Source organism: Pseudopodoces humilis, chromosome 4, assembly GCF_049639895.1.
Source record: "Pseudopodoces humilis isolate 2021_Gansu_Grassland_sample_001 chromosome 4, ASM4963989v1, whole genome shotgun sequence".
NCBI classification, from domain to species: domain Eukaryota; kingdom Metazoa; phylum Chordata; class Aves; order Passeriformes; family Paridae; genus Pseudopodoces; species Pseudopodoces humilis.
This window is the reverse complement of record NC_142203.1, coordinates 19,623,173-19,911,530: the sequence shown is the minus strand read 5'-3', so window position 1 is coordinate 19,911,530 and position 288,358 is coordinate 19,623,173. Positions and strand designations below refer to the sequence as shown.

The window sequence follows — 288,358 nt, the reverse complement described above, 5'->3', positions numbered from 1 at the left end:
TCAGGATATATTTGCAAAAAAACAGCTGAGTACAAGCTTAAGGCCAGCAACTGACTCACACAGAGGAAATTGTTAGAGAACGAATCTCCACTTAACCTCTTCTTTTTTTCCCCTTTGTCATTCTTAATGCAGAGAGGAAAGAAAAAGTTGACATTCAGAAATGATCCGTAAGGGCCATTTGTGAGGGAAAGATCTTTTGGAGAAGAAAAGCTGTAGTCACATTCCAACCCACAAAATATTTGAATAAACAATATGAATTGCAATATTTTAGCATTATTGAAAGCCCTTTGCAAGCAAAAATAAATAAAACAGTGCAATATGCCGTTTTGATATTTTTAAAACAATTCTGTTTCTAAAATAAATACTCGTGTATGAAATGTTATTTGAAAGATGTCAGCTTTACTGGAATGCCTGTTTCTGGGGCAACCCCATTTGATTTACACTCTCTGAACAGATTTTCTCTGCAGAACTTTCATGCTATTACCTTCTATTGGACTCTGCCGACAAAACCTCTTCAGTACCTATTAGTCTCTAACCCTTTCTAAAGTGCTCTGTAGTAAGTCAAAGTAAATGGGTAGGGAGAAATGGCCTTTAATATTTTACTGAGCAAACCTGGTTATAACCAGCCTCCTGTCACGCAGCCTTGGCTCTTGAAGTGTGTTTCATTAATTCTTCAGTGTGTCCTGTGATATCCTTTCTGATCATCATAGGATAAAGTTCATTTCCTTCACACTTTTTTGGAGCTCTTTGAGGTGGTTTTCATTTTTGTTTCCAGATGTGCCAATAGTTTTGTACTTCTAAGCCAAATATGGTTTAAATTTCCCTTCTGTTCAGGAAATGAACAAAATAATCCATGGCTATACTCATGTAAAGCACATCATTTGTCTCCCAAGTGATTGCAGAAGAGTCAGAAAAAACAACTGAGCACTGGCTGTCCTTAACAATGAAACCTTCTCATTTCCAGCCTAAGACCTATTACAGGGCTGGAGTGAATTCTGCAAAGCAACTTTAAAATGTTTTGTCATTGTGTCAGGCACGTCAGTTTATTAAGTTAAAAGACATCAGGGATATTTGAGGGAGGTGCTTTAGTGCTTCCTGCTTCTCACACACATTTGTTCCTGAAGCAGATACGATTTTGTCCCAAAGTTTAAAGATTTGTCTAGTCCCAAATCATACCAGTGTTCCTCTCCAGACCACTGGTTGGACACCAGCTCCTGCAGCCCATGGCAAGGAAGTGTCAGGAGAAGCATCCCTCTGCTGCAGTGGGAGGTTTAGGATGTGAGAGCCCAGCTGCCCTCAGCCCCCAGCATGAATCATCCTGCAGATGCTGCGGTCTCTCCAGCAGCAGACATTTGATGCGTTGCTTTCTAACTCAGTAACCTGGGAAACACTGTGTAACCTTTGTGAAACACAGACAGTCGTCTGGATCAGACCTGAACAAAACTTTTTATTTTTTTTTTCTTTCACACATGTATATAAACAGTTCATTCATAACTGGTTATTGTTTAGCTGAGCAGGGGGAACCCTAATGTTTCTAAAATATGAGCAAGCTGATATCTTAGAGAAATATGTTCAAAGCTAGACATGGAATTACTCACCCTGTGAGTCAATAAGCATGGTAGAAATGCAGACACTGTCATATGCTGTCAAGTAAAAGCAATCCTTTTTCCTGTCATTCCTTGAATGCACACATATACTTGCTGTTCAGCAACAAACTTGCTGTTTGGAGTTTTTATGCTAGAAAAAGAGGTAAGAGAGTTTTGTTTAAACAAACAGACTAACAATAAATCCTTGGGTTTTGGTCCAGTGGTCTGAAGCCAAAATCAGTACAATGACATTGCTGCACATGTTTCAGATTGACATGAGAACCTGTGTATAGGGGAAAAAAAGTCCCTTCAAAGTCACCTACTTTTTGAAACAATAAAATCTAAACTACCTCTGCTGCACCAGAGATGGAAATTTTTAATCTCCTGGGTTTTGCCATGACTCAGCCTAACACATTATCTGTGGACGTCTGGTTGTCTGGGACAAGTGGACACATTACTTGGAACTGACTCCAGACCTGGCAGGTATCTTTTCCAGCACATATGAGTTGCACCCAAGACATTTTGGTATATTATTAATATGAGAGTCTGACTTGGGAAACAGGAGAGCATTCAATTCCTTGTTGACAAACAGCATCAACACCTTCAAAGGTAGTAAATTAAGCAGGCAGTATCAACTATAAAAAAAAAATCAGAATCCAGTATCTGGGGTAGAAGTTGCTTCTTGCTGCGGTTTGAAAGCCCTTCTTTTCATGGCTGCCTGGAATGAGGTGATTTGGGAAGTGCTTGGAAGCAGCAGGAGTTTCCACAATTCAAAACAGTTCAACATAATTCTGTTCCTAATTTAATAATGGAAAAAAAATTAAGAAGTAAAGAATGGGTAGGAGTTCAGGATGTAATCTCCAACAGCCAAAACTATTCTAAAAAGCATTTAAACAGATGGGATGTTCTTGTCTTGACTTTAATCAGACAGACAGCCAAAACTAAACTTCTTGTAGGAGCAAAATTTTAGGATCCAAGAAATAGAGATAATGAGCTAATAAAAATGTCTATCTTCATACGAAATACAAATTACTATGTTTTGTGTGGTTACAAGAGAAGAGCTTTCATGTGGGTCACTGTATGGCATGTTGGCAATACCCTGCACCCTCCGCCTGTACCTGGTTCTCACTTTGCTGGAATACAGTGGGCTCATATGTCAATCAGATCGTCAGGATGTACCCAGTGCCCCCTCCACACACAAGGACATTTTCTAGTTCTTTTCCCTACACATGTTCATGAGAACAGCTCTCATTCCCCTCTCAGCTTACGGACCAAGACATGTAATCAGCTTGTCTTAAAATGAACAGGCACACTTTATTTAAATCATTGTAGTTCCCAGACCTAAGTAGTGGATGGGCCTTCATGATAGCTGTAACCTGCTGGAGAGTATTTTTGGTGCCTGTGGCTCTGGACTATAAATGGTAGATTCTGGTTCTTTCTTATTACTAAAATACCTGCTATCCTAATGATTGACTTAGTCAGCTAGGTTAGAAAAAACAGACCAGAACTTTCCTCTGAAAACTTTCATTAGACTTCAAATATAGAAGAAACAATTTAAATTGTTTCTTTCTAAATTATCACAAAATGTTTTTTGATTACAGTATTTTAGCTTTGGACCCAATTTTATCTAATCTTATGAAAGAGGAAGTGGCATTAGGCATCTAACATGAAAAAAAATTCTTCCATGTAGTAAGATTTATATATCACTAAAGCAAAAATACAATATTCAAACCAATAAGGTAAATATAAATTGCAATACTTGGCTGTTTCTTAAATGAGATATATTTTAAAACACCACTACTTTCAAAGCTTTAAAAAAAGTCAATTTAAAAATATTCAGGCTTATGTAATATATAGATCACAATAAAGGCAATCATAATCCAACATACTCAAAGGTACTGGTTTAATTAATTTTTAGCCTCAGAAAATTCCCTTTCAAAAATACATGAAATGTATTTGACCTTTAGAAACATGAGGAATTGGCCATGCAAACCTTATTCAGGGCTCCTCAAAACTGCAGTTGCATTCTGTGGGCCTTAGATCAATCAGTAGCTTAAGTTTCTTATTTTAACTTAGCATATTTGATTTCTCCATTTAACCAGTCGCCCTTTTAGAGACAGGTCATTAGAAGAACAGCTTAATTGATCATTTCAATCTTCTTTGCGCATAAATTTTGTGTCAGATTGTTTTCTTTCAATCAGAGAAGTGGTAGGTATATTAGAGAGACTCTGTCTGAATGTTAACTTAGGTTAATTGTACTTTGTATCAGACCTCATTTTCTCTGTCAGGTGAGTAATATTCATTTGCCTCATCTCTAGTCTGCATAGAAACACATAAATTTCCTGTGCAGTTGCAAATACATTGTGTCTTTATCACTTTTGACAGGCTGCTTTCTCCACAGAGAGCATGTCTCAAACAACAGAAAACATCTGTCTATTGAGGAATACTCTGCAACGAGATGTGTAAGTGCCTTGTAATTTCTGGTCCTTGCTGATAGAGAGAATTTTCTTCTCTAAAACCTTACCTGTAACATGATGTCTATTCTCTCAGACTACAGAAATGAAGCTATGAGCACCAATAGTTTTTGTTTTCACAAGTAATTTCTTCCCTTGCTCGTACACATTCCCCAAATAATGTACAGGAAGTGTTCAGCTGCACGACTTTTTTTCCTACATACCCTTCCTTCAGGGATCAGCAAGCATGAAAGTTAACATGAGTTTGGAGTATCCCTGACAAGATACATATCAGAAGGTCAAACTATTTTTGGCACCCCTCTTACCCACTACTATTATCATTATTATCATAATCCCTACTGGACAAGTTAAACACAGGATCAAAAAGCAGTTTGTCTACTACAATCTGCCACAGACTTAGCCATTTCCCAAAGACTCTAAAGATGCACAGATTTTCAGTATTCACCTGTGAACAAAAGTAAGATTTTTTCCAATGTCTCACAAAGCACAAGTCATTTGAAACTGCTCTCAAGGATGTGCAACACCAGAAATTCCCAATTAGTCTGCCTGCCAGTGATGGTGTTCTTAGCAATTCCAATGTTTAGCAATACAGGACTTGAAGATAGATATGAATTAGTTATTCTTTTCTGCATTCCTGGCCCAAAGATGCTTTGTAACAGGACAGGGAGGCAGAAATGCAGAACACACTCTGAGATTCTTCAAGAAATATAGAGATTAGGAACCAGAAACTTAGCCAAATTTTGCTTAAACATTATGTGGTTTTGCACTTGGATAAAGACACATTTGTGCTAACTGCTCCTGATCCATTCTGTGTTATGCAGAGAGGAATAGACTCCCCATAACTATAAGTGCAAATAGACATTTTTTTTTAACCATGATTGACTTTTATATGGCATCACTTGTGGAAAAGCAAATAGAAATTTTAATTAAAACTGAGCTCAGTCATGTTGAACCTACAACCTTTGAAATAAGCAGTGGGGCTGCTATCCACTTGGCTACCTGGTCTCCATGGGTCTGTATACATATATATACATGTGTGGATTTATATATGTGTATATATATATATATATATATACATGTATATATGTATGTATATATGTATATATGTGTGTATATAGGAGTTTACTCACTACACTCATGCTCCCAGAGAATAATAGCAACCTGGAGAGGGTACAACACTAAAAATAATTTTCAAAATCAAATATAAGTAGTATTCAGTTCAAACAAAACCTATTCCCCAATTCATACAAATATTTAAGTGCATAGAAAATTTAATGAAGGTTAGATTTGCACTAATAGTCTGTTATTTTGCTTGAACCAAAAATGTTTGAGTACTTTTAAGAGCCAAACATTAGCACTATTCAGTACATGAGCTACTGATTTCAGTGGGATCAAGGCTTGGCCCCTCATGGCCTATTTTGGAATTCTAATGAATTTATTGTTTGACTGCTTTGAAAAGTCTCTTGGCAGTGAGCTGTTGCAAATAAAATGGTTTGATAATGAAGGACCATTTTTTTCCCTCTATGCTGTACTGGCTGTACTTTCAGCTATTGTGGAGTAGAAATCGTTCAGCAAAAGAACTGTATTAATGTTATGGAGGGGAACTAAAAATCAGCTGTAAATGCTGTATGCAAACAGCACTGAGTCCTTATTTCATAACTACAAATGTAAACAAAATATAACAAAACATGAAGGTAATCTACTGCTATTTTTTCAGAAAAAACATATCTGAATATGAGTTATATACTTCTTTAATTATTAATCCATAAATATACAGAATATACAGAATATACAGAAAGATGGCACCAGTAAAGTGATTTAAGGATATGGAGTAGTTGTGTCTGTCTGTGCAAGCCCTTTGAGGGACTAATATTTAAGGGTCTGGTATTAAAGCTCATATCTGAATATGAATTATTCCTGAGTTGTCAGACAATATTTAAGGCCTAGAAAAGAGTATACATCCATGTATATCCTAGCTTACTTATGTGAGCTCTGTAGATTAATACATTTTTTTCTCTGTGGGTGATTTATTTATTTAATTTTTTTGCAGGGTTTTGGCTTTCTTTTTGTTTTGTTTGTTTTGATTGTTTTGGTTTGGTTTCTTTTCATTCCTGTGTGGATAATATGCTATTTCACTCTTCTAAGTTTTATCTTGAAGATATAGGTATTTCTGTTATTGCCAAACCATGTCTTACTATGTTTCTATTCTCAGTCATTTCTCCACATCCCTCTGGTGTGTACATTATCAGCATGGGAATTTGGGAATCTGAATTACTTACCTCAAATATTCTGCCCTCTGTGAGGGCCCAAGTGAGATTCCTGGCACAAGCAACTGAAGACATGCAGGGGTTCAAGGAAAACTAACAGTACTAAAAAATTGTCATGAGCTTTCTTAATATTCAGCTTTTAATGACTATCTGTGGTGTCCCTCCCCATCACACACACAAAAATCCTCATTCCTTAAGGAATGAAGTCTGCCTGGGAAATATTCAAGTGCTATGGATGACTGCAGCAATGCTGGTTTTGACTACAAAACCCTGCTTTTTATGCAAAAAACACAGGGTACTCTATCAAGTGTCTTCTTGCCTACATAATATTAATGGAACTCCCTCTTCAGCTGAGATCAATCAACATGATGAGACAGATATATGTTAAAGTTTAGCATATGCTGATGGCTTCTGATTTCAAGCAGCCTCTCTGAAATTTGACTTTCAGAGGTCCTCTACAGCAGTAATGTGAGAAAGGTAAAAGAGTTCATTCTGTCCAACTGAGTGAAGCACACCTTATGTCTCACCCTGGTAACTCCTCCAAGGAGAGTTGGAGGAGTTGGAGTTTCACTGCTATGAAAAATTGTTACAGCACACTTCTGGAGAACATCTACGTAATCCATGTTTGCTGGTGGGCTGAGCCAACTTAATGAAATGCTTTGTGTGTATGGTGGACCTCTCTGGTGATGTATAGAAAAAGGAAAGGGAATTTGGTGGAATTGCAAAAAAAAAGCCAAAATACCTATTGTTCTTTACAGCTCATCAGGGATAGATGCAGGTGTTTCTCATTTACATGTACCATGAAGAAATTAGGACAGGTCTTGAAATATAAGGGAAGGAGCTACTGGCATTAATGTTGTTTTAGGGCCTCAGTAGCCTGTGCCTTTGCAACAGCTCCATTGTGTCGGCTGGGCTATTCTCACTATCCTTTCCTAAGGCAGGGGGTTTATGTACCTCAGCCTTCTCCCCTCTATCATTTGAAACCTGGCTAACTTGTTGGGACACTGGTGATTCAGGCAGGTTGAAAATGTCACCAGTTGCAGATAGAATAGGTCTTATTTTAACTTATGTTTTGGCAATACTGTTCTTGCTGACAGTACTAGGACAGTCAACAGAATTCCCACCCTCTCTGCAACTCAGCAGCAGTGGTTGACAGAGCACAGACATAGATTCTTCACATATTTTAACTGCATAGACAAGTAAATATGTTCTTGACACACAACACTGTCATCATTATGGTTCAAATAGGGGACTTGAATCACAGAAGAAGAGCTCTTTTTAATAACTCCTGAATGACAACACTCAGAGCATGAGGACATGAAGTTATATATTTAAACTTCCTGTCTATAAGTACACTGCAAAAAAAAAAAAAAAAAAAAAAATATTGGGTTGCTTTTGGAAGCAAATATTCCCCAGTCCTTGGACAGCAAAAGCAGGCCTGTACATAGTTAGACCATTTATAGTTACTTTCTCCATTTTCTCCTATTAGTCTTTTTGTGTACTTCTGTCTCTCACTGAAATGTTCTTAATGAAATTGTGGGATCTTACAGCTTTGAGATAAAGAAAAATTATCTAGGGAGAAAAATTATGTGACTTTATACTCCTGAAAGAGTAAATCTTAGTGTATGAGCCACTTACAAACATGTAAGTTTTAAGAGAGAAAAGGAAAGGGAGAAATGGAAAGGGAAGTTGAAAGAGGAAAGAGGAAAGGCATAAGATCTCAGGCAACAGTTAGAATTACCTTGGTGTGACCTGTGTGACTTGGTTTAAGATGCTGTGAGAGCTTTTCAAGTAATGTTTGTCCAATGAATCAACAATGTATTGTAAAATCCTGGTAGCACCATGTGGAAATCAGAGAGAAAACACCTTAGTAAATTCACTTTTTAATGATGCTCACAAAGACTCCCTAAACATTTGTCTTATGTTTCCTCATAATTTTTAATACAAAATATCCAATAAAAACGTTTGGGGAAGAATGAAAATAAAAAAGAAGCAGAGTGCAGAAGCCTCCTGATTAGCTGTAATCCCAAGATAAATTACACATGTTTATGCAGGAGGTCAGTCACTACTGTAGCAGAGAAGAGATAAATATCAGGTTAGTCAAGCATAACAATTGTACTCTGAACACTTGGCAATAGATGGAATTCACCATTTGATTAAACTGTTTACTTAAATTCACTCAGTAGGAATAGCCAAAATTTAAGTGAAGCTATATCTCACAAGGGCATAATCTATGGAAATGTATGTCACATCCCATGAATACTAAGCAAATTCATTATGAACGGCAGTATTTCCCAAGAATCTGTAGTGATGGAACCTTTAAATTAAATTGTATCTCTTGATTTTACATTGTAATCGTGTTCATCAGCTCATTCCTTCTCTTTCCTTTTTTAAATCATCAAACCTGTGAGCTCGTCAACATACGAAAGCACATTTGAGCAGCTCAGCCCAAGAACAAAACAAGGGAAAGAGACAAAGCAGCCATTCTTCACATCATGGAGCATCAAATTCTTTTTTGTAAAAAAGCACAGCGAAAAAAAACACCTGGGATTAAGAAATGCAGAACTAAATACCCACTATAGAGCAATAGAAAGGACTTGATTTCCTAATCTCTGTGCTACAAAGGTACTGTAATGCGTAAGAGAGATAAGATACCCTCTGACACTTGGATCAGTCAGCAGGATTTCCGAAAGGAAATTGTTGTGAAGCTTAAACCAGTTTCCTCTTAATGAGACAAGTTCCCAAATCATATGGTAACAGGTAAAAAACCAGCCTCTCAAACTTTCCCAGGAGCACCTCAGTGGTGTCATCAATAGCCTGCTTGCACCTCCACTGGTCAGTGAAGTATTTCCCTCATCCGACAACAAAGTGTTTTTCCTTTGGGTAAATTACCTGTCAGAACACTTATCCAAGTGGCACACAACTTTTATTTCTTCAACATTACCGCAGAGTCATCAGAGAAACAACAAATGATTGCTTTAACTACTGTCCCAGTACTATATAAAACCTTACCCACCTTCATTATTATTATTAGTGACTATTAGTGACAGTCTCTTTGTAACATTGTCTTCCAAACAGTGCATTTCAATACCTGCATGTCTTGCTTTTACAGTGCTCAAAATCTATAAACCATCACCAAAAGACAAAGGGTACTGATTCTGCATGGTTAACAGTTCCAAGTTTGCAGCTTCATATTTCCAGTAGATTAATACCATTAGTCTACTAGACTAAGACAAGTCCATATCAACACTCTTCCATTTGTCTAAATAGGGAACAAGTGTATGAACACCTCGAGTGTTGTAACCCTTTTGAACATTACAGCCATATGGAATGTATTTTTTCAAGCAAAAAGTTCTTCTGCATCCAGCAGAATTATTGAAAAGAACTTTTACTGACAGTAAATGGCAGCCTTTATCACTTTAATTGTACTTAATTGTATCAGTAAATCTCTATATAGATTTCAATATTTACCTCAGTGAATAATACCTTATCTTCATTTCTCTGTCAGAAATTAGTTTGATTGTTATATAAAAAGTGTGATTTTATTGTCTCAATCCAGTGCATAAGTGCATTTTAAAACAGAGCATCTCAATTCAGTATATGTAAATTAGAATTAGTAAGAGAATCAGGAAACTTTGTTGCCATTATTGATGACAAGAAGTACTGATGATTTTTAGCTGGTCGAAAATGAATTGCAGCTCTTTTATTAACCAGCAGGTCAAAGTGCATGCACTTTGCTCTGCCAGCATTTGAAACAGTTCTGTAGATAGTCTTCCCGTATCTAATTTTTCATGTATGAAAAGCCAGAGATGAGACTTTACTTTTTTTTTTTTTTTAGTAAATGTACTTAGCTCTGTTACAAATGTTTCAGTATGTGCATAAGATACACAAAATTATAAACATGGTTGAGTTAAATTCCTTTGGAAATGAAAAGGAGTCATTAAAGAATGATTTTTTTACATTTTGGTTTTCATTTAGGTCTTTTACAGACATGGTATCTTCCTTTTTTCTTAACTTCCTATTCAGTACAGATATGCAAAAGGACACCATTTGTCACATCAAATCAACCCCAAGGTCCACCTAACAGTGTATGTCTCCTGTTGGTGATGATGAATGTTAGATGCACCAGAGAAAGTTTGGGATAAAGCTGAATAAACTGTCCCTTGATCTCTCTTAATAGAGACTGACTAAAATCTTGAGGATCAAGATCTCTTTCAAAGTTTTGGCACCAGTTTAAAGTCATTCCACTGTTCAAATAATTCATTGTATCTTCTGAGTAAAGCAATACAAAACCCTGAAAAATGTATTTCATGATATGGGCAGATGTCAACTGCACAAACACGAGGTTCCTAATGTGCCTGGTGCAACCTGCTCTCACCTGAGTCCACCTTGCACCCTTCGAACACTTCATGCTGATGTACTTTTGATCTGTTTTACTCTGTTACATCTCCACATGAGAACAAACAGGATAAAAGGTGTTCAGCACCTTGTGTGACCTCTCTCCTTCACTGAGAAGGACTGCAGTAAACACGTATTTACAGGAAGGAGGCAATACAGCAGCAGAGCTGGGATATGTCACTGCAAGTAGAAGTGGCTTCATGAAATTAATTCTTGCTTTCCACTGTCCTGTGAAATAGTGTTTCAACACAGATTCCTTCTCATCATCATCTCTCTGCTGTAGATGTGTTCTGTTTAACATGCTTTCTCAGTTTGGGCAGATGTAGGTTTTTGGCAGCACTATGTTCATCTGTTGAAGCCCCTACATGTGGCAGCATAGCACTGTCTGGGCTGCCTGTGCCTAACTCTACACATAAGCCTGGATTTCTGTTTCTGGCAGAGGCCAATCTCCTTTTGATCATATAAAGAAAACAAAGCAAATCTTAAGAGACTTCTCTGCTATTCATTTTCCATTGGCAATTATTAAAGGTCTCATCCAATACCTATATAAATCAATAGCAATTTTTCTTCTTTGGTTATCAATAAGAATAAGTAAGTGCCCAACACACCTGTTCATCTTTCTTCAAAACTGTTAATTACTGTATCACAGTGAATTGAAAGTATTTAGAAACACTTTCATGGTGCTATGCCATTCGTATCTACAGGAGTGCCGTGGTGTACTTGACATGGCTTGAACAGAATAGATGGCATAGAAGATGTTCAGCAATCCTGAGATTACTCACACCATTTAAGACAGCAAGTATTCATATTCATTTAAAGAAAAAAATAAATAAATAAAGGCACATCAACCTGATATAAGGTTCTTTAGCATTTACCGTCTGGAGACATTCCAACAGTTACATTGGCATGATTGTTGCAGATTCAAAGAAACTGAATCTTTGAAATAGATTTATGTCTATGATTCAGTCACAACAAGAAAACTGTTTGGAAAATTTTGATTGACAGAAGATAGAAAAGATTACTAAGTTTAGCTAGTGGCGACTAAATCAACACTTTTAAAAAGTAAGCATTAAGTAAGTATCTATTAAGACTGATGGCAGAAAAATGTAGTATGAACAGAAATATTAAAATTTAATTGAAAAACAGTTATATCATCTCTTTAAAACTTTTTGTGTATGCAACCCCTTGAAAAGATGTGCTGCTATATGGAAGAGCCTTCCACAGGCACTTCTTTCAGAACAGAAGCAGCCATATTTTTTGTTTTTTTAATTATAAATCCAGTGAACACCTGAGGAAGAAGTAGGTGAAAAATGAGATTATTTGAAAAAGTTCTCAAAGTAGTTCCCTATTTTCATTATATGATTAATGAACACAGGATAGTCTGAGTACTTTGAAGGGATGCAGGAGAGCTAGACAGTAAGGCAAGTATCCCAAGTAAGATGTCCCATAATGAGAGAAAAAGTCCCCTGAATCTTACTTTTTTCCTTCTTTCTGAAATAAGAACTCCCCCCATTTTCAAATAAACACAACAAATATCAAGTATTTATGGAGCCACAAATATCTCCCAAAAGTTCTTGTTGCTTTCTCAGTATTTCTGTAGGCAAAATAATTGACTGTTGTTGTAGATCTTATGACTGTTATCTTCCACCTCTTCCTAGACTGTCATGTCATCTTGAAATTTTACCAGAAACTGACCTTAAGTTTGTCAGCTCACTAGCCTCTGATATTTCCTTCTCATTTAGTAACTTCAGTTTCAGAAGGTAAGGAAAGAACACACCAATTTCAAAACTCAGGCGTTTATCAGGACTTCTTTCTTAGGTAAGAGAAAATACCTCTGACACATGTAGGACTCTTGACAGTTTTTGAACCAAAAACAAGCTGACACTTGATTATATAAAAAAGCAAAATAAAACAACATTGTTACAACCCAATGTCACTAGCTGTAGTGCTTCTCTGAAATGAGTAAGAACAATGACTGGATGCAAAATCTATTACACGGAGTGACAGCTATCTCACCAGTGCACCAACTAAGTTAGCACCACAGCAGATTAGCCATGGAGAGTGGATTGATGTTTGATATGAACTCAGAGATTCTTGTCCAGTTCACCTAAAAGACAGAAAGGAAAGAAGTAGCATGAAGCAGTGTTTACTGACAGAATCATCCTGAAGCTTCTTCTCATTATCATATCCCTAAAATAATGCTTGTATTGGGCCTTAGCGATAACAGAGATGAAATTTCAATATAAACCACATGGAGCACAAGTATTGCTACTGAAACAGTGAAATGGCCATCATTTGTTCACTTTGTATCACAAACCTGTTTCTGCTGAGTGAAACTCCATGAACAAAATTGCAATTACCCTTAAAGTTGTCTTGAAGTTTTTGGCACATAGTGCTTTTTAACTGTTTTTATTGTCAGTGTGCTAAAAAGTCCTACACAGCAACTCATGTACACAAAATTTCAAGAGGGTCTTAAATGCCTCTTACATTGGAAATATTTGCTATTGCTCATAGACCACAACTTTTCCTCTTAGGTTAATAGTTTCCCAGTCAACAATATCCAATTGGTTTACACAGGAAGCCACAAAAACTAACATTCACTGAAGAGGTTTTCCTTTAAGCAAACACAAGTATCAGAGAAGCAGACGACAGGCAAGAATTGGATTCAGTTATACTGAATTCTAAAGAATTTTCAATCAAATAAACACTCAACAAAACACTTGAACAAACATTTGAACAAAGTCAATGCCCTACCTGACAGGGGGTTCCAAACATTTCATGGAAACAGCAGAACTACAAGCACATTCTAATGTATCTCTGAAGTTGGTTCTACTTGGAGGAGGGACTGGACTTCCACATTCCCCCCCAGCCCTACCTGATATTACATATCTGTTGCTTTGAGCAGTGAATGTCAGCTGAGAAACCAGACATCTGGTTTCTAAACCCTTGAAGGGTCCTTGTTTGCAAAGGGGGCTACTGCCAGTGGGGAAATTTACAGTGCAGGGAATTTACTTTTTCCTTCCAGGGCACTAGTGGCAGTAGATAGTCCAGGCTGAAACACGTAAGAGGGGAGCAAAGTGATATCTGGACCAGGAGATCTATTTTGTATTTCTTCCAGGACGTCCAAGTATAACTTCTGCCAGCAGTACTGAGAAGGTCTTAACTAGTACTTCTTCTCTGTGCTAACACAGGTATTCTCTACACAGGCTTACCAGAGAGGAGTAGCTCCAGAAAAAGTTTTGAGGAGATATTTGCTCTCACAGTTCTTACTATTTGCACAAAACACTGATCATTATCTCTGAGTTCTATCGCACCCTTAAGGGGAAGGGAGTGCCCAAGATTCCGAGGCGCTTGTTGTTAAAATGAGTGACAAAAGTCAGTGGACCTGCAAAAGCTTACAAAGTTTTATTAGTAAGTAACATACTTACCATAGAAATTGGTATAACTTAGACCTGGCCTCCTATATAAGCACATGGCAACGGGTTTTGGATAAAAGAGTAGGGCAAAATGGAAGAGGGAGAGAGAGAGAGATGAATTAAAGAGGGGGGAGAGAAAGAAAGGAAGAAATACCAATCCAGCTGAGGGGATGTCCAGAGTCCTGAGCTGTACACATGCCTGGGCTTCATGTGGGTACCTTTTTATAGACAAGTCTTCACCATCCTGGAGATAATTTCTTGCTTTGTATGCAAATCACTGACTATAAGCAGTCCATTATTCTAGACCTGTATGGAAATGGTTCAGAGGGCTTTGGGAGTCTTTAGTAGTCTTGATCCCCACTAAGTATGTTGGCCTGTGGTACACAGCCCAATCTCACTTCCTGACCTTACTCCAGCACTTGCACTGTACTGTGTTCTGCTTTAATGCAGGATCCAGAAGAAGGACATTGGTCCCAGAAAAATGCTGCCCTAGCTCCATAAAGCCCCTTCTTCAGCCATATCCTGTTCTTTCTCACAAAGTGTTGTTACCAACAATCCTTGTGTGTCTCCACACTCTCTGGCTATTGGTGTTTGAGACAGATACACTACCCCCACTTAAATTCAATCTTCTACACAAGTAGGAGTGTTACTCCGCCCATGCACAAAAAAATAAGTTTTCTAACAAATGGAAAAAATTTACTTAACTGCTTCTTGTGAGGATGGGTCTGGGTAGTTAGGATCAACATTTGGTTGAATTGTGTCCTTCTGCACTGGGAATACATGAAGAGCAACTACCTAAATGTTGAATGACTGCAGTCATGATTACTATTCATTCTCTGAGGATGGCAACTTGTCAAACATCAGGAACTTGTAGCTAGAAACTGTAGCAAGAGGTTTATTAGAAAGTTCTGCATGGGAGAGATGCTGTATGAACTCTTTTGTGTTCAAAGATGTGATTTAAATTAATGCTTAAGCTGTTCAGACCCTGCTAAAATACATCAAGCTACGTTAAAAAAAACACAGCTTAAATATTTCTTCTTTTTCAGCTGTCATGCTTCTGAGACGTTGAGAGGATTGGTGGTGGTCTGGGAAAAAAAATAGAAAGGAGTGAAACAAAAGAGTATTGGAGAGACCAGAATATTGTGGAGGACCAAAGAATTGTAACAGGTAGAGCTTGACTTTGTGAGGTAATGTCCTTTTGGAAGGCTTGTATTCCTTCAGCTTTCCCTGTTTTCATGACTAAGTGTAAAATTTTCTTTCCCTTCCTTGAGTAAAGCAGCATATTATAACTCTTAACACTTTATATATTTTTCCGATTATTTCATTCGATGAGATTTCTTTCACCCAGAAAAAAATGCATACAAAATCCTACATATGGCAAATGCTGAAAGATTTTAAATTCCAACTCTGTAGGGACAATTTAAAGTCTATTTTCCTTCTTCCAACTGTTGGGTGGGTTGGGGATTTTTTCATTATTACTCTGTCTATATGTTTATTGCACACTCCCCCTCTTTTTCTGAGAAAGCTGATTGCCTTCAGCAGCTTTTTGCTATTTGCTTTTCTGTATCACTTTAGTATCTCTTTATGGTTTCTCCCCCTTCTTCCCTCTTTTTTCTGAGACAGACTTAATTCTCCTCTCTGCATTTTCCTTTTTTAAATCCTCTCTTTTTCCCTCTGTTTTCTTTTGTTATATATTCTTCCCTCATCATATGTTTAATTTACCAGAATAGAAGAAAGGGATAAGGCTCATTTACGGCTGCTGTGTCTTATAGAGTTGGGGTGAGAGGGTCTGTGGCAGACTCAGGATCTGCTACTCTCTTACAAGCTACTCCCCCAAGTACAAGACCCTTTCTTTCTCTGTACCCTGTGATTACCACAGGAGTCTCTTCAGAAAGACCTTGCACAGAGGACAAATACCAGAGATGTTTTGTCCATATATCTTTAACAACTCCCCCTTTTGAATCAAGGGTATTTGGAGTAATAATCAACAAAAATTTTGCATCCTCTATCATAAAAAATGCCTGTGCTATCTGAAAGTATAAAGAGATAGTGCAGAAAACAGCAGAGCTCAAATGCCAAAAGCCCTGGCTTCAAACAGACCCTTACTGCTGCTTCTCTAAAGTGTGTTCCAGAGTTGACTTGAGGGAAAGATTTTGTGACTGTTGCTCCAGCCAGCAGGAGCTTTGTTGTTAACAACTATGGGCTTTAACGAAATAAGCACTTCTGCTACTGATTTTCTTTTTCCTATCAGCAAATAACACATATGACAAAAATTTGGACCCAGTGTTCTATTTGTCCCATCATCTTTATGCATTTCATTCTATCATTTTTGCAGATCATTGCTGGAATGAAAATACGGCAGAAGTCAGTGCTTCCAGAGATCAAACTTTCCATTGTTCTTTGAATAAGAGATTGCATTTGAGTACTGAGTCCCTCTCTTTGTACCAAGTCAACTATTTTCAGCTCAGAGTAGCAATCTTTGATTTCTTGGTTGTAACTATGGCAATAAGATTAGATGGTATTCAGTAAAATTCATTTTGCAAATTAGCATGGGAAGGTGCCCATGACTGTGATAGGAGAAATGTAAAAACATTGTGGAATGAGATTGAAATTAAATCAGAACTCAGAATACTTCTCAAAATAATGATTCTCAAACTCATCCAGCACCATCTGGTAGTTTGTGAATGATTTACAGTTACCCACAATAAACATGATGGGATCAATGAGCCTGATGGGGGTTATATTTCTTACTCAAAGCCATTTTAAAAAGGCATTTTAACCCCATTTTGGGTTGATGCTGAATTCTTTGATCTGGGACTTTTGTAACAGAAGCAGTCAAATCAATTTTGAACACTTTCATTACAGCACAAATCTACAAAGCTCGTTATGGTCTGAGAAGAAAAAAAATAGAAGAAATATAGAAGTTGTCCTCTAGGCTTCAGGCCATGTTATAATGAGAGTAAGAATGAGCAGTGGTAGATACTATTTTGAGTTCTGCCTCTGTATTTCTGCTGCATGGTACAGTCCTGTCAATTCACCAGAGCAGCAGACCTTAATTTGCACACACTAAAGATAGGTTCCTGAAGTTTTGAATCATTTTCAATAAATCTCGGGTTTAATCACATTTCTTTTCTAATGAGTCTCCTGTCAATACCTAGGCTTTGCTGTTCTTAATTATATATGCCATCAAAGTCGGAAGGAAGGCAGGTTTAGTTAAGTTTTTTTCCAGAAGTTTAACAAACACCTTTATTATTATTATTATGGACCTTTTTTTCCGAGCAAACTGTTGCCTTAATAAGACAAACATTGAAGAAAAGACGTATTTTCAGGAAATAATTTACTAACTGCTTTTTTCATTGGTTTGCTATGATATGATCCTTCATTTTACATGATCTGATACTGAATTGATATTGATTGGTTTCTTTCAATGTATAATAAGAAAATACCAAATTTCAAAAAGCAAGTGGCATTTTGTTTTGCTGCTGCTTCTTCTTCTGAATACAGTTGTTTACAGCTTTTCTTGAATGCAAGCTGACATATTAGAAGGCTGGCAGCGATCAACCCCGCAGCCCTCACAGCAAGAGAGTAACATTGCATGAAATTTCATCTCCCGACACAAGTTAAGCTCAAACGATGTCCTTTCATATTTCATAGGGCCTGTACTAGCCTCCATGAAGCGAGTTGTCCTCACAGAAAAAAACACGTGTTCAAACTGCATAACTAGAACGCGTAAAATAGCATTTTTATTCATGCTATTTCATAATTTTATTAATATAATTTTATTATTTTATGTAATATCATTTATGAAATATTTTGTGAATTATTTTTATGAATTCATATTGTTTTTATGAACTTTTATTCATATTATTTCATAAAGGCAATTCATAATTGCAATTCACAGTTTGTCCTGGCCATACTACCCAGTTGCATGGCCAGCTTCCATGATTGTGAGCAGCAAAAGCTGACTCTTCCAGGGGAAGGAAAATTACAGACTATCTAGACATATGCAGGACTATTGCCTCTGTCAGGAAAGGTCATCTTCAAGTGTTTATTTGGTGGTCAGTCCTGAAGTAGCAAAGTTCTTAGAAAGACCAGTCAGAGCCTTTTCAGGATAATGCCATTACTTCTTATTTGACCATTCTGGGCATTTCCAGAGTAAATGAGTATTCAACTCTGTTTGCTTGTTTTTTTTTTTTCTCCTAATACCTTCCTCTGAAGTTATTTAATTGCAAGTCCTCATTTAAAGCCAGAAACAGGGACACTGCTTCAGTATCCAAATTCCTTTCTTTTTCAAGCAAAAATAAAAGCTATTTGGGTGGAAATTTACTTGCTCTCACTATTGTTTACTAATTGTTTGCTATTCCAAATGAAAATAAATGGATGTTTGCATACAAATAATCATAACCCAGTTTCTTGCTAGCAATATGATTTCAATTGGTGGTATATAAAGCATCACTTGCTCAGTGGCTCAGAAATTGTGTTTTTTAAAAATGGTCTTTTTTTGCAGGATAAAAGAGTTTCTAGCAGCACAGGCAAGAACTTTCAGTCACAGTGTTAAACCATCCATGCTTTTACATCACAGGACTCAGCAGCATGCTTAGTTTGCTGTGAATTTCTGAAATGAGTCACACCATGGCACAAATCATCTTATGCAGGGTACACATTCAAACCAATGAGTAAACTGCAACAGGACAAAAGAGTGGCAGTGCACATACCAGATTCCTAAAATCCATGTGATATGTAGTTCCCAGTACAGAGCTTAAATGGAGCAAAACTTTGGGAAAACTGAAATCAAATACTGTAATTGAGGAGGCAACATGACATCCATGCTAATTTCAAGAACAAATGGTGAAAGGATCAGTCAGGTGGGCCTGTGGGGGTTCCTCCCATGTAGGAAGAATATCAGTTGAGGACACAGTTTGGAAGGCCTGGAGCTAGGTGAGAAGGAGTGGAACCAGACCGTTAAACACATGTCAAGGTATAGTTAAATTCTTAGCATTTATTGCCAAAAAACAGATTGTCCTCCTAGGTTTAGCTTGTGCCAGTTTTAGAAGGAGCACTTGTAAGATGGGTGGGAATCAGTTAAGGACAGCTTTTTAAGAGTAACCAAAAGGAATATCTACTGCTACATTCATATGCAATGGAGAGGTTTTCCTTGGATTTTAGCCCTAAACCTGAATTCATATTCAGGTGCTGAACTATTGCATAAAAGCATTTTATGGGCAGCACAGCTCCCTGAGTAACTATCCTTATAGCAGCTGCCCAATAAATCTCTTTTCTTTACTTTTCCAAGCACCAAAATGAATGCAGGCTCTCCAGTTCTGCCTGTTCCTTTGTTGACAAAGAAGACACCCTGATTTGTTTCTTTATCTGAGTTGAATCAGGATGAGCTGGGTTGCATGTGTGCCACAAGCACTGAGAAATTGCTGACAGTCCAGTCAGAGCAGGTGAGACAAAAAAAGTTTGCTGAAAAACCTACCCTGCCTGTTGTGGGAAAAGTTGCAAATCATGTGTATAAATAAAAGGAAAAGAAGACCATTTTAAAAGAAGAACTAGTTTTCAGGCACTAAACCAACCTGCAAACCTGCTTGAAACATCTCTTTCCTGTCATAGCCAGTCAAGGCAATCCAGCCTTGAAATGCTATGGGACAATCAAGTATATCAACAGCCTTTGTAACTGCTGACTGTGTTTCTGCTTTTAATTTGTGAATGCACTAACTGTGTTTCATAATGCCTGCCTCTGATAGCAGGAAATGCCTAAGTGTAACCAGAATCTGTGGATAAAGTTTGCTCTCCTGTTGTCCTTCAGATCCTCAGGACAATGCAGAAAATGAGTCATTACTTAGCTGATAATGTAGGAGATCAGAACTGGCTGATATTTATCTCTGATTAGGAAAGCATCACTATAATTCTTTTTACCTGAGCAATTTAAAACCTTTTCTTTAATCTGAGAGAAAGGAAGCTCTGCTGTTGTACTGAGTGGAGGATATTTTTAGTTACTGAATACTGTAGGATCAGAATTTCCACCTGTCTTTGAAACATGCTGCATCTTTCCTGCTCTTGTGGACTAGATTCCTTTGTCTCTCTATAGACTGTCCATCCTGGTCTTTACACAGTTCTCATACAACAGAAGAAATACATGGAGGCTCACTGCTATATAGGCCACAAACACTGCCCCATTCTCTGTGCAGGTAGCTAACCTGCCAACTTTGAGCTCCTGCAGGTGAATATTTCCAGGGTTATAAGGCCCTATATGTTTATGCCTTTAGTGCAGTTATGAACATCACCTGCTGAAAAAGATTTATATAACATTACGTTTTGAATTTGTGGGGAACTGAGTGGAAGGGTGCAAAGGACAGTAAAAATGTCTAGATGGAAAGGAAAAAAATATAGTAATTCTGATAGATTTTTGGTGTGGGTGAGGTATTGAATTATTTTTAGCCCTTTTAATCCAGCCACCAGGAAAATTATGCAATATATCCGTTTTTGTAGGGTTTATATAGTTGCTATTCATCATCAGTATTTTATATATCATCAGATTTGTTCGTCAGCAATAGAATATTCAAGTAAAACAGTGAGATCCATCATCTTTTTTGATAAAGCTGATACGGAGAAAATGGTTACCTTTATCACAAAAACACGTTAATCATACACAGGGTTTTTTTCTGCATAGTCATATGATAGTTCACCAGACTCATGATGAAGAGAGCTTAACTTAGCTTAATTATGCTCGACGTGTGCTTTGGAATTCCAAGGGAACAGTGTTTGATTCACAGGCATGAAGAGTACACCTTCATGGACAAATCCATACCTGGAGCAGGTGGCTCTGCTTGGAGTCTACTTGGCTTCTTCTTGAAGAACGACCCCTCCATTGAGGATGGAAAAAAATGTGTTGAAAGGGGGATGATCTTATGAACAAGGACATTGAGGAGCGAAAACCCATAAGTAAACTTTGTGGAGAATTCATTGCTTATTCTTTAGCTGAGAATGTAGAGCAAAAGCTGCACTTTCACCACAATGCCCTTCAACTCTTTACTAAAGGCAATGCTTCTGCTGCTGTGACTCATTCTCAGCTCCTCACAGTCTCATGATTATTAAATATATGGGTACAATGGCTGGCACTGGAAATCTTTGCCTCATCTGCAATTTGGGAGCCTCCCATGGGTCATCATGCTCAGAGAGCAACAAAATGTAGGACCCATCCTGAGGCCAATACCGTAACTCTGCTGTCACAGATCACGTCTGTTATTACAGCAGATCCTGTACAAGTGCTCCAAATCCCCACACAATAACAAGACCCTCTTTTCTGAATATATATTATGGTGCAATCAATTCCTGTAGGAGATGCAACACTTTAATGTGAAAATTTCCTCATTCAATCTTTGCTTGTTCTTTCTGAACCAGTGGAGCTGCTCTTCACTGCAGAGTGTCCCTACTGTGCCCTTTCCTGATGTAAATTACATTACACCCAGCTACAGCTCTCCTGCCTGCTTGCTTGCCAAATCGACAGGAAGGCTCACACTTAATTTACAGGTATCTGCATTTGCTGACTTGTGCTATTAAGCCTGTTGTCTGGCTGTTTTACTAATTGAGAGTGCAAGAAAATGAGAAAGAGGAAGAAAAAAAATGAGCTACCAAGCACAAACTGAGAAAACTCTGTCACTGACTTTCTGGAAACTTGTGGTAATTTACATGTTTTAACTCAAATGCCTGACTGCTGCATAGAAATTGGCTAATGGGTTCAGAGCTGCCAGTAAGTAGTGAGAGAATGCCAGGAGAGTAAAAAAGGCAATGTGGTTACATAGGTCCTGTTTCCCTGGTGAAAGCAGTAGAGAACAAAATAGCATTAAAATAAAAACTACAACAACAACTACTACAACAAAAAAGTTGTCATGGAGACTTTTCCTCAGAACACATTGGCCTTTTCGCTCCTTTAGCATTGCAGTCCATCACTGGTCACAAGGCCCATGTGCCACCTAAATCCCACATAATTTTAGTTGAGGATTAAGTACAGCTCAAGAGGGATGGATTTTTACTGCTCGTGCTCTCTGCTCAGGACAGCATTTCATTCTGGTTGAGCAACACTTGGTAACAGATTGAACACACAGGACATCGTTCACTTGTCCCTAGAAGTAAGAGCAAATTGCAGATACAGAAATTAGTTTTTATAGAGCTTGATGATGCTGGGATTCCTGCTGCTAGTTTGTTCTATTTCTAATTGTCACAGACAGGGTATGAGCAGTGTGCCTTACCAGGATGTACTAGATATGCAGTTAGACAGCTGCCCAGAAAAGGAGATCATTTTCTCCAAGCAGAATCTGCTCAAAAATGAAAACAAGGTAGAAAATTATTTCTTTAAGCTACATTATATTACCATACATGTAATGCTGAAGAAGATCAATAATGTATTTTATTATAGGAGTTCTCATAAAAAGCATTGTGCTGCTTTTTTCTATATTACAGCTTAGACATTGTCCAAATATAATGAATATTGGTTTTGACGAATAAAATATAGTGTCAACTGAAGTGAAAGACTAGAATTTAAGCTTCTTAATCTCATCTAAAGCAATGCTGTATCTGAACCAAAAATTTCCATTTGAAACATGTTTTAAGTCTGATTTATTGAACTTCTCTTCAAAAACCTTAAAAGTTCACTGATTTATCCATATCCATACCCATTTAAACATCTGAATTTTGCAGGAAAAAAAAAAAAAATCACCTTTCCTTTGTTTGGGACCCATTCTGTCTGTATTTCCCAAGGCAGCTTTCTAGGGAGACAAGACTGAAACTCTTCACAATGAACCCCATTTTTCTAGTGGAAATCTTGACCAGAGCTTGTGTCCCTCTCTCTCTTGTAAAAATGACCTACTTGAAGGAGGTACTCCCAACAGGAATTCCATTTTTTTCCCCTCTTCTTGAAACTCTTAGTTGAAGAACAGCCTCAAACACAGCAAAAATGAAAAAACTGGTTGGTTATTGAAGATGTAGGCATACAGAGGTAAATAGCATCTCAGCTTAGATAATTAGTGCCTACACAGTAGCAGGCTGCATATGAAAATTTTTTCATTTACAGCCAAAAAACATTATCTATGGAAATGGTCAAAGTGCATACTAACACAGCTGCACTATCTGACTGTGAACCAAGAAAACTATTTATTTTCTAATTATCTTTTCTTTTTTTACCTGCAAATATTGCTTGATTATTTTCTTTGTTTCATCCAATGCACCATATCAAGAGATTCAGAATGCTAGACAAGGCTTTGAACAGATTTATTTAAGTTGACCCTGATATTAGAGGACAGACCTCTAAAAGTCCTTTCTCATTTATATTACCATACAATAAAAATAATCTTAATTTATTAAAAAATAATAAGCATGAGAAACACTCCCTCCCAAACAATGGCAGCAGCTGGTAGAAGGCACCACAAGTGGGCTAGCAGGATAAATAATATTTCTGCAACATTTCATTCTGCACAGCTAAAATTAAATATGTCTACATGACTTCCACTGCTTGAAGTTTTCCTGACAAGAACCTGGTTATGCCTTTCCTTGCTTTGTTTGGGACTTTACAAAGCACATATAAAAGTTTCCCATTAGCAAGAGTGGAGAGCTTGAATTTTTTTTGTCTTGTGCACGAACCTGGGCATACTTTATCAATGTAAAAATGATTATGCAATGTAGAGGAGAAGCTATCTCCCTGTGTAGTTGTTCACAGAAGGGACTGTATTTCCTAACTATGTCTCTTGGGAAAATGAATGATGCATGAAATCATAAGAAATAGTCTCTGAGATATGCCCTTTTCTACCTCTTCATCTCTCTAAGGGATTTCTGATCCAGTTCAGCATAAATTCAGAATGTTAAGGTTTTATTATAGGAACTGGGCTTTTAATTTTTTACAACTTGCAGCATCATCATCTCCATCAGACTGTTCCCTCTTTCCATCTGAAATTACAGGTTATTTTTAATCTAGATTTTGATGATTTTTTTTAATGTAAAATATCTGTTTTTTCCAAAAGTAATGTAGCAGAAAACATATTTTCAATGACATTACATGAAATAATAGTGCAGTGTTTAGCCACTACATTAATTTTTTAATTTTCACACAGTCCTTGCAGGTAGCCTACTTTGACATCACCTGTAGTAAAAAATACTTCCTCTTTGTTGTTTGGTTTTGTTTTTTTTTTATTTTAGCAATTTTGAGCCAAATTCTCATGCATCTATTTCCTATAAGAGCCAGCTGATTTAACTTACTGCATACAGATGGAAAACAATCAGTGAATTTCCTTTACCATTGGTTAAAAAAAGTAGCTAATAACAATCCTTAATGTCCACTCTCAGATTTGCTTTTTCTTCCATGACATGAAAAATTTCTTTGGAGGTGCCTTTGCCTTGTCTCAGACTTGTAGCAATTTATCATCAAGAACTATGGCTTCTTTAATCAGACAACCCTAATAGCCATTGGCTCTGTTACAATCATTAAGTATATACCTTCCATCTTAAAGTTCTTGTCCTAATATTTGCTAATTAAGACGAAAGAAAATACAATTTCCAAAATTATAGGAAGACTGTATGAGAGATTTTGAACTCACATTGAAAAAAAATGTAATTTATCCAGCAAAAGGACAGTGTACTCATGGCCTTGAATGCCTTTAGAAGTTGCTTTCATAGTGTTTATCTGAATAAATGTGAGGGATCAGCTTTACAAATCTAATATTTTTACTTATGTTAAGACAGCTCTGGCCCAGATCAGGACTCTTTGCACTGGTTTCTCTAAAGATACAGGTAACAGACTGCTTGGCAGAGATTACTACCAGGGTAGGTAGTGAAAGTGTAGGAAGGACACTTTATGATTATCGCTCACGTTTTGCAAACAAGGGACTGGAACCCAAGGACATTCTGTGCTTGGGTTCCTGTGCTTGGGAACCTGTGCTGACATTCTGCAGGGTAATAAACACACACTGGGAACAGAGTAAGATATCAGGCAAGTGGTCTGGTTCTCTGCTCCTTTGACCAGTGCCTATTCCTCTGAAGGAAAAGGCCAGGAATCTAAACATTCAGCATGGAAACAAGGATGCTGGTTCTTTAGAAAATGCACGCTGTGGGAAGGGATAAAACCCATTGTTTGTGCTGCTCCTTGCTTTCCTGGTTGCTAATGGCAAAGTAAAATTTTTAAATAAAGAGTAGTGACCTCTTTCCTGAGAGAAAATACCCTCAGGCCTGGCCATGCATACACTTGGTGTCATTGTCCCATGTGGGCGAGGTTGTGCCTGATTATGCCAGACTCTGCCAGTCTGTCTGAACTGGAACTACAATGTCTGCTCTGGGCTCTGGTAGCTCAGACATGACCTTAGCTGAAAAGAGAGCTTGATAAAAAAAAAAAAAAGACAGAGCTGGTGAGGAGGTGAGGAAATAATCCCACCCTTTGACTGATGTGTGCCCATTCAAATCAGCCTGATCCCCTTCAGCCCTCCTCTGAAGAATTATCCACGATGGGAATGGAGCACAAGTTCATGGAAGTCCTGCTGCACAGGTTGTATGTGAGGTACATTTCATGCCTTTAGTTTATTTTTAGTTCAACCAAATAAATAATCATCTTTGAATCGAGAGGGGGTTGGTGAAGGGGAAGAACAACCTCATTATTGTTCTTACAAAGATAAGACTCAATGGATTAAAATATAAATAAGTTTTGTGTCCTCTTTCACTCTGCAATGTTCCTATTTTTGTTGAGCAGCAATTTCCTTATGCAATGAATTTTCTTCTATACTACCCATTGCCTCTGTGTTCTTTTATAAACTTTTTCATGTTCATCTTCCCAAGATTTTCCAACTTATTAAGGAAAGTTAGGGTACCTGATTCTTACCCACCAGCATCACCCATTACCACAAGAATTACAAGTCAACAAATATTCCTATGAATCTGGGTCTGGTGTACAGTTTGTTATCTTGTATGTATGTGTGTGTTTATCCAATGAAGATACAGGAAAATAAAATCAGTCGCAGGCTCTGTCAACAGAACACTTTCATATTTAATCACGCATTGTCATTACACTGTATTATTATTTCTGAGGCATAAGCAGATATGACCTTTATTATTCAAATTTCTGCTTAATCTATTTTAACAATGTTGTGCTTTTGATTCATGTAAAACAGGCAGTATTTTTCTAAAATTAGACTACTTAATAACAATAATGAATGTGAGCTTTAATCTGCATGCAGCCCTGTCCTCTTACTCCCATAATGTGCTAAATTGGGATTTTTTCAAGCATTGTAATTTGGGAAGTTGTTCCTGAGCAATTGCCCACAGAGCTAAGCTAATCTTTCTTCCTCAGGATGGGAGATTCCTTCCTGAGCTAAAGTAGGGACTATGATTTCCTTTTCCAGGATACTTGACTTTGACAGATAGCAGCTAACCTATTCCTTAGAATGTTCCCTGAAGCTGATGCTGACAAGGCCAGGGCTGTGTGACCTGCCGTGCTCAGGCAGAGCATCCTGTGCGTAAAACTATTGTGTCCCAGGGTGTGTGTGGAGTGGCAATCTCTGTGAGTGCATATAAGGGTGCACACAGAGAGCAACCCTCTTCCATCAAGATTGCTGCAGACTTCCAGCTGAAATAGCAAGAGGAATACAAACACTGAATTAAAGTCAGGGCAAGAAAGCAGAAAAAAAAAAAACAGTGTTTGGGCAGAATATCCATATATTAAAAATGCACTTTTTTTAACTGACATCAGTGAGAAAAACACATTGACATAATTCACTGAAACAGGAAATGAGACATTCTTCTAATCTATTTATGACGTCCCTAAGTTCCTTGCTGTTGTTACATGGTCATTTATACCTGCCTGTGTCAAGTCTAACAAAAAGCTTTCTTCATTTTGCCCCCTGTGTTGATGCTTTCCCTTTAGTTTCTGTTTGCTCTGCAACAGCAGCCATGGACAATCCTCTTTCCCAGAGCTGCATACTAGTTTATTTCAGTATCACACCTTCCGTTCTCACTTTGATAGAGGGTAACAAATTTGTATTAATGTCATCTGAGCTGCTTTAAGAGGTGATAAGACCATCTCCCACCTCAGGCCATTGCCCATCATCCTCCCACGCTCCCAGCCCCTAACCAGCCCGTCCCTCCCTCTGTTCAGACAGTTGTAATTTTTCTCCTTCCTGCCAGACCCCTTCTTCTGACACGTCTGACTGTTGTTGCTTGTCGAGCATTAGGCTCTCTGTAATTTCAGTGCTCTGTTATCTTAATTAAGCCCCTTGATTTCTGACTCCCAATCCACTCTCCAGCTAATGCCAATCTTTGTGCTCCAGTGTCCTGCCAGTTGGTGTGGCATTTACATCCTTGATGCAGCACTGCACGTCAGGGCATTTGCAGGGGTAGCATGGGAGACACGTTTCTGCTATTCCAAAACACAGACCCTGCCACCACCCCGGTTCCTCAGGGACAGGCACAGGAGGGGTGCGGAAAATTCAGCTGTGTCAGGCTGCAGCCATGGGCTGTGGCGTGCACAGCACAGAGCTGCTGCTCTCAGAAATGGCTCTCCTGCCCTAACAAGCCTCTCTGGAGCATGCATTTTCTCCCAAGGGCTTCTAGCATACATCCACCATGTGATTTAAGTGACCAGCTACTCCAGTCTGCTTATGAATAGTAAATGTTTATCATGCAGCAAGGCTGGGCCAGCCCAGGAGTTACTCACAGGATGAATATTTCTGAGTACAGAATAAATCAGAGCACATAACAAGCTGTCTTCTGAGTCGTAACAAACATGGAAGGAAGGGAGGAGGGAGAAGGAATTAAAAAAAAACCTTGTGGTGAATTAGTCCTAACAAAGGCAGAGGGACAAATCCTCAGGTAATCTAAGTCACTCTAATTTTACTGAGCTCAACTCACATATTTTAAGGCCAAGTGGGACTTCTACATCATAATAATTTGACCTCTACTGGGACATAGGAGAGGAAATTTCACTAATTCTTCTCTCTTCTGAATTTAGTAGTAAATTTTTGTCAGGACATTAATGGGTTGTTTGGTTTGATATGTTTTCTCCCCATTTCAAAAATGCTTTGTAACATTGTAATGAAGTAGCATATATATATATATATATATATATTTCACATTTTAATAATATATATACATATTATATATATTTTATATATATAATATGTATGTATATATATGTATATATACACATATACTTGTGTGTGTTTACATAGGCACGTGGTGAGTTCTTTATTGTCATGTGCATTTAATTAGACTCAGGAAGGAACTTTTCATCTTATTTTCAGCTGAGTGTGACTGAGTGAAATTCACATCTCCAATCCTTTTTTAACAGGGCCTTATTGTTTCCCAGTAATTCTGGCTAAACTCTCTCAAACCTCAGTGACACACAGAGTTTTCTGCAGACTCCTCTCCTTGGCAGTACCACGGAAACACACTCTAAGTGGCTGGTGTGAACAGAATTTTAAAAATTCAGTGATGTATCTATGAGTGCAATTGGAGAATCTGATAAGGTACCACAGAGCAATGCTGTGTAAAAAGAAGTAACACAGAGAAGGAGCTCCACATCTCCAAAACAGCATGTGGTCAAAAATGTAGGTGTCATTAGGTGATGTTAAATATTTGTTCTCTGGGTCAGTACCACAGTAGCTGCAAGGAGTGTGGATACAGGCATTGGCCTGTTGTGTTGCTTCTGTCTGCCTTGAGAAACAGCATCTGGGGCACACGGAAGAGCTGAGGCAAAAAGGATACAAAACTGCCCATCTTGCAGAAGGCAGGTTTGATATCCAAGAGAAAGAATTTGGAGTGGGATGGAGATAACTTCCCCCACAGGCAGCCCTCACAGAGTTTTGCTGTGCTCTGGTGCCTAGGAAGCTGTTGATCAGACATCAGTGTGTTGATCAGTGCTCCCACATCACCAGCCTGTCCCCTCAGCATTCTGCCCTGCCATGTGTAGGCTGGGAACAGGCAAAGCCTCGGGAGAGGGCACAACCAGGACAGCTGACCCAAAGTCTTCAAAGAATTATTTCATACCCATACCATTCCACATGATATCTGCTCAGATATAAAAGCCAAGCAAAAGGAGGGGGTAGGGGGCATTTGTTATTTATATCATGTGGTGAGGGTATATTTCACTGTTTTCAGAAGAAGTCACAGTGGCTCTAGAACCAAAGACATGAACCTAGTATTTTCATATGTATGAATGACATACTGTGAAACATCTTGTATTTTTTATGCAAAGTGCTTGTGTACCTGTATGTGGTTGCTAATTGGTACACATGACAGAACAAAATATAATTAAAGGATCTTATACTAACTCTTGCCATTAAAAATTGCTACATCTGATAACCTGTTTTCAGAGTTTAGATTAATGGTGACATCTAATTGAGCTGTAACTGAGCTACAGCTGGTTATCTATGCATCATTACAGGAGTGCCCATAGTCACAGAGAAGACTGATAGAGATCAGCCTGCCATGCCCGTCCTTAGAGCCTTCTGTAACTTGGGAGGATAAAATCAATCATACGCAATTAGGCATTAATTTCATTATTGAAAATATACTGTAAAGAAAAATATGTCCCTTGTGCACATTAAGTACAAATAGGACAGATCATTTTCACTAGGCAAATGTTTTCATCATGTGAAAATCCTGCTAAATGTTTTAAAATTTTTTAAAGACTAATTGCTTTTAAAAAATTTCCTGGTAAGTAGATTCTGATTCTTCATTCATGGTCCAGTGCAAGTGAAAAATGTTACTTATCAATTTGACTTAATATTCTCTCATTGATTCTTTTTCTGTGTTCGAAACATCTTCTAAATTGCTGCTTATTTGTTGTAATGCTTATAAGATGCCTTTTTTGCCAACACTCTTTCTGTTGCGTGACACTAGTCTCTCCTTAGTGACCAAGTAATCTGGTTTTTTGTTTTCTTTCATGCTCTGCTGCTCCTAGACTTCTTCCTGCAATGTCTGTAGGGAGGAGACAAGGGAGGAGGAAAGGATTTTTGTTCTTTTATTTCACCCTCTGTTGCATCTGGCAGGGTTCAAATTAGTCCCAATTCTGCAACTTCAGCCCAAATACCTGACACCTGCCCTCCACCCTCAGCGCTCATATTATCTGATACTTTTTTTGATTTTAGATTGCATTCCATTGAGAGAGAATTCATGTCTTTGTTCTGTACCTGGTATATACATGAAAAGGATCAGTAAGCATAATAATAAAGGTCCACCAAGAATGATTTGCAGAACTAAAAAGCTTTTGAACTGCTCAGAGTATTTTTTCACATTAATTTTATATATAATTTTACCTATAATTCAAGCAAGCTTATTGGTTTTTCTTCTGACCTATCCTCCAAGCCTGTAAATAGCATAAAAGTAAGAACTTTGGACAAGGTCTATCAGAATAGTCATCCGTTTTTAATGCATAAATCAGGTTTTTTAACCCACAGCATTTGAGCGATTTCACGAGACTGTCAGTTGTTTAGTTCTTGACTTCCTCAGAAGACCATGCACAACACCATTATAGGAATTTGGATTTTGATCAAGGGATTTTAGTGACAGTATAAGCCACAAGAAGAAAGCTGGTACAGTTTTATATCAAATTTACAGCTAAATAAAGAAAGACACACAGGCATTCTAATGATACACTCTAGGTGTAGTCTATTTATATGGCTCAGAGAAGATACGAAGAAAAAACAAAATCAGCTGATACAAACTAATTTACATTTGGAAAAACACTGTGCAAGTTGTATCACATGCCTCTTTCATTTTTGGTATCATGTTGCTGAAACTCCCCCAGCAATGCTTTGAACATGTAAGGATAATTGCAAATTTGAGTAGCTTTTCTGAACATTTTGGTTAAAACCTGATAGTCCCTATCAGAATCACACTGAGTGGATATTTATAGCATTTTCACTCCTGCTGCATACTTCCTTTCATACTTGAAAGCTTCACATCATCTTATTCAGCAGCCACAGAATAAATAGCTTAAAAGATCATAGCATTTAATTTTGCCAAAAGAGCTTTTTGTATTTCAAAAATTGTATTACTTTTTGCTATCTTTTATGTGTGATATTAATAGAATTGCTACACTTCAATTAACAATCGTCAGTTAGCAGCAGCAAGATCACTTTTGTAATCCCTTTGTTTTCAGTCATTTTGATTGTTTATTTGATTATCTGTCAAAAAATCAGAGATTTCAAGGCAGTTAATATTCCCAGCAACACAGATGTAGTTTCCTTCAAACAAGAGAACAAAGTGTGTTTGCATTGACTCATGACATATGGGTTAGCTAAGAGCTAAACATAGAAAGACTGCTTTGAAGTTATGTTTACCTTCTCCGTAATATTCTCCACAGCTTCCATGATTTCTATTCTAGACCCAGCTTCAGACTCTCGTTTTGGGTCAAAAGTAAAGATTAGAGAAGGGCATATATGTTGCTTAGCTTCATAATTTTTTTCTGAGCTTCAGTTCCCGGTGGTAAATGGGAATATTGCACTTCTCTGAGAAGTTTAGTATTTACTAGAATGTCAATGCACAGCTACCTCACAAAGTCACAAGAGCAAATGAAAGAGAGATAACAAGGCAGTGCCTCAAATTGGTGCTTTGTCCTGAATTTGGGACAGATTCACCACCCTTCTCCCCTGAACCGTGCCACAGCTGCCCATTGTACCTCTGTGTCTTCCTTCAGGACATGCTGCCAAGCTGAGGTCCAGCTTTACAGTGCACTGCTCACATGAATCTCAGTACATATTACCAGTGATAACTGCTGGATTAATGGTTCAGATTTTGGACGGAGCTATCACCCAGCTACAGGGGAGGAACTGACTCTGAAACTATGATTCCCTGGCCACAGAAAACCAAACAAGAAGCCATCAGTTCTTCATGCTGAGATGACACAGTAGGACAATAGGTCTCTGGTTACCCCAGAAGCCAAAGTCACAGCCTGCAATGGTCAGGGGAAGGTGTGAGATGGTACAGAGGGGCTGAGCTATAGGGGCCTGTAATGGTCAGTCTAAAATGGAAGAGAGAATGGTTCAGCAGAGGATGGGAAAAATTTGGGGGTTGTTTGGATGGCCTTGAGGGTGAGACACGATGAAGGTTTTTGAGAATTCTGCCATCTCTTTCTGCAAAACACAATAAAACCATATGTAGTCTTACTTCCAAATTTCCTTGTGATTATTTTGATACTAAGGAATGGTTCTCCAAGCAGAAGCAACCTGAAAGATTTTTCTATTTCCATGTGTTCAATACTCTTTTTTCCTTCTGTTCCTCACACAAGAGCAGTCAATGCAAGCATTCCCAAGGACATTTTGCTACAGTTCAGCAGTGGAAATTGCTGTCTATCTGTTTGTGATCTGGGCATCAGATCACAAAATGGATAGACACTGTATGTTCTTTGTTTTACGACAAGCTCTCTTTACACCATGTGGAGATTTTCCCCTTTAAATGGCATGAGGAACTCCACATTTCTCTTCCAACATTTCACATTCAGTAACAATATTTTTACAGGATTTTACAAGGTAGAAAGCAAAGATAAATGCTTGAGAGCTTTGTCAGCTGACTGTGAAATGAACTTCCCTTCCCCCTCTCCAGCTGATGTACAGCATCCCGAGTGGTGGTCTGACAGTATAAACAGGGACAGAAATTTCTCATTCACTGTCTCATAGTTAGAGAGTAATTTCTCCTCTGCCTGTACTGCAGTGTGCTATGGAAATGCAGAGCTGCTACAAGGGATGATGGACAGTCCTGCTGTGCGTAACTAACAGGTGCCACACAGATAGATTTCACTGGCCAGGCTGGATGCATCTCTGCAGAGGGTCTCTCCCCACAAGCTGTCATACAGTTTCTGCTCCTCCCATCAGGGCTTTATAAATCCACAGGCACACATGTAAGTTGCAGGAGGAAAAGAAAGGTGAAATCAAAAGATCTTCTATATAAATCACCTCTCTCAAGTAGGTTCACACAATACGGTTTCTGGTGTTGTTTACTGAGGTGAAAAGCTGGAGTTCCTCTACTGATCTCTCTAAAATTGTAACTGGATTTACACAGGTGACCAAAAGTCATGTTTGCTTTCTACAGAAATCTGTGTATTTATCTTTCTTGATAAAGTGCTGAAAACTGTGGACACAAAACAGGCAGTGTATCTTGTTTCAAACAAGAAAAGGAAAACAGGAAAAAATGATGACAAGTTTAGAAATCATATTTTCCCCCATATTTGAGAGTCAAATGGGTTCTTACATCTTGAACTGTAGAGCCATAAAAAAAACAAAACCATCAGAGGATTTCCGTAGGTTTATAGCACACAGAGATGAGGGAGGGGAAAAGGAAACAGTTTTATTTCTTTTCTGCTTTACAGTCAGTCTGAATCCTCACTGTGTAAAATGCTAAACTTTTTCTGACCTTTCCCACCATGAATTTAAAAAATGTCTCCTCTCTTCTCAGTCTCAGATTTATAGCAGAACGTCTAATGTCTGGTTTGTGCATACACAATTAAAAAAATAAGAATTGCTGTTAGTAATCCATGTAATACCATGTGGGTGAGTTTGGGTGAGCATGAAAGCTCCAGTGAACTGTTCACCTCCACAGTAAATGTAGCAAACAATTCCCTCTAAGTTCACAAACTGAATGCTGCTTTCCCATGAAGAAAAACTCTTTATCATTCAGCCTGAATGTGCCCATTAGGATGGCAAAGGACTGTGGGTCGAAAAAAAAACTTTTTCTGGCATCTGTGGGAGAGGGATTCTGCACTTCCATGGCAGCACAGGGTCCTCTCAGCCTCTGGATGCTCCGTGCTCCCAAGGACTGTATCCTTTCAGCCAGAGTCAGGTCTCAGCTTCAAAGCCAAACATCGTTACTTTTCCCTCTAAGCTTTGAGGCAGCATCTGGGTTATTGATAGCAATGTATTGATAGCAAATATTGATAGCAATTCTTGGAGCCAGAAGCTGTGGAACGCATCGTGAAAACCAAGCTGAGAGGGCCTGAGTGAAACAATCATTGAGGACTGTTTTTCAAACATCCTACCTGTTTGCTTGCATGAACACATGCCATGAGATGGATTGAGGCTAGAAGACCTTGAAGCATGAAGAGTTATCCCTAATTACAATCTTGACCTATCTAATGTAGCTGTGGATTGCCTAATTATCTGCAAAGATGTTTAATTACTCTCTGAATCCTACTAAGCCACTGGCTTCAGTGAGTCTGGTGGCAATGATTCTCAAAGGTTACAACTTGCAATTAGATAGCAGTAGGGCACACTCCAGAGGAAAGAGACAGACAGCCAGCACCACATCTGTTAGCAAGCCAGCAAGAAATTTCAGTTTTTACTACCAGATAAAGGTCTGGCTTCATAATCCTTCTGGGTATTTTAACCATAAGTCTTTTTCTAACACAGTTTCTGTATTAGCAGTCACTGTCAAGTTGCTTTGTTTTTGAAAGGTCTGCCATTGTCAGGGTTTCCTGGTCAAGAAAGGACATGCTCGTGGTTTTCCTTCCGAAATCAGTAAGGAGTAAAGGGCAGAAATATCCCTGGATTCCTTGGTCAGAGGCACCATGACCACCTTCTATTAGGAAAGGTGCAATGATAAAGCAGAAAGGTGCAGAGATAAAGCACAGAGAAGTGCTTGTAAAATTACAAAGAAACTTAATCTAACAAAACAAAGAATGGCTGCAATCTTTGCTTGACTGATGCCACATTGTACAGGCGTTGCTACAAAAAGGACATAGAATCTACTCAGACAGGCACTAGGATTCCTGCAGGGGCAGCACTGGGGAATTGACAGGCAGCTGAAACCTGGCATTGCTGTGCTTAGGAAGGCTCTGTTGCCAAATCCATTCGAGGTGGATCAGTTTTGCCTGGAGCGGGAGGTGCAGAGCTGGATCAGAGTGCTTTGCACACTCTGACGTGGTGGAGAGATGTAGAGGAGGCTGCTACGACTGCTGACCCTTTCACCAGCCCAGCTGGCTCAGAGGGAGAGGGAATAAAGCAGGAGCACTTTTAGAAACACTGTCATCATCTAGCTGATGACTGTCCACCAAAGCCCGGATTCAAAGAATGATGGAACACACTCAGGTCATCTGGGACTCGGGCTTGTCACAGCTGTCTGCCTTTTAGCTTGGAGATGCTGGAACTTGCCAGGTGGATACAAGCTCACCGAGTAGGCAGCAACACAGCTTCCCTCCTTGGACCAATTCTCGTTACACTTCACTCTACCAGCAGCCTGACGATTGAAACCACATTCACAGAACAGCGAGGCACATCACAGTTTCATATGGAAAGGAAGCAAATCATGCTTGAATGCCTGTGTCTGAGCTGCTTTGTATCTTCCTTGCTGTGGTCTCCTGTAAGCCAGAATTGTGATAAACTGTTACATAAAATCAAGCAACTCTTTTTCCCTCATTTTATGACCAAAACAATTAAAAACACTAGTCAAGGAAAATCTTGTGAGAGGTAAGCATTAGCATTATGACCAGATATTTCTGTGGAATAACTAAGCACTTTACTATCTCCTGACTATCCTTTCTGAGCACTTGGATAGACATTCCTCTGAATGCTGTTGCAGAAGAGCTTGGCTCTTGCAGCAGCTTGGTTTAGCTGCTGCTTGCCATTGTCTCTCTAAGCCTCCTGCTGTTTTTCTCTCTGCTGTTGCAGGCCAACAGCACATTTGTTTCATTTATAATTCTTGCACAGCAAATATACAAACCAGAAATCCAGTTCTTGTACTCAAGGGAATGAAGGGCTGGGTATAAAAGGTCACCCTTTGAGGGTATTCCTTTGTAGATTAATGTTCAGGTGCACTTTGCATTTTCCTGTGCATCATTACTTCTAAAGAAATAACGACCCACTTTTGGGGTTTGCTGCTTGAACCACTAACTAGTTCTCTTTGCAAATTCACGGGCTGAGCCCCAGGCCTGCCTGGGCACTCTGTGTGCAGGCTGCAGTGAGCTGCAGCACACACAGCACTGCAGGAGAGAGATGGCACTACACTCAGCCACCCTCCCTACTCGGGAACAGTCAGGCAGGAGGTATTGTAACTCAGCAAGGACTGTAGGAGTGGAGCAGAGAGTAAACAGGCAGTTAGTTTATAGGTGCTGAGAACCCCTGCAGGAACTGGGAACAGGAGAGCAAGGTGCTACTCTGTGTGCACTGGCTGCTGAAGGCTTTCAGGCCACTGAGCTTTCAGCTTTCAGTTTTCTCCTGGCCTTTAGTGAGGACACTGGACACCAGATCTAGGCCATATGACAAGTCTGACCACAGGGTGGGAAGCTCCCTTCTCCTGCTTTCCTCCCTGACCCATGGCAGTTGTACTTGTTCCCGTTTCATGCAGGCCTTCCAAATGTGGAAAATATTGGAGAAATGGAGAGGCCAGAGTCCTTAAGAGTGAGGGGAACACTGAATGTGAAGATAGAAGCAGCAAGAGACCACAGCCTCCAGAATACTACATTACTACATCTTCCATTGTTTCAGTTTAAAAACTGGCACAGTAGGCACCATGACTTTGTTCCCACAACATTTCATCATTAGAATATGGGCATCTTTGGAGAATATGACTGGAAAATTACTTAAAGAGTCAGTGATGAACTAACATATTCAAAATCTTCTCTTGTTCAAGACTCAGAAACATTCTCCCTGCAAATCTGTTTGAAGATCTAGCTCAGGAGCAAAGACTCCGATTATAATGAGACATCTGACCCTTATGGTGGGTCAAAGAACAGACCTGTTGTATCAATCTTGAACTCAGTTTTACTAGCCCATTATTTTGCTCTGGTGTTTTATCATGTTGCCTGAAGGCTTGTGTCGGTGGTACCTTGTCACTTATCTTTCTGTTTCTTGACCTGCTAAAATAAAATGCAGAACACATGTAAAAAAATTAACAAATGTAAAAAATGAAATTGTGAATCATTAGGTATTGCTGGAAATTTAACAGGAAAAACTTTCAGAAAATGTCACTCAACACATTCAAAAGTATATCAAACGCTTTCTGTACCAGAGAGTCAGTATTCCTCATGAAAAATCAGCCTCTTCTTCCTTCTTCCAAAATAGACAGAACAGTATAGATTATCATTGAGAAACACTTTAGAGACTTGGGGTTTTTTCCCAGATGGAAAAAATGAAAATTTTATTCAAGTGTAACAAGGAAAGAGGAACCAGGAAGACTATATTACATGAAGGTTATTTTAAGTTCACCTTTGTGCTACTCCTAACTGGTTCGTTAATTTTTAGAACTCCAAAGATTTCAAACAATGTTTGTCGTCTCAGCATCTGGGTGTCTCACAACTGTTAGTCTGGGGCTTACAAACTTAGAGATGAGATTTTCAAAGCATCAAGAAGAATTTGAATGCCTAGTTTGGTTACTTCAAGATCTACTGGTATTAAAAGACTTACCCTAAGTGTTTAAAGCCAGACACTCATATTATGTTAAATTCCACTATAATGTATGTAACAGCAGTGCTAAGCTCATTGATTTGTATTTTTCTTTTCATAATCGAGTCATTTGTTTAGAAAGTTAATGATGGGTTTGCAACTGATAATCTCAACAGGAAAATGCTTTGCCCTTACAGCCAGTACATCATATTTACACACAAACACACACACACACACACGCGCTCTTTGGTTTCATGGCAGCTGCTACGTAAAAGGCAGGTCACACAGAGCAGCTCTCACTCCTCTAGCATGCCAAATGTAGGAGCTGCAAACATCCCAGGGAGTGGAGCCATCACTAGGAGCTTACAGGCTTGCTGGCAGCACTCAAAAAAATGAGACCATTATGATGGACAGTAAAAAGACACTCGTGTCACAGATTTTTTGGACATCATAGGTTTAAGGTAGTAAATACTGCACGGTATATAGGTGCTGGATTGCTGAAAACTTGATTACCTGAAGCTTCAAGTAACAAGTGATATGTTTATGTCTATAATTGGTATCAAATATCAAATCGCAATTTACTAATGAGGGATGATCTTTCCTAAAACTTAAGCCTTAACCTGGTTCCTCAGCTTTGCTTCTTTATCATCTAGAATTAGATTCCTCTTACTGCTTTTATCCACACTCCAGCCTTCTTTCTGCATGTAGGAAATCAAAATCACTGTATCACTTAAACATCTGAGAGATCACCTGATCCAAGCTCAAAGAAACTTAACATTATGAAATTCATTGTCTGCTTGGTGTCTTCAATCACGTGTAAGGCTTCGTACAAGTTGTTATGTAAGAATGAAATGTTCATGTTCTCTGACTTTAAGAAATTGGAAGGACACATCATTTAACCAGCATGCTCAGTTTTTTTCATGGAAACCCTTAAGGAATGGGGATAGTGAATTTGTCTTGGTCTGACATTATCATTCCATATGGCTCAACCAGCAAGAAGTATTACAGGTTCCTTTAATTCTGACATTGGTATTATCTTTGAAGAAGAACATCCTGTGGTGAAGTGTTGCACTTTGTTCTGCCTGATATAAATAACTATATTAGGTTAATATGATTAAGGCTAATGAGACTCTGAACCTCATCCAAAAATTCTGTCATTAAAGCACATTTACTACTGACGAATTAATTAGTGAAATACAAATCACCTTTTAAGCAGGATGCCTGCCAGGGTTATTCCAAAAATGCCAACATCCAAGCATTTTCCCTGCGGTTGCTTCAGCTTATAGATCCAAGAAGGATACAGAGGAACAAATATGCTGCTGATGTATTCTCTGGCACTGAACTCAGAACCCAGAAAACATAATTCAGCACAGGGAAGGAGAAGGGTAGGGTGGGTATTTACCAGCGTCTTTAGCTCAGGGGACTGCTGCTTGCCATTCTTCCTGCCTGTTTATACCCTCTTCTTGGTTATATTTAGGAACAAAAAGGGGAGGAATATTTGGCACAATTTTGAAAATAGCAGAATATAGTTCTGGATGTATTTGCAGAACTATAGATCGTGATGGATTTTCTCATGAGACATTTGTGGACAGTTCACAAACAACTCACAAGAAAACTGTAAGAATCAAAACTGGAACCCTGGAAACAGGGTTAGCCTCACTTCTCTGGTATTTAAAGAGATTCCAATTCCTTTCTAATTTACTGAATTTCAATTGAAATTGAGAGACCAATCAAACTCAAGCTGACACAAACCAAAATTATTACACAGTCAGGCTTCTCTTGACATCACTGTGTCCATGACATAAACTGTCCTGTCACTTTTCAACACTCCTGTAGCTCCTTTTTTGGCTCAGGCATCCTGTCTTGACTCCACTATACCTCCAGTCAAATTATTCTTAAAACTGGTACTGCTGTTTTACTGTTATTTGTAATAACCCTGAGATTTTCTGACTGGGTCAGAGCACTGGAAAACCCAGGTTGTGAGTTCAATGTCTGTATGGGCCATTCACCTAAGAGCTGTACTTCTTGATTCTTGTGCATCCCTTCCAACTCAGAACATTCTGTGATCTGTGATCCCAATTATTTGTTTTCTGTTGATTCAGCCCAAACCTTGCACAGTTTGTGTCTCTGCAAGAATACTGAGCTCAGTTCAGCAGGGAGAGAGACTAAGCCTGACCTGTACAAGCTCCCATAAGGGTTGCAAAACTCAAGTCATTAATCTACAACCACTTTCATAACTCAGTTGCATGACCACTCTTAATTATTTTGTGGCCTCTTTCAAAACTCCCCTGCACATGGCTGGCCTGAGAAGCGAGTCTATCATGGAATGTGCATTTGCTAAGGATTACTATCCTGATTTTGTGTAGGTATGATGAGAAGTTATATGGAGTTTACTCAGAGACTGGTTTGATAATCTTTTGGTGCTCCCCAGGAGAACTTGATTTCTCAAGAAAAATGGAAGTTGGACAAGTTTCAGCCTCATCAACATGTTAACATTCTCATAAAATATTGTTGAGCTGACTATGGACTAGCTTAAGAAAATCTCCACAAGTCAATTTTAAAGCTTTCCTGGTAAATATGTGTCAGTTTCTGTTTAATTATTCAGTCAGGCTGTTATATGGGCATGCAAAACCTTTAATCCATTAGTATTAACCAAGTCCCATCTGCATTTTTTTGTCTGCTAAATGTTTGCTTTTGCTTAAACTATCAAGTTCACGTAGTGGTGTGGTGGAAGGGGTAAAAGAGCTACGAGAGGTTTGATGTTATACACTGCAGTGCTTTTCACTTCATTGCATTAGACAGCAGAGACCTGAGTCTGTTGTTGCTTTGTTTGGCATAAAAGAGCAGACACATGACGCAGACACACCTCCAGCACAGGTGGCACTGTGTGGCTGTGTGGCATGGACAGGAGGCCAGCCTGGCTGCGCAAATGTACGTGCTGTGCAACAGGGCCAGGGACATGTGTGCTCACTGTGCACAGTGTCATTGCATCTCTGCCACTGGCAGGCTGCAAAAACTGCCTTTATTGCGAACTGGCCAATATTGTGGTGCTGTCACCAGTCCACCCAGAGGGAGAGACAGGTTTGTTCGACAGTACCCGGGCAGCTGTGACAGCGAAGCGGGATCGTGGAGCATGCACCCAAGTTACCGTCCAGCTGGTCCACAGGGATGCAAAGGTACGTCATCATCATCAGCCAGAAAGCACTTATGGTGACAGTATGTCTTTGCAATGCCATGTATGTAATTAACTTACACTACAGGGCAGAGTGTGGACCAGCCACTGTCACTGTCAGATGAATGCAGTTCCTAAAATGAACCTGTTTTGGTGGGGACTTTGGTCAGGGGTTCACAATCTCCTTTGTGAGACAATGTCCCTATTCCTTTTTTGTTATTATCCTATGGATTGCAAAGGCCAAAACTGTATATTTGAAATCCAGCATTATGTTTCCATAATTCTAAGACTTACACAATCAAGAGCTGCTTTAAAATACACATTCAAGTACAAAACACAGTTTTGCATATAATTACATATGTACCTAGTAATATATAAATGTAAATTCAGTAATTGCATATGCAAATACACAGAGCTGTGATCAGCACTGAAAGATGTCTGGAATGTGTCTGACACTAAATTGCTGGGCCAGGGAATTTTGAATTGGACTGATATTATTCTTCCAATTATGTGTATAATCATTACCTGACAAATCACATGTACAGGCTGTGTTTAACTGTGATCTCTAGCTCCTATTCACTTCCTGCTGGAAGGCTATAGCTCTCTGAAGCATTAGAAGTGCATTTATTTCTAATTCAACTATCTTTTTTGTCCTTTCTTCTTTATTTCTGCCAGATTTATTGTGTGTTTCTGTTTTACTTTTATAGAGCAATTCTTTAGAAGAAAACAAAGTCCAGAGTTTCTGGACCTGAAGACCTATATTTAGACTTCTGTAATCAGATTTATGGTACCTAAACAAATACCTTATCATCAAAGTTGTTGAAAACCCATAATTATCATCAACTTCACCATGTATCTTGTTTCCACAAATCAAGAGCTACACAGGCTGGTTTTGAAAATATGCAGACCAGTGATGGTCTGTTTTTAAAAATATGATCTTTCCTGGCTTGTCTGTGAAATTGGTGTCAAGTTTAGAACAGAGGACTTCCTAGTTTCCAGGCCTATTGCTGATCCTTTCACTGCTCTAGATGGTTACAAAAACACAGGCAATTCAGTCCTGTTTTAACAGGAAATTCATTAGACTGCCAGGGTTTAAGGTAGCTGTACAGCCAGCCCACAGACCAAATTTTTTGTAACAGCACAAGAATCTACAAACCCACAATCAGTCCCACAATCATAATCAGTTGCTACATGACACTGCAAATTTTAAATACATAATTGATCATCACTGAATTTTTCTAGCAATCTGTGCCATTTGCTACTTTTCAGGAAAGACTCTTGGTACGTCAGTACTAAACAAAAGTGGAGAAAGAAAATTACTGATGAGGACAATCACAAAACACCTACCCATTGTGTAAATTTTCAAGAAAATGCAACTGGTTTTTCAATATTTTCTCACAATTATTAAAATGTTTTTGGTTGTGGAAAGATGCTGAATGGTCACAGCAGACCACCCTAAAGGCATTATCTTCAGGTATGTATGCAGCTCATTACTGAGTTTTCCTTGCTCATTGTGCTAGCCTGTTCCACCACATCCTCTGCATGCTGCTGTTCATTAAAGCTGTGGTCAATCAATTCTCTGTAAGGAGAGAGTTCAAGCATTCTTTTATCCAAAGCTGTGCAAGAAGGAGGCATGGGAGCAGAGTCAGAAAAGTTAAGACTTTCTAGCTTCCATAGCTGCTAGACATGGCAAGATGAAAGCCTCAGAAAATACTGCCTGAGACAATTATGTGAAGCTTAAGAGAGAAAAATTATTAATTTGACACCAGGAAATGCTTTAAAAAGAGTCTTTTCCTGATGGTGCAAATTGAGGGGATAGAATCCATTAATAGATCTCTTGCTAATGAAAAAGACTTTGTATCTAGATCCCAAGCTTTATTTTGTCACTGCTTTGACAGTCTGTGATGTCTATAAGTGCTTTTCTGATATTCTCATGAATTGAATGAAGCTGGCGTTCGTTAACTAGCTTTTGGCTTTTGAGTTTGCTTCCAGCTTAATTAATGTATTTAGGCAGTTAGGAGCTACATTTACATGAAAATAAGAGCATAACCAGCAGAACAACTATTGATCTTTTCTTATGTATATATAGAGATATACTTGGGAATGAACGTGGTCAGTGAAAAAAAATCCAAGCAAAAGTTTCTATATTTATGATAAAATAAAGAGAACAAATACATATATAAAATACAAATCATTGAAGACACTTCAAGAAATGTGGCAACGATAGATGTTATGAGAAAGAGCTTTATTTTGTCTTGTTTTAATGTCATTTGGATTAGACATTTCAATACTCTAGTGCTTTTCCAGCTTGTAGTTAATTAGTTATGGCTGGTCAGAAGATACCAGAAAAAAGCTTTGTACAGTGTCACCATGTCATTAGAGGTAGCATAGGGCCAAAACTTGCCAAAAGTCCTGGAATCAGCCTGCAAAGGCTGATAAACTTTCTCAGAAAGGGATTATGTGTCAGATGCAGCACAGAATTACAAAATGGAATTACTGAGGAGGGTGCACAGTGCAGCAATTTGGGAAAGGACTTGGAGCCTGTGCATGATGGTGACACACTGGTTTATGCGGGTGTTTATCACTAAAAGGGTTTTCAGAGCCTCTCACCAACAGGAGAAAAGAAATAGATCAGAGACCACACACAGACCAAGCTGGCATAAAGAATAGGGTCATTTTTCAAGCCTTTCTCCACATCTACTTTAGATTATTCATACATCCATTTAATCTAGTTTTTTGCTGCCTTATATCAGCGAATAATTTGCCTTAATGAAGAGCTATTTAATGTCTAAAAATAAGCCAAACTTGACAACCCTAAACTAAGGGACAATGCTAGGGAACTTTTTTTTTCAGAAGAAAGGGTGTTGTGTAAAATAAGGGATATTTTAATGAATAAGCCTTAAAATTAGGATCTTCAGGCTCAAGTAATTTCACATCACAGGCTTAACCTGCTATGTAAACAATTGTTATATCAAAATATGTACCTTGAATGGCATAAGGCATTTCTGGTTGTGTATGGATGAAATGCTTCTTTTGACATAAATAATTTGGAGAAGACATTATATAAATAAAAATGAGCAAGGAAACATTTCTGTTTTGCTGAGATGTAATAGAATGATAATGAAAAATTTATTCTGATTCATAAAAAAGATTTGGCCCAAACCGATCCTGTTAAGTCAGGTGAAGGGTAAAGGCTTAATCATCCTCAGAATAGCAGGGATTATTCACTCGCTGATTTATTTCCTTGCTCTTTGTCTTTCCCCTTTACCTGTGTTTTCTGGGGCTGACTAGTGAAAGCATAAGGTGTGACAGTGATGGTTTTCCTGCCTTGGCTGATTCCATGGACCTTGCAGTACTGCACAGGTGCCCGTGAGGTGTCCCCTACAACCACCCAGCCCTTAAGGTGCTTGATGCAGCAGAGGTAGCATGAGGGTGCGGTGTCCTGGCTGCTTCTGCTCTCAAAGTCGGCTGTTTTGTGAGGACTGTCATGTCCTCACCTACTGAGGTAGCTGCAGAAGTTCAAAAAGAACTAAACAGTCCAAGGGCAGCAGGGATTTTGGTGACTATCTCCCCTGACTCTGCAGCGTAACACCCCTATAGCAAAGAGGTCTCATTTCCAGGGTATGTCTCAAAACAGCCAAGATTTTGGGGCCTGTCTCTTCTCCAGCAAAAGTAATCACTCATAATAGCAGATTCATATCATCATGACCCCTCCCAGTCATGTAACTTCAGCTGTGGTGTAAAGCTGTGAAAGTCATCTGTGCCAATTGCGTTAGGAACCGCTTTGTGTGATCTTCTGCCGACGTGACGCACGTCTGCGCTGGGAGGGGACCCTCAGTGCAAGAGAAAACACCTTTGGGGTTTTGCTTCTGTGTTGAGACTCTTGGGTGCTAAAAATACAACACCTTTGCATCATAGATCAATGGTTCTTCTGCTCTGCCATCACACAGCCAGAAGGTTCCAGTAAAAGCTGTAAAAAGAAAGATTTAGAGACTTGTAACAAATACTTGAGCAAAGACATGAGACTGGAGAAAATGTTCTGGGCTTTTTAATACAGGGGCACAGAAAATAAGATTGGGCTCATATCTCCTAATTTTCTTTCAATAGCATTTGACACTTAAATCTAGGTGTTGATCAGAGTTTCCATAATTGATGGTAACAGGCAAGGTAGTTTAATAATCCTAGGTGACGAGAAAGTGCTATGGCATAATGAGGATTTTTTAGTATGTAAATAACTGTCAGATTTATTTTCCTGCCATCTATTAAGTGTTGCCTGCTATTTGCAGGCAAATATTTTAATAAACATTTTAAAAAAATAAAATTAAACTACTGATCCCACATAAAATCTTCTAAAACTCAGACCAAACAAGTACAATTTCACGATCACATGCATATAGATGTGATTGATGAGGTATGATGGTGAGTCACAGGAAGTGAAGATGAGTCATTCAGGTTCTTCATTTGGCAAGGCTAATGCCCTGGTCTAAACTACAGAGAAGTTTAATGTCAGCTTTTCCCCTAGGAAGAGGTCACAAGGTCTGGCACTGGGACAGAAGTTCAGCTTGGACAGGGATTTGGATCACCTTTAAAATAGGGCTGTGAAACTGTGTGTGGGTGCACAGAAAACACAGATATGTACACATTTAGTGGGTTTAATGAAAATAACCACACCAAAAATCCTGTCTGCTAGTCAGACAATAAAGTTTAGTTTTCTTGCTTTCCCCTGAGTAAAAAAGTAATGCAATTTTTCTAAAAACTGTTTCATTAAAATCTAACGGTTTTACAGTTGAGAAAACAGAAAAAATGTTACAGTTCCCTTAATCCTTCACTGGTTAATCTGTCCTTTGGGCCCCTGAAGACATCCTACCCCCTAAATTCCTGATGAGCTCATGACATCTTTATCCCGTTAGTAAAGTTTAGACCACCACATTAGGGAACACAGCATGAGCTTACTTAGGCTAATCAGGTCCTGAAGCGCCCCTGAACTTCCCAAAGGAACAATGAGCAGAGACTACTGTTAGTCCTCAGGATATTGCATACAGCCTGCCAGCCACATTTCCATAAAGGTTAGGAAACAGCACTACTTGGTTGCTGTTGACTGCTCTGTGCTGATGCTACCCTGTGGGGTCTCCTGGCAGCCACAGTGCTCCTGCCCATCTGCTCCCCTTCCCAGACAGGTCTCCCCACCTGCCACGGATGGGCAGGAGGCTGGGTGAAATGCCAGTCACAGCTGGTGTGCAAAAAATACAGAGAACTACTTTAATCACCGAGCAACAACTTGCGTCGTGAGCTGCAACCCGGAGAGAAAGAGTGTTATCTCTGGCCCTTTCTTCTTGAGGTGGATGGCAAGAACAGCAAGCTCGGGGTAACTTGTCTTAACTGACTCTATTCCTGTTAGCTGTCTCTAACTTTCTAGACAAACTCAGTGGAAGATGTAGGTGTGGTAACATAGGCAAAGGTGAGACTGTACTTGCACAGCTCCTGTACAGAGTGGCCTGTGCTGTTTCCTGCTCTTTGAGGCCAAGGGAAAGGCAGAGATCTGAGGGTGGCCAGCAGAACTGAATTGTTCTGGTCGTACTTGGGAGGAACTACAAAGTACCCCTCCAGGCCACAAATGCAGTCATAGGTGCAGATATTTACTGGCACATCTCTAGCAGATTACACCATTTTCAGAAATACTTAGGTGCCGGCATCTGCAATGTGCATCCTTAGTGGGCAAAAGGGTGTAACCACACTGCAAAGAGAACTTCAGTGTAGTACATGAGCTCTACAGAAATTGTCAGCTTTTTCCTTGGGTTTAGGAAAACTTCTGACTTAATCTGAATTTTTGGTTCACCTGACTAGCTTGAACAGTTTTTCTTAATGATGATGAGGATGATGACAATGATGTTTTCCGAAACTAAACACAGACTCGGCCTTTTATTCCTCATCTTTTCCTCATTATATTGGGCCCATTAAAAAGAACATTGCAGTAATTAACGTTGGAACAAGAGGTGAGATTTAGACACCTGAGCACTCCTATCAGCAAATAACTTCAAGCATGTTTTTAGTGCCCCACAATTACCAGTTTACCTAGGAGCAGTTATGTCACTGTGTGATAACAAGACACCCTTGTGGGGGAAAAAAAAAAAAAAGAAAAAAAAAAAGAAAAAAAGAAGAGTATTTGAGCATTTTCTGAAAATTTTCTGCAGTTTCACGCTCAGAATTAAGATGTCTGTCTGACAAGCAGAAGGATGGATCTCCTATCCCATCGTTGAGCTGACCTTGTTTTCACCTCTCCTCTGTAGTCTAGCAGCATAAATTCATCATTATTAGCATGTAGAAGTTCAGTGTTTCCAGCAGACAAGCAACAAGAGAGTTGTCTCTATTTCATTCCAGGATTTTTGCTTTCCAATTTAATGTTGGACGTTCATTCATTTCTTGAGCTCAAAGCACTCCTATAGCTGTTTCCTAAGAAACCACTTGATGGAAATGGGGCAACATTTTCTGACGTCTTTCTGCTAAGTCTCTGGCTTCAAAAATTAGCTCTTAGGATTTTCCATTAGAAAGCTGAAGAAGAGAAAAAATACAGGTCGCCACAACCTTTACAGCAGAAAGCAATCCTCCTGCACAGCTATGGAAATCTCTGATTTTATTTTGCAACTTTGCCTCTACTAGATGGAGCTATGAATTTACCCCTATGTTTCTTGACTGCCTTTACCATCTACTATTCATGCTGCTGTTCTGCCTGGAGACCCCAGTCACTGACTAAAGTTATTTTGCTAAACCCTGAATAAGTCTGGAGTGTCAACACAGCCCCTAATCTGACCTCAAAAGTCTAACAATTCAGAGTTTGATCAAATACAACTTCTTCCACTTCTCTTGAGATTTTCTCTTTATGTTGTCTCATCTGTGCTCCATCTAATAGCTAAACAGTAAATAATAATTAAATAAGGGGAAACTACAGAAGCTCTGGTGTGTCCGCTTTAACTCTGCATCAACCCAGTTAAATAGTTAAATCCCATTCATAGTTTAATCTCTTCTACAGAATTGCAGCCATGGTACCCTGTCATGCACTTTCATACAAGCCTGCAAAAAGAGAGGGTATCGTGAGCCCCTTGCATTTGAAGGTCTTTGTGCTCTCTTATATTTCTGGGTTTATTTCTGTGTTTACTTCAAATTCTGCTCTGTGCACTGAAAAGCAGGAACTCCTCATTGTAAAAGCAGTGAAGTCTGGTCTCTATTTTTATTTTACTTGCAGGAAGAGCAAAGGTTTGAAAAAAAAAAAAAGTCTTTGAAACTGTGTATGACAGCTTATCATGAGCACCATTGTTATCCTGCCAGAGAAAATAGAGTAACTTTAATTCCAGCAGAAGAGTACAAGAACTGGACAGATTCTCATCTAAATTATATGGCATAGATACTGAGCAGTTATTTGGTTTACCTGATTTATTGTAGCACAACTGAGCTCAAAGTAGGTCTTAGTATTTAATCTGCAGATTAATATTTTATTCATATTTAGAAATATTGCCAAAATGATCCAAGATATTAATAGAGACCAATGCAATACAGAAGCAAGTTGTTTTCCAAATCTCCCTCACAGAAATCTACTACAGACTGACTGCAGATTAATGCAACATATGCAATAGTAATAGCTTCAGATGCCTTAGATGAAATCCACAGAAAAAATCTATATTAAAATATTTGGGTCAAAAATGTAGCAAGTCCATACAGAGGTTTCTGAAGAAAAATGGCAGTGCTTGTGTGAATTTGTATGAAACTTTAATATTTGTAGTTATCCCAATGAAGGTATCACAGGAATTGTTCTTGCTGTTCCTGGGCTGTCCTGGGACAGCCAAAAGAAGCACATGAAGAATTGTGGCCCATGTTGTACACTGTAACTTGGTTTTCTTTGTTTCACTAAATGCTACTTTTTCCCATCCCACTTTCAAAGGCAGAGGAGTGGTCACATCTGCAACTGCTGAGTGTACAATGTCACATCAAGACTAGGTTAAAGACAAACTCTATGTTGGACAGTCAAGGACACCCAAAATCCAGAAGAACCAGTCTCTTACCTGTGTGGTCACTATAATAAATCTGTTAGGTGAAACCCTTACAGTATTTTCATTTGGTCCCTGTATTGCTTGTGGCTAGACTAGTATTCAGCTTACCAGCTTTTCCACATTTTCTTCCCTTTACTGCATGGCTTGCCCCAGGCCCTTTTGGGTGCTTCCAGTGTAAAAGCCTTGTCCCATTCTTAGGGCTGTTTACTTCTTCCTGGGCTTTTCTGAGGCACAAATCAAAATTTCCCACCAGAACCAAAGAAAAATGGGTTTTGTGTTCTGACCTCAAACGACTGTGCTCCTGCCCTGCCAAATGCTGAGGTGGTTGGCCAGGTCCCCTGAATAACATGTGTTGAAGTAGGCATTGCAAGAGGCAGTCCACAAGGACAAGTGTGGAAAGATCCACCCCATGAACAAGAGGTACCTAAGCTGAACCAATGGCACAAAAAGGAAGTCCTGCTTCTCTGTGGGGCACAGAATGCCCTAGTAAATAGGAGGACATGATACTTCCCTACATACAGACTCCACACCTTCCAGGGCTGTGGTCCACTCTTCTTGCTTTGGGTAAAAGAGCAGGATTCACTCCTTTCTTTCAGAATGTAATCACTGATAGAAGAGAAGGAGGTGATTCTCTTAACTTTTTTTTTGGAAGCAATAGGAGTAAAAGGGGAACACACATAGTCCATTTCTTGTCCACCTAGGAGAAAAAACGTATGGTCTCAGAAGGCTTACTAGTTTTCTCTGAGCTGGGAGAGACATTCTCTTCCCAGTTCATGGAAAATTAATTAAAAATATGTGACACAAGGGGTCTGAAGGCAAATGTTCATAATGGGAGACAATGAAAATATCCTTAATTAACCTTGGCTACCTTTCTGCTGATACCTTCTACAACTTTTCTCTTTCCCAGACCTTCCACTCCCAGCAGCTTAATTTTTCTAGTCTTGGTGAAAAAGAGGTACTTCACTTCCTCATGTATTCACAGAGATGTGGTGTAGTCCCTCCTGTGCCTGGAGTGTTGGAATGGAAAGACACAGGCTCTCTGGAAAAACAAGGAGGGGAGATGAAGAGAGGGTGACACCCTTCATGTTAGTGACTGTCTGGAATGCGTGGCGTTCTGCCTGGGCATGGATGATGGGCCAGGCTTAAAGGAATGTCAGGGACAGGGGACATGAGTCATCTACAGGCGGGTCGGAGCTACCACATGTTCACAAGCCCTGGTCCTCATGGGGGACTTCAACCACCCCATTATCTGCTGGAAGGACAATACAGCAGGGCATTAAGCAACCCAGGAGTTTCCTGGAATGCCTCAATGGCAATTTCCTTCTCCAAGTGATAGAGAAAACAACAAGGAGAGGTGCTGTGCTGGACCTTGCACAGCAAGGAGGGGCTGGGGTGGGATGTGCTCAAGACTGTTTAGATGCTAAGGGCTCTTAATGGGTTATGTTCCTTTGTTGTTTCAGGCTTGACTATTAGATTAATTGTTTTAGCCAAGTAGTATTTTACAAAAAGAAAGGAAAGTAGATGTGTTTTCTCAAGACCACACAGGAAATAAAGGGAAAAACAGCTCGGGCTGGGCTGCAGTGACCATGAAATGGTGGTGTTTGAGATTCTTAGGGCAGCGAGGAAGGGCAGAGCAAGCCCTGGACCTGAGAGAAGCTGTCTTGACCTAGAAAGATCTGCTTGGTAGAGTGCTGTGGGGTAAAGCTCTGGAGGGAAGAAGACCCCAGGAAAGCTGGTTAATGCTCAAGGATCACCTCCTTCAGGCTCAGGAGTAGCCAAACAAAGAGGAAGGCAGGTAAAAACATTAGGAGGTGTGCATGGATGAACTGGACAGATTCAAACACAAAAAGGAAGCCCACATGGGCTTGGAGCAAGGACAAGTAGCCTGGGAGAAATATGGGGAGATTGAATATCCAGGGACCAGATTAAGAAAGCTAAATCAGTGATAGAATTAAATTTGACCAAGGACATCAAGGGCAGCAAGAAAAGCTTCTATAGGTACACTGGTGATAAGGGAAGACTGGGAAAAATGTGGGTCTTCTCCAGAAGGAAAGAGGAGACCTGGTTAGCCAGAGCATGGCTCAGGTACCCAGTGACTTTTTTGCCTCAAGGTTCACCAATAAGTTCTCCAGTCACACCACCCAAATTGCAGAAGGTGAAGGCAGGGATTGGAAGAAGGAAGACCCTGAGCCCACTGTAGGAGATCAGATACAGGAACATCAAAGGCCCCTGAAGGTGCACAAGTCCATGGGATCTGATGAGAAAGCCCCAGGTTAAGCCACTATCAATTACATTTGAGATGGTTTGGCAGCCCTGTGACTGGAAAAGGGGAAATACAAGTCTGATTTTTAAGAAGATATGAGGAACTACAGGCCAGTCAGCCTGACCTCAGCACCTGACAAGATAACTGAGCAGAAATTGTGCTAAGGCAGATGAAAGGATAAGCAGACTATTGGCAACAGCCAACATGGCTTCACTAATGACAAACCATGCCTAGCAAATTTGGTGTATTTCACTACAGGGTTAAAGCGCTGGTAAGATAGGGGAAGAGCAACCAGCATCATTTACCTGGTCTTGTGCAAAGCATTTCACACTGTCCTGTATGAGAGCCTGGGTGATTAGAATCATTTAAGACATGCTTAACATGTCTTGGCAGTTTTGTACTCCCAGCTCAGAAAACCAGCTACATCCTGGGCTGCATCAAAAGAGTGACCAGCCAGGAAAAGAAGGTGGTTCTTCCCCTCTCTTCCGTTCTTGTGGGATCCCATCTGGAATACTGTATCCAGCTCTGGGGCACAGAGCATGAGAGGACATGGACATGCCAGAGGAAGTCCACAGGACTTATGGAACTCTTCTCTGAGGAGTGGCTAAGAGAGCTGGTTGTTCAGCTTGGAGAAGAGAAGGCTACAGGGAGAAATTACAGCAGTCTTCCAGCACCCAACGGGGCTACAGGGAAGCTGAAGAGGGACTGCAGTGTAGTGACAGAAAAAAGGGGTAATGGCTTTAAACTGAAAGAGGGTAGGTTTAGATAGATATAAGGAAGAAATTCTTTACTGGGATGGTGGTGAAGTACTGGAAAAGGTTTTCCTGATAAATTGTGGCTGCCCCATCCCTGAAAGTGTTAAGGGCAGGTTGGATGGACTTTGAGTAACCTGGCTTTGCATCTCCATCCAAGGCTGGGGGCTGAATCAGATGATCTCTGGAATGCCTTCCAAAACAAGTTATTCTATTATTCTGTGCTTAATGGTGTCCAAATGATGGCAGTAGGAAAGACAAAGTAAAGGTCCTGTATACAAAAATTTACTGAAAACAACTGATTATTTTTGGGGAGTGAATTACTATTTTTACTGGAGTGAATTATTATTTTTACTGTCTTGTCAATCTTTTGCCTTTGAATGGAATTATAAACATGAGGCCAAAGCACTGATGAGTCATTTGCAAACAAAGATGCTTTGCAGTGATATTCTGAACATGCAATTATGTGCAAATATACATGCTTCCCCACAGAAAATTAATCTGAGGATCAAGGGCTGTGATCACAAATTTCCTTCAAGGTTGCATTCAACTAGTTTCAACTATGTTTTTCAGCACATAACTATATTGCAGGTTACTAAGTCACAAAGTAGTGCAACCAGCAGCAAGTCACACCATGAACACAATATAAGAAAAGGCAAAGCTGCTCCTAGAGTCACACTGCTTAACATTAATAGACCTTGAAAATGAGTTTATAAACCCTGGGAAGAAGATGAATGAAAAGACAAATGTCATCAGTAGTAGAGCTGATGCTTTCCCCAAGGCAGCAACTTCAAGAATGAATTCCCTCTTTAGTCCTCACTCCTTTCCACCATTCTTCTTGTTACTGATTAATTTGTTGCCATGACATATCTCCAAGTAGGACATCATGAAGTGTCCACTCATCCAAGAGTGCATCATGAAAGGGGAAAATACTCTTTTAGATTAAAATAAAAAAGGAGTCACAACAAAAGATGAAATGGTAAGGCCTCCTACTGCAACATTAAAAATCCACTTAAAAATCTTATCATCAATTGTCCTTTACTGTGCTGCCCCTCTTCATTATGTGAGTTGTTTGCAGCATTGCAAGCTTCAAAAGCTATTTTCCAGGAGCTTTTCAGTAGATGTGATAATTAAAAGGTGTGCCAATGAAATTTTGACATTTACCTTTTCCCTTAATTTCATTTTTACTACCTTTCTGCTAAAGACAGCATGGATTGAGGCCATAAACTTTGTATCTCATGTAGCAACCAACATTAGAAAAGGCAAAATTGTTTAAATTTTCAGCCAAATCGACAGAAATAAAAAATTTACCGCACCTTTAATAGAAGCATTTAAAGGCTCCCTGGTGGGATTTCTTTTCACCTCCTTCTAATCTGTAATTTTGGTAGTAACACTAAATTAGACTTTGTAGGAAATTTTCATGTCCAAAATTAGATCAGGTTAATAATAGGATTCTAAAGCAATCCAAGGTTGTTTCTTTCCATCTTTTCCTTGGAGCTTTTAAAGACTTCCTTCCCCCAAAGAATCAGGCTCTGTGGCATGATTAATTCTTGCTGGCAAGAAACGAGAATGCTACGACACTTGCTAATCAGGAGGGAAAAAGGTGGGAAATAGTCACTCATCTGCTCAGAAAGAAGGATTTCTGTAGCTAAGGATGTGAATATTAATAAATCAAAACCGGAATTGACAATTAGAGTAGACAGTCTGTGGACAAAGCACCAGATGTGGCTATTCTTTTTAGCTAAAAAAGAGGATCTCGAGCAAAGGCACTGCTTCTCCTCTGCCCTACCCCCCCGCCCCCTCGGAATATGGCATTGTGAGCGCACACACAAACACACACGCACACTCATCACCAGGGAAGCAAATTTGTCGAGTGGCAGAGAAAGAGAATACAACCTGCAAAACACAGGGAGAAGTGGAGAGAAGGACATATGGTGATGTTTTGCTGTGCTTGATATTGTCTTGACATGAAAGACAACTCTGCAGGAGGATTTGCAATGCCCATCAACATGCAAAAGGCAGCTTTCAGCTAAGCAGTTCTGATAGCATTCAGTGGCTAACAGGCATGGAGAAGTGTAGGCCACCTGGGGTCACTGAATAATTAAATTCAATCCTGGTTTTCTCTCCTTCACTGTGGAAAAAAAAAAAACAAAACAAACAACAAAACACAACAGAAACAAAATAAAACCAATGAGCCCTGACCTCTGAAAACCAAACAAATCTGCAGGTTTTTCTCACGTAATTAGTTACTTAACTTCTGTTACTACTTCGGGTTAAGCTTTTGTGCTCAGACATAGAAGGTTTCACATCAGTTTCATATCTTTGTGAGAGATGTCATAGGATAATAAAAGACCCAGTGGCAAAAATTCGGGAGATGAGGCAGGGGGAGGGGAAATTCTATTCCCACCTGAACTGTTGAAAGTATTTGCTCCAGTTGCTCTTGTCGAATTATTTTGCATCAGAGCTCTCTCAGGGTTGCAAAACACTCAGCACACAGCAAACCAGGCCTCCTTGCAATCAGGAGAACTCTAAAGTCTCTGGGCACCATAGGTTTCAGAGCTGGGTAAGAGTTTTTAATGAGCTGCACCCAAGCAAAACCAACATATGTTTTTTGTTTTAACTGTGGTGTGGCTCAGGTGGAAAGCAGATTTCAACATACGAAGGTGAAAGCATTTGGCTTTCCAGCTAACCACTGCTTGTCATAATAGGAGTATCTGAAGACTTATTCTTGCACAAGGATTTAATATAACCAGGGATTTTTATGCAGGCAGAATTTTGCATATCTAAATACTATGCATTGAAACTGATTCCATTAACTTTGCTTTATTAATGTAAAGATTTCAACTTCTGAAAGTCACAACTCATGGAAAGACTCCCTTTTTAATGTTTTTTAAGTTAGAAAATAATACCTTCTGAAATTCTGAAATTACTAGTAGTAGTAGTAGTACAAAATCATCCTCACTACTAACATTATATTACCATAATATTACTATAATATTAATATTAACATAATATTTTTCATCTTGATTACAACTCCCAAGCACTGCCCATGAGGTGTGAGCAAGTCCCATTATTTCCATTTTATAAACTAAGAAGTTGAGGCAAGAAACTAAGACTTTACTATTTTATATCTAGTATAAAACCTTAGTTGCTGAAAATATTTCACCTTGTTTTCCTCTACTGTTTCTATTCATTCAGCTCCAAAATATCAGAATCTCTGCTAGTGAAATTTTCAAGCTAGTTAGCCAGCATTGCTAATCCTACTCAAGTTTTTGATGCATCTTTTCCTGATTTAAAACTTATTTATTATTGCCTTTTCCTTTTGTTAACCTATAATGTGTTCAGCAGTTTCCAGCAGCAGAAGAGAAATTTCACTTGTGTATCTCCTTTGGCCTAGAAAGAAGGAGTTCCTGACTGTTCCTGATGCTACCCTGCAAATTATTGAGCCTGAAGGCCCACTCATAAATTACGTGCTGTCCTCTGCACAAATACTTCCCAAAAAGACAGTTCTTGTTAGGAGGAACTGCACTGTACAGTTTAGGTAGTGCTTATGAGGAACACCTCTTTTGCTGGAGTTTAGAAGCAATTTAATACAGCTTGAGGTTCATGATGTTTCTCACTGGATCCTGCAGCAGGCATGCATGAGACAACATGCCCTTTACATGCTTGCATTCTTAAGAGGCCTAAATTCAAAACTCAGGCAAAAAAATGTTTTCATCTTGCTCTGTTTGTATTTCTGCATTTCTCTGTTCCTTTAGTATTTCATCCTAAAATTGTAGTACTGGATTTTGAAAGTATTCAGAGGATCGTGTTAGCATGGCATCTGTTTGACAATGTAAAAATGTGTTATGCCATAAATTTTTGCCTCAAGTCAAAATGTAGAGTACTTAGTTGTCGGTGGCTTTCTTCAGACATACCCTAGCAAACACCAGAGTATTCTGCTGTGGAGAGGGTTGTCTGGCTTCATTGTCACCAGCTTGTTCTAATTCTGTGTTATTTAAGCTATAGTTTATTTTATGTAACACCAATATTAATGATACTTATTTCCATTCGAATAAAAACAAATTAAAGGCAGATTATGTACTAAGACGTATAATGTAATGGGGAAAAAAAAAGGGGGTGTTGTTTAGAGTAAAAACAACACAGGCATTTCATCATTTCATGAGCTTTAGACATGCCTTTTTTTCTCCTCTTTCCCCTTCTGTAGCACTGTAGTCCTGTACCTCATGAAATGGCACGAGTGCGAGCCAACACCCCATACGTTGCTGGTATGCAAAAGAAAAATAGCCTGTGAAATGTTACAACATATTCCAATATAACAGATAATACATTTTATAGTCATTTGTTTATTTCATTGTTCAAGTGAATATTTGCCTCTGGCTCAGAGAGAGTGACTCTTCAGCCAGTAGTATCCTTTGGCAGCCTCAGACAAAAACAGCCTTCCTGGCAAGGGAGACATATTCCACCGCTGATGAATTGCAAACTGCTGCGCTTGTCGCGCAGCCTTCGTGGCCCCAAGTCCCTGCTGCAGCCAGAGCACGGGGCAGGAGCTGCACAGACACATGCAGCTGCAGGGAGTGTCAGGGATATCGTCTGAGGCAGTGTGAGCAGGGTGAAGATTGAGACATTGATTAGGCACCCTGGTTTCTCATCCATGAATCATTGGCTTTTTGGTGTCTGGAATGCCCCACAACCATAAACCCCCCCAGGGCTGAAAAGAGTAGCGCAAAATACACCCAGCAGACATAATCTATTTAAGTCCTGATTAGATGTGACTTTTTGCACTTTAATTTCCTTTTGTAACCACATAAATTAGAACTTTAATTTATTGGGAAATTATTTTTATTTCATTTTAAACTGGCTGAAAATTCAGATCGGTGTTTAGTTATGTGCATGGGAATCTCTCACCATGTCTGAGCCTTTCTTTTTTCCCTCACTCATGTGCTGGAAGTCTGCTGACTGGAAAAATTTATTGCATAACTTCCTGAGAAGATTCAAAAAGGAAAAGGTAGTGTGGAAAAAAAGTTCAACAGCAGATCAGTGAACCTGAATGAATCTAATTGAGATGCAGTGTAGTGTCATATGCAGTTGCCCTTACTCTTTAACCAAACAGGAGCTGTCATATCTGCAAGTTCTATGAAACTAATTGTGAATTTTCTTGGGATTAGTTTAATTCTATGTAAATTCCATGCAATCTGTAGTTTGCAAAAGGTGTGTTTATATCTGATGCAGGCCACAAAGAACGCGATAATCCCTCTAGGTACAATTCTCCTTATGTCTTATGCTACGACAGTTATGAGTTACTTACTAGGTGAGTCATCCTATTGAGATCCATGCAAAAACTGCTCACTAACTCCACTACAATAGGCCTTCAGATTACACAGAAGATCCTCTTTGGTTCAATTACACAAATAATTTAACAATAAGAAAGTGATAAGACCAACATCCACCACTCTTAGACTAGCATAGCCACACACATACATTTCATCCTGTCATGAACATTATGACCTCATGACATTAGAAAGATTACATTTTTATTAGCCAGAAGGAAGATTGCCATGATGTCTCATTAATTATTATTATTAATGATAATAATTATCTCATTAATTTTAAGTCACAAGCCTTTACATGATTCAAGTAGGAGGAACTCAGCTTCCCAGCAAGGTAAATGTTCTCGGAAAAGTCAGACATCAAAATGAAAGCTGAATTTTTTGGGTATTCAGTGCTCAATACTGTACCTTCATAGTGCCTCTGTCTGTGTTTTCACACGAGCTCAGTATTTAATGTGATGAGGAAATGATTTTGTGAATGTTGAGCTATTTTGAAAATCTAGCCCATGAGGTAATGTTTTCAGAAATGGCAAAGACGTTGTTTCAGAAATTAAAATATGATCTCAAATACACAAACAGGATCCCGTGAATAAACAAATCAAGATTTACCAGCATAATAAAATGCCTACGAGAGCCTTTGGGAGAACACAAGTTCAGTAACACATTCACTGACTGGTAAAAAGAGCATATAAAAATCACAGGACATCTTCAACACTCAGAAGCCTCCAGCTTCTATAGGAAGCAGGAAAGTTAGGTATTTTTGAAAACAGGAAGAAGCCTCTTATCTGCAGGTTCTTTAGAAGTTTAAACCAATTTTAAAATGTGGCTCTTCTAAAACACTTTTGACCTATAGTGGGTACATTATTTTAAGTCTTCAGCAAGCATGTATTTGGCAGACAAGGATAAATGATTAAAAAACTTTAAGTTATTTTGATAATATTCCTTCTTTTCTGCTCAGATGTTGTCTACCAGGAGTTATGTTCTCAAAAGCAGGCAAATACATTTGCTGATGTGTTCCATGAATCATTTTTTAATCTACATCCCATTCAGAAACAGTTCACTGCAAATATTCAGAAATGAAGATTTGTCATTTAGTTAGATAAATTACATGACACTGTTCATCTTTGCCTGAATGTGTGATTCAGATAACTAAACTGCAACCGGAAGATTCTCAAAATGCGGTCTGAGTCTAAAATCAGACATTTGGAACTACAAATTAAATTAGAAACTTGCTGAGACTTATGTGTGCAGTGAGGGGCTCATGTATCCACATGAACATTTTATGTTCAGCTCCTTGGTTGTTATAAATCCAAGAACCACTGTGAGAGTTGAGATTCTGGTCCACACCTTTCACTTCACTTTTCAGAGCTATGTAGATCAAGTCAGCTTGTATTTGCATCTTCCTCAAAGTGCTATTAGGAGTGCATTGCATGTTTTAATGGTTGTTGGGCTGCACAGAGAGCAGATCCACATGTATCTCTGTGACAGTGTTCCCACTAAAGTAAAAAATTAATAATTAAAGCTACTCCCAGGTATCTTAGTTCTAGGTCTTAGCCCAGCTGTAGCCAGCTTGGAGGCCTGAGAACAGCACTGCTTCAGGGTAGACACAATTGATATAAAATTTTTAAGGGCACTTTGTGGGGCATTCACACCAGGATGCACCTCACTGCCTCTTGATCAACCTCCTAATTGCCTTAAGGAGATTGGTGCAGATGCACTCTCCACACCTGATTCTGATTTTGCTTACCCCCAAGCAGGAGCTGCTGAGAATACCTCAGAATCTCAGAAGCCTAAACTGGGTATAAATAAAGATCGTAATCACTCCTGTGAGAACTCAATAGAGATCCAGATTGGCCTGTGCTCTGCCAGGGCATTAGTCACTTTGAAAACTATGATAGTGCAACTTTAGCGAGCTGCACTCCTGCGGTCTGCTTTTCTTTCCCTTAATGGAGTCAGCACACTGAGGCAGATCACACAAGATAGCGCAGACTGAGTCACTGGTTCTCTTACCGTATTTGTCCATCAACAGGTGTGCCATTACAGGGATGACACTTCACCTTTTACAGCTTACTCATACATTAAGGGTATGTATTAATCATTATCTCCCTTGAGAAGCCCTGCATCACTTACAACCCTCTGAGACACCTAAGAGCCAGCAAAGAATCCAGTATCACCACTGTTGCTTCAGCATTTTAGAGTATATAGTAAAAAGCTGCCAGAGTATGCTTGCTGATAAATATTGTGGCACAGAGTGGTTCAATTTGGCTGCTTAAAATGTTGAGAGAAGTATGCATTCTTATGTTACCTGCAAAACAATCTACAACATAAATTACAGGTCTGTATTTGGTATCTGGTAACATACATGTCTCAGCAGAAGAACTTTTGAAATAATGATGTGTTGATGAATACATCAGAAAAAAGCTCTCATCCACTCCCATACTTAGCTGTGTTATACTTGCACTATGTGTTTAGTTATATCACTGGTAAATTTACTCAGTGGAAAAAAAAAACACATCAAAACACTTTCTCAACAAAAAAGCAGGCACCACAGCTTGTTAAATGAGTAAAATTTCTGAAGGCAGAAGCTTCTTGTGAGAGTAATACAAGCATATCAAGCAATATGGGCAGATCTAATTTCAGCCACAGATCATTTTCAAAATTCAGCCATGGGAGGAATTTGCAACCACGATTAAAATAAAGGAGCAAATCAGAAAACTGCTCCTCTGTGTGTGTAATTGAAGGGACAATTAAAATAATTAGAAGAAAAGGTGTACAGAGAGCTGTTCATAACTCAATTTTTCATCCCTCAAAGCCCTTTGAAAAATGTAACCCTAGCAGAAGTTTCTGAAAATGATGACATATTGTTCCTTAAAATATACTAAACTATATTGCCTAGCATTCTACACATAAGGTAAAGGCAAGCCTGAGTGTCAATATTCTAAGACGGAAACATTGTACCTGTGAAGTAAGTGATAATGTGTGTGACATGACAGCAAGAATCCAAGTGCCTGGGAGAAGTCCTCTCTGTGAAGAATCTTTTAGATGTAACAGAGAGATGAACTCTATGAGCGGGAGAGATATAGCTTAAGGATAGTCCAAACTTAGTTGATGGCAAAGTAGTAGTGAGCACCTCCAAGTCCTGAGAAATTTTTTTCCAGCAGAATTTCATTTTAGAATTCTGAAGTTAGTTACAGGATTGCATATCTCATAAAGAAGATGCAAAAATTAGGTGTGTAAGCCTTGATGTAGATGCCTCAAGGGATAATAGATTTCAATGACAGCACAGAGGATAAAGTCCTTTCAGGAGGTCTCTTGCCAGGTGCATTCATTCTGTTGGCTTTATTTTAAAAATCTATATAAAACTAGATATAAACTAGAGCTTGCTGTTGCTCTAGTTTATGCTTCACTGAAGTTATTCCAACATAAAACTTGAGTAAGGTGTGAATCAGCTCTTAAGATTCTGCAGTGTTTTCAACTCAGTTGTGGCTGCTAAATCTTACTGTGGCTGACGCACTATTGATTTTGCCCAAACATTTCTTTTTAATTTATTTGAACTATATATATGTTTTACAGCAATTGAGGAAATAGGAATTGAGTATCTAGCAGAACAATAGAGTCCATAGACCTCTGGTAATCAGGATGACAGCTTATGTGGCACATTTCTTTCTCTGTTTTTACTAGTGTATGTAAATTAATACCCTCTGCAGATTTGCTTTTACTGTGATGGATATAAGAAGTTGTAATGACCTAATAATTCTCATGCTGCAAGTCAGTTAGGCTTAGCTATTGCAAATTTAACTAAAATTATATGGACAGCACCTGAGAGTTATTGATGTTGAGCACCCACAACTCCCTCTGAAATCCATATGAGGTAGGGGTGCTCATCCTTTCTGAAAGTAGGCTAGTAATGTATTCATGACAGGCTTTGTATGTGCAAGCCGTACTGTGAGCAGCAGCACTAATTGGGCCTGATTTCAGGAAGACTGCGCCCACACTTGCCTGCCCTGTGATAACTCCCAGTCCTTCCACCATGGCCTTCTCTCACCTCTGTAACCTCAGTTCCCCCTGCTCTGTTCCTGCCTCAGCTCACGCCTCCACCTCTTCCTCCAGGCATCCCCTGCCCCATTCCCTCCTTAATATTTCTTACTTCTTTCTTCTACTCCTCCCCTCAGGCACCATACACTTACCTCTTACCTCCTTTCCATTATTTTCTACAGAAACTGGAAAAAAAAAAAGCCTGATTTGCTGATGAGCTTGAAGTTATTTGACCATGTAGGCTGGCCAGCTGGCAGACAAAACACAGCTGGTAATTATTTAATTCATGCTGAAACCCTCCCCTCATTTGGAGTACTTATTTAGCTCTTTTCCCTGTCTAGCTGCCAGTTTTCATGAAACCTGGAGGAACAGAACATATCTGAGGCTGATACCTTTCTGATAAATTGAGTTGAAATAAGCCAACAGAATCAGAAGTTATTTGAGGGCAGGACAGAAAAAACAAATGGGCAAGTAATACTGTTATGCAAGTCCTATTTCCTTAGGAAGTCAGGCTAATAAAACATACAGGCAGATGTTCATTTTATTTTTCTTCTCATGACCTTTTCTGTCCACTTGGATCCCATTTCCACAACTTCACCAGTATTGGAAGACCTGTTTGCCCTTTCAGTATCTCAGTTACACCTCATGCAGCTACATGCAGACATCGCCTATGGGCCCATGGTCTCTACCCAGGCAGAGATCATACAAGCCTACATTTCCTTTGGACAAGCACTTTTTTGTTACAGCGCTGTGCATGGTCCTCAATACTGGTAACATCCTAGAGAACAGGTAAATCATGCATTAAAATCATCTTCTTCCTTGATATTGCACAAATTCCTGGAAATCTAAGCCATTCGCAATAACCTTGAAGCCTTGTCAGTCTCTTTTTGTGTTATTATTTTATGGTGTGCTTAGAATTGCAAGGGATGCATAGGTTGTTTTTTTTTTTCCTTCCTAGATAGCAAACTAAATATTTTTGTCACTTTCTTCTATTAAAAATGCTTGATTTTATTTTTATTTTTTTTCCCATCTCCCAGCAGCTTTTGGAGGTATCCATAGAGATGTAGCATACAGACAAAAACTGAACAGTGACTTTTCCTCCAAGTATGGGAGTTGTGGATGTGAGATAGATGTTGATTCTCAGAATTGCTAGAGCAGTGTAGAAGCCTGTGGGAGAAGGTTGTCCAGTTGTAAACATGAATATGCTTGTGTGCCTAGGGCAGATGTAGTACTATGGTTGGCACAGCAGTGCTAAATTTTTTCATGAGTAGTAAAATAGAGTTCATTGGTGGTCCTGTAGTTTTTTCCACAAAAGGAAGGACTTTTGTCCTACTGTAGACAAATTCCATATTGAGCAATTTGTGTAAAATTAACGCAATATGGTTTTCTTTTCCTCTTGCCTACAGAGGTTGAAAATTTCTTTTAGCCTCATCTAAAACCACTGGAGGGAACTGGGTTTAGAGCAGACCCTCCATGGAATAGTGCATGCTGCCCATGAGACCAGTCCTAGCTGAATACAAAACTCACAATGATTCCATACAAGCACACATGTATTGCAAGAGGATTTTAATTAATTAATAACCACAAATGGTTCTGATTATAGCTCCCCATCACACTTGAAGTGATCTCAGTACTGCTGCTTCTGAGGAGACATTGTTCTGCACAGACTTGCTGGTCCAGCAGCCCTTTCCCCACACTGAAAGGCAGTGGGATGTCACACCAGCAGCCACCACAACCAGATAGCTCATACTAAACCCCAGTGAAGCAAAGTCCATGGTAGAGAAGAGGTGTTGGGGTGTGGCTTCCCACCAATGCCTACCTGAATTTCCAGCTTTGAGCCTGTTGGCCTGAAGGCAGATAGGTAAAGGGAAGAAGCACTTCCACCTACAAGCTCAAGGAGATGTCACCTGTGATGCTTCATCTCTCCAGGTGCGTACAGAACCCAACAGGAATGGCTGGGGGCTTGGTCCACGGCCTGAATTTCTCACAGCTCATCACTGAGGCATGGAATTGTTAGTTTATCAAGTCTCCTCAGCAGTACAGGCTAAGAAAATTTTGCTGACATGAAGTTGGAAAGCAAATAACTTTCTTGGACAGATCCTACATTCATCCAATTTAATGGAGCCATTATCCCTCTAAAGGAACTGAGAGAAGTCCTCTGCCAGACTGGATAAACTTTACCTATCCCTGACCTGTGAACTTGAGAAGGATTCAGCGGGAATGGCGGGTGAGAAAGTTACCACTACCTCTTTCCTCCTCCACGGGCCCTGTTTTTGAAAGCTTGGCAGCCTGGTTCTTCACTCCCTCCAGTCCTGCCACTGTCTAAATGTTCCCCCAAAAGAGGAAAACAATGGCTAGTGGAGGGGGAAGCATGTTCAGCTGTAGGGAGCAGCCTTTGTGCTAAGGCCACTGCCTCTGCTCAGTGTGGCAGTCTCTGTGCCCAGAGCTGTCTCCCAGGGGATGTCACATCTCCACTGTGCACACAGTCTGCCCGTGGCCAAAACTAGGCTGAGTATCAGACTGTTTCACTGGAGCCAGGCTCAGTTGCTCTTGACCAGAGAGCTGGAGCAGCAACTAAATAAAGCTAGTGTGGAATGATGTCTCCCTCTGATGAAGATAAGCCTTTCCCTAATTGCTGAGGTAATAAAACAGCTTCCAGCCTGGTCCAGCATACACCCATACTGTTTCTGACCATCCTGTTCAGCCGCATTCCTCCCAGGAACATACCAAAACTTTTGGCAGGTGTGAATGGTTGTCTGCTGAGTGTGGCAGAGGACCTGAGCTACCCTGCTTCTTGCAACTTCACTTAGTTGATTCTACAAGTCTACATATTTGTCAGCTCCGAAGGTGGAAATCCACACATGATTTTAAACATTCAGCAAAGCCTTTAGTATGTCTGTAATGAGACAGCTCTTCAGAAGGGCAATTCAGAGCACTGTTAGACCACTCCTTGGAAAGAACTGCCTCTTACTTGAGAGAAGGCAAATCTGGATCTAAATGTGGGCTCCAGTAGAACTTAAAAACTACAACATCCATAATGTTATCTCAGGAACCTAGTTGTAAACCTCAGACAGGAGTTGCAGAAAGCTCAATTAATCAATAAACTCAGAGATGAGAAGTACCTCACAGTCAGCTCAAAAATTTGCTTTATAAAACAAGGATATCTTCCCTGGGCTGCCTAAACTAATGAGGATCCCACAGTTTGCATCAAATCCTGCAAAAGATTTATTACATGATTGATAAAGGCCTAATTCTGTGTGGTCTATTTTTTTTGCTGCTTTATTTCCATGTAATCTGAATGAAGAGGGTCTTTTTATGTGCTGCAGTTACCACTTCTGTGGAAAATCTGATTGTAAAAAACAGGTTTGCACAACCATCCTGAGAAATAGGATGGTAGAAAAAGCTATACAGGGATACTTCTCTGTACTCAGGTATTCTGTCTCATGAATATTACTGACACCAGTTAAAGGAACCATGAAAAGTCCTGTAGTTAATGCTGATTTCAGTTATTAATCTAAAATTGATTCTGTTTCATCCCAACTATGACTTGATAAATTTTACGCATTAAAATGAAATAGTTTCATTTGACTTACATGTTTGCACGATGCATTATAATGGAATAATAGAAAAGCTTTTTGAAATAATATGAAAGCTGCTGGAGCTCTCTTCCTTTCTCAGAAGTGGGTGCAATAATGTGGAAGGAAGGTGCAGGGATTTGCTTCCCAGAACTTCTTGTCTTGCCCAGCATCAGGTGACATTTGTGACTGCACAAGGAGAAACTTTCAAGAAGGATGTTGACTTCTCAGCTGTGACAGCTCCGCAAGCCAGAGGGACTCTACGCAACAAATAGCAAACAGCTGTGTCCTCTGCATATTTATAAATTACTTTTATGAATGACTATGCAGATGGCACTTTACCATATCTTCGTCTTTGCCCTCTCACTCCCCAGGTCTCTCTGTAATTAGCTGGAGGGCTCTGCAATGAGGGAGTACCTTTGGGACCTTCAGACTTGAGGCATGGTGTCCCTCTCTTCCAGCCATGAGGGCGAAGGCTCGTGGAATTTTCATGTGTTCGGATAGAGGCCCTCCATTCATGGGTGTTGCCTCTCAAGTGTGCTGGACTACATTCCAACCTCTTTATTTTCCTAGCTTTCCCCCACTGCAGTTCCTTTTGACACAGATGACTGTCTGCAGAGCTAGCTCCCATAATAGCTGTGTCTTGACTAAAACAGTACACCTACTAATTCCCCATACTAGAGACCCTATACCTGTTCTTTAATGTACATAATAATAATACAAAAGCAACCCTCCCATTAGCCTAGCAGCAGCCAAATTATACCAAAGATATAAAGAAAAATGGCTTAGACATCTAGGCTTTGCAAAAACAAATCCTTAGGGGAGATTTAATCCCTAAATGCTCTGAAGCTGTAGTTGAACAAAAATAACAGTTCAGCGGATGCAGACCAGAAGAAGAAAAAAAAATAGAAGTCCATTTAACCAGTAGTAACACAAACAATAAATACTCTGTGGGACTGAAGAGCTTTCATTGTGTGATATGAAAATACATCTTACTCTTTCTACTTAGTTCTTGGTGAGACCGTTTGTCTGTGTCTTCCCCTCTCCTTCTAAGGTTTCCACAAAATGGACCATTTTTACTTCACATTTACTAATTCATTTCAGTTCTGGAAGAAAAGACAGTTCTGTCAGTTGTAATATCTCCTCAACACTCAACAAAAAGCAGAGGGCCTGGAAAATGTATGTTATGCAACAAGTCAACCATTTATAATATTTCAAATGTTACTTCCCTTCTGAGGTCTCTAAACAAATATGAAAGGCTGCTAAACCAGAAAGAAATCACATTCTAGCACTGAAAACAGCAATGAAAAAATGCCAGTAGTAAACTTTTAACTCTCAGCTGCTATAACCATCAGTGGGTCAAGAGCAAATCACATTGCAATGAACTTGTTTAAGATTTTTTTTTTTAACCTTTTCAGCACCAGGATCTAAAGAATGCTGCTCTTCATAGTAACCCTTCAATTCAGGTCAGTGAGACTTTTAAATACATCTATGTGAAATGTTAGGCTTCTACCTTGCAGGGGGTGGTAGGCTTTTTTTTACCTTTTTTTTTTTTTTTTTTTTTAATATTTCCTGGAATTTCATAGAAACATCTAAATCTCTTGGCCAAGCACTGCTAAAGTGCTGGTATCTGGCTGGCTTTGACATCAGATTTATGAAACAAAAACTGGGGTCAGACCCACTGAAAACCTGCAGTTTCTCTGAGTTTCCTCTCTGCCAAGCCCTCTTTGCTAAATGCAGAGCTCAAAACAGACTGAAGGCTTCTTGCAGCCCTAGGGAGTTCTTGGCTGGTAGATGGAGAATGGAGCCCAGCCTCCTTCCTCTCTCCCAGCCAAAGTGTCAGGATTGGATGCAGATGCACTGCACCGCCTTCCAAGTTCCTGCACTAACTTGGGAGTCAGCGAGATAAAATTAAAAGTCAGCACAATGAACTGAGGTCGCTCTGTGCTCCTGGGGCTGGTCTGACAGCCACCAGGCAGGAGAAAAACCAGGGTGAAGTCCAGCTGTGCTTGCTGAACAAATAGCTACTCCCTAGAGGACAGCAGTCTCAAAGGTGGTCAGTCACAAGCTTTTCAGCAAATTCGACTTCTGTCATACCAGGAAACTTAGGTATGATCAAAGTACTCTTCAAACACTGGTCCAAATTCTGAGCTCAGTTTTATAGAACATGTCCAGAATTACTTCTTAAGCCAGCAGAGTTGCTGCTGCTTAATATCAGTATCAATTTGGCCTGATGCAATTTGGCTAAACTTGCTGAAATTATGGCAAAGTATGTAAATGAGGAATGGTTTTACTCTCTTAGCTCTTCTTTTCAACGGTTTGCTTTTTCCCTTTTGGCTCCTGCTTTCCATTTAATTATGCCAGGCTCTAAAATGCATTCTCAATGTCAAGCCAATATTTTGAGTAATTGCAAGGAAGGGAGGATTTCTTGTTCGACATACACATTAGCTAATTTTCCCTGGGTTCTGATACTAACTATCAGATTCCACCACCCCACCCCCCTGTCTCTGGGCCGGCTTGGTTTTTTTTTTTCCCTCCTTGTTTTCCAATTGTAAAGCAGACATCTGGCAGCTCTCTGGTGGCAATAGCTGATACACTCACTCTGCTTACTGCACTTGGCCACTTCTCTGTGGGAGGTAGGAGAAGAGGCAAAAAGAGCCGTGGTTTCAGATTCAAGCCCTTATTTTCATCCTATGTAATTCCACAGCGGGATGTTTTCCTCTTCCTACCACCCTCGGGCTTGTGCTTTCTATTATCACTGAAAGACCAAACTAGCAAAAAACAAAATCAGTAAAAAAGCTGCCTTTAACATCAGGGAAAATCTTTCCAGTTTTCCTTTTGCAAACACCGTTCTTTTTCTTCTCCTCCTAAACCTCAGCTGAACTCTTCCATCTCCAGCAGCCCCAGAAGCGAGGGGCACCTGAACTGGGGCAGGGGATGCTCGATTCGGCGCTGCCACCTGGCCTGCCTGATGCTTGCCGCCTTGGAGGTCACAGCACCCGGGGAAGTGATGTGGAGAGCACCTGCCACGCTGTTTTTCTGCAGGAAGAGTCCCCAGGGGACTCAGAGACATGTGGGAAGGGGAGGGGAGAGGGGAAGCAGCACATGACTCTATCTGCCATAATTTGCCCTGTTTGTTCCCCTGAGTTCTTGAAAGGGAATGTAACGGAGCCCTCTCCATGACCTCAAGCTTTCACCGAAATATTTAATAATGATTTATACTACTGTTATGTTGATTAAGACTGAGTAAATATATATACTACACATAAATTATTTCATTCTAAATCAACGCTCACTTTTTTTTTTTTTTTCCCTCGGTAATGATCATCATTAGCCTGGAATGTTTCCCATGCTTATAATTTTTTAATAAATTGAAATTATTTTTATTTCAAAATAATCCCCCACATGCCCCTGTGTAATTTTGAATATTAATTCATTCCTATTCCCATATCTGTGACAATCCTGCCTGAAGTCATTTAGGCTCATATGAGAAGGATCAGATTTTATTCTTGAACAAACTGTAGAGTCTTTTATGCTTTTGATACCAATGTATTTCAGCTTCAACACAAAATAATTGTCAAGATATCAATTGGTCTGCGTAAAGGCCAAATTTCATGTGAGACTCCTTTCTCCATCACAAAATATGCTTCTGATAGGCTAGAAATTATTTTGATATTTGGTTCCAACAGTGCAGACTTGTACACATAGACATCTCTTTCATGTTCACATTTTTATCATATTCCCCTACTGTCTTTATTCCCACACAGTTACATTGCAAGAAACTGCTCCCTGATATTTAAGAAAAAAAGGAAGTACTGAATGTCTTAAGCAAACTTACGTCTCTGCAAAAATAGCAACTATGATGTGTCAGCCTCAAATAACATCATCAAGTAATTTTCTGAGTAATACTGATAATTCAGCCTCAAAATGGCATTTTCAACTTCTACACAAGAAATCATAATGTTTGGAGTTGTCATATGAATATGTATTATAAAGCTTTAGTACCTCAGAATGTCTGAATGTATAAATATGAAGAGCACAGAAGAAAAATAAAAATGCTTTAAAAATAAGCTCAACTGATTGAAAACTCTGGCTAGGAATTTCTGCAGTGTATACTGGGATTGCACAGTAGCAGTGAGCCCAGGATGTTGAAGATGTACCATTAGTCTTTAGCCATGTAATCTCAGTTTGAGACTGTCAGCAGCTCTTAATATACCCTATCAAAGGATCCTCCTAGAACGTGTAGAACAGGCTTGATGAGTAGAGACACAAAAAAAACCAAAAAACAAAAAAAAAAAACCTGCAGCTCACAGTTCTGGCTTCACTGCAAGTGATAGTAATTATCTTCATTGTTTGCTTTAAGCTCAGTCACAGGGTAGGACAGTGAGGGCTGGGGAAGAAGGCTTTAAGCACAAACCTGAACATGAGACAGAGTGAGACAGCATAAAAACAACACTTTTGTGGAAGCGTCTTTTGTTCTAAGCACATTTCTGGTTAATTTTAAGAAAGGCTGATATAGCACTTAGCCAGCTAGAGGAGACATGCTCAGGTTGTGCAGCAGTGGAATTGGCCAGACACCAACCTAAGGGCAGGTTTCTACAGCACAGGAGATTATTTATCCAAATCACTGGTCCATTAGGAGCATTCTAAGCTTCAGAGGCCAATGGTGCTACAACTGCTGCTCACTTATCCTGCTCCCTGCTACAAAACTCAGCAAGGAGGTCTTTCCCCAATGCGCTGCGTGAGGGTAGATTACCTCTTCTGTCTGCAAAGGGCAGGCAAGGTCACATTTGACCTTGACATTTGACCTACCTGTCTGGTGTGTCACCCCCAGCACTCAGAGGGGGTCTAGCCAAATTTATCATGGCAGATGGGTGATCTGTAAGACAATTGTACTGCTCCAGCATTAAGATGACTGAACTCCAGAGCGTGCAAAGTGTTGTGCTGTCAGTCTTAACTCAGAGTGAGCAGCCTCTGCTCACATCACAGTAACCGTGATGGACTGGGTGTTAGCTCATTTTCAGAGTTTCTATTTTAAAATTGCTTTCATAAACTACATTTTGGGGTGGGTGGGGGAGGGGGAGGATGACAAATTGGGGGAAAAGTATTTGTCTCTCCATGTAAGCCTAAGCACCGAATGAGACATCCTCACCCTCACCAAAAACCAAAAGTATAGGTCAGAATCAGACCATCCTCATGCTTCAACAGTTGTGATCCTACACCCAGGGCTTCCAGTCATTCACAGACGAAAAACTCAGTAAAATAATTTTAAAGGAAACTTGTAGTTATTTTTCTCCAGTATTGGCTTTCAAATGGATCAGTTCTGTCCTGTGGAACTTCTGTCCTCCTCAGCTTTTTTAAAAGCAATCTCCTATATATTTTAGATTCAGTCTGACTTGGTTTTTCACTTGTACAGAAGCTTATCACATATGAAGTATTGGCTAAAGTAAGAAAAATCAGAGATTTGGCAAGAGAGTTGTAAGCATTTATATTTTACCTCACATTTGGGACAGACAAAGTGCATGTATATGATTGGTTACTGTGGCTCTGCTGATGTGCACTAATTCGTTGAGCTGCAGTAAACTTAGCATCTGTCTGAGCCCTGAGGGTTTGTCTACACACAAAAGTTGTTGTGTTTAACCATACCATTAAAGTGCAACACAGCCCTCAAGGACAGATGCAGTCAGTTTGATATAAAAGTATGTAAACCCACAGAACTTGGCCCTGCAAGAGAACAGCAGTAAGCTAAAGGTATATAAAGTATCTTTATACCTTAGTATAGCATTACCTATAGGAGAAAACACCAGTGTATCACCACTTCATGCAATTAAGTCAGGGGAAATACTCTGCAGAAACCAGGCTTGAAGTAATACAGTACCATTACTGCTGTTAAAATTATAGCTGAACACATGTTTCAAATCATTCCACGTCTGTGGTGTGTGACATTCAGCAGGGAAAAAAATCACCCAGACTGCACACAGGAAAAGTGTGTGGGGTGGGAGGGAAACACATACAAATGGTAAAATGCCACCAAGAGTCTTGTGTAAGAGATATTAAACCTTTCTGTTCAAGTAAGAAATGGTGCATTAAAAATTCAGGAACTGGAGAACAGGAAGGAATCTGAATCAAAAATTCAGATTAATTGAGCAAACAGTCAATTGCTAAGCTTTCTGCTTTATGTGTTCATTTGGTAATTCATGACAATTAGGTGACTTTAGGAAGGTGGAAAGTATGACAGTAACTTGATAGTTGGCAAACAAGTTTATCTGTAGTTCTTGTAGGAGCTTGATTTGAGACTTGGAGCCCATATAATAATGTATTCACTGTTTTAAAGAGGAGCAAGTGAAAACATGAGCCTTGCACATGCATTGGTAGAAAAAGTTTAATATGAAATATACATTATATACTGAATATACGCATAGAGTGTGGTCTATGAGGAAATTCTTTGCGGTAAAGGGACGGCATTGCTTCTGGAATGGATAATAAATTACAGACCATTTCTTTTGGCATGATTTAGAATATTTATTGCAAATATCTGCCATAACATAATCTGCTGTGTGACACAAACTGGTAAAATGTGTGGGGCATATTCTTTTGTCCTCTGAAATCTGAATTTCAGTGTTTAAAAAGGTTTCTGTAAATGACAAAACGACAGCCACTGTTAAAGAAAAAAATTACCATCCTTCAGTGGTAACGTGTGACTTTGTCCTGATGTATTTCCTTTTCACTTCCATGACATAATAGAGCCTCTGTGGGTTACCTGGTGAGGTTTTGGTAGCAGGGCTGTGTGAGAGACTGGAATGTTAAGGGTCAGGGACTCAGACAGTGGGTGCTCTGCTGAGGCTAGGTTTGCCAGGAGGTTCCCAGCCAGAAGGGAGGAGGAGAGGTTTTGGGGGTGCAGTGAAACCTCTGGCAGTGAAACCACCGCCGCAGGGTGACCGTGACAAACCAATCTTTGCTCAGTAACTAGAGAGGTTGTGAGCCAGATGGGGGAAAAGAAATAGACCCTGTGGAAATAGAATAGTGCTTTTTATCATGCAAGTGTCCTCCCTCACACAAACAGGCTCAGGTGTAAAACTGCCTCCTGGGAGATTTATCAGGACCTTGGCATTCTCACACAGGCCTGGGGGTTTCGGTCCCTTCTGACCAGGCACAACCTGCTCAGCCACACTGACCAGAGAGGCAGCTTAGGAGGTATCATAAACCATCAGAGACCCCCACAAGCACCCCCAGACTCATTTCTGAGGCCTTCCACCAGAGGACTGTGATGCACAATGTTGCAACAGCTTTGAACTCCCCTAAGGGAGGTACCTGGGCATTCCCACCTGGGCATATTAATTAACACATGAATTCTGTGTTTCAGGCACTTCCCCTACCCCAGATAGATTAGGACTGAGATCATCACCTCACCCAATTGACATCAGAATTGAAACAATCAAGTCTTGTCACTGGATTCATGAGTGGTGACTGTGTATCTTTCAATTCTAATCCCTTCTTTCTGCTTCTTTTCCTTCTTTATTTTTTAAGTGTTATTTTTATACTTTCCTATTGCTATACTTCTATAGATAAGAACCAAAATAGCTACATACCCCTTTCCATTGCAAACAAAACAGTTCTAAAATCAATGTAAATATATTGGATGGATGGATGGATGGATGGATGGATGGATGGATGGATGGATGGATGATAGATAGATAGATAGATAGATAGATAGATAGATAGATAGATAGATAGATAGATAGATAGATAGATGGATGAAAACATCGTCCATTCAGTGTCATTTCACTCTAGCTACCCCAGGGGATCTATTAACAAGAACCCCAGGTACCCTTGCCTTCAGGAATGGGTTGTAACAGGTCAGCTTCTGTGACAAGACACCAGAAGACACCAGAAGGTGTTCCCATGTTGGACAGAAGGAGGTCCAGATGACTCCAGGGTGGGCCAGCTGCTGACCAAAGCTAAGCCTGATAAGCCTATCCATGATGTTGGCCTCACCTGTGTAATAACATATTTAAGGAGTGGTAAAAAATGTTGCACGACGGCATCTGAGAGAGAAGAGGGAGAAAATGTGAGAGTGAAGTCCTGCAGACAGCAAGGGCAGTGAAGAAGGAGCAGGAGGAGGTGCTACTGGTGCCAGAGCAGAGCTCTGCCCCTGCAACCCATGGAGGTCCATGGTGGAGCAGAGATCCACCTACAGCCCCTGAAGAATGTTGCAGCAGGTGGATGTGCCCTGAAGGAGGCTGCAGCTCACAAAAGATCAGTTTTTTTGGCAGATGTGACTCTGGAGGGGACCCACGTTGGACCAGGCATTCCTGAATGGCTGCACCCCATGATAAGAATCCACACTGGAGAAACTCTTGAAGAGTCACACCCTGTGGGAAAGACCCACTCTGGAGCACTTTGTGAAGGTCTGTGTCCCACAGCAGGTACCACTTGGGGAGGAGTGTGAGGAGGAAATGGCAGAGATGAAGCAGTGTGAGCTGAGCACAAACCCTGCTCCTCACCCTCCCACACTGCCGGAAGGGAGGAGGTAGAAAAAGCAGGAAAGAAGCTGAGCCTAGGAAGAAAGATAGGAGAAGGTTTTTGAGTTTTATTCTTATTTCTCACTATATTAGTCTGTTATAATTAATTGGTGATGTATTACATTAATTCCTGTAAGTGGAGTCTGTTTTGCTAATGACAGTAATTAATAAGTGTCCTTAGCTCGACTCATGAGCTCTTCACCACGTTTTCTCTCCCTGTCCTGTTGATGGAGAGAGAGTGATAGAGCAGACTAGAACATTAGTGGACAGCTGACAAGCCAGCCAAGGTGAATTCACCAGAGAGGGAGTAGTGTTAAAGTGTTAATATTCTCATACAATTTTACTTCTTTTGTATTAACAACTTCCTCAAATAGTAAAATACCACTCAAGTGTGACACAAGCAATAGACCCTACATAACAACCTCTGTAAAGAAGAACCAATTTTAGAACCAATTTTTCAGAGCACAAGCAAGCATGTGCTGATTTCATTTTGTTATAAGATACCTAGTTTTGTCATTATATTTCCAAATCACAAAATTCCCTCTAGTTCTTCTGTACCAATATATTCAGCATTATTAGAATAGTGCAGATTCATACCCAAAAAAAAAAGTACAGCACAGCAGTATCAGGACATGCTGTGGGAGACTGTTCCCAGAAGAGTGATGCACCAGTGCTTTGTGCTGATTGTGCAGATACACACATGCACTGAATCAATGGAGTGGACATTTTCCAGACATATTACATCCAGAAATAGTTATTTGCTGGGCATTTCATAAGGATGAAAGCAGCTACAGCCAAAACCAATATCTGATTGTTACACCAGTGTGGAACAGGCAGTTCCTCTTCAGGCCTTTTATTATTGAAAGAGAGAAATATTGGGAAGAGTGTTAAATTACTGGGCATTATCTCTTCTGGTGGAACTTCTCATATCCCTGAAATTAAGAGGGACATATTGACAATGGCATATCTGTAGAGTTTGAAGCTTCTCTAATTCCAGGTTACTTTAGGTGTTTCAAAGGCTGTCTACTTACCAGTACAGGCCCTCAACCCCAGCCTAGAACAAAGAGGTAGCTTGGTGTTTCCTTTTGTCTGTAACCTGTGACACTTTCTGATACTCAGGATATGAAGAGAAAATGGCTTTCCAGTCATCCCTTGTGCTTACCTCTCCCAGCCTTAAATATGCCTTCAGTACAGTCCTCTGTAAGAAGAGCTGCACAGAAGGAGGTGTAGGTGATAACTGTATGGGGCATCATTCTCACATGATCCAAGTGGCACTGAGAAGAAGGTGCTCTGAAGTTTGTGCAAAGTGAGCCCAGCTTCCCTGCAAACCATCCTAGTATCTGGTGTGAATTCCTTCCTAGGTGGCCACAGCCCACGTTACCCTCACTGAACCAAGTATAATTTATATGAGGAAAACAGCTGATCATGTACAAACTCATACACTGGCTCAGCCATGCAGTAAAATGCAGTAACACAATAAGTTTCAGATTTCATGTGGTAGAACATTATTTTACCTCACCTTTTAAATAACCACACATAAAATCACCCATCAGCGATGCATAATACATCACTGTGATTATGTATCACATAATACATCACATGGTAACTCAGTCTTGTATCTTATCCAGGTGTTAGGTCTGATGTATTCTTTGGTGTGTGCAGATATATGTGAACTTTTTTTTTTTCTTCTTTTACTGTTTTTACATCTATTTATGCTAAGTGAGTTCAACTCTTTTAAACAATAGCAAAAGAAGAGCCAACTCCACAGATCTGAATGACCTGTACACTTGAAAAATGCAATTTCACCAAACACTTGTGGTGTAAATGAAGTGTTTGGTTGATTATAGACACCGTTGCTGCACTATGGCACAGAAGATAACTACAGCCCAGTAGCTGTATCTTTCTATTTTTAGCTCATTTTCATTAAAATTTCTATGTAAAGTGGTTTTGATAATAATACAAAAATTGTGCATTTTTGATGCATATCACACAATGACAACACACTGACCACACAGCAGAGCAGGGCACTTCAGCTATAAAATTGCATTTCATATGAGAGATCTCAGAAAACATAAGTTTATACAATATGTAGATAACATATGGCCCAGTAATAAGGCCATCAGATGTAATAAATGGTATAAAACATACAGGCATCTGGGGTGGGGTGCACAGTTTTGAATTAGGTGTTTTCTGCCCCATACCTAGGGAGTCAAAATCCCTCAGGAGGACAATCTGGACACCCTGTAAACTGGGCAAGTGTCCTGGGGTGATAAGTGTCCTTGATTAGGGAGTCACTGTGACACCCGTGTTAGGGCGGCAGGCAGGCCTCTCCCCACGCTCCAGCTCTGGGCCTGGCGTTACTGAGCAGGTGAAACTGTGCTTATGTTTTGTTGGAAAGCAGTGAGGAATGAAGAAGTCCTGCCCCTCCCTGTAAATTATTGTTTCCTACTCCTTGTAAGAGCTTGGAAACTTTCTCAGCGCAGTACAAGAGTGTCATTCCAGTGCTGAATGCCTCAGCTATCAAAGAGGTGACGTGGTGCAATGCAGAGACAGGGACCCTGCGCTTTCACCAAGCACAGAGCTCTGCTGTTGCAACTCACAGCCTCCTTTCTCTTGACTAAAAGTCTGGAAGACAATGAGGAAAATCATCATTCTTTCTTGCTTTGGATACACGGGAGTGGGAAATTGCAGGCGAGCTTTCTCAGGCTGTGAGAAGGACTGAACCCAAGTCTCCCACAAGTTGACTGAATGCTTTTGTTATCCAGTGAGTGGTGGCTGCTCCTTTCTTTCTTGAGACAAACGAATTGACCACGTCAGCATTTAGATGAGAATCTGATCCTGACAACAAGGAGCCATGTATATTTGGAGGGTAGCACATAGGTGGGCTCATGCGTGGTACCAGGCAGAGATTCAGAGCTCAGCACTGAGAGCTGCCAAAGCATCTCTGAATCAAAGCTCTTTTAAGACTTTTAAGTCCAAGAAGGATATGCCCAGGGCTAAAATTGAAAGACAGTATCTACAGACCTCAGTCTTACACTTTTGTGGCGTAGCTCCACTCTAGCTCTACTTTAGCCATGAAATCCCTTTATTTGGCATAGTTCATGCTTTCATCTTGACACACATAATTAGATCTTTCAGTTAGGATGAACTAGTAGACACAAACACTGATTTTTTTCAGATATTTGACCTTTTAAAAGTAAGATTTTAAAAAACAAAGTAGAGAATATGACATGTTTTTATTATGTTTTATGTTTTATATGCATACTGAAACGTATCAGGAACTCTAGGACAAAAGTAACCTCTGATGTCTTGGTGATGTTGTAGCCATTTCCCTTCCAAAATGGGGGATGTCCACTAACAGATACTCACTGCAGAAAGAGTCTATGTCAAAATAGGCACATATAGGGAAATATTCATTTTTCCTTAAAAAAAAATAAATGGAAGGGAACAAAAAATTGTTCCTCATTGACAATATTCTTAAACTGTCTCCTCAGTTTTATTCAAATTATTATTATTTTCAGCACTTCAGTACTAAAAAATTTTGCAGGCTTGAAGCAAAACATTATATACAGTGGGAAATAGAAGCTACATAAATAATTATTAGTAGACTAAAAATAACTTACCCATGAATAAATACATGGTTAAAAAAAAAATAAAAGAACATGCAATTACTAGAGCTCTATTTATTAATACTTTCTGGCCAAAAAGCACTTGGAAATAAATTGGCAGAAAACCAAAGCTCCCTGCAAGTACAAGTACAAGAAAACAAAATTAACACAACCTTGAGTTAATTTTAGCTGTGAATAGTTAAAAAAAAAAAAAATCCAACCCAACTCTTCATTTCAAAATGTTTATTATTTCTTCACTGTGTACTTCTCACCCCACTTGAAGACAAGTATTTGAAAAATCTTTATCAGCAAAATTCTTTGGGGCTACTTAATATTTTCAAAGAGAAACACTTAGATTACACACAAGATTCATAATTGCAAACTAGAATTGCAATGTTCAATCAACTTTTGTCACTTAGAGCAATTCTTGTCTAAAGAACCTCAGACACTATCAGTGGTTTTTGTTCTGTTTGAATCTCAGTCTTATGTGTGCTCCTATGCACTTTCAAAACCCTACTACAACCAGAGAGGCAGAAAGCTAATCTTTTCTGTCAACTTTGTGCCCTCCTTCTCTGGAGGCACTTTAGAAAGTTCATTTATATATTTTATATCATATGATTATAAAAATTGCCTGAGTTGGTCAGAATTTCTCACCTGTTTTCGCTAAGATGAGCCAAAAGTTATCTCCTAGAGACATGCCTTCAGACACCAGAAGAGACATCAGACATCAGAGCAAAGCAAGGATACACTTAGTCTTCCCCTAAATCTTTTCTAGGTTCTCAGAATTTGCAGCTTGTAGGTTTACTGAGTCAGGAATGATTTTCCACAATTTAGAAGGCTTCAGGTATTCACCTTCCATTAGCTAGTTTAATTTTCATTAAAAAATGAAATTAAATGTTTGGTAGGAAATGTTAGGTTTCACAGGACCCTGTGGTGAAGAATTTCCACCGTGTAATTACCCGTAGTGTGTGCAAGATCCACCTCCTCTGATTGTCCTGACTTGTCCTTTTCTGGATATTTTCTAAACCTAAAACAAACTTTCTGAAAGCAAAAGAAAATAGACCCACTACAGAGTTACATGATAGTAAAATTCTTTTCTCTGTATCCTTTCCTAATACTTGCCAAAAGTTAGTGTGCTTTTTTGATCACTAAGTATATTTTGTCATGAAACTTTCTGTTATAAACTGAAGTCCAAGTCCTGACTCATTATTGTCAGCTCAGACCATTTATTTTTATATCTTTATGAACTCATGGGGGAAAGGAGAGAAAGGCCATGTCCTGTGTGCATCAGTCTGTATTTACCTTGCTAAATTTAATCTGTAATTTTCATCCTCAAGTGCACAGTCCCACAAAGTTCTTCCACTGTTCTGCACGCATAACTCCATCATTACTTTCCCATGCCCAATGGTTTTGCCATCAAAATTTGTCACCTCTCTATACACCCTTGCCAAATCAGAGAAGTTTCCTAAGTCTGTGGCAGTCAGCTGTCAAGCACATCTGCACAGTCACGCAGAAAAGGAAGAAAAGCCACCGAGATAGCAGAGCTACAGAGGAGAACAATGAAACAGTCACAAATTTCAATTATTTGTTCATGCATTAATTGGAGTCTAGATTCCAGGAGACTGACAAAGGAAATACAAGATAAAATCACTCTTTTGGAAAAAGTCATCTCTAAGCCATGGTTTTGTTCATGAAATAAAATTCCTGCAAGGCACATCAGCTGATAATATTTTAATGGGTTTAGATTTTAATACAGTTTAACCAAGTCACACTTAAATCAATTTAGAATCCCTCTAGCAGACTTAAGTGATTGAATACATCACAAAGTAGCTGCTTTGTTATTACTTTCATAGCAGAACTTCTAAAGCAGATTACAGGTCTTGCTACTATGCACACTTGTCTAGAGCACATAAGAAATGAGACAACTCAACACACAGCACTGTCCCCAGAAATAGTGCATAGACCCACAGCTGTCTTTCAGAATGCTACATTGTGACAGGAGGCAGAAATGTTCTCCCAATTATTCATTACTTTTTGTTTATTTACATGCTAATATGCTAACACACAGGCACTGTTCAGAAATGCTGCTGTACTTACCACAGTCAGACCCTCCCTCTAGCAAAGCAGAGCCAGCCTATGAGCTGTGTGTCTTGGGTCAATAAATTCTGACGCTGCTGGACACATGGACATGGGGAGGACGTGTCCCTCTTACTAATGCCTGGCTCCTTGAGCTTCCCAAAGTCAGCACACAGAAGGATGGCATAGAAGGTACACGAGATAAGAAATTCCCAAGCTGTATAAAAGTACTATCACAAAAACGGTGCTGCAAAAAGTGCTCCTTGGAGCAGTGCCTGGCACACAAACTGCAGATAACAGAGCATGAAAATTGATGGGGAGGGACATAAGCAGGAGCAGCTGTGGTCCAGAGCAATTGGTTTGCACCACAGTCATTTTTTCATCACTCCAAAGCTGTGGCACTCCAACGAGGAAGGGATAGTAAAAGTCTCCAGGGCTATTTAAAATGTTGAGGAACTGTTCCGGGGTACTCTTGTTTTTTCTGCATGTTAATACCTTTTCCTGGCAGCCTGTGGGCCATATAATACATTCTGCACTCCCTCTGCAAGCATGCCATACCAGCTGGTTCTGTTTTCATATTTCAGGTGGCACCTGATGTGTGGCCTGCCAAAGGCTCCTGAAAGGTTAAGCTGGGCTTTGACAAGGGAAGCAACCTCATATTAATCATTCTCCCAGTTTTTCTCTCCATACCCTGCTGTCAGGTTTTAGCACTGAAATAACAACATAATTGAAATGCATATAGATTAGAAATGCATATAGAAATTTGTAAAAATACCTATCTTCTTTTAGTTCTTTGAGTTTACAAATAAATGCAAGAACACTACAAGACTTAGAAAACAGCCAGCAACTTTGGACCAACTTATGTCATGGGAATGCATGCCCACTGAAAATTAAACAAACGTTTCCTAAGGCCACCTTACTTTGCTGCTGTGTACCCTGAAGCCAACAGCACAGTTGTGCACGCTGCCACCAAATGCAGATTATCATTTGAATTATAGCAATAGACAAAACATCTTCACTAAAAGCTGTTCATGAGTTCATTAATCAGAACCTATTCCTAAATTGCCAGAACATTGGTTAACCCATTGTGAATTTTGTGATAGAAAGTTGTGGGTTGTCAGTGAAGTAAAATTTTAGGGAGATTCTTTAAACACAGTGAGGAACCACAGGTGACTATACTGGGAGGAATGCTGCCCTCTCTGTCCCCTCCTATAGTATGCCCATTGTTGATAAAGGCTGTCTTCTTTCTGTTGGTGTTCATTGTGGAGAGAAATGCACTAGTTATTTACTGGTGAAAATGAGATGGCAGTAACAAGCAATGGAAGACAGTGTTGTTTTTCATTTTGCATTGATGCCCCTCTACAGAGGCATGCATTTCTCATATTATTCTTCTCAAAGACTTTATTGTTCTGGCTTCCTGTTACAAGTCAAGCTGGTGATGGCAGACTCATGAAATCCCATTAGCATACTGAGAGCAGTGTATTACAGTACCAGGCAATAGAGTAAATGCAGAACAATAAGTATAATAGGGAATGCATTACCCCAAAATGGAACAGCAGCTCTGTACTCAGTACCAGTTCCATGAAGGTGCCTTCTCACTGCTTGAAAACAAACAAACAGCATTTTTAGGGTTCAGTTGCAATGTCAAGTAAAATCTGGCTAGTTTAAACCGAGGAAAACAGATGCCAAAGGTGTTATGCTACATGTCCAGGTGCAACCATCTATCTCTCCCTGTTCATGGACTCTAATTTAAATGTTTTTTGACTTTCAGATATAAAGAGCTTATTATTTTTTTGATATAGAGCTATAACTGGACCCTGTAAACACCTGAACTTACTTTTGAGTCTTATTCTTTGCTTGGCTGGCATCAATGACAAGCATGGGATGGCAGCCTTCAGAAGACAGGTTGTCTTTAAAAGAACCAGTGCTTGTGGAGCCTGAACTAGAAGGAAAATGGCTAGTTTGTACCCAGTCAAGCAAAAGCCTGCTATGGATGAGCAAGAAGACAGCTGGCACATCAAGATGAAATAGTACCTCAGTAATGCTGGCAGTTCTCAGGGACAGGCCTGTCCTGCAGTGTTCATAAAGGTCAGGAAGTAAAGGTAGGTACAGTAGGCAACTGCAAGGCCCTTTTGGGGAAAAAGGGACAAACGGACTAGGATAAGGAGCAATTCTGCAGAGGAATTGACACTTACCTTTACCTCAGACAAGCACTGGAAAAGTCTCTTCAAAGATGTGGATTCCCACTGCCTGTGACATACTGGTGTGTTCAAAGGTGGAAAAGAAGGTTTTTTTTTTCCCCCCCAGTTTTTTTCCAGAATGAAAAGGATGATCAGTCTGAAAGACTTTTAAGGAAAGCTGTCAAACACTATAAAAAAGCAAACCAGATTATGTATTGGCGTACTGTTTATAATGACTAATCACTTTCTATTTTAAATATAGGTTTTAATTCTAAAAACTGAAAAGAGAGAGTTCAGATTTTTTTTTCATGAGAGTTTCTGAGTTAGTAACTTGCAATGATATTGTGATATGGACTATAATTTTCTCTCAGAAATGATCCAAAGGGTCTCTTAGACCAACAGGTCTACTGTTCTGGGCACTCTCTTTGCAGATGAACAAAGGAGTAAAATATTAAATGAGAACCTCACAGTGGAGACTTCTACTAAGACAAACATTTGCATGTTTAGTTGTGTGGCTGAATATAGCTGAAATGCATTGGCATGGGTCTCAATGCTAGTTCATGCTACTTGGTGTATTCTTCTGCCATTTCCTTTGTAAAATTCAAATATTAAATGGGGAAAAGCCAACCTGAAAACCAAAACAAAAGAGGTGATAGTGTGCTATATTTTGTTTCATCTTTCCAAATAGGTTAGGCCTGCTCTGACATGAGGAAAAATAAAGTCTTCATGAACTAGGCCAAAGATGGGAATGGACAAGGATCATGAACATCTTCAGAAGCTTAGGAGAAAAGTTCCATTCAGGAGTTCAGACTAAAGCTGGACAAGGGTTTGAAGAGAGAAAGCTGACACCCAGAAAAGCATCTAGAGGTTCTAGTTTCATTTAAGCTTTCATGCAGTACTGCCTTGCCACACAAGATGATGGTTTGATAATAAACATGTCAAACCGCAGACAGGCCTCATGATGTGAGCAGGAAGGAACTTGTTAGGATTTCCCACCTTACAGTATCAAAGAAGATGCCCATTTGAGTTTTGTGTAGAAACACAGAACATAGAAAGGACAGTTTTGGTTGTCAAGAATAGATAAGCATGCAAGAGATATTTTAAATCACATAGATCCACAAAATCTCTACTTCACCTAGTAGTGCCTAAAACACGCCAAAGGAAAAACTCCTTCCTCTTAAAGTGGAGACCAAGCAGTATAACAGATGAAAAATGGAATTGACCCGCAGGATGGGAGCACGTGAAGTCACCAACATAACCACTAAATGCTGCTCTAGAATCTATAAACTCCATTTGCTCAGCAACATGTGTTCAGGAAGATTCAAGAATAGTTATCTTAGCAAACACAGCATCTGTCCCTATCTACAAAAAAAAAAGCTGAAGTATTCTTAGCTACAGAAAACTACAAGAAAAGAAATGTCATGTTTCATTTTGATAACTCCTTAATTAAGAGATGGGGGGGTGTTAACAATGTTTTTCAAATAAAAGCCCCTAGTTATCCATCCAGTGTGGAGATATTCATATATCCATGCACAGTGAGAGAGGAATGTGCTAAAAATGTTGTAAATTTTTAGGGCAACTGCCCTTTGCACCATCTTCGTAATTACCAGAAATTGTGTAATTGTTTTTTCTTGCTATATTACTGTGTGCATGCATTAGTTGCCATGAAGACCTATGAAACAGAAATTATTTCATGTTCACCTACCTGCTTCAAATTAACGCCCTTGTAAGAGTCTCCTCAAACAATCTTGAAGTTGCTTCATTTCAGGAAGTGCAGATGCAGTGCAAGGGACTGGGTGAAATGATTTATCCCTCAACTGCTTGGAAGTTCCCTTTCCACACAGTGGGCTCATGCTTTCTAAATTGTTCATGGTCGTTGTGAGATGAGTCCTGGAAACTTTACAGTTGTACATGAAGAAATATATGCATTTTTTCACACTAATCTCATATTATTCAACAGTAATGAGTGGCATAGAAACTGGTCCTGAAAGTTCAGTTTCAGATTAAACTAACCTTTGAAACTGAGTGTTCATTAAAGTTTAAGATTTCAAAATACATGTGTAGCATAAAAAATGAAATTATTTATGTGATACACAATATTTAATGTGAGAAAACCATTAACAAATACTTTAATAAAGCACATTAATTTGTAAATCTCCATAAGAAAACCTTATTACAGCAGTAATCCACACTGTAATACCGTCCCCTAGCAAAAAATACAAACTGGATGAAAATCATCTCAGATGTGTGTGTAAACATACCTTCCTTTGAGCAGGAGCATAATAAGTTTTATGATTGAGCCTCATTTATAACTAGTCTGTAGAAGATCTCAGTCAAGCCATTGCTGCCCTGAAAACAGATGTGATTTTCCAAAGCTCTGCTTTTCAGATGTAGCCTTACTTCTCCTTCAGTTCTAATAACAGTACAAAATAATCTATTCCTCTTGGAAAAAGCAGATTAAAAAAATAGTCTGCAAGTCATACTGCTGACTGCCTGCACTAAGGAAATTTTGTCAGCTAGCCTAAGTATCTCCTAGTATCCTGGTCAGATTGGTGTTTGGCTCTGTAAAACCCTACTGTAAAAAATGCTTCCCATCTCACAGACCATATGCTGGGATCCAGGATAGCCTTTGGAGATCTAAGATGGTCTTTAGATGCGTAAATATAAATTGCAGTCCTTAGAAAAGTCACTCAGCTCTTGCTTAAATCTGGAAAGGGCTTAATTTTACAGCATTACAGTGACTTATGGCTAACATTTGGTCATTCCTAAAGCAATTGGGAAGCCCTGGCAGTATGACACGGCACTGTCAGTCTCATTTGCAAGCCCCACTGATTTCAACTGTCCAGATCTTAACCAGTGTCTTAATACAATCCAAATTGTGACACCACATTTTCCAGATGGGGTGCTGCAAAAGGCATGGCCATTGTATGGCCCTTAAATGTGCCAGATGATGGAGAACATACACCACTGTTCCTGCTACTTATGGAAAATCTATTTCAGTTTTCATCCCTGCTTGATAAGATCCTAAACTGTATATCTGATCCCAGATCCTTCCCTCCTCTTCTGTCACCTGCCCTGGTAAGAGAGGGACTTCTTTATTCTTGGGTTTCCCCATTGTGGATCCACTTACTATTGAATATATCAAAGCAAAGAGGGGACAGACAGTGAGTGTGAATGTGTCCATCTGTCATATTAAAAGCAGTCCCTGTGTATTGACATCAGACATTTTATCAAATGGCTGTTTAATGTGAAATACACCTTGTGGGAAGAGTAAGTCGGACTGTCTGCTCTAAATTCCAATTGCAGATTTATAAGGTATGAATAACTTAAAGGAATTTGATTACAATGACCTATATTCAGACTGTTCATTCAGCTACCTCAGTCCTAAACTGCACTGCAGGATGTCTGGTGCCATATGTTGCTTTCCAGCATGCCAGTTGATGAGGCAGTCGGTAAGGTATTGCACTTCTAAACTGCTTCTCCTGGGAAAAAAGGAGGAAAGAACATGGGAAGAGGGAGGGAGGGAAGGAAGGAGGGAAGCAGAGGAGGAGCAGGAAGGGAGGAAGGAAAAGAAGGCTGTTTTTCACATGCTTTTTAATGTTTTTCATCACCAGTTTGTGAAAGTGTGGATTAGATATCAGTAGCATCCTCACAGCATTACTGTGGTGCTGCAGACTTACTACTGTTCTTGTAGCACAGGTAGATATTGTGTTCTCGGACTGCCTGCCCTCCCTGACAGCTTTCAGCTTTTAATGCAGTTTAATGTATGTTTAGTCAAAGACTAGTCCTTGTTTGACAATTGATGATTCCTGTCTCTGATTAAAGTCCATCCATTGTGAGAGTGTGGAGTGTGCTTGGATTTGCTGAAATCAGATCACTCTTTCTGCAAAGTGTGTTTGTCACAGCATCCCTGCCTTGGTTACTTACTTTTTTTTCATTTCTGTAACTGTACTTCTTTGTTAGGTTCTTTTTTTCTAATGTTATCCAAAGTAAACTAAAATATATCTTAAAAGATAAATAATAATCTTAAGAGAAATTACATTTCCAGAAATTTACAGGCCTTTTTCACATCCAAAGATGAGAAGACAAGTTTGAATAATCTTTGAAACCCTGCTAAAACTCTGTGCCAAGCCACCAGCACTTTCAACAATATCAGCATTGTACTAACTTGCCAGAGAACTTCACTCTGACTTTACACCAGCTAATTGTTCCTGTGGTTCTGCTGGCTCACCAGGGTTTCCACACCTCACCAGGGTTTTCACCCTCACCAGGACCAGGGTTTTCACACCACATGGTTTTCTCACCTGCATAAAATGGTCACTAAATCTCTCTCTAAGATCTGTAGAAGTCCCAAATAAGATATATATTTGTTTAGAGCTCTTACAGTCATTTACTGCACCCACTCCCTCATTCCTGGGAAGTATAATGTTGGAATTCCTCCTTTATTCCCAGAAACATATCAAAGTAATGGAAGCCTAGGCTGTGCAGAGGTTTTGGAGGAATAGGTGCAGTCCAAGAAAACTCTTGAAAAAAAATGCTGCGATTCCCTTGCCTTGTCCTGTCTTGTTATTACACACCTCTCTTGCAGAGACAGCCAACATATTTGGTGGGGGAAGGCAGGAGGAGGCCATTGAGATACACTTTCACTAAGATTAAAGAAACTCAGGTTGCTTCACTGCAGATTTCTCAGAGGAACAATTTAGATCCCCCCCACCCCATTGTAAATGAATTATGTTTTCTAGGATAAAGTAATGTTTTTATGATGATTCCCAGTAATTAGAAGAAATACACAGCATGTAAATAAAGTTAATGTTTTAATCAAGTGCTTTGTTGAATAATTAAGCTCTTTGGTTTTTCTCTCTAGGCTTAAGTAAAAGGGAAAACAAAGAAGAAATTAAGGATTTTCTTTTCTGTTTTAATTCTATTCAATTTTATTTTGACTGAACATGGAGGAAAACCATGGGGGCCTTAAAAAAGCCAGTCTTATAATTTCAACTAGTAGACTGAAATATTTTGCTTTTGCATGAAAACTGATGACACTAAAAGTGGTTGTTAAAGAAAGGAAGTCTCATATGTCCATCAGTTGCCAGCATTTTCAGCTGAGGCAGCATTAACACTAAAATCTGTAATTTTTATTATTAGCAACCTTTCTTGGGTCCTAAGCTTTCCAAAAGTTTCTGTTTCTGCTTTTAGGACTCCATAGGAAATCAAAACTCAGGACATTAAACAATTCAAGATGTAAAAAGGTATTAATAATTTTGTATATTTAAATCATATGGAAAGGTAAAATAGTCACATAATTTTATTTCTAGAACTATACTTAATAATCCTGCATATTTAAGATGAGGAAGGCATTATAAATTAGTTCTAGACACAATATACTCACTAAGTTTAATTTTTTATAAATTAATATTTTCTCAGAAAGTGTAATCAAGCAATCTGTCTCTACGTTCAACTCAGCAGATTAAAATAATCTCTTAGGGTCCTATGAAGAAAGAATTGTACAAACTTCATCATGCATATTTGCACAAAGCTTTACTAGCAGCACCTCTGCATCTGCAAAGCAGCATTGCATCACAATGCAGTTTGAGAGTTTTATTTTCCCCTTCATCCAATGGTGGTATCCTCAAAACTAATGAATGTTTTGGTTAGAGCTCCCACAATTGTTTAAGAATACCACAAGCACTTTATTATTAATTGAATAAATAGATAGCATGTGTCTTTGCTTCAGCAGCCTTTATTTATTTTATGGACATTTTTCATCAACTTACAAACATTTTCTGTTTGAAATGCCACATAATTGAATGTTCCCCATCTGGAATATTAATACTCGGCATGAAGAAAAGGAAGTCAAAGTGGAAAAAAAAAAAAAGTAACAACATTTCTTTGACTCCCATGTCAGTAGTACCAATTAGCTACATGAATTTTCCATCTGCTTTCACTGAAGAATACGTGAACAGCTGCATCCTACAGGAAGACAACCTGATGCAGCTAACAGAAACTGTCAAGCACCTGGTCATTTCCTGTCACTAGCTCCACTGCTGCTGCAGATGTCAAATCTCACTGGGTTTGCCAGCTACCTTTGTCCAAGCTCTACCAAAAAAAAAATTGCCACTGCTTTGCTTTCCCTTAGTGAAATCTCTTTGCCTATTGATCGAAGTGGTTTGTATTTATATTTTATTTTATGTGCATTGAATTGGATAGCAAAACACTCTATGTCTGGAAATTTATGGGCTTCACAGTCTCTAAACAATAAGGACACCAAAGTAATGCTGCAAATTAAAGCGAGACTAATGATTTTGTTTGGCATGGTCTAACACTGCTGTTAATTGGTAATATATATTGTGTTGGGCAGTTGCACCTAATCTATTTATTTTCCTGAAGGAATATCTATCACTTTTTGCCCTATGTTTCACAGAATATCATGCAAACTTTCTCATTCCTCAAATTTAAAAGGAAGCACTATTTTAGACCCTCCTCCTCCCCACGACACCACCCTCCTGGAAAAAGGAAATAGCTATTACAGAGAGGGATAACTTCAAAATGTCTGACAAGTTGATTTACAGAAATGGAAGTACTGATGTCTTCAGACCTCTTGCATGAAGCATAAAGTTCCTCACAAAATATCTTGACCTTTTGCAACTGTCTCCTGCCAAAATTCTTGAGGGAATACCTTTCTCCTTCTTCATTGTTGAAGCTATCTTCCTAATCACATGGCATTGTTCAGCTCTCTGTCTGAATCAGTGGAAGGCTTATATGGAGATAAGACCATCTGTGGTGTTAGGCAGAGAGTGAGAATGCTCTCTGGAACTGTCAGGGGAACTAGATTTCTAATCTTTTTAAACTCAAGGATTGTGAACCCTGTAATTTTGACCTTTCTTATCAGGAGATTAGCTAACAGCAAAAACCTCCTGCCTTATTAAATTTGCTGATACTATGCCTAGGGCGTGCAGAGCAGTGAATACAAGACCATCTTAAAGACCATTCTTTAGAATGGCTTCTAAGATCTATATTCCTTCTAGTTCCAAGTGGTCCAGTAATACATCTTTCTCCCTGGTTTCTCCAGTAATCACCTAAAACAACTGTTGCAACACAGTTTTGTTTTTTTTTATTGTACAGGCATGCATGCACTGAGAATGCAGCCAGGGTTTGCTAACAGAGCCGTTCCTAGAGACAGGAAGGATCCTTGAACAAGCTGTGCTCTGTGAAGGTCTCCGTTTCAAAGACTGTCTGTATTGTCCTCCCAAGTCATCAGAAAACACAGACTTACAAAAACAGCAAGGCCACATCTGTCTGGGAGCCTGGGCAGGCACTGGGGGACAGCCTTATCTGAGTTATGCTGGCATAGCTGCACCAGTGCGACCCAAAACTTGTGTCAGGCCAGCTTGCACTGGGAGGTGCAGTGCAGCAGTGGCAGCCTCTTCCTGCCACTTGACTGGGAGAGACAGGTTTCATGCCACAAATGCATTACTGTCCCTCATTTCTACACAAAAATGTGTGAACCTCCTGCACTTTCAAAAGAGGGAATTGAAATAAAGGGGTCAGAACTATGACCAAGTGCCTCAGCTAATTGCAGGTGCTCATCCCGTGAAAGTCACAGCATAAGTCTCCAGCATTTCAGGACACTTTGTAAGTTCTGGGTGAGTTCACACCCATCCCCCAAGCACCTGTCCCTCATTTTTTTTCCTTTCACAATTGACAGCTATGCCATTCCTTGGTCTTAGCTTAAGGAGCTAAAAACCCCCAATTATTTGGATTCTGATTGATGTTTTAAGTAAATATTAACAAAGAATGGGAAATGTATATTATTGGTATTCAGCAAACTAAAGTTTTGATAATGATTAATAAAATTAAGTGCTCACAAGACACCTCAGAGACAGAAGCAAGTTCTTTTATGGTATGTTTTTGTAGTCCTCTAAATATCCAAAAGTCTGTATCTATGAAAAAGAATTGACTTTTTAATATAAATATATAACTTTTAAAGCTAATATCTGAAGCCAAAACTTCAGATATTTCTTAAGACATATTTAGAGCCTTGAAGATAAGCATATAGATGATAAATTTTTGAATCTTGAACTATTAGGTTTTCTTGTTATGATGATTTTTTTAATCAGAATGTAGAAACATATCATTTACATATACCTGGTCTCTCCATAATCCATTCTGTTGCAGACTATCTCCATTCTGTTTGTCTCTTTCAGGTAATTGCCCTTGTCAATAACTATAACATGACGAAATTACACTTTAGATTTGAGAACAGAAGATCATAATAGGAGATACTGTAATTAATTTTCAGAGCTAATATCCATAAACCAAAGACTAAGCTTCAGCAGATATTCATTATTGGAGCTATTTGTGCAGGGTTTATTCTTGGCTCCTACTGAACACCTTCTACACTTGCCTTATCTGTGTAAAGGCTCCTGTTTCAAAAGGTGCACCACTGTCTATAAAACCAGTTCCTGATATTTGCATCTATGCAGTGATTTCCCAGCTGTAGCTTACCCTCCATAAACACATCCCAAGCACCTAGTCATTATTAGTATCCCATAACAGTGTAACTCTCTTTTTAAGACTCTTTTATGGTGACAAAATCTCTGATAAGGGCTCCTAGTATATATATCAAGCTTTATCACTATAACCCCTGCCGTAACAGCATCCCTCTGTAACACACAAAGAGCCTTTTGAAAATTGTTTCAGGTTGTGCAAGGTATCCATTAGACAGAGACATAAAGTACATCATATATCCACATTGGATGGCAAGAAACAATGGGACATCATGGCAAAAGCAGCTCTTTTCTTCTGGTGAGGGTATGTCCAACTAAAACATTTGGTTTTACTTACTGACTCACTGGATGAACCAAATGCTGCAAAGAAGAGAATTGTGTCAGACAGAAATAATGAACAATAATTCAGTTATAAGCTGAAATACAGACAGGTGTATTACCCTGCACTGCTTTATTCAGAAAACAGAAGGATAGTGAACCTGTTGAGGGAAATTTATTTTTATTTCTTTTGGTGTATAATTCCACACATTTTGCAGCCTTTAAGTTCTTCACATTTTGTCATGTAGTAAAATTTCATGCTCTGAAGCATCAATCTGCATATGCGTCTAGATAGAAAGCAAAACTCTTTTAATTCCACAACTGCCACTATATAAAACATACACACAAATACACAGCATCAGTCACCAATTTCTTGAGTGTTTCCCATCAAGTGTAGGGTTCCACTGAGAGAACTGCTGGGCCAATAATGAAATATTTAATGTATTTCTTATTAAATAGAACGCCTTTCATTTAATCCCTATGGTTGCTGCCAGGCTAAAGGACAGCAGCAGCAATAACACACCGTCACAGAAAGGTGGATAAAAAGTGTTGTAATTTAAAATCATTTATTCACAGATGTGGAAATGTACCAGGAGAAAAAGACAGCAAAGTAGAGAGAATGAGTGGGAGAGTAGAGACAAAAAAAGAAGACAATGGTCATTCAAAGGGCAGGAGAAGCAGGGGTTGAGGGAAAAGAGCAATTTATTAGCAGCAGACAGCTCTGGGAAGCTCCACTGGGGAACAGAAAGTGTAGCTTCAAGGCATTGCTGTGAAAACCATTGGCTGTGGCGTCAGTTTTGATGTGGTTCTGTCTGTGTCTGCTGCTGTGGCTCCTTGTGCTGCTCACATCACTCCAACAAGCCTGAAGGAGAAGGCAAGCTCCGTGGTAGCATTGGATAGGTGTAAAAAAAAACAGTCAACAGAGCCAATGGACTGAGAGGGGAAAGGAAATTTTTGCCTGTGAGGATACGTCAAGCCTGTCCTACTAATAATTCGTAGTTTAAATCACCAGAACAGCTTAAGCTTCTCCAAGCAGCAATGTGCTGTGCTCTGCTGTGCTGTGCAGGGATTTAGAGTGTCTTGATTACACAGGCTTGTGCCAGAAATTGTCAGCATCAGTGAAAATGCGTGATGTTGGATTGGAGGATTTATGCTAGTTCTGTGAGTAAAGCTTTATACAGGAAACTTCACAGCTTTATCATAAAGATTTCTTAAGGAAGAAGGTGAAAAGATAGGGCTCGGTAACTAATTTCAGACACTGAAAACCAAGAGAAAGGAAAACGATACTCAGTGGATGTCAAATATGTTCATATCAGTCAACCAGTTTTTGGGTTTTTTCCCAGTTTCAGTAATATAATTATTATATAAGCAAAATCAACCATTATAAATTAATTCCTCATTCTATTAATCAAAGCAGTGGGACCCAAGATATGACTTACTAGCAATGTGTAAATGACAGAGACTACAAGAAGTCAAGTTAATTGAAAAGAGATTAAAACGTGAATTGATAGTTTTTCCATGGCTGCAATTTTTTATCACCTTCTATGCTCTTTCTTGATGCACTCATGTGTAAAATAATGCTACCACTTGAATCAGTCTTCCAAACTCTTTTCAAGTTCTAAGGTGCACTCCAACCTTTAATGACAAGCACTTAAACAAAATGTACTGTGCCACTGGATTTACTGTGAACCTCTTAAGAGATTCTTCTGGTCAGCAAACTCGCTGAAAAACTTGACAATCTAGCCATTTTTTTAAGTTGTAGAGGAGCTAATTTAAAATCACTGGAGAAATCAAATGTAGGAAATTAAAGCAGCAAATCAATAGAGGAAAGGTGAACAGAATGAAATGGTCAGTGATTTAACTGATAGCATCTCTGATCATGGATACTTGATGTGAACTTCACCCCCCATTACTGCCAGTACTTCTGTAAGATCACTAGTGGTAGCATTTTAATACACATATCAGGACTAAAAATAATCTTAACATGTTTATTCATATGACTTCATACCTCTGTAGTGAAATAGCTTAATATAAACTACATCTTTAAAGAGATTTCCATGCAACATTATTTCTGATCTGATCACCTAACAGGATGTAGACATTAACAGAACCGTGCCTATATATTTTTTCCCTTGAAAACAGTTAAGAGCCATTTATTTTAGCCATAGCCCTAGCTTCATAGTCTTGAAACTAATTACAAACTTGTTAAATATTTTTTTACTTGAAAAAAAACCCCAAACATAAAACGAAACAGATAATTTTTGAAGTAGGCTTCAAAAAACCAAGGAAGAAATATCTGTCGTACCTATGCCCTTTTTCATTTCATGGTGATGTGGGTGCCCGCCTGAGATCACCTCTCCCATTCCCCTGATGAGCATTTCACACGGCGTTTCTTGCAGCACACTGCTTCCGTCAGCATTCCAGTGTGATCCATCTCCGTGTTCCTATCTCGCCAGCCTTATGGCTGTGTCGGCAGCGTGGCTGCAGTTCGGTCATGTGTAGCGGAACAGTGTCACAAACAGGGCTGGGAGCATCTCTGCCGCACAGGCCCGGTGCTGTGTCTGAGACAGCAGCACTCCCCTGGGCAGCACCCCCAGCTCTCAGTCTTCCCAGAGACCCGAGAGGACTGAGCCCACGCCTGGTCTCAGCCATGCAGCACACCAGTCCCCAGACTACCGGATGAATGAAGCTGCTGCTGCAGTGACATCAAAGCTAAAAACCCTCCCAACAAAGGTAGACTCCACTCAGTTTGAAGCAGAGCATGTGAAGTTTTTCCTCTCTTCACCCCTGAGCCTCCAGACCTCCTTACCCAGGCTATAACACACATTGTGTTATCCTTTGCCGGCACGGTCTCAAATGGCTGTGGTTAATCCTAGACTTTTTAAGTACTCCATCCATCACCCAGTGCCAACTCCAGGCTTCCAAAGTCAGCCTTCTGAAGCTCACCGGGATTATCACCCTCTTCGATCTTCTCGGGGAGCTGTTTCTGTGATTCTCACTCTAATACGTTTCAATATAGACATGTCAGGCTGGCAAAGCCCTTACACTTGATATGTCTAAGGAACATAAGCACTGTTTGAACAGGCATATGGGGGTCTTTCCCACCTATTCTTTCTGAAAATGTTTCGGAGACAAAACACTTGCACAAAGCAGGAGAAATGTGGAACTGCAGCGACTTTGTGAGTGATTTAAAATAGCATGTCATGGGAACTTCTTTTTCCCCAAGTCTGGTAAAAAGAGAGAAAAGTAATTATAAATATGCTGTCCTGTTTTACACAAGACTATATCTCAGCCCTGAGATATAGTCGTGAACTGCCAAATCACACACAGAGGATTTCATAAGATGCAAACCTACAACTCTCCAATGTATTTAAGGCCTCTGGTTTTGCTTTTGGGTGTGAGGGGTTTTTTTCTGCCTCTGTCTACTGACTCCCATAAAAAATAACCTTAATTTTTTTCTTCTTTGCAGAAAACAACTCTCTTCATTTTCAAATAATGTAAGAGGAATACACATTTTCATACTGGCTTTGTGCTTGACTTTTTCAACTTCTCAGCCCTGAGATAGGCGCATGAAAAGATCTCCATGATGCTATCTCAACCTACTCCCATTTAACAACCTCAGTGAAATCCTTCCCCATTGAACTTAATGGTATTTTAAGGTAAATTGTTATGGCATTGGACTCCTTACCTATTTGAAGGCACAGCCTAGAGTAATCTATCAACATATGTTACACTCTGAATCTAATGGATGAAAACTATTTAAGAGCAACCTCAGCGTCTCTGATTTTCTGCTTGCTGCTGCAACTCTATTTAATTTAAATTCTGCAGTATGTATTTTATAGGTGCCATACAATGCCAACTGAAGGTTACCACAATAAAGCAGGAAAAAAGATGAGGACTACAAAGACATTGGCAGCGTATTTTAATTCAGCTGAAAAAAAGTGACTTCTGCTTTTATCATCCTTTGTATTTGGCAAAGGTTAGAGTTTATCTGTTCCACAGGCTGCCAGAATGCTGAGTAGATCCTGCCATTGTCTCAGCGAACACTGAATTGCATATTAATTGAAGATCTAAGGCTCTGCATCAAACAATAGAAGTGTAACCAAACATTGCAGACCTGGGACAGGAATGCCTCTAGAGTTAGATGGGAATGTTTGATTTAACAAGGCCCTTTAAATGTTTCCTTCAGAAACATTGCTAAATCCTTTGAAACTTTGACACTGTTTTGCTACCAGCTGCAGCTAAAAATTATTTTCTGGAGATCAGTCCAGCATGCTTACTTTGTGGTCATATCCAAATGGCTGGAGTTAGGAACAGCCCCAGCATGCCAGCTCCTAGGGCTGCTTGAAACAGCACATCATGCAGATTAAATTCCTCACCCTCTGTGAGGCCTATTGACCATTCACAGAGGTGTGTTCTTACTGCTCCCTGATGAAAGGACAAATGAGATGATGCCATGAGAAGAGCTGCCTCTCATCCTTCTGGGAGGTGTACGAGTGTTGAGAGGGCAGAAATCATCTGCCAAGGGGAGACCTAGATTAGCCAAATGGCACTTATGCACTGCTTGAATAAACAGGTGAATTCAGTCACACTGTAATGCATTAAGAATTCCTATTAGACACAAAAAAGAACACATCTCCTGGATATATGATAATATTTGTACATATATAAAATAGAAGGAGGCAGACAGTGAAGCATTTCTCCAAGAGTCGCTAATAATATAACGTGTATCACTAAAAGTGGAAAAACGGAATAATGCCAAGGATAATAATGCCAATAATGCCAAATCCATATAAAAATTGGCCTCATAATGATTACAACATATTTGAGTTTCAGAAATTGATCAAAGCTGTTTTATGGAAACCTGCATTAAGTCTGGGCCCAGCTTTGCAATTCAGTCCTTCTTTTATAGTGCTCCTGATCTGAATGACAGAATTCCTGAGTTTTTATTTCTTTGTGTGACCCGTCTCAAGTGTGACTTGTTTGCTCAAGAAAACATTGTGACTTAAATCCCCATTTAAACAGGACAGATATAACTGGCAATAGTCAGTATCGCCATGGCGCTACTTAAGTCCCTGCCTTTAGAAGAAGAGTCATAAATAGAGGCTACAATGTGGATATGGTATCTTAATTACATGCTAGATACCAGCACTCCTTTCAGGATTTGACTCCACCTAACTGTCCTCTGTGTACTCTGTGCCATTTACACAAGATATTTTGCTGAACAAATCCCTACCCATCATTTTTCCTCAATATATTTGCAATGCAAAAGAAAAATAGTGCAGAGATGTAGAAGATTTGCAAGTAGAAGTGATTAAAGATAACACATATAGTTTTAATGAACACTCTTTTAATAGAGAATGGATTATAATCTTCAGCAAGCAATGGTGTAATTTTAGATATGGTCCAGAAGTTCAGGAATCAGACATTTGAGTAGGAAGTAGCTTAAAGCACTACGTATCTGCCATAATTTTAGACTCTGAAAGCTGTAAACTGCAGCCAGGAAAATTTGCATCCCAGGGTTGGATATCATCCAGAGAAGATCGTCAGGCTACAACAACTTCTTAGAGACTTACCATAGCAACTTCCATCTTTACCTCATCCATACAGCCAATTCTTTCCTTCTGCCAAAACTTTGGGGATGCACTTATAGATATTTCCAGGAAATACATAGGATACTTGACCCTTAGGACTGCAAAGCACTGGTGAACTAAAACATCTTAGGGCTCTATGACTGTATTTAGCAAACAGACTATAAGTGATAGAGGTTTATTGAATTTTTATTTCTTTTTTTGTGGGCCTATAACTGATGTGTTACAGTGACTGTCCGCAGCTACTGAAGACGAAACAGAGGTCATGGTTTGACTAGTCATTTGTTACCAAGTATCTCCTCTAAACACACAAAAAACCCTGTGATTCTAAGACATAGCAATAAAAATGGGGGAAAAAAATAATGATTGTTTAAAAAAAAATTGTGAGATATGGGAGGTAACTTCAATGAGGTAAGACCCACTCTGTATAAAACCTATACACCTTTCTCCTATCACTATAGCAAAATGATTTTGACTGCTGTCTATATTTCATCAAATTCTTCCAAATGCTGATTAACTTCATAGTTACTATTTACAGACGCTAGCATTAGACATGCTATCTGTTCTAAATAAATCACACTTAGTGCTGTTGTTGAAATGTGTCATTTCATAAACAATGAAGTGTGTGCAAGAACATCATCTCTCTACAAAAAAAGTTATAATGTAAAACTTGAATTCCTGAGATAGAAGATACCACATGTGATTTAGCCACATGTTCAGAGGTGACTAACAAGCCCCATCCTGATTCAAGATCAAACAGTAAAAGCATATTTCCCAAGTAATTCTTCCAAGACAAATTACAACCTCAAAGGCAAGAGTAGCTCCATTCACAAAATAAGTCACCTACAAGAGCTGTCAGATGGAAGAAAGCATAACAACCAAGAAGTATGGCAAAATGGAAAATCTTTTTTTCAGAGGGTGATATATACACTGCAAAGTCCATTGTAACATACATGAAAATCTTTTACAAAATTTCACTTATATATTGCCACACAAAATGCAGATAATAAGGAAAATACTGTATTTAGTATCCACTGTATTATTTTATTCCCTTGTTCACCCCTACACTAATTCAGTCATTGTACTCCAGTCACATAACTTAAATGCCATTAATTGTGTAATGGAACCCTCTCTTCCACTCTTTCAAAAAAAGTGAATTTTTTTAGTCAGTTTGGGATAATGGTTACATAGAAGTACCACTCGCACCAATCTGCATCCAATATATTACCTCTTCTTCAGAAATTGTTGTCTTCCTCCTGTTAATTTGCTTGCAAAACATATTAAAAGTGCCTCCCATTCTTGTGTACACTCACAAAGTACAGATATGGCTTTTCAAAGAAGTGGCCACCCTTACTAATTACCTGTGCAGTTACACAAGCTAAGCTAATAAGGCTAATTGAGTTAGCCTTAAACACTGTAAACTCATCTATAGAAGGGATCAGTCTACTGAATTAAATATCTGGTAAGTCTTGCCTGTTTTCTAACAACTGAGGGACATAATAAATACAGCAGTCACAGATTTTTCGCTTATTGTCACTTGTCATATGGTACTTTTTTCAGTGCTTCCTTATCAAACTTCATCAAGTGAACACAGGGCATTACGTATTGCAGCATATGAATTTTGCATTTTAGGTTTGTAACAGAAACTGTTCTTTGGCAGCGCAGTACATGCTGTTTTCCCATCCTGCATTTAGAAGGCTGAGAATTTGGGTCTATTGGTTAAAAACTAGATATGTATATCCAGAACTCACCCAGATTTTTATTTGATTTTTTTTTTTTTCCAGCTATATATGCAGCACTGGAATACCCAGCGTGCTTGTTTCATTATATTTCCTCCCAAAGAGGAGCTCTAAAGAGATATTTCTTTGGCTGCTGAATGCCCTGTATTTTCTCTCTTCACTAATCATGCATACTGTGCAATGTGGAGTTTGAACTGCTAAGCATAGTGTGATTCACTTTTTTATGTGGAAAAAAAAAAGCAGGACTGTTGCACTTCACATCAAAATCAATGAGTTTGTAACTGCTGGGACTTTTAATGATTGATGAGAGCTTTGGCATAGTTTCTGTTTGGAAAAGAGGGCTTTGAACTGGTGGTTGAAATACCAAGAGGAGAGACTTACATAATGGGCCCATCTCCCCTAATCTCCTCACCAAAGAATACACAAGGAAGAAAAACAAGGAGTCCCTTGTAACTCTTGCAGTGACAAGCATCGCATTTAATGTATTCAGTTACTTATTAGTAGGCCAATATAAATCTAGCACAACAGTGTGCAAAGTCAGCAGGGGGTCTGAATCCTGATGTTATTTTTCCCACCACTGAATAAATGATCCCAACCACCAGCTTCAGAAGCTCATCCTCATTAGTATGTATGAAATGAGCGGAATAAGCACTGAGAGATTTATATTGTTCTGTATTCAATTTAATTAATAAGAGACGGTGCTGATTTCTGGAGGAAAGAAAGAGGCAGTGTCCATAGATTACTGTTCACCTTTCATTGTTCTTCACGATAAAAATCTATCGCAGCATGGCAGCCTTAAAAAGTAAACTCATCATTTTCTAATCCTACTGACATTCATTAGCCAGACCTCTTAGCAACAGGCATATTATAATCTGCCACCATCACTAAGGTCACTGTAGAGTTCTCATTACAAGCCCTCTACTTAGAAGGTTTTACAACTCTGATGGAAAATTTAAGGATAACCAAGGGGTACTTTTTTTTGTAGTCTTGTCCACTTTTAAATTCTGGACAGGCCCAAACAAAAAAGAACCATATAAATGCCAAACAAAACAGAACAAAACCAAGCAAACAAAAAACAAACAAACAAACAAAAAACTAAATAAATAAACAAAACCCACAGCTACCTGTTGGTGTCAGACGCTGGCCTGACAGCAATTAGTACAGGTAAAGTTACTGTGAAAACAGTTCCCCAAGAGGCATGAATGATAAGTTCATTTAATTAGCATGAAGTAGATTGTGGGCAAAGGTGGGTTTTTTATGTCTTATCTGACACATACAAAGACAATACCAAAATCTGGATTTGAGCTTAAAAATTGCTGTCTTACTACACTGAAGTCAGCTACAGTTTGGCTACTGATTCAAGTGAGACCAAGACTTGAACCAAACTTTACAGCTTCATGCCTGGGGGTCTTTTCTTATTCTATTTTACATTTATGGTCTTCCCAGTTTTCTGTTTTCAGAGTTAGGAGTCATGGTTATTAACTGGTTAATGTTACCAATTTTGAGTGATGCTCAGGTCCCAAGAAAGTCAGTGACAAAACTCCCAAAGATTTCTCCAAGTCCACTTCTTTTCCCCAAGAACTTCAACCCACATCAAACACAGCATGTTTATAAATACACTTTGATTTTTATTTAACTGAACACCAACTAAAAGATTTCAATTGAACACAGGCCCAAGCAAAAATTTAATACTCTAACGTCATGTTTTATTTGTGTCTTTGACATAGTGTATAAGTAGATATTAAAATGCACATATGTTTTCTGCTGATTTTCTGTGAACAGTAATGATTATTCCACACAGGGCTGAAAGTACTATCCAAGAAACATCCACAGGAAGTTCTTGCCAAAAGTGAGGGACGATGTTGTCTTCAGGACAGACCAAATAAAGAGTTAGTCACCAAGAATTTTGCTATAAATAATACCCTGGTCAATAACATGTTAATTTGTTTTTCAGCTAGTGGGAGTTTCACTACTGATGGCACATAAATGAGGATGCCTGTGGTTTATTGCATGCAAACTGATGTTTTCCTCCACATTTCTTTTTCTTTATACATAGTCCTGCATTTCTCCAACTATGAGGTATTCTCCATCTACTAAACTTCCACACATGCACTGGTAAGTACACTCTAAAAGACTGGTAAAAAGTTCGGTATGGTGGTTTACAGAAAGGATAGTGTTTTGAGTCAGAAATCAAATATGCATCTTCAAACAGTGGAAACCTCTTTTCACGGTGAGTTAAACAGAATTCTCCCAGCAGTCAGTTTCTGCATGGTCTCTTGTCCATTATGTTGAAACAGTGACTAATCTTCCAAATGGCTTTCTCACTCACTTCCTCTCAATTTTGTTGCACTAATATCAGGGCAGCAGAGTGACTGAAACTCAGTTAGGCAGGACTGGAATGTCCAGACTGTGATTTACCTAGAAGAGTCACAGTTGGGAGCAGCAGATAGGTAATGATTGCCAGGAATGAGCAAATACAGGAAGTCTCTGCTCTCCTCCCCTTGTTCCCTGTTAATAGTGCAGGCTTTGCATTAGCAAATGCTTTTCAGCTCTAACAATCACCAGGAAACTCCAGATTACCACAAACCTAGAAAGAGGGAGGAAGGGAGGGGTTGCATCTCATGATCCTCATCAGATGGGCCAGAGGCTAACACATCTGCACACAGTAAGAAACATCTAACTCCTCACCTACATGCACGAGCTTCAGTGCAACTTCTTACTGAGTCAAACCCTTTTGAATACAAGTACCATTGGCAGAGTACAGATAATTATCTGGAAAAATGTAGACTACCAAATATGTCTCTTTATTATTACTTTCCTCCATCCAACATAATACAGGAAAAAGCCAAAAGAGAGGCCTTCTACACCAGTTAATGGAACTAGAGCTAGAAACACCATCTGATCTATTTTCCGCTTAGAAAAAGGGATTACAGACAAGCAGACAAAGGAAAATATGCATTTCTGCTCTTTTTCCTTTATAGTATCTTTGCTAGACAGCATTCTCAGAAATCACCCAGGAGACCCCATCAACTCTCCACTGTAACCCATAAAAACCACATTGCTCTACAAACTTGTGACTCATACCATGTTTTCCATTTGACTCAAATAAATTTCTGCTCTTCTCTGTGAAGGACCAGGGACATTAAGTCAGCCTTGGTGAGGAAAGGTGCACAGGGAGGATGTGAGAGATGTTTCCTTTCACCTGCTGATTTCACCTTGCTAACAGCTGTGAGCCAAGAAGAGACAAACTCCATCCAGCCCACCCATCAGATATGATGACTGTCAAGCTGCTGCTTTTCTAGACTGATCCCGTGTCCCGGAGCACTGTTATTTCCTGGCTATCCTGTGTCACTTTTTCCACGCAGAATTTGGTCCAAGTAACTCATCAGGCTGTGTTAGGAGGTGACTGACACTGATGGAAACTGCTTTGCCAAAAGCAGGACAGTTTCTTCCCAAAGACTGTGTCATGTCTTTCAACACATTTTCAGCCATTCTTGTGTATCTTAGCAGGCCATAATATGCTTGACTTCAATTCCTCCTTTAGTAGCAAGTGTAAACCTAGAGCTACTCATTCTCTCATTTCTTCTTGTTTTAATTCAGTAATCTTCAAGGACTGAAGGATAAAACCTGACTAAAAAGATAATTTTCAATCAGCTGCTCAATGGTCAAAATCAAACCAATCCCATTCTTCTTTCATTGCTTTATTTTATCTCGATAATTTTTTGCTGCACATAGAGATTATCTGCTTTCCATTCTCTTTGATATTCTTCCTATGCATCTCCTTCCCCCACCACTCCTCTCAGGTTTCCTTCCTTCTTGCTTGCAGCACAATCACAAATCTTCTCAGCTGGAGCTATCATCCAGACCCTTCCATTTTATCCTGGCTCCTCTTTTCCCCTCTGTTCTTCTCCTTCCTCTTATTAGTTTGTCAGTTGCAAATCCACTGACAGTCTTCTACCCACTGTCAACAATTTGAGGGTTAAAAAAAACAAAAGCCAGCTGGATAAGAGTTAATGTTATGGAGTGTGTGTGTGTGTGTGTGTGTGTGTGTGTGTGTGTCTGTGTGTGTGTCTGTGTCTGTGTGTCTGTGTGTGTCTGTGTGTTGGGTAGGAGGATGGAATAAAGCCTCTTTATTTCCAATACTGAAACCATTAACAGCTTCTATTTGGTAATATTGTATTGCCTGGCAATTCCATTTACTGAGTGTTCTGTTAAGGGCTCAGTTCCACTGAAGGGACACTGAAAGTAATGATTTTGATTTATTAAACTTACTACTTCTTTTTATTCAAATTTGGTGCTTAGTTTGGTGCTGTAATTTTGCATAAAACATTTTTATTATACTATTTACTTGTTTCAGTGCTGTCTTTTCAATTATGAAGATTTTACACTTAGTTACCCACATAGAAATGTTCATTTTTTTTTGGGAAGCCACTGCAATGCTTCACCTTGAACCCATTTGCCTACTGCAAGAACTTAGGCAAAGCTAAAAATAAATGTCTTTCTTAACTGTTTTCCATAAGTTCCTGATCAAGCCTTATTTTAAGGACTCCTGATGGGAACTGATTTACCAAAAGTAAACTATGAATTTAATATAACTGTTCAATCAAAATATATTCTACAAGTTTTCAGAGAGTCTTTCAAAGAGACACTACTTAATTTACTCTCAAGACAACTCAGTAGTTACCATCAAACCTTAATCATACAGAGAGAAACAGCAGCTGAGAGAGACATTTTATTCTGTTCAGTTCCTCACTGTATTCAAAAAGGGTGCAACACCTAAGAACAATGTTGGAATAGCTGGTGGTGTGGATCTTCTGAAAGAGTGAACTAAAACCATAGAGCACAGTACTTGAAATTAAATCACCATGAAGTAACTGAGGAGCATGCTGTCTTCTCCCATAACAAAACTGAGGAGAAAGAAACCTTGAAAACTCTCTTCAGATGCTCTCTTTATAGTTTCTGATTAATTTTCCTCTCAGAGACTCTAACTACAAGAGACTAATGTGAGATCATCAATATCCAATGTGTGAAGGAATTAAGTTTCCCTTTATGGAAAATCCAATAGAGTTCAATAGCAAATAATTTTTCTAGTGACTTGAACTTAAGTGCCTATGGAATACAACAGATCAGTTATAATCCTGTTGTGGAGCTCTCCAGGCTAGTTAAAAATTACCATAAAATCCCTTCCTAGTGGAATTTTACAAAACAGATCTTAAGCAGGTGAAATAGTTACGGATGCACTACTATTAATAAGATTATCTTAAACAGGAGGATTTGGCCCATGTGTGTTTAGAGTAATTTGATAATGAATCACTGCAAATTTCTGTTGGTTTTAACAACTGTTAAATTCTACATGACTTTCCCATATTGATCTTACATGCTCTGTTGTTTTCTCTGTTTCTTTAATGGGGAGCTGCTCCCTTCACCATATGGTCCAGCCGCTATCCAGTTTTCTCTGCTTATTTCACCATCATGTAACACTCCTCTTCTGGGAGCTAGATGACACAGTGACATGTGAATGTTGCTCACAGTGCAACATGAATTTCTGCTGATTTTTCTGGCACAGTACAGTGGGAGCTGACCAGGGTGGCCTCCTGCATAAAACATCTGCTCTGCAGCCTTGTTTGCCATCCAAAATCCTCCATAGTTGTAAAGACCAACCTGCACAGAATTGGCACAGAGACACTCTGGGTTCCCAGCAGAGGCAAAACCTTCGCTGGTATTTCCAGTGAATATTACAAACTACTTCGCTGAACTTTAAATACTCTGGGTGCTCCTTGTTGAGCATATCCCATGTCAACCTATAGTCATCTGAATATCCACTTTGAAGATGTTTGAAGAAAGTGATTAAGAAAAGCAAATCTATATATGCCATCCAGCAGCCTAAAAGTGTGGCACTTCTGGTAAGGTCCTTATTTACTTTGCAAGGATTCGCCAACCATTAGAAATCATGTCCATAGAGGAAATTCATTATTCTTAATTTCATTTTACATATTCAGAAAGAGCCGTAAAATGTCTAGCATTCATACCTTTAAACTAGGAGCCTGACTCTTCATGAGTTAATTGGGCAAAAGACTTATTGCCACTTTACACTAAGAGGCTGAGAATTGGGTCTGTGCTGATTTTTCTAAGTCTTGTTTCCTTTAGCTGCACTAAGTACAGCTACAAGCTGAAAAAAAACTCCCCACTTTCAAACCCCCACCACATTTTCAGAGTACAGCCAAGTTTGATGAATTTCCCTGAAGTGGTTAAAAGAAAGATCTTATTTTTCTCTGTGTAGGAGTAATTACTTTGCCAGGCATTCAATAATCTTGTCTTGACACAAACCATATTTGCAGTTTGATGAGATTTTGTAGGAGAATAGATTGTGAGGAATTAGGAATGGGGCTGTGGCTGAGCCTCATCCCTAATAGGGTGCAGCTGTGTAAGACAGGTAACCACCACGGAAGGAAAAGAATAATGGAATGCTGATTTGTATTGACCAATCAAAAAGAGTAAAAGGACATGTGGGTGTTATGCACGTGAGAAACAGGGTATAAAAGGTTGTACAGGGAATAATAAAGTGCTGATTCTTGAAACTATTCTCAGTGTCAGTCATGTGTCCTCCATCAAGATTTCAGTATTGCTCTAAGATTAAAGAAGTCAACAATTTATCTCAAGATGTGCCTGCACGCATCATTTTGTTTTTATTTGCAGTGAAATGTACCTCCACGGGTAAAAGCATCTCAACTGATGCCCAAGTAGGAGAAAAGAAAAGAGAGTATAAGCCCTCCTAAGATTACAGCCTTTAAGAGCCTCATGGACATCAAAACTATTTTATACCTTCCTTGGGGCAAAACCCCCTAGTATTTCCCAGACAGCTTTCAAAGTCCTCAGCTGTGCCATTTGTGTTGTTTCTTGACATGGTAAAACACTGCTGCATTTTGAGCTTTTGAAAGAGTGGCAAGAACTAAATCTAACAGTTAACTGGAATTGGGGAATGTTGCATGTATTGTATATGTGTTGAATGTTCTGGTGTAGGAAGGCAATGAATGGGGACGAGCTTATCAAGGTGCCATTGCACTCCTGCAATTTATCCAAGCTCCTGAGAGCTGTATCTAACAGGATGCTGTTCCTACAATCACATGGCTCTGGGAAGATAGTACAGTAGAAAATATATAATATACAATGTGGGGCACAGCACACAAATTAGCACTGAACTTTGTACATCCCAACTGAAAAAGGCAGCTGCTGCCACAGAAGGAGATACAAATGCCCTTCTCCCATACAGGCCAGGTGTCTCACAAATATATTTCACATGGGATTAGGAAGGAGGAGTACAGGTAACATTTTCACTCAAACAAAAGTAAAATTTTTGGTAAGTACCTACTTTGGAAGGTGTTGGAGAAGTTCTCTATAGCCTGTGTAAATTTTTCAGATCAGGATTTTAAAATGCACAGCTCCATGGAGACCTCACCAAGAATTCCTGACTGGAAAACCCACCACTCTCTACTGCTGCAGCTGCCAAAAAGACAGAAAAAAAATATGTCTTTTCCCATCAACAAGGCTAATAATTCCCTTCCCCAAGCCCATGTGAGTAGCCCACAATTGTTAACTAGTCTAGGCAAAACAAGTAAGATTGTGTCTGTTTTCAGAAAGTCTGACAGCATGAAGAATTGAGATTGACATTAAAGTTCCACAAAAATAGACTAAAAAGCCTGGTGGGAGAAAAAAGATCAGGAGAACAGTTCATTGGATTGAGTACTGAGTGAGAAAGGGAACAGGGAGTCAGGTAAAAATGAGGGTGGGTTTTCAAGCCATGAAGACACTTCAGAGTTTGTAAAGCAAAACAAGAGGTAATGAAGGAAAGAAGAGCTGGGTGTCATTTTGGCAGAGGGCTAAATGAAAAAGGGCTACAGTGCATGAGTTAAATGAAGTTAGGCAGCAAAGGATTGGAAATTAAAGATGGGGGAAAAATGATGAATGAAAAATATTTTTGTAAAAACACAGAATATGAAACTTCTAGTAACTGATGCTTTAGCTAGTACCAGTATCTGGAAAATAGGATTTTTTTTTTAGTGTTGCTTCTTCCAGAACTTTCATTGTATAAAAATCTGGTCTGTATTTTTCAAAAGCCTAAATATAGGAGGGGAAAATACTGTCAGAGAGCCTTTTTTGATTAACTAAGAAATGCAATGGTAAAATAAACCATTCAGTATTGCGGAAATATTTGTGAAGTATCTGAAGCACAGAGCAAAGACCAAATCTATATCTGCTCCCAGTTCAAACCCACAACAAAGTTGATGGCAGTTTTGAACACCTCAAAATGTATGCAGTGATTGAATATAATATAATGATCAAATGTCAGCCTTAGCTACTGTGAAATGGGTATTCCCCGCAAGTCCTGACTGTGTTCAGTCTGTGTTCTCATTTTCTTACAGTGGAAGAAGTACCATGATGTGTTCAAGGGCCTCTTTGTGAAAATGGGGTAAGGGGTCTTGGCAAATCAAGGTACATTCATCTGGTTTACCCTCCTGATACATGCTTGGATACCCAGAAATTATTTGTACCAGTTGAGTTTCTCTAATTGCTTTCAGATCTAGAAGTTTGTTTCACTAAAATTTATCTGTCTCCAGCAATTACTCTGGTTCAGAACTCACTTCTGTTTTAGATTTTGAGGGAAAGAAAGAAAGAAAGAAAGAAGGAAAATATATATTAGGTCTTGGTTCCTTTGGTCATAAAATTACCCTAAGTATACATTCAGTTTAAGCTGTCGGAAAGGAAAGAAGAAACATTTTCTTGATACAGATGAATGTTTTCCCTTGTAATCTAACAACTAGAAATTGAATGGATGTGTGGTTAATTTTATAACCCAAATCAAATACAGAACCAAAACCAGTGTCTTAGAGTCCTTTCATTATCTGAAAATAAAAGGCAGAAAAAAAACAGCTGTCATAAACAAGTAATTGTTTTAATTTTAATGCCACACTTCTTGACCTGACAGCAATTCTAGTAGCACTCTGTCCTTTAACTTATCTGGTTAGGGAAAAAAAAAGTATAAATCATGTTAAAGCAATTGCTCATGTAAATTAATCTCCTGGAAACAAGATACCTTCGCGCTGAAACAACTAGAGGCTCTCCTTGCAGCCTTAACTCCGGTGAGATCTAGAGGATGGAAATCACTGTTAAAACTCATGAGGAATCGCATGACGCCCTCGAAGAAATGAGCACGCGGATCTCCACCTCACCGACTCTGAGCTATTTCTTAGGGTTTACAGTGTAGCCCGCTCCCGCAGTCTGTCCGTCCCAGCCCCGATGCTCTGAGAGGTCAACGGGGCGCGGGAGAAGAGTGGGGGCCGGGCAGAGCGGGAAGCACGAGGGCACGGAGGGCCAGATTCAGGGGCCAGTGGCTCGGGCCCCCGGCGGGACGTCGGCGGGCAGGGGCTGAGCGCCCCGGCGGGGTCTGCCGGCGCGGCGGAGCCTCCGCGCCTCCCGCCGGGGGGACGCAGTCCCGAGAGCGCGGGGGCGGGGGAGCGCTGCCCGGCGCGGGCCCCGCACCGCCCCGCCGCCGGGCCAGGGGGATTACTGTCGGCGGCAGCGGCGGGGGGCCTCGGCGCGGGGACGAGGAGAGGGGGATTAATGTACTAGCGCCGCTTGCCCCTGCTCCCGGCTGGATCGGATCCGAGACAGGGATTAGCACAGCTAGCGACCACCGAGGCGGGACTGAGACGGTGGGAAGAGGGAAAAGGCGACAAGCGGACGGCCAGCCGCCAGCTGCGGCCCCCGTCCCCGCTCCCCCCAACCGGGGATCCGCCCAAGGGAGTACGGCCCGCCCCGGCCCCGTACGCGGGGCTTCGCTGCCGCTCCAGATCCCGCGGAGAAGCGGCGAGTCCTTCGGGCGCCTGCAGCCGGCTGCCCGTGTCCCGCACTGTGCTCCCGTCGCTGCCGCGGGCGTCTCCCCGCCCCTCGCCGCCTCTCCGCGCACCGCCAGCGCGCAGTGACCGTGATGGTTGGAGGCGGCGACAGCTCGGAGGCGACAGGCGAGGGCCGGGGCCGGCGAGTCCCCTCCGCAGACACCCGCTCGATGGTATCGCTGGCGGCAGCGCCGCCGACAGCCAGCGCCGCCGACAGCCAGCCCCCGAGCGACGCGCAGCCGCCCCCCACCGCCCCGCCGTGGGTCCCTCACGCCTCGCCCCGCCCCGGGCCCGCCCCCGGGGCCCGCCCACCGCGGGCGGGGCGGGGCGAGGCGGCTGCGCGCGTGCCCCGCCCGTGGCGGCGGGAGGGGAGGGGGGGGGCGAGGAGCGGGGCGCGCCCGCCCGCCCGCCCGCCCGCCGCACTCCAGTCCGGGCTTTGTCTCCGCCTCCGCCGGCCGAGCCGCGTCCCGGGGACAGCGGGCGGGCGGTGGGAGACGGAGCGGCAGCGGCGGGAGAGCGGCGGGAGACAGGGAGAGGGACAGAGAGAGAGAGAGAGAGAGAGAGGGGCAGCGGCTCCCACGTCCTCGCCGCGCACAGTCCAATGCCCGGCAGCTCGAGGCGAGCAGCGACTACGCTTTCCTGCCGTGGCACAGCGAGTGCTTCCAGCCTCGGAGTTTTCCTGAAGCAGCCGTCACACCGGGAGCACTTTTGGTAGAGAGGGACCAGGAGACCCCGAAATGACTTACCTCCCGAGACTCGACTGAAGGGGACTTACTGGAGTGGAACCGTAGTGGAATTTGGGTCTGGAGAGGAGTTGCTAACGCGTTTGGTTTATTCTTTTTTCTTTTTTTCTTTTTTTTTTCTTTTTTTTTTTTTTTTTAATTCTTCTCTCTGATCAGTCCCCTCTTCGCCCATCACTGGAAATGAACAAATTGCGTTTGCAATTCAGAAAGTAGAAATACTAAGTATACCATCCCCCAGGAAGCACACATGTAGTAATGACAAAGGATTGCAAAGGAGAGAGTGGCTCCAGTTTCCCAGAGAGATCCCCTAAAATGGATTACTAAATGGGACACTACATCAGCTAGTTGTCCTCTAGCTGCTCAGATACATGCACCGAAAAGGTACAGTACCCCCCTGTCCATACCCTACCTTATGTTTTGGGATTTGCTTGGAAGGGAAGGCTCCCGGATCGCCCGGCAGGCTCGGAAGGAGCGAGGGTGGTGTGTGGTTTGAGGCGGGCTGCTGCCTTCTGTCTCGACATCGTTTGCAGCGCCTAGGGAGGAGGAGAGCCGCCCGCAAGTGCACACGCTGCGCTTGCTGTTGTCACTTTCCCGGCATCTCGTGGCTTCGTCTTTCTTTTCCCTTTTTTATTTGGCCCCTCTTTTTCTTCCCCTCACCCCCAATTGCCTAACATGTTATCCTCCCTCCCTTAGCCCTTGGCACGGCTTGCATGCGCCGTGGTGGGGCTCCTTGCATCCCATCCCCGAACGCTTACTGGCAGGGGGTCGCGCCCGCCCGGGCACCGTGGGGAGCCGGGCGGCCGCGGGACGCCGGGGCCTCTGGGCATCGTGTGGGGCTGGGTGGTGGGGTCTTTGTTACAAGAACTATGTGGGCGCTCCGTGTCGAGGCGTAACACCGCCGTCTCTGCTGTTCCCGCTGTGTGCTTGGGTCGCGACCGATGTATTCGTTTATTGGTTTGTTGTTTTGGTTTTTTTTTTTTTTTCCCGAGGCTGGCGCTGCTTTTTGGGGGGAAGTGGCCGGGAATCGAGGCAACTTCTTCCGTGGAGCAGCCCTAGGCGCAGCCGCGGGCTTTGTTCGTGATCGTGGGCTGGGGCCGCGGGCTCACCTCCCCGCCCGCTCCCCACGGACTGTGGCCGCCTTCTCCTCGCCCTGGCCCCGGCCAAGGTGGACAGCCGGCTGCCCTCCCTCAGCCCCGCCAAGGGTGGCTCTGGGGTAGGGATGCTCCCCGCCCCTTTCTGCCGGGCGCCTCAAGCGTCTTCCCCGCGGGCCGGTGTCTCTGCCGAGCCTCTTCTCCTTGGCCGGGGGAGCGCAGGCAGACGGGCTGAGGAAGGCCGGACCCCTCGGTGGCCCTCCGGCCGGCGGGAAGCCGTGCGAGGCAGCGCAACTCTTCCTTGTCCCTCCGCCCAGCGCTCGCCCTGTCTATCCTTCAGCCCCTCTCCGCCCTCGGGCTCCGGGCCAAATAGGAGAAACGGTGGAAAAGAGAAAGTTTTCTTAATGGCGAGTAACAAGGCCTTCCAGGAGGGAAGCGGCGCCCCGCGAACGCCGCACGCCGCCGCGGGCCGCTGGGGCCAGCGGCGGGGCGCCGGGACGCTGGGCGGGCACTGGGAACGGGGCTCCTTCGTGCCGCAGATGCTGAGGTGGGGAGGGATGCCGAGCAGGGAACAGGGTGATGCTGAGCGGAAGGGATACTGAGCAGGGAAGGCATTTCACCCTGCACGCATACACCCTGTCCCCTTATCTGCACGGGCAGGGAAGGCTCCCAGCTGAGGGCAGCTGAGGGAGGCTGTGCCTCCGTCTGAGGTGCGCTGCCGACACGGCGCCGAGGCACGGGGGTGGCGGCGGGGGCTCGGGCAGCCCCTGGGGCGGCCGAGGGTCAGCACCGCCCCTCGCTCCGCCGCCAGGGAGGGCAGTGAGAAGTTTGGGTCTCCGTCAGGCGTGAAGAAAGTACCTGCTTCTTGCGAGGGCTCGGCCGTCCCACCGCCCCTTTCTTCGTGCCTGACTGCCTGGCTGTCCAAGGGGGGCGGTCCCGGGGGTGGACCGGACAGCGTGCGGATAGAGGGCTGACGGGGGCAGCGGGGATGAGGCTGAGGCTGCAGCCTGGCCAGCTGCAGTGGAGATGCCCTTCTGTCGCCACCGCCTCTGTCCTGCTTGGCTCATCCCAGGGTGAGTCGCAAGGCAGTAACTGCTGGATTTCCCTTAGGCAAATGTCTCTGTCTTTTTCTAGCCTTGGCCGCTTGCTCAGGGCATAATTTGTTCTCCTGTTCCTCTCCCGAGCTAATTGCCGCTTTAGAAGTTTGTAAACATGTACGTTTGTGCCAGCGTCTGTGCAGCACGGATGTTTAGCTGCTGCAGAAAATTATTTCACTGATAGAACAGCAAAAATTAAAGGCTTTAGTTAGCTGTGTGATAAACCGCAAAAGATACTAATTCCTGGCGCTGCAAGCAAGGTGGATGCTTCATTTTCTAAAGACGCACACACAGGATGCCGACGTTGTAAATAACGAAGTGCTAAGTGCCCACAACCATTTTCTCTCACAGGGCTACGCGAAGTGGCTTATTATTTGACATAGATTCTGCTAACTTGTTTTGTACCGTCCAGCAACGATGTAATTACTAACATGACCTCAAAGATAGTAGTTAAAGGTGTGGCTTTCCCCACTGTCTTTGCAACAATTAATTCAGTGACTGCTTTTGGTTTGCATTCATTTAATTTAAGTGTCATCCAGTAAACCATTCTCATCCAAGTATTCTTTACTTGGTGATTAAGTCTTTCGACATCAGTATGACAAAGTCCATTGCAGTCAGGCTCTTTTGATTCAAAATTCAATTCTAAAAACTCACTGAGATTTTGTAGCTTTCTCTCAAAGTAAGAGATTTGTGGAGTAAATCCATAAACAGATTCTTATGGAGGTAAGATTTATGCAGCTGTTATCATGTTCAGGGTTTCCTTTGCCATTTTTTTCAGATTAGAAACACAAAATGATCTTGCTGTGGTTGGCTTTTTTTATATGACAATTTTTTATTAATAATTTATAATAATTAATTATTATAATTAATAATTAATAATTTTTATTATTAATTTTTTTAAAATGAGACTGTTCTAGTGTATTGTGAGGACATTCAAGTCTGCTCCAGCAAATTATTTCTTCATGGAATTGCCTTGATCATGGTTGAAAGCAAGTACGTGATCCCATAGGATCAGCAGGGTTTGTCACTATTAAAGAAGTACAGTTGCCAAGGTGTTTCACCATCTAGGGTATCCCTTTATCTATTAGGAGCCTGGTTTTAAAATGGTAGCTTTTCATAAGTTACAAGATGGAGAGAACTAACTCTCTTTAAAGCCAAATAATTTCATATGCATAAAAAAGTTGATTTCTGTTCTTCACTGCTCTTCACTGGAGAAAATCTCTGGCATTCATGGAAGCTTAGTTCAGGAGCAGCTCATTCAGATAAGATTTCTACCTAAATGCTAAACAAAATTTAAAATAGTAAGTAATACTAATAGTAAGTACTGCTGTAATGTATATTTGCGACATTTGCTTTTCATGTACTAGGCGCCAAACGCTTGAAGTGTGAGTGAATGCTTTCAGGGACTACAAAGCAGGTAGTCACAGATGTTCTGTGTGTTCTCAGTCTTGAAAACTGTACATTCTTACTTAATGGCAAACCAGCCTTATCTACTGAACTCGTACTACTTGAACCAAAAAATAATTGGGCACTGACATCTATGAGGAAGATGGCTAGTTAACATTTCTAGCTGCTTGAAGATGAAAGTGAGTATTAGCCATAGTCCCTTCTTTACCTTTGCAAATAGAAGATTGCAATTACCGGTGTTTAAGGCTGAAGAAGGAGATGGATCAAGTTAAGAACCAGGAGTTGCCTTCATTAAATTTTTGAAAGGAATTTAAGAAAAAAAAAAAAGAAAAAAAGGGAAGGACAGAGATCAAATTAATGACCTGTGAGAAATTCAGACTAGAATTGTTTGCATTAGAATGGAAGTAGGTGATTGTGAACTTGCTTGTGCGTGTTTTGTGAAGGGAAGGAGAAATTTGTCATCTTGTTTTGAAGAGCCATACACAAATACACATGAAAGGGGCTCACACGGTTTACAGCAGGGGAGACATAAAATGTTTTAGGATTAAATTGACCTGAGCTAATACATGTCTCACATCCAGCTTGTTTGCAGGAACACATTGTTATACTACTGAAATAAATGCTTTGTGCATAGTACCTGATTTCCATACACTATAGCAGAGTGCTGAAAACAAACAAGCCAGTAAATTCTGGAAAACAACACTGAATTTATATTAGATGCAGCATGTGCTCGAGAAGTTGAACTGTACTAAACCAGAAGTTTTCACTATCCTAATTTGATACAGATGCTGCAGTATTTGACCTCCTACTGTTCATTTATTGATGAAGTAAATCTTTAGCCCTCACCTTTTGCAGTCTCATTTACCCAAGTTAGCTTTGCTGACCCAGGAAGGCCTTGCCTGCTGGAGTAATTTTCTGAGAGTAAACGCAGTTGCTGAAATATTACTTATATGTGGACTTTGTTTTTGTGTTTAAACCCCTAACTGAAAATACTGTTCTCTGTTGGGAATCAATACTTGCTAAGGACCTGAAACTATCCTGTGAGTACATTTGGTCTGGACTGTTCCTTAATGTTAAGTCAGACCTAGATCTGTGTGTCATGGAGCAAGTCACATCCGACACATTGTGACAAGCTTTGTTTGACAGGACAACAGAAAAATGAGTGATAAGTAATGCTTTTTACTGGTGACCACTTGAGCATTTTATGCTCATATATATTATGATACATATAATCTCTGTATCAGGATTATTCTTAGGTGGATGAGACATTTTGGCAGTAAAAGTCAGTAGCAGAGAGTCTGACTGCTGACCAACAGCATACCATGAACAGTGTTATAATGCAGAAGTGAGCAGCTAGGGGAAGGCCTGAACCTGAGCCTGACAGATCTCTAAAGGAGTATTTTTATTTTTGGCATGTTGCACCAGTCCTCCTGAGTGAGGAACGGCTTAGATGTGCATAGGGTCTGTGAAGATAAAAGTGGACTACTCCAGTTCAAGCACAAACCTGGCAGAGCAGAGTTTGTATGTCTCTATTTTCTTTATGTGCTCTGTTACCCATGGCCATGGAAATAACTGAATGTTTATGTTTCTGCAGTGTTAAGAGAACTCTAATTATCCATGGTGAGGGTTGCTTTGGTTTTGGGTCTTGATTGCAACACATCAATATGGCAGCACATGCCCAAGGCACAGCTTTAGGTTTTAAAGGGAAGAGTGCCACCTACTGTGTTATAATTTTAGGTATCGCAGCTCCTGTGTGTCTTGTGGAGCTCCCAAGCTTCTCGTTTGCCTATTTTGTTTTAGCCTCCGGAAGATGTGAAAGGATTCAAAACTAAATGTGGTATGGGAACGGAGGGAGAGAAAAAACAGTAAAGAAGTACAAAATTAGGGTATTCTGGAAGTCTTAGGAAGGGTTCTTTGAAAGACAGGCATACACAGAAACATTCACAGTTTCTGTCATTTCTTATAAAGGCTGCTAGCTCTGGAAATAGGGAAGGGGATATGAGATATATGCTCCCCCCATAAAATAATCATGCCCTCAGCTTTCATGCATCAAATGAGTATAAATTTCAGGTCTATGCCCTCTGAAATCTAAAGTTTAATTCTGGCTGTAGTTTAATAAAAAAGAGTAGAATTCACTTAAACAGAAAAAAAACCAAAAACAAACAAACAAACAAAAAAAACCCCAAAACAGCAAACCAGCTTTCAGAAAAGAAGGAAGGTGAGAAAAATCCTTGATTAATTTTCCTGTAATTTGCTGCAAAATCTCATGAAGTTTTTCCTAGTATAGAACTGTAGTTATTTATCAGCCCAAAGGAGGGGTGTAATATGCTTGATGTGAATACAGAGTCTTTTTTGTAAGAAAGAAATTCTTCCCCATGCACCAGAGTGGGGGAAATTTCTTTAGTGGCTGAAATAGAGATGTAAAATAAAGTAGATAAACCAGCTATTAACAGAACTGCCAGTTGCTGTATCTCTAGAGTGAAGACATATGGTAATTCACTACATTCAGTGATGACCTTTCTTTTAAAAATATTGTTAATAATAGGTACTTCTATGTAAAGTATTTATATAACATACTTGAAATTCATGTATCATGGACCGCTCCATACCATTTTTGTTAGTGGCAGGTTTTTGGTTTGTTTCGTTGTTATTTTTTTTTAGCTAGCTGACAAAACGGCTACTGAGGAGCTTTCTACAGCAATACACTTTGGCAATATGCCTTCAGTTCTGAAGTTAAAGAGTTTCCAGGGGCAGGTGCACAGCATTGCTGCACCTCTCTGACAGGGCAGCATGGGCCCTATTCTCAGGATTGGAAGCCTTTGGCATCATCTTCCTCACCCTTCCCAGGAAGAGCCATGCCTTAACTGCAGCATTACACCCTTTCAATAAAGCAGGCAAAGAAAAGAGCATTCCTGTGTTCTTGTGATCTCTGTAACCAGTTGCCTTTGCTGAAAACCTAATGCTCATAGAAGTGGAAAGAAATAAACAATATTTTTGTCATGCCTTTTCACCTCAGTCTGAGAACATCTAGTTGGATGAAGACTACTAGTACTTTTACTGGCAATAATAGCAGAAGTTTCATTATGTGCTTAAAAAGAAAAGGTATTCTTAACTGTAATTGATTTTGCAATGACCCTGATAGACTCAGGACCTTCTAATAACACAAATGTTTAGAGTATCTAACAGATATGGTCGGGTGTTCCAGTTCAGTCGATGGAAAAAATACTCTCCCATAGCAATTCCCAACACAATGGGAAAAACTGTGTCCAACTTAACTGCAGCAAACATTATTTCTACTTTCTTACCTATGGCTGCTCAGTTTCATTCTGATGTTCTATATATTGAGTATTCTTCATATGGCTTTCATACTTGAATAGAAAATTTCCTATGTTGCTCCCTTCACCATTGTTCATGAACATTTATCCATTACTTGCTCTTGAGGCAGCCATTCATTGAAATGTTAATGAGATTTTGAACAGTTTATAGTTCCATAGGGGTTTTTTGTTTGGGTTTTTTTTGTGGGTTTTTCTTTTTTATCTGCAGAAAAAAATGTGGTTTTGTTGATGCCTTTCAAAATCTACTTTTTCTTGGTAGATTGAGATGGATTCTATGCTAATTCCTCCTGCATTCCTGAATTATGGCCTAACCAGGCACTGTCGCTGGGATCTTCATCTATTAATCATGGAAGCTGCTTTCTTATTCGGTTGCCATAGTTTCAGTGCCTCAGATAGTGTTGGGGTGCCTTGGGAAAGGCTTACGATACATTCGGACTTGCAAGCCTTGCAGTTATTTTGGCAGTAGAAGAACTGTGAAGGATCAGAGAACAGCATCCAACATTATTCAGAGTTGGGTTAAAAGCGGAAACTTCTGGATATGTCTCTCTGGACCTTGTTATGTGAATGTCCAGCTGATATTTACTCCCAAGATTTGCTTTTTGGTTTGTCTCGCTGGTAAAAATGTACACATCAGAGACTAAAGGTTACCTTTATCCATTGCAAGAAAAAAAAAGGCTAGGCTTGTCATTAGTTTTTCTGATAAATGGTTGGGTGAATTAGGGCATTTAGGGTTTCCTAAGCAATCCAGGTAATTTGTTTCACATTGCCTTTCAACCCAGCTACATACGGTATGATACCACGTTTGAGATGGAATGTTTATTGCTACCTTAAATTTTATAAGACAATAAGAACCTTTTTGTTAGCTGCAGAGCAGCTTGAATTACCAGTAGAAAAGAGGAAATTAACATTTTTCAGACAGAACTAAAGCTCTTCCAGTGCTACGTTTGCACTGGCAGTGTTTTTTCAATGATGTTTCAATATTTGTTCATAAACTCAGCATTAAAACATACATACTTTCAGAAATGAGCTGTGAGATGTCAGAAATCGCTTTTTTGATTAATGAGAAAAATGGTAGAGTAGTAAATATGTCTAGCAGGCAAGTAACTGAAAGACTGACTTGTCAATGTAGTGCTATCAATTGATTTGTCTGTCATGCATAATATAAAATGATGCAAAACCGTATCTCAGTAAACAAATAATGGTTTCCTTTTTCTTTTCCCATTGAGAAGAAATCTTCATCACTTCTGTGTAATCAATAGTAAGCCACATGCTTAACCAGATATTTAAATCCCAATCCTTTTGCATTTTACAGTGTGTCCAGAATGGTGTGATATCCCTCCAGTTCTAATGAAGAAATTTGAGTCTAGTGCTGAAAAACTTGCTAAGTATCTTCTGTCTTAAAAAAAAAAAAAAAAAAAAAAAAAAAGCCAGTCTTGACTATTCAAATCAGTCAAAATATAATGTTAAAACTATATACAGCTGAGAATAAGGAATTCAGTATAATTGGAATTAATCAGGAAAATAGCCACTTTTTTGTTTTCATATGGTTAGTTTGCAATCAAAGATTAGTTTGAAAGCTTCACCTTGGGACTTTACCTCCCAATCTTGTCAATTTTTTAAGTGAGATCACCAAGCAGATTGAGAACATGTGCCCATTATATGTAATCCTCAGGAGCCCTACGAACTCAGCAAGTGAAGTCCAGGAATTTGACAGGAATTTCAAAGTTTCATTTGTTGGTAGATGCACACAAAATCTGTATTTGTAATTTTATACTTTCATGTAATATGGAATTTTCTGGTTTACAATCTTCTGGATCTCTGTTGTATACACATATTTTGCATAAAATTAATCTCAGTCTTTTTCCTGGTAAACTCAGAATGTGTGTGTCTCTATTAGACTGACAGAATCATATGCCTCCATCGTTTTATATTTCCCTTTGGAAGAGAGGTAGTGATGGAATAAGAAAATTGTAACAGTGAGGAAATATCTTGGATCAAAACCTGTACATGGAGAAATTCCGTTGTGGTTTTTTCCCCTCAGAATTTATTATATTCCATTTAGTTTCAGGTTAGGTATAGGATCCCCCTGCACAGAAATTAATTTAAGCAGTTCTATAAGGAAAGGTTTGCACCTTCTTTAACACTGGTGGGGGAATTTTTTTGCTTGCTATTTATTTTTTGCCTCCAAGAAACAGAAAAGTGAGTGATAAGTCAATATTCAGTATAAAGAGCCATTCTGGTTCCAGTTGGAGGGTAAAAATGTATTTCTACTCAGCACCCATCAACAAGCCTTTGTGCCATTTGGAGTCCAGTATAAAACTACAGAATTATTTAGGTTGGAAAGGTCCTTGAAAAACATGGAGTCCAACCTTAATCTAACAGTTCTGAGTCTACCACTAATCCATGTACCTAAAGCCTACATCTACACATCTTTTGTATACCTCTGTGTATCTTTTAAATACATGAGTTGGCGACTCAGCCACTTTCTTTCAGTTTACTAACGGCTGATAATAAAGGTTCTTCTGCATTCCCAAACAGCTGAATTATAGCATCAAATATACGAACCATATCAAGGAAAGAAAATAATAATTTCTGTGAAAGTAATTGTTGTATTTGTGTCTTTTAAGCGATGTCACAGCATTTGCTTTGCAAATCTCACATATGTTCAACAGCATCTTACTACCCGAGCGCTCCTGGAAGGTTGATGCTCGTTTTGGGCTGAGCTTATGAACAAACAGAGAGGAGGACTGTGTCCAGTTGTGTCCAGTTCAGCCTCAAAGCTCCCCTGGTGCCTGCAGCTGGTCAGCGGGTGTGGGTGGAGCACAGCCATCCCACTGGTCCTTTGGAGCGGGTGGATGGGGAGGAATGATTGGAGAGCAGCTGGAGCCCTGCCCTGCATGCCTGGGTGTGTGTGGGAATCCTGTCCCAAAACAGCACGGCGTGGAAAAGGATGGGATGACACGCCTTTTCCAACAGAACCTCCACAAGCAGGGCTCAGCCTGCTGTCTGTTGCCTGATGGAAGAGCGGAGGCTGGGTCCCATGGGATTATCTTTCTTGAGTGGTACTTCATGCCATGAGCATGGCTAAAAGCAGGCTCGTATTTGAGTCAAAAATGCCTTTTTTATTATATAGAGAGGATTAGAGGCTGTTCAACTGCAATCTTGAACTTCAGGTCATAGTCTTTATATTACTGGCTTTTTATCAGAGCATTCTAATGAAAGAAGGGCATTGTGCTTTAAAATCAACTTCTGAATTTAATTTTGTGTATGAACAGAACTTGGTACTATGTGTATAAACTTCTAATAGCACTCAACACATTCCACTTCTGAATAATTTGTACTCATTAATTACAAATGTACAGCTTTTGCAATTACAACTTACTGATCCAAACCGTATTAAATCAGAAATGATCACAGTTAAATTGATTTTTTAAAATTTGCTGTACTCTGTTATGTGAAGATGATTATGTAACATAAGTCCTGTGTCCCTGCAGTAGAACTTTGTTTCCTAGAAATACATTGTTTAGAATTTTTGGCTTGGTTGGGGTTTTTTTGTTTGTTTTTGGGAAGAAATTTAAGTAGAGAGGTATGTCAGGTTTCATGAAGAAGTAAGAAGACAAACTTTAAAGTAGTGATGCTTTAGAATGCTTTTTTTTTTTTTTTTTAGCCAGTAAAATTATTCCTGATTTGAAATAGCAATTTGTTTCTCTTGAAAAATAAATTAAGAACTAGATCCTGTATGCTCTGGGAAAAGGAAAAGTTTTTGCCTGAGTTACTGCACTTTTTCATTACTATCTGCAAGGTGTTTCCTTTTAATCTGTTCATGGGGAAAGTTCATTGGGTTCAGAAACTGATTAATATTATCACAAGATGCGTGTATTTCAGGTTGGTGTCGCTTTTTTTTGCTTTATCCTGTTCTACACGTAAGACCTAGACGTGCTGCCAGAACACTTCCTTTCCCAAGATAAAAAAAAACCAGAAAAGAGATCCTGTTCTTGTTCAACAACACATGTAGTCCAAAAGGCAGATTTAGCCAACATGGAGCTAAATGGCCTGAAGGTGTGAGATGAGGGCTGGTGACTGGATGATCGTGAGAAAAATGCGGTTTTGATTTGTCAAAACATTATTAAGAGTACTACATTTGTGTGTTAAAGTGTCTATCAGAGAAAGACTTTGAAAATATGAGGCGACTTGTGGAATAGAGTAACTTCTCTGACTCGTGAATTTTAATTCCTTTTCAATGTGCCGTTTACGTTTGTAACTGTTTGTTTCTGTTTGTGTTCATCTTTGCCGTAATCTCTCCTGTGTAGCTGAAATCTGGAGATAATATCCAGAAAAACCCCCCAAAAAAACAAAGAAAGAACACCCAGCTCCAGTGTTGTTTATGGGAGAGAGGCAATTCATCCAGGCCCTTTCTCATAACATATTGGTACAACGAAATGCTGGTGACATTCTGCAAAGGGGTGGAAAACGTAGTCTATATAATGCCTGCTGATGTCTGAAGTGGTCTGTAAGAACACTTCCACACAATTACTTTAAATCAATTAATTAGACTTTTAAATTTTTTTCCCCATAAATGGTCAGTAATCTCTTTTAGATTACAGCAGATAAAAGAATTCATTGTTGTCACAGTCTTAAGAACTTCAAGAACTTTTCAAAACCTGGAACATCTACACAGATTCTTAACCACTGCATTTTTAGGACTACTCCTCACCTCCTCCTTTGTGCCAGGCTCCAAATAACCAACTATCTAGTCAAATGAGTGTCCTCAGTTTATATGGACATGTCATCAGAACCAATTACATTGCTTATGTGTATAAATGAAGGAGAGCTGGGTGGAGACAAGAAAACACAGGTTAGCAGGATCTAACTTTTGATCTGTTAGCATCAAACAGAAAATGAGGGCACAGTTTTGCATCAAATTGCATCTCCATGTTTATTTTATACTAGGCATGGAGCTTGTCTAGAAGAGCTCACCTCTGACTTGTTCGTATTGGTAACATAAACCTTGCTGACTTTATTAGGAGTTATTAATTCCTGGTTTGTTTTTGGTTTTTTTGGGGGTTTTTTTTGTGGGTTTTTTGTTGTTGTTTTTTTTGGTTGGTTGGTTGGTTGGTTGGTTTTTTGTTTTGTTTTTTTTTTTGCTGTGTGGTCAGTTGTTTTTTTTTTAATAAACTTAAGTCACAAGTTCAAAATACTTATAATAATAAATAAAAATATCGAAACAATGAAGAAGGCACGGGACTGCAATGGATCTATAAATTGAATTGGTATTTTAGCTTCAAAGATTCAGGCACTGGAAGTTTTTCAGCAGTAAGCCAGCAGAGAACGTGTTAGTAGGGGGGCTGGTGTGCTACTTCGCTGCTGCACTGCCTACTTCTAGACAGTCGTGGTATGACAGCCTGCTCTAACAGCTACCCACATTTAAATAGCAGGGTTGTGTAAGAATGAACACAACACATTTACCGAAATACATTCATGGTGGGGAGAGCCTTAAATATTCCGGCGGGTGGAATACACTGAGAGAGAATCTGTCGCATTCTCATTAGACGACGCGTCAAATCTCGGGAAGGGCGCAAAGTAACTTTTCTTCCCGTTACAGGGGTGGCCTGATAAATCGCTGCAGGTTTCAAGGGAAAAAAAGAACATTCTCTTTTCGATACAGTGTTTAATGCGGGGGTACCGCTGTAGCTAATAGTGTGTTGGCTGGAGGGGCAGGAGAGGAGCTCGCTCACATCCCTTGTGGCGCTGGGTGTGAGTTGGCCTGGCTGTGGAGGCTGGCCGGGAGGCTGCCCGGCGCTGGCTGCTGGCGCTTTCTGTCGCTTGTCGCCTGCCCTCTTGTGTCGGCAGCGCTCGGTGCAGGCGGCCGGGGGACAGCGGCAGCGCTCCGGCTCCTCCTCAAGGGCTCCTTTCGCCTCCGACCGGCTGCAGTCCTGCTGCTCCGCTCGCAGCGTAAAAAGAATAGTCTTCAGCTTTCTTATACAGAGGCAGGAACATCAGAAAGTGGGTTAGCCAAACTGATGTGCAGAAAAGCTCTAGGAGTGAATTTGAAGCGAGGGGTAGAGGCTGTAATGCATATGATTAAAGTGAAACATGCTGCCTACACAGAGAATTGCTAACAAGATTCTTTCACAGCTTTCATGTCTCAGCCCCGCTTTTACAGAAAATAAATTCGTGTTTGGTTTCAGTGGGTGTGCGATTTTGCTCAGCCCTACAGCATAGATAAGACAGCCAAACTACACAAATGCAACACAATTGAACACAGAATAGTACAATTTGCACTGAGCAGAAAAAACGGCTGTGCTTATTAGTAAAACGGTGTCCCAGATTAACATTCATTTGGTCTACCTCGACCTTCTTTTCTCTTAGAGCTTTATTGTTCAATACTCATAGGGAAGGGAGGCTAAAAGCACAGATAAAGTTAAGGCAAATTAGTTGGGAGGAGAGACGAGGGGAGGAAGAGGAAGATATTCCGTGTCCTTTAAACATTTTTTTTTTTACCTCCTCTTCAAACAGAAGTGTAGATACTGATGCAAGCCATTTAATAGCTTCTGGCAGTAATTCTACCACATCCCCTTGCTCTATGAAGTATATCTTCTGTAGCTCAAAAGAGTATTTAAATACTCTCTCATGTTTAAAGAGCTTCCAGAATTATCTGAGGTTTTTGCAAGACGCAGAAAAATAGACTGCAGCAGCTGTATGTTGTTACAGTGTTTAGAAAAAAAATAAAGAAATAGTAATTTAAGTAATTATTTTAAAAGCTGTTTAAAAATCAGCTAAAAACTGGCTTGATCCATAAAAATTTTAACTTTCAATTTTCCCAGTAGTTTTTTTTTAATTATTATTTTCTTGAGAAATAGTGTGCATTTATATAAGAAATTTTACCTCATGTCAGTCCCCTGTGACCTCAGGAATTATTTCATATAATTTAATTTGTGTTTTCCTTGAGACATAACATCTTTCAGGCTTCATTCTCTTAACAATACTCATTATGGATCCAGGGAGGATAAAAATGTGGATTTTGGAAGGTTTTTTATTTATTTAGACATTCAAGTGTTGCTTATGCATTAAGGACTCAAGCCCAGGTGTTCAAGACTTAACAAGAAGGACTCACAGAGGTTAGCATGTTCTTGTTTATGTTTTGCTTGTTTATTTGTTTGGTGGGTAGGTTGGTTTGTTTTTTTACTTCAAAACAAAATGCACATGGAGTAGGTTTTGTGTTTGGACTAATTCTGCTCCCAGTCCTGCTGATTTCTTCAGGTCTGCACAGGCTGAGAAATCAGCAGAGGGACACAGCTGGCAGATCAATATTATTGTGGTCACTCGTGTTGATTCTAGGCGTCTTGTGGCTTTAAACCTGTGTCTGTTGTGTCCCTCCCCAGATCCATTTTTCCAGAGTACTGTGGTTTGTGTCTGGGGAAGACCTTTCTGAAAATGCGGCATGTATTTGCACTTTGCAAGTGCTCTATGTTTCTGACCTGAATTCACACCTTTGCTCACCACTCAACCCATACCTCAAGTCCTAGATCTGCAAGCCCGCAGGTGTTTCTAGGCAGAGCCTTGAGCAGAAAGCTGCTGTCAAGCAGCTGGCATTGTGTGTAGAAGGAAGCCATTGTGTGTTCACAGAGAAAGCTCGTAGTTCTTCAGTCTCATCTGATCAGGTCTCACTTTATTTTAAAAAATAGTGAGTCTTTCATGTTTCAACGTGTCATGAATAAAATGTCTGGAGACATTTTACAGATGCAACTCAAATGCATACACAAATAAATCATATTTGCCAAATAAATCGTAAAATACTCTAGTTTTCCCTTCCTGAGTACATAATGAAGATGTTGCATTGGAAATGCATTGGTGATGCATGGAAACTTATTTACAACTAAAGATGTTTCCTGATTTCTTCACTCACACTTGTTAACCTGATGCTAAACCGAACTTTGCAGACCATTTGTTTATTTAGATCTCTACTTTGTGCAGGCTCATAACTTCAGGTCTAAGGAAGTCAAGCCTGGGAGCCAGCTCCTCTCAGTACAAACCGTAGGCAAGCTGTCTGTCCCAAGACCATCTAAATATTCACTGAATGGCCTGGAAAATAGGGAGGTTGGAGAGTGCTCTGGATTTCGGGGACAACAAACACAACTGAGGAAGAATGTGTTGTAGCACAAGTCATCTTTCTGAGAGTGGTGCCTTAGCAGCCCTGGATCTGTTGGCAACATGCTGCCAGCTCCAACTTAGGTTGTGCTGATTCAGACAAGAATGCTTTCTGCAGCAGTGTGGTGAAACCAGCTAGAATAAAACACAGGTGCCACTGAGTGACAAGGTGGCTCGTAGTAACTAGTTACACTGATTCACTTTCAAGAAATAAGTGGAATTGTCCGTAAAATTTTATCATACACTCATGATGGAAACTCCCAAGTGATCTCCCAAGAGTATACAAGAGTATTTCCATCCACATCAACAGGTGAAACTGAGTGAAACAGAGCCGGTGTCTTTGGCCATATTGTAGACTTAGAAAACACAAGGACATCTAAAAGTCACTGCCATCATTCCCTGCTTAAAACTCCGTTGCAACTTTATCTTGTAGTGTGAGATATAAAAAGCTTAAACTTATTTCTGGAACCTACATGTCTAAATGGAAAAGTAAGGACTAGATCTCTCTCTTAACTGCAGGAGAAATTCTCACTTGTTATCAGTTCAAATGAAGCCCTTTCCTTGAACTGAATACATCATACCTAATGCATATTCTCAGCCTTAACTCAGCAGGCAAAAGATGACAAGCTGTGTTGTCCTGCTTAAGGATATATTGGAGGAGAGTAAGTAATAGAGCATTTATCTACTTCAATATTTGTGCTGTCTTTGAAGTGCTAATAATATTTGTAAAAGTTTATATGTCAGGTTAACACCTGTTCAGTGAGCTTGCAGGAGAGATTGCGATTTTTTACCTGCATAGTAAAATCACTCAGATGGTCCCAGCTGAGGTATCATTTTAACTTGACCACTTTTTTTTTTTCTTGTTTTTTTTTTTCTTGATTTTGTTTTTTTTTTTTTGACTGAATCTTCAAAGTATTTCAATCATGAGGTTGTTTCTGAGAGATGCTTCCAGTGAATTAAATTGAAGTTAAGTTTATGGAGTCATATCAGTGCTTTTGTTAAGTTTAATCATTCAAAAATATTATCTTTGAAAAAAATAACGTAAAGACTAAGTCAATAAGAAACCCAAAAACCTTGATACTATGAGTGGATGCAGCTGTGGTACCGTACTGCTCTTGCTAGCTCCCAGCTTCTCCCAGGAGTGATGGGACAAACTCAGATATGTTTGAGTAACTTTTAAGGAAAAAGTGATTATATGAAACAAGGAAAGTAGCTGTAAGGTCAAGGCTGAGAGGTGGAAGATTTCTCAAAAGAGATGGATTAAGGGAATAGGTGTAAGTCAATAGTCGGAGCGGTGCAGAGGGAAACCTGAAGTGCCTAAACAGAGGAGAGGAGAGCAGGGTGAAAATGCTCTCTGTCTTACAAAACAGCAGTATGCCATGGGATGATTCCTTTCTGATGAGCTGTCATTATCTAAGTGTATAGGAAGCTTGGAGTGGAAAAAACAGATGGCACATGGGAGATGAAGTGACATAATTTGTCTCTCTGCCTGATTTCTCTACCCTCCACATAGAATTTGGTAGGTAGGGGAGGAAAAAAAGTCCAGATGAGATTCTCCTCCGTCCCCACATGTTTCTCCTTGCCCTCAGAAATCTCAGGAGACTCCAACCTCTCAATCACTGCCAAGGATCTTGAGAGATTGGCTTGGTGAAAGCGTTTTGTTCTGTGGGGAAAAAAGGGTGTCACACAGGAATGCAGAGATAAGAGATTATCTCTTTTAATTATTAATTAAAAAGGACAGTAAGCAATGTAGTTGTACTAAGGCTTGGGCAAAGAGATGGAAAAAGGCTTCACAATTTGCATGTTTCAAGGGAAGTTGCTAATGGGCTGTGTGATCTTCTTGCCAGGCCTGTGGTGAGTGGCCATGTTTCAGCCATGAGGAAAGGGCATTGGCATCACCCATTGCAGCTGGCTGGTCAGCTGCCTGGAACAAGCTCATGGCTTTTGGCCAGTTTCCACTGAACAAGTAAAACCTCCTTTAAAAAGTCCCTGCACCTGGCACTGTTCAGGAAAATACTAGGTAGACTTATTGGAGAAGAAAAAGACTGGTGAATACAGGCATTAAAAGCCCTAAAAGTTAGATTTTGGTATATTATACCTTTTTAAAAAATTAGCAGCATATGTTTTTTAAAAGAGAGGATCTGTGGGTGGGGAAGGGAAAGGGAGAAGCTGGTGACTCTGGAAGCAGATGACCTCCAGGTCTCTGCTGGATCCAACATTCTTGCCAAGATGAGCAGGACTTGTCTTTGTACAGACAACCAGTACAGGGCTGATCTTTGCAGTGCACAACGAGTAACATCAATGCAAGGATCATCATTTTAAGAAGTGATTATGACACTGTGGCTGTAACTGCAGATGTGCCAGGAGCCTGTGAAGTTCAAAGCCTCTTTTCCAGCTCCAGACCTGGATGCCTACAGAGGGGAAACCTGCTGAGCAGGCCGCTCCAGAGTGAGCCAGGAGTGTGTTATGCTGGCGGGGTAGTACCAGGAGGCAGGGCAGGATGTGTAGTGACTCTGCCTCTGTAGTGACGAACGTGAGCAATCTGGTGTTTGTCACAGGTCTTAAAACTAAAACTGAGTATAAATAAAGAACCCTACCGCAAGTGAGCAGGATTTTTATAGTGGTTTCCAGGAATGAAATCAAACCTAAACTGCAAGGGAAATATTCTCTGCCATATTCAAAGTTTGTGTATAGAACGTTTCAAATAAATGCTCTGTAAAAATGATTCAATTCTGCTGTGATTATGAACTTGCACAAACACGCTGTTTCACATTACTCTCTTAAATTTGATTAGTAACAGCTGTGACTACATAAGTCCCCCAAATTTTATTTTCTCAATAGGAAGGTGTTGAAGAAATCCTCAGATTATTGTAAATGAAGATTTTGTTCATATCTGAAACTATACTAAGCTATTTTAAGATTAAATATCCTCGACAACATCCCAGCAATAATAATGTGGACAACACTCCTTCTTGGAGAGGCTGCAATGAACTGCCTTTAGCTCAGACAAATAGTCTTTTCAGTTCCTGGAGCACTCTGTGAGTATTAGCTGCTTTGTGCTGAGCAAGTACTAAAATCTAACCCAGTAATAAATGTTGCTGCTCAGTGACAGGCTGTTTAACCCCAGAAGTGGGCTGCCGAGGCTTCTTTGTGAGCTATTCCCTTTCACGGTGCAGACTAGGTGCAGACAGTCATCCCACCCTACACACACGGATATTGCATGTTTTCTGATGGTAGTGTTTGTTTACCGCTCGTGACTGGGTTGGTTTATGCACCATGTGGTGCTCTGAGGGACAAGACAGTGTCCCACAGAGACAAAAGAACATTTCCCACCCAGAAAAGGTTCCCAGCTGGTGGAGCAGTGATGTGCTCTGCCACCTGTACTCTGTGCTGGTGAATCCATTGCTTGGGTGCCCCACAAAGATGCCAAGTTTCACTGCTCATCGGAGTGTCTGTGGAGTTTCACCTGCATTAGAGGACAGACGTCCCTGTCCCCAGCTCTGCCATGTACTGCTGCTGCTGCCAGCGCTGGCTGGCTTTCCACGTGTGTGACTGCAACCTACTTCTCTGCAGTCCTTGATGTCAGCAAGGGCTGCAGGCAAACTCTCCTATACAGCTCTTCTGCTAATGAGCTGGTCTGCTAATTAAATAGAAAGGCATATTTGGCAGTGTCTTTGATATTTATTCTCAGTATGGCCCTTTTGACTTGTTTAGGATTTCAGGGTGGTCTTGAGGGGAAAGATATGGTAAGCAATTGCTGAGTTTGTATTATGTTTTATCAACATTGAAATAAAGTTTGTGAAATACTGTTTTGTTCCTTCTAAGCCAGATAATGCAATATAATTTAAAAAAAAAAAATAAAAAGGGGAAAAAAAGGTAAAAAAGTAAAGTTTAACCCAGACCACATTTAAAATTTAGAAGAATAAAAAAAATAAGTCAAATGGAAAGGGACTTTTTTTTTAGTGTTTTTGTGTATGCCGGATGTGCTCAGCGATATCCATGATGAATGACGGTCAGAAGCCAAATAACATTTGTTCCACATTTTTGGCCACCTTACATGTACTTCCTAATTTTTCTTCTAGATTACTTTTGACCATTTCAGCCTTTTTGAACAGTTTTAGGCAGATGGCATTTTCTTACGAGGAGAAAAAACACCAAATAAACAAACAGCCCAATCTGGGATAGGAAGGTTGACTTTTTACCCAGCGAATGAAGAGACTTCCACCTGGATGTACATTTGCCAAGGGTAAAACACATTTTTTTGCTGAGGCAGGAAATAGGTTTAAAGCTGAGATCCTCTCATCTGGTAGGGTGAGAGGCAGATGGCTGGACCCCCAGGTGATTTGTATCTGCTCACTCACTCCTCCCTATCAAGCATCAGTGCTCTACAGTATGCAGAGAAAGAGATTTCCATACCTCCAAGGAGAAACATGCTGTTTGCCTCCTAGCCAGCCATGTGACTTACACAGAAGTACCAGAAGTATAGCATTAATATGCCTAAAAGAACTCCCAGACTGGGTCATTTTGAGGTTTAGAATTTTTAATTGGTTACAGATTTTTCCTTTCTTCCCCTCTTCATCCACCTCTGTAAACAGAGGCAAGGTAGCTAAAGCACTAAATTTGTATATTCACAAAAATATGTAGAAAATGGCACAAAGCCGTAAGACAGTTTAAATTTGTGAAATGCTTCAAGTATTCAGTATTGCTTCTGTTCTTGGCTCTTTTCTGGAGGTTTTTTCATGATTGTTGCTAAGGATGGGATAGCAGGGTAGGTGAACTGGCCATAATGGCCAGTATCCCCATGTCAGTGTTCTGATGGTATATGGAGATTGGAACATGTGTATTTGTCTGCTCTTCAGCTAAAGATTTACTGGTGGAGTTCTGTATGCAAATGGAGTGAAAACAATACGATGTTACTACCCTGGCTCTTGGCTGGAAACAGACAAGAAAATAATAAAGGGAAATTTGAGGTTACCATCAGCCACCCTGGTAACACAGTAATTTCCATGAACATTCCCAGTGAAATGACTCTGGCTTCCCACAGTTAACTTCGTGATCCTAATTTCAAGACTAAGAATCAAAGGGCTGCAGGTCTAGCAGTATCCAGTAACAGCTGAGAGTAGATCCATTTGTAACCTTTTGTCAGTCCTGGTTGCCGAGTGCGTGGAAGCCATCAGGCTCGATGGTGCATTTGCAGAGAGACAAGACAGAAGCAAGTGCTGCTCACCTTTGTGTCTTCCCAGTGAGAAAGTTTGAAATTTGGAAACTGGTGTTAGGAATAAATTGCATCGAGGTTATGAAAATCTGAATACATTAAAATTTGTGAAAGGTGTTGAAAGTGTGTATGTTATATAGGATGTGTTTTCTATTTCTTGGTAGTTCATTAATACTCCGTGTGTATAAGCACTGATCTAGACTTTGTAAAGTAAAATGGTAATGTAGTTAAATAATTTTTCTTTGTACAACTGTGCAGAAGAGGAATATGAGTTAATTATCTGGGACCTATTTTCTACCTGTACATGGGAAAAGTGGACACACAGGGAAGGCACTCTGCCTACAGTTATTTTCATTCTGATCCATTTGGTGATCGTGGCTTGGTGCTGACCATTAAAAATTTTGTCCAGTTTTTTCAAAACACAGAAAAATATTTTTTTCTGCATGGGGTCATGAAGAGGTTCACTATTAATTGCTAGGTCTGTGTTCTTCATGGAAATACTAAGGAGCTGTAGGTTTTATTAATTTGCTGAATAGTAAAGGTTAATGCTGAAGGGAATGTCTTTCCTGGGATGTATTTGGTAATTTTTCCTCTCTTACAAATAAAGAGTTTTATTTTCTCCAGGAGTTTGCTCTTATGGTTTAGGTTCATTTGCATTTGTGGAGGCTTAAGGGAGGTGTCATGACTTCCAGAACTGCTGAATATTCAAGGAGTCCTGATGGTACTGTAAGGTGCAGGATGCTTTCCAAGGGCAGGGCGGGCCACAGACCTGTACTTTTTACTTAAAAGGATAGGTGGCAACTGTCTTTTCTTTAAATGCATCGTGAAACTTCTGTTGATGCAAAATCCCCACGAACCACTGGCATCAGGTAGAATCAACCCATCTAGTGCTGCCATCCCAACCCACTCCACTCCTTGCTGGGCTCTGCTGGGTTGTGCTGGGCTCTGCCCCGAGCCAGAACAAGCCCAATTCTGTCTGCAAGAAGTGGTGCTTGGAAAGCTCGTTCCTATCCATGGTTTGAATTCCTTAGCCTGGGTCTCTGATGAGTGGTGATAAAATACGTCACAAAATATTTCGTAACATTCATAGGAGTGTTGTTTCTCTGGAGGCTCTGGAAATGTGAAGAGACATGGTGTTACCAAGCTTTCCTGATCAGATATTCAAATTATGAAATAGGGAAGCTTGCAAAATGTTCCTGAGGGACCAAAGAGCCTTCTTATTCTTGCAAAATTAATTTAGTATCTTGGTTTCAGAAGCCAGAGCATCGAAGAAAATACCCAATGTTATATAGCCTTGTGATAAAAAACTGCAGGGTTTAGCAACACTGGCACCCAGGAAAACTTTTCTTTAAAGATGTAAATATACTTTGCATTAGCTGTCAAGTAATCTTATAGTGAGTCTTAGGTTATCTTCAAAGAAGTGTATGTCTTAAAACAAAAGATAACTTGGTAAATAAAGAAATAAAGACTTTATAAACTTTGATGTTGCTGTTTACTCATTGTCAGGTATGCCAGTGTAAAAAAGGAGACATTTCCTCTGAGCAGACAGTGTGTGAAACTGCTAGTGTGCCTTCAGACTCCAGGCCTCTTTTTTTGCAAGTCAATCATTGAATTTAAGTCATGTTTTAAACAGCTTCATCCATATACTTGGAGACTGGAAAACAAGGTCACTGTAGAGTCCATCCTGTAGCTAGTTATTAAAACAGATGGTTGAAAAATGCAAGCAGACATCTGCATCTGCTTCGCATATTTAAATGAAAAATAAACCAAGAAAAAGCATCTTAGGTTCTGGGGGGTCTTGTAGTGAGTCTGCATTTCTGAGAAGAAACTCTTAGAATAACTTTAAAATTCAGGAGTGCTATGGCAGCACTAGAGGGAAATTGGGAACGCCGTGTTCTCATGAAATTGGTTTTTGCCACTCATATAGAATATGAGACCAGCGACATTGCAGTTAGATCTTGAAATTTTTGCAAGAAATTTGTCATCAGGAGTCAGACTCTGACTGGGGAAAGAAGTATCATCTGCAGGTTACCCTTTAAAAAAAAAAAAAGTTTTCAGAACTTGTATCTTATAATCAATCCTATTGTGTTTGAAAGTAGGAACCAAAGCTACTGAATAAGGGCTGACTGAGAAAAAAAAAAATAGAAAAAGTGAAAAGACTGAGGGTCGTTCCACAGTTACTAGCACATCTAGCAATGACACATTAAAACAAACTGCTAAAGAGCTGGGAATTGGTATAATAAATTTGTTTGGTGAATGAATTTGCAGCAGCCCTGTGGCCACAGCGGCAAGGTGCTCCTGTAGCACAGGCTGACCAGGAGCAGTTTTTTTGCCCCACTACATGCAGGTGTTGGAGTGCAGAAATAGGAGGAGCATCATCACAGCTCAGTGTGCAGAGGTTTACCAGTAGTCACTTGGTGATTTTGTGCGGAACCTTTATGGCTCTGTCAGCACAAGGCTCTGCCGGAGTCAAAAAGCTGCTTTTCAGAGTGTTGTAATACACTCACTCCCTTGTTTGATGTAGGCACAGTTGTTTCACCTTAAATGTGAAGCTTACACAAAGCCGTGCTTGTTGGTCCTATGGAACATTTCAGGAAATGAACTCACTGACTTGAGTATTATTGTAGAGAAGTTGGAAAGGAGTATAAAAACTGTAAACATAGTTATTTCCTGGTAATGTTCAGAAATTAATCAGATTCATTTATGGATGTTAGGGATATTAAGATTTTGCTCATGTTTTCAACAGCAAGATACAGTCTCCAGGTAAAGCGGATACATTAATGTGATGATAAAAGATATTTCTGTTCCTTACAAGAAGGCCAAATATTTGATAATTACTTATCATTGAAAAAAACTTACCTCTTCAGTTCATGTAGAAACCACTTTTGCAGCCCACCATTGTGGAATATGAACACTTTTGAAATAAAGTCAGTTAGTGGGAATTAATTTCCTACTGGAATTCACCGTGGTTAGAAGGTATTGTTCAATCCAGTCTCACACAGCTAATTTTCAGGGCTCTGAAACTATTTCCTTAGAGAAGTAACAATACTGTAATTTTCAAGGTTTGAAAGGAGCGAGGGAAGCTATAGACCTTGACTGCAGACTCTATAGAAGAAGGTTCCTGTTGCCCATGAAAGATTCCCGAGAGTGGCAGGAGCCCGCAGGAGCCTGGCACATGGCATGACGACCCCTCAGAGCAACCCTCGGTTATGAAAGCCTGGCTCGGGGATGTGCTGGGGAAAGGTGTGTGGAAACAGTGTCACAGCCTGGGGCCGGCCCTACCGTTCCTGGAAATCGGTAGGACACAAAGAGGCCCCTCTCCCTTTATTTCCCATGCAGTGGTGTTTTGGGAAGCAGCTGTTAAGGACACAGCCTGGCAGGTCTGTGCCAACATCAGGCGGTTCTCTGTCTGAAAATAATCTCGTTGCAGCTCAGCTGCAGAGATCTGCATCCAGTTTACCCCCAGAGCCCAGATGACAGCACTGAAAGGGTCTAAACCGAAAAACTTCTGTAAGCTGGATAAGAAAAGTGCTGTTGTTGATTTGTAGTTTAAAAGCAGAAATAGTTTGTCACTGTGGAACAAGAAGGGATAAGGAAATATTTCTTAGCTTTGTTTTCTTTTTCAACCCTCTTTAATTTTAGAACACATTTTTTATTTTTTTTTTTTAACTCATTGCAGGTAAGTCAGACTGGATTTGGAAACTAATTACGGTAGGCTTCAGCATTTTTGCATGCCTTACGGAGTACAGCACCTGCACTCCACAGGAGTGAATTCTCTGCTGATAGGTCTGGAGCCATCTTCTATCAGGGTAAATAGAGACTCCAGACGTGACTGGCTGGAAATGGTGGAAAGAGTTACCCCACATCAGGCAGTTGTTTGTACTGGCTGTATCCTTATCAGAGAATTCCACAAGTTACTTGAGAGAAGGAACTTTTGTTTTATTTATTCAGTAAGGTCTTGTAGTTTACATTAAAAAAAATCACAAAAATTTTGTCTGAAAGGAGCAAGAGAAACAAACAACTTGTGTGTCCAGGTGTCACATGGGTAGCTGCAAAGGAATTAGTGGTACTCTCAAACTTCTGCTGTCAGGATAGAGGTGGGAAGTGATTTTGTGTGTGAAGGAACAGTTCATTGTGTGTCAGAGTTCTATGCTCTTACCTCCTCAGCTAAATTTTAAAAATAACAGGAACAGGGGAGGTGAAATATCCTGTGCTCTTACTTGAAAAGAGCCTTTGCTGCTTTCATTATTTCCTGTAGTAATGCACAGGATATCCAGCTGATTAGTCACAGCAGGCTATGTGATCTTCACATCCACAGGAACCTTCTAGGATGTAATCTCTTCCTGAATCTGCAGAATAAACCTTTAGAATTTACCATTGCTGGTTTTGGAGAAACTGAGTACAGCTTGTCAGGGGATGAGGATCTCATTGGTTAGGATGGAGTCTCACCATTATTTTGCCAAACAGGCTTTTTCAGGGCTCTTATTTTTCCCGTGCCTTATTTTCTTGTATCTTCACTTCTGTATGTCATGTACTTACCCTCCAGCACATACATAGATAAGACTTGTTACGTACAACTAGGTTTTAATTAAAGTGCCTTGACCCCTGCATGAATGATCTTATTCTGAAGGAGTCTTACCACGGCTTAACTCTGCATGCTTTGGAAGATTAGTATGTTTTAAGAATTACCTTTGAATTTACATCTTGCTTCAATTGCCTTGACTTTTCTCAGTATCTCAGTGCAAGGTTCTAATATTGACTCACTTCAACCAAGTCCTTTCGTTCTCTAATAGTTTCATATTTCAAGCCTTCTCCTTCCCCCTCTGTAATTGCAATTGCCTTTCTTTCTGCATCTTGACTGCAGTGGTGCTTTATTCTCCTTCTCTTTTTTGCTTAATTTCTGACTCTACGTCTTGATTATTTGCCCTTGCCTTCTAGTACACAATAACATCTTAAGAGGTCTGATCTTCAGGCACTTTGAGAGCCTAAAGAATGAGTCTTTGAGGAAAACCCGAGCCCTTGAGTTTAGGAGATACCTGAGAAGAAGAGACTTTATTTGCTGATCCCTACATTATATTAATAAACATACTTCCTTTGAAAATAATAAGCCTGGCATAGAAATGGAGCATCATTTATGCACGTATGAATAAGATGTGGCTGAGGATCAGGATTTTAGCTATAGTTCCAGTTGCAGCTTGTTCTCAGTTTTTCCCAACACCAGCAACTACCACTAAACCAAAAATTTACTGTTATATTGAAGGAAAAGACTTGTGTTCATTTTTCTGTATTATTGAAAATAATTTGATAATTAACCTTCTAATACAAAAACAATCATCACTACAGAGCTGTTTTGGTACTTAAATGGTTTTTAAGGATGACTATTCTTGCAGCAACAGAAAATGTAAGCTATGGTGTGTGCCTGGAAATGAGTGTCAGAGGAACCAGTCATCTGTTGATCTGACTACATAATTTGCTGCAAAGCTTGCATCTTTTTCAGCTTTTGTTTAGGTTATGAACTATGTGTACAAAATAGGCAGAAATATCCACTAGCATATCCTCATCTTAAAAGAATGGGTGCTTTGCTGTTCTTCATCTTAATGAGAAATGGGTGCTTTCCTATGGCGTCAGTATGAGTGTGAGCCTCACAGCAAGACACCAACACTTGTTCTTGTGAGGTCAGTGGAAAAACTCTCACTAACTGTGATTTTGTTCCAGGTTCTTGGCAGACTGTTCTGAACATATAGATTTATCTGGGGGTGAAACAGCAGGGGTCCCCTTCATTACTCCCTGTCTGTGCTCTCAGACCTCTGAACTGGCAGCAGACAGAGCTGCCTCTGATGCAGATCCATCTCTTCCTGCTCTCATCGGGATCAAGGCTGCCTTCTCCCAGCTCTGAAAGCTGGAATTCAGAAGAAGTACCAGTGCACACATCAGTTGTGTGTATGTAAGAGCAGTATGGACTATTTCCTGGTTTGGAAAGCCTGTAGTAGTTTAAGCATTTTTTTATTAACTCTGGTATGTATATAGCTTGCAGTTTCTACTGTTGATTTTAATGATGGACAAAGGTGAAAGTAGAGATGGGGGTAACCCTTCATTTGAAAGCAAATTCTCAAAAGAGAAAGAGAAGTGGAGGATGAGAAAAACCAAAAGAGTCTGATGACCTTTGATGTCCCAGGTTCAGCTTGCAAGTGGGTTCCAGAAACAGCTAGAATCCCTAGTGACAGGGGTTGTTTCAGTACCTTATCAAGGAGTGTATCCAAGCTACAGTTGCTCAGGTCTGAGCTGAAAAAAAAAAAACAAGCACACCCTCTCGTACTCTAAAGATGCACCAGTCACAGCTGGCACTCTTTCAAATCTGTCATCACCTTCATTGCCTTCAAAAGAACTTTTTGCTAAAAGTGGCACATGCATTTCCCCTTATTTCATCTGCATAACTTGTTGTAATCTTCAAATAAATAAAAGTGCCACATAGGGTCAGACAGGTCTCTAGTCACAGTGCCGGGGTCTATGGAAACTCAGATTTATCAGCTTGTTTGAACATGTTGATTATTCATCACAAGTTGAGTCAACAAATGTGAGTGCAGAAAGTCTTGAGAAGGGAGCCTTTTAACTGGACAACTCTTTTAAGAAACAAAGAATGAAGTACAAATCCTGTAAGGAAAAAAAAAGTGAAATTAAGGTATTCTGAAAGTCTTTTGATCTGGGAAATGTTATGACCTTCATGAGTGTGATTCTTGAAAAAAATAATTCTTCGTGCTTGAACTTACATGTTCTTCTTAGCCACTTTAAAAGCAGGCTTTTCAATTCATTAGGCAAAGAGGAAAATAGCAAATAAATTGTAGTGTGAGGATAATAGACAATATGCATTAAATATGTTATTTATTATTTCAGGGGTAGAGGCCACAGCTGGCTTAGCAAAACACCATGGTGTTAAACAGTGTTAAGCACTGCAAAGGCTAAAAATATATGATTTCTAATGGGAACCATGACATTTAGCTGTCCATTGAATTCCAGTAAGAAGCACGTAACTTACTTCATTCTCACAGCAGAGGAAGTCAGGAATTATACCTCTGAAGCCAATACCATTGTTAAGTATGAATCAACCTGGTGGAAGTCAGGAGAGAATATTTTACTTCATTGGGAAGAACCTAATGTGGAATTTTGCTGAAGAGGAGAATTTAAACACAGAGAGTTAGTTCCTACATAGTTTTGACTACTGCTAGCATGGTATCCTTTGCTGGGATTGGTGGGCTGCTCTTTTTTTGGTAAACTGAAGCTTGAGGTCCTTTGTTTTGTTCTGCTGAAAGGAGCACAATGTCAGTGAGGGCTGGGGTCCTCCGAGTCTCTGGGCCACCAAAAAAGCACATTTTGCATTCTACCAGGGTAGGGTTTGTTGCACATTTTTGAATGCTCTGTTTGAAATTGCAGGGATTCTATGAAACCTGGAAGAGTGAAAAAACTCACTTAAATAAGAGAGCACTAATTTTGTAATGGGGATTGCAGAAAGAAAAAAAATACCAAACAAAAAAACCATGTGAGCAAGGGTGTGATACAACTACACAGGAGAATCCCCTTGTGGATAATTAAATCATCTTTATGGCTTACAGAATTTTAGAGCTTTTCCTGTCCTAGATTTCCAGCTATGTAAGATAGCACCAAGTGTGCTAGAATTACTACAGTGTTTGAACTTGTAATGACAATAATTTGTTAAGTGCTGGAAGACAAAAGTTATGTGGGTCGATTATCATCTTCAATGTATATTAATTAACCCTTTCCTGTGTCCATGGCAAGCTCTTTTCTGGCAGTTACTTCAACTGTATTTTTAGTATATATTGTTGTATAATATATGTGTTGCAGGATTCAGGCCATCATGGCTTTCAAATTAAATCTCTCTTTAATTAAATCTCAATTGTTCTTTTTCTTCTTAAAATGGACACCTCATATTTGTAAGACTGATAGAAGGGACTGCATTCTCCAGTTTCACTTCCAACAAGTTCATGATTTTTAAACTCAGCTAATTTCAGTTAATTAGTAGTATGCTTCACCAAGGCCAGCATGTAATTGAAGATTTCCTTTGCTGCTCTCACTATAGCCTCCACCTGCACCTGCCCCCACCCCCAGATCTCTGCAACTGTTCCCAGGGGTGTTCAGCCTTCAGTCCATATGGCACAAAAGCAATTGTTGACCTTCAAGCACTTTGTCATCTTTCAGACAGCTCTGTAAAGAGTTTTTGCAGCAGAGATGAAGGAACTGAGGTTTTTTGTTACTGGCGGTATGGCATGTTTCAGTTGCTGTAGTTTACACTCAAAACTTTGACACTTTGCTAGTAGAGTCAACTTTGCTAGTAGAAATATATTTGCAAAGAGGTTTTTGGCCTCAATTTAGAGGCAGAGCACTAAACAATAGCCCAAGGGCTAAGAGAGATTAAAAGTAAGCAGGCAAAATGTAGAATTGTGCCAACTAGGAAAAGGGAGCATTCCCAAGGCACAATAACATCATCATACTCTTGCCTGGCATCCTTTATTTGATTATCTTGAAGTACATTACAGGAATTAATGGAAGCTCATAACTTCCCTGTGAAGCAGGTACTAGATTGCAACAGTGATTTGCAAATATATAAGCAGAGGTCTTGTGCAGTCTTGGAATTCTCAGTGAAGCCGTAAATATTCTTAAGTGAGGTTGGAAAGGGGGAGCCAAAGATGAGCTAATGTACTGGTGGACTGGTGGCTACAAGTGAATCTCCCATATATTGCTCAGCCTTAACTTGGCACATCTGTCTGGCATCCCTCTCCTGGGTAAAAGTTGGCTTTGGCTCTTAAGAGGAGAATGTTAAAGCACTCTCTTCCCACCATGCAAAAACCTCCCCCCAAAAAACAAAACAACAACAGCAACAACAACAAAACCACAAAAAAACCCCAAACAACAACAACAACAAAACTGCCAACAAAAACTTTTGAAACATTTGAGACTTGGTTTTTCTTTTTGATATTAGCTTTCCTGTTGTGTTCTGTTTTTTTCTTCTCATACTTTATTTTGCTTTGCTTCTTGTTCCTCAAGGGCAATTCTAATTAGTCAGCAATGGCTTACCTCTCTGCTAACACAGGGTTTGACTCAGCAATCTTAAGGGAATTTCACCAATCAGTTATTTGGCTAAGATTTATTCTCTGGGGAGAAAAGAAATTGGGAACTGGTAAAAATCACACATTTCCCAACCTTTAAAAAATAAGCTGCAAGACCACCAATTGGTGACAGCTTTACACCTCCTGTGTTTGTCCTGTTGAGGAGCACTGGTGAGGGGAAAACACTCCACTTAGCATCCCATCATGAAAATCAGGCTTGAGTTACACTGTGCATAAATGTGTGAACCTTGCATGCTAAAATACATACCTTTTAATTGACATGGAAGCAGCTTCTGCCTTGGTATTTAGCACAGCTTCTAGTGCAGGCTTGGTTTCCAGACCAGAACCTGCAGATCCCTGTGTGGAGAGCTGAGGTATTTCCTCTGCCTGTACCTTTCCCATTACAATACGTGTAAATGCATAACAAATTTTTTTATACTCAGCAGCATCTATTTTTCCATTTTTGCATTATGTTTCTGTTCCCCATACAATGAAGGTCCATGTTTCTTGTCTTCCAAAACCACCTCTTCAAAGCTGGCATTGAGGCTGTGATGGGCAGTGTGCTGTCTGGATCACTGGTGGGGCGTGTGGGTCTCTCACACAATGGCTCTTTCTTTGCTGAGCTGATGGCCAGTGTCTGGTCAGCCTCATCTATTTAAAGTCAGCCAAGCTGGGATGGAAGTGCTAGCGGAGATGGTGCTTTGTTTGCTTACAAGTTGCAGGAAATTCAACTGTTTCAAATTAAGCACAAACAACTGTGTCAGGACAGGGTCAAGGAAGTGTCTGAAATCCGCAAGAGAGGGGGTCAGAGATAAGCTCAGCCTCATTCATCCTCCATCCCTAAATTTGTCTCAGTGCAATGAAGGGTACAATTCCCACTGTAGTTCAGAGCTGAAATTCTTCTTAGTAATTAATGCAAAAGGCGATATTTTTAGCCTGTCATCCTAAAGAAACAAGGCTTGTGTGATCACATTGTCTGTGTATAATTGGTTGCCAGCTCCCAGTAACTTGTGGATTTTTGGGTTGACTTAGTACAGCCTGCAAGATACTCATTTTCCAAGGCCTCTCCTGAAATCGGGGAAGCAGGTGAAAGAGTGGTTTCAGAGAGGCAAAGGCCGTGTGGTTATCTGGCCTTTTAAAGACATCTTCATCAGGACACATTCTTAAGATCCAAACTTCAGTGCTTGTTTAGCAGTAACGTCTCCATATAAATAAACAGAACATTCCCACTCTAGGACTGTGTGAGGCTGGATTTGGTATGTTGCATTTCACGCTGCCCGACACGTCCCATAACGTAAACTCACAGCCTAGCTAGTGCAGAATATTAATTTCATAAGGTCTGACTTGCTGGCTACACTCCCACTGACTCTATTAAATTAAATGGCAGTTTTGACTGCCTGTGTTTTTCAGGATCCAGACCCACAGTTTGGGTATTTTTCAACAGTTTGAAGGTGTAAGAGTGCACAGCTCCTGATCTTTGCCATGTGGGATGCTAACTTTTGTGCCTTGTGTTGGAGATACAACCCCATTAGAATATGACACAATTTTTAAAAAATGCATGGAAATCAATGAATGACTGAATACAAGCAAGCAATATTTGATAAGTTTGATAACAGCGTGGCTGGCTGGTAAGTGACATACCACTGTCAAAGGACTTAAATGTTCTTGCTTAAATATCTGTGCTTTGTTGGTTTGGGTTTTTTGGGGGGTGAAGGGGGTTATTTTCTTTTTGAGAATAAAAATTTTGCATTTTCTGTATTTCCAACTGGATCTTTTAAATCTTTCTACAGACTCTATTCACAGCTAAACTGAACTCTCATTTTAAAAATTAACCTAATATTTTTTCACTCTGTAGCAGTGTAGAAAATATTTTAAACCCTTGAAAGTACAATTTCAGGCTGTAAAATGAAGCATTGTAAGTCCCCTTCTCAGTTGGAATTGATTTAATGTCTGGGATTGCCAAATTCAAATCCGATACAAATTGCAACAGCTGAGTTACAATTTTTAAATCAGCCCTGAAGATGAGGGTTTTATAATGGTTTCATGGGAAGCATGCTTCTTTGCAGCTGTATGAAAATAGAGCTCTACTCCAGTTAGATTCATCCACCCTATTCTCGTGAGGCGGGTTAGGTACATATTGTGTTGGGCTTTCTGTATATATCCAGTCTCTCTCTTATTTCTTCTGGGTTCCCTTCACTCTGCCTGTCCTTCTCCCTCACTTCTCCTCATCTTGCTCTTCTTCTGCTGGACCTTGAGGTTTGTTGTACCTTGAGAATTCTTTTCTTCCTCCTTGTGGGCCATTTGTCAGTCCACTCCAAGGAAGCTGCTGGCTGAGGTGGATGATAGTGCTCTGCAGGAGGATGTTTTCCAGTGTTTTCATAACAAGTGCCAGTCCTATAGCCAACAGACTGAATCACTACATAAATCAAGGCACACATGCACAGGGAGCTGGGCCCAGACACCAAATCCTTCGTCTCTGAAGCATAAGAACAGTTCTCATGTATAGGCAAAATTCCCTTGGCTCAGTAAGTCTCCAGGGTTTTCAGTGTAGATCTCACAAGAGTGATATTGTTGTTTGGTGCACCACGCCATCTCACCCATGATCTGAATACTACTTTCCCTTTCCTTTGAAATTAAATTGCATCTGTGAGACAAATACGGTGATGGATGACACCAAATGTCAGATAAACCGGACTCGAGTGCATTTAAGAAAGTTTTTTATGTATTTTAATGTATTTAGATGGCTTGTGATCAGTGAGATGCTGACAGAAGTGTTAGGGAGTTGTCTTTTTTCCTGTAGTGAGACACAGCACTGAACCTGTGTTTTGATGTAGCCATCATATTCACACCTGCAGCCCTCCTGTGAGCCGGCTGCTGGGAAGGCAATATCATTGCCTCCTGTGCTACATAGGGTCAGTAGATACAGAGGAGACTTCCTTTTGTCCTTTTCTATCTCTGAATACTTCTGTGAGTTTAAAAGTTGTGTTAATAAAGAAACAAATACATCACACACCTGAAAAACCAAATTTCCAAGCACGGACTGCAAAGGAAAAGGAGTGTGATACACAGCAACGGCCTTAACAATGTGTTTTCTTACTTCTTTTATTCCTTCTAGCCAGCTGATGTCCTTTTCTTATTTCCATTTGCTTAGGAATCATCTGAATCTTCTCTCTTTTTTTCTGCCTTTTCCAGTAATTGCATTCCTACATTTCTAGAGATCCTTTTACATGCGTATGCATGAGGTCCTTTTGCCTCACTGTCTTTTTACAGCTTTGTTAATTTGGAAATACCCTTCCCATCTTCGTATTTTTTTGCTTTCTCCCTTTTGCCAATCATTTATCCATGCCCAGATGCCATAACAGCTCTTCCTCCTTAGCCTGCTTTACCTACCTGAACTTCCAGCTCCCAATTTAGTCTTTGTTCTCTTCTTCTCAGTGCCTGTACTGAGATCTGCTTCCTTTTTTGCCCCACTTTGCTCTTGCTCTTCCCCATTTCTTTTCCAGGTTATTCCATTCAGCACATGTAAATAGAATTATACTTTCAGCCACTTCTGTTCTTCAGTGTGGGGAATCTTTGAACAAATCTGTGAGTAGGATTTAATCTCAAGTCTAAAATATGTTTTGGATGTTGTGATGGTGATTCATGCCTATTCTCACTCACACTGGGCCTGCTCCTAGTGTTTGGCTAGAAGTCCTTACAAATCCCTGGCACTGGAGGATGTAGGGTATTGTTTCTTCCACCACTGGATGTTACTGGATCAGGATTGCCTTGAAGGCATTTTGATATGAGAAAATACTAAGACAGCAACCACACAGCAGTGGGGTGTGTGGAGATGCAGCCAGCATCAGCACAAAGGGGTTTTGAGACACTGCATCACCTTTTTGCATTTACATAATACATTCGAGTATATTCCAAGCCCTCTGTGTCAGTCTTCACAGTCTTCAGTTTCCTTGGGGCCTAAAACACAGCTCCTGTGGGAGCACAGCTTGAATGTTATCTCTCACTGTACCTATCAGTTGATACTGCACTGGCTCTTGCAAATGCCGTGATACCTGCTTCTGCAACTGCTCCCCATAGTGAAGTCAATGGGATTTCTACAGGCAGAATGAATGCCAAACTCCACTACTTTAGACTGTAAAAGCTTCTCAGGAGTAAGGAGCACATCTCTCTGTGTCTGTACAGTGCCAAGCACACAGCTGGTGCTCAATGAATAATATATGTATGGGCTTGGTAGGGGTGACTGTTCCTCTAGCGCAGCAGAGGTGAAGCATCTTTTTGTAGCGAGAGGCAATGCATTATCCCTTTTACTGGTCTATTTTATAATTTAGGCTTTAAATGGTGAAAGTATATTAGCCTGCTAGTTCAGGGGAGCTCATTTACACCGCCTTCACACAACATGTCCCATGTTCCAAATGACAGGAAGGATAGCTAGTTCTCTACAGCTGAATGCGTAGTGATTAAACTGTCTGGGCACCAGCAGTAGGCAGCCATTGAACAGATCATTATTAAGATGGCTATAATTACAGAGTCAGAGCAGCCCCTTGCAGCACACTGGTGATCTGCCTGGAAAACTGGCGGCACAAAGGCATATCTCCTTTTCATGTTGAGGCGCAAGCTGTGTAAAGTAACTGCAGATTTTTATGTTACGTCACTCAGGTCTTAAGCTGTTAATTGCTTCTGCCTGCACTTTGGAGGCTGGTCTGGACAGGTGAATCTGAGGTAGAAATAAATGCTGAGTAAAGAGCTACTGAAAAAAAAGAAGTATAGCTATGACACCTCCACAAGAGCTCTCATGGTATTGCTTTAGTCATTAGCTGAGTGGATACTTGAGCTTAATCAGTATCAAAGAGACATACACAAAGTCATCTATTTCATTAAGCTAATTTGCATTACTCGGCTTACCGAGAATCAAATTTTCATGTATTGTCCATCTTGCTGTCAGCAAAATAAGGGGAGGGGGAGGAGTAAGTGATAAGCAATGCAAGACTGAGGTCTGGTGGTGGTTATTCCTTGTTTCAGATACACCAGCTAGTCTCTCAGGAGCCTTCATCGCTTTCAGATACCAAAAATACAGACTAGTAAGGTTTATAAAATTTAGTTTTAGTAACTCCTATCTAGAAATGAAACTTCCAGAGCTTTGCCAAGTGCAATATCCTTGAAGCAGTGCACAGTTAGGCTTACAAGTACTGCTGTTGTTGAAGAAGTAAGGTAAGTGTTGGTTTGGGAGGAGCTGATGCGAGGGCTAGAGTAGTTAGCTAAAGAAAAGACCTTTAGCCTCTCCTTGTCCCCAGGAGACATCAGTGAAATGTTGTGTGTGAAGCTTCACACAACATCGCAGTCCCAAGGGACTTGACGCTGCCATTTATATTGTACCAGATCTGGCTGCGGCTTTAGCAGAATGCTGTAATGTGCTGAGATGGCTTTTCTTGTTCTTCTGTTTTGTCCCTGGTGCTCATGACACTCTTCCTTCCGAGAAGGAATATTCCTTCCCTCCTTCCTTCCTTCCTTCTTTCTCTTTCTTTCTTTCTTTCTTTCTTTCTTTCTTTCTTTCTTTCTTTCTTTCTTTCTTTCTTTCTTCTTCCTTCCTTCCTTCCTTCCTTCCTTCCTTCCTTCCTTCCTTCCTTCCTTCCTTCCTTCCTTCCTTCCTTCCTTCCTTCCTTCCTTCCTTCCTTCCTTCCTTCCTTCCTTCCTTCCTTCCTTCCTTCCTTCCTTCCTCCTTCCTTCCTTCCTTCCTTCCTTCCTTCCTTCCTTCCTTCCTTCCTTCCTTCCTTCCTTCCTTCCTTCCTTCCTTCCTTCCTTCCTTCCTTCCTTCCTTTCCTTCCTTCCTTCCTTCCTTGCTTCCTTCCTTCCTTCCTTCCTTCCTTCCTTCCTTCCTTCCTTCCTTCCTTCCTTCCTTCCTTCCTTCCTTCCTTCCTTCTTCCTTCCTTCCTTCCTTCCTTCCTTCCTTCCTTCCTTCCTTCCTTCCTTCCTTCCTTCCTTCCTTCCTTCCTTCCTTCCTTCCTTCCTTCCTTCCTTCCTTCCTTCCTTCCTTCCTTCCTTCCTTCCTTCCTTCCTTCCTTCCTTCTTCCTTCCTTCCTTCCTTCCTTCCTTCCTTCCTTCCTTCCTTCCTTCCTTCCTTCCTTCCTTCCTTCCTTCCTTCCTTCCTTCCTTCCTTCCTTCCTTCCTTCCTTCCTTCCTTCCTTCCTTCCTTCCTTCCTTCCTTCCTTCCTTCCTTCCTTCCTTCCTTCCTTCCTTCCTTCCTTCCTTCCTTCCTTCCTTCCTTCCTTCCTTCCTTCCTTCCTTCCTTCCTTCCTTCCTTCCTTCCTTCCTTCCTTCCTTCCTTCCTTCCTTCCTTCCTTCCTTCCTTCCTTCCTTCCTTCCTTCCTTCCTTCCTTCCTTCCTTCCTTCCTTCCTTCCTTCCTTCCTTCCTTCCTTCCTTCCTTCCTTCCTTCCTTCCTTCCTTCCTTCCTTCCTTCCTTCCTTCCTTCCTTCCTTCCTTCCTTCCTTCCTTCCTTCCTTCCTTCCTTCCTTCCTTCCTTCCTTCCTTCCTTCCTTCCTTCCTTCCTTCCTTCCTTCCTTCCTTCCTTCCTTCCTTCCTTCCTTCCTTCCTTCCTTCCTTCCTTCCTTCCTTCCTTCCTTCCTTCCTTCCTTCCTTCCTTCCTTCCTTCCTTCCTTCCTTCCTTCCTTCCTTCCTTCCTTCCTTCCTTCCTTCCTTCCTTCCTTCCTTCCTTCCTTCCTTCCTTCCTTCCTTCCTTCCTTCCTTCCTTCCTTCCTTCCTTCCTTCCTTCCTTCCTTCCTTCCTTCCTTCCTTCCTTCCTTCCTTCCTTCCTTCCTTCCTTCCTTCCTTCCTTCCTTCCTTCCTTCCTTCCTTCCTTCCTTCCTTCCTTCCTTCCTTCCTTCCTTCCTTCCTTCCTTCCTTCCTTCCTTCCTTCTTTCTTTTTCTTTCTTTCTTTCTTTCTCTCTCTCTCTTTCTTTCTTTCCTTCTCTCTCTTTCTTTCTTTCCTTCTCTCTCTCTCTCTCTCTTTCTCTCACTCTCTTGCTCTCTTGCTCTCTTGCCCTCTCTCTCTTTCTTCCCGAGAAGTAATGTATGCCATCTTCCTTTTCATTATACTGGATTTTAAACTTAATTACTGTCTAGTGAAACTGTATTCTTTTACTTGTGTTATCTGGTAACTGCACATTAAACCTTCAGTTTCTCCAAGAGATTGTAACTGAGGTTTGCTTTTAAATGAGAATTTGTTGTGGTGATTCTGTTTAAGCCCAGATGTCTGAGTCTAGAAATCAAACATAATTTAACTTGATTGATTGGACAGAATGATGGAACTCTTTCATAAGACAACTTAAATATGTGGGGCATCATTCTTCTTTGTATTGAAGTAGGACTGAGGGGTTAATTCTGTAGTCTGTTCCCAGATCCTGCACAAGGTTTCCCAAACCGTTTCTAAAACCTGCTGATTAGGAAAAAGATTTGGTAACAACTCTTTTGTTATTTGTGTGACTTTTGTAGGTATAATTAGAAAAAATGTCACTCTGACAGACCAGTAGGTAATGATGAGAAAGCTAAAAAAGATGCATGATTTTGAGTTGAATATTTTCAGTGAGATGAATCACCATGTTTGTGCTCCTTGAAGTGCAAAGCTGTGTCCCTGCTGAAGCTGCGAGCTGAACTGCTCCTCTATCTTGGGGAATGCATCCCATCTGTGTGCATGTGTGCAAGATTCAGTTTTTAAGGACTTGGCACTGGGCTGGAGGTCAGCAGTTGAATGCATTCATTTGAGCCCAAAATGTTGATGTGAGAAGTTTGGGGTGTTGGAAATCAGTTATGGATGCTGTTATGCTGTAGAAATGCTGTCAGTATTTTTGCAGTTTAGTAACTAAAATGTTTGTCAGAAAAATGGCCCCATAGAAGACTTAGGTATTTCAATCAGGAGAATTGCAGTTGGAAACAGCTTTTCTGATACCTGTAATTTTTTTTCTTTTTTTAAAATCTCCTTTATCCACACACGTTTGTGTTTTGTCTATGTGGACAACTTCTTAAGCCAAGGCCTTTTTTAATAAAAACTGCACAGCGTCTGTCATTCTTGAAGAAAAACACAAGTTGAGGAAAGAATAACCAAAAGGAGGTCCAGTACAGTAATATCTGTTTATGGTCTTTCTTCTCCCCTTTTTATAGGTAACACCGTTTTAATCCCGAGCAGTATTTTGCCATATGGGTTGTAACCAAAACTTTATTTTTTCAACAAAGGCAGACAGAAAGTAATTTGCATTCCTATACTTTATGGGAAGGTCCAGCCAGCAATAGAAATGATAACATTGACAGGGCTGTCTAGTACACAAATTTATTCAGCTGATGCAGAACATTACTTGGCTGTAGATGATGTGTGATGGTTTGTGACAAAGCAGCAATCAATAATCAGATTGCTATTGCGGGAAATCATCAATTCATCCATCTATTGTATAGATAGATCTATTTGCAGAGTCAAAGAGAAAAAATTCTAAGAAGGAAGGGCATAAGTCTGCTTGCTGCTGAATAGGCCTGAAGGAGAGTTTTCTTATCCTTGCATTGCAAACTGTGCTACCTCAGATGCCTTATCTGATTTTGCTAATTAGAGCTGTTTTATTTCAGGCTTGTCATAAAAGAGAGCACACCTTTTGTCTGTGTTTGCATTGTAAATACCTTGAAAGCAGCATATGGGAAATGACAGCTTTTTTCAGTTTCTGCATATGGGTTCACACAGTCCAATTAATCTCACTTGAGAACTGGGCAGGAGGACCCTACAAGAGATGCATGGCTTAGAATTTTTGGCCTAATATGTTTGACCTTGTGTACTTCTGTGCCTGCAGAGCAAGAGAAGAGATTAAAGTGTAAGTTGCGCTGAGAAGATTTCTGTCCTCATTTTCATTTCCAGTCAGGCAAAATTCTTCTGGATGACTATGTCCCACCCCTGGGGAACACACAACAGGGCAAAACTTTGTTCCAGGCTGAGGGGAACAGTTGTCTTTGTCAGGTCAAGGGAAAGGAGGGTACCCAGCTCTGCTGACTGAGAAAGAGCATGGGAATCAATCTGTCTCCATGACAGAAAAAGAAGGAATGTGCCTGGTGGATTCCAGGAAGAAGGAGTTTGCTCTCCATCTTCCTCATTGTCCAGTACCTGTGAGAAAGCAGCCACATCTCTCTGTCCTGGTTTTTCGGTATAATACTTGCCTTCAGAGCTCACTAACATTCAGCTAAGAGAAACTAAGTCGTAAGTCAGCTTAATTAAAATGTACGTTAAAAGATATATTCCAAGTTTAGTCATCCTTTGAACATCAAGTGCTAGCTTTTTATTTATGGGAAGCACAAGCAATCAACTTTAAGCTGTCCAAAAAAGGAGGGAAGATACCATCTGTCCCCATGAGCATGCAGCAGAAATAATGTTCTCAGCTTTTGGGGAACGTAAGGGTGTGTGTGAAGAAGGGGAGTAATCTGTTCCGGTATTAGGAAAGCCAAATCTGTTCTTGCGTGAGGAAAGCCAAGCTCTTTTATGAGAAAGAGAGACCCTACATGTCAGTGCTGCAAAGGGAAGGGATTGTGGGGAGCTCCTTGGGATTCAGAAAGGAAGCATACAAGCATTCTTCGCAGTCCTTATCATGGAGGCATCAGAGTTTTCAGTCTCAGACCAGTCCTATTCTTTGTAAAAGCACTTTATTGTGGAGCATTGCCAGTTTGCAACTTCATCTTCCTAGTCGTAGTGTTGCCCCTCCTGTCCACATGCTTCTCCATGCAGATCTGTGCAGGTTGTTACTTCATGCCTGGGATAGTACATAATACTTTAAGGATCCCAGGGAAAAAAAGGCATGGTAATTTTCTGACAGAAAAGATCGCTTTCTAGCTCTACATGGGAGAGTGATGTTATGGTAGGCATTGGTATATGAGGTAAATTATCAATAAATTCACACCTTTTTTCCTCAAACACGCTCAGTATTCAAGTGTTGGGGGGGTTTAAAATAATTTTTTCTTTGGCATATTCCCAGAGTGCTGTTTGTTCTGTGGCTGGACTTTTTCTGACTTCACATGCAGGAAGTATATCTTGCTGGTAAGTGAGCTAAGTAGAGGTCTTTCTCCTTTCTGAAAGTTTTGTCAAAGCATTTTGAAGCTCTGGTGTGTCTCATCAAGGTACCTCTATGGCTGATGTCTAGGAAAAGCTGGTGCTAACAACCCTGAGGTGTCAAGTAACATCTCTGTCCTTCAGAGCTTCCAGAAAAGATTTTGTAGGTTAAGTGCTTTCTTTCAAGGATACTTTTTCCATCAGAACAGGTGAAGTGCCTGAAAATGTATTCTTTAGATCTCTTTGTTGCAGCAAGTCACTGAGAGAATAATTCCCAAAAATCTGTTATTATTGAGCCATTGTAGTACACTGTTTTGTCATTTTTGGTGATGTTGTTCAGGATACCAGAAGTTATGAATATATATGGTCATAGACACTGCAGAACTGACTTTTTCATAAGCATATGTTGAATATAGGGGTGCTTGTGCAAAGGATCTCTTATACTTCAAGCTGGTGTAGTGATGTTTACTACAGAAAAATAATTCTGTTTTGGATTGCTCACAGGAAAAAGAAATACAGTAGAACATGATCAAGACTATCTGCTTTGCTTTCTGTAAGACAGTAAGAATGCTAAACAAAAGAAGAATTTCTTCTTTTTAAAGATTAGATATAACCTCAAATTCCATGGGGAATTTGGATGTGGTTATTTCCATTTCCTAAAATTAGATGGGAGACTTTGCTCAGAGCCCATGTAAAGTTAGCAAAATTTAACTGAGTCTTCATCCAAGTATGAGTACTTTTATGTGAAAGTTAAATATATACAATTCTCTATAACTGGAAGGCTTATAAATAGGTAAAGCAACCTCATGCGTGAGCTGATGCAGATGGTACAAGCTGTAAAGCAGCTACAGGTCTTCCTGGAGTCCGGCGGGAATCAGTGCTACACAATCTAGCAGATGTCAGTGTCAGCGTTTTCACTGGCATAAACGAAAACATGCCGATGCCCCTTAGTTGTAAGCGCTGTGTGACTGTGCTGCGAGCTGGAGAGTCGCTGTTGTGTGACTGTGCACAGCCTGTGGGGCATGGGTCATGCTTGTGGGCATGGGGGAGAAGACAGACTGGAGTCCAGCTGAGAGCATCGCCCCTCGATGCCTACCTGGATCTCCTCAGTCTTTTCTAGTGAGTCCCGCGCAGTCCGTGCATACGGCCTTAAGTCTCATTGAAGAGTAATTTGATTCTCTGGGCTAATGTCTTTTGTGCATTTTTTCCCTTCTAAATGCTGGCAGGAATTTGGGTCTTGGCTGTAGATCAGCTCCTGGCAGCTGATCAGTTCAGTGTCCACATTATGGAGGCCAGCCTACAGCTAGAGGAAACTCTCTCTGCAGCATTTGATATAAATCACATAAGCAGCAGAACTGCAGAGTAAGAAATAACAGCAGCTATGCAGTCATCCTTATTCCTGCAGAGGAATTTCAGCTCTGTTGGGCAAGCTAGGAAGGACTCCTTTGGGTTAAAAAAACACCTGGCAGACTTGCTAGAAACCCTTAGCTGTGTGTTACTACTCATGAAGCAGTTTTGCTGAATTCACTTAGATGCAGTCAGCTAATGAATCATTGTTTTTCCTGTGTCACCCACCATTACAGACTGAAGTTGCAGAGTGTGGGGGAGAAGGAGGTTTGGGAGCAGGTCTTTGGTTGTCTGAGAAAGCCTTGGTGTTTTGGTTAGAGTCACTTTCATCAAACTTTCATCAAAAGGTCTTCCCATCCTAATGCTGATGGATGTTATTTAATTGCTGGGATGGTGCTTATAATCTGTTACACACAGAGCAGGTTTTTTCAGCTCCATAAAATTATTATCTGGAGTATTAGAAGTGTTTCGGCTTCAGTTTCAGTCATTAGCTGAGTGCTGGTGCCATGAAAATGACTTCTCTTCCTGTGTCTCTCATTGCTTGCTGTTGGAACCTGAATGCATGTAATCATTCCTAAAATAGCCATAGGAAGCACAAGCAGTATAGAAACATCTTTGTGTTGCTCCGGGGCTTTGGGCTGCATAGCTGAGCCTGCCCTAGTGTGGGACCTGGAAACAGGCAGCAGTCTCATCTGGGTGACAGTCTGGATTGTCCTTTGCAAAACCCTGCACGTGGTATAGAAAAGGCAGAGGTTATTTCCCGCAGAAGAGGAGAATGACTTTGCCTCGCTCTAGCAATGAGCCGGAGAATGGATTAGAGGCTTTTCCTATCTGCAAGGAAGCTCATCCATCATGCCCCATTCAGACAGTCATACTCAGTGGGCTTGTTCTCTCTTGCTACACTGAACCTTTTTCTCCATAGCTTGTCCAAAGAAGCAAAGCAAATAATAACAGAGCTGCTGCTTTTGTAACTTGTACTACAGGCATTTGTCAATGCTGCTTTGACTTCCTTTTCTATGCTGCTCTAATTCCCTCATGCTGTGCTAAGAAGCAGGTGTGAACAAATGTGTAAGGATGCTTGTATTATTCAGTATGTGGGTGAATGTGTGTCAGTAGTGTATTTCTGTGGTTTAGGGACTCATCTTACTCTCACTATAATCTCTTTTCCTACTTTTTTTTGATGCACACCACCTCAATTTTAAGTTTCCCCGTGAAATCAGACCGGATATTTGATGTTTCCTCTTAATAGACCCTCAGTAATTAAAATTATCTTGAACTATTCTATTAGTTACAGGAACTGGGGTTTTTATATTCAGAGGTTTATTGATTATATCTGCATATAGCATTTTCCCTTAAAATACACTGAATTACAGTAATTAACTTCATGTTCAGGTTAACATACAGAACCATTTGTCTGATATTTCTTAGGTATCTGTTGACTTCTTGCTATGCCTTTTGTCTTCTTAATAACCCTGAATTGGTGGAATAAAGAGGAGAGTGGAAAATATGTTGATATATTGAGGTGATCTCTTTACTCAAAGGGAATTCTTGAGGATACGATACTTTCTAGTATTAACTTGTCCATAAAGCTGTTTGGATTTTATATGATTTAAAATTTGGGAATTCTTCAGGCATGAATCTAGACAGAACAAAACTCACCACTTGCAATTAGCCAGCAAGCTGCAGGTGCTAGATTTTGTAAGCATCATGCTCATCTCGGAAGAAAAGCAAACTAAATAGATTTTCTGTCTCAGGATCAGATTTATTCTATTCCTTTAAAGCTTCCAAAAATACCAGCAAAAAACACTGGCAATGAAAAGTAATGATGAAAGACAAGGATCTATGAAATTGCTCTGAAGTTTTAGCAGGAAAACCTTTCCTGTGATCTGAGCCTTTTAAATTTGGGTGAATATCTGTTGCTGTATGGGCACACAGGAATGGATGGTTGTCTGCGGGAGAGACATTTCCAAGGCATGAGAGGCAATGTTCTCAGTTAATTTTTGTTTTCTTAGTACTTGGAGTCTTCTGGTTTTTGCTTCTACCTGTGTCTATCCACAGCTTTTTAAATAATTTCCCTTAGGGATTACATTTGTTTTGTGGACATTCTTCATTTTTGGACATTGCAAGTTTTTGTGGTAGTCTTATTTCATGCTCTTCTTTAATACTTTTCTGTAAGGTGTAGAGAAATTTAACATAACTAATAATAGGGGCTAAATTTATAAATACAAATAGAGAACTCTTTTCTTATCTGGATTTTTTTTTTTTTTTAATCTGCCAGGGAAAAACATAATTTTTCTTGAAGACTTTGCCAGGTTTCCAGGAGAAAAAGCCTTCCACTTTTTTCTGCCTATCATAACTCTGATTGCTTCCCCACACTGTGTCCTTGTGCTGAGCATCCCTGCCCAGAATATGATGCTGAGGTTTGGCCTGAGTTCCCCCTGCCATGACTAAACTGTTGTGGTGTGGAACAATTGGTGCACTCTGTAGTGGTGACTGTCACCTTCAAGGTAGTGTATTATCCACTACTGGAATAATTATTACGTAAATGGTAATGTTCTTGAGTATTTGAAGTGCTACGGTAGATTTCATTCACGTTTCAGGGTAGATATGTAGTTTAATGCAGTGTCAAACCACTTCATGACAAAGTTGATTGGTTGTCATTTGAAAAAATAACCAGATAAAATTTGCTATTTCTCTCCAGGTAAATCAAGGCAGGTTAATGAGTCGATTTTTTGCATAAATGAATTTATATAAATAGGGGCAGAACTGGCCAAATTGCACAACATTTAAGCAGTGTGCCCTGATTAACAGCTGACTTAAACGTGATGATTTGCATTTCTCTACTGTTCCATCATGTTAAAACGTGGACATTTCAATTTCAAGTGAATGGGACAAGCATCCTGGAAAATATAGCTGGGGCTCATATTTAAGTGCTTGAGTGTTTCTTGCATAACAAAAAGCAAAGGAGAGTTATTTGTGATTACATTAAACTTTAAACATGGGTATATTAAAATCACAGAGTTGCGAAATTGTTTAGGTTGGAAGGGGCCTTAAGGATTATCTACTTTCAACACCCTTGCAAGGACACATTCTGCCAGACCAGGCTGCTCAAAGGACCATCCAGCCTGATACTGGGCACTTCCAGCAATGCAACCTCCACAGTTTCTCTGGACAACTTATTCCAGTGCCTCAGCACCCTCCCAGTCTGAAACCATTTCCCCTTGTCCTATCTCTATGTGCCCTTGCAGCGTCCATGTGGCTGCTGAGACAATGCCTGCAGGGCCGTGTCTAACTTGTAGTCAGTGACATTTGTAAAGGTTGTTGTGAAAACATACCAGACCTGGTGTTTTACCTTTGCTGTCCAAAAGGAGAAGAAAGGAAGGACACATTTTTCTCCAGTTACATCTTTGGGTCACCTGCAGCTTCATCATTTTTATTCCATCTATCAGATGAGGGAATAGCAGGTCAGTTAACTGGCGCTGATATTTCCCAGGCAAAATGAGTGTTGGAGAGAGTAATGGTGTTGCTGGTAGTGTATCTGTTTTCTATTAAGCATGCCGAGATGAAACAGCGAAGTATATATTAGAGATGGTGTTCTCTCCTTTCAAAAGGCAGTGATTGCTACATTTAGCTCTCAAATCAATTCAGAATCTTGACAGAGTTTTGCTGAAGTCCCACAAATAATCAATAGAGCTATTTTTATCTCTTAAATGAGTGAGACTTTTAAAAATAAGAAAGACATCTTTGTAATGACTGACCAAGCTGTTTCAGAGTTAGGTCTATTGCTCTATATGATTGGGGATGTTGAGTGAAAGAAGTTATTTAGGCTTTGCCTTTGTTCCATTCTGCAGGTTTATAACCCCAAAATAAAATTGCAAATGTTTCTGGCAGCCATCCTCCAGGCACAGATGGCTTTCCTCCCAGTTTTGGCAAGCCTGATTTTGATATAAAACTGAGCAATTATTAGAAAGTGAAATATTGCATGATATAATATCACTACCACCACCATCAACATCATGACAAATGGAGCATTTGTTATTTCAGAGCTGTGTGAGAGAGCTAGTGCCACTGCATTACCCCTTCCTTTAAAACCTGTACCTGTGCTGCTGCTGGTGATGCACAGATAGATACATCTTGCTAGAGCAGATGCTTTAGCAAGGCACTGTGGCCATTTTCTCATTTGCGTTGGCTCTATATTTCAATGCAAATATCACTGAACAGGTGGCTGATGAGGCCCCTGTGGACTGTTTACAGTAAAGGTTACAACCAAAATCGATAGGCCTTAGACGCTTCTAATTCCATCTGGGAGATGTTCATCTTCCTTCTGACTGTTTCCCCTCTGAACAGCAGCATCCTATTAACACTGCAGTCATCAGAGATGTCTCACTCAGGTCAGAGGAGGGTTTCTTCTGTTTAGGCCTCCATTTGTCCTTTGCATTTTCCTTCTGCGCCGCACTGGAGGGAGCAGCAACGTGGATCTTGACAGGACAGGTTGCCAGCATGGAGCATGCTGAGTTTTGCCTACTGACTTGACACCTGCTACTCCCGTTCGACAGGCTGAGGCTCATCACTGCTGCCTGGGGGTTGTCCAGATCTTTTCAGTTTATCACTTACTGAGGCAGGAGGTAGTGATGCCACATATCACAGGTGACATTACTGTGCGAGGTGTGGCCTTGTAAAGGTGCAAGTGAGGGGAGAGAAAAGTTGGGATGGATTCAGGTTTGCATAAACCTGAAAAAAATAAGCAATTACCCCTGAAATCTGCATGAAAGTACTTTGTACTTGGGCAGAAATTTTATTTTAGATGCATTTTTGCAAGTCTTAGTGAGAAAATATGCATGGCCTGTATATCTGTTTTTCATTAAACTAGTAATGAAGTTCATATTATTGTTTTCAATGAAGGTAGGTACTGTTGCTTACTATATGAGGGAAAATCACTCTTATTGGTGTCTTTCCCTTGGGCCTGATCGTCATGCCTGGCATGCAGCCCACAGCAGCTGGGCAATGAGTAAGCAGTACTGAATCCAATTAAAATGCTAGTAAAGCGTGTATAGCAGGGGGCACCCATGCAGTCCTCTTACAGTCAGGGAGAACTTCTTGATATACACAAATGAGAGAGAGTGGTGCTTCATACACATAATTTAGGGTCCACATTGTTGCCAGACAGGTGTGGGCTTCCCTTGGCCACTGCCTCTCTCCCGTCACCAGTGTTGAGGAGCAACGCCTTGTTACCAGGAGATCTGAAAGAGCACAGGTGATTACCCCAATGCATTCATGCACCAATCTCTCTGGCATAAGGGCCAGCTACCTGGAGTGCAAGAGCGCTTTTTTGGCCACATGAAATGTATGGCCAGCTGTAGAGACAACAGGAGCAGCGCAGGAGAGGAAAGATGAATGATGGCTGCACCATCAGTCACAAAAAGATGTTGGAGGTTGGTTATGATGATGGGCATGGAGCTGGCATTGAGTCTGTGTAGCCACCTGCACCACCATTCAGGTGACTGAGCATCAATTGGTAGAGAAAGGACAGCATGGGTGAAAAAGCTCTCCATCCCAGACACTGCCCTGCCATTGCCAGTTCAGTTGCAGTGTCTGGCACTCCATGCTGCCTCTTGCTGATAGCTGCTTGTGTCTCATCTCTCTTGAGCTTCCCAAGCACCTGCTGAGCTTCTGTTCACTCACATCTGTCTGATCCCCTTGGCACCACTCAGACCAGACATTTTGCAGGAGCCCTTCTGCTGCCTGGTGCAGCCATGCAAGGTGGCTGAGCAGCAGCTAGCACACCACACAGGCAGGCATAGACAAAAGATGCTCTCCTGAATGGCTCTCTAGTGCCAGCCTAACTTTCCTCGTTCTCTGGGAGCTGCAGCCTTCAGGTTGTATTCTTCTCTTTTGTTTTTGTTGTTGCATTATTGCTAATTCCTTCCTCTGACTTGCACGGAACTCTTATCTTTCACTTTCTGGGAACCATGAGTTTAAAAGGGTAGATAGCAGTGATGGTGTTTTCCACTAAGAGATTTCCGAAGGAAAATTAGCCAAATTTAAATTTAGCCAAAGGAGCTGAAGGATATTAAAGGCAATTGTTGAACAGTTGAAGGCAAATCTGCATCATAGCAGGGAACAGCAGGGGGATTGGCCAACTGGTTTCTGTGCTCTGCCTTCGGCACAGCAAAGCATGTGCTATGTAGATCATACGTGATTTTTATGTAAGGGCAGAGCTTGCTCTCTGAGTCCCTTTTGATGAGGCACTGGAGTGGGACTTGGGCTCCTAAATCACCTGTGTGCCTTTAAAGCTCTTAACACAGAAGAATCTCCAATCTTTTAACCTCTGTTACGAAACACAAATCAGTTTCTTCCCTGCTTTTTAACTGTACTTCTGCTTTTGCTGGTTTTGATTCTAAGGGCTATTTGCTGAGTATTTCCAGGACCAGTTCATGTGGGCTGCAGCTTTCCCTGTTGTGCACTTTTCCTTATGCAGTAATTCAAATTCACCTGGCTTGACTTTTTAGTTTCCTCAATGTTTGGTTCACAATGCTGTTCCTTATTGCTGGACTGTCTTTTTGAAGAATAAACTATTTCTACATATTTGTAGAAATGAAAGAGTTTGTTGAAGACAGTCACAGGCTTTTAGGGCCAGTAGGTTTTCCGGCCTTGCTTCATGCATAACACAAACCATGGAATTTTGTCCAGTGATTCTCACATTAAGCTTTATAATTTGTGGATCCAAGCGCAGCTGTTGTGCATGAACGCAACTCATCATGGTAGAAAGAAGTTCTGTAATAAATGAATATAAAAAGATCTATTCATTACAGAGCAGTCCTACTGTGCCATGGGAAAATTCTGACATGGTTGCATACTTTAATTTTTCTTGGAGTTACGCTGGGATTAGGTGAATGTACAGTGAAGTTGAAGCAACAAGACGGGAGGTTTTCTAACATGGAAGAACATCTCTTTTGTTAGAGATGTGCCTTTGCAGTCATTGCTGTTGCTGCTGAATTTGTTCTCAGGATCAAATCTGCCCTCGCACTTTTATGGAGCTTACCAGGAAGTTCGCTTTTCCGTTTAGATTTTTCATTGGATTTGTGTTCCTACTGGAACAAACAAGCTGTAGATAAAATAACCTGCCTACTAGGGCATTGTGGCAGGAGCCACGTAATTCTTCCCTTAGCCAAGCAGATATTCTGTATGCATTTCCACCCAGACTGTTGCAAATGCTAAAAATATCAGACAGCAAAAAACAAAGCTCATCATGGTGGCTTCTTTTTGGCTTAAACAGCCATGGATAGTCATTGTGGAAGGAACTTGGCACAGTAATGTTTGACTTTTTACCTTGTTTTAAAATGATCATTACTTTCTTGGCTTCAGAAACTCCTTCATGCCAACAGCATGAATTTTACAAAAGTAAATAATCCCATGTCAAGCATATGTATGTGTATGTGTATGCATATGTATATGTATACATAGACTAAGTAAAAATAATAGTAATAGCAACTACATTGTACTGGTATCCAAACATCCTACTTACAAGTGATTCACCTTTGGGCTGAAGTGTACAGAGAAACCTATTCCACTGCAGGAGGCAGAACTTTGATTTCTGTATACATTAAGATGCATCATGTGATTTTTTTACACTTAATTATAATAATGACAAAAAGGAGGGAACACATAAGTGGACAGAAAAAGAAGTCTTATGCAGGTATTTGAAACATCAGCTTCAGAAAGAAGAATCAGAGCAACAATGTATGTTCCAATAAAATCATACATTCCTTGATTTAGGGATGCAAAAAGCAGATTATTCGTGGGGTTTTTAGAAGCTTGGAAGAAATCTGATCTGCCAATTCAATGGCTGGATTAGACATAGATTATAAAACGTGCTCTTAAATATTTGCAGGGCTGTATTTTAATAGCATGCCTGATAATAAAAGACCATCAAGACTCACTCTTGTCACCAGTAGCTTCCTTAAACAAGAGTAACACTGTTTTGGACTAGGAGAACTGGAGTTCTCAGGCTAAGTTTTCTCTCAACCACCGTATGGTTTAGTGCAGGCCAGATTGAACTGCAGTTCAGATCTCTGCATGAATGGTGGAGAGCTCTTCATTGATGTTTGCAAAACTTTTGAGACATTGCCTGTACTCACTTGGCATCACTGTCTAACTACTTGTCTTCATCAGACATTGTGTTCACAATCTCTTTTGATTAAAAGTAATTTCAGCACAGTTGCAAGTGAGAACATTAGCATCAATCCCAGGGGCACAAGCACAGTGAAAATTGTACTAAAAATAATTGTGACCTTCTTGAACCAGCACTTTTCTGAAATTCCACTGAAACAGTATGGCTCTTTCTGCCATTGTAAGAACTGCAAAAGTGACAATATGTTTGAATAATTATCTCTGAAGAAGAGCTGCCTTTGGATGCAATTTAGTACTCCTCAGTGTTAATTTATTGGCACAGACACTGATACACGTGTAGTCCACTTGAGTTATTGACACGTCAAAGCAGATGTTTTGCATGCACATTTTGAATTTGTATTTGAATTTGAACGACTATGTTGGCATCAGAGCAACGGAGAATTACACTTTTTTCCTCTCTTCTCCCTCTTTTCTTCCCCAAAAGAATCCCCTTAAGAAGGAGAGGGAATTTCATATGCCTATAAACCTACCAATCTGTGTCAGTTCATTTGTCAGTTTGGCTTTTTTCCCAGGTAAAAGAAAGCGGACCTGGCCCAATAGCATGTACATGGAATCACAAAGTGAGCGTGCTGGGCATTGTTCATTTTCCTGGAAGCTGTCTCCCACACAGATTTACACGGAGCAGTACACACGTCTGAATGAGAAGCAGAGACTGATGGTGCAGAATCACCCATGGGACGAGTTTTTCAGGCTCTAAAGGGGAGTGGCAGAGCTGTGTCTGCCCTACAGTGGTACTTTCCTCACATTGTTGGATAGTGGGTTTTGTTATGATGGGGAATAACAGAAAGCAGCTATTCTTGTGCTTTGGAGTCTCACTGTGAGCCAGGTGGTTTGGATTGTTAGCCTGCAGACTGATGCTGTAGATTATTCCAGTTTAAGTGGGAGAATTGGTTTGCTTCCTAAGTTCTTCCTGTTAAAACGTTGTTCCTCATGTAAATTTCAGAAAAGATTTGTACATTGGATTTTAGCAATTTCAAGGAAAAAATAATTTCAATCAATTTGTGTATCAAGGCATTTTGGTTCATCATTTTGCAGTGTACTTACAAGGGCAAAATTTTTAAACCAGCAAAGTGATATTTTGAAAAATTGCATAGAGATAAAGGAATTAGCCCCTTTAATGTGTATATATTGCTTTTAATTAAAACCTTTAGAGGGAAACTGTTTTTCCAAGCATGCTATTTACTTCTGCTGCTTATTTCTTATTTGGGCATTCCAAAAGACCCCAAATGACAACAAATAGAAAGAAACAGGTTCTACCCCAGAGAGCTAACAGTCAAGGGAAAATGTAAGAGGTGACGAAAAAGACAAATGGAGGAAATGCGTAGAGGAAGTGTCTGCAGGCAGATGTAGCTGTGTCAGTAATCATACAGAGCTATTGGCTTAACTAGTGATAGATGAAATACTTCTATGGGGGCTTGTATGTACTATCTTTTAGTATGCATTTTCCTATAAGTTATAACAGACAGACAGTGTCTGCATTGTATTGAATTTATTCTTGCTATTTTTATCCTTCACCATCTATGTGAAACTTTGTTCAGCTGTCAGTCACTGCCTTGTATTATTTTTTATTTTTTTCCTATTCTTAGTCTAACTTGGCCTTTCAGTTATTTTGTTAATAGAAATAGAGAATCAGCCAAAATTCCAATTTGTGTGTTGAAATAATAATAGACTAACACAGAGAGTGTAATAAATCAGTAGTCCTTATGGACTCTATCACCCTGCAACAGATCCCCCGCTCCACACCATTTATAGCAACTGAAATTTTATTTGAAAGCAAATATCTGATGAGGCAAATTAATTATTGTGACATTTTTCTATTGGTTAAAAAATGAGGAATCCAACATTTAAGACTTGCTAATGCTTTTTTTGGCATCAAGAAAGGAGACACAGGTATCTAATATTAAATAGTGCAGCAGAAGGGCAAGTTAGCACTTTGTTTGCCAAATTAACTTTCAAAGACTATGTAGGTTATGAAGTTTGACTTTCTGCCCATAAATCTTGAATGAGTGAGAGACCACTGTAAAATAGCTTTGTTCAAAAGGAACCTTTGGCAGGCAGCATCAAAGGTTTGAAATGCTGGAAAGGATGAAAAGAACACCCCACTTTTGCACTGATTTCCCCTACAGATCAATGTCTCTGTGAAATTTGCCTGAGAATTATGAAGTATTTACTGTATTATGTGCTGGGTTTTCTCACTGTATCCAAATGCCCCAGTGGTTCCTTTTATCTTGAAGATTTAGGGATATTTTTGTACATGAAATCTGAATGAATGAATGAATGCATCAGTGGAGCACAAGGAAAAAATATGCTGGATTTAGACAGTTCTTTTCTATCGTATTTTATCACAAGTTGGAGTACTGGTTTTACGACACCTAAATTTATGGGTACATATTTTTATGGTAAAGCCCAATGACATGTTCTGAATGCTCCATCAAGCTCTCTCAGTGTTTCTTCACTTGATTCACAACTCTGCAGGGTATGAATCAGTCCTGTAGTATAATTCTTAATCTCTTTCTAACCAGAATAATGTAGTGTGGGTTTGTTTTTTTTATTTATGGTGTGTGTCATCATGTCATCATCTAATTATGTAAACCAAAGAAGGGGGAAATAAAATATTTCTTGGAATACTCTTGTCAGCTGTCGATCAGTGCAGGAGATGAAGCATCTTTATTGCATATAAGCATCATAGGCAGAAGTTTTTTTTGTAACACACAGGTCCTTAAGTCTATCCTCAAGCAAGATGTGGTCCTGCTGGGGCATGGGTTGAAGAATAACCGGCTTTGCAGGGCAGTTTCTGCTTAGAAACACCTCCTCAGGTACAGCGAGAGGCTTGAGGAGAAAAGCTCCCTCTACTTTCAACAGACTCTTAGAAGCTCTGGTCCAACAGAAGGTGATTAAACTCTTGTTTTTCTTCCACAGGGTGAAGTGAAGAAGTGAAGCCTCACAGCTGAACTACTATGAGGTCAGAAGCCTTGCTGCTATATTTCACACTGCTACACTTTGCTGGGGCTGGTTTCCCAGAAGATTCTGAGCCTATCAGTATTTCGCATGGCAACTGTAAGTATAAGGGGCCAGAGGACTTCATTTGTACTGAAGTATTGATCAAGGGACTTCAAATCAACCCTACTTAAATACTTAAATACAGTTGCAGTGGATATAGTTGTTTTGTCTTGATTTCTCCCATATCAGCCAATTTACATTCTCTAGTAATCATAAGGAACATGGCTTTTTCACATGGTCTTATTATTTGTTAATCTAATACAAATAATTGAATTTACTTCATTAAGCTCAGATGAATTCTGCTTGAGCATTAGGCATTTTTTTTTCCTAAGATGGAATTGTAGCTAAACAGCAAATCAAGACAAAGAATCTTCTATGACAGAAGGTCTCTCCTTTCTTACCAGTAGAGATTGGCACACTCTCCAAAATCTAGTGTAATACCAACAGCTGCATATTGAGATCTGCTAGCTAAACAGGTGGAGAGCTTTCTGTGCATTTTACTGTGGACATCAGGCTTGGCTTAACTGTTTCTTTCACATTTGCCTCAGCTCAATTGCGATAATGGCAAAGAAAATTCTTCTAAGTCCCAAAGTTTCAGATGTTTATAAGGAAGTCTTTATCATCTGGGCCTCTAAAAACACAGGGAGTAGCAAGTCAGCCAAGAGCAGGCCTGTGTTCAATTCTTTATTTGTTCAGGAATTTGGTTTTAAAATTGCCCGTGTTTACTGTGCTTTGGAATGGCCTTGGTGCCCATAAACTTTTCTGTCCTCTGTAACACCAGTCTGAAATATGAGACTCCAGGGCACACCTGATGTGCTGCAAATGCCAAGAGACCTCTGGGATACAGCAACAGGGAAGAACTGCTCAGAACCAAACCAGGCGCTTCCTGGCTAGTGTGGCCACTGGATCTTCAGCACCAACATTTTCACCCTCCAGAATGGCAGCGCTAATCATTCTTGCAAAATGATTTGCCAGACTTGATCCTTTTGGAGAAATAGAACATGAGATAATTTTTCCTCTGCATCATGGCATGCTGAAGTGGACATGGATGCCCCTATTTGTTCTATGTCCATGATTTACAGAGGAAACAAAAAACACCCTGACAATAAAACTTGGCATTTTGCATTAGGACATGATCAGAAGGATTAAGCTCCTGAATGTAAATCCTGCCTGGTGTCTTAATTTATTTCTTCAAGAGTTCTCAGCACCTGGTTTGGAGAGAAGTTCCTTTTTCTATCTATTGTATCTATTGTATGATAGTTTTATCACCAGACTTTCTGGCACATGACACTCTGAGTTGCTTTGCTGAAGCCATGATGTGAACCAATACTTTGACCAAGGACAAGTACAATGCTCTTAGAAGACAATAACTGAAAATACTAAAGCAGCAGATGAGTTTCTGAAGAAACAGACTCCCACAAAGAGCTCAGTTTTCTGGGAAAGCATATTAATGGGGAAAAGGAATAGCTAGATGCTAGTCAGCTCTGTATAATACTCACTTGCAGCAGATCTGCAATGATAATGCTCATCAGAGGATTATCCTCATCCTGTCTTCTGTTATTTACTTAATTATTTACTTAATTAGCTTCTTCTTTGTGTACCTAGATGTTGTGATCCTGTGATATGCATGAATGTGAAGTAGCCCTTGATCAGAAGTGTTCACTGTTGTTATAGGTTGTGCACCCATCTGAAGAGCAGTGGTGTGTGCTGAGTTCTCACCCAAAAAATATAATGGGAATAGACAATAAATGCTCTTGCTGACTGGTAGAACTGGGGGGAAAGCTGACTTGTTGATAGCACAAGCTCAGTACAGGGATTCCAATCCAGTTGCCAGAAGGACTGGCATATCAGACTGGATGCCAAAATAATGTGCAGTGACTTTCACTTCATAAAGTTCAAGTGGTGATTTCCCACCATTCCTCAAAAATCCCTGCAGCTGTTCTATGACAGCAGTCGAGTCCTGTAGAAAACCCAGGGAACTGGTAGTTTGAACCAATGAGAGCCAAGTCTTTTGCTCTAGCCACTACCAGTCCAGACATCATGGTAATTGATAGGCCACTGTGGAATAGTTTTGTCCTGATAGACATGCTTTGGCAGCCAGGAGCAAGCATTTAAGTTCTGCAAGCAGTGAAAGAAAAACTGTGAAAAAGTGCCATGTACCTGTGTGCCAAGAGCTCCAGAACAGCTTTATGCTCAAAAACTTCACAGTTTCTGTCTTCTGCAAAGGTGATGACTTCCTCCTTTGCAGCAGCAGAGACTGTAACCTTGAGGAACTCTCCAGCTCTCTGTGCTCATGCCTTCCAGCCCCAGTCTGTGCTTCCAGGGCAGAACAGAAACCACGGGTTTTGGCTATAGCTGGCCCCCCTGGTGCTTCATGTTAACACCATTTCAGTTTGTTATTCTCTTTTGACCCTGTTGATTTTTTTTCCTTCCTCCAGATACAAGACAGTATCCGGTGTTTGTGGGTCACAAACCAGGGCGGAACACCACACAGAGGCACCGGCTGGACATCCAGCTTGTCATGGTCATGAACAGGACCCTCTACATTGCTGCTAGGTCAGTAGCACTCCCCTCTTACTGCTTTAAGAGGAGAAAGGAGAAGACAAGGAATATTCTGAGTTCTTCTCTGATGGTCACATTATTTTTAGGATTGTCTTGCAGAGAGTTTTGCAGCCTGTTAGTAAGACATATTAGAAACCTTGCTAAATTATCAGCTAAAGTTTTGTGATGCGTTACACCCATGCTTTAGGACTACATACATCTGCCTTCCTCTGAAACCTGCAAGAGGGAAGTTGCCAGAAAAAATAATTTAGTTCCATGGAAAAGCAATTCTGTCCTCATTGTTTCATTCCAGTTGTGCTCACCAGTAATGAATGACAAATTTTAAAGAATAATTCTTCCGTGCACAGATGCATTTTTTGTAAGAGTTATTAGAATGTAATTTTGCTGATTTAGGCATGTTTTTTAAATCGTAAGACAAAAAAAAAAAAAAACCAAAAACCTAATATGCTTCCTCAAGGTTAATTGAATTTAGTGCCTTGAGTTTTTTGGAGAGCTGTACTGTGCAGACATGAGCACATCTTTTTATAAAAATTGCACATAGAGTCACCCATTCAGTTTGCCTAGCCCAGCTTGCACTATCAGCCTCAGCGGGGCTACACCCATTATACACCTGCTAGCCTGGCAGAGATCAGAGTTAACACTTTATCTCCCTACCCATGACAATCTTAGAGTGGGAATTACATGAGAGATGCCGAATGAGTGCATGAGGGCTCCAGATTAGCAAGGGTGGGTAGTCCAGTTTAGGAGCTCTTGGACCCAGATCCTGTCTGGGACCTCCCTGCAAGCTGCCTCTGAAGTAGTAGCTTGTTTTCTGCCTGTTTTCTGGTCCTCCATTGGAAAAATACGCACCTTTCTGCATGTGCCACATAAAACCAGGCTGTTGCTGCAGATGGGAGAAGTGGTGGGTGGGATAGCCAAGAATGAAGGGGAACAGCTGCTGAACAGGCAGCCTCTCACCACCAGCCCTGTCTGCAAAGCCCTTGGCAGTCTCTGGGAGCTGCCTGGCTTTCTTCTCAAACAGCCACTCCCCATCTCCTGGGTGGTCGGATGAGTCCTGTGGGGGAAAGCTGCCTGTGGATCTCTGTGTGGCACCACCTAATTGGTAATTGCGTTACACCGGCACGGTCACTCAGCGACGCTTTCAGAGTCGTGTCCCTGGCTGCTGGAAGAACACACCTGTTCCCTTAGCCAGCCATCGCAGCTGCTCTGGGTAATTGCAGCTTCCTCGGGCTCCCTGCACGCCCCGCACTGCCTGGGCTCTGGGCGACAGAGCTCAGGGCTCTCACGGCAAGACCGCGAGTCCAGGCAGGGAGCGAGTATCCTTCCACAGGCGCTGCGGTGGTGGTGGTGGTGGTGGTCGTACAAGTCCAGAGGTCAGCCCTGCTGCAAGTGGCTGCAAGCCCTGTGCTTTGCCTGAGCTCCAAGATTGGTGTTTCTGCTGTGTTTAGTGGGTAATGAGTGGGGCAGGGCAGAGAGTTGAATAGGTTTGAAAGGTGGTGGCAGGATTTCCTCCTTTTCATGACTGAGCTCCCTTTGCTTTCCTTATTTGTTTCCCTTTAAATTAGGAAATTATTTGCAGTGAGGTGGTAGTAAATCCTCTTTGCAGATTTTGCTCTGCTGTTTTCATAGGTTTGTTCCCAGACTGAGATTGACGCAGTTAGACTGTCTCAGTGCCCGAGTGACTGGCATTACAGCAGGAAAAGCCAGAAAACAGCTTTGTGCACAAATAATAATGCAAATAATTTTATGTGCACAAATTATGTGAAGAATGCCAATATTTGGGGCATAACATGTACTAGTATGTGAATATGCATTCTTCCTTATTTGTATAAAACAACTTCCTACAATGAGAGTGCTTATGTAGTCCCAGGATCTTGTGACCTACAAAAAAGAATAAAGGCCTGGTCTGTTTTGTACTTACACAGGCATGAAAATCTTCTTACGCTTTTTTTTTCCTTCAGTAACTCAAAACCTCTTTGACATATTCTTTCCCCCCTCCGTGTTACTGAATAAAGTCCTTCCTGGGCTGACAAGACTATTTGATGCAAGTTGAAACTCAGACGTAATCTTTAAGTAACAAACTTCAGAAAATGGGTCATCCTTCCCTATCTAGTGTGATTGAAAGCTTGTAATTCAAATACTGAATTTCCTTCAAAGGCAGTAGTAAATCTCGAGATTGGAAGCAAATTTATACACAAGCAAAGGTATTAGCGAAAGCATTTTATAACAAGACTCATTGAAAACTAGCTAAATAAATCTTCGGGCTATTATATGAGATATTGCTTTCATGCTTTTTTTATACATTGAAATACAGTGATCCTAAGTTTATGTTTTATCTAATTATCTGAAAAACAATCAAAACAAATGGTTAAATTCTGAGAGTTTTTATTTTAGGGCTGTTGTGTTTAGGCTGGTTTTTTTTTTTTTTTCTTTGTTTGCTTGTTTTTGAAAAAGTGTTGACTTTCGCAGACAGTTTCAGCGCACCAGAAAGGCTAACTCAGATTGGAGAGCTGCTTAGATTTTATTAATGAGCAACTGGCATAGAACAAAATTTCTGTCAGTCTGCTACATTTTTTGTCATTTGGGATACATGACTCCTGTATTAGCTATTACCAAATAAAGTTTTATGTCACTTCACAAAGGCATTATTTCATGTTATCAGGCAGAAATACACAGCCAATATAAATCAGAAGAACTCAGCCAAAGCCCATAAAGCTTTGCTGTCTGAATATCTGGCTTGCAGTCTGTGAAGAACCAGCTCTGTCATCTTTTTTCTCGTGGGAAGGGTACTCCCTCGCCATCTCCCTCTCACTCACCCACACCCAGGCACACACCCCCTTTTTTCTAAGTTTGCTGTGTCTCCTCCTCCCATTGTCTCATGCAGTGGCAGCTTTTGTTCACATTATCTGCCACCCCTCCTGTGTGTGTGGAGCTGGGTATGGGGTGGCTCCCTCCTCATTTGCAGTTACATGTTTCCAAACCCTGCACCGAGTGCCAAGGGTCGTGCACAGCCAGTGGCATTATTTAAATTCCCTTCCTCGACAAGATTATGCCATGGCAACAAAACTTGGTTCTGCTGACTGGAGGTGGGAAAAACGGAAGCTCTAGGATTAAGTAAATTTGTGTTAGAATAACTTAATTAGCAGTAAACTGTACACATGCCACAGCTACTAGATAGTAGGAGTTGGGCAGCAGTGGGAAAAGGAGAACAAGGACAATCCCACGTTTTCTGTGATTAGGGAGCCCTCCCCCAAATCTGACAGCTCTTTTGCTCTCTACTGACACTGTCAGCAACTGTGGTTTGTCTGTGGCATAACAAAATGATATGTAATTTTCCTGATGCTACCCTTCTTTCCAACAATCCCGTCAGCATAAGTTTGGTTTGAACTGTTCCTTGAACCAGAAAGTAAGTCCTCTAAAGACTGTTTTATTGAGATTGGGACTAAACAACTCGGCTCTTTCTGAGTACCACTGATGTATTTTCTAGTTGTCTTGTTGAAAATGAAAAAATTGTAACCTCTGGAAAGCGAGGCTGATGAATAAAATCAAGAGCTTTGCTGGAAGAAGGGTTTTAGAGGTCCACCCGCACCTCATTTGCAATTCAAGAGATTTTCCCCCCACACTTTTATATAGCAGGAGTGACAGCAATAAAGAGCAATGCACATAAAAAGGGAACCATGACGTAATCCATTAAGCTGATATCGTGCTAATAGGTAATTTTATTCCAGAACCAACCCTGACCACTGCTCTGTCCCTGAAGTCAGGCAAATAATAAACTGAAGTATTAAACCAATCTTAGAAGTAAATGACAGCTCTGGTTTTAGTCTGGAGGAGAAGAAAACCCATCAACTCCTCGATCTGGCATCTTACAAAGCAAACTCCAAGCTCCACAGGAGACAAATTTTTAAAAGCCTGTTCCCTACCGCAGTGCTGCCACTTTTCTCCACCTGAGAGAAGTGTTGTTTATTTCTCTTGTAGCAGTATTCTGTATTTTCCTTATTTAAAGAGACTAGCACTAGTTCCCCAAAACCCAATAAAGATGAAACTAACCTTGCCAGCAGGGATTTCTAAAATGGAAAGAGCCTGCATTCTGCTTTCAGCAGACCCCTCTGATGCTGTGGATCATACTTCAGCTGCGCAGTTCTCTGCAATTTTCTTTCAAGGAAAAATGAGATCAAAGTCCCAATTTGATGTGCTGATTACTACAGCATTGTGGGTTGATGGGTTTTTTCAACTTTTGGGTTCTATACAGAGCTGTCCTTGTTCTAAGCTTACATGGAAGAGAATGTCTAAAAATATCTCTTTACCTGTGTAGTTGTGTCTATTTCCTCTTTCCAAGAAGAGTATGGCAGCTAATTTTAGAGAGGGACAGGTTCTCAGGAAAATAGGAAAGTAAATGCAAGAAAAAAAGTGTGAACTTTTTTTCAGAGAAATATTTTACAGTTTAGTTTGGCCAGCAGTATGTGAAGAAAAGAATGATTTCTGGGAATAGTTTTGTGTCTGTCAGCTTTTGTCTGCCATATTGTCAATCAAATTATAACAGTTAAAGTTAAATATTTAAAAGGGAAGAGGAGAGGAGACTCAGGGAGGGGAGGGGAGGGGAGGGGGGCGGAGGGGAGGGGAGGGGAGGGGAGGGGAGGGGAGGGGAGGGGAGGGGAGGGGAGGGGAGGGGAGGGGAGGGGAGGGGAGGGGAGGGGAGGGGAGGGGAGGGGAGGGGAGGGGAGGGGAGGGGAGGGGAGGGGAGGGGAGGGGAGGGAGGAGGGGAGGGGAGGGGAGGGGAGGGACGGGGAGAGGGGGGGGGGGGGGGGAGGGGAGGGGGGGGGAGGAGAGGGGAGGAGAGGAGAGGGGAGGGGAGGAGGGGAGAGGAGAGGAGAGGAGAGGAGAGGAGAGGAGAGGAGAGGAGAGGAGAGGAGAGGAGAGGAGAGGAGAGGAGAGGAGAGGAGAGGAGAGGAGAGGAGAGGAGAGGAGAGGAGAGGAGAGGAGAGGAGAGGAGAGGAGAGGAGAGGAGAGGAGAGGAGAGGAGAGGAGAGGAGAGGAGAGGAGAGGAGAGGAGAGGAGAGGAGAGGAGAGGAGAGGAGAGGAGAGGAGAGGAGGATTAGGGGGATTAACCTCTTTTTAACCCATGTTAGTGAGTACATATGTGGCACAGTGACTTCCAGCCCAGAAATCTGGCAAAGACTGCCTAAAAGCTTGCAGCTGATTTCAGGATAAACAAAACATCTTCATACTACATTGTGGCATCTACTGTAGAACTGATAGAGCAGAAATCATGTGACACATATCTACTTTCCCAAATCTCATTTGTTCAAATAAATAATTGCTTTTGGGGAAGAATCTTACTTTGAAGTTTTGTAGCACTTTTTTTCTCTTAATGGAAAAGCAAACAGTTTATATGTAAAAATGCTTTTGTGGGAGAAGCAGGAGATGCTGCCAGTAATGTTTCCTGGTAAGATCTCTGATTTTTTTTTAAATGGATTATGGATTATCTTGTGATGGATAGCTCTCTTGTAGAAAATAAACTGTCTGACTACTCCATGTGACTTCGTATTCATTTGCTTTTGTTTACAGGGACCATATTTATACTGTTGATATGGACACATCACATACAGAAGAAATTTATTTTAGCAAAGTAAGTAGCTTTTATCATCACCCAGAAACCAAGGACACTAGAAAAAGCTTCAAATAAATAGGATGATGACATTGTTTTAAAGAACTTCCAGCACTGCTGTAAAACTGTAATAAGCAAGCAAGATGGCATTGCTAATCATATTTGGGGAGAGCTAGAATAGCAATCATGTCCTCTGTGAGTTTCTGATAAGTGGTTTAGCTGGGCTGATAAGCAATCTGTACTGAAATATGGTGAGGTCCCTGATGGAACATCTGTCAAACATCTATTCATTTATATGCAGCAGTTTTCTGTAACAGCTATACTATCCCAATTAAGTCTACTGAAACTTTCATCATAAGAAGCAAGTTACATATTTTCATGTGCACAATTTGTTTTCACTCGTGCAAGAACTGACTGAATAAAATCTTACTATAACACCACTTTGTAGATGTATTCTCATTATCTCCATGGGAAGTTGCATTCAAACGAGAAAAACTTTGTCTGCATTACTACATTGGATATTAACATGAACATACTGAGAATAATCTCCCTTCAGCTCCTTTGCATTGCATTCATATTGTGTAACATATATTAAACACAGCCTTGGGCCCACAGAAGTTCATACAAATTTGGGCACTGGGTGAATTCCACTGGAGAAGGGGACAGTGCTTCATTATAACTATGAATGATGCTGAAGATGAACTTTTTTACTCATGAGAGAGTGATGGCACAAGCTTATAATGGGAATTAATATTCATGGTTACTCTTTCAGCTTAGACCCCTCCATGAATGCACAGTGCCTCAGTTTACTGATCAGGAACTGATAGTGTCTAAGGTGATGCCATCTTAGGCCATGTGATTTTAAACAAAGTTTTATTATAATTAATAAGCCTTCCATGTTTGACCATTATTTAAACTCATCTCAAAAAAAAACCCCAAAAAAACCTGGGTACAGGATTTACCTGTAAATCTTGTGGAGGAAGAGTGTTAGCAGATAAAGTCAGCAGTGTCTTGACAGCTGGAAAACTCCTAGAGCTTGTTAGCTGAATTAAAGTGGTAAGATTTACCTGAATTTTATTTCTTTCCAGATCTAACATGTTGTCTTTCAGAATGCATATTTCATTTAGAATCCAGTGAAGGTTCATAGTCCATAAATAGCAATAGTAATAGGTAGTCTATAAATGATAATTCTCATTTGTAGAGCAATATGAATTAAAAGAAGAGAACATCTAGTACTTTTAAGAAAAGTACACATTTTTCAAAGTGGGCCTATTGTTGAATTCTGTTAGTTTAGGCTTTAAAGATAGAGGGATGGGTTTCCAGTCTCTTGAACTGGAGACAAAACAAACTCCACATCACTAAACCTTCATTTTGTGGAGAATTAATCATGGAGAAAGTGCAGAAAACTTTCAATAAACTTTCAAAAGATAGTCTCCCCTAAGGGACTTCTAATTCTGAAATCAAAAGTTAAAAACCTCTGAGTTCTAATTGATATCTTTCTTTATTCTTGCAGAAATTGACATGGAAATCTAGACAAGCTGATGTAGACACATGCAGAATGAAGGGAAAACATAAGGTAGGTAATTTTAATTTCTTCTGCAACTGCCACTTTAGTTGCATCAGTATTATCTCCGGCTGCTGCCTGTGATGTGGAATGGATCGTGCCATTCACTTCTTACCAGTAATTGCTTTTTCCATCAGCTTTCTGAAGGCTTTAATTTGCAAAAATAGTTCACTTAGAATGTGATAAAATATTACGACAGAAGCCACAGCAATATCTGAAATACTTAAAGGCATTGAGCAGATCCCAGTGCTTAGTGCACCAGTCTTGCTTCAAAAGCTGGGTGCTGCTGTCCATCCTCCTGTGGGAATGCACTGAGAAGTTTGGGTAAAAATGAATGTGGGGCTGTAGAAGGACTGTTTCTCACACCAGTTTCACCCTCCTGTAACCTATGACTGGCACAAGTGGTATCAAAGTTAGATGCAGACTCTTTGATTCTTTACTTCCCCTTTTAGTTACAGAAGCTTCATGCCAGAACACTGTAGTGGTGATGTCACTGTCTGACCGCAGCACAGGTGACAAGATCAGATTTCTTTGCTGTTCAGGAAAGCAACAGTTTCCAAACAAAATTCACCTTTGTCGGCAACAGCAAAGTAGGAGCTGTAATATGAATGCTGTCTCTTCAGTTCTTTGTAATTTTTAAACTACTAGAATATAAATTAATTACAATTTGCTCATTGTCACTTAAACATAGTCAAAATAAGGCTAGAGTATCACAGTGAGTACCAGCCAAGTTAATTTTAAACCTGACGATGAAATATCACTGCTTAAAAATAAAAACAAATACTCAAAATACAGGAGTTGAAATAATTTTTATTCTTTTTCTTCAGGATGAATGTCATAACTTTATTAAGGTTCTCCTAAAAAGAAATGAGGACACACTGTTTATCTGTGGGACAAATGCATTCAACCCTTCTTGCAGGAACTACAAAGTATGTAATCTGCATGTGGAATTTCTCTTATGCCTTGTTTTTTGGTTGGATTTATTGTGACCGTGTTGGCAGCAGCATGAGGTTGTATTCAGCTGTGCACCATTCAACTCTGAAATATTTGTCCTGACTTGTTTCAGTGCTACCGAGTTCAGTGTTGATTGGATTTCTGAGAAAATCTCAGACTGAATAGTTCTAGTTCTTTGCAACTCCTGCACGTCAAGAGTATTGCCACTTTGCATTGCCCTCCATAGGTGCAGAGTCCTTCAGATCCCTGCTTGGGGATGTTGTCACTCCTCAGAAAGTTCCTCAGCTTGTCACTGACACTCACATCAAATCATAGACTAATATTGGAGGTTACTTCTGAGTAGCAGGTTTTGAAATTTCTGTCGTACTGTTCTCAGTCGCAAAACCAGTTCTCAAGATGCTTGAGGGCATAGCAAGCAAAACTTGAGTTTCTTGTGAACCCCCCAGATAGGGACACTGTGGAAATCCTGCAGCATTGTGTGCTGTGGAAGTGATGGCAGAATCCATCCATGACAGCAAATCTCCACAAGGAAGAGTACAGGAAGACAGTGGTGTATTCCTCACTTGCTGGGGATCTGCAAAGCCACAACGTTGTCTAGAGCAGTGTCGAAACTGCTGGTCTGTGCGTACTTGACATTAATGCCCTGAAGCCAATTTATTCATTGGCGTAGTGCATCCCAGTAGTCTCCATTCCAATAGGACCCATTTACTGAAATATTTCCCATTTTCTTAGGATTTCACCATTATATTCTTATATAACTCCCAACAGTGAATGTCTCTGGAGTAGTTTTGAAATTAGTTTATTTAGGCATTTGACATCCACACTCTGCTTTTCTAGGCACTGTTACATCCCACAGGCCATTTCTCATCTTTTTTCTGGAAAAACAAAATTCAATAAAATAAAATGCTGCTCTTGACAAACCCACAACTGTCATTCAGGTTTTGGGTTCAGAGTTACTGTAAAAAAACAGAATAAAGATAACATCCAGGAAAACTACTTCCCTAGTGGTATTCACTGTGAGTGCTGCTCTTCCTTGATTTTTGTGCAATGATGCTTTACCTCATTTAGCCACTATAATGGCTGCAGTTTAGAAAACACAGGAGGGAAGTGCAGGGTAGTATTTTCTTCCAGTCTGCGGAGGAAGAACCAAATTTGAGTAAGAAAGCTTGTGTCATGGTGACTGTGAGGAACAGTTAGATGGTCTATTAACAGCTGTTTCTTTTATTCTTTCTTTGCCTGCTCCTAGTATGCAGTGAAGCTTCTTGATCTCAGGGCTGTATCTAGTGTTCTAGTACAGTTTGTAATTTTTTATCTCTGAATGCCATTAATGAGGCTAACAAATCTCAGCCAGTCTCCTTGCATGGAAATTGTCTTTTAGATACAATTACAGTTTTCTTTGGCATACTGATGTGAGGCATATAAATGGCCTTCTCCCCCTTACTCCAGAGTTTTCATCCCCCTCTCTGCAGAGCTGGATAGTGATCTCTCTGGCAGTCTTCAGGAGGCCTCTGCAACACCTGCCCTGACTTTTCCTCCATGTATCACTTCTTTATACAGAGAGAGGGCTAAACATGTGCCAAACAGAAAGCAGGGCTGCCCCTCAAGCCTGCAAGTGGCTGTGAGGATGAGCCCAGGTTGTGGAGCTTGGTGCAGGAAAAGTCACACAGGACTCTAACTCATTTCCTCTCACTATCACATGGAATGCTTTTCAGCCTTTGAGTAAATACAACTAACTGCCCTCAGAGTGGATTTTGACAGGAAGGATACATGACAGAAAGCAAATGATCACAAATCATCCTCCAAAGGACTTGGAAGCTGTAACATACAAATTAAAAGTTGATTTAAGTTGATGGTGCTGTGTGGGTTATTTCTCAGGCTCTGAATCTTTACTGTGTGTGATCTATACAGTATGAGCTGGACAGGTTGCCTCAATATGCTACAAAGGTTCTTATTCCCAAAATACAGTAATATAAGCATCTTAAAGAGGTAAGAGGTGTGCGATTCTCCCTTAGCTCACCAAACCTTCTTGAACTTCATGTAAAGTCAGTCTGTATATTTTTGTCATTATCAGTGCCCAGGGTGAATTTATTTCCCAGGAGTTATATATAAGCCTCAGAATTTACAATTGCTGCACAGATTAATTCTTGCCTGCTGCTAAGAGGATTCTCTATGACACAGACCCAACTTGTATAGTAAAACTTGAAGAGCATCTTTCTGAATATGCAAATCAAGGGAGAGAGCACCACTGTTGAGACTAGAGCAGAAGGATCTCTGGACTTGGGGAAGAAAAATGCACACAGAAATAATTGTCCTAGTGTTGTTTCTTCTGAATGCTGTGGTTTGCAGTCTTTTCTGTGCATAAGAGCGCTTCTGTTGGGTCACTGTTGAGGATAAATTTTGGAGCCTTGCCAGAACCACAGACCACATAGCCTGCTACAGTTCAAAACGAAACTTGTGTGCAGATAAAATACAGGCTGAAGACTTTTGTAAAATGTGTCAGGGTGATAATGACTAGCTCCAAAATAATGCCTGACTTACTAGACGTAATTTTTTCAGACTTATTTTATTTAATGCCATGATTTTTGTCAAGTTTTTACTTCATAGTCAGGAATAGAGTTAGAGAATGGGCCTTCTTCTCTGCCCAGAAAAGAAGAAGCACTGTCATAAGCCTCATCCTGGGTAAGAAGTTTTGTTTGTTTGTTTCTCTATTTGAGGAGCTCCCTTTGATTTTTCAGATGGATACCTTGGACTACCTGGAAGAGGAATTCAGTGGAATGGCCAGGTGCCCCTATGATGCAAAGCATGCCAATGTTGCATTGTTTGCAGGTAAAATGATGGAGATAAACTTTTTACTTTCTGTCCTGCAGCTCAGGCTTAGGATAATGCTGTGCCTCTTGCTTGAGCCCAGAATGCCCAGATCTAAAAGGTGTCAAAGGGAGTGAGCAATGACTAAAAAGAGGGGGCATAAGGAAATCTCTAGCAAAAAAATCCTTCCCTTTCTCTGGAACTAGCTTCACTGTCATCAACATTGCATGAAGCCACAGTTTCCTGGATCAATATTTCAGTACTTCCTGTATTCTTGATAATGTCACCAGTGTGAGGCACCATTTCTAGCTGCATCCAGCTTCTGTGAACGTCAAAGGAAGTCAAGGCTTGTGTAAGCTTTAATGAGGATTAAGCAGGATATGCTTTTTAACAACTCTAAGCCTAAGCTAACATTCGTAATAAAAGGAAGTCAAGGAAAATGCTGTGGCATGCCCTTTTCTAGATCTAGGAGGAAGGGGAAGGTGATTTTTTTGTTGTTGTTTTTTTAACTGAAAAATCTTAATATGGTCTTACCAGCTGCTGTAGACAAAAGGGGAGAAGTGTATTGGCTAGTGGTGATTTATGCTGCATGCAGAACAGTGTTAACTGTGATTTCTACTAGAATAGTTAGAAAAAGTGGGATCTTATAAATGGGGTTAATTTTGGCTGTTGATTGTGTGGTATTTTTGTACATCTCTTCAGGAATCCCTAATTAAATTATTTCTTTATCGAACTTCTCTTAGTGTGAACCCTGCTGATCTTTTTTTAGATCCGGCTGTTAGATTGGTGGTGAAAATAATAAAGACATCATCCGTGATAATGCGAGTCCTGTTCAGCAGGTGTGCTGCTATAAAACAGAGCCTGGGTGCTCACATGGAAATAACTAAGCTATTCCTCTGAAGATTTAAGAATGTGCAAGTATTTCAGCCATTCTCTAATAAGTCTGTAGCCAAAGGGCTCTATTAAGCACTACTATGTTTGAGGTATCATCATGTGCCTCACAAAAGAGAGATTTTATAACCTGTTTCAATTTTTTTTATTTTTTTTTTTTAATCTTTATAGTGCAAATAAGTGGGATCTTTTGTTTCAAGAATAGTCATGATGATAGCGGTACTATGTGATTTCTTAATTACAGTCACAGGCAATTAGAAATACGTAAAAGAATATATAAAGAAATATACAGTAGAAATTCTCCAATTGTAGCAAGTAATTCATAAAGCATGGAAAGAGAGAAAGTCCTTTAGGGAAATATTTTTCCCATGTTTCTCAGACTCCCTGTCCTTAGTGCAGTCTGAATGACCTCTCAGAAAGATCTTTCTCACTGTATTGGCCAAGAGTTTATGACCAGCCTATTGTAAACATTCACTTTGAATGCAGATGAAGTTCGGAAAGACAACTCCAAATTTGTCAGTGAAGAAATCCTTGCAATATTTGAAAACAAAGAGAATATTTATAGAAGTGACCTTACTCCTCCATGGTGATTCAGAATAAATTTGATACAGTTCAAATAAATATTTGTAGACTATGCCCCATAAATATGCTAGCTTCAGAAAATCACTGTAATATATGTCTTACATGTTGGTACCCATGCTAAGTTTTCAGAGTGCAATGAAAAGCAGTTTCAGAACAGTTTAGGGCACAAATCCAGGTCATCTGAGTTTGTTGGATGCATTTACATGAATATGGCTCATCTTGCTATTACAGCTGATATGTGCAACTTGTAGTTAGTCACAGGAACTTGGCAGGAAAGAAAATAGGAATGTGGTTGTACTAACATGAGTTCAGACATCCGTATCTCAACAATTGAGCTTTTTATTTTTTTATTCTATTTTAATTTGGGGAGGGGGGGGAACGACGACACGACATGACATGACATGACATGACACGACATGTTGTAATTACTTTTTCTGTTTTGCTGAGAAAAAATGATCATTCTTTAGTAGCCAAATAAGGACAAGACTTGCATGAGTCAGAACAAAGCATACAGTACTGCTAATAAAAAACATTCTGAATTTTAAATCTGGAGCTGAAATTCACAAACTCTCACAGGGTTTTGAGGGTTGGAAGGGAGCTCTGGAAATCATAGAGCCCAATTCCCCTTGCCAAGGCAGGGTCACCTACAGCAAGTGACACAAGAATGTGTCCAAATGGGGTTTGAATGCCTCACAGTGTTCTCAGTGTAAAGAAGTCCTTTCTTGTCTTGAGGTGGAACTTCTTGAGTTTTAGTTTGTGGCCGTTGCTCCTCGTCCTGTCACAGGGCACACTGAAGAGCCTAGCACTATCTGCTTGGCAACCTCCTTTGAAATACCTGTATTCATTAATGAGATTCCCTCTCAGTCTTAAATTAAATGGCGTCTGAAAGTATAAGGAGGAGAGCTTGGAGGCAATAGAAACCTCTCTGCTTTTTCTTGGGAATGTCCTCAGTGCTGGTGCCTTCAAGGCACCAACATAATCTCTATCAGAGGAGATGTAAACAATTCTGATTTTTATGCAGACACAGTAGAGACACAATTTTGTGGACTCATGCTGCGCCGCTTGTGCTTCTAGCAGACATCATGTTCCAACATCTTTCTCACACATGAAAACAGTCCTGTGCAGTTACTATGACCTGCAAACAGATTAGATAACAAATAAAATTTTAAAATGCTGTGGAGTCTTGTGCTTTTATGTCCTTATAGTTTCGTATATTTTGGTTGTCCTTGGGGTGCCATTTTGTAGGCCCTTTCTTATCACTTGTCCTCCATTCTTTAAGAGAGAGGAATGCATAATTCAAATGGGAAATGCCTAAAATGCATGCTAGAAAAGAAATATTGATGGGTAATCCTCCTCCATCTCTCTTCATTCCTGTTTCGTCAGGGCTCCCAGCATGCTATTTAATCTTTTGTTAGTGATCTTTGGCAGAGCAGAAGTGCTCTCAAGGGGAGAAATCTTTGTAAGTGTCAATTAGCTGACAGTCTTCAAGCCCTGTCTGGTTTGCACTCCCAGTTAAAATTAACAATTCTGTTATATTTGTTTTGCTGACATACCTAGGCAGAATTTCTGAGCACTGAACTGGTGACATGTGACTGTCAGTATCACGTACCTAAACTGAAGAATTATTCCATAAGGGTATTTTCTTCCACAGCATCCCCCTGAAATTACCATTTTGCAAAGTGGCAACTTGCTTGTTCAGTACTCAGTTCCATTTACCTAGCTGGATTTTTTTCCTTCCCTCCAGTGTTCCTAAGGAGACTGTGATGGCTTTGTTTCCCCTGCCCATCTGACTGATGAGAGAAGAAGCAATTGTATTATTTCTAATGCTCCTCCCCCCTTGTTTCTTCTTTCTGTCCTCCCCAGAGGGAAAGCTGTATTCTGCCACAGTGACCGACTTCCTTGCAATAGATGCAGTCATATATCGGAGCCTTGGAGACAGCCCAACTCTGCGGACAGTTAAACATGACTCCAAGTGGTTGAAAGGTAGATAAACAAACAAGGCAAAAAAAGCAGCACCTCTGATGAGAGTCTTGGGTTTCTGACAGACCTCTTTGTCAATTCATTTCACCAATGTTTTCTGGCAGAAAGAGGGAAGTAGATTGCATCTCTTGCTTACTCTGATCTGTTTATCTCTTTCTCTCTTCTCCTGACCCCAAGTTACTGGATTTGACAGAAGCTGTGAGCTGGGTAGATCAGGATATGTATTCCAGTGAGCTTTCCAAGCTGAAATCCACCAGTTTACATCTGTTGGATGGAAAAGTTGGAGCCTGCAGGGCTCTGTGTGCTTGGGCTGTGTTTGAAAATATTCCTGCCACAGCAGTGTTAGGTAACGGTCAAGGCTTTATGAAGTATAGAAGGTTTGTCCTGTAATGCTAAGATTCATTAATGAAACTAAAATTATGGGAATGTTGCACAAAAGCCTTTCTGTTACAGTTCTTAAGAATTGTACTGCTGCCATTGAATTAGGCAATTTCTGTGCTCTAAATGCCCTCATTGTTAAGAGTGCTGTTGTTTAGCTTCATGTAGGTGTTAAGAATTGTTAGCATTTGGAGTGATTTTAACAGAGAGCAAAGCCATAGTTTCAAGTCTTTTTCTGCATGCAGAAATGTTTTGCCTGGTGTCAACTTTAGCTGTCCCACTTTGCTTGCTGCTACAGACACGTGTGGGCAGAAAGAGTTATGTGGTTTCTTATTCCTTCAGCTCACAGCCTGCATGCCATAAAGAGCACCGCTTGGACCCCTCAGGCATACAGTTATAAATGCCTGTTTACCTTTCCTCTTACTCCATGCAGGGCAGACATATTAGTGGCAGAGACTTAACTACTCTGCAGTGATGCTGCACGGGCTTGTTCCCAGCTCTCCTGTCCCCAGACAGTGATTCTTCTGCAGCAGTGATTTGTTTGTTCTGAAAACTGATCAAGTTTGTCAAACACAGACATTTCACTTCTAGATGTTAAGTGTGAATATATTTGGCTTCTCTTTGCTGTATTTCTCTGTATCCTGTACATGGTGTCTAAAAGTCTTGGGTTGCTGTTTTTTTTTTTTTCCTAGAACCATACTTTGTTCAGGCAGTTGACTATGGCAATTACATATACTTCTTCTTCCGGGAAATAGCAGTGGAGTACAACAGCATGGGAAAGGTAAGGGCAAAAACATTGCCTTGAATGACTTTGTCAGATTCAGGAGGAGGAAAACTTATGCTATTCTTGGACCAATGCTGTTACGAGTGACCTTGAAATGAGAACCATAAATCATGATGACAAGGTCAGCATTTTGAGAAGATTCCTATTGCTCAAGCCAAAAGGTTGGCTGGAGTGAAACATTGTACTGTCTTGAAAGGAAAATGTGTGGTTTCTTACAGTGATGGTGTATGCTAGAGTCTCTTTTCTGAAATTATATAAAGCACAAGGCTAATGTAGTTAGTTCAACATAGTAGATAATTGTTAAAAATGGATTCCAAAGCAGGAAGATGTTTTTCTGTAAGAAATATGAATTAGAGTGCTGAGTAAACAGGGGTAGGAATTTTGTGCTCTGCCATTCTGAAAAGAACAATTACACACTTTCTGCATTTTTTCTAATGTCACAATAGCTTTCTGACGAAGCAGTTAGAAAAGCTGACCAAGGTCACAAAGGTGGAGAGCAGGAATAAAAACCCAACAAGATTTGCATAGTTTTTAAGTGCTGAAAACACAAGAATCAGAGCAGCAGTGTGGGTTGCAGGGATTGTGAATATGAAATGTGCTTTTGTTTGGGGAAATAGAAAGCTAAGCAGTCTGTATGGAAATGAGTTTTATATGGGTTGAGAGCAGATCTCCTGAAGGATTTATGGCTGTATGGTAAATGCCACAGTCTTATCTTTCATAGCGCACTGTTCCAAAGCTTAATTTTTCTCTGTTTCTTATTTGTCACAGATTATAGAAAAGTGGTATTAAATTAAGCACCTTGCTGTGTTATTCCAAATGTTTTAAAAGCAGTATTCCAACAAAGTCTTTAAGTCAAGCAAACACTTAATTTTCTCCATTATTTTTGCTCTATTCCTTACAGGTAGTTTTCCCAAGGGTGGCCCAGGTTTGCAAAAATGACATGGGAGGATCTCAGAGAGTGCTGGAAAAACAGTGGACTTCCTTTCTCAAGGCTCGGTTGAACTGCTCGGTTCCTGGCGACTCACACTTCTACTTCAACATTCTGCAGTCAGTTACAGACGTCATACATTTCAATGGCCGGGATGTTGTTTTAGCAACATTCTCCACTCCATATAATAGGTAATAGTCAGAATAACCTTTTACCTTCCATTTCTTTTATGTTTTGCTTTTCACTGCAGTTCCTTTTTAGTTTATGCAAGTACAAGAAGTGATTGCTCATACGATGTAATTATTATGTACCCTGCACTTGCCGATAGTTTGGATTTAATTTTAAGGTACCCTGGTAGTGCTTACTTCATTCCTGATGGCTTTCAGCCATTTACTATCTGGACACATCCCTCAGACATGCTTTTCTTTACATGGGAATAGTTCATACCAGCCACCAAGAAGCATTGCAGTGTGTAACTTGCAAAATATTATTCCAAAGAGAAAATACAGAATTTTCTTTCCTCACGAAGGGCTGTGTCTGTCCTGTTTATAGCTAAACCTCCAAGAACCGTGTTATCTCGTTCTCTTTGTTTTATGCATCCCTCGTGACTCTTGCATTGATCCTTGACCCTGCATTGACCCTGCTGCCCCCTGACTCTCCTGGGAGAACCAAGGTCTTGCTGGCTGGGAAGGAAGGTCCCCAGAATGCCTTTTTCATTCTTCGCATGGTTATCCAAAAGCATAGGTTCATCTGTAAAGATTTTATAACTGTTACATGTTATAGCATGTTTCTCTGGAAGTTATTTGAAGAGTAACTGTATCTATTATTGAGAACTCCCCGAGAAGTTTAAAAAATAGTAGCTTTCTAATTAAAAAGTATTTCACTGTTTCACGGAGTAACATTTGAGCTGAAAGAGGAATTTTATTGATGAAATTCATTTAGTTTTGCAGTACCCTTTCCACCACCCCTTGTCAAAGCCTGATCTCAGTGAGGTCATTCACAGAACTGACTTCAAATGAGAGTAAGCCTGGGCTTGTAATGTATAATCACTGCTTTTGACATCAAAATAATAGGAACAGCAATGGAATAATTATGCCGCCAATAGGGAATACAGGCTTAAATTAAGATGATCTCTTTCCGTGCAATCTGGCTTAATAAAAACAGGTGAACAAATAGAGATTCAACATCAGAAAATAGATTGTATCTTGCAAAATTTTATCCCAAAATTGAGATTGTCCTCCCACTCAGCTAGTATTTCCTGTGGTGTGTCATGAATAATTCTTTTCCTTAAGTCTTGCATTTTAAAATCTAAGTACTTGGTGTAAAAAGCAAAATGCTAGTTTATAGGCCACAGGTTTTTGCCAGACATGGAAGGTGACAGCAAGGCATATATTCCTGGAGACAGCTTATTAGCAGACCTGGCAGCCAAAATGTCCTGGGGTGCATCAGGCCAGCCAGGCAAGGGAGGGGATTGTCCTGCTCTGCTCTGCTCTGCTCTACTCTGACCTCAGCTTGAGTGCTGGGGGCAGTTCTGGGTGCCACAATGTTAGAAGGATCTAAAGGTATTAGAGACCATCCAAAGGAGAGCTACAAAGATGGTGAAGGCAATTGCTTGCTGAGGGCAAGCTGTATGAGAAGTGAACAAGACCACTTGGCTTGTTCAGCCTGGAGAAGAGGAGACTGAGGAAAGACCTCTCAGCAGCTCAGAGCTTCCTCATGAGGTGAAGAGGAGGGACAAGCACCAGTCTCTGCTCTCTGGTGATCTGTTAGAGGACTCAAGGAAGCTGAGTCATAGAGGTTTAGGTTGGATATTAGAAAAAATAGGTTCTTCATCCAGGGGGTGGTTGGCCACTGGAACAGGCTCCCCGGGGAAGTGGGCGAGGTTACCAAGCCCGACAGACATCAAGGATCATCTGGACAATGCTCTCAGGCACATGTGTGATTCTTGGGGTGTCCTGTGCAGGAGCTGGACTTCAGTGATCCTTGTGAGTCACTTCCAGTTCTGGATATTCTGTGATTCTGTAGTTCTATGAAACCTACTTCTGATGTAAATGCATCTCACATTCCTCCTCTACTAAAGAAAAGTTGCAACAAATACCTTTGGTCTCTAGAACAAAAGTGGAAGAGATTCCTCAGTCTGATCAGAGGTCACTGAGGTAGAAGCTAGTGCTGAGTTGTAGTCCAGTAGTTCAGAGGGGGCTCAGACCCCCTTGGCTGTGACCCACCGTGCTCCATCCTTACCACTGCATCACACTACAGACCTGCAATCTGCCACCCTCCAGAGCAAAAGATGTTGCAGTCCTTTCAGCACAGCCGTGTCTCCATCTGTGCACAGTTGTGTGTTGAGCATGGGTCTCAGCACTTGTAGTTGTGTGTAACACGCCTCAAGATTTCATGGTTAGATTTTGTTTTTTTCATTAGGACTTAATTCAGCAATGTGAAAAATATTCTAGCTGGATTGGGTCTTGAGCTATCTTTTAGGATGAGGTCCCCTGTGTGGCCAAATACACCCCTGACCATCTCTTACATCAACACATATATGGCTGCCTCCATTTAAAACTCCTGCTGTGTAGTATCACATTAATATAGAGCTTTGAAGTTTCCTTCCATATAAAAAGACAAATATGTGGAGATCAAAGTAAGACAGCTGTTGTTTTTCTTCAGCAAAAAGCATTTTGAAATTTTTTTACTATTCAGACAGTTGTTTTTCTATCAATTTATATACCTTTAGGAGTTTAGCTTAATCCTCTGTAACAGTATTATAGCTCCTACATTTTTTCTTTGATGTATAATAACCTACTGGCTAAGAGCAGGATTGAAAGCCTCAGTCTGGATTCATGCTATTTACCCAATAAAATCAAGTGGTGGAAGTCAGACACAAATACAGTAGTTCATGTACAAAAAAAAAAAAGAAAGGGGGATAAATGAATATTTCAGTTCCAAGTGACTGATCATGGTAAACCCGTAAGCCTTTCAGAAAGTATGTAGGTAAGAATATAACTATGTTTGGACAATGCTGTCATGCAGTTGCATGCAAGTATTCAAAAAGCTGAAATTTGCAATGCTATGATCTTAAAATAATATCAAATTTGCTTCTATAAGCTCTTTACATTTCACTGAGTAGAGGCAACTCCTGAGCATAGCTGATTCCTTTTCATTGGGAACATTTCATGGATATCAGGCTGTTGGAGCATGAACAAATTCCATGTAAAATCCAGGTAAATGGCACATTGCAGCACGCTTCCAGTTTGATTAGAACCAACTTCTGAACTCTCTGCAGTGTTTTTTTTAAGGCATGGCAGGGACTACAAGGGTTGGTACTGAGAGATGTTATGACTTAGAAGAACTTGAATTTCCAAAAAATGGGTTCTGAGTGAGACTTGCCATTACTCCTCATGCATTGCCAGCGATAGCCAGAGTTTCACCAATTCTTTCCCTTCTTCAAGATTATTTCAATTACTTCTTTTTGTAAAGGCTTAGAAATAAATTCTCTTGGCAGGAGCTGATTGGTATTCAGGCTTTTCCATAGGGCTGTCTTTACCTGTCAATACCAGATTCAGAGTTCAGGACTGAGTAACCTGGGATAGGAAGACTTCTACAGAGCTTATTTTTTGCTCAAGATTTTATGCATAACTGCAGAATGAGTAACAATTTCTGGGAAATGTCACTTCGCAGCATCCCTGGCTCTGCAGTCTGTGCCTATGACATGCTTGACATTGCCAATGTATTTACTGGGAGATTCAAAGAACAGAAGTCTCCAGACTCCACATGGACACCAGTTCCTGATGAACGAGTACCCAAGCCCAGGTATGTTTCATGTATAGTGTTATTGTTCTGTTCCTTCATGCAGGCTGCAGAGGCTTTTTGATAATTTGAACAGTCTTTCGAGGTGCAGATACAATTATACCTGTTGCAACAGTAAAGTGAAAGTTGAGTTGAATTTAGATCTAAACTATGCAATCGAGATTTTTCCACTTAAAATGAGATTTGCATAACATGTATCAGGCCAGCATCAGATCCACTTGGTCAGAATAATCACTTTAGAGTGGTGTGAGTTACACAGTTGTTGCAAATTGGTTCAGTAATGGATATATCTTACTACAAAGCCTGCACCAGTTCTGCAGTTTGCTGTTCTATGATTAACATGCGGTTTAAGTGCCACAGTGGATGATTTGTGGAAAGCAAAAAAGAGCATTCCACCAAACCGGACATTCAGTTTACCTCATTTTTCCATGAGTTGTTTTCCCCACTTCCACATGTTTGCATGCATCTCCTCTACTACACTCTTCATATTTCTTACAAGTACCATTTCATACAAGTTGCTGTTGACAGACACTTGTTATCTCATTTATACCAATGGCATTTTGCTCTGAGATATTGAGATGCATACAGATAAATCAAATTCTTTTATCTCACTTAGGCTTTACCACTTTACTGCATGTTTTACATTGCTTGTGATACCTTAAATAATTTCAAAAAGAAAAAATAATCTTTTTTTCTCACTTTACATTGCTTGTTATATCTTCAGTAATTTCAAAAGAAAAAAAACACTGTTCAGTGTTGAACACCACAATATAAGAAGAATATAAAGCTGTTGGGAGCATCCAAAGGATGCTACAAAGATGGTGAAGGGCTTAGAGAGAAAACCATGTTAGAAGTGGCTGAGGCCACTTGGCTTGCCTGGAGAAGAGGAGGCTCAAGGGAGACCTTATCACAATCTACAACTTCCTCATGAGGGGAAGAGTAGGGGCAGGCACTGATCTCTTCTCTGTGGTGACCAGTGACAGGACCCATGGGAATGGCCTGAAGTTGCATCAGGGGAGGTTTGGGTTGGACATTAGGAAAAGGTTCTTCACCCAGGGAAGTGGTTGGGCACTGGAACAGGCTCCCCAGGGGAGTGGTCTGGGAGCACCAGTCTGACAGAGCTCAAGAAGCTTTTGGACAACACTCTCATGGCACATGGTGTGATTCTTGGGGTGTCCTGGGTGGGGCCAGGAGCTGGACTTCAGTGATCTTTGTGGGTTGGTTCCAGCTCAGGACATTCTATGAGTCTGTGAAGCTCCATGGTGGACATGGTTAGGCTTTCTGCCTAACCCAAATTTGTTTTGGATTTGCCAAGTGTAGTATTACTGTGCTGTCTTTATTCTGAAGTTGTCATGCAAGAGAAGTGCCTGGAGGTGACTTGAAAATCTGGTAAAATCTGTGTCTGTTTTCAGTCTGAGCCTTAGTAATGCAGGTGTCGCAGGATTTTATTCTCCATTTTGCAGTGTTTCAAACAAGTTGTTGACACACTGGCCTGCCTTGGGAGTGCAAGGCTGCATGATGGCTCCAAGGTTTTTTGTTTGGGCCTTACTGAGATATATTGGCAGGGAGGGGGAGAAGAAGAAGGAAAAGTCACTTTCAGTGAGAAAGAGGAAGTTTCCGAGTTTGGGATGAGCCCATAGCAAGCTAACTGTTACGATGAAGATGGGATAATATTGCTTTTGTAAGCCTGAAGGAGATTACGTGAATTGAGAACAGTGTTTCAAGTAACATTTGGCAATCAATCTGCTTAATAGAAATGATCATTACTTCTAGCTCATATTGAAGTACCTGACAGACACCTTTGAAATAAGGTAATTTTTATCTGTGTGTCTCAGTATAATGCAGGAGCATTACTGCCCCTGGTGATCCCGACATTTCTCAGAACAGAGAGCCAGAACAGAGCCCTTCATGGGTGTTGCTTCCATGTTTGGCCAGACAGAAGGGTTTGCTCGGATTTATGCTGACTTGACTAAACCAGTTTTGAGATTAAAACAGGATTAATCCAGTCATGCTATTAGGATTTAGGAGTAAATAGGCCTCCAGATTAGATACACAGAAACTGTAGACACCACAGTGCCAGAAGGTGCAGGCTGCTCTCCCGAGTTCTCTGGGAATGTTGCTTCACAGGTCAATGCCCTTGCAAGGACCTAGGAAACCAGTCATGCCCTTGATTTCTCCTTCTCTCCATCTGTTGCTAGTTCTACATGCAATTACAAGACAACTAAAGTATTTTGGATATGAACAGGCAAAAGCACACATTGTCTGCAAGTAATGTTCCTTGTGGGATCAGACTTGTTGACACAGCTAGTTCCTTCGAGTCCTTTGCTACCTTCCCTACAAGGTATTTATTTACCTAATGTTTGAATATTTATCTAAATCTGAGCAACACAGATGATAGGACCAGTCCTGTATTTTGTCCAGGTTAACATTACTCTTGATGTCAGTGCCTTTACCCACATCAGAGTAGATGAAGATTGGATGATGCAACATTTTTATGAGTGAATGGTCCATCTTTCATCTTCCCATCTCACACTGGCTCAAAGGTTTGAAGAATCATAGTGCTCTAGAAAATGGGATCGAATGGGGCTTTTATTGAAGAAAATTACTTACACAATATTATCAAGTAAAACATTTTGCTGCTTCTTTGAGATATGTCCTGTCCAGGACAAGAAGACTGAGCTACCTCTTAGGAACAGGTAGATTTTAGAAATAGCATGAGCGGATTTGCATTTAAGTTGACAAAGAATGACAAATAACCTTTCACTGAAAATTCTCAATGAGCTACCATTCTTAAATCGTGTCACCCAAATTGAACAAAGGGTAAAACCAATGTTTACATGGGTGCTATTTGGTATGTCTTCTCCAATAGTCCATTTTCTGTCAGATGTGACTGATGTGATTGATAGAAAAGTGGCATTCTTTCATTCCTGTTAAAAAAAACAAACAAACTTCCTTCTGTATTATAGGGACTGCTTTTATTCCCAGGGAGAGCAGTTAACTAGGCAAGTTACAGATCAGAAAACACCTGTGCCATTGGGAAGCATCAAGCCAAATGCAGATAATCATATGCTGTGATTGCATTCCATATGAGTGGATAAATTACACAGTCTGTGCATAGCACTCCTGATGAAAAAATGACTTTATGCTAGTAAGTGATACATGAAGTCCTTTTGAATGGAGGACAGAACAGGATTTTAGGCTTCCCTTGAGGGGATGAACAAGTCCACCACTCTTCTCAATCCTCCTCCAAGTTAAACTCCAGTAAAGCACATCAGATTTCTGAGAGCTTCATCACAAAAGGAAGCTTGCTGTTGATGTCAAATAAGCTTTCTGGCTTACTCTCTTGTTTTATATAGGCCTGGTTGCTGTGCTGGCTCTACATCATTAGAAAAATATGGAACGTCTAATGAGTTCCCAGATGATACTCTGAACTTCATCAAAACACATCCACTGATGGACGAGGCTGTGCCTTCCATTGTTAACCGACCCTGGTTCCTGAGAACAATGGTCAGGTGCGTACACCAAGCGAGCTCCTGTCCGCATTGTAGCTGTCAAGTTGTGCTAATAGCCTTGCTTCAAATACACTCCAATTCTGTAATTATCCTTGGTGTCCTGGGCACTAATCCAGCTAGGAATGGTGGCAGAACTGAGCAGATGCTGCGGAACTCCCTGAGCAGCTTTCAAGATAGGAAAGACCTCAGTCTTTTCCAACAGTGCTGTGCTTAAACCGGATATTGTAGGAAATGCTGTGCAGGGAAGGTTTACTCACCTTTTGGCTTATGAGTCAATGTTTGAGATGGCTCTGTAAAAACTTCAGGCAATGATCAGCGCAGGAATATGTGCACAGGATACGAACATGTCTGCCCGGATATGTTCACAGGATATGTAGAGGTCTGTCAGGTTGTGTACTGGTAAGCTTTAATGTTTGCAGAAGTGTATAGGCAGAAGTAATCACATAATCTGCATCCTTTCTATAGCAACAAGAAAAAAAATAATAATAGATATGAATAAAGACTCATAACTCAGCAAGTGTTAAATACACCATCCCCTTCCTATCAAAACATTCCCACTCTCTGCTGTGGTCATTATACTACTTATCTACCCTCCACCAGTGAACAGAATAATGTGACTAACTTTTGCCATATTTTCCTCTCTTCCTCTGAACAAAGGTAGAGTATTGTGTTGGGCACTTAGCTGTGGAAGGGTCTGACTTAGTCATAATAGCGTATCTTCTGACAGGTTTTTCTGTCAGGTTCTGTACCTCCAACCAAAGATGAGAGCAGCAAGATTCTCGGAGTGCTTCCCTTTGATAGGCAGTACCATCTAACTGGTACCAAACCACCAGTATACTTGTTCTCAGTAAATTTTGTCATCCCAGGATTTGATATCACCTGATAGTGCTGAACGTGTTTGGTGGTGGCTGTGTGATTATTTTTAGTGAGGTAGAATGGTGTTTTAGTGTCTCACTATTGCACTGACACAGCTTTTCCTGACAAAAAAAGTTTAACCTTGTTCAGCTGCTTTTAATGTGACAGAGCTTGAAATTTAAAAAACAGTTCACTGTGCTGATTCTCTATCCCTGTCCAAAGAAATCACCAGGCGTTTGGAAGGATAATTCCTAAATGCCCTCAGACTCCTAGCACCCCTTCAGCTTTCTGAACTTCTAGACACTTCTGAACTTCCAGACGCTTCTGCTCGCTGTTGGATGTGTGGGCATGCAACACATGAAAATTCCCCAACATCTGGGGACCCAAATTGGTACAGTCTGTGTTGATTTATAGTCAGGTAGGAACAGTGCTTAAATGTGATTTATGGTTGCTAGAAGTCTACCATACACTTATCTGATGTGAAAAAATGATTAAATAAATGACAATTACGTGATTATCTCTGAGATTTATCTGTGAAGATGCTCTTTTATTTTAGATATCGGCTGACCAAAATTGCTGTTGACTCTGCTGCTGGGCCATATCAGAACTACACCGTGGTTTTCTTGGGATCAGAGAAGGGAATCATCTTGAAGTTCTTGGCACGGACAGGAAACACTGGTTTCCTAAATGACAGCCTTTTCCTGGAGGAGATCAGTGTTTACAATCCTGAAAAGTGTGTATCTGATTCTTTGTACTTATGCATGGGTGACTTTGAACTTCTGATTTCCCAGAGAATAATTTGTCCCATGGAAACGGAAATGGTTAGAGAAGCCAAATTTTTTGAGTAATTTTAAATTGTTTAGGGAGGGGATGTCTGCTTATCAGTCTCTATATTGCAATAAGATTTTTTTTTTTATTCAGTATGTGTAGAAAATAGCCCATCCTATGCAGCAGCTGATGGATAATTAGAAGTGAAGTTCTGGAAAGGAAGATTAATTTTCTAATCCTATAAAAAAACCCTGATTCCTCTCCAAATAACTCAACAAGCAGCAAGCTGGTCTCTAAGGGAAATTTTCCGCATTTCAGTCTTCCTCAAATATGCCTAAGGGGGCTTTGAAGTGAGCCATAATCATGCAGAAATTTCAGCTACTTTGAGTGCTGGAGAAGAACAAACACAAAAATGAAGGGCCGTCAGAAGCTTGTCTGGTGTGCTGTTGCTCTCCAATTCTTAACTACCCCATGCATTTTTAATATTTGCTTATATGTCTATCAGTATTTTTAGTGGCTATTGTGTGTTCTTTCTCCTTGACTTGTTCAGTTCTACCTTTCTTACGGATTTTTTGATGGAAGTTTTTCGTGATTTTATTTTTTTCAGCCTGGGGGATAATTAAGGTTTCCCCTGGCTTCCCAGCAGAGCCCACTTGTAACCACACCTCACTTTCATTCAAATCAGGTGCAGCTATGATGGCATGGAGGACAAGCGGATCATGGGCATGCAGCTTGACAAGCCCAGCAGTGCCCTGTACGTCGCCTTCTCCACCTGTGTCATCAAGGTTCCCCTGGGACGTTGCGAGCGTCACAGCAAATGCAAAAAGTACGTGTTTTGTGGAGGCTGTCGGAGGCCTGGGCAGTGGGGAAGCTGGAGCACTCATGCCACCTTGTGCTCTTCTCTCCCAAGGGCCTGCATAGCATCCAGAGACCCGTACTGTGGATGGGTGAAGGAGAGCGGGCTGTGCACGCAGACGGTCCTTGGCTCCAAGTGAGTAAGGGCTCTGGCTGGACAGGCTGCAAAGCTGTGGCAGTGGTGCCAGGCAGTCTTGGGCAAAGCTATTTGAAACATGAGGCTTTTAGAAAGGGAAAAATGTGGGAAGTGTTTGTTTCTACCTTATTTGCATTCACCTCTGAAATGTCTCACAAATTTTTTTGATGTGAACAGTCAGCTGATTGGTAACTGCTGAAAGAGGAGGAAGAAGAAAATGAAAGAGCTGTATTAAGGTCCACGTATTATTGAAAGGAGTGAATTGGATGGATATGTCTGGACCAGCCTACACTGGAGCCATCACAGCTGATTAAAGAGGCAATAGAATCCAAATTAAATTACTGAAGTAATTTGTCCACTGAAAACAAAACCAGTCCTTCTAATTTACTGTGCATTACTAAGAGGAATAACAGAGTACAGTAAGGGCTTAAAACAGATTTAGAGAAGTGCTGGATCTCCCCTTGCTTAACGGTAGAATTTAATTATTTTATGATAATGAAAGTCTGTGAAGTTTACAGGGAGCAAACCCACTCCAGAGCTCGCATTTCTTGGCCACTTCTAACACACCATATGACTGCCCACTCTGAGCTATACAGCTATACTCCCTCATGGTAGTAGTGGAAATGTAGCACAGACATCACAAAGCCTTGAGAGCCCTACATCTGACGCCTGCTTCTCTACAGGTCCTCAGTATATAATGGAGAAGTAACAATCCCTGTGTTTCTGTCTTGTTCTTAATTTGCTGATTTCCCCCATCTGCTGGGGATGGTGTAGCTGTATGTATCTGTATGTGCTTGACTACAAAAATGTGGGTTGTTTCTGATTTGACATTTGGTAGGATAATGTTAAAATGCACCTGTTCCATATCAGGTTTTTCATTATTCCAAAAGTGCTTAAGACTTCTTCAACTTCCAAGTCATTCAAAGACTTCTTCCCCTTCCAAGTAGGGGAATTCCATACCTCACTTTTAAAAGCAGCTCGCACTTTCATCAATAGATCCATCAAGACAGAGGCTGTGCAGCTTGCAGTGTTGAAGTCCAAAAGCAAGCAAGGCAGCTCATGTTCTGTCCAGTGCTTAGGAAGGGGGTCCAGATCAGCTGTGAAGATATCTTGTGAAATTCTAATCTAGCCAAAAGGAGGCAGAGGTGTTAGGCACCCTCCTAGAGTAGGTGACAATGGAGCAGGTGTTACAACAACACAGATTCAGAATGAGTTGTCTGCAAGGGTAATTATGCTTCAAGGGCAGGATCCTAATATAGACAAGGGCTCATATTCGGAAGTTTTCCAAGATTCTTGTCATTCACCTTTGACCACACAGGAAGTTGGAAGAACAGCTTCAATAGTTATCCAAAATCAAGGAGAGAGGTTGGGAGCATAAGTTGAGCAAGTCAGCTAGAAAAGCATGTGAGTGTTTGTCAGTAGAGCCCGCTGAGTTTAGGGGAATACTTTTTGTGGGGTGGACCTTTTGCCTTGCAGCCTCATCCAGTGCTATACTAAGTGATTGCTGAAATGCAGGTTTTTTTCCTCAAGCACAGTACCTGCCCCATGGGTTGGCTTCCTTCTCACACCAAAGTGCCAGTGCACCCAGTCTACTCTGTGTATAGGTTAAGGTAGGGTTACAGTTGTTTCTGATAACATCATATATTTAACAGTTTAAAAAATGCAGGTATTTTCTTCCTTGGTAACGAGGCATGCAGTGATGAATAGCTCAAATGTGTAAGTTGTGGTTTTTCAGCCTTTGCGTGGAATTTCCAAAGAAATAGCCAGTTTCACAGCAGGGATTTGAACATGTGATAATTTCTTTCTGGTTATGCCTATGACTGTTGTTATTCATACTGTTCTGTTTCTTTCTATTATTTAGACTGGCATTTGAACAGGACATAGAACGTGGCAATACAGATGGCCTGGGTGACTGCCAAAGTAAGCAAAACTTTTACCTCTGTTTACAGTGTGTCACAGCATCCTTCTGAATGCCTCAAATCACCATTACCTGTCAGGCATTGTTTTGTAGCAACATAAGCCACAACAGGGACAGCAATGTAGCTAATGATGTAGGTTAAGAAGAAGCACTGTTGTTTAAATGTGTTTGAGGAAAATAGCCCAGTTCACGTGATTTATACGAACACTGGACTTCGGAGTGGTTGCATAATGAGAAAAGCTTAGCTCTAGAGGATGTTGATTACAGCAATGGCATAATGAATTGGGGTCATTGTCTTTATTAGCCCTGGTGGTTGGGTTGTTTATGTAAATGTACAGAAGTGGCTTGGTTTCTTAGTGTAGTCTGTGATTTGGACTACATTCCCATGCAGCACAGTGAGACAGTGAAATATATCTTCAGTTTTGGATCCGGATCAAGAAATTACAACTGCTTAGTTTGTGAATATTAGGGAATTTTACATACAGTCTGGACAACCTCATGGTGTTAAGGGTCAGGTACTATTGGCACTGCCTAAGAAATTTTAATGGTAAACCTTAAGTACTGACAGCGTGAGCTGGAAGCTTAAACACGGTCTTTAAACATTTACAGTTTTGTACTGAAATGCTTAAAAGCGCATAGCTTGCACTGCATGGAAGGAAACCTTGCATGCTGATTTCTGAGCCTTCAGGAATACCAACATCTGTGTTCAGGACAGCTCTTGTTCCAAATGTTCTCACCAAGGCTGGTTTGATTCTGAGCTCCAAATATTATTTATAAACCTCATGAAATCAAGACTCACATTCTTTTCAGTGTAATTCTCACTGATGGAATAAAACTGATGAAGCTGAGGAATCAATGTACAGTGAGAGAGTCATTACTTCTGCAATACAAAGAAAAAAAAACAGAGCACTAGACTGTGCCATGGGACATAGTGTGGGCCAGCTACTCTGGAGAAAGCCAGAGCCTTCTCATGCCTTGCACATCCTTATTCAAGAGCCATTAATTATTCTAATCACTGTGCTTGAAGGAGTATGAGGATTTCAGCCTCTGTCCTAAGAAAGGTTAATACAGCCTGCCACAAAGATTTTTGAAGGAGGTGTACACATAGGCCTTCCCTCTGTCCCCCTGTAAAATGGGTTAGCACCAAAATCAGGCCAGTTCCCAGCTGGTGTATCTTTGCCCTTTTCAGCCAGTTCTGCTCTCCTTGGGCAAATAGGTTAGGCAGGAGTGGAGTGTACCTGATGTCAGTTACATACAAAAGGAGGATAGGAAATTATTCAGGAACAGCGCGTTGTGCTCATGGAGAGAGATCTGCTTCTGTGCAGAGAGCGACAAAGCCCATACCCTGCTTAAATCCCTCTTTAGCCCTGAATGATGCATTCAACCTTGACACTGCACAGAGGCAGATTTCATTTCCTGCTAACACAGCTGATTTTAATAGTTCATGTGATCTTGGGTCACCTGAGTTCTGTCCACTCACATTGCTGGCTGTTTCCCCTGCAATGCCTTGCCTTAGACTAGGATTTGCAAAGAAAGCAGGGAGGACACTGGCCCTCCCCCTCCAGTACCTCCTGAACAGAGCTGGTCACGAGCACTTTCAAAGCCAGACATTAGTTTTGGGTATGTCGGAATATTAAGTTTGCCTGGGTCCTTACTGTACAAATCAAATGGTTATAAATATCAGCTGAAACATTAATGGCTATTAGCAGCAAACTACTTAAAAGGAAAAACAAGATAGAAATAATGATTTTTCCCCTGTTATTTGTCTTTCAGATTCCTTCGTAGCCCTGAATGGTAAGGAAGTTCTTAGTTTCAATATTTACTGACAGAAAATCTATTTTGGAGGAATCACTTTTTACTAAACTTCTTTATATATTCATACTTTTGTTATACTTAATGTTTCTTCCCAATTTATTTTGTTCATAGACATTTCAACTGCTTCACCTGATCATGAAATGTCTTACTACACAGTGTATGGTCAGTTTATGAGTGTTTTTTAAAATTCTCCCCAAATCCTTGTGTTAGCTAGTAGTTCCTGTACTCAAATAGTTATTACCCAATTTTACTTGCTTTGTCTTGGTTCTGAGGGCCCGATTCACTAATCACAGCTAGGATTAAGTCATACCTCTTGATTTTCAATCCCTCTTTTCTTGTCTTCCCTCAAAACTGTCTCCATTGAATTAAAGTCAGTCACGGCCTATTTTAATGGCCTGCCAGCAGACATGACTAAGAGCATGCTTCATCTGAACACTCAAACACTTGGGCACAGTGATGCATCTTATCTGTTCACCAGGACAAACAAGATAGTAGCTCACATCCCACTCATGAGCTGTACAGGCTGGTGCCATTACTGCTACAGCAGCCAGTCAGAGATACCTTAGGGAAAGCAGAACTATCCCTGGGTTACAGAAAGATCTCTCATAAGGAAAATTAGCCTTTTACTGGTGTGGTTTGGGATTAGATTATGCCTCAGTTCCTGAAGGTTCTTGTCACTTCTAGGGTGAGTCATTTACACTGTCCATTCAAATTTACATAGCAAATTAAATGACCTGAACTGAAAGAGGATCATTTCTGCAAGCCTAGAGTAGCAGGTTCCCATGAGGCAGCTGTTAATCTCTGCTCATAGTGCTTTCTACCACTTTGTTCTGCATATTTGGAAGTAGATTGTGCTGGTTCTTGGAGTGAAGAATGTCTTCATGAGGAGTCACCGCAGAATAAAAAATCACTCTAAATTCAAACCTGGACATGCATTGCAATAGCTTTTCTTATAGACATCCTGAACAAAGACAAGCACACACAAGCTAAGAGGATGTGTGGCCTTCCTGCCAAGTGAAGTCAATGGCAAAATTCCATGTGGGGTGGGAGCTTCCTTGTGAAGTTGCTTTCAGGCTGTAGAGGACTAGCAGTTCATTAGGGCTAGATCAAATTCACCATACGTTTGGCTGAACACAGAAAGAGGTAGGTTGATGTGAACTTTTAATTGATCCTTTCATCTCATGCCTGCAGAGTATGTAGGTACAGACCTGAACCAATGACAGCTCAGTACAGCAGAATATAAATAACTGTAGGCACAGGAATGCTGTTCAACATTTGTAAAAATAAAATCAAATTCCCCCTGCTGTTTATTACCAGGAAATGAAAAATGTGCAAGTGAAACTTATTTGAAAGTATGGTAATGAAAACCAGTGAAGGGAATGTACAAAATCAAAGGCAAGTTGAGACTTTCTAATATATGGACAGTTTCATCTGCATATACAGTTTATACTTTCTTTCATTGTGAACTTGCTGTATTTCTAATGCACAGAACAGTAATTAAAGAAGAGTAATAATGAAATCCATACTGCTGAATGTAAAGATAAAGAGAGTGGCTTTGGGCATAGTGCTGATGTGGCAGAAATGTCCTAGCTTTCCATAGTCTGCAGAGTTATAGCTGTGGAACTGGAGTTCTGGATCCTGCCAGCTAGAGTATTAGTAGGTCCTTTAGTAAAAACTGCTATTTTAATCTGACCAAGGAAGCAGAAAATGTTTCAAATGAGCAGCAGAATGAAAAAAGCTGAAGTCTAACAGAGTACAGTTAGCACAAGAGAGTACATTTTACTGTCCAGGCATGTCAAGCCCAAAGACAGAATCCATAAATGAACCCAGCTTTTGAAGTAGGACCTTACAGAGAGGTGCAACAGAGACAAGCTGAGAAAACAGAGAAAACCCAGCAGTGACATGGGATCCCATTCATGTCCGGTCTTTTACAGCTTATTTCATTGACGCCTCTCAGGTACATCCTGGTAAGGATGCAAGTCTCTATGCAAGTCAGCTCCTCCTTCTATTGGTTTAATTAAAATGCCTATTCTGATATTTTTGCAGTTGGGCTTTCTTTTCACCTACTGCTAGTCACCTCTATTGATCTTCCACATCAGGAGTGCAAAAATTCTAGGATGAGGTAGTACCCAGTCTCAGTAAGCATGTTCATGTTTGCCAACTCTAGTGACTGGTCTGAGTAATTTTGTATCTTGAAAAAACAAGAAATTTATGAATTATGTATTTTGATGTTACTGAGTTCAATTTAATGCAAAGGTAAATGCTACATCATGGTTAAGATTAAGCTTCAGAACATTGGTACCAGAATACCAACCGAATGAATGCTCAGTGGACTAAATACACCCAAAGCCATCTGAAGCTCCAAAAGAAGTCATAAGGCTTGATTCTCTTCATTTCTGCCACTATAAATCATCCTACTTCAAGACACTTACTACCAATCTATAGCAGTGTGAATAAAAAGAGAACCAAGCCCTTAATCTTTGTATTCTTAGCACCAGCCTCCCCCTAAGTTTGGCACATGGGCTGTCTTCCTAAGGCAGTCTCACATGATCAGTTGCAAGCATTTAAAGTGCAAACTGCACACAGGTGGCTCAAGTGACACTCAGGGAGAGGATAGCAGACTGAAGGTCTGGATGCAGAAAGTCAGAGAGAAATTTTGCAGGAGCATAATTTAAACAAGGAGATTAAGCTAGATCACTGCAAAAATAGCAGCTTCAATTACCTTTTGGAAACATCAGTTCTTAGTGAATTGGGCCCTTATATTACCCCCTAGCTATAGTTCTTTCTTCCTCTATAGTATTGACTCAACTTTCCCTCTAATTGTCTAATTAGGTTGCTATAGCTGTTAATAGGATAGTGTGAAGATATCTTAACCTCTGAGATTCTAATGACTTGTGCATATTAGACCACCTGTCAAATACTGATAGTATTGACTCTCTGTCTTTGTTTTAAACCTGAAAAAAAACCTCTTTAGATTTTACAAGTGCACTTCAGAACAAGCTATAGTTACAGAAGTGCAGCCTTTCTGCATCATTATCTGTGCTTATAGGCACTAAGTGCTTTTATTCTGCCTCTGTTACTTGATTACAGCACTCCAAATGAAAAGTTTTTGCAAATAATGGAAGCACCTAGACCAGATTTTTTTAAAGTGCGTCTATTTGATTTTTACATGTTTTCTTTAAACAAAGACGTTTGAAAAGCGCTATGTGTACAGTTATTCAGACGCTTATTTTAAAACAAAGGCAGAATTGGTTTTTCAGATGTTTTTTGTATTAACCATTATTAACACAGAGGTACTGACCACATCTCAGATGTGCTAAAGCCTTGTTAAATTTCAGCAAAGCTTATTTGCAAGTCAGAGTGGTAAAAAATGGTGTGATGGGGAAAAAAAGGCCCACTACATGTTGCAAACTATTTAGTGCATTGTAAAGGCTTGATAATGGCTGTGTGTGAGAGGGCCAGGACTGGGTTGTCTGCCACTTCAGTCTTTTCTCTGTTTATGAGAGAAACTTAAGTAGCTCATACATTTGTGGTGCCACACTGCTCAGAGGTGAAATTCACCCAGTGGGACTGGCTTTTCAGGCACTTACAGGGCACTGTGATACTGCTTACAGGAGCAGGTTTAATCTACTCCTGCCCTGCTTCCTCAAAATCAAAAGGAAGAAAGTTTATCTTGATTAGCTGTGTAAGCTTGCTTCTCAGTGTGTACTAGACTAATACATTAGTAACAGAGAGAGTATACTGATTCCTTGTATTTATGTGGAACTCCTCTCTACCCAGTGACCATCTGGTACATATTAATATCTTCACAAAGCCTTAGCTTTCCATTACCAGCAAGTTCTCTGTGTATTGGCAATATATGGTTCAAGAACTATTTTTTCCCCCAGAAAATGTGTCCCTTAGGCATATGTTTTCTCCAGATTTCTGTATTATGAAGTGTTTTTCTGTAACCATACTTATAGCTTTTCCTTAGAATTTCTCCTTTAAGCACACTTAAAAGTGCAAGTGTTTGGAAAGAGATATAGGCATATAAATGCATATCAAACACAGGCATATAATATGATTGCTACTTGGCAATATTTTCTTCTCTTTTACCTCCTTATCAAGCAATGACTAATTGCTTTCTTATGTTGAGTGCAGCACTATGTGTAACATAACCAAATATTGTACACATTACTGGTGTTGCTGAATGGGGTATAAACTTGAAGACTGGAACCCCATGAATGCTTGCACTGTGGCTTAATCCTTAGGGAAAAGAAAACATGAAAATACCATCATTTCTGATTTCTGCCCTGTTATTTGTCTTGTTCCTTGGGGATGCACACAGGAATTGACAAGCATAAAATAGTGTTGGAGTGAATGCTTTCAGGATCCAGCATATTCTTGCTTCAAGAGGGTGTGTGTTTTGAGTTGCTGGACCTCTACCTGTCCTTTGGACACAAATAGTCCTGCTGCAGGACTGCTGTGTGTGGAGCAGGCAGCACATTTGGATTGGAGTCCTCTATCTGTGTGTTACCAGTGTTCCCAGCCATGCTGGGGCTTATGGAAACCTTTTAAAAGAAGATAACATTTGGCTTCTCTTTTCTATTTGGGCAACATTCAAAACTGCCTTAACAAAATACAGTATTTAATTTGCTGTTTTAAGGAGAGATGGCTGGGAGAAAACACACTTTCTACCATGAGAGGGTAAAAAATCCACTGCCTTTGTCAGTATAAAACCTTCAGACTGACATCGAGAGCTAAATGATGTTAACAGTTACCTGTAGTTGAAGGTTGGCTTCATGGTGAGAACACTGTAAATTTAACCAATTTTCCTTTCTAAACATACAAGTTAAAGAATTTCATTATGGCCATGTCCTATGCAAAACATAGTCCAAAGCACTCCCATATATAATTCAATTCAGTAAATCAAAAGAGCTCCTTGAAAACTTATAGAGGAACACAGACATTTTTTTTACTCTAAAGACATTAATATTCAACAGGACTTCTTTATATCATAACAGCATCTTAATAGAAGTTGCTGCATTTTTCTGACTTCATCAGAAGTTCAATACCATGAAGCTGGTGAATGGGCATAAAATGAAGGATAAAATGAAGCATGTGGGGGCATCTAAAAGCTTGGGGACCCTGGTGGCCAGCATTTTTGATTCTTGGAGTAGAATTGAGGATCTGGGTTCATAATCTCTCTCTAGACTTCTGAGAGCTAATTTGGATAGATTTAGAAGCCATTTAAAGCAGCATGTTTTAGATGCAGCTTTCAAAAGCTTTGTGCATACCCAGGAGCTGGTTAAAATAAACTGCAGAAGCACAGGCTCTACCTGCCCAGCTCTGTGCCTTCTCTGTGAGGCTTAAATTTCAGCTCCTCGTGTTGATCTATCTCTGCCCCAGTGAATCTCAAATTATTTTTCTGAGCAGTGAAGCAAGATCAAGGAAAGGAGCAGGGAGAGGGTCCCTGCTAGGGCAGCCTGTAGCCTGGTGATTGGACTCCTCTCCAAGTGAGACTCATCTTAGGAAGGAAAATTAACTTACTGGGTTGTTCCAAAGGAGACAGGAGAAAGGAGGGCTGCTGTCATTCTGCCTAGTGTTATCTGACAAAAAAATATTATATTCCATTCTGTCTGTGAATAATCCAATTCTGTTAGTTGTGTTTGAGCATGTGTCAAAAATCCTTTTTTTTAATGGGCTCTTTAAGAAAAGTAGGTATGGGGATATAGTTATTCCACATAAAATTAAGGAGGCCCAGAACTCCTTGAATCCTGATGAAAATAATTCACTTTTTCACATGTGCTGGAAGGAAACTTTCAGAATGGTTTTGAGGTCAAAATGTTGTAGTGTGGATGGCATTTGGTGCCCTCTTGCCAAAGCAGTTGAGCCACTGGAAATTCCGTGTGGGAGCTGTCTTTCAGAGACAGTAGACTCAAGTATTTCAGGTGCTGATGTGCTTTTCAGATCCAGCTGCAAAGAGTGTATGAATCTACAAACACGCCACTGTCCCATCCAAGCCACCTTTCAAATTGTGCTGTGTTTCCAGTGGGGCAAGTTCTGTGAATGTGCTGTGTGTTGGGATATGCGAGAAGCGGATCAGTCTTGTTCAGGGCACCAGTAACAATGTCTAGAGCATTTGTAATGGAAAAAAGGCCTGTGAGATCTCAGTCTCAGCTGCTGCTGGAGTCAGGTGTCTTGGGCAGATCCACAAGGTGAGGCATTGTCTGCACTGTCGCTCTGAGCAGAAGTAGTGTTCAGTCTTGTGCTTATTTCAGAGCCGTTTTGGACCATCAGCTCAGACAGGACCAATACTGATGGTGCAAGCGGGTGTGAGCAGCTGGCCCGGGACATTTCCCATCTGGAGAGGAATGCCGCAGTGTGAGCACACTGGTTAGGCAGTCCTTCATTCCCCTGGGGGCATGAGGTACAGTGCCTCATGATGTCACCATTTCGTAGTTCTTCCAGTGTTCCCATTCAGTTTCAGCCATTTTGGACATTGTTCTGTTTCAATTGATTTTTTTATTTGCATTTTGACTGAGCCAGTATCAGACAGCATGGGCTGACACTTCAGTTTCAGTCAGGCATGTGTACTGAATCTAGCCAAAGGATGCTTGACTCAGATAACGTGTGCTTACGATCTTTCATATGCATTTAACTCTTTTGAGAAGCACAGAACTGCCAGCTCAGTGGCAGCACCTTTTAGCACCCTGATCTGGAAGGTTCAAATTCCCTCCTCCTTTGGAGTGATGATTTGAAGGACTTTTGAAACATTGCTCAGCCTAAGACAAGACGTTCACCCGTCACAGAAGCAAAGCAGTGCGTACACCCCTGAGCATGGGGAGGTAGCGTGGTAAGTTACTAATGAGACTTGTCTTCCCTGCCTGTATTTATAATATAAACAGGACACTCCAGTTCCCTAGTCCCAAGCACCACCACTTCTGACTCTCGCGCTCGACAGGGTTATGATGCTAGGGGACGCATGCTGGATTGGAAGGATCCGCTTGGTTCATCTGAAAATACAGATCCATATGTGGCAGTTTCATCCCATAATCATCAAGACAAAAAGGGTAAGGCCTTGGAAATGACATCCTGTGGTGAGGAGGGAGGGGGAGGAGGACTAAAGTGTAACTGCTTCCAGCTGGCTCAGAGTAACATGTAATGAAACTCCTGTGCTATAATTAAAAGCTTATCGTAAAGTCTGAAACTAAACAACCAATCTCAGATAATTCACTGCCTGAGGAAACCACACAAAACAAACAGAAGTCTGTGCCTTTATAGAGAGTTTTGTGCATGTGGGAAGGAAGGAAACAGGGGGGATTTAACTCTCTTTAAATTTGATCTGACCTGGTCTCTGACAAATCAAGATCCATGGCTTCCTATTGTTCTTAAGGATGCATTTTTATATTGCCTTTCTCTGAATTCCCAAGGCAGCACAACAGTTCTCAGCTAATTTCACATAATTTTCATCTCTCAACAACCATAGAATCCTAGAATCACAAAGTCCTTTGATTTGGAAGAGACCTTAAAGGTCATCTTGTTCCAGCCCCCCTGCCATGATCAGGAATATTTTCCACTTGACCAGGTTGTTCCAAGCCCCCCCATTCAACCTGGCCTTGAACAGTTTCAGGAATGGGCCATCAACAACTTCTCTGAGCAACCTGTTGCACTGCTTCACCACCCACCCTCAGAGTAAAGAATTTCTTCCTTATTATCTAATTTAAACCTGCCCCTTTCAGTTTGAAGCCATTTGCCTTGTCCTGTCATTACACGCTCTTGTAAAATGTCCCTCTCCAGCTCTTATATATCCCCCTCTAGGGACTGGAAGGCTGCTGTAACATCTTCCTAGAACCTTCTCTTCCTCATCCTGAAAAACCCTAGCTCTCTCAGCCTGTTCTCCAGCCCTCTGATCATCTTTGTGGCCCATGTCTTTCCTGTGCTGGGGACTCCAGAGCTGGATGCAGGGTTCCAGGTGGGGTCTAACATGAGCAGAGCAGAGGGGCAAAATCTTCTTCCTCACCCTGGCGGCCGTGCTGCTTCGTGTGCAGCCCAGTATACATTTGGCTTTCTGGGCTGTGAGTTGTCCTGGCTTAGGCACTTTGCACTTGGCCTTGTTAAACCTCCAGGTTCCCATGGGCCTACTTCTCAGTCTTGTCCAAGTCCCTCTGGATGGCATTCCATGCATCCATTCTAGGTGCATCAGTCATACCACACAGCTTTATGTCATCTGCAAATTTGCTGAAGGCTCACTCAATGCCGCTATGTCATTGATAAGGACATTGGTCCCAGAATTGACCCTTGAAGGACACTGCTTGTCACTGATTTCCATTCAGACCTCAGGCCACTGACCACTATCCTCTGAATAAAGATGTCCAGTAAATTCTTTGTCCATTAAATTGTCCACCCATCAAGTCCATCTCTCTCCAGTTTTGAGAGAAGGATGTGGGGGACCAAGTCAAAGGCCTTACAGAAGTTCAGATAAATGATATACATAGCTTTTTCCTTGTCCATCGATGGAGACTATCCACCAGGTTGGTCAGGCAACACTTTCCCTTGGTGAAGCTGTGCTGACTGCCTAGAAGAAGCTCTAGCAGAGCTTCTAGAAAGATCTGTTCCATGATCTTTCCAGGCACAGAGATAATGGGACTAACAAGTTGATAGTTCCCAGGGTCCTTCTGTCTACCTTTTTTTAAGATGTGTACAGTATTTCCCTTTTTCCAGTCACCTGACTGCCACACTTTTCAAATATCGTGGACAGTGGCTTGGTAATTAAATCAGCCAATTCCTGGGACTCTGGGATACATCTCATAACATTCCATAGACTTTGGAATGTTCAGGTTCTTCAAGTGGTCCCAAACCTGATTTTCTCTTACAGTGGGATAGACTTTGCTCCCCCAGGTCCTGTCTTGTGCAGCAAACATTTGAGAGAAGTGGGAGGAGATGTTGCAAGAGAAGACTGAGGCAAAATTGTTGTTGAGTGCTTCAACTTCTCCTCATGCCAGCCTTGCTAACCAGGTGGAGTACACCTTCTTCAACCTTCCTTTTCTGGCTGACATATGTCTGTAGAAGCCCTCCTTCTTATTCTTGGCTTCCCTTGCCTGCTTCAGCTCCAGCTACACCTTAACCTTCCTGACCCCACCTGTACACAACCAGACTGTGTTCCTGTACTCTTTCCATGATACCTGTACCTTCTTCCACCACTTGTGCATTTCATTTTTGCCCTTTAATTCAGCTACCAGGTTCCAATACAGCAATCCAGTCTCTTGTCTTTCTTGTCCAATTTCTTTCACCTGGGTTTACTAGCTCTTCCCTCTTGGGAGATATCCTTAAAGATCTACCAGCTCTGTTCTGCTCCCTTATCCTTGAGGGCAGTTTCCCAGGGGGTCCCTACTGTCTTCCTTGATGAGCTGAAAGTTTGCTCTTCTAAAATGCAGGGTCCTGCCTTTACTCTTTGCCTGAGCCATATGCCTGAGGACTGTGAACTCCACCAGGGCATGATGACTGCAGCCCAGGCTGCTGCCACTCAGGACATCTCCGATCAGTTCACTTGAGCTGGTGACCATCAGGTCCAGTATCCCAACACAGATAAGGAAAGCCTGCTCTAGTTTAACCACTGAAGTAAAACTGGGAGTAGTCCTAATCACTAAGCCTCAGTCCCACTGTCTTCAGTGAGACCTGAGCAGAAAATACCTTTTAACATGTGGTCATTGATGTACATTGAATTATGCATAATTGACTGCTCATGGAGAGGGTCTATGTTTTGTTTTTCACACACCAAGAGGTTGGGATTTAGGTGTCATTTCACAGTGCTCAGACCAGTGCTGAAGCACAGGGGTCTAATACAAATCCTGTCCTTTGGCCTCCACTCCCCCTTTGCCATACATATAGAGAATTAGGCAGAGAATTGCTAAAATTTGCTGCTTGAACATAGAGAAGAAGAACCTTTTCTCCTGTGTAGATGGTGGTGCCCCTCATTGCAACTTGACCCTGATCATTCTTTCAGCTCCTTTTAATCTGTATCTCAGAGACTTTAAAATGGTTCCTTTTAAACAGGGGAGTTAGGTTCAAATAGCTCCACTGCCTAGAGAGATCTGAATCCTTGTTATTCTTCTCCAGGGTGTTCTTAGATCTCTTCTTTCAATCTCTGTTCTGTTGAAGATGTTTTTCTCTGTGTGGACTAATTAAGTACTCAGTGTGTCAGAAGGAAGATGAGTATGAGCAAAACTCACTTGCTGAGTGGTTAGGGCACTCACCAGGGGCAGGAACACACGAGTTCAGTTCTTTCTGCTATGAATACTTGATATAAAACACTTAAAATATTAATTGAAATGTGGATTCCAGTCTCTATTGTTCATGCATTTTATATGAAAAACTCATTAGACAAAAGCATCAGCTGTTCCTAGAGAAGCTACTGGCAATGGCAGACCTGATGCTTTGCATTGTCTGCCTAAACTAGTAAGTTACTAGTTTCCCCTATTCCTTCCCCTCCATCTGACCCACTGAATCTTGAATTCTCCACATTAGTTGTGGCAGCTTTCAGCTAGGAGTGATGAGCACATTAACATCACAGTACAGTCTTCAGCAGAGCTACATGAACAGCTGCTGGTGGTCTGGACCCAGACTGTGACTTCAGTGCCTGTTATTCATAACAGTCCCAGATAAACCATGCCTCCCATAGTCCAGGGATATCCAGGGTTACTGAACTTCCCAAGATTGACCTCAGAGAGCCTTCACAGCTCCTTATCATAAAGGCAATGGGCATCACCTGGCTGGCCCAGCAGAGACAAATCCCGAAGCACTTTTCCAGTTGAGGAGGTCAGTCAAATTAGGCAGAAGGTACAGTAAAACTTCTTGAGATACCATGGAAAATATTAATCTAGTATCCTTGACTTTTAAGCTTATTGGCAGGAAATTGAATATGAAGATTTAAATTCCCACAAACAGAGGACGTAAACTTGTCCCACTCCTCCCAGCTAATTAGCTCTTCTTACAGAAGAAGGGAAAAAATACCCCCATTTAAACAATTTCTTTGTAGAGCTTAATCCTGAGAATTACTGCAAAATCTAAACCAAAAAAGTGAACTTCTAAAACCTGATAAGTCTTACCTGTGTGTTAAGCACAGAACCTCTTTGCACCCTGCAGACCTGGGGGCTGCTGAGCTTTGGCAGATGAAGAATTTCAGGTGGCTGCAACACACAAACTCAGTAACCATAATTTCAGGTGCAAGGGAGTGACAGTACTGAAGATGAAACCTCACACTAATTCCAGTTTAAACTCAGTTTGAGATATCATCTTCATTTTTTAATTCCTAATTCCTTGCTGTTCAATTGTAGAGAGGCAATTAAGAAAAAGGGATGTCCCTTACATAGTAGAGGGAAGGCAGATAAACCTGTATGCCCTCCTTAAGATGGCATGTGATTTATCTAGCACTCCTCTTTCCTTTCAGCAATGTCAATGATAATACTGACAGCCAAAAAATTAGGATCTTTTCTGTCTTTGTCCAATTGTTGGTAACACCTGTTATACAAAATACTTCAGGTAAGAGGACATTTCATAGAAAATCCAGCATTCCCATTTCTGAAAATAAATGGTATCTTTCTCTTGTCCACCCTGAAAGAGGGGGAAGGAAGGATCCCTTGAACACAACTCCTCTGCTGCTGCCAGACAAGGGAGTGGTGTCAGAAACCACCAAAAGTGGAAGAGCTGCCCCTTATGTACCCTGAGGAATGCAGACATGTGCATGCATTTAAATAGAACTGTTTGTTATGTGTGGGTCCCTGCTTCACAAGTCTTCTGAACAGCAATGCTTAATATATGGGAAACTAGCTCTTAAAAGCATCTTGTATGCCACTAGCAGCTTTCAGAAGAGCATGCAGTGAAAATATTAATAAATGTATAGCCATTGGATTCTAGTCATTTTTGTTTCAATTCACTGACTGATGAAGTGGCTTACATTCAATACTTTCTTCCCAGAGAGTGATGGTTACCAAAGAGCCTTATAAGTACTTGACAGGGTCATTTAGATATCATGCATTCTTTGGTGCCTAATTATGAATATTGACAAAGCTGGAAGCAGTCTACACCCATCAAAACAATGGTGGCAGAGGTGACCGCATGGTTGTTTATCATTACCATCCACTTGTGTGTTGTTACTCCTTGCCTTGCCCAGTCAGAGCCAGTTGGCTCCAAAATTCTATTGAGCTGTTGTTTCAAAAGGGCAAAGGAAAGAGTTCTTACACAAAATTAAATCAAGAAATGTTACACTTAAAATCTTTTTATCAAGATTTGTTTCCACTTTTGCTGTGATTCTTTTGCTTTCACACATTCACAAAGAAAATTTTATTTTTGTTACTATTTTTGCCTTGTTTTGCAAGGTGCTTTGTGGTTTTCTTCACTGGTTGTGTCTGTTCCTTTGAACAGTGTTTTCTTTCTTTTTCTGTTCTCACAAATGGCTCCTTACTGATTGTACTAACTGCATAGAATCCACTTGCTGTTTTCTTTACTGTAGCACGTTTGCTTTGATGATGTCACATCCATCCATATGCTTCACTCTTAATTCAGTGCAGGCATCTTGGGGAATATCTGTGGGGGTGTGAAGACAGGGTTCTTTAGAAGAGTTGACTCATGGGAATGTGACATTTGTGTGCCACAGCTTTAGTAGCTAAATATACTCTGGGACTGTTGTTTCTGAGCCACATCACATTTCTTGCCAAGATGAAAATGTGTAGTCCAACCGATAGAGTGGGAATTGTGCATTGCCATCCCATTGGCATTTTCATTTTGGCTGTTAAGGAATCTGCCCTTTCTATTGCAAGCAAAAAAACCCCAAAAAACCAAAAAGCTCTGATTGGGCAAATTACAACCCTCTTCCCTGTTCTCCTCACCAGAAAACTAAATCAAACCAAAGCAAAAAAAACTCAAAACAACAGCATGTGTTCTAGAGTATGTTTATGTTTTGTTTTCTTTCTTGCTGTGTTTTGATGTTAATTTAATTGTATGTTTCTCACCTTTGTTGAAACAGTTTCCCCAACCTTGCTGCCTAACCTTCCCCCCTGCTGCCATTGTACTTGGTGTTCCTCCCTCCACAGTCGGAGTCATGAAGCTCCTCCTGTGGAGCACTCCAAGGCTTTACCCTCCACACCCCAGTAGTGCCCTAGTGCTGCGTCCCTCTGTAGTCGTCCTACTAACGAAGGGGGGAGTAGAGATGTACAGCTCTTCGACAGGGCTCCGTGAAGAAAGCAAAGTGATTTTCTTCAAGGGTAGCTGGTCCTGTCCCTTACTACCCTGCTGCCCTTCTCTGCTGCTTCCTGTTCTTCCTGCCTCCATTCAGAAATGCCTCATGCTCTCCTAGTACTGGGTTCATTAGTGCAAATGTAGCCAACAGCTCGGTTTTCTCACTCATTCCCTAATTGCCTGAAATCTGTGCTTTTTAATCACTGCGTTTATAAACTGGTTAAAAATTCAGGTTATGATTTTGGGGGTCTGCTACAGCTTCTTCTTGACTGCATTCAGGTGGAAGTGGCTGAGCTGGGCACTGAACAACAAAAGTGAAGTGGTTAGCAGTCTTTAATGTTTGTATGCTTACTTGGCTCAGCACTCCTTAGGTGAAGATTGTTAGGTGGTATCTCCTTTCCTTAGCAAGCCTTTTGTTGTTATCCATATAACTAAGGTAAAAAGCTGATTAGAACTGGGTTGTAATGAACACAGTTTACAGAGTGAAGAGTTGCAGGTTTATTTGGATATCAAGAGTGCTCCTTTAGAGACAGTATCTGGTAGCACCTATTATTTTATAGACTGTACAATCTCTATTATTATTTTTATTAATAACAGCAGCTCTTCTTCAGCTATTCATTAGCAATAGTCAACTCCTGTTTTTGGAGAGGGCTGTGCTCTCGGGGAGCCCAAGAGCTGTTCCTTTCAAAACCTGCCTCCAGAAGATATTTCATATTGTACACAAGTGGCGGTGTTACTAAATTTTACTTTGATTATCACTACTTGAACCATTTGCCAAGTGCTGACAATGCTTGTCTCTGGAGAGTCTGCAAATGATCAGGCAGATTCTGCTGCAGTGAGACAAAATTATAAGAAACTCCAGGTACAGTTATGATAAAGAATGTAAAGTGCTGATATAACAAGATACTCTACAAGTAGACATGAAATGAGTGGGGGAAAAAAAAATCTGTGGGAAAACAAAGCTTCAGACTTTAATTTTTTTTGGCATAAATTAAACAATTAATATTCATCACAGGAGAGCTGATTTTTGCACCAAGAAGTACATTTGCAGAGTATGTTTTTACACAAAAATATTGTTATATGCTAATATGTACAAGGATCTGAAAGATTCAAAGTAGTTTCTATATCAGAGAAAAGAGAAGAATGTTACTATGTTTTTGGTATTATGTAATAAATCAGATGAAAAAATGAGGAACTAAAGTGGCACAAAATTTGTCAAAACTTAGGTTTTGAGTCAATGTTTGCAGGTCTGAGTGGAAGGGCTTGGACTTTCAATGTGTTGAGATGAAGCAAATATTCAGTATTTCATCAGTATCACCATTCTGACACTGTCAGAAGGAACTGATTGATCCGAAAACAAGTGTAAGGCTAGTGGGAGGAGTTGCACCATAGGCAGTTCTGCCTGGATGGGATTGGGAAGAGATGTAGTCACCCAAAGCATGTGCATCTGGGGAAACTCTGCAAACACTGCTGTTCTTTCCCATATCTCAAACCATTGTATGCACAAACATAAATCACTTACAAGTACTTTGCAGATTACTAAGTGTCAAGTGCTGAGGAAACAATGAAGATTGAATCAGATCAGATCCTTTCTTTACTATACTTACAGGTTTTCATCCCAGAATCTAGTAAAAGAACATTTTGAGAAAGGGAGTAGAGAATTTGCTCTGATTCTATGATTCTATAGCATGTGGATGAGATTTGGGGTGAGAGGCATGGTTACTCAGAGCTGTAGTGGTTCACAGTGATTTTACCTAGGCAGGATGACACACGGTTTAGTCTATTTAAACTTGTATAAAATGACATCTAGATTAAAACATACTGACTTTTCTCATTAGGATGAAAACAGAAGTTGGTTGGCTGAACCTGTGCTAAACAAAACTCTGTAGATTTTTTTTCTGAAATATTCTTTAGTAAATTAACATCAGTTTACTGTAAATGTCCCTATTTCCAGAGGGAGGCCTTATTTATAGCCTGGTTGCTTAGTTGAAATAAAAATAAACAAACAAACAAATAAATAAATAAATAAATAAATATTAGAACAAACAACCAACCCTATATTTGCCTAAAATTGCTCTAGTGAGCAACTTGTCCAGGAAGTGGATGTCTCATAAACTAATCCCAGCACACCTACTGTGGAGCACTGTTTCAGCACAGTATCAGCTAAACACCTGAAAGCCATTGTTAGCATTTGAATGGGACCAAATTTCCCAGTATAGTTTTTAGTGGCCAGATACCTGAGTAACTAGACCAGGCTAATAACTCACAAACATGCCAGAAGACTGATGATCTCACCACACTGGAATCGCTGGTATCCTGTGACATGCACCAGGAGGGCTGTGCAGTCAGGATTAAGAGAACACACCAGACTTGTCCAGAGAAATGACACTGATCCTTCTTCTGTTCTGTCTTGCATGTATGAGCTGTCTGCTCCCACGGCTAGAGACAGTTAATCATCTCAGATTACATCCTCAAGTTCAAACAGTGACAGCAGTAAAGTAGATGCTAATTAATAAAATGGAAATTGTATATAAAATTCATGAAAGAAGAATGCTGGAAGGATGTTTCTCACAGACTTGTTTTTATGATGTTTTAGTAAGTTTCTCTGAGAACAAGAGTGAAGAGACAGAGCAGAGACAAGGCATTCAGAAAAGATGTCAGGAGCTAAATCCCTGAGCAGGGCCACATCTTTAAGCCAATTTTAGTCAAACATGGGGTTATAATAGAGTACAGGGCAGTGATTTAGTGTGCTTTCTCTGTGGCTAAGTCTGCATTTCAAACCTTATGTAAAGAAAGCTCCAGCTCATTTAGTCATAGATTTTCTATAGTAGCCATCTGAAAGTGCAAGGAAAGGTTTTGCAGATTTAACTGCAAAAGACAGGCAAGGATGAGGAAATCAAGATAATGGTGGGGTATATTCTAGCACACACCAAGTGCCTGTGCCACACTTAAAGAAATGCCTATACTTTAGCACTGACATTCACTTAACGTTTTCAGAATTCAAAACATTTCTGTATTTCACTAACAGTACAGATCTCAGATTTAATTGAAATTAACTTAGCAGAAATGGAAACATTGAGTGGCAAGATTAGAACCAAGAGTCATTTGCTGTTTAGTAGCAGAAAAAAAAAATTACATCATTGGTAACAGAAGGGGTTGTATTGCACAGGGATGTGCAGCCCCTGGTTACGAAAACAGAGCTTCTCTGTTCCGCATTAGTAGACCCTACAAATAAAAGAACGGTGAAGTTTAAAATAGATATTATCAAATATGGCTTCTGGAAACAGCAGGTATCCTTGACCCATAATTGTCCACCTGCATGGGTTTCAAGTCAGGCTATCCATTTCCAGGCTGCAATGAGCTGTAGAGGCTTGTCTTGCTAAAAGAGGGAAAAACTGTCATTGACCCAGGACCCTGATGTGCTTTTTCAATACAAGAGGCCACATCTAATTTGTCAAGGCAGCTGCTCAGGGTTCAGGGCACTACAGCTATTGTGTGATGGACCAGATCCCCAGCTGCATTCATCCACTGTTACCCGGTGAGGATCGCTCAGTGGAGGAACACAGACTGCCTCATGCTCTTGTTTGACCTTTGTGGCACTGACATATTTATCAAGAGCTGGGAATTCGCTGTAGGGTGTGCTTGCTCCACAGAGCCACTACTCTATCTGGAAATAGCAAGGCATAATTGGTGGGCAGGACGTTGAATAATACCCAGTTTCATTTTTGTGATGTTTGTATTGATTGTAAGGAGATGTTGTGCCATATAATGATGCTGAATTGGAAGGACAGTCTAGCCCTTTAAACAGGAGATTTCTGAAACTGCTTTGAAATTCAAAGGGGTTTCATAGCAGAAATTCTAGTAGCTGAAATACATTTAAAGCACTTTTTAGTTTTGTTAATGCCAGTGTACAATTAAAATGTCAATATACTGTTAGAGGTATTTGACTAATTAATTTTTCTCATATAAGATGTGTCTAGTTCCAATGACTTTATTAATTAATAGTTCAGATGTAGTAATTTTACAAAGACCTAAATATTGACAGTCCTGGTTCAGAGCACTTTTAATATGGTCTGTAAACCTTCAACTGTCTAATTACCTGCCCTATAAAAAACACCACCTTACATTTTTCTCATATGCATTAGCTTTTAGTTAATGATTATCAACATCTCTTTAATTGTATAGGAAGGATCCCAAATAACTTTTCCATTTTTCTTAGTTTTCGTTGACTTTAAAAAAGGCACACTTAATTCTTTGTGTCAGCATGGGCTGGTGCTTACTGATCAACAGCAGGTAGTTAATTAAAAAATTAAAAGCCTGGAGAGGGCATAATTTAAGTTTTGCAATCTCAGTTTTATCGAACATTAAATACAGATAACAAATTTGGAAAGCAGTTGTTCCTCTGAATTTCCTTAATTTAGTCAGGTGTTTAGGCAGGTGTTCCTTCAGACTCTTTAATAGTCATTTAGTGAGGCCCTGTAATCTCTTCTATCCGGTTATAATTGCTATTACTTTTGCTAGACTTTAATTATGTATTCTAAGATTGTGCCAGTGGCTGAGAGAGAGGATAGGGAAAAGATATGTTGTTATTCTCGTGTTACAAAAATATGTCATAAGGGCACTTTATTGAGAAGTTTTGAAGCAGATAGTGCAAATTTACCACTGTATCAAAAATGTGCGTCCTAACATCCCTGTGAGGGAAAAAAAAGGAACTTTGTTGGCAAAGCTGTAAATTTTTCTGAAATCTCAGTCCCTCATGCCCAGAAGAGACTTCTCACTGTTAGGCAACTAAATAGACAAACAGCTCTGTATACATTGAGCATTGGTGTTCTTAAACCACCAGCTGATAGCCTCTCCCTGCCCCAGCAGAGCAGAATAAGTCAGGGTCCCTGCTCAAGTAGATTTTAACAGCTCCATTGGCATTAGTAGGGCTCAGAGCAGTTTATAGAGTAGTTGCTCAGGAAGCATTAAGAAGGATTTCTGGCACAGCTATACAATGCAGCAAACATTTGGAAATGGCTAACATCACCAACTTTGTGTTGGCCAGGATATTAAACTGTTGTTCTACCCGCAACCAAAGATTGCTTATCTTCTGTGAAATAAAATCTCAGCTGAAGGGGCAGCTTGATAGCATTGTCACAACTGGGCATAAACCAGACAGTTCTTTCATATGCCCATCAAGGATTTTTTAATTGTAAAATAACACCAGCTGCATGCTGTCAATAATATGCCATCTTGCTCATGTTCCATCCCATCTTACCCACAATTGTACTAGAAAATAAAAGAGCAGCTGTTATATATAAAAAAGGAGGTTAGGGAGAAAGCTGGCACATTTTTTAAGCCCTAAAAAGCTACTGCTATCCACCATCATGTCCTTGTAAAAAGAAACAGAGGGGTATTTTTGGAGAGCCTGAAAGATCTGCAGTTGCTGAACACAAGCAGTGCAGCATGTGCAGAAACACCACCAAAGCCTTCATTACAATAATTCCAAAAGTCATTTGAGAAGCACGTATGTTCTAGATGTTTCCTTATTTTTTAAATCAGTAAATTCTTATTCTTAAATAAATACTGAGTTCCTGTTTGCAAGCAAGCAGGGTGAATGCTACAGAAGCCACAGTGTTGGGTGGGCACTGAGTACCACTGGTTTTTAAGGATGCCCATAGATGTGGTCTTACCAAGTAGTGCAGGAAAGGCCACCGGTAGTGACTTAGAACTGCTGGTAAAATTTAATTCTGCTACCAGCTCATTGCTGCCATCAAACTGCTCGGCAGTTCTCCATGTGCAGTCACTGCTGAATGAGCCCCAGTCAGCCTCTCAAAGGAGGGCACACTGCAGGAGTCCCCTCTGTCCCTTCTGCCTGCTGTCCACACTGAACCTCCTGCAATCACCACAGCCTGTGCAGAGGTTTGTTCAATCATGGCTCATAACAAGGAACATAAAGAGCACTGCTCTTTCTTTGCAGATAGCATTCAGCTTTATCTCTACAAAACAGGAGTCCCTATTCAGTGGCTTAAAGAAGTCTTACAGTTTTGCAGCACTTTATGTGTTTTTTGTCTAAATATGACCAGCAACAGGCAATGTCCTGAGGCAGTCATCCAGTAAGACCAATAAATTTTGTGTACACAGGGTTTTTTTTCTTATCTCAGAGTGCAGTTCACACTCATTGAACTAAATTACTAGTATCAAATCAGCAGCTACTTTCATATACCCAGCATCAACACCTGGAAAGACAATACAGTTTATCTCTACTTGCTCATGGCAAGACAACTTGATAACATCAGCAGTACTTCCCTGAAAGGTTTGATCTCACCTACACTGTGTTACATGTCACCAAGTAAAAAGAGATAACAATAAAAATTGATGGGGTTTCAGCACTAGGAAAATAAATTAGGCTTTAACCTCTTATATGGAAGTTTGTATAGCTGTAGATCAGTAAACATGTCTTGAGAGCTAGTCTACAAATGTGAAAAAGCCAGGTATGTTCCTTGTTGCAGGAGCTACCTTCATGTTGACTAACTAGCTGTGTAAGCTCCCGGATTTTCCTGCAGCCCTGGAAAATGCTGGGTTAAAGAAAAAGCATGAGCAGGAACTGGGTAAATGACTAGAGTAAATCCAGAAAAGTGAAATTTGAAATCAGTAGCAGAGATGATTACAAGGCTGGGGGGAGTTGTTATTTGCAGTAACACTGCTGTTTGTGAGATGTTTGGTGCAGCAGACAGGTATGTGTGCCTGGCCTACTGCTGGACAATCAAGAGTGTGTCTGCATGGGATTGGAATGTATGTTGGAGAGGACACTCTTTTGCCCACACTGCTCTGGTTATATTACTGCTGGACTCAGCTTTACTGGAGCTGGGGCATATGTCCTCTGAGATGAAGCTACAGCTTCTCCTCATCTAGGGAAGCAGACTGGCCATAGTAATTACTGAGCATGTTTAAAAATGTACACAGGAAATATAAATGAAGTTGTGGCAACAAAGCATAAATGTACACACGGTGTCTGCAAGGTAGGGAGGTGTTAAAAAGAATTAGGTTTGAAAAAAAGCAGAGAACTATAAATAAGACAGAAAAATGCATGAAAGAAGGTACCACTGAAGACAGTAAATTAAGAAAGTGAGACTATAGCAGCATCTGGACACAAAGTCCACAAAGGAAATGCTGTCTTTTACTTCAGGATATGGCTGGAGTAACCATGTTTGCTTTGCTGGACATATTATGGACATGAATTAATGTAACAGACAAAATAAAGGTTCTGGTATTTATACTTAAAGAGTAGTGAGATATCAAAGAAGAACTAGCAGTAAAATAAGTCTTGCTGACTGTTAAAGCCTGTGTTTCAGACTCATCACAATCCCTCAGTCACTTAATGTATTCAAAGGCAGGTGAGGCAGTGGTGCTGCAATACAAAGGGAAATGGTAAATCTAATATCAGACATGTATACTGTTTTTTTTTCCTACATCACCAGCCCTGCAAATCTTTCTGGAAGAAGCAATCTTCTTAGTATCCCTGTCAGGGGCATGTTTTAATTCTTAAGTCCAGGCCTTCTGGCTACACCTGCTGTGTTCATGAGTGTAGGAGAAATGAAGAGCTAATCCACAGTGTTTGCTTTTCTATCATGCAATATAGAGTGATGTCATTTTAATGACAGAGGAGGTTTTATCCTTCCTCTGTGTAAAGGCAGAGCTAACAAAGGGTTCAGCCACATTCCTAGCACGCACCAGCAGCCCAGCTGTGGGCAGAAGGACTGTCCCCTAAGAAATATGGTCTATGTGCATGAGTAAACACTGTTGGCTTAGTCACATAGTTGTTCAACAATTTAGTTATCATTTCCAGGAGCCTCAGGGAATAGGAAATATAGGGTACTGTCTTTCTATTTGTCTTTGAATGTTTAATAGACGACTCCTTTGTTAGCTCAGGTGTGATGTGTTCAGTTGCACTATTAGCTCAAAATTAGCATTTACATTTTTGTATCTTTAAAAAAGATCAGAGGATGAGGAAACAATTTTTGCTTTTAGATTACATGTGGTGTTTGAAATTTAACCCATATTCTACCATAAGGCTGCTTTGAGCTTCAGCCTGCTAAGCAGAGCTGCTTATGTTGACATTCTGCAAACTTCACTTTTCCCTGTTGTGCAGAAAGGCCATAGTTCAAAACAGGCTGTATAAAAGGAGAGGAAAAGCCACAGAATTTCTCAGTGACAGCTTCTTTTTCCTTGACACTATTCATAAAACTTCTTCCAGAAAGGCACTGCGTTGTTCAGAATACATAATGCCCGCATCAGAAAAAGAAAAAAAAAGGAAAAAAAAGAAACACCCAACACTTGTTCTGTGCCATCAGAGGAGCTCCATGCAGTGAAATGGGAACTGTGAAGATGAGAGATTCACTTTGCAGGCTACAACAACTTCTCTGAAGCCCTGAAATCATGCATATTCAGCCAAACATATGTAAATCTATTTTAACCCAGCTGTGAAAGATCCCCTGAAGTAAGCTAATAAAGAGCAGCTGTATATGTTTAAGCTTATCCCAGGCATACTAGAAAGGTCCCAGAATGTGCACTGAGCTTTTTTTATGTCATGAGAGGAAATGCTGCAGACTTTAAAGGAAATTTGTGTTTTAAGATGCAAAACAGTATAAAGTTTGTGTCTGCCGAGACAAGTTACAAAAGAATTAATTTTCCTTGACATTTGGATTTTATACATCTCGTTTTTAACTACTGTGAATGCTTGTGTTTTATGGGGTTTTTTAAGCGACCTGATATGTCTGTTTATTCCCAATCCTGCAGAGGCATCTAAAATTATCATTGCTCACTCCTAAAGGGTGAGAGGTGAAGGAAAGTACTGAAATCAGGGAAGTTCAAAATAATCAGCCACTGAGTACCACCTGCCAGTGGGAGAAAGGTTGTCAAATGCTTTCTAGTGCAAGAGCTGGCCCTGAGCTTAGCCTCTGGGACAAACAAAATTGGGCTAGCTTCAGGACTGTAATGACTTTCATTATATTTTATTATATATGCAGGAGGTTGTGTCAAACAGACATTCTCCCATACCTGCAAAATTAATAATAAGAGATACTGCTCAGAAGTAACACAAATAAAAAAGTTTTAAGAGTTTGCTATTCTAGTCTTTTCCCAGTCTTGTCTCCCCTTCACTCCAGTGGGGGTGGAAATTGTCTGAGCATGAATTTTCTGGTTCAGGTTTTGTGATTTCCATCTGTAATCCCTTGTTTCAAAATTCACAAGTGTGAATTCACAAGGCCACGGTGTGAGTTTTGTATGGCCACTATAGTGTGCAGAAAAATTAGATTGCAGGTTCTTAATCAAATTAAAACCAGATAATTGAAATTGATTCTTAAAATGTGTCTTCAAGAGTCACAAGTTTTGTCATATGGACATGTTGATCTCCCCTCCTTTTGTAAGTTACCATCTTTTTTCTATAGAGAGTCATATTGGCAGTCGCTCATGGAAAGTGAAGAGAATGATTTAATGATGAACAGCTGAAAGAAGAAATTAAACCATTGTTAAAGATAATTTGATAAACCTGTCCTGGAGGGATTGGTCTGAAATAGGTCTAATAAGGGGCCAAAAAACCTTGACAGAGGCCACTAGAGCTGATTACATTGCTTAGGTAGTTTTCAAGGCTTTGTTGCAGGTTACTTCAGTCACAATATTTATTGATTTTGTTTTCATAGTTCTGAAGTATGATTTCTTCTCATGCCTCCAATCATTCCCAGGCTTCCTGTAACTGAAGGTTTTTTTCTTTAACAAATTTGTCCTCTTTCCATCTTCATATACCCACTTTTTCTTTGCTGGATACCTCAGACTACTAGCTCAGGCAACTGGCTTTGAGAGCCCTAGAGTAGAGAGAAAATGGATTGCTTTTCTCAACACAGTCATGCAAAACTTCAGAGTTGCAGACCTTTACAAGTCAACTATACAGCTTTGCTGAAAGGAAAGTGGGGGATAGCATTTTCCAGCAGCATTAACGATGACTGTTTGGGCTGGGTTTTTTTTCCAGCTGGTGACACCAATAGTCCAGAAAAATGGGTACTGGGTAGTATTGCACTGAGTCATCAGAGTGAGCCCTGCCATCCTGGCAGCCAGAACAAAGATGAAGAAAAAGCTTTCTTACTGTTTTCAACAAAGCAATTCCAAGATAGTGGCAGATGTTTATATATATACATCTAGATGTATATTAATGTATATAGATGGCCATCTAAAGAGGCAAACACCAAGTCATTGAGATAATAATGTGGTTGTTTTATGTCAAATCTTTAAATTATTCCTTCAGGAAAACATGAGATAAGATCTCAGAAGTGCATGATAGACTTTGGTCATTCCTCTGTTTTTCTGTCACAGAAATCTCAGAGTTCAGTATAAATTTGTCTGGGGATTTTTTTGTTTGGTTTCTGGAGGTTTTTTTAAAATTATTATCACTAGATAAAAAAAGAAGAAAGCTTGTTAATACCTGCAGGGATTTTCCAGTCTGAAATAGTCTTTTAGCAACATGAGACCTGTAAACACATTTCTAACACCTGGAGACACGTGTTGAAAATCTATTCAGTGGTATTTTAAAAAGATATTCTGAAGCCCATAAAAACCTCCATTCATAATGAGTGTTTCTTGCAAGCCTAAAGTGAGGGAGCTGTACAACCTACAGAGAAGCTTGCACTGAAGAATGAAATTAACTGCTGAGTTCTCCCCTTAAATAACAATAGTAAAAAAATCATTGTGCCTTTCTGAACAATGACTTGTTCAGTGGAAAGGCTCAAGTGATTTTGTAGCTGTTGGAGATGGATGTGGGCTTATTCCCATTTAGCTAGAGAGGTGACGTTTAACACAACAACAACCTACTCATGCCTTAAATGCTCTTAATGTGTGGTCTGCAAATAAATATTACCTTATATCCTGATAGTTATTCCCTCATTTCCCATCCAAAACATTATTCTTCATTTCCTACTTCAGTGTTTCAAGTTTCATGTGTGTCACCATTTTGGGTTATTGCTTTACCAACTGTTGCAGGCAGCTTTGGAAAGATGGACAATGACAGCTCCCTGTGGATGTGATCACAGAGTGATCATGGTGCACCTGGCATTTGGTCTTCTCATTGCCCAGGGCACACCTCTGCCAGCCACAAACCATTTCTTTGTCTCCACACTGCAGCAAAATGCAGTGCTCAGGCAGAAATGTGCTATTTTTCAGGACAGGTAGCTGTTATTCACACATGGGAACTTGTAGTGGCAGACCAGGTATCGCTGGTCCTGTGAGTTATCCTTACCAGCTTCAGCCTGGCTGTGGAAGAGGGCAGCATCCAAACTCGTGTATCACTAAAACAGCCTCTCATCCAGCTGTTACAACTGGGAAGTAATTTGCTGTTTGTTTTCATTCATCAACGAGTTGTGAAGAGTTACAAGCTGGAATTTGAGTTTGTACCCACTGCACAACATACACCAGAACTTAGACTGAAATGAATGTGACTATGGGGCTTTTCTTGGTGTCCTGCCATTCGTGTCACACAGGGATCACAGGTGAGACAAGGAAATTTAGGCTTCATTGTGAGATGTTTCTTTTTATGCTGTACTTGCTAAAAGGACACAGAGCTTTTGCTGAGCCTCTCCTCAAGGAGTGAGGTCTCCTTTCTGCAGATGCCTGTTAATTGCTGTTCTCCTGAGACAGGCACCTTACTTCAGATCTCTTTCCAGGGAGACCTTTGATCAGCACTTTTCAACTGCAGCTTTTTAGCAGGTTTTAGCTTGCTTTCATTTACTTCTGAGAAGATAAGTCAAAGGCTTTAGAGAAGTCAAAGGCTATCATACTTATTCCTTCCCCACAAAAAATAAGCCATTTATCCTGCCAAGCAGGGAAGTTTGTCTGGTTTAATGCGATTTACTATTGGAATTTTTTTTTTTTTTTAAATTTATTCTTTGTGTGCTCATAAAATAGATTGTTTTATTACTTGTTCTAGTGTCATCTCCATTTGAAAGATTGCACTGGCAGGTCTGTGTTTTGTTGGGTCCTCCCTTTGGCTATTCTCAAAGGCATGTAATATATTTGTCCTTTTCCAGAGCTCTTTATGTTTGTATTTCCTCCATTGTTGTCCAAGATACCATACAATGTCTAAAAATTGCTTTGGCTAGCTCCTTAAGCAGCTGGGGACAAATTCCTTAAGACAATTTTAAAATGTCTACTATCTAAGTAGGTTTACCTCTTTTCTCTATCATGATCGACACTTACTCCCTAACTTTGTTACGTTTCTGATTACAGGTCAGAGTGGGTATTTTCATTGAAAATAGCAGCAGGAAAAGGAGTAAATAGTTCAGTCTCCATGTCTTCCCTTATCTATCCTTCTTTAATGAAGTTTTTTGTGTTGATATTCATTATTGTTATTCAGTTATGCTCATGCTATGTATTCTTTAGAATGATGAACTTAATCCCTTTGTGATTATTTCATTTTAATTACATTTTTGCCCTTGGAATTTCTTCCCTATTAGAATTAGAAGGAACAGAGCATCTCCAGCATCTCCAGAATAGCTTCATCAGCATTTTCATACAGTAATCTTTTCAGCACTCCACACATCTTGCTTTTTAACTTTTTTTTTTTTTTTAGCTTATGTACTGCCCAAAAGCCTGAATACTTTTGTTAATTGGTGAAAAGAAGAAGCCTCATTTTCCTGCTTATGACAATCTAGCATACAGGAGATCTACATCTTTGCATCATCTCTGGTCTTTTCTGTATTATTTTTACCCAGAGACTTCCCACAAGTCTGTTTTTCCCATCTACTATAACTTTAACTATAGTATATGTATTATTGACATAAAATGTAATATCTCCGTGCTCATTCCCCAACTACCTTTAGCTAGATCAATGCTCTGCTCATGGGATTTATAAATGTCCCTAGCTCATTTCAGAGTTGAATCACCATGAAGGTCTGGAAACATTTTTCTAAATGTCTTCTTAAACAACCAGCCAGTCCAAACTATGTACCTTACCTAGAAACTCTGCTGGAAGGAGGAATTAATTATGCATGGCAGAATAACACAATACCATATCAGGTCTTCTCTCTCATTAGATGAGTAAGAAGAGGTGATTTTGTGTGTTCCAGACTGTTACAGTGCAGGGTATACTGACTGAGAAAATTAATGGCAATGTTAGGAGATGCAGACAAAAGGACATGGGATGAAATTACAGAAAGTTAATGGAGGCGGAAGGATCAGGTTGTCTATGGGAATCAGAATAGTCATGGAAAAGGGAGAATATCAGGTGACTGGACTGGCTCTTTTAGTAGCCAGAAATAATATTGCATCACAGGTGGGAAGACCCTGAACTTGTGAGCCCAGCTGTGATTTGTAAAGGAGAGAGGTTGACTGAAAAGGAGGAGTCTAGGGAGGTCAGTAAATGTCAGCATATTTGTGGCATTAGTGACACAACATGTAAGATCTGGTCCTTGAAGATGCGAATATTTGATGTCATGTATTTCTCTGTAACATTTTCAGGTTTACTTTTATTTTTACCACCACACATCTCTGAAGTACAATGTTAATACAGATAATTCTGTCAAAACTATCCCTTTCAAAAGAGTAGTTTGTTGTTATCCAAAGTGATAGGTCTCAATATAGTAGAGAAAATAGTCAGGGGTATGGATTCAGATCACATAAAATGAAATAAGCAATGTCTTCCCACTTTTGCAAATGATATAATAGAAACAGGAAAGTGCTAGACATTAAACACTTTAAAATAGAATAAATTGAATGTAATAATATTTTTATTAATCTTTTTTATTAATAAGAAGAACAGAATAGAATAGAATAATAATTCTTTTATTAAGTAAGATACATATAATATGGGGATACTTAGACATATTTTACTGGTTCTGTGCAGCCAGCCCAGTCAGTTTTCTAGTACATGATGTCTTAAAAGTATGTCAGATAATAAACAGCTGTAAGGTTTTTTAATAGTAGGTATTTCCTCAAAGCTGGGAGTCCAGATACTTTACTTATCTTTCAAAAATGTAGACCCTACATTTTCCTGATTATTTTCTCCATTCATATTAATTCCTTGAACAATGAGTACAAATGAAGGATGCCGGACTTGCCATGTGGACTGTGTTGTTCTTTAAAAACTGCAGGATAAGTAAAAGCACATAGAATGCAGTCTGTAAAGTGACATAAAGAGTTTTCCTCAAACTTGACATGGTCGGGATCACATACTTCCTAAGTCATCCCACGCTGTGCAGGCAGTTACTGATAATCTTGAGGTTTGACACGTTGATGGTCATCAGTAACTGCAATTACCAGCCTATGTCATGTTAAATTCCAGACCACCCCCACCCACCCTGTGGTCATTAACAGTAGAATACTGAGCATTTCTCCTACTTTTTTATTAGTTTTATCTATTCCATGGACATTGATGCAGGGTCAAATCTTCCCCAAGTCAGTGGGATTGTTTGCATAACTAATGACACATGGAAGTGATCCCTGATAAAAAATAAACTATATCATTATTTTCAGAGAAGATCTGCCTGCCTAGAGCAAAGCCATTAATGCTAAATATCCTATAGTGTAGGAAACATAATAAAAATTAGGAAGGTTTGAGTTCAAGAGGAAATAGCTGGAATCAGGATGCTTTAAGACAGTCATAAATTTCTCATCTACAACACCTGCAGTGTGCACATCATTTCAGCTACCCCTTTCATGAACACAAAGGGTCATGCAGTCTGGACTGTGTAGTCATTTTGTGATGTGAGTGCTAATGTTTGATATCTACTGGTAACCTAAAGCTGAAGATTTTATGTTGCTTCTTTATGCAGTGATGCAGGTTTGTGCTTGAGGCTATCACTTGCAGAGTAGGACATAGCCTAAAGCAGAAGACTGGGAGTGCAGAGCTTGAAGTTTCCCTCAGCCAGTAGGAAATTTCAGGCATGGACATGAGTTTTAAGGTATTCCCCTTGCATCCTATCACCAGATACCTGAGAGAGGTAACAGCACTTTCCCCTCCACTCCAAACCATGAGAAGTTTTAGACAGCAATGAGGTCTCTCTAAGCTGAACAAACCAAGAATTTTAAGCCATTCCTCATCACTGGTGGCCTGCAGTCTTTTCACCATTTTTGTTGTACTCCTCTAGACACATTCCAATATTTTTACATGATTGGCTCCTTTTTCCACCAGGGCACATGGTTGAGTCATATTGAGCTTACCATCAACCAAAAGTGCCATTTCCCTTCCCACAGAGGAAGGCTGCACTCCAGCCTCTTCCTCCCAGTCTACACATAAAAGAATATTAGAACGATAGCATCACAGAGCAATTTACATTGGAAAGGACCTCTGAGATCATCAAGTTCAACCTTTTACCTAGCACCACCATGATCTCTTCTAAACCATGTCCCCAGGTTCAAGCATTAACATGCCTTTTGAAAGATATGACTTTCCTGTCATGGATCCATGTTGGCTTTGACTGTAGGTGCTTAAACCCCTGGGTAGGCTTTGAGCAGGGATTTTGAGTTTTTTCCATGCAAAACACATTGGATAAGTGCTCAAAGGGATATGCATGAGAAGTTTGTGCACAGAAATCCATTAAATTAGACTTTTTAAGGTGAAGCTTTTCTTAACTTCTTCACCATTCTTCCCATCCATTTAAGACTGTATCTGATTCGCTGACTAATCATTGCAAACAGTTTTACAAGTGTAAATAAATTTGGCCACAAAATGCTGCAAAGTCTAGCATGTAAATATCAGCGGGTGAAGGATCACAGGAGACCAACATCTTTGCAGTGAAATACAGTTCCTGCTGACTCTGCTGTAACCACTAAACTGCTTCTACACATAACAAGTTTGTACGTGGATTTAAATTACAGAACTAGGTTTTGCTGCTGCTTGCTAAGTGCTGATGGCAAAGAATAGAAGAATCTGCCTCTGAAGAAGCTTCTGGGTTTTAAAAGAGGGTTCTCTTAGAAGCACTTAATTTGAAGATTTTTTTTCTAATTATATGTTGTTTTCTGAGTTTTATTTTCCTGTCCTTGCATTTTACTATTAGGACATTTATATGAATGCCAGATCTTATTTTCTTAAGTGATCGTCTGCTCTTGCTATTTATTCACCTTGTGAAATCATAATCTTTTGTACTGTCTCAGCACTGTAATTTCTGTGGCACCCAGCTGTCATGTCACATGCAGGTACTTACTTTTCAAGGGCTGTTTTGCTTTTAAATATAAAGTTCATCTCTCGTACAAATATCCCTTGTCTACCTATGCTGCAATTAACTTGGGACAGAAAAATAGGAATAATACTATATCTAGCAAGAATACTTATCAAAGGCTTCTGTGAGATAGTGGCAACTAATATTCTTTTTATACAGTTTGCTGAGGAGCATTTTGGTTCTAGTTCTGGGTTGTAATTACCTTCTGTGCCAAAAACATGAAAAGACCTTCTTTTAGAAGTTGATTAACAACATGAAAGTTTTGTATCCTCATAAAATCTCAGGAGAGCCTTAGAGTTCTATTTTCTGCTTTGCTGTCCCTCCTGTAAAAAGGACAGCTATTACATTTCCTTTGAGTGTGTGGGGCATTTAACCTTTTAATCCCCTGGGACTTGGGCCTTCTCTGGAAGAAGAGGTGGGAGAGATAGATGTTCCTTCAGTTCTGTGTGAAGCTGTGGCTGCTCTTTGCAAACAGTAAGAACAAAACCAGAAATGGGAAAAAAAAAAAACAAATTACAGTCTTTTTGCTCATGTTTCATTAGTACTGCTGGCTTGGTGCCCACACCAGGAAAAAAAACAACGTTCTTTGGAAATTCAGGGTATTCATTAACGCCACATTAGGGACTTCAGATGGAGGAGGAATGCTCTGGCAAAGGTGCCTCCTTAGACAAGGAGTGCTTGGATGGCCGAGTAGGATTTGAAAGTGATCTCTGACCACAGGATGAGGCACTAGGTCAGGTCTTTTAGAACAGAAAGCAGCGGCTTCAGCACAGAGGTCAATCTATTCATGTGTTCAGAAAAGAGAGAACTTTTAAAATTAAAATAGCAAGGACAGTCATCTAGCAGGCTAAATAAATTTCAATACTGTGCTCTGTCTTTCATAGTTACTCAAGCATCCTTCTGAAGCTCAGGCATGTGACACTGACTTATAAAACACATGACAAAGATAACAGAATGAAGAGCAGAGAAAGAAGCCTTAAACAGTGTGGGACACACTTCCCTGGTATCCACCAGGATTCTGTTTCCTCTCCTTTTAAAGGCTTTTGAATGTGAATTACTTACCATAGTAAAAATAAGCTGGTATTAGCCTAGGAGAGATAAGAAAGAGGAAGGTGAGGAATGAGCACTATGTCAGAGGAGGAGAGCTAATAGATCTGCTAAAGTTAGTGTGAATTGCCTAGGGCCAAGTTTTCAAAACAGTTGTACTTGTCCTGCAAGTAAATTCCCTTTTCCCCCCTGAACTTTGTGGTCTTCAGCTCCAAATTTAAAAGCTGAAGGCTGCACATGGATGATGTAGCTGGCAGGGTTATTTCTCCAAATTTCAGCAAGCTGATAAACAAAAATCACATGCATGTGATTTTTGATAAACAAAATCACCCTGCAAGACACAAAGCAACCTCCCAGGGGCACAACTTTGAATAAAGCAGTTAATGACAAGTAGCCTCCCCCACCTCCCCGCTCCTCCTCTGCCTTAGTTTGTTTAACCTCTGTATGCTGTCTATTGCAGGAGTGATTCGCGAGAGTTACCTGAAAGGTCATGATCAGCTGGTGCCAGTCACCCTGTTGGCCATTGCTGTTATTCTTGCTTTTGTCATGGGGGCCGTCTTTTCGGGAATCATAGTATACTGCATCTGCGACCACCGCCGCAGAGACATGGCTGTTGTGCAGAGGAAGGAGAAGGAGCTGACCCACTCCCGCCGTGGCTCGATGAGCAGTGTTTCCAAGCTCAGTGGCCTCTTTGGGGATGCTCAGTCCAAGGAGCCAAAGCCTGAAGCTATCCTCACGCCTCTAATGCACAATGGCAAGCTGGCTACCCCAGGCAGCACTGCCAAGATGCTAATCAAAGCTGACCAGCACCATCTGGACCTGGCTGCCCTGCCAACCCCTGAGTCCACCCCAACCCTGCAACAGAAGAGAAAGCCCAGCCGAGGCAGTAGGGAATGGGAGAGAAACCAGAATCTCATCAATGCCTGCACAAAAGATATCCCCTCGATGGCCTCACCAGTGATTCCGACTGACCTGCCACTCAGAGCTTCTCCCAGCCACATCCCCAGTGTTGTGGTCCTGCCCTTAGCCCAGCAAGGTTACCAGCATGAGTATGTTGACCAGCCAAAAATGAGCGATGGGGCTCAGATGTCCGTGGAGGACCAGAATGCCACCCTTGAGTACAAAACTATCAAGGACCACCTCAGTAGCAAAAGCCCCAGCCATGGAGTTAACCTGGTGGAAAATCTCGACAGCATGCCACCAAAAGTCCCCCAGCGGGAGGCTTCCCTGGGGCCCCCAGGTGCCTCGCTGTCACAGAGCGGGCTGAGCAAGCGGCTGGAGATGCACTCCTCTGCTTACAACGTGGACTACAAGAGAAGCTGCCCCACAAACTCACTCACGAGAAGTCATCAGGCATCGACCCTCAAAAGAAACAACACTAACTCCTCCAACTCGTCCCACCTGTCCCGCAATCAGAGCTTCGGCCGGGGTGACAACCCACCGCCGGCCCCGCAGCGAGTGGACTCCATACAAGTCCACGCGGCTCAGGCACAGGCTGTGACTGTATCCCGGCAGCCAAGTCTCTCTGCCTACAACTCACTGACGAGGTCAGGCTTGAAACGCACACCCTCGCTAAAGCCAGACGTACCTCCCAAACCTTCCTTTGCTCCGCTTTCCACGTCCATGAAGCCCAACGATGCGTGTACATAATCAGAGGGGGAGGGGGAGCAGGAGGAGGATGGCAATTAAGCAGAAGTTGCCCTTGAAAGCCAGTGTTCTGCAACTGTTATCACACGCTCCTCTGAGAAGATGGTTGTTGCAAGCTGAAGATGTGTTGGATTTCTGCTCTCTGGGAAAAGTGGAATATTTTTTTAAACCCGAGCCATATGACCCATGGTTGAAGGTTTGCAATTGCAGGATTCACCCCCACAACCTGCCAGTTCTTTGCTCAAAAGACTAACCCTCCATCAAAAACATTGAGCCAAAAGCACACAGGTGAAAATGACTGTGGCATTTCACCCCCTGCCCCTAACTGCACAGTGCATTCCTGAACTGGGAAAGAGTGCTCTGAAAAGCAAAACAAATGTAAAAAAAACACACAGATGTAAAAAAAAAAAAAGAAAAAAAATTTAAAAAAGAAAAAAAAGAAAGAAAAAAAGAAAACGATCAATTGATAAAGCTAACTCTGACTTAACAATGGCAGAAGTTTACCACTAGCAGGTACTGTGAAATGATGCCCTTCAGTGTTACAGCCATTTGATCATAGCAGTTAAATGCCGGCTTGGGCAAACTATGTCATAGATTTCTGCTACCCTTCTCTTTTAATGAATAACATGTGACTGTTAACACAAGTAACTCCTCTTATTTATTGTTCAACTTTTGTTTTTCCTAAGGAACTGACATGCATTATCATCCTGTGAGCAGCTTTTCAGAAGTACCTTGAAAGTTATACCTATTTAACGTGAAACCCATTAACTGGAGTAATTAGAACTCTTTTATTTTTCCAAGAATTTCACTGAGTTAGATAAGTTGGAGCTGGATTTCTGAACTTTGTGCCTGGACTGCCTGGTTAGCTGAAAAAAAAAAAAAAGGGGATATGTATTTAAGTCTCTCAGCTAATTAGCTGGCTGGGCCTCTGACCTAAGACAGCAACAAATACCGCAAGTTCATAACTTCTAAAGCAGCTGCAAGAGAAACTTAAAAGCTGCACATCTGTGCACCATTGCTATCAACATGGCTTTGTCAGTAGCTAATACTTTCTGTGAAGGCACCAGCTTGTGATGTGCCATCTCATTTCACCTTGCATGTGAGACGGCAAACAAAATCCTCAAACAGTGTGAACTAGCTAATATGCCGGCTGTTACCATGCATAAATTATGGTCTTATCACACGGGTTTTTCGTGGGAATATATCTGTGAATAGCCTGTTTTCTTCCACATGTAAATTTGTGCCTTACACCCTCAGTTGTGTATATTTGTGAGCTGTAGTATGTAAAACCTTTTTCTTTTTCCCCTTTGAGTAATGCAAATATTTATTGATCCTTCCTCCTCCTAGCCCCTTCAAAAACTGGAGTAAAGACATTGAAAGAAGAATGTGGTGGTTATTTTCATAACCCTGCATCCCTAAAGAAATTAGGCTAGCACCATACCTTCCAAATTTGACTTTCTAGCTGTGCCAAGTCCTCTCTCAAAACCACCCACAGGTAATGATGCTCCCAAGGCACCGTGCTGGGGGTTCTGCCTTCCCCCACTTCCCACTCCCCCTTTACAACATGTCAGTGTGGACATCATTCTCACTGGCAGCAGGAAAATTACTAACACGCTTGTCAATGGAGCTGGAACATCCCCTGGCTGGGGACAGCACTGGTGAGAGGGGCCAAGCCCTGCAGAAAGCCCAGCCGCACATCCTGCAGCACACAGGGCACGTGGAGCTAGGACAGGCAGGCAGGCTCCTGCTGTAGCTACCTGCTGCTCCAGAAGGATGCTGCATATACTTCTTTGGGGAAAAACGTGGGGTTTTTTTCCTTTGTTTCTTTTGTGTGACTGTGCATGTAGCTAGTGTGGGAGTGTGCGTGCGCACAGGTGTGTGCGTGTGTGTGCGCACGCAGGTGTGTAAGTTCCTTTCCAGTCTTTCAGTTTATGCAAAAACGTAGCTGTGTTTTTAATCTGTTACAATAACTGTGTCAACATACTGTAGAAAAATGATGGGGATCGCTTCTAAGCTTTTTATATATATATATATATATATATATCTACTGAACAGTATGTTTGAGTAAGGTGGTTGTTTCTGTTTCAATTTGTTTTTTAAAATTTTATACTTCCATTTGTTTTTCAGGGTTTTGGTTTTGTTTCTGAATGATTGAAAAGACAGATTTAAAGTCCACTAGTGTATAGATGGTATATATAAGGTCTGGATGGTATACACCAAAGTGTGTAACAAGGGTGCTTGCATGTTCTTTCATTTCATCATGGCTTCTTCTATGAAACAGTTTTGTTCACCCGTAGTGAACTATGCAGACTGGAGTAGATAGATCTGTATCCAAAGCAATGTTGTTGTTTTAATAAAAACAAACTGAAAATCCTTTGAAAACAGTAGGTAGTAAGCTAATTTTTTTAAAAAAGAACCAACTTAACACCTTTTTATCAAGCTCCAACCCCTGAAGCAGAGTTCCCTTGATATTATCCCTCAAAATGTTGTCCCAAACCATGGAGATGGAAAATCATGGCAACAGCTTGTGCAGCGATCTGCCTTCACAACTTACACTGCAGTTACTGGGTTGACCTCGAAATGTTCATTTTGTATTCAGTGGGTCTTTTGTTTTCATCCTTTCCCAACCCCAGTTCCCTTCCACCCTCATTCTGTTTTGAGGGTTCATGAACCTATGTGTGCCTTTGCTTTCCACCCTTGCTATACACTGGTAGATGCAACAAATTCAGACTCTCATTTGTAAAGTTGTAAAGTATTGTGATGTCACCAGTTTCCCTTCATTTCCACATCCCCCTAACATATGATTCACAACTTAATGTTGGTTGTAAAAGGAAAAAAAAAAAGGCAGGAAAGGAAAAGAAAAAGGAGGATAGGTGGGAAATAAAAGCTCTTGATTACATATGGTAATAAAACCAGACTGTTCTACCTTGTTTCTTGTTTCCTGGTTCTCTTGTTTCTAGATGATTTATCATTTTCCTTTAATAAATACAAATAGATGCAATACTGATCATTTCAATCAGGTTGCAGTGAGGAAGAAATTTGTTACTTTTTGCCTTTTACAGAAAACAGACTTTAGTGTTGTAAGGTGCTGGTAATTAATTAAAAATTAAATCACACATTTGCTCTCCCTCTATTCATATTTTGCATTTTGCTTTTATAATCTTGTTCATTGTCAAATATTTATGACAGACTCAATAGTTTAAAAAAGCAAGGCTGGGATTTAAGAACATGTGGTCCACCAAAATAGATCATCATACAGATGTGACTTCAGTCCCCAGATTTTACATGTTAATAATAGAGTACCATATATTTTCTTTCAGCAGGCATAAATCCATTGTGCTTCACAGGCCTGATTCAGAGGATGTTGTCTGAGACTTATTCTGCAAGAAAATAGTAGTGAACAAATAATAACAAAAGAGTGTAAAAGTAATGACTCCCTAGTCCTGAAAGTGACTAAAACATACCGGATTTCTTCACCTTGTTTTTGTGTGAATGGGATCACTCATGCATAACCATTAACTACAGTACAAATAAACATTGGCTATGTCCATTACTAGGCTTAGTGGACTTGTTTTGTGAGAGATGTAGGCATTGTGAAATGTGACCCCACAGATACATGGCATTTAATCCAGTAATTTACCCTTGTTCAGATCATATTTGGGCTTTTCTGCCCTGCCAGTACACTCTGTTCATGGACCTATTGCCTTTGTGATTTGTGCCACATAAGTGACACACAAATGCAGAGATTGCAGGCATCATTTTTCAGTGCCTTGCCCACATACTTGCCTGTTTTTTTCTCAGTGCAGGCTCCCTTCAAGCTGGGCATACTGGGCTGCAGGTGTGTGGTGTGCAGGCAGGGAGGATTATATAGGTCTGCCAGGCCTGGGGCATGCCCTAGGGACTCTCCAGCCTGGGGACTGAGGGCACTGCATGGTTACACAGTGCTCCACTCTCTGCTGCGTTTGACCCACATGCTCCCAGAGCTGCAGCAAATGGGAAAGCTCTCCAGGTGCTTAGGGACCTCCATTGTTTTCATGTCCTGTAGCCAATCCTTTGTGAAATCCCTTTGTCTATAGTTTGAAATGCTTTGTACAAGCACCACCTACAGAAGCTATTCAAAATTAATATACTTCTATTTTAAAATTAATATAAATGTTCCTCCATAAGCCTGGAGAAGAGGGCCCAGTAATTCTCAGCAGCGGTGTGGGATGTCTTGTTTTACACAGTTCCTCCATCTCTTGCCAGTGAAAGTCCATTTAAAACAGGCATGAAGGAGAGAGGGCAAGAAAGTGCCCTGGTGCACAAGCCACTTGGGGGCCCAAAACCTGCTGCCAAAGGGAAGGTTTGTACTTAGCCCCTTAAAGCACTGTTCCCTTGCAACACTTCCCCAAAGGTGCACTTCAAGATGGCATCTACAGATCCTCTGACAGAGACCTGCCTTACCTTCTGCAGGGCAGGAAGGATCAGGAGAGGAACTGAAGGAAACACATTGCCCCAGTGGGGTCTTGGCCAGCCAAGCAGAGGGCAGGCACCCACAGCAGCACCCTGCCAAGAAATGGTTCCTCCACTGAGAACACACACCTCCCCACCCAGAGGAGGCTGTGACACTGTGGTGGCTTTTGGCAGGGGAGGAGATCACTGAGCTACTCACTGTCTGTTTGAATCATGAGATCTGTCCCCTGCAGGGGCTGCTGGTGCCACACTGCAGAAGTTCCCTGGGGCTGAGCAGGGCAAACAAGAAAGCCAAGAGAAAGCAAGGATGCTTTGAGCACTTCACTCAAGTTAGTGTCATCTTATTCATCGTATTAATGGTACTCACATTGACCTCATTTAGCGTGTCATTGAGGATGCATGGAAGTTCCCTTCCAATCAGCATTAATTTGCATACATATTTTTACACGAAATGGAACCCAGCTGAACAGCTCAAAACAATAGGTCTCTGTAAATAAATCCTGGTCCACTGCCCGGTTCCTCCTCTCTCCCTCCAACAACACATTTCGAACTACACAAGAGTGTCATTTCAAAGATAAATGCAAGTCCTGCTCCACTGAAGCTTCTACATCAGGGAATAGTTTGCACCTGAAAGCTCCCCATGTGAAAAAAAGATGAGGCAATGGGGTCAAGCATGCGCAGTTCAGTCCACTTTGCTGCCAGCAGGACAGCCAGGCACACGACAGGTTTGCACAGAAAGCATTGCCAGAATAAAGTGCCGTAACAGTAATGCATCAGCACTAACAGTAGCACATCGTTCAGATGATGGCCAGACTAATTTCAGGGATGCAATTCCGATAATTCTTCTGCCACAGAATTAGCAGGCTGTTCTCTCCCTGGATTTGGCATGGATTTTTGCTCCCTAAATCTTGTTTATAAAGCATGTTTAAAGCAATGTGGAGGACCTCCAGTGCTAGTGTTATCCACCCCACTGCACTGAAGCAGGATCAAGTAAACCTAACCCATTCTTGATAACTGATTGTCTTAACCCTTTCCCTGTAAATATATTTTACTATGAGTAATGAAAGTCACCCAAGGGATCAACATCAAGCATTTCAGAGTGTCCAAAGAAAATTAAAAGCTAAGAAAGTGAGTTGGACTGGCTTAGTTAAGGCCAGTTTTCTATTTATCCAATTAAAGTAAATTTCCCAGAAGCATGGCACCTACTCCAATGAACAAGTGTTAGAGAGACACATTGTGTGTGTAATATTCATATGCTTCCTGCTGATGCATGTGTCTGCTAATGAGTCTCTAAGTAGTCTTTTTATTACTTTTTTCCCTTTCTTTTAAAAAGTGAAAATACTTCTCAGAATAACTACTAAGTCCATCTTCACATGCCTTGTGCAGAACAATGATGTGTTAGACATCTTTGTATGAATAGAAACAGGTAAATAGTCATATATCCCCTGACTGTAATTTAAACAGTGTAAGTCAGTAGGGAAAGGCTATAATTGGAGTTAGAGTAAGTGAGGTGAAAATTGCTAGGTGGCAGTACCATCTGCATCTTGTTTTAATTAGCCAAGTTTATTGTCGGAATATAAAACTTTCTGCTATTCAGGTCCCTGGCTTATTTCAGCCACCAGTCCAAAGTGACTGCCACATGTCTGGGTAAGCACAATTACTGATCAGCAAAGGAGAATTATCCTCCCCACTGATCTGGCTAACAGTAACCGTGTCTAGGAGTAGGGACAAAAATATGGCTAACCAAGATCATTGTCACATCTGCTTAGTGTTTCATGACAAACTCTATTAGGGCTAACAGAACACTGTTAATTCAATTAGATCAGTGTTTTCCTTTGCTGGCCATGATGCATTTGGAAGACCAGCAACTGTATGCAGAGAGTGGCAGGCAGTCCGCTGCAAGGAATAATAGCATCATAAATAATATATTAAGACGAAGACAAATCTAGCATGCTGCAGTCAGAGCACATCAGCCTTATAGATGAGTCCTGCAATATCACAAGGAGTGGGGGAGGAAAAAAGTAGCTATGACAGGAAATTACAGCAACTGTAAATGACAGGGACTACAGGAGGGAACAAAACTCATTAGGTAAGCTCTTTAAGCAAAGTGCTAGGGAAGCACAGGACAGCCTGCTGGCAGCCATGGAGGGCCTGTGAGCCCTCACATTTATCCTCCTTAAAATGAAATAGCAGGCGTCAAATGCTGGATTTAAAGGAAGATGATAAATAAAGGAAGATAACTGGCACAAACCTCAGTGGACACGCACCTCTTTCTCTGGCCTAGTACTCAGGGCTTCCACCCTCCCTTGCAGAGCTGGACTGGGCTGGCCACACCCTCCAGAGCAAAGAGGCTCTCCTCCTGGCCAGCAGCCCCCCAGCAGCAGCTGAGGCCCTGTCCTGTTTCGGGGCAGCACCCTGCAGGGAGTGACGGGCACAGCTCAGGGCAGAGGGGCCCTTTGTTCCAGCCTGCTGGATGTGGGCTCGCAGGAGGCCCGCGCCTCGCCGCCGCACAGCAGCCCTCAGCAGCCAGCGAGAGCCGCAACTGGAAATCCTGTGCAGGCCTCTTCGCTGTTCAAAGAGAAAGAAACCAAAACCCACTTCTGCTTCAGCGAACGTGCCAGTAAAAAGGTGCTGATAAGAGCTTCCTAAAGCAATTTCTGCCTTTTGGTGGGGGTTTTCTTTGTGGTTTTTTATGTGTCTATACAGCCTTGCTGCTAGAGAAAGGCACTCCATGTCAGAAAAAAAAAAAAGAAAAAAACAACTAGAATATTTTGTTTCTCTGACTTCTGGAAATTATTACATAATCTTATCAATTCTCAACAAATACAATCTAAAGTATTCAGACTGTTGATAGAAATACTGCTTCTGATAGCGCAGCAAACTGCAGATTGAGCTTTTATTAAATGCTGCATAAATTGTCTGTGAAGAAACCTTTTACAAGATATGGTGGTTCAAACAATTTTACAAAGAACAGGAGACAAAGAGTTCCTTTTACACTAAAATGGTTTCCTAGGAAACACTGCAAAATGTAACATGATATCTCTGTGGAAGTTCAAGGACTTGTGTGTGCTAGTGTGTGTTTCTCCTGACCCTCTTTTTTTTTTTCTTTTTCTTGGTGTGGTGTATATGGTATTGCTGGCCAATTTTACCTTTTGATGGTAGCCCAAGAACAGAATAGGCCTGTACCACAGCAACCCACAATCTGAAGGACATTTTCCTCTTTGATAATCAAATCTCTTCTCTAAACAGAAAAGGAAAATGTTGACAGAAACCAAGTCTTTTCATCTGTAGCACTGTGCTCTCACAATAAGGAAAAAACAATGACTGAAAATGCCCAGAGCCAAATTTCAGATTTCAGATAGTTCTCAAGGCTGATCCATGTATTTTCTCTTAACATATATGTACACAACATAAACTTATGGAATTAAAGCAGATATCAACAGCCTGCAAGGCTATCCAAAGCTATTCAGAAATCTGGACATGTGTCTGATCTTCCTTAATTAAAGGCTAATAATCCACCCATCTGAGACAAGTACTTTGTCTTCCCTTCGTGCAAGGAGTGTGTCCCCAGAAATGCAAAGTTCCTAACTGGGACAACTCAGCTGTTTACCCAAACAAGAGGTAACTGAATTTACCTGGCTGCATGCCCTTTCATTAGTTGTCCTACTCTCATAGATGCTAATTGCGACAGAGCATTAGGTGCACTTCCTGCACATGTTAAAGACTGCAGAAATGTTGATGTATACAACACTTTGCCCCAGCCATAGCTAGTCTCAAGACCTCAATATACTGAAGTCCTTCGCTAGACAATACATGACCCCATGCAGTGCTGCTGCTGTGTCTGTCATCCTCCCAGCTGCAGCCAGAGCATTCAGACCCATGCAACTCTGCCAGGGGCTATGTCCAGTTACAAAAGAATACTGGCACAAGTGCAGAAGCACTACAGCACTGCATACAAGGCAGCAGAGACAGACAGACAGGACCAAAGCTCCAGCATGGCTCAAAGCAAAAACACCCCATTTGTTGAAGGATATTTTAAAAGAAGTTGCTTTGCAACAGACCATCATGAAATAAAAATTTTAAACAGGGCTGGGGAGATTATTTAGGTCCTAGGACACCTTTTGCTTAGCTTGGAGAAAGGGCAAGCAGGTATTTCAGAAATAATTGCACTGAATTTAAGCAGAGTGTCATTCATAGGTGACAGTGACAGCACTGGTTGCCCCTATCAACCTCAGTCAGAAAACCTCCCTGAGTTAACAGGCCTCTTTGGAAAGCACACACCCAGTGCATTGATCCTTACCGCTGCCTCCCCACTCCTGTTGCTCAGTTTTATCACCTTGTTGCAGAGGATGGTCCTTTGTTCCTCAAGCAGAGTCTGGGAGGGTGGCAAGATGTAGTGTACATGATGATGTATTTGTCTCTGGTCCTGGGAAAGGTCCCTGGAGAATTCCTGTTCTGCAGGTAATTGACAAATGGGGGAAAACTCACAGAACATAGTCCAGAGAGTTTACCTCATGTTTATAAGTACAGGATAATCCAAGCAGCAGGTGAGCTAAGAGCTGACATTTACTGTTGGTGCAGAAATGTGAATTTTGGTGAACTACTGAATTTGTCAGGAAGCAGAGAGAGCAGCATTTGTATCCAGATGTGCGCTCTGGAAGAGTTGGGTGCACTACTGATGGCAACACAGATGCTGACCCAAGGAAACACTTGACTTGAAACACAATTTCATCCATTGAGCTCCCTGTTTCAAAACTGGGACAGAATGACGGGTTTTCTGGGCAGGGCCACAGGACCCTCCTGAGGAAACTACATTACCAACCTAATTAAGAATGGTGCTGAGCTTTTTCCAAACTAACCCAGGCCAGACAGCCATTGATACGGCATAAGAACAACTGCCCTCCAAGCCAGTAAATCTAAAGGAGTTACCTGACGGAGCTCTACACACATAAGGCCGTGCCATGAAGGTAATGAATGAATACCTTATGAAGGTAAATTGCAGTCAGGACCTGCTTTCACACACCTTGTTCATGTCCCATTAACTGTGTAGATATAATGCTTACTTTGTGTGCTACCCAAAAGCTGTACTCATGGGCATGTTGGAAACACCAAGGACAAAGGAATAGGGCTTGGCTGATGCACCCTGTAACACTTTTTTGTTCATTCTCTGCTTTATTTGCTCTGTTGTACTAATAGGATTAAAATGCATTTAACTGAGATTTCATGTTTGAGATCAGCAGGTAATTAAGCCCACATTGATACACTACAGTTATATAAACATTTTCTGAATAGAAATGCATCCCACTTACTTACTGCCCTAAACACTTTACTCAGAGTGCCCAGTTAGTAAAGATTTAAATAATTCACACCTACATTCAAATAGCTCTCCTTTAGCATAACTTGTGTGCTTAAATATCTCCCAGCTGTATTACATCTGCATTTAGCATTTAAAACCCTATGCAGACAAACACACTTTTTGATGTAAGTAATTCAAATTATTAGTCAGTGAGGGGAAATCTGATTTTCAGGAAGGGGCTTTCTGAAATGGAGAAGTCTCGATTTCAGCTGAACAGACTGAAATTTTGGTTCTATCTCCCAGTGTAACCAGCTCAAAATAGAGATTGTTTAGATGGTCCAGTCTCACCCATAATTACCACTGATATAAGATCTCACTTGATACACAGACTATGAAATGCATCTGGCCGATTGACAGAAAACTGAATAGTCTCCAGTGTATTTGCTTTTAAATGCACATGCCAGTTTGTATAAAAAATGCAACTCAGTAGTAGATTTTTTCATCTTAATTTTTTAATGAAAGTATGAGAAACAAGTCTAGCTGAATATTGAGCTACTAGCTCTAATGCTGAAAAGGACTTAGAATTGGTCTAAAAGAAATAAAAACTAATTTTCCAACTTTGGATTCTGTGACTATGTCATATAAGAGAAAGGACAAGCTGTCCCCTGACCTAAATAAAGATGTATTCGGCCTTTCCCCATTGTTTTAATGATGGAAATTAAGCTGATCTATTAGCTCAGATCATCAAGGCAGTTCTTTAGATGGATTTGGCATGTCTGTGGGACTTTCACCACACGAGAAGCTGAACACCTGAGAGTCACTGCTGTTCCTGTGGCTGGCACTGCAAAACACAGGTGCTGTGAGAGCTGCAGGAAGGGCTTACAAGCATCAGCCACTGGTAAGGATGCTCTCAGCTGTCTGTAGTGGTTGCACAAAAAGTGGTCTTCGCTCCCTTCCAGCCTAGAAGTCTGCCTGCATCCACAGATCATTCAACCTGATTTGGAGATCACGGGGAACCTTCATGTATTTCAACAAAAGTTTTATTCAGGCTGTTCCATTTTAAATCCTTCTTTTCTGTCTTCTTTCCCTCTTATCTTGCTTTCTGCCCTACTGGGACTACTTTGATGCAGGAGAATAGGCTGGATGACACATTTTATGAGCAGGCAAAAAAAGGACTAAAGTGATTTTGTCTCAGGCTACCTGCAAACCAGCAGCAGGGACAAGGGCAGTCACAAGGTCCCAGGTCACTGTCACATACATTCTCCTCAGAACTGCCCAGCATAAGTGGCAGGCTGGAGGAAAGGCACAATTCCAGAAGCCTGGAGAGTCTGGTGGCAGAAACAGAGAATCAAAGGAAAGGGGGTTGAATGGGAAAAAAATTCTCTTTTGTGAAGGAATTACAAACAAGGCAGGCACATGGATATTCCTGTTTCAAGTAAAAAGACCCAGGAACAAAACTGAACCTTCCCATAGCATGGGAGAAGAATAAGAGGAGCTGCTGGTGTAAGAGGAGGAAGGAAAGCAGAGTGCTGCCCCAGGGGGTGAGGGCACAGGTCATGTTCCCAGGGATGGGAACAGTGCCTTCTCTGGTGAGGTGTGTTTCCACCTGCAGCTACAGGCTGGGCACGAGCTGAACCACCACTTTACACCAGCCCCACATGCCCCACAGCTCTTGCCCTGCCCTTGGCACTGCCTGGATGCTCACAGGACATCCTGCTGCCAAGGCACAAGTAGGCAAATGGGAGGCCTCCAGCATCAAGGAACTTCTGCTTTCAGAAATCGTCAGTGGCAAAATGATAATAAAATTCCAACTTTATTAATTGATTGTTTAATAGATAAAACTATATGCAAAAATATAGATATACATATTAATGTGGTTTACATGTATTATATATAAGACATATTAAATTTATATTAAATATATTTTATGTCTATTAAAAAGAATACCCCTCTTGGGATTATGTACCAAATTAACTGCTAATACTCAGTTCCTGCTATACTAACTTGTAACTTTCTACACAGCAGTAGGAGTTTGCAAAGCTACCCCAGTACACTGCATCCTGACTGTGGTGGAAGTGAGGAGGGAACTCCCTTCCCAAGAAGAAGCACTCCTGCTGGAGTGAGGCACAGCAAGGTTCCCAGCAGTCTCAGAGACCTCACCTGTGCCTGAGAAATGGAGTATGAAAGGCACAGTCACGGGAGGAAGCAACATCAGAGATTGGAGGACTTGCAGCAGCAGGCTCTTCAATGAGTAGGGTAGGAATAGATGGTGTCAGAAAATCTGCTACCTTCCCACAAAAACAACTAACTTTATGAGACTAAATTTAAGTAATTTAAGGGAGATGGTGTGGTTTCATTCATGCAGCTAATTAATGGTTACCTCACTTAAAGGAAAAATAATAGTGTAATATTTAGAGCAATACAAATGATGACTGATTTGTTTCCAAATTGTACCAAAGACAAACAATCCACAGAGCCAGAAAAGTTTTTTTCTCCTACTCCTCTGGAGAATGAGGACTGCAAGCAACCAGCTGCCTCCTGCCCAGGGGGCTGATGCTGGCCAGAAGCAATTAAACATTTGATTGTAATTGGGCCTTGGTGAAGATACATCGCTAATCAGTCATCAGCTCTACTGCGGCTGTCAAAGCAGCTTGATGTTCTTCACTTAGCCTTCCTCTTCATTTATTTGTGGAGGGTTTGTGTGTGTTTATTTTTATTTTAAGTGGAAACTAGTGCCAGGGCTACTACCTACAACATTTTCAGCTGCTGCCCCAGGTCTGTTCTATGCTCCTGGCCAGGGAGTGAAGGGAAGGTTTGGCAGTATGGGACTCTGAAGTCAACAGCATGACAGGCATTATGCACATGGCAATGCCTTTCTTTTCCTGCTCTCTTTTCCTGTCATGTGTGCCCCTCAGCACAGGGGAGGAGGGTGCTTGCCATCCCTGAACAGCAGCTCTGCCAAGGAGGCCTGGAAGGTCTTCAATCCCAGCAACTTGGAATTGAACCACATCCTTTTCCTCCTTCCTCTTGTCTCAGGATGTTTTCAGTCCCTTCTGTGACCATGGCTGTGCCAGAGGAAGAACTGAGAGCTGAAATACCCTCCCAACACAGGTTAGCTAAACTCTTCTGAGCAGCAGCATGGACTGGTCGAGATAAACTCAGATCCCCAGACCACATAATGAAGTCATCACTTTTTAATGTATATTTGTGCATGTTACAGAAACCAGAAATACTCACAGGCTCACAGGGCAACTGAGGATGGAAGACACCTGCAGATGCCATCCCATCCCCTGCTCAATCAGTGTCAGCTAGAGCCAGCTGCCCAGGACCACATACACTTGTTTTTTAAGTATTTCCATGGGTGGAGACAGTACAGACTGTTTCAGCAACCTATTCCAATATTAGATTGTCTCCATAGTAAAAAATAGTTTTTCTTATGTTTAAGCTGAATTTCAGTGTGTGCTTGTCCTGTCACTGCATACCATTGAAAAGAGCCTGGCTCCCTACCATCAGGTGTTTGTACATTTTTATGTGGTTTTTTCAATACCCTATGTATTTAAAGGAAAAATGAAAGCAGACTTCTGTAACTGAAGCAGGAATTGAGCCAAATAACACATAAAGAAAGAGAGGCAAACTGCCAGGAAAGCAAAAGTGGAATGCAAAGCTACATGGTAAAATACATAGTAAGCTTGTCTGTCTGCATGTAAGAGCATCAAGATTTGTTGTCAGATGCTACCAAACTTACTCAGATTGTGCATTTGCATATGTCCTAAAGTGTGTGTTTCAGACGGTGTGAAAAGGACTTTCGCTAGCCTACCACCTTAATCTCCCACTACATTCCAAAATCTTGCACTGCTGCAAAGCAGATCCGGAACTTCAAAATTAGAAGGTGTTAACACAGGCTTTTAGATGGGGCAGAGAGGAGCTGCCTCACCGTGGCTACGCAGCCCCCTGCTCATGGCACTTCCACAGCAGCATCAGTTCTAAACACCCACCTGGATAAGGCCACTGTGTTCCTGCTGGACAAAGCCTGATGACGCATAAACAGCAGCAAACAGCCTCTTGCAGTGGAAAATATTGGACAGCCCTAAGCACAAGTGCGCATTTACCCACATCCTACCATGCCATTAAAGCAGGTAATGTTACTGCAATTAAAGCCCATGCATTTTCTAAGAAACCACAGTTAACTCAACTGTTTAGATTAGCATATCAGAATAATATCTATGTGGTCAGTACTGGTGAATAGCAATGTTTTTAAAGGTAAGTTCTTTCATGTAACATTCTATTTTGAAGGGCTTTGTACATTAAGGAATTTTCCTTCTGAATAATTCCATTTAACTTCTTAGTTTTCATTTAATTCAATGTGAAGTAGTATGCACAAGCCAGCATCAGGTGCTTTTATTATCCTCTGGGTAAAGGATTGCAGTAAAATAATCACAAAATCTCACTGAACGCCATTTGGAATATTTTGGACCTTTTTGGAATCCACCTTCATAGCTACATCCACCACCTTGCCACTTGGTGAGCTTCTGCTGTATTTACCATCAGCTAAAGGACATTTCTATAGGATATAGCAACATCAAGTGTGATCAGCCCTTCTGGAGTGGACACTGCTGGACAGTACCATGCTCTAGTCTCAGACTTCTGCTCTTAGTTTAGGTTCTTTATGCCTTGTTAAAGCCTAAACTGTCATAAGTTGAAAGGGCTCTTGGAAATTTTAGCTACAAAGTCTCTTACACTCACCTCTCTAATCTAATCTAATATGTCTGAGGGTACTTTGGATGATAGAAAGAAATAATGTAATCTGTAAAACAAAATGAAACCCCATGGAAGACTGAGGATATGATGGCTCTGATTTTTGTGGTCATCCATTACTTGTTTTGCATTTGGGGGAAAAAAGCTTTTCAGACCATTTCTTATTTATTGGTAACATAGAAAAAAAAATATTTGCAGGTGAGCCTAATCACAGAGGCTTTGGGTTGCTGCTTTATACAAAGGTAAAACCCCTTCAGCTGGTAGGGTACTGAACAGGAGGGCAAATATCCATCATGTGTGGGAGGCCTTAAAAGCACCATGGATGATAAATGCCAGTCAAGCAGGTATTTCTTTTTTTTTTAAATATAAAATAATTATTCTGCCTAAAGCTTTCTATTGCCTCAGAAAGTTTACAAGGAAGAGATGGAAACTAAGATTTCTGCTTTTATGTCCCACTTTCTTACAGACTCTTTTTTCAGTTATAGATAAAACAATGCATTCTTTTAGGAATGTAATTTCTGCCTCTTTATGAACATGCAAAATGGCTTTATTATAATAAGACATTATTCTGTTTGTATCATCTATTGACATTTCTGAAGTCTTTTAAGAACCATGGATGAAAGATGCAAGTGCCAAGTACGTCATAAATTATTAAATATTTCTTCAAAATCTGCTTGCTCAGTCTGCATTTCATCTGCTGATGCCAGATTTCAGAATGAGCTATACAAAAGGCCTTTATGAAACCTTGCCCTCCTCAGCATCCTGCCTGTGCTGTGCAGGATCAGGCAGAATCAGAATGAATCAGAATATATGCAAGGAATTGCACACTTCCTGGGAAAGAAAAGAAAAAGAAAAGAAAAGAGTTGACTATTTGCAATAACTCCATTTGAGTCTGTGTCTCTCCCTGCAAGACAGGGTTCCTGAAGGCAACAAGGTTAACACCAGCCGTGTGCAGCCCTGCCCTGCCACTCTGAACAGCGGTGCCTGGGTAATGCAAATTATGCTGCTGCTGCTGCTGGGCATTTAAGATCTGTATAAACAAGCTGTCAGTCCAAGATCTAAAACTTATTCAGTTATTCAAACTAATTCAATTTCATCACCCAGCTCTGACACCCCTGGCACTTGCTGCAGACCGTTTTAATGGTTTTAATGGTTTAATGTAAGTGCAAACACCTGTGAGGCAGACGGCAGGGGGATTTTTCTGATACAACAGTCATCACCATGGTTGTTAACAGCAGTGGCATTTATGTGATCCTAATTATGCTGTAAGTATAGGAGAGACAAGGAGGGTTCGTAGTGCTCTTCCTGAACTGCTCACACACTGCAGGCTGCCAGTGCAGGCCATTGTGACTTTTAGCAAACCCTATACAATCACTTGCTATATTTCTATTCGCGTGTCTTTCTGAAAACCTTAAGAGTATGGAAAGGAGTCTTGCCTTGAGACCAAGGTGTGGTTTATGTGGTTTATGCTATGGTTCCCACCTTTAAGGGCCTTCCAACCCAGCCCATTCTTCCATTCATTGATTTTCAAACACCAGTAAATTCTAGCCACGGATGTTTTGGTTCCAAAACAATTTTGCATTAATTGTGCATGAAGATACTGCAAACTGGATCTTTGGTAGGTACTAAAGCATGCTTAATAATGAGGCTAGATCCAGCAGGGTTCTCACAGGACTGAGTCTTGGGCCAACCTTATTTAATATGATTTCAATCAATATTCCAAAAGATTATGTAAAATTTTCAACAAGATGCCTGAAGATGCTGGTCACCCAGCACTGAACAGTGAGCAGGACAGGCTTGTGGCTGCCAAATGTACTGAGCTGAATGCCACATTCCAGTGATTTTTTGGGTTTGCAGGGACCTACCACCCTAACCAGGTAATTCAGGTGGGATGCAGGGAAAGATTGGCTCCCACATGAAAAATGGGCTCAGTCTAGACCTCACCTTGGAGGGACATAGTAGGAGCCATGTCTCTACAGAAATGCACAGAGATGATGGTCATGGTCAGTGCATGCAGAAGAGGAAGCGGGGTGGGTTTTGACCTTGTTGAAGGAAGCAATCCAGCTACCAGGGATGTCAAGCAGTGTCCCAACACCTCTGTACCAAGCAAAGCCTGGGCTGCATGCTATTTGGCTGTTGGGGTGTAAGGTGGCTCAGCCTCCCTAGCACCTTCTTTCATCTGAAACATGAGCAGGGAGGCCACCAGACAACTTAAAAGTCTGTGATTTAGCAGGGGCCATGCTGAGATCACTTAATGATCAAGAATTTAAATGTGCAGGGCTCTCCTGAGGTGCTGTAGCTTATATCAAAGCTGCACCCATCAAGGTCAGAAATCCAAGGAGGTTGAAGGCAAAACAGAGATAAGTGATTTAGTTCAATGCTATTAGTGATTTAGTTTAATGCTATTCTGTTAGCAGCCAAGTCAAAAGCAGCACCTGCTTTCCCTGTCCCCAGTCTTGCCCCCAAGCTGGGTCTTTGCAGTGGTGGCAGTGAACAGAAAACTAACTTTTAATGAAATTTATGCAATCAAGTTGGTTTTTTTTTTAAATACAGTGGTAGTTTTCAGCAACTTGTAAAGCAATTCTTCATTTGCAAGTCACAATTACCTTTGTCATTAAAAGGACAAAAAAGACATGTTGGAGCTTCTTCAACCACACAGACTAATTGTGTCAGCTCATGTAAAACAAGGCAGAGACTCAGCCTTCCTCTTTGGACGGGAGGGCTCTTCAAAAATCAGAAAGCTGCAGGTCCAGTCCTCAGCTGTGGCAGCAGTGCCTGCCAAAAGGTCTGGGAGTGTACCAGGTCATTTCACACCCAAAGGAATCATTTTATTCATGTTCCCTCTTCCCAAAACATGCAGCTGGGAAAAAAAAAAAAAGAAGAAAAAGGAAAAAACATCATCCTTTAAAAGGCATTTTTGACAGCACTGATTAACAGGTCAACATTGAACTTGTTTCATCACAAGAAAACAAGGTATTAATGGCACACTAATGCAAACACCAGTTTGCTCTGCTTTCATTGCACAGAAAAATTGTTTCCTCCACAGTAAGCCATGCCAAGAGGATCCCAGAGTGGGACAGATGTGCCCTTATGACACACCAAACATTTTGTGGGGTGAAAAGCAATGATATGTGTCAGAACAGTAGGCAAAAGTGCTCCTGACTTTATCTTGCAACATGCATGAGTACAAAGAGTGATAACGGTCAAAAGAATAAATACTGCGGATCTATCAACAAGAATTTTCCTTATGAAAAATTGCTTTCTTAGGGCATTTGTTGTGCATCTCAAAACAGTTATCAGAACAGAATAAACATTCCAACTTGTTCTCAAATCAACAGTATTTTCACTTACCATTAACATCTTGTAAATCTGAAAAAAAAAAAAAAGCTATGAACTTGACTGTGGGCCTTGTTCCTTTTACTTTTCAGAGGCAAAACCCAAAAATATCTAAAATATACTTTGATTCCTTTTCCAGACTCACAGAAAACAGTACAATTGATATAAATTTTGATATAATTTTCTCACATTAAAGGACTTTGTTTGCTTAGGTCTTTTTGAATGATTGTGTTCAGTGCTCGTTGTGGCTGGGGTAATTTTCTTCACAAGTGGCTGGTGCAGGCCCATGTTTTGGATTTGTGCTGAACACAGTGTTGATAACACAGAGATGTTTTTGTTCTTGCTGAGCAGGGCTTACAGAGCCAAGGCCTGTTCTGCTTTTGTACTCCCACCCTGGCGAGAATGTTGGGGGTGCTGGGAGGCTGGGAGGAGACACAGCTGGGGCAGGTGACCCAAAAAAGAGATATTCCAGACTATGTGACACCACACTCAGTACATAAAGAAGGGGGGTAGAAGGAGGAAGGGGGAGAACATTTGAAGTAATGGCATTTGTCTTCCCATGTCACTGTTACTGTGATGGAGCACTGCTCTCCTGGAGATGGCTGAACACTACCCTGCCCTTTGGGAGGCAGTCAATTTATTTCTTTTTTTGCTTTGGTTTTGTGAGCAGCTTTTGCTTTCCCTGTTAAACTGGTTTTATCCCAACCCACGAGTTTTCTAAGCTTTTAGCCTTCTGATTCTCTTCCTGATCCTGCTGGTGGGGGCGTGAATGAGCAGTTGTGTGGGGCTTGGCTGCTGGCTGGGGTTAAACCTCAACACATGTACTATGAAGACTAGGCAACACCAAATAATTATCCTACTATTACTTAACATGTAAATTGCAGTAGGGCATGAAGGACCTTGTAACACAAACCTCAGCCCTTAAAAAATGCAAAGCATACAAATCATGGTGATTCCTAGCACATGAACTCTAGGGAATGCCACAGTGAAGTGGAGGATGGGGCCCTAGCAGTCCCCACCTAGCTGGTCCCTTTATTTCTTTCCAGGCCTTTGCACATTGGGAGCAAATACCTGTAACCTGATTATTTCAGGGACAGATATGAGGGACATAAGGCTTTTTGCCTCAGTCAGCCTGCAGAGACAGCCTTGAATTTAAACAGAGTGCTGTACACTCATGCAAGGCAAATTAATCACATTAGGATTAATTTTCAAACAATAATCTCTATATAGTTGAGAAGAAAAATTGAAGGTTTGGGTTTTAGGCTGTTTTGGGGAAGGAACACACAAAAAACAAGTTGTGAACACATGTGGTTTTGAATGCTCTCTCAGCATTCAAAAAGGAGGAGTATGGGTAGGGAGAGCTGGTAACAGCCAAGCTCCACTTAAAATGGCAGCGGGTCACACTCACATGATACTTTATAGAGAGGGCAAAGTCTGGTGCTAGCTGTAAATGGGGAGAGCAGTGTGTGGGAAGCAATTCAATTGACAGGCAAGGACCCACAAGGTCACGTAATAGGGTTCAAAGTCTGTTTAACCATGCACAGCCCAGCTGGGAAAGAGCCTAATAAAGCATGAGGTAGGTGAGGCACAGTTCTCTGCATCAAATCACTCTGCGTGATTCTGAGCTAAATCACTGGAAAGACAAGGCCCCCCTCACAGCAGCCCTGTTGTTAATGGGCACATCCCTGGGCTGCCCCCACCACCCACCTCACATTCCCCCCATCCCCATCCCACAGGCTGGGGGGAGGGAAAGAGCAGGCACAGGCAGCTGTGGCCAGACCAATAAGAAAATCTGGGGGTTTACGTGGTTCTTGTAACCAGACCTCTCGTCCCCAGAGGGTCTGAATGCATTTTGCTGTGTGTGTTTTGCCACCTGCCCAGACAGGCCTGGAGCCTGTGCTCTCCTTGCAGGAAAGAAACACTTTGTATGGCTGCTCACCAAGAGCATTGCAGGGATGGCAGAAGTCAGGGGGCTGCAAAGCAGCTGGGCTCATGAGAAGGCTCATCATCTGTCTTTTGGGGTGGCTTAGTGTACGTAAGGAGAAAAAACTCTTAGTGTAAAGAGGAAAAACAAAGCAGAAGGTGGCCAGGAAGAGGATGCCTAAACACACAATGGTGGCAGTGCCCAAAGCCATGTGGCATCAGCAGTGGCTCCCACAAAGTGCCAGGACACCATCCTCTCCTGGCCTTGGGAACCCAGGAACAGGGCACATAGAAAACTACTATGCCTAAATCCCACCAGACTGTCTCCCCTACCCTGCTGGCTAGGAAGTTACAAAGCATTTTTCCTCCATTTGGAAGCATTATTTAAAGTGTAAAATACCTGAGGGACTCCAGGCTTGGGAGAACAGAAAGCATTTGTCTAAGCTTATTTCAGGGAAAATAATACCTTTCCTGCACAGTTAAATGTGAATGCAGAAGGTTTTAACCTATAAAAGCACATAAACAAACCACACAACAAGAGGGGAATTCAAAGACTTCTCATTTACTTAAAAGCAGAAAGATATGACAGCAAAAACCTAGGGGATGGAGAGCTTTAAAAAGGCACATTTTAAACAATGGTTAACCTAGTCCTGAAATAATTCAGCCCGCATTCAGCTAAAAGTTCAAGAAAGAAAGAAGTACTAATTCCTTTGAAGACTTCCATGAAACAACCCTACTTGTATTCACAAATATCTTGAATTAGCTCTTTGTTAAATTGAGATATTATGTATCAGAGGGGAATTATCCACCCTTTTGTTTTATAAAACAGTTTCTAAACAGCCAAATGCTGTTCCATTTAGCAGGCTTAATTTTATGATTCATCATGTGATTTTGTCTTTTAAGATCAATTCAAATAAGCCTTAGGTAACCTAGATATTTTTTAAAAATAGAATAGTCATTATTTGAATTTTAGAAATTACTTTCTTTGGTCTTTTGTACTTCCATATATGGTTCAGGACTCACGTGCATGATTTATGTGCATGCACAGCTACTCCTAACACTGGCTTGAGTGTTCCCCTGTCTTTGCAACTTGAGCTGCTGCCGTCAGTCACCTGATAAGCTGTTAGAAACCAGAGCAAAGAGGCCAGGGTGAGCAATGTTCTCTTGCAGACCACTCCCAGCAATGAGACTGCACCTTGAAGGAAGGAGAGACTCAACAGGGGAAGGTTTTCTGCCCTACACTGTACCTTTTTTATATCCTGCTCTGCACTGGAGTCTCTTCTGCTCCTTCTCCTGGGTGATTGTGTTGTGGGTTGACTGCTTGCAACCTGGCTGCAGCCCAGGACTCCAGGCAGTTTTACTCCTCTATAGTCAAAAGGAGAAACCCTAGTAACTGGTAAAATCCTTCTGGAGCACAAGTTCCTTTATGAAGATTAAATACATTTACATGCCTGATTGACTCCCCATCTCTTTTCAAATCTGAACTGAAAACACGTATCCTTGCTCACTCAGATATTATTTACTGTCGTGCTTTACAACTGCATTGTTGGGCAGTACAGAAATCTGTAATTGTAGTTTACACAGAAGATTATACATAGAATAAATTAGAAATATATAAGTCACCCTAGGAGACTATATTAAAGATTATCACATAAAATACAATCCCAAACATACTGTACTGCCAGCTCTCCTGGGGTGTCCTCAATCCTTGTCTTGGGCTCTGGAGTATATATGGGCTTGGTGAGTGTGTCACACGGGTGCAAAAGGCTGGGCCCAGGCTTGAGAGGTAGCACCAGACCTGTCTACAGGTGGAAGGACCATCTTCTGGTTTTCCACCAGGACACTGTTGGGACCATACTCCCCATTCATCCTGATGCAGAACTGGCCATAGCTAAGCATGGACAGTGTGCTATACAGTTGAAGAGCAGCTGAATTAGACCTTCAGCAAGAACAGGAAGGGAAATATTAATAGAAAAAAAGGTGGGTTTTAATTAAAGATGAAGGTGGAGCGGCTAAATATCCAGATACTCTGCTTCCCTTAGGGTTATACTTCATGAATATTCCAGTCTCATAGTAATTCAGGAGTTACGTTTATGAAACTTCCATAAGCATTTTTTATATGCCAGAAACCCTATCTTCACAATTCAGCTTACAGAAGTTAAGATATATCTAACCCTCTGACACCCAGCAACAGCTTTCAATAGCCTAACATTAGATAATTAAAGGGTTTCTCTCCTTGTGATACCCAGTCACTTCAAGACCCTTTTAACAGACCGACTCATAACAACAGCTTTTGAGTCAAGGGAGATGCTACCCTACACTATAGGGGCAGGGGGCAGAGCCAGGAAAAAACTGGAAGGCAGGGGGGTGGTGGAGGGGGAGCTGGAGCCAGGACACAGCCAAAACCTACTGCCGTCTTTTCCAACTGATGACAAAATCTGCTGAGCTCGCAGAGGTTGGCAGGGCCCAGCAGGATGTGCTGCCCCAAGTGTGCATTAGCTAATTCAGACAGCATAATTTGGCACACCTCTGCTGCCTTCAGCAGTGCTCCGTCAGCCTACACCCACTGAGACTCTTGGACCTGAGTCTAGAAGGTATATATTTCACCTACCTTTGATAGTTCTGGTAACAAAATACTGTAAAGTGCATTGCTGGAACCAAATCTGCCCCAGCAGGACACTGGAAAACCTAAGGTTTCATTCTGTCTTTCTGATAACTACTCTCACTCACAAACACAGTAACATTACAGCAAATGCTTTTTGCATACCTATGCATTTCTCTGAAGGACAGGAACATTTTGCAATTCATTTCTATTGGTGCTATTCATTATGCTGCTCAATTACATCAAGTGCCCTAATTACTTATTTACAAAGGGTTAGTAATGCTGTACTTTTTACCTGACCTATATACTAAGCCTGGAGGCAACACACACTTTTCTGCATTCATCTCTTGCTAGAAGCAGCTTTCAATAGCCCTTTGTTTCCCACAAAGCATCAGGTCGGCAGAGTTTTAGAGAAAAGCATGACTTTCAGCTGACAGTGAGCCCAGAGACTGGGAGGCCTGGTGCTTTCCTGACTAATCTTTCTGTGGTCTGTACATTTCTGATGGTGAAGACAGGAAACCCTGGCCTGTGTCCCCAGCAATGACATGCACAGACTGGGGGATGTGACCTCCTCAAGGTATCCACAGAGGACTTTAGGCTGTGAGGGGTGCTGTGTGCCAGGGCCACCTCTGGCAGATGCCTGCCTGATAACTCCAACACTGGGGCACTGGAGACCCCACCAGCCCTGTGAACTGGCAGCTGGCCCCACAGCCTCACCTGTCCTCCTCTCTGGTTCTCTGGTTCTCCCATTCCCTGTACAATTTACAGAATCACAAGATGGGTCAGGTTGGAAGGGACCACTGTGGGTCATCTGGTCCAAACTCTCTGCTTAGGCTAGGTCATCCCAGAGCACATGGCACTGGACTGTGTCCAGATGGCTCCTGAATATCCCCAGTGAGGGAGACTCCACAGCCTTTCTGGGCAGCCTGTTCCAGTGTGTGGTCACTTGCACATTAAATTCTTCCTCATATTCAGGTGGAACTTCCTCTGCATCAGTTTCTGCCCCTTGCCTCTTGTCCTGCTGCTGGGCACCATCAAGCAGAGCCTGGTCCATCCTCATGGCAACCTCCCTGTAGATGTTTAGGGACACTGATAAGGTCTGCTCTCAGTTTTCACACCTTGAGCCTGAACAGGCTCAGCTCTCTCAGCCTTTCTTGGTGAGAGATATACTCTAGAACTTTGACCAACATAGGAGCTCTCTGCTGGACCTGCTCAAGGATCTCCACATCTCTCTTGGCACCAGTCAAGCATTTCTTGCCTGTCCAAGAACATCAGGTGCAAACAGCCCCTTTACCACAACTTGTTTTGGACTCAAGGTCATCCTATCTGCAGCTGGAATTTTCTTATCTGGCTAAAGAAGCAGTTTGTCCAGATTTTTTTCATGTTTTCTAGTCTACTGCACTACTCCCACTGTCTTCTTGGCTTTAATCAAGTAAGATACCCTCTTTTTCAGATGCAGTGTCCAAAATTGGACCCAGTAGTTTCAGGAACTTTTTTTTCTGTGTAAAGCAGAAAATGTGTATCGTGTCTCCTTGCCATCTTACAGCCCCATCATGTAGGCAGGTGGGCTGTCACTTAATACTGTGTCTAGGTACTGCTAGTACCTAGAAATGTCTATTTCCATTTAAATATGTATTTTCACCCACCTTAGATTCACCCCAATTGAGTTACATACTATTTTTTTTCAGTCCATATCTCTACTGTCAACATTATGTGGAATGTTAATCCAGACTTTCAACCTCCTTGCAGCAGCACTGATAAACATGATCTCTGCTCCAATATTCAGGTAACCAGTGAATTACTGAATAATCCCAGTGCTCGAAGCTGCTGAAGAGGTGGTTTGACAGATGTGAGGCTGCTGCTGCTGCTCTGTGTCCCCAGATCCACCCAGCAAAAAGGCTGAACTTCTATTCCTAACACACATAGAGTGCTTATCCAAATGGGAAGCATGCATATGGCCTGGTTGTGGTTCTCCTCTCCCTCCAGTAAGTGGCCTTAGGCAGTCTCTGCTGTAGCTGGTCCTGGATCCCCAACATCCCTGGCTGCCTTACAAGCCCCAGCCCTACTCCAGCTCCTATTCAGAGTTTCTCATGCACAAACACACAGAGACAATCACACACAGACCACAAGTCCCCAAAGAAAACTGCACACTGTGAATCCTTCCCAGGTGCCAGGATCCTAGCTGGGCAGGTGACCTTTTGACCATGGGCTGACGCCCACAGCTGGCACTGAAAGCACACACATGCACATGCATGCAGAAGAGTCAATCACTGTGCAATTCCTGTTCACACTTGCTATTCCTGTTCACATACATCTGTCCCCTTTTATCCCTTATCCCCTATTTTCCTGGACTTGCTCCTTCTCAATCATCCTTGAGCCCTCTTCCTCTGTCTCTGATTCTTCCCCAATCAAGCAAGATACTTCTCCAATAAAGCCTGCCCATCCTCACAGCCACCTATGAATATCCCAGAGCCGATGTTGTACGGTCTCTAGGTGCCATTTCCCAGCATTCCATCAGTTCTGGGCAGTGACTCCTAAAGGCTGAGTGCTGCAGGGATCCTCTCCCGCTTACTCCACAGGATCTTACCTTGTACCCTGGGTCCATCACTTGTTTTTATGACTATCATTTCATACACTCCACTGCAGATCATGATTTTAGCATGCCAATGACAACTGCTAGGTGCACTGGCAATTAACATGTGCACTGAGAGATTCTTCTGAAAAGAAAATGGTACAGATCTATTCCTCAAACTATGAGCATTGCTCTGCCAAAGCCAGTGCAGTTTTGACCTTTACCTCATGATAAACAAAATCTACTCATCAGCTGCTCATATGGTGACTGGACCCTTGTGTGGTCTTGTGTGGGCCCACACACATCCCCTGGGACAGCCAAATTAGAGGGCAGACATTCCTGCAGCAAAGGGGTTGGTGCAAGGTGCAGGCATAACATCCAGACACAAGCGGAGATTCCTGCCAGGCTTGGTTTTTCTGAAGCTGCCAAGCCAGGAAACTCACTGTTTCTGCCCTGGGGAGAGTTCCTGTGGTCAAGCAATGCCATGACAGGGTAAGGATGCTCTCACACACACACACAGGGAGCTGCCAAAGCCTTCCTAGGTACCATACTTGAGGAGGCACATTCCTCCCTCTTGAAAGCTGATAATGTGAAGGGGAGCAAGCAAACACTACTGAGAGGGGAGATGGACACTTGCTGCTGCATCACAGTATGGATTTGGCAGCATTTTCCTGGAAGAGAGCTCGCTGTCCAATTACTTTCACACCATCCTTAAATCAAACTGCATGAATAGACAAACATTTAATCACAGCCTTCAGAATAGATGGGATATTTTATCCTTTTGAAGACATAGGTAAAGACACAAAGGAAAATCATGCTTAAGATTCAGCTAGTAAAAATATGTAAGGTCTCCGTGTTCCTCCCTCCCTTCTGGCCTTTCTCCAGAGCTGCCTGGAGAGCACCCAAGCTTGGTAAAATACAGAAACCCCCACAGTCAATCTCTTCCAAGCGAGTCTAACCTTGCCTTTGATACAACTGTGCCTCTTTTCCTCCTCCCTGTGATGCGTTCCTGAGATAGTCCTGCCATGCTCTAATCAAAACAAATATTTTTTCAGCAAAACAAGGTTTTGCAAGGCCAAGCACTGTCTTGTGGACTTGGTGGATTAATCAGCTACTCATTTAGTTAAAGAAGAGGGCACATCCTGACCCCCAAATTATTCATCTCTCCAAATGCGGTGCCCCTCCCCACTTGCATCTAAAATTTGAAACTACTCCGTATGTCCACTGATGCACTCAAACTTCAGTATCCATGTGGGATATACACATATAGCCCAGTGTTGGCTCGTAGCCAGCCACAGTGGCTGTCAGCCACTTGACTGTGTGGGCTTATGGTCCCACAGCAGCTTTCTCTGCAGCACAGCACTAACATGCACAAGGCTCAAAGGGCTGCAAATCCCCTTTCTTGCAGCTTCACTGCATAAAACTTGGAGGACAGAGTCAAAATTGCTGGAGGGGAGGAACTAGAGGCAGCAAAAAGACCATCCTTCACACACACAGTGAGAGAGCTGGCTGCAGTTCTCACATCTCTGTAAATATTGCTCTAAACAGAAAGTCAGTTTACTTCCACAAGATTAGTCTGTTTTGATGTTCTTACTCAGCATGTGGCAGGTGAACTGAGAGTACAGATCCTCCTGTGATGTGTTTGCAACATTCTCTAGAACAATACCATGTGTCACTGGGAGGGTAGAAGTGAGAGTTGTGGAAAAAAATGGCATGAAGTGTGACACCTAAAAATCACAAAAATATTGAGATATGTTAGAAATTACAGTGCTAATTTTAACGAAAATTTCCTGAAACTGGCATTACTTCATTATGAGGTTTTGTGCTGCAAACACGATTTGATTGGCAAAAGGATTACTTAGAGATGTATTTACACCCTGTAAACGGAGTGAAGCAAATTAAGACCTATCCAAAGGGTAACACATTTAAATGAAAAGACACCTTCACTGAAGAATGTGCATCCATCCATGCGTACCAAACTGAACATCACCAGCTAGAAAAATCCTTTAAACTGCATAGATTTTACTTGCTGAAAATAAATCCATGCTAATGGGCATAATAGCATACACCTAATGTATCACATAACCAGCTTAGTATAAAAATAAGTATCTACAGAATTCTAATTCATACATGATGCTACAGAAAATGCTAATTTGAGAAGTGTCTGATGCCAGATTACAACGTACTTAGAGGCTTTTTGCTTCAACATGCACTAGACACATGTGGAAAATTCAGAACAAACTGACAATATGTTTGATTTATTTTTCAGAAACCTCTAGAGTGCTGTCATTTTATTACAATTAATTCCAAATTCAGAAAGAGATTAATATGGTGCATGAGGAAAGAACTGGATTCCATGTCTGACTAACATGTGACATGAGAAGGACTATTTCATACATCTATTTGAGGTATTCCAGTTTCATTCCTCTGCTGTGACAAGCAAGCACAGAAAAGGTATCATGGGGTGGTGGGTTGTCTTGTTTTATACCACCAGCAAAGTAAAAAAGAAATTATAAATATTTTTGCCTTCTCATCTTCAATAGTGACACCTTAAGGAAAAGAGGAGCAACTCCTCCAAAAGCTCTGTACACCTTTACTCCTGTATTATTATATATAATATAAATAATATATTATATATACATTATGCATTATATATTTACATTATACATTATACATAATATATTATATACAATATTATTCAGATATGATGATATGATATGATATGATATGATATGATATGATATGATATATTATTACTGTGTTGATAGGCTTACATATGCACACTTTCAGAGCTCACTCATGCTGCATGAAACACTCTTACATCCCTGAATAATTTACATAGACACATTTGATTTTCTCTCTAATTTTTCAGTGCTGATGCTATCCCTTCCAGAAATCTCAGAGATGTTGGCAATGCATACTGGGAGTTGAGGTGATGCAGAAGTATTTAAATAAAGGAACTGGCCCAAGGAAGTCGCTCATACTTTCTTTATACAAATTACCTGCATCCTTTGTGGGTGGACAACATCCTGGATATGTATAATAAAGCAGTCAACAGATTTAGCTGGCTTGACTGGCACTGGGATGGCAAATCACTGCAGGTCTTGACAGTGTAACAGAGGTCATTAAGAAATAGAAGAAATGGAAAGAAAACTACTTTCCAGCCTGTCCACCATAAGCAACCAACTTTCTTCATGGAAGGCAGGTTGCTCAGCCTTTCCCATTTTCATTTTACACTGGGGAAACAGATCACAAGCACACAAGCAAGAATTTCTGGTCGCTGGAGCACTGGGAGGACAAGTTGGGCAACCAGAAAGTGCAGGGCATTGCTTCTGTCTCTCTTGAGCCTCCTATAATGTTACAGACTGTGCTTCACGTGCTGTGCCACTGCTGTGGGAAGTATTGCTTTTGATCATCTCCAGCTCACATGCAAAAATCCATATTATTATTTTGTTGGGTGTCACCAGGGAGGGAAGTGGTACCAGGAGCAGATGGTAAGGGGGTAGCAGCTTTCTGAAAATCAAAGGTGACAGTTTTGCATGACTAAAATGCTTAGTGAGATTTCTAGCCTGCGCATCTCCCACAAATGCGGACTATTCCAATTGCTGGACCAGATTTGTGGACCCATTTGTGGGCAGAGTGAACCCAGAGATCTGTGGGTGACAGCCTCTGGCTTGAATGAGGGAAACAAAGCAATGGCCTGCATCACCTCTCTGTGCTGAAAAGATTCCAGGAAATTCCTCCTCTGGGGGGAATTGTGCACAGTTACCTTGGAATCTCTGGGATTTGTTTCAGTGGAATTGATTCCCAATAGGCCCCACTGCTCATCAAAGCTGGGTAGTGCAGGCAGAGGGAGTCCTGCCAATAATGCATGTGCAGGGATCTCTCCACACATATTCATCCCTGTCCCTGCCCGTTCCTGCACACACCTTGCTAAGAATTGTGTACATTTGAAATCAGCTCTGCTGCAGGTTGAGCAGCACAAAGGCTTGAAACAGTTCCTTTCCGTTCAAGGGCAGTAACAAACTGATATGGCCTGTTGGTCACCAACTGTGCCTGAAGGAGCCTCTCACTACTGAGCACCTCAACAAGGAAGCTCCAAAACTCCTCCTGACCACCCACACCCCTCTATTCAGATTTGGCCCTGCTGTGGAATGATTCCTGGCCTCAAGCCGTCCCCACCTCCTACATGGACATCAGCACTTCCCACCAGCTAAGATGGTTGAGGGTCATTGTAATTTTCCTCCAGCCAACCAGCCCTGTCCCTGCCCCTGTCCTGCACACTGCATCACCTGCAACACTGCCCTGTGCCACTCCATCTGGGAAACACTGGACACAGGGAGGTCACTCCACCCCTGCCTCAGTTGTTGCACTCACAGAGAGCTAATGACCCTATGTTTTTTTACAGAAAACCGACTTTGGAAACATAATCCTGGAAAGCTGTCCTTCAGCAGCAGATATGTGCCTACTTTTGCTTTGCTGCCTGCCTACTTATATATATCCTCCCACTTCATAAAATATGGAACAGTGACTGCAACCACTGGTGTCTGTCAAGATTATGTGATTACACTAACTACCTAATAAATTTATTTCTTTACATAACAGCTAAGCAGATGCTTCACACCCCAGCAAGCATTCAGCACAGAAGAGGATCTTAACATCAACACAGATTAAAACCAGAGTACCATGGAAAAACATCTCACAATTTGTGCAAATCAGCCAGTTTTAATATAAATTATCTCTGGCCCATAAGATAGAGAGAATTCATGAAATTATTAGCAGAGACAAGAGAGAAGAGGCACAAGAAGAGAAAGAGGAACAAACACTAGTGCTGACTAAACTGGGCAGGAGAGCTGAGACAGAGCACAGATGTGTTTTCAAGGGCACTGAGTATTCTCCAGAAGCAGTCCTTGCCTTTTCCCACAATGAGCTGCTATCTGCAGGGAAAAACATAACACAACAAAGCAGGCATAAGTGTACAGCTCCCATTCAATGCCAAAGCTGGTTATCAGCAACGAGGCCCCATATCCCATGGAGTACTTGTAAATTTACTGTCGGCTTTTTGTGATGTGCAGATAGGTTCATTGTGTGGTTATCTCTGTGGTAAAGACTGCCAGGGATTTGGAGGGCTTTATGGTATTGACTAACTAAAATAACAATAAAGGGCCTGAGACTGAAAATATTAACCCTTTATGGACCAGTGGGACCACTTTGTCTTCCTGAGTGGTTCTAGTGCAGAACAAAATCAACATGATCCATTAAGAGGAATTAATTTGCATAATGCAGACAGAGGCTTGAGCTTGGAACACGGTGGAGACCTGGCTGCTTCCCAGCCAGGATGGTGAGATGTGTTAGCACATGCCACTAGGGGTGGCTGTGCAATGAATAGGATCAGCACCATGGTGACCCAAATCTGCTGCAAATGTGGTCTCCCCACTGTCCAAGCATGAAATTCCTTAGTCTGAAAGCCCCAGAGGTAATACATGAGAGACAGAGGTATTAAATGCTGCAAAACTCACTCTAAAGACCCAGTGGTTCATAGGAGACCTACCACTTTCTCTGTTCCTCCCCTCATTTGGCAGCACTGAGGCAGGCAGCAGTGGGGTGAAGCTCCAAACCCCCTACACCACGCCAGGACTGGGCAGTCCCTGAGCCCCTGAGCCAACCTGCCTCCTCCAGGATGATCAGCCACTCTGGTACCTCCACCTCACAGCTTGGGGAGAGCTAGGGAATTCTGGAAGAGATGGCATGCAGACAGGGACACCCCAGCATTATCTTCACAATGGAAAATGGAGTTTGGTTAGCTTCAGAAGGTGTATTTGCATAAAATTTATCAGGACAGAGGAGAAAATATACATTCTTCTGGCAAGAAAACCCCAGGCTATCAACAGCCTCTGGAAAATTAAAACATCCACCATTTTTCCCCTCACAGAGTGGTAATTTTAATTAAATAGATAGATCACATCCTAATAAAAAGATTTATGTTAAAATACAATGGAGAATATCACACAACCTGGACATCTGCAAATGGTATGATCCCACAGGCCTCCTGAGGAAGATATGCACCAAAGTTGAGGGAGGGCTGTAAAAACGGGCTCTCTGTAGAAATATTCCTTTATCTACATATTCTTTCCAAGGAAAAGAAGTACAATTCAAATGGGGAAAGCTTGAAGAAATCTACCTCAGTTATTAAGGAAGTTATCTTTAATGTCTAGATTTGCATTTCATTTCAGCATTTTCATAGTACCAGCAGAAGTTCTTTGATAATGCAATTTTGTGCTAGAGGAATGACAGCTCTCTCTAAAAACACCTCCCTGAGAAGCATCTGGACACTGGGGAAAAAAAAAAGGTATTACAAAAAAGGTAGGGAAAAAAGTGATTCTCCCATTGATCTGAAGTTAATGATCTGCCACAGGGGGTTACAACTTTTCAGGTGCCTACAGTCACATACGGCAGCTCTACCTTTGTAAGTCTGGATACTTAATCAGTTGGGAAAATGTTATCTGCCAGCCACAGAAAATGAATGTAAAATTTCTACAGAGCAGCCCATGTATAAAATCTAGCTGCTAAACAAAACAAAAATGCCTAGGAGAAGAAGCTGAATATTTGGGTGAACTGGAAGAATGACATCTCAGAATGACAAAGCTCTGTACAGGGAATGTGGGGTGAGGGCTGTGCTTTAACATGTGGGAGCAGAATTGTTTGGGCAGTGGGGAAGGGGCATCCACAGCTCAGTAACAGGCTATGGGGGGCACCTACAGTGACTCTGACCATGCCAAGCCCTCCAGTCTCCAAACAGGGAATGAACACTTCCAGATCTCACCAGGAAAATATGATGCAGATATCTCTTTGGGAACTGTCTCCTTGAAAGCAAAAAACTATCAGTCCTGCCAGTCCAGTGGAAGGTTTACAACTCACTTACAAACCTTTTCTGCTCTGTGGAAGGAAAACAGCACATGAAAGCAGAGTTTGTAAAACAATTCTTATCAGTGGTGCAGAAAGTGATAAATACAGGCAAATGGAATCTTACCACCCATGACTGGGGCAAGGAAGACATTTTCCTATTCTTTTTCCAGATTTTCCAAGAAGGGACATTTGCCAGCAGACCCCAGCTCCCTGCAAGGCAGCCTGCAGGAAAATGGAGCAGCCACATCTCCCCCAGCAGTGCCAGAATCAGCACAGGTCCCCTGGGATCACTCTCCAGCCTGTTCGCAGTTTGATCCCACTTAACTCAAGCAAAAATCAGAATATTTTGTTGCTAAACAGAAGACTGAAGGCTGTTATGCAAATCATTCTTATCCTAATGCACAGGGAAATGACTGAATTAGAGCAATAGGATTAGAGGCTAAATTGTCAATATGATAGCTCAACTTACAATATAGCAAAAATTAAAAAAAAAAAGGTGGCAGCAGAGCTTTTGGTCTACCAGTCAAACATTTCAAGGACTGACATCTTCTCTTTCTGTGGAAAATTCCCCTAGAGGAGGATAATGGACTAATTAAGGCAATTAAGGGTGAAGGCATCAGGAGCTTCTCTACAAATCACAGGAAAAAAGTCACCAAGGCACCGAGCCCTCTGCTTCCCTGAATCCACGCTGCCTGCAGGGTGAGGGGGGCCACACTAATGCCTTCTATCCCTGCTGGGTCTCATCTTCCCCCAGCTGGGTGGATGGAGCTGTCACCTCCTGTCTTGCAAGGAGATGGCCAGCCCCAGGCTCCATGCCATGCCAGAGGGGAGCCAGTGTGGGGCTTCCCCCTGCACTGTCACACGGGAGGCATCTGTGGCACTCGGGTCTGGAAGTCCAGTGAGGAGCCCTCTCACTCTTCTGGCCCAACAGAGGAGACAGCAACATTTTTCTGTGGTGTTACAATCTCAGAACCATAAAACCTGTGCTTCTGCCCTCATGTAGGCCTTTTTTTCCCCCTCTCTGTTCTCCCTGGCTGCAGAGCAAGCCCAGCCTGCCTGTTTCACCTTCAAGCAAAGAAAGATCAGTGGAAGTGCCTGATTGTTAAAGTACAGTACAAGTAGCACTAAGCTCTGATGTAGCAATTTCTGTCTGACACAATTTAGCTTTTGATCTCTGGATGCAGTTAATTGCTAGCTATGCAGACATTTGTGGAGGAAACAACAATCACAAACAATTTAAGAAGTGAGACGCTTGATGCTTAATCTTGCACCTGTCCTAAGAACTGAAATGGGCTTTTCTTAGTCTGGATCATGCTGCACAGAGCTGCAGAGCAGCCAAAGGCAGAACATTTCAAATGTCAAATAGATGCAAACCCACTGCTCTCCCACATGATAAAAAGAGAAAGTCACCACGATAAAAACAATAAGGTGTTCCATCCAATATATTCATATTAACAGCGTTCTTTGTATCTTGAAAATAAAGCTATAAATCATATACAGAATAATTGGGAAAAACTGCTACATTCATTGCTCATTTTGGTCTTTATTTTTTCTTCTGGTGGGCAGTTCTAGGACAGCAGAGAGCCAAGTCCTACTTCCCCAGGGGGGAAAAAAACCAAAACAATGCTATTTTCAGACAGGGAAGGGATCAAGGTAAGACAGGACAACTTTGAGTACACCTAACCAAGGTTCATATACAAGCACGTAAAACAAGTCAGGGCAAAAAACCCCCTCTGACTAGCAGCTGGTTAGGTGTGTCTCAACTCTAACTGCTCAGCTGTAAACTGCGAATCCTGCTACCCATCACCAACTTGCTTTTATTCTCCTGGGTGTAATAACTCATCTCTAACCCTTGAAAGCCTGGTAACCTGGGATTGCCTTAAGAAATGCCAAACCAAAATCCCATTCAGCCCAAAAAACCAGAGCCATCCAAGGTTTGCAGCAAGGGTTTCAGAGGGGCTATGTGAAACAGGGCAAGTGCCTCTACCCTGCTTCTGTGCTGCTGCTAGTCTGGGACATGGCTGTGCCAGAAGGTGTAGCCATGCTGTCCAGTTTATCTTGCTCCCCACAGCCTTCTTCCTTCAGATTACTCACCCCTCACACCCCACTGGTACTCTGGCATCCCCAGTACAGGGAAGGAGAAGTGCAATTCTGCACCACAGGAAAAGGCGTTTCTCTACCTCCACTCCAAATCCAACAGCCAGTTTGCCCACTGAGCAGTGCTTGGATGCTTTTAGCAAACATTCCACAATGACTCAAGCTGTCTTTCACTTTTTCCTGAGCTGAAAGATCATGATTTGATATAAGTAATCACCCTGAAATCCTAACACAGAATTTTGTTTTAATGCAGTGAACTATTTCAGCAGTTTTCCAGAGTCAAGACTAGTTTTGTTTATCCTGAATAATATTTCATCAGTTGTAAACCTTGTCACTATTTTCTTGTACCACCTTCTTCAGGCCTCTTAGGAAGATGCTGAACACCAGACCCAGGTCTTGTGTCTGTAGGATCTCCTCCTGATGTAGCAGGTGCCTGTTTCATCCAACCCTCCCTTTTCTGTGGTTTAGCCCATAAGTAACTTCTCCTGTTCCACAGTAAGTGTCATTTGTTATGAGCCATTCTTGCTTCCCTAAGGCTCTGCTGAAAGCTACATAGCCTGAACAAGCACAATATGTACACTCATGGTATCCTTCCAAGAGTTCTTGTGGCTTTCAAGCCTGACCTTCCTCTCCACACCCGTGTTTCTTCCACAAACCTTCAATTAGATCTGACCACTGCAAATGACATCTTTGACTGACCATTACTTCCCAGGATCACTTCTGAAACACTCCTGTTCAAAACCTGGCATCATGTTCCCACTTGCATCCCTCTAAACACAGAGCTGATAGTAGTGCCAGATTACACATAGTTAGCAATTCAGAAAATTCTTATTTGTGGTGTGTGTTTTTTCAGGACTCCTGTGTAAACACCATCTGGTGCTGAGAATTTGTTAATGTTTAGTTTATCAATTTGTCCTAACAAGCCTTTTCCCAACACCTCCATTTGAGGTGGTTCCTCAGACTCCCTCCCCATTCACGGTGTCTCCATCACAGTGAATGCCAATGCACACAAGGAATTTGTTCAGCTTTTTGACAATGCCATTGCTGTCTGCCAGTGGATCATTTCACACAGAGGTCATTTATTGGCCCCAGTAGCTCCTCATCATCTCTAAGAACCATGGACAGGTGCTGCACAGACAAACTGATCACATTAATATTTATACATCAGATAAACTTTAAATGCATCTATACTTCAAATACATGCTGCTAAGTTTACTATGAAAATTTCAGACAGAAAACACCAAATGTGATCTTGGTACACATCCAAATATAAATGTGAATTCTTTTGAGTATTTCCCAAACAGGAGCAATTTTTATCTTAGAGATCTACCAAAACGAACTGCTACACAAGCACGCTGTGTAGCCTCCAGTCATGTCAAACATTTGTTATCAACAGAGATGAATGAAGCCTGGAATAACACCTTTCTTTGTGTTAAATGTTCCATTGAATCCCTGAAAGTACTTGACTGGAGAGAGAGAAACCAAATACAAGATGACCCTTGCCTGGCCAGCACAGTGCTTTTGAAGCCCCTGTTCATGTGGAGAGCTGTTAAGATTCATGTGAAGTTGCTCATGAAAATTCATAACTAGTGTTTCAGTAATGGAAGGTAAAATATTTATTAAAAGGAGTGGATTGAAGACAAAAGCCCTGCAATCAGTTTACCATACATAAAATAAGCAATAAATGTGACTGTTTAACATTTACTTACAATCCCCACTGAAGCCCTTAGAAAAAGTGAAGTTGGCAATAAGGGGTAGCAGCTTCTACAGTGCTGAGAGACAATTCAGTGCAAATGAAAGGGAGGTGAGGAGAATGATTTATAAGGGCAATGATTAATCTTTTAGTTTATATGGGAATAGAGTTGGGCATTTGATTAAATATTCAAGGTAGAAGTACAACATCTAATAACACAAAATCATGTTTTGCAACGGCTTCCAAGCTCTCATTATTTCTTCTGTAAAAGTGGTTTGTATTTTAGAATATTGAGGCTTTGATTTTGGGTTTGGTTTTTCTTTGTTGCTTTTTTTTATTTTTCCTGAATTAAAGATGACATAAATACATTTAAGTGTAGAAGTGTGAAAAGTACAGAAAGAGTTTTATTTGGTAACTACTATTGTTTTTTTCATCTTCTGCTCTTCACCTGATCCAGGAGGTAAGGAAAGCAATCAAAACAATGAGGAACATACTCTTGGTCCCACAGAAAATTTGCCTTTTATAGCAGACAAATTAATTGGGATGCTGTTCAGATCTGAAATATATCACTGTGTACTCATCAGCACTGGGCATGGCGAGACATAAAGAACATTACTCACATAGATACACTAAGGATAATAAACCAGCAACACATGTCTGGGAACAAAAAGCAACACTTTTAAGCTCATCTGTCAGACTTCTCATGTACTTGAGGTGAGGAGATGGGGGGAGGAAACCAGGGGAACCTGAAATAGCATAGTGTCGTGTGGGAAGGTAATATCATCACAGCGCTCCGAGCAGCAGAGACAGATATTTAAAATTCTTTTTCATTAAAGAACATTTTTAGATGCTTGGCTATTGCCCTTCTTCTTTCTGTTTTCTGGGTATCATTTTAATGAATATGTATATTCCTGAATATTTTATTTATATATGTTCCCTCCTTCTTCATCATAATTCTACCTTGTTACTAAGTGACAAGGCTGTGCTGTTGCTATGCTCTTTTCCTCAATAATCCTGCTCATTTGATGCTGCCATTCTTCTCCCTGTACAAACAGGCCTCAGCCAACAATGGGGAGAAACAGCTGGCTTTGTTTCAAGGTCCCAGATTTCACTGCTGTTGGTAATGGCACAAGCTATGCTGAGTTCTCAGATGAGTGCCCCTCTGAGACTTTCTTACTCTTGCTACACCACAAGCTGCAGCCTCCTGGACTTCCACTCTGCCAAAGGCAAGCAAACCAAACCAAAGAGCTGAGTGATCTGCTACACTGCTAGGAGAGTGCTCGCAAGTAAATCCATCTGCAGGCACTCAGCCCTTTGAGTCATGAGACCCTGTTTGAATTCAGACATCCCACCAGAGCCCACCTGAAGTCTCACTCTTAAATTCACACAGAGAATTTAAACAAACAAAGAGATTACTCACTCACAAACAACCCAGTTACAGATATCTATTGTGCTGGGAAAACAGGTGCGTATTCATAGGGGTGTTTGCCCCAGGTGCAGTTGCAGCAGGAGTTGTAATGCCAGCTGGGCAGTACTCCATGCCGGTCCCACCTCACTGCCCAGCCCAGAGCACGCTCAGGGAGAGATAATGTTTGTGATACGGACCTCTGGAGGGGCACAGCCGCCCCTTTGGTGGCCCAGGGATGCTGGGCTGACATGTCATGGCCAATGCAGAGGGCACCAGTTCAGCTGCAGCCCCAGCCTGGCCCAGCACGCCGGGCACTGGGAGCTGGCCTCGCCAGGCTCAGGGTCCCTCCAGCCCCTGTCCCCCTGGTGCTGACAGGACCAGCCCTGTGCCCAAGGGAGGATGGGGGCTGCAGGGGCTGCTCCTGGTGCACACACGGTGCATTCAGCATGGGGGTGGCAGCAGGGCACAGGGGAGCTGCTCTGTGTGACACGGCCCTGACAGAGACCCAGCCAGCCCACTGGGGCTCCCTGCAAGCCAAGGCAAACTTCAGAAAATGTGCATTTTAGGGCCAGAGAGACCATCATTAAATATAGCATGATCTTCCAAATACACTGGGAATACTGCTTCACCCACCAATTCCTGCTCCAAATCTATTTGGATGTTTTCAAATTATGTTGACCTTGATACTATATTGCAATCTGGCTACAACATCAAAATATAGCTCTGCATTTATAAAAGCTTACACTGTAGTATCAATCAGTTTATTTTTTACTAAATACATTCACACTTCTATCTCACACATCTCAAATTTTAGCTAACAACAACCAATGGTTTAGTTTAAAATATAAAAAATATCCTGTGTTATGCAACCACAACTAGGGAAAATAAAAAAAAAAATACAAACAGAAAACAGGCCCGTTTGTTTTCTCTCCTGCTGTGATTTGAAAAGCAGATGATCTGTGTTTTTTTACAATTGCTTTAAGACCATAGCTTTGTAAGCCAGGCTGCTGATCTGAGCCAATTTTTCCAGTTGATTTGCAGACCCTTTAAAATGGGTGTTTCTAATCCCGTTGTAAACACAGACATGACAGATACCATCCTGGCAGATACCTCTCGAGCAACAACGTCCATCACAGCTGCGAGAGACGTGCTGGGGCAAGGCTGGTCTCCCTCATCCCACTGCATAATCCCAGGTTTTCACACAGTAAACTTTTGTATCTGAGCCCAACAGCCTGTTCACTGAAAGACCAGACCTCATTTTCCCAAGCTCTCTTGCATTCCAGTTATTTTTCCACCCCTGATAAAGGCTGGTGTGCTGCTAGTTACCCTTCCCTCCCCTGTCCCACTCCCCAGTTCCCTCACCAAGAACCACTGCATCAAAGCTTTCAGGCCCTAATTGCTCTATTTTAGCATGGTTAGCAATTAATTTAAGTCGCAAAAATAGGGAGCCAAAATTCACTGATGCAGACATAGAGATTTCCAGTGTGGAAACAAACTCGCCTTGTTCCCCTTGAAGTCTGATTCTTGGCATGTTTAATTTTAAGCAAAATATATCTCTTGCTGAGTGGATAGTCGGCTTGAAATCTGAACACTCAAGATGTCAAGATGCTCAATGGCAATAAGTGGCACATTTTCCTCAGCTTCCTTCAAAAATTAATTGTTTTTGGTCTGAGAATTCTGAACTTAATTTGGCTGCTCGTCCAATGAGATGTCACTCATGCAAAGGTTTGTTTCTGCTTGAAAACCACATTGAATATGGGTATTTAAAAATGAAGCAGCAGCAGCGCATGGTCAATATAATACTGGAAATTGCCTTTCACTTTTTTATCAAGATGAAGAATGCTTCAAGTTTTTTAAGTTTTCCTCTCAAACACACCCGACACTCTATTTCTTCAGGAAGTCATCCCATACTGAGTTCAGCTAGCATTTTTTTAAGAAGAGTACCAACTATTGTCCAGGATAAGGCAACAAATTTACAGCAATTTTTAGCAAAGGAGAAAAAGTCTAATTAGCTATTTCTCAGCTTCAGTCTTGACAATATGTACATGACCTGTTTACCTCATTTTTGCCAGGCTTTCTCACCAGGCTCATTATCAAGCTATAATAGCATCTGGCAATCCCAGGCACACCTACAGATTGGGTGGAGAAGTAATTGAGAGCAGCCCCACAGACAAGGGCTTCAGGTTGCTGGAGGATGAGGGCCTGGGGGACAGCCCAGAAAGCCCAAAAAACCAAATGTGTCCTGGGCAGCACCAAAAGGAGCATGGGCAGCAGGTGAGGGAGGGCATTCTGCCCCTCTGCTCTGCTGTGCTCTGCTCTGCTCTGCTCTGCTCTGGTGAGACCCCACTGCAGTGCTGTGTCCTGCTCTGGGGTCCCCAACACCAGAGTGACATGGAAGTGTTGGAGCAAGTCCAGAGGAGGGACACGGAGTGGAGAAAGGGACTGCAGCACATCCCCTACGAAGGCAGGCTGAGACAGTCGGGGCTGGTCAGCCTGGAGAAGCGAAGGTTGTGTGGAGACCTCATGGCAACCCTGCAGGAGCTGAAGGGGCCTGCAGAGAAGCTGGAGAGGGACTCTTCATCAGGAACTGCAGTGACAGGACGAGGAGTAATGGGTACAGGTTGAAAGAGGGGAAGTTTAGGTTAGATATTGGGAAGCAGTTCTTTACTGTGAGGGTGGTGAGACACTGGTTCAGGTCAGAGAAGTTGTGGATGCCTCATCCCTAGAAGTGTTCAAGGCCAGGCTGGATATAGTTTTCATCTGCCTGGTCTAGTGTGAGCTGTTCCTGTCCATGGCAGAGGGGTTGGAACAAAGTGATCTATAAGGCCCCTTCCAACCATACCATGATTCTATGAACAATGATAAGAACAAATATAAAGAGTGGTCAATTCAGATGTAATATTCAGCACTATGAAGATGCCTTGAATGAACTGCCAGCAAAATTACAATTAAGTTTTGACAGAAGCATTTGATAGAATAGTTAATAAAAAAATTACTTACTAAACCTTAACATTTTTAATAATGAAAAACTTAAAATTAAGAATGACCTAATGTGAATATTTAATTAGGCCTAATAAAATGTAAAATCAAGACTAATTCCAATAACTAATTCTAAGGACTGACTTATTTTTTGACCACTTTGCTTGGTTATCAGGGGGAAAAAACTTCACAACCATTTTACAATTCATTGCTGAAAATAAACTGGAGCCAACTGCCTCTTTTCAGGAAAGCCATGGTGCCAGATTAGCACACAAAACATATTTTTAAGGAATTTTAATTTTTTCTCCTGAGGAATAGTAAAATAACCTGGATGAATATAATTACTATCCAAGAGGCAGCACTTTGAGCTATACACATAGGGTAACAGAGCACCTTTTATTTTTTTTCCTAGTTGTCATTGCCAACAGCCCTACCCAATTCCAGCTTTGAAGTCTAATTTGGAAATTTTTCCCAGGGCACCAGCCTATGATTTCTTTTTTCCTGCAGCATCCCATGGCTCTATGGAAACCATGATACACTTGTGCTCACCAGTAATCACCACTATTGCAGAATGGATGTGAGCAGGGGAAATGACACCTGAGTTGTGAGTGGGAGAGGGGAGGGAGCCCACATTGCTGAGGTCCAGGTGATGCCTTGAGAAGCTGGAACAGAGGCTAGGCAGAGTTAAGAGGAATAAAGTGAATATTTATTGAGAGGCCTTCAAAGGCCACACCCTGGCAGCTACCAGTGCCACAGTCATGGCTCTGCCCAGATGGCTCCAAGATGGAAGCCAAAGAGATCTTGATCACAAGATCTCACTTTTTTTTTTGTTTTGGTCCATTTGCATTCAGAAGTCAACTGTCCAATTAATAGCCACAAATCATGAAGTTTCATCCTTCTTGCTTGCTTGCCTGCCCTCCTCTTTTTACATGGTTTATGTTTTGGGCCTGAAGTTTGAAGAGATTGTCCTTGAGTCCCCAGCTGGAATAGGATTGTTTTGTCTTCACCACTCTGTGAAAAGTTCCTAGTAACCCTTAATATAAAGCTGCATGCCAAAGCAGACCAGAAAAACTTGAGGCATCACAGGCTGGGGTCTGGTCCCTGAGGACTGAATTGGGTGTTGGTGGGTCAGAGGACAAAGTGTGAACCCAGCACTGGTGTCACATCTCCACCTCTTGTTTGTTGATCACGTGTGTTTTCGAGGCTGGGTAACCACTGAAAAACAGAGATTGCAGTTAAATGTGTTGCAGTCTTTTGTTTCAGCTTCTGATTCGGGCTAATTACCATTTCTCTTACCCAAGACTGGCCCCTTCCACTCTTTCTTGCTGCCCCAAATTCATAAAGACTATCTTGGAGTTTCCTTCTTTGAACACTGAGGAGTTCCATCACTCAAGCTAATTCATATTTGAGACAAAACATGCAAGGAAGATGGAGTATCTTCTTACAGATCAGGGACGTGCAGGGATGGGTCAAGATGGGGAAGATGTTGCACCATTCTGGTGCCATCTCATTTACAGCTTTCAGGGAATGCTCCTACCAGAGACAGCGTCTGGCCAGCCAAGTCTGGGGACTGAGCTCCAGTTTGGGAGAGTAAGCAAGCAGTAAAGATTCTTTTCCTAATAACCACCAGAGCCCAGCAGTCAGGTCCTTGGCAGTTACCTCCCTGTGTCTGGACAGCTGTTACTCCTGGGGCAGAAAATTGTCATGTGTTCCCATGAGTGAGAAATTATGGTGAAATTCCACGTTGAAAACTGACTGCAAATGCAGCACCTTCTCACATAACCAACCTGCTTACTCTGTGAATTGTCACTTCTGCTGATTTCAGGTGACTGAAATAGATTTTTACTACCTTCTGCTTTCTAGTTGCATAAAACTGACAACATTGGGAGCAAGACAAAGAGAAAATAGTTTTCTCTATTTCATCAGCTTTCACTTTTCGTTTACCAGGGACAGTGCAGAATGATGCCAGAAGACATGGCTTCAAGTACAGATCCCAACCAGGTATGAAAAACAATCAATACAGACCCCCACACCACACTTTCTCCTGGGTTATTTTTCAGAGCAGAGCCACTCTAATGCTTTATAAAATTACTTCCTCAAGACTGCATTTTTGAAGCAGCACGGCTATTTTTAGCAACCAAAAGAGACTCTGGAACGACCAATCTAAAAAAAAAAACCTGTGAGGTACATCAATACCAGCTCACCTGACATCCTCAACTTTGCACCTACACTACTAAGGGGTCTTTTAGTTTATCTCATCTGACAGAGAATATCCCTAACAATGAATTTCTAGTGGAGTGGTTCCTCCAACACCATTCAGCAGTCTTGGCACTGAGCTAACATGGAAGGGGAGAGTAACTTAATGAATACAAAACACCACAGCAGATAGGTTTTCCTAAGTGCCTTCAGTAAGAGATGAAGGAAAGAAGCCCAGGGGAAGGAAGGTCTGGCAATGTCTTTGTCATCACACAGCCATGTCAAGGCACCAACTTGGCCCATGTAGATGCTCCAGGCTCTGTGTCTATGCCCTGGCAGCAGAAATGGTATTGGTTCTGTTTGCTTCTTTTTAGTGCAGGGTATTTGTATGGCATTGACAGGTCTTCAGGTATAACAAGGGAAAGAGTAAGCAGACAACAGATGACACATTTTGTGCTGTGCAAGGAAACATGGTGAACAAAGACCACCGAGCATTTAAATCCCCACCTGGTCAATTATGAAATTACATATTTATCTATTGTTGCCCAGAGGAGGGAAATGTTCAGATCTCTGGCAGTTTTGCTGCAGCACCAGCTGCAAGACATGCCAGTAGCTCTAATTGCTGAAAACTTTGTTGTGGTGATGAAATCAATGCTTTATCTTCACTCTCAGTAACAGCCAGGGATACTGATTTTAAGCCGGAGTCTTTCCTCACGGAGACATATGCCACTGCAGTAACTGGCTTAATCAGCCCTCTGATACACGTGGTCACGGATCATGTCTCCTTCAATTCTTTACACACCCAACACTCAAAATGCAGATGCCCATCATTTGAAGGCCTAAAACCCTTTTTTGCCAGATTCCTCACCTGGGGGAAATTATTTCTAAATCCCAAAGCTAGCAACCAGGACAGCTGTTGCTGGTACCAGTGCTGAACCAGTCAGCATTTCAAGCCATGGCCACTGCTCTCTGCCTTGTGCCAAACTCTGCAGCAGCTGTGCCTGAGGGGAGTGAGGCCAGTCCATCCATACCCTCCCCAGCATACTTGGACGGGTGGTGAAAGAGAAATAAATAATTTCCTGTCACTTCTTGTCTTCCCCTCAAAATGGGGTGAGGCCCCCTCAGGGCACCTGGAGGAGCTGCTGTCTGCTCGGGGGCTTCAAGGGAAGCTTCAAGAAGTTCATGAGCAGGGAGAGGGATATTGCCACCCATTTTGGGCTAGGAAGAAATACCAGTTTCCAAAGCTGACAGATGTTCACCGTGGTGTTCGGTGGAACAGATTGCACATCCACAGTGCAGCCTGGCCTCACCACCGGCAGGGAGATGAGCATATCCCAGACCAAAGCACCCTGGATGTTACCTCCCACTTCCCAATCATAACCAGTAACTAGCTAAGTTTCTGCAGAAGCAAACCCCTGGTTTGCATATTTTAGGATGGACTGCAAAGTCACGAACAGCCAAGCTGACACCTACCTTTGAGGATTTGAATAAGGACTGTCTCCATACCATTTCTTCTGCTCAGCACCTTGTGGGTTGAATTTTTATTGGGAAGATTGACTCTTTTACCAAGAACCAAATACTATGTGATGTTTGTGAACTAATTTGGGTTTTTTTTGGGATAACAAAAGCCATATTCCACAGATGGCTTTTAGTCTGCTTTTCTTTCATCCATGTACAGGGGGGATAGTAAGGTGCAGATCTCAAAGAAAAGGGTAATAAGTGCTAAAGTGAGAAATAAAGTGCTATAAGTGAGAAATAACATGTGGTGATGTCACAAATTAATTTTTCAGGGTCACTCAAGGAATCATCATCAAAGATATCAGTAAAAATGGGTTTAATATGTCTTTATAAAAATGGGCATTAGCAAAGTTCAGTGACAAGGTTTAGTCTATTACCTACCACATGGATGAAACATACAAAGGCAAATCAAGTTAAAATCCATTTAGAGTGACAGAGACCAAAGATACAACAGGGTATGGGAGGCTCTCCCCTTGAGTCATGAGGCTCAGAGTGAACCCTCTTGCTTTCTAAACTCGTGATGAAACCTAGCTGCACCTAGGACCAATCTTAGTCTCAGACTTGGACAACTGTTTGTATCAAAGAAATCAATTCGTTTGTAAAGGAATCAATTACATTATTTCATTAGTATTAATTTAGCATGCTAATCAGCCATTTACCAAGGATCTGTTGCAAAGAAGGAATCTCTCTGCCTTGGGTAAGGAAGGATATCTTGATCTCAGGTAAAGAATCTCAAACCTCTAGAGACTTCCCAGCTCCAGTGGAGATCCCACTTATGCAGCCATGCTGCCGAGAGGGAGAGCTCAATTAGGCTGTCATATTTATGGGACAAAGCTGTTGGCTCACAGTTCAAGTGCATACAGCCAGAAAAGTAAGCATGAGATTCCTCTTACCCACACTTACGAGTCTTGGAAAAACTACCCGCTCTCCTTGCATTAACTGCATGCTTGGTGTTCCAAGTCCATGTGCATCAATGCTCTCTGGGTCACTCTGCCCCTTTGTGGCTTCCCTGGGGAGATTTTGTCTTGCCTACGGCCCAGGTATTTACCTTCTTTGGAGTTTGTACCAGACTGCTGCTAGTTTGGTTGAGGAGGTTGAGTGCATTCATCACAGGTGAATGCTCTGAGTCTGTCAATTTGTCAAATCTGTCTAGTTTGTCAATTTGTGCAAATCAACGTCAGTGAAACTGAGTAAGCTCCCTCCACTGGGGAGCTGACCCTTTACTGCAGACATTTCCCGATTCTCAGCTGCCAGGAGGATGAAACAGCAGGCTGGTTCTAAACCCATCTGAGTGACTACACCCAAATATTTCCAAATATTTTTAATGTTCCTTTCCTGTTTGTCAGGGTTACATATCCTTGGATAGAGTTTCTGTAACAAGTTTCTAACCCTCATATACCCTTAAAATTGCCTGTAATGTTAGAGATAGCTCTAATTTTGCATTAAACCAGTCATAACTGCAGAGCTGTTATATCCTGTGCATCTTGCCTCAAGGCACAACGTAAATGAAAGTGGAGCTAAGAACAGGGCCTTGTGTCTCAGCTGAGGAGAGAAGCATGTGTCGGCCTCCATGAGGAGAAGTAGGTCATGTGTCTAATAACAAGCAACTTTTTCCTTTTTATTTTTTTATGAAGAAAAAAATAAAATGTCAAAAGTATCAACAGATTTGAGCTGATCTATTCTCCTTGCCTCATTCCTAAGCAGATATACTATATATACAAGAAAAACAGACAGACAGAAAATTCCCAAAGGAGAATCTTGTCTTGTTTAAGATATAATGAATTCAGTCTTCAGAGACCATGAAGTCTAAGAGTTTTTAAGCTCTGTAAAGTCAGTCGAATAATTATCTCACAAAATGCATTTGTGTAGATGAAGTCCCTCTGGTTTAGCTGTTTTCCTGCTATGAAATGGAAAGCTGCTAGCTGCAGGGAAATCAGAGAACATAAAGTTTGCGTAAACACCGCTTTCCACTTGTATTCCTCATCTAAGTTTTGGTGATGAAGCACCTTAGAAATAAGGCTTCTCTGTGACACAGACTTCTCTCCCAGCTGCATGTGCAGACAACCAAAGTGAAACACTAAAATAAGGAAAATTAAACGTGTTGCCAAACAGTTGAGTGTTAAACAAGTCATTAACTGAAAATCTTACACTGGGTTGAAATACAGACATTTCAGAAAAACACCCTAATCAAACACTTTTTTTCATTAAGTTCATTAAAAATAGAGCATTACTTGAATTGCAAAGTGACTGTGTCATTAACTTGATTAGTTTTTTTCAGATGTAGAATATTTTGCATTTAGGAGATAAAATCTGGCAGCGTGGCCCTATGGATATGGAACTGGATTAAGAATTAATCCATTAATTGGCTGGGCAATTGGGCAAAGTACATAATCCCTCTGCATGATTCATATTTCTTCATCTTTAATACAGAGTTTTTATGCACTTCAAATTTCCCAAAGTGTTTTGATTTACACAGATAAAAGGCTTATATTAATTACTATAGATGAATACTGAAATGCCATAAAAGCATTGCTTAATGAAATATTGATTTAAAAAATATCAAGTAGGACTAAGTCCTCGCCTTAGAAGTTGAGGAAATGCCTGTGAAATGGGGGTCTCAGATCGGTCTCCTCAGAGATGATTCACAGCTCTGAACAGAGGAGCAGACAGGATACTCAGAAGTACCGAGTTGTTCAGTGGAAAAGCCAAACCCTGAGTCTCCTAAATTACCATCTGGGATTGCCATTAGCAGTCCAACCACAGGCACCTAAAATGCCACCAGTGTTCACAGCAAGATCCCTGCTGACTCCAGTGTCTTTGGGATGCTTTTTTTGTTAAGTGGAAATGAAACCTAAGGGAATTGGGGGTATTATTTCATCTCTTGCAAAAAGCTTCCAATTGTATGCTCTGTCTCTTTTAGTGGAGAGTAGCCTGGACCTGGAGGGGCAGGGGGAGCACTTAAAAGTTAGTAGCTGTTAAAGGCTGTGTGGAGTCAGAGACCAGAGACAGGGGAGCAGGAGACAGTGGTTTCTGATAACTAAATTAGGGAATCAACAGGGAGCTGTTTAGGCCTATACGTGCAGAAACATTTACAGTAACCCATAAACACCTACATTTTAATGCACCATGGGTATTTTAGGTGGCAGTGGTATGCTGAAGAATTTCAATAATGCAGTCAGAATGTTTAACCTTATAGTTAATAGGGCAATGTGACAACAGCATTGTAATGGATGTTCTGTCATTGGAAGGGCTTGGAAAGAGGCTGAAAAGCAAATTGAAGCATCTGAGAGGTGAAAAATCATGTGACCAGTATGCAATGGGTTAAACTAAATAATTCCACCTTTTTACCCCCACAGTGATGAAATGTGACTCCTTTATTTTTATGTTCCCATTATAGTCCTTTCTTCATTCTGCCCTTTTTTGTGTTACTATGTTTTCCTCTTAGAGTTCCACATTTTTGCACTTCTTTCTTCACGCTATTTCATGTACTGGGTAGGACTGAGATAAAACTGACCACAATCGTGTTTACTGAAGCTACAGTGAAAGCTGCCTAAAAGTTTATCAATCTAACTCACTTTTCTTCCCTGCCAGAAAATCACTGGGAGAGTGGCAAGGGATGAGAATGGCTAACTCAGATTTGAAGCCCTGAGGCTGCATCTGCCAGTGCATCACAGGTCACAGAGCGACTCTGGCAGTGCTGCTCATTCACCAGAAAAAGAGAAGAGACACGTGCAAAGCCGTGCTCTCACCTCTGCCTGCTTCCCAGCCTAGATCTGTGGTTTCTGAAATGAAATCTGGCTGCTGGGGAGGCCAATGGCACAGCATGGCCATTAGCATTCACACCACACTGGGGCTGCAGATGAGCACCTGGAAACAACCCAGGGCTTTGGGCTGCAGAAAGCCAGGTGAATCTCTGAGAAACTCCTTATTGGACTTCAGTGCAGACAGGTATTTTATCACAGGTATAATTTTAATTGCATCCATAATCCCACTGTATCTGTAGCGTTATTCACATCTCTCCATTTAGGTACTTTCTGTAAGTACTTTGCTGAATCTGTTCCTAGAGGCTTCTTTTTTTTTTTTTTTTAACCATGTGTAGACCTCTTACTCCACACAATAGTTTGACAAGTTTAATGAACAACCTGAGCAGCACTTAAGTGACCCAGAAGCAGAGTTTAAAGCACAGACAGAAGTCAAGACAGATCAAGTGAAGAAAGATAAAAATTCCAATAGGGTAAAACTCTAAACTTGTACCAAGTGCCACAAGTATCCCAGCCAGCTTCTTAGAGACCCATGCAGGGGTGAGGTGACATTCAGCAGGAGCCTGGGGCACTGAGGTTGGGCACATAATAGTAGAGAGAGCAGAGTGAGACATGAACAAAAAAGTAAGAAAACAATAAACACGCAGTGAATGTCTGGTCAGCCTGCAGAGCCCACCCACAGTGGGGTGTTTGAGGGAAGCCTGTGAAAGGCAGGAGCCTGTAGCCTCCTGCACAAGGCACGTGAGCTCTCAGCTCTCTGCAGCTCTGTGCATGGCACATTAAGAGGAGCAATTCAATGCAACAGAAATGATAGAAGTGAACAATAAAACCCTCACTTTACTGGTTTATGGTGTGGGGAGTGGGAAAATCTCTCATTCATCTAACCTGCAGCAAGGCACTTCTGGGTTTTTGCTGGTGTCAGTCAGAGAGTTGCAGGCACAGAAGCTCAAGGCACAATAATTCATGTATTCTCTCAGGATCATCTGTGCCATCTACAAGAGCCACTGATAAAAAGAAACCAAACCCAACAGAGAGCAGGTTAGGGTTCAGTTTTGCCTTTTCTGCTGGTATCCAGAGTGCAGTCCTCCATCTCTGTGACTGCCCTGTGCCAGCTGCTTCCTTGGGTTAGCCTGGTCTGCAACAATACAGAAGCATAAATAAAAAAAAATATCTCCACAGAAATAATTTAAAGGGATGATCTAGAATCACAGACTGAGTCCTCATCCAGGGCTTCAGTTTTTCAGTGATCTGCTTTCTTCAGACTCCATGCTATATTCATACATCCATCTCATTTTAAAGAGTGGGAAAATTAATTCTGATTTTAGCTTTGTCACTTCAGGGAATGAAGAGGGAAACAGCCCACTAAAATAGATCTGAACTCAAGTCATGAGGTGAAAGTCTAACTCTTTATGAGTATCCATTTAGTATCTAGTAAAAGTACTGAATATTCTAGATTGTATCAATCTGATTTTATAGTTCTCTGAATAATGGAGACAAATCTGAAAGCTGGTTCTATTAAACTCTTCATATAAAAACAAAAGCTGGGAATCAGAAAAAAAAAAAAAAAGGAAAGTGTGAAAAAGTTCACTTAAATTCCCTTTTTCTTCCTCACTATAACTTCTCTCCCACTATCACGTCAGTGATTCAAATTCTACTCCACCATCTGTTCTGAGAAGAAACAAATGGAATCCGTCTAATTTCTGGAAATTCTGAAACAACCTGGGTAATCTCATTTCAGCAAAGAATCTGAATATCAGTTAGCTTTCTGATCTTTATATTTTACAAGAAAATGCAGCTGATCAAAAGAATGCTTATGGAACAGAAAGCAAACATCCCAAAAGAGTAAATATGGACCTATATATACATATATACTCTATTGCTCTGCCTAATGTACTCATGACCTCAAGTGACAGAGAAGTGTCTCACTCAAGCTGCCAGACTGTGAGTCTGAAGGATGTTCACAGCAAAGTTACTGAAGAAAGTTCCCTGAAAACTCTGGATTAAAAGTTAAAAGTGAGTATCGAATCTGTAATCTAACTTGGCAGATTTGAAACCATGTTTTTAACCTTGTCAACTGCCCATGAGTTACACAGCATGAAAAGCATCCCTTCCCTTTGATGGCCAAGGCAACTGTACATCATCTTTTCACTGTGATGTTTGAGGAACATGACAGATGAGCCTCCTCCATGTTCCTGTTCAATGCTGAGAGGTGCAATTTTACTGACAATGCACATCAGCCCCTCTCCAGGAAAAAAAGAGTTTTCAAAAAAAAATAGATTGAGAGGGGAAAAAAACCCTTTTGGAAGAACTCCTGCACTTTTTCACCTGTATTCCTTACTTAGCCTCTTTCCACGTGTGAGGTTTACACAGAGGTAACAGGTAAGAGTGAGAAGAACCAGAGCTGTTACTCCTCCCATTAAAGACAAGTGTGAGTAGTTATGGAAGCGCCCTACAGATCGCTGGTTAAATGTACAGTGACTAACCAGACACCACAGCAAGGAGTCTTTAATTGCAGCCACCACCTCTCCTGAACATTGCAGACTTACCTCATACTGGTCTATAAAACAGGTAACTTTCAGATTCCCTCTGAGGAAGAGCACGTTCCATCAGCCCAGGCACTTGGAAGTAGAGCCTGGTGGGGACTTCAGTCTCTTCTGCTGCAAATTTCTCTTTTGCCTTACAGGTGTCAATAGGTGGTTTCTAAGCTGCTGTCTAGTGAGGGCAAAATCTGGCATGCAGATACACAAACACAGCCAGTGGAAGTCTGAAACATCTGAAAGTTTTCTTCCTTAAGTACATTCTAGAGATATACTTCAAAGTCTTCTGACAGCCGACTCACACCTTAGTTATTCTTTGACCTGTGTGGTCCAGACAGAAATGATGACAGTGCTAGTTTTGGAAATAGTGGGCATAGGAGTCACCTTAAGAGTGAGCTCTGTGGCAGTTCTTAACATGACATGATCCTGAAGAATAGCATCCTGCTGAAGTCTAGCAGTCAGAGCATTTGCTTCTGCCACTTCCCTCCTGGAAGCCTGGCAAATAAGTAAGAAGTCTCAGTGCAAACCAGAATTATTTCAGTTCACAGGAGAGTAGTACCCAAAGGCCCCGCTCTGAATATGGACTGCCTTACTCTGTCATTGTACAAACAATCCTATCCCAAAAGATAAAGAAAGTATAAAAAGTCAGATACAAATCAGATAAAATCAAGTGCAAATAAAAACTGCTCCACACAGAATCCTGAATCCTGTATGAGCGACCAGTTATATAAGAAAAGAAAATGGAAATTGTTTTAAAATTACTTACAAAGTACTAGAAAATGAGGCCAGTACAGGAGAGGGAGAAGAATACAAATGATTCTTTCAAAGTTTTAAATTAATCATTTGTCACCACTGGTCTCCAAAAATTTGTGATCTTAAACCATTATTTTAGCTAAAACAATATTCTTGTTTCAACATCTTCCAGACTGCCAAGACTAAGTGAACCCTACATCAACACAGCAGAGGAAACAATTTCAGAAAAAGGTTCTTATTACATGGCAATAATGAGAAACATCCTCGTGGCTCACTGTGGGCCTATTCAGAGCTACTTTCACTTTCTTCTGCTTCTGTCTACACAACTCTGCTGAGAACCAAAATATATTATCCTGCGCTGTGGGTTGATCTGTGGCTAGTTCAGCACCTCACCTAGCCCAGGTATCGCTTCATACCACTGCTTTGACCTGCCTGTGTTCCCACTTTTTTATTTTCATTTGCTGGAACTGACATTGGATATCTCTTCCTCAAGAAATCCTATGTGGCAGCACCCCAGGTTCCCTAATGAAGACAAAACTGGTTTCAAAAGATTTAACAAACACTATTAAAAATAGACTCTACATAGCAAATCTGGATCTCAACTGAATTTAAGGGTCATCATTTTGTTATTCATATTGTAACAATGTAAATTCTTACACTAATTTATTTTTCTTATCACAATTTTAATTTTATATTTATTTATTTTTACTATCACAGTTAGCTATATTTACAGTATTCAAGGAGGGGTATGATTTCAAAACAGAAGTCTTGGGAAGTGAGCGCTATTCCTTTCAGACATCCACTCTCCAAAAGCTTCCTTGGTTGATTTCCCTTGAATAGATTATCTGTATTAAAAGATGTACCAAAACACACAAACACTCTGTTCCCCTTTTAATTTAGGCTCCATTTTAGCTAATGAGGCAGACACTGAAGCTGTACTTTGAATACCTGGCTTTTATGGATCAAAGAATAAAAACTGCTTGGCATGTGGATTTTATTACTGTCAGAGAATAGATCCTCTTCTTCTTTTTCACTTCTATTACTCACACCACTGTCACATACTGACTTTTTAAGGTTTGTACAATGGGTTAAGATAACTCCACAGATGAATGTTGGTGGAATTCAAAGCAGCAAATAATTTTTCATCTGCCTCCTGCCTCTGCTGACCATTTAACTTTCTAGACCTAGCAGGTGATGTGAGCAAGTACTCCCTCTATTTAAGCTGATGTAATGCCTTTAGAATGGATCTTAACAGAGGCAGTAGACAGGATTCTGTAATAGTTTAGCTCCCTGTCCAATTTATTACCTTTCTGTCACCTTCTTAGATATTGCCAGATCCCTGAAACACTACAGTTCTTTTCTCTTCGCTTCATATATGTGACACTTGATAAATAATTTGATAGCACTTTGTGGTGCAACGAACTCCACTCAAATAAAATTTCTCTATCCTCACACCTCTGACCCCACTCCCAACTTCAAATCATCAACAGACCCCAAGGACCAAGGTTATGAATTCATATCAGTTTGAAAAGATATAAAAACAATTTCAGTGAGCACAAGAAACTATCTGCCCTTCAAAAAAAGACAGAAGTGCAGAAGTACTTTCAAACACTCCTCGAGCATAAAATCTATCCCTCATGGACATCCCATCAGAGGGATGCTTCTTGGCTATCTTCAAACTTCATCAAGGCCATATTCATAGCTTTGTCTGCAAGTTGTGAGTAACCATGTGTGTGTCTATAAATTCAAGATTCAGCTTCATCCTTTAACTTTATTTCAGGTCTTTGCAACGAGAGGCAAAAATCTTTGGGACTGAAATTCCACGTCGCTTTGGTTTCGTTCAAGCAGCCTTTGGCCTCTCTTTTATGAGAAACTCCCTATCACTTTATATCTCTGTAAAGTTTTCACAGCCTGAAGATGTCTCTTGGGAAAAAGGTGAATTAAGAGCTATCTTTATCTTTAGTGGCCAGCACATTTAAAGCTATTCTTCCTTTATGGACCATCAGTGTAACACAGCAGTACCAGAGGAATAAGTACAGTCTAACATCTGATACTTGGGATCCTGCAAAAATAGAGCAAACTTCCTAACAATCAGATCAAAGTTCAGAATAAAGGTTGTACAAATAGTAACACCAAAAGCTAGTAAGAGAGCCCCAAACAAACAAACAGGGAAAAAAAAAAAAAAAGCCACACAGAGAAAAAAGAACCCACACCATAGAACTAAACAAAAACACAACAAAGAGAAATGAGGATGGGAAAAAACTCCAGTTATGCCGTCTGGATGCTCAAAAAAACAGATAAGAGAAATAGTTGGGTGAATAAAGGAGGATATACTCACCCACCTCACAATTTCCCAACAAACCAAGAAATCAGTGACCAAGAGCTGAGATTAACATAGACCTGAGAAAAAATCTGATTAGCATGTTGATCCTTATTTACAACACAGAACTGGGAAACCAGGAAACCTTGGACGACTACCTAGGAATTTAATCCTCAGAGATCTGTCACACTATGTGTTCCTGGAAAATAATTCTGATAGAAAATAAAAACTATCTCTGTAAGTGAGTAATGTGAGAACAAGACAAGGTGAAGACACAATAAGCTTAGGCCTGACATAAAGAATGTACTAAACATTATGCCTTGACTGAGAGAAGTTTAGTATGAGAAGCGCTCCATGGGGAAGAACAGCAAGGTTTCAGAGAGCAAGCTGAGAAATGGTGACTTGGAAAAGAGAATTACCTACAGGATAAACAAAAGCTTTTAGTAGGGGTTTAAGCAGCAGTCACAGTACTGCAGTCCACATGACAGAATGATGCCAGAAGGAGCTGAGCCCCACCTGCTTGTTCAGCTCTCTCCTTTCCAGGGCCAACAAACCCTAAATCCAGCTCCTGAAGTGCCACCAACTGCTCATCTGCCACACAGAATGGAGCAGCATTGACCCTTTGAAACCCAAGCAACCATTACACATATCTATATGGTGAATATGGATATAGGTAGCTATGGGTGAAGTCTGGGGGAAAAAAAAAAAGAAGATGAACTGTGAAAAGTGGAGGGGGCAAAGATGAAAAGAACAATAAAGTCAGAGCTGACCTTATAGGTGGGGACAAGCTGCTGAAGTGCCCTTAAAAATTTATTATTAAATGACTCATCCATTTCCAAATGCCAAAATGACTGTGTCCAAAGAACTGCTCATTAAGTGTCAGGTAAACACTGAGATCACTGAGCTTTTCCAATATTTCCCTAGGAACAAACTGACCACAAAAGTGCTAAATACTTCTGCAAATTCAGCACGGACATAGCCCTCTGCAGCAGGATGATGAACCAAGACACATCTGTGTATGTGGATGTACACAGCCCTGAGCTCACCTGTGTCTGATATTAAGGTAATGGAGGGAAACAAGGAATGAACAGATTTTGCCTGGGTGGCATTCATATCCCAAGGAACAGATTCACTTCAAGCTTTGAGTGGTAGGACAGTACCTGAATTTGTGACCTTAGAATACAACTGTACTCAATACATCAAAAAGGAGTTTCATATAACCAATCTTCTGCCTTTCTGAGCACGGAAATGGGATGTGAGTTAAGTTGAGAGTTGACATCCCGATGACAGGTAAGAGAAGACAAAATTTGAAATAATTTCTGCAAAACATTTCCCTCCAGCCTAGACACAAAACTAGGCTCAGGTACACTGGAGGGAACCTCTGGGCTCAGCTCCTGTCCAGAGGAGAGGCTGCTCCAACTAAAGATTTGCTGAAACTGAGAAAAGCAATAGAAGAGCTGGGCTAACTTAGCACACACAAAACTGCAATCAAAGGTCTGAATGGAGGTGTTTCAGCACTGAAGTGCTGGGGGTAGTGACAAAACATCCCTAGGACACGTTTCCCATTAGAAATTGGAGACAAGCTGTATGAAGACAAGTCTTGAACTCTTGGATTAGCACTTTAAGTGACACATATCAAGGGAAACTACTGAGGGATTAAATGTAATTTTGTGCCCTCTGCAGTCACACCAGTTTGCAAATATGCTCAGGGAGCCAGATCAGGGTTCAATAATGCTTGCAAGAACAGTGACAAAGTGACAATCCAGGTGTGTGGATGTGAGTTTTATATAGTTTTATTTGGCAGCATTTACAAGGACCTCTGTATTTTTGAGGTCATCCTTTTTGTTGCCTGTATTTCTGAGTGCCACACCTTCTTTCACTTAAAGCAACAAATATTTTCACATTTTAAATGTGAGTACACACAGACTGCAAATATAGTAGTCTGATGAGATGCTATTATGACCTTTGCAGCATAGTCCATTAGAATATTTCAATTCACTTTCACATGCTTTTGGTACTTCAGAGTTACTTGTATCATAAAACTAAAGATGTTCTATGTTCTTATCATTTGCTGATAAGAAAACCATCAGTCTTACAAGGTGAGCAGCTAGTATTTATGTATACCTTGGTTTTGATCGTGAACCATATCTTTTAGCAGGAAATTAAAATCTCCTGTGGAAGAGTATCAAACCCACGCTTACAAAACCCATCAGTGGAAAACACAGCTGATGTCTCTTCGGAGGATTTAACTTGACCATGTCACATTAATCACCTCTGAAGCAAAGGAATGACTCATAATTGTTTTCCATTACCTTGTGTTTGCTTTTTCAGCATTGCAAAATGCTTCAGCCAGGACCATGGATCATAAATCTCATCAGACTTGTAGACAAGACTCTGAGTGGTTTTTGCCATGCTGTGTTTCATGCTGGCCTTTTTCTTCTGGTTACAAAAATCTGTTTAAAATCTTGGTATTTCTGAAGCATCAATGTTTCCAGCCTTCTATACTTTTGAACATAATGCTCCCATCATTCCTTATAGATGGTAATATGAATTTATAAGGCTGTTCCACATTGTCTCTGACATCCTCAGACCTATTTGCTTTCCAATGAAGCAAATGAAGCACTTCCAATGAAGTGACTGAAAACCACTCTGTGCTCAAATAAACAGACTGTACTTACAGATAACAGAAGGATCTTCTTGCTAATGCAGCAGAACATCTGTAGAGTAAAAGCTTACGTGATCTCTTAAAGAAGCAAGGGAAACATTCATTTTGTAGAATGACTGATTATCTAATAAAGGTGGATTAGATATATGCCTCATGTTTCCAAAGAGCCAGAGATCTTTTCCTTTCCTTTCCTTTCCTTTCCTTTCCTTTCCTTTCCTTTCCTTTCCTTTCCTTTCCTTTCCTTTCCTTTCCTTTCCTTTCCTTTCCTTTCCTTTCCTTTCCTTTCCGCACCTTTCCGCACCTTTCCTTTCCTTTCCTTTCCTTTCCTTTCCTTTCCTTTCCTTTCCTTTCCTTTCCTTTCCTTTCCTTTCCTTTCCTTTCCTTTCCTTTCCTTTCCTTTCCTTTCCTTTCCTTTCCTTTCCTTTCCTTGCCTTCCTTCCTTTCCTTTCCTTCCCTTCCTTCCCTTCCCTTCCCTTCCCTTCCCTTCCCTTCCCTTCCCTTCCCTTCCCTTCCCTTCCCTTCCCTTCCCTTCCCTTCCCGCACCTTCCCTTCCCTTCCCTTCCCTTCCCTTCCCTTCCCTTCCCTTCCCTTCCCTTCCCTTCCCTTCCCTTCCCTTCCCTTCCCTTCCCTTCCCTTCCCTTCCCTTCCCTTCCCTTCCCTTCCCTTCCCTTCCCTTCCCTTCCCTTCCCTTCCCTTCCCTTCCCTTCCCGCACCTTCCCGCACCTTCCCGCACCTTCCCTTCCCTTCCCGCACCTTCCCTTCCCGCACCTTCCCTTCCCTTCCCGCACCTTCCCTTCCCTTCCCGCACCTTCCCTTCCCCCACCTTCCCTTCCCCCACCTTCCCCTCCCTTCCCCCACCCTCCCCTCCCCTCCCTTCCCCTCCCCTTCCCTTCCCTTCCCGCACCTTCCCGCACCTTCCCTTCCCGCACCTTCCCTTCCCGCACCTTCCCTTCCCGCACCTTCCCGCACCTTCCCTTCCCGCACCTTCCCTTCCCGCACCTTCCTTTCCCTTTCCCTTTCCCTTTCCCTTTCCCTTTCCCTTTCCCTTTCCCTTTCCCTTTCCCTTTCCCTTTCCCTTTCCCTTTCCCTTTCCCTTTCCTCTCTTTTCTGTATTTTACTGTTTTCTGATCTTCTCAGTTGTTCAGCTGGTTTATTTCCTCACTTCCCCTCATCACCAGTACTGACCTTGGGTGTCATTTTGATGAATAGTGCAATTTTATACAGTATAATCTATTTGTGAATGATTTTTTACTGACTTTAAGATTTGTACTGAGTCCTTCAGAAGTGCACACCAACAGAGGACTCTTGACTGAAAAATGGCAACTCCTGACCCTTCTTTTGAAGTCAACAGAGTACATATGTAGCAAATAGGGAAAGAACGTGGCAAAACATTCATTTCAACCAGTTAGCTCAGTGAGCTGAGGTAATATCAGTAAAAGATAGAAGCTATCAGCAAAGAGGTCAAAAAAAACCTGGTGCGTTTGGACGATGGTTTTCACAAAATTCAATGGAGAACCAGAACTCCAGTTAATGATTTAGTGGGATGCATCATTTTTATTACTAGGGCTTGTAACTGTTCTCAGAGATCATGTTCATGAAATCTGATGGATTAAAGACTAGAGACTACAGATAGGTATCTGCATTTTTCAGATAATGTGTTGTTACCATGATCCATAACAGTGGGATTTCAGGTAATCTGTACCTGGGGAGAGGCATGAACAGCCATTCAATTTCAAATAAGCTAATCTAAATCTGTGGAAATCAACTCTTCTTTTTATTTATTTTTTTCTCCTTTTTTCCTGTTCTTCCTCATCCTTATGTCCATATACCAGGGGATTACTGCTGCACTGTATTCCCAGGGTAAAAAATCAGCTTTTAAATACAGGAGAAATATAAGGAGAAAGGGAGAAATAAGAAGAAAAAAGACATCTGTAGCCTCCTTGACTATCATCAGAAGTATTCTGTAAAGATGTGTGCATGCATGCGTGTATATATATACATATATACATGTATATTGATAGTCAAGAGGTAGAGTAGATCTTCATAAAAGTGATAAGAAGATTCCTTCTATCTTTTTGTGCAAGAGGCTGCTTTATCTGGGGGTTGACAGAACTCTCAAGGGTTGAATTTTCAAGGACTAACACCTTGGACGCAGAAGTGGGCTAACGTGGCAGCTGAAGGCTCTGTCTGATTTGAAACCACCAAAACCAGTTGACTGAAGACATGACAATGGGGATACTCTGGCCAGTAAAAAGTACAGTCATGTCTGCAGCCTGGGTTTGACTTAGGCAGGGATATGAAACACAGAATAAGGTACCAAGTTCATGCTTTGTGACCTTGCACACTGGAATAAGGTTGATTAATAGGAGATTTCCTTTCTTCCAATGGGCTGAAATCATTATTATCATTATACCACAGGGATACGACCTCTTGCTCAGATACTTTTACACATTCATATCCAGGCCCATCTGGAAGGAACTCAAGGGTAGATTTTATTCATCTAACATAGTAGTTAAAGCATGAACTTTGCCCCAGGCACCAGAAGAAACTCCACCTTTGGCTTCTCTTTCATATTGAGTATTTCAACTAAATATTAATTTAAAACTTCTCTGTTCTCAGACAGAAGTTGGATCTTAAAACTTACCAACTTCAGTGCTGAGAGAGACACTCACCCACCCAAAACCTGGTCTATCAATCCTAGCAAAAACAGCCTGTTCAGACAGAAAGACACTAAAATTACTTGAGATGCTTTGCATTCTCACTTGGGTGCTGTTTGCAGAAGTTAAGAGCAGCACTGCCCAGCAGTGCTTGAGTTCATTCAGGACCTTGTATCTTCTGTCTTGACACACAGAAGAGCACCCAGACTGTCCTTCTTTGGACTACAGACTCAAAGCAATCAATCTGTAGGCTGCCAAACAGATTTAATGGATAGATGCAGGGGTGACATTTGACAGGATATGGAGAGATGCAGTTCTGTTGCAGGAGGACATCAAAAGCACTCCAAGTCACTTACTGGGTACTGCAATGAGGATTACACATGGTCTGTGCTGCCCCAAGTAAGACCTGAGAAAACTTCTCACTTCAAGCATCCTCAGTGACATATTATCCTCTCTTGCTTAAAGGAGACTCTGCTTTGTTTATTTGTGTCATTTTTGTCTCTTTATACATATTTTAACTAGGGTGGGTTTTTTTATTATGTTCTAGTATCAGATTACCCAAGAAACTGGGATCACTGCCATTCATCCTGTCAGACAGTGAGTGAACACAGCTCTGAAGGTATCAGTTCACACTTACAGGCTTCATTTATTCTACACTTTCCTGATGTACTTCACTTCTGTTCCCCTAAATCTGATTCCAAAGATATTTTAGCTTGCTGCAATCCATAAGGATGATGTGGGGAAACAATGATAATTTTATTCATGTAGGCCATTTGGCTGCAAAGAATAAATTGTATCATTGATTAGTTGAACAGAGTTTTCTCCAGAAATGGCGAAGTAGTGCATAATACTTCTGAAAGGGAATATCCTGAAAGGTTGGTCTTGTTTTACTTTTATTCTCATACAGATCTTTTCTGGACCTTTCTCAAAGTGAGTTTCAAACCTGGCATGATGAGAAAACAAAAGCTTGTAGGTAGGGTACTACCTGGAACTGTACTGAACACTAGTGATTTAGCAAATTCTGATCTAGTATTAATATCAATCTGTTGACAGACAAAAGACTCTCTAACAGTTTAAAGTTAGAAAGTGTATGTTTAATCAGCACTGGGCAAGCGCGGGGGTCGTCCCCTTCATACACACTGCGAACTGACAAAAGATTCCAGTGTCTACTTATTTACAAAAGTCTTGATTATCCAAAATACTAATACATATTCATAATGCTAACACCTCCCATTCCCCACTTTGTATTAAAATACATGGTAATGAGTTTAAAAGGTCATTACACCTGTGTGGTTGGTTCCCTGAATTGAGAGGATGGTCATTTTTGTTGAGGAGCAGTCATAAAAAGATGAAGGAAAACCCATCTTCCTCACTCTGACCTTTCTACCTTTACAATGGTTGACATTACAAACAACACTTGGGGGAACTCCAATTTCTTCCCTTCATGACTTTTAAATAGGTTCCCAGATGTAAGGTCTGTGTTCTTCTTGGGCCTGTTTATCAGTTTCTCCTTTTCTCATCATAAGCACAGCTAAACAAACATACAATGGCAAGTAATCTACAAACATACAGTGACAAATAACCTAAATCCAGGATCCATTATCTCAAATCCTGCTTCTAGCCTATCATTAACTCTAATTAATTCCAGAACAGCCTATCTCTAACTAAAAGCTTTAACTTTCCTAAAATTCTTAATTCTTTTAAAATTAGCCTGAGAGAGGAGAAGTGATCCTCTTGGAAGCAGATATGAAGCCAAGAGAAAGAACCTTTTCTGTTCTTGAGGCCTGTAGTGCCTCTCTCCAGGCTGTGTATGAGCGAAAAGTGGCAAGAACTTGCTAGGAATTCGAAGAGCAGAAGATGGTGGAGATCCACCATCACAAGGCATGGCTCCTGACAGAGGTCTCAGGGATTCATCTGATGTGCAAAGCACTACTCTGACCTCATTCCTAACGTGGAGGAGACCTGGACAGAACTGCAGCTTGCATGAAGAAAATACTCCCAGCCTTTCCAGAGTGAAGAGCTAAGCTAACAACACTTAGTCTGACTTTTTTCTGATGCAGTCAGACCTTTTCCTGACACACTGTTATCCAGGAAAGAGGTAGTGACTGCTCAACTAACCGGCAGTCTGAGGTGCAAACAAAGGCTCACAGCCAGAGCTGCCCCACAGGGCTCAACAGGGAGGAGTGCATGGAACAGGAGACATGGTCCCTTCCTCACTCCCAGGGCTTCACTGACTCACCGAGATTCCTTCTCTGCTGCCTGTAAGGATATTGGCTATGACAAACACTTTGAAACTAAAAGCAAACACAAGAATGCAAACGTTATTTAAGATGCTTACTACATACATTAACTGCATAATTTCTTGACTCAAACTGACTTTTTTTTAACAAAGAAGCACTTCTTAACCCTGGAAGCAGAAAAACAGATAAGTGCATGACAGAAAAAGCACAGCATTCTCATGCTGCCTATGAAATGCAATTTATTAAAGAGCTGCCCTGCCTACTGAAAGCATGGACGGGAACTAAATGAAATAAAGGCAGCTCACCTATATGCGGAGCTCTTCATATTAACCCTGGTGGGATGACCCTTCCAACACAGCGAAAAGGTGAGGAATCTTGTTTGTGCTGTCCAGGGAGTGCTGCTTCCTCCTCCCTTCCCTTGTCCTGAACGACCAGAGGATGAATTCCAAAAGAGCTCATTTGCTGCTCCAGGGTGTCCAGTCTCAGAACTAATACTCTACAGCTGCCTGTGCTGGCCTTTGTGGATCTCCACAGCCATCTCAGAGACAGGTACTACATTAATCCACATTTTCTTGAGTGTATGTTTTGTGTTAACATAAAGGGGAAATGAGTGTTTAATAACAAGAAGTTAAAAGTGCTCTAAAAATGTGATCATCTTATTAGAACACCTGGTCAAGACAGTTATGCTTCCACCATGTGAAGGACTCCAAATTGCCTTCCTATGGTTTCAAAAATCAACAAAACATTGGATAACCACAAAATATATTTTGACCTCAATAGAAAAAAAGACTAATCCCTCTAAGTGAAAGGGACAAGTACTTCCTAGATGTATAGCTGAACACAGATGAACACTCTCTGATTTGTAACAGACCAGTAGTTTTTACCTCTTGAGAAACAAAATAATGAAGGGATGAAGGGATGGTCCAAATACTTTATTTCAGTTAAAATCACAGCATATAATTTGGTCTTATCAACAATTAAGGAGGCCAAGGGAAGATCCAACAAAATTGATTAATTTCCATGGAAATCAGGAATCAATTTATGCAATTGCAGATAAAAGCATCTTATTAGTTTATCTTAATAAGACATCATCAATAGTGTATCAGTCAGCAGCACTGTGGTTCACATAACTCAAAATCACTGTTATTCAGGTCAGTTTGTCTGCTCCATAGAAAAGGAACTTCCACACAGTACCTCAAAACATTACTAATTTTCATTGGTCAAATAAAAGCTTATAATACAAAGCTTATTATAAAGCTTATATATATATAAGCTTTATAATACAAAGCTTATTATAAAGCTTATATATATATAAGCTTACTATATATATTTATACATTTATAACACAAAATGCTATGATACTTATTCACTGGTCAGCAGGCATTACTAAGCTTTGTCATTATTTTACCATAATGTCAGAAAACTCATAGTCTTTGAAGATACGATATGCCAATACAGCCAAGCAATGAAATGTTACTGATGATGTTGGAAACAAGAAAATTACAATATGAACAAGTGTGAAAGGGGAGCTTATACTATTTTATAACAATAACCACTTTTCTTCCTTTGACCAAGGTAAGAATTAGCATGTCAGTAAATTCTTTATGCTTTGAAAGAACAAGACTTCAGAGCCCCTAAAATCAGACTGTAGAAACGAAGCTGCAGGTCATTATTCAAAATTTACATGTCAGCAAACTCAGGAATTAAAGGAGAATTTGAAAGCCTCCTCTAGACAGCCAAAACAGGTTTGGCAGTTAGTCAAAATTTGAGACAGCAAAGCTGTATTTGTCTAACTATATCTTTTATTTCAATAAAACTAAAATACAAAAACTTACAGACATTTTGTTTTTGCTTAAAAACAGGAATTACATGTCCAAGACTGAAATGGGCAGAGACAATCTAATGCATTTGTACTCAATAAGCATTAATGTGCCATTAGTATTGGTATTGCTCAATGATGTACAAGTGGTTGCTCTTCACCAGTAATTTGGTGTTTTTGAGACACTTCTCACACTGGCTTTCCCTTAGGTCCAGAACTCCAAATCTTCACATCAAAATATTACTGATGCTTGTTACACCTGAGATTTCCTTCTTTTGCCAGTAGTCCATTTGAGGCAGATTTTGACATTAAAGTTTTGAAAGAAATACAGTGACAGAAAATACTGTCTTTAATGTCTGAACGAAGATGAATTAAATGTTTTTAAAATGCACTGAAACATCTGAAAGATTTAGTAATTCTTACTCATTCCAATTTCCAGTTTTAGAGTTCAATAAGTCTCTGCAAATATCTTCTTTCAATACTATGTGAAGTCTTGGTAATTTCAAATATGGATCAAGTCCAAGAGATATTACAGGCCACTAGGATCCTGAATTGGAAAGAGCATGAGATGCATCCCTTTTGTTTTCTGCAATAAAATCTTCAAAATACACCCAAAACTCGCTGTTCTGCTTTTTACCAATAAACATAACCAAAGCTTGAACACCTTCAGAATGAACACACCTGTCCAGGCTCCCACTCCAGCCTGGTGTGCTCAGTTCTGTGCAGTCTACACGCTGCCTTCCTCCCAGGAAGTGTTTTTCTTTCTGCCACCCCCAAGGCACTGGGTCTAGTTCCTGCTCCATGCAGACCTACCCAGGCATCACCCAGTCTGTGTTTGTTTCTCCTCTTATTCACTGACACTTCTGAGACACCAGGACCGGCAGCTTCTCTCAGGGGAAGACCAAGCTTCCCCTCTCCAGGTCCACTTAGGCCCAGAGAGAATCAACCAGGATAAAAGCCTTCTTTTCTGCAAGACCTAACAAACCCCCCCAAATTATTCTGCTCTTTCTCAGTTAGCCAATTTTCTCTCCTTAGTCAGGAGCACTTAAATTTAAGTGACAATGTTTTTCGCTAAGATGGTACAGGTTATGTCCTTGCTCCTTAACAACGTACAACCCCAAAGCTTCCCATTCCATACAGGAAAGTCTTTTCAAACTAAATGTTTATTTCTCAGCAGTCCTTGACTAAAGGTAACCACTGTAATTCTTACAATAAAGCTTTTGACAGTAAGAA

At 40.9% G+C, this 288,358-nt stretch overlaps 1 protein-coding gene across 3 annotated transcripts; it reads left to right on the top strand.

The window, feature by feature from the left end:
* The first annotated feature begins 107,556 nt into the window (after positions 1–107,556).
* SEMA6A (semaphorin 6A) lies at positions 107,557–227,571 on the top strand. Of its 3 annotated transcripts, none has more exons than XM_005528129.3 (19): positions 107,557–108,213; positions 159,768–159,905; positions 162,287–162,404; positions 167,979–168,039; positions 169,532–169,594; positions 170,410–170,511; positions 173,272–173,362; positions 176,678–176,797; positions 177,865–177,953; positions 178,858–179,075; positions 182,560–182,691; positions 186,045–186,200; positions 187,612–187,788; positions 188,509–188,649; positions 188,734–188,814; positions 190,676–190,734; positions 192,506–192,526; positions 199,435–199,599; positions 223,454–227,571. In XM_005528129.3, exons 2-19 carry the CDS (start codon positions 159,806–159,808, stop codon positions 224,641–224,643), a joined length of 3,084 nt encoding a protein of 1,027 aa, XP_005528186.1. In that variant the 5' UTR covers positions 107,557–108,213; positions 159,768–159,805; the 3' UTR covers positions 224,644–227,571. The 3 variants fall into 3 exon arrangements, with proteins under 3 accessions (XP_005528186.1, XP_014112545.1, XP_087910303.1); XM_088054177.1 differs by lacking the exon at positions 107,557–108,213 and adding an exon at positions 109,906–109,996; XM_014257070.2 differs by lacking the exon at positions 199,435–199,599.
* The last annotated feature ends 60,787 nt before the right edge of the window (positions 227,572–288,358 follow it).

Excerpts from the sequence above, each read along its gene's own strand:
- SEMA6A (XM_005528129.3), top strand. The coding sequence starts at position 159,806 with ATGAGGTCAGAAGCCTTGCTGCTATATTTCACACTGCTACACTTTGCT. Across the intron at positions 162,405-167,978 it reads ACCCTCTACATTGCTGCTAG|GGACCATATTTATACTGTTG; the intron begins GTCAGTAGCACT and ends TTTTGTTTACAG. Across the intron at positions 173,363-176,677 it reads CAATGTTGCATTGTTTGCAG|AGGGAAAGCTGTATTCTGCC; the intron begins GTAAAATGATGG and ends TGTCCTCCCCAG.